Consider the following 247,605-nt stretch of genomic DNA (forward strand, 5'->3'; position numbering starts at 1 on the left):
GGGTTCAGTCCATCAGAAGAGGCTGGAACTTCCTGCTGCCACACAGGCCTTAGCCTTTCACATTGGAGCACCCTTTTTCTTTGGGTTGAAAGACCTGGATAAATCCAGACCCCTCTAGCAGGAAGAGAAGAGCCAAAAATCTAGGATTAGCTGGTTCAGTGACTCTGTTTCAGAAACTAGTTGAAGATAAAGTTAGATTGTAATCTTGAGAATAATCTTGAGAAACAGGGAGTTACCCCCTTGTGATCATCACTGGTATTTTCAGAATTTTCCAGTGATGCCCTCCCTATTCCCTTTGGATTACTGGGTTGCGGTTTCTTCCCTTAAATACCCTTCTCCCAGCTACTCAGGGTCGAACTCCTTCCCTGCATGGGTTATGAGTTTTGGCCCCAGTGCACTGGCTCCTGTCAATAGACCTTGTGTGATTGCAGCAAGGACAGTCTCTCGTGAGTTACTGGGGGGGGTCATGTTGTCCCGAGACTTGAGTGAGAGTCTCCCTGCACCGGGAGTCTTTCATGGTGACCCGTGCTACATGGTGCACCCTGACACAGACAGACAGAGACAGAGAAACAAACAGAGGTTTGCTGTGTAGCACAGGCTTGCTTTAAAGTCAGAACCCTCTTGTAATTCTGGGCTCACAGGTTGAGCCTCCCTCTCCTGCTGGGAATTGTCCTTTGTTTTCTGCCTGGTTTTGGGTGGATGAGGGTGCAAGATTTTCACCTTGCTACTTTCCTATAAAGCAGTGTTCTCAACCTCTGGGTCACAACCTTTTTGGGAGTCACGTATCAGACAGCCTGCATATCAGAACCTTACATTACGATTCATATCAGTAGCAAAATTACAGTCAGGAAACAGCAACAAGATAAATTTATGGTTGGGGGTCACCACAACATGAGGAACTGTATTAAAGAGTCACAGCATTAGGAAGGGTGAGAACCATTCTTGTAAATAATGCTGGTTTTCTCTTTCTTTTCTTTAGATAGTTATTTTCTTATTAAGTATACACATCCATGCCAGAAGAGGGCACCAGATCTCATTTCAGATGGTTGTGAGCCACCATGTGGTTGCTGGGAAATGAACTCAGGACCTCTGGAAGAGCAACCAGTGCTCTTCACCTCTGAGCCCCTAGTTTTCTTTTTCTTTCTCTTTCTGGGGTACAGTTAGGTTATTTGGAATTAGATAAATCCTCTTGGCTTATAGTTAAGCTTTGTTTTGGTATCTAGCAAAGCTTTTAACATAGAAATAATTGATCTCTGTCAATTGGGGTATTCTATGTACCCAGTGCCCAGTATATTACAGGGTCTGCCCATTCTGGCAACAGGAACATGGGACTGTTTCCAGGCTGCTTATGCTATTGCTCTAGTGTTACCTAAATTATCATACACATCTACATACATCTAGATTGAGTAATGCTGCTTTGTTCTAAGTCTTCAGGACAAATTAGTTGCAAAAGGTATATGTGGGTAATGCAATGAGCTGTTTCCGTGTTTGTTTGTTTTGTGAAGCAATGTCTATAGTGCGGGAAGGCCTTGGAGTCAAAGCCATGCCCCTGCCTCAGACCCCTCCCTCAAATGATGGGATTATAGGCAGGAGTTGCCACTCCCGCATTAAAGCCTCTAGACTTTCCTTCGGAGGGGTGAGCTAATACCCTGATTGCCTTTGGGGAGGCCACCAGCATCGATGCTGTTTAGCTCAGTAGGTAATGGGGAGCCCGTGAATGTCTTGGGCAGGAAAGGATTTGATTGACGCCGGTGCAAAGGCTGCGTGGTGGTGGTGGGCGGGGCCGTGCTGCTGTTGGAGGACAGCAGGGGAGACAACACACTCAGCGTGGTGGAAAGTGAGAACCACTGGGGTTTGCTGCAGCAGGCCACTTGTTGGCTTCCAGCCGCTCAGCCCTGAAATAATCACACAGAAACTGCACTGATTAAATCACTGCTGGCCCTTTAGCTCTAGCTTCTTATTGGCTAACTCTTACATATTAATTTAACCCATTCCTATGAATCTATGTATCTCCATGTGGCTGTGGCTTACGGGCAAAATTTTGGCATGTCTGACTCTGGCTTCTCTTCTGACTCCGCCCTTCTTTCTCCCAGTATACAGCCTAGCTTTTCCTGCCTAGTTCTGTTCTTCCCTGCCATAGGCTCAAAGCAGTTCTTTATTCATTGTTGATTGCCTCGGCGGGCTACTTAGTCTAGGGTTAGTAGCCCGCCTGGCAGTTCAGTTATTCCAGGGTCACGGAGAGGCACTACCTGGAAGATATGGGCTAGGAGACAGGAAGAAGGCCATGCAAGGTTTGTCAGAGCCTCCGTTTATTACAGATGGGGTACAGCTTTATATAGAGTAAAGAGTTGGGGGATGGGCACAGGGTTCTGGGCTCTTGCCGCGTGGTTCACGTTGGTCACATGGTCCGAGTTGGTCACGTAGGCAGGAGGTTATCTTCAGTCAGGTCACTGTAGGCCTGGAAGTTGACACACCTAGCTCCCTAGATAGTTTGGAATGTGGGGTGGTTTCCGCTAACAGATAGCTCTCATTAACAGCCAATTTGGGTGTGGGGTAGGCTCTGTCAATAGAACCATTCTTAACACAATTAGGGGTGTGGGGTTCTCTGCAGACTCCCCAGGGTGATGGTTCCTGTAATGTTTTTAGGAGGAAATTGGCTCCTGACAATTCATTAATCAATAGAAGCAACACATAGACAGAAGGACCTTCCACACCAAGATAGGTAAGGGTCAGGTGTATTAGGGCCCCATTCCTCCCCCATTGCTAAGGAGTAAACCCAGGCCAGGGACTTGCTTATTGCCCGACTGTCCTCTGTTTGTTTGGTTTTTGAATTTTATTTTATGTGTATGGGTGTTTTGTCTGCTTGCATGTCTGTGCACTATACACATGCCTGGTGCCCCTGGAGGAGAGAAGAGGGTGTCAGATCCCTTGAACTGGAATTACAGCTGTGAGCATCTGTGGGTGCTCTCCAGACAGGGTCCTCTGAAAGAGCAGCCAGGGTTCTCAACTGCTGAGCTGTCTCCCTAGCTCCCCAAATGTGTTATTTATTTCATTTTATATTTATTTATTATTCTTTTTTGGTTGTTCGAGTCAGGGTTGTGGACGACTTTTTTTTTTCTCCACCAGACCCAAATAATGACACGGAGACTTATTAATTATGTAGCTTGGCCTTATCTTAGGCTTGTCTCAACTAGCTCTCATAACTTTTTTTTTTTTTTTTTTTGCTTTTTCGAGACAGGGTTTCTCTGTGGCTTTGGAGCCTACTCTGGAACTAGCTCTGTAGACCAGGCTGGTCTCGAACTCACAGAGATCCGCCTGCCTCTGCCTCCCGAGTGCTGGGATTAAAGGCGTGCGCCACCACCGCCCGGCTAGCTCTCATAACTTAAATTAGCCCTTATAATAATCCATGTTCTATCATATGGCATTACCTCTCTCATCTTGCACCTCCTGTTCCCTCTTCGTGTCTCCTGGTGTTTCCCTCTGAGTCTCAATTCCTCCTTCTCTTCCTTTTTCTCCCCTGAAATCCCACCTATACTCCTGTCTCGATATTGACTGTTCAGCTTTTTATTACACCAGTCACAATACATTTTCACACAGCGTACAAATATCTCACAACAAGGGTTTCTCTGTTTGTCTCTGGCTGTTTGGAACTTGCTGTATAGACTAGGCTGTCCTTGAACTCACAGAGATCCCTCTGTCTCTGCCTCCCAAGTGCTGGGAATTAAGGTGTGTGCCACCACCACCACTGGGTGACCAGATGCATTCTTTATTTTATTTTTGAGTGGGAAGAGTTTATTTTGGCTCCATCTGAGGCTATACATCACAGCAGGAAGGCATGGTGACAGGAGGGTGAGGAGGTGGGTGGTCCCATTGCATCTGCACTCAGCAAGCAGAGATGAAGGCTGGCTCTCAGTCTCAACCTCCCTTGGACTGCATCTGGAGTTTCATCCAAGGAATGGTGCTGTAACACCCGATTCTGTGTTACCCCCTCGGTACAGTTTGCGCGCCACTAATCATATGTGAGTCGGGCAAGGGCCTGGAGAATTAAAGAACACACAAAGAGACCTGGGTCATTAGAAAGGAGATCAGCCGAATGTCGTTTATTTAACCTTGGGGAAATCCTTACTTACCTCTCCGCTGCACAAGGATTTCCGCCCAGGCAGGTGGGAAATTACCACACCAAAGATGGAGTCAACAATGCCCTACAGCTAATCACCAGGCAGGGCAGAGGGAGCACAGGAACAAAGAGAATGCTTTAGTTAGCTGACCAGAAACTGTCCTCAAGATGAACCCCAGGAACAAGGGTAGACCCGGGCCCCACATGGTGCTACTTACCAGGTACACTTGGATAAACTCCATCCAGAACCCCTCACAGGCACGCCTGCAGGTCTGTCTCCTGGGGGATTGGTTTTAAAGCCTGTCAATAGTCAGTACCAACTTCCACACCATCACACATATCTCCCTTGCTCTGTCCCTACTGTGTTTGGGCAGTGGACGCTGGAGACATCCTTTCTGATTTCCATCCCCTTCTGTGCAGAGGCTTCCTCCCCCTTTTGATGCCCTCCTCTCTTCCATGCATCCCTTTAGTGGGACAGAGCCCTGGAGACCTCAGTAGCTGTGCGAAGTTGTCCCTGTATTCTGTACATCCGCCCACCCCAAGCCCTCATTGTCATCTGCAGACTCGGCCCCCACAAGCCCTCCCCACCATCTGAAGACTGGGATTTCCACCCAAAGCTTCCTCACCCTCTCCTGCGCTCGTGCCTTTTCTCTGCTTCTGGCTAATACTGAAAGTCATTTGAGGTTTAGTCTCTGAGTCTCATAGTTTATACAGCATGAAACTAGATCCCAGGGCTTCAATGCACGCTGGGGCAAGACTCTACCAACTGAACTGCATCCTCGGTGCCCCGCTTGTTTTGTTTTTGAGACAGAAACACATGTAGTCTAGGCTGACCTCAACTTACTGAGGTACCTGAGGTTAGCCTTGAACCCCTAATCCTCCCACCTCTGCCTTTTCAGTGGAATTATAAACAGATGCCATCCCAGCCAGATACCTTTGTTCATTTTTTAATTGTGTTTTATTTGTACTGTTGGCTGACAAGAATTCTTTATTTTCTTTGGTGAGGGAAAATTATGGTTTAAGATAGGATCTCACCCTGTAGCCCAGGCTCACATCAAACTCACAGCAATCCCTAGATTGAAGAGGAGACAGGAATATCTAGAAGTTCAGACCAGCTTAGCTTAGACATACAAGTATACAAGTGCTACACAGACATGCATTATCTACAAAACACTCACACACACACAAATAAATAAATAAGCTTTTTTTTTTTAAAGAAAAATATGGGGCTGGAGAGATGGCTCAGAGGTTAAGAGCACTGACTGCTCTTCCAGAGGTCCTGAGTTCAATTCCCAGCAACCACATGGTGGCTCACAACCATCAGTAATGAGATCTGGTGCCCTCTTCTGGCCTGCAGGCATACACCCAGAGAGAACACTGTCTATATAATTAGTAAATATAAATATATATAAAAAAGAAAAATATAGCTGGGCATGGTGGCACACCCTTTAATCTTCACACTCAGGAGACAAGTCAGGTGAATCTCTGTGAGTTTGAGGCCAGCCTGGTTTACAAAGTGAGTTCCAGGACAGCCAAGGCCCTGTCTTGAAAACAACAATAGCAACAACAACAACAACAACAACAAAAAAGAGAGAGAACGAGGATGAGAGCGAGAGAGAGGGAGAAGAGAAAGAAAACTATGATGATTCTACTTCCAATAAAAATCTTAATGTCAGAAATTGGGTTCCAAGAAGATTGTGGTGGTGTATGCCTGAATTCTCAGTGCTTAACAAGATGAGGTGTAAGGATTGGTGTGGATCCAAGACCAACCTGGCCTAAGCAACATAACAAGTTCCAGACTACATGCCAAGACCCTTTCTCAAAAAACAAAAACAACCACACCCAAACAAGCGGACCCCCCACAAAGACAGCCTCCCTTTCCCTGAAATCAGAAAAGACAGAGAGGGAGAGAGAAGATAGGTGAGAGGTTATCAGGACCTGAGGGCAGGGATCAGGGGTGCTTGTTGCTTAATGAGCAGAGTTTCTGTGGCAGAGATGAACAGCTTAGCAAAGAGGCATCGTGGTTGCAAAACCCTGGGAATGTGGGCTGTGAGGGAGCACAGGGTGGTGGTCTGAGCATCAGCCCTGCAGTTGTGAATATAATTGTTACCACTGAATTAAATTCTTTAAAATGATCAGGCAGTGGTAGTTCAGCACTCAGGAGACAGAGACAGGCAGATTTATAGTGTGAGTTCCAGGACATCCAGCGATACACAAAGAAACCTGTCTCAAAAAACAAAACAAAACAAAAATGATTTAAGTTACTTAATATGGGATTCCCTTCTGTATGCTGTGAATACCATTGATTAATAAAGAATCTGTCTTGGGCTTATACAGGGAGTAGAGGTTGGGGGGGGAAAACTAAACTGAATTCTGGGAGGAAGAAGGAAGAGTTAGTAGAGAGAAGCCTTGTCGCTGCACCAGAAACAGAACCTGGAACTTTACCAGATAAGGCACAGGCATGTGGCGATGCACAGATTACTAGAAATGGGTTAAATAAAGATATAAGAGTTAGCCAGTAAGAAGCTCGAGCTAATGGGCCAAGCAGTGTTTTAAATAATCTCGTTTCTGTGTGATTATTTCGGGGCTGAGCTTCCAGGCAGCCCGGAAACAACAAGCAGCCATCTTACAACAGCTACACAGTAATTAAGAGCACCATGCGGTAGACAGCTCACATCCGCTCCTGGCTCCTCTGGTACCAGGCACGCACCTCCTGCGCACACACTTATGCCGTCAAACACATCACATCAAAATTGAATTCTATTTTATATTAAAAAAATGATAAAAATGGAGCCAGTGAGATGCCTCGGTAGGTAAAGGTGCCTGCTTTCAAGGCTGACCACCCAAGTTCAATCCCTGGGAGCCACACACTAGGAGAGAACGGACTCTTGCAAGTTGTCCTTGGACTCCACGCACACCTGTGCTCCCCCATTAAAGAATTGTAAAACATGTTATTTAAGTGATTAAAATAAGGCTGGGGCTGTAGTTCAGCTGGTAGTGCTCTCTTGCAACGTATAGGCACTGGGTTTCATCCTGAGCAGCAAATGAACCAGGAGCAGTAGCCGGTGCCTTTCCAGTACTGGAAGTGGAGTCAGAAGTTCACGGTTATTTTTGTTGCACGTCACACAGCAAAGTCAAGGTCAGCCTGGACTGCAAGAGTCAGAACTCTTGCCAGGCAGTGGTGGTGACACACGCCTTTAATCCTAGCACTTGGGAGATGGAAGTGGAGGCAGGAGGACCGCTGGAGAGAGGGTGGTTAAGAGAACTGTCTGCTCTTCCAGGGGACCTGGGTTCAATTCTTAGCACCCACATGGCAGCTCACAACTGTTTGTAACCCCAGTTCCAGGGGATCTAGCATCCTCACACCAAAAAAGAAAAAGGGGACTGGGGGTGGGAAAAATGTGGTTGTGGTATTTATACACATCTAAAATCCCAAGAGAGACTGAAGCAGGAGAATTGCCTCAAGTTGGAACCTTGGGCTATACAGGGAGGTCTAAATCAGCATGGATTACAGTGTGTATGGGGGCACGTGGGTGCTGGCAGAAGGTAGCAAGTAATCCAAGGTAGGGGACGGTTTTCAGGATGGGCAAGATGGACACAGAGGTGACATAGTCCTGTCATTCCAGTACTCCAGAGACTCAGGCAGGAGGCTTAAGAGTTTTAGACCAGCCTGGGCTACATAAAACAAGAAGGATAGCTTCTGTCTACCTTCGAGATGTAATTCATTCTCCCTCCCACACAGTGCTTCTGCTGACGTCTTGGCTGAGTAACTGTGTATAGCTCTGGATTAGTTTAGCCAACGTGGCAAACCATCACAGGGAAGAGAAGAGTGAGGGCAGCATATTCTGGCTTCCAGCCTTCAGGTTGAGTAAGTATGTGCAATATGTGTGTCTTTAGTGGCCTTTGAGGTCACTGGATTCCCTGGCCCTGGAGTTTCAGACAGTTGTGAGCCACCAGGTGGATGCTAGAGACTGAACCCAGGTTCTCTCCAAGAGCAACAAGTGCTCGTAACCACGGAGTCATCTCTCCAGTCCCCCCCCTTAATATATGGTTATTTTACTTTGTTCTGGGGACACCTCACCTTGGTAAACTGACAAGTGGGGATGGCCAAGGCAGACAAAGAGAAACTGAAGTTACTGGGGTCTTCAAGAAGGAGTCGCACAAGTTAATAATTTAAAGGAAACTTCTATGTCTCTAAGGAGGGGATCTCCACCTAGCCCATCATTGTCCTATGAAAGTCCTATGGCCTCCCAGTTCCACAATAGGGGAACCTCTAAGTCAGTGCTTCTCAACCTTCCTAACGCTGAGACCCCTTAGTACAGTTCCTCATGTTGTGGTGACCTCAACCATAAAATTATTTTCGTTACCACTTCAGAACTGTATGTTTGCTACTGTTATGGTTCAAAATGTAAATCTTTTTAGAGACCCTTGCCAAAGGGTCGTGACCCACATGTTGAGAAGCACTGTTCTAAGCACAAGAGTCAGGAGCTGGGACGGGGGTGGGGGGCACAGCTGAGAACAGGGTAAGGAGCAGGATCAAGGACGGACAGAAACGCTTGACAGGCCCACTGAAGAAAGAGGGGCTGCATTCAACCCAGCTGCTGAATGAGGACTTTCCAGGTGAGGGTACCTGTGACCCTGACTTCCCAGAAGATGGGCAGGGTGGGAGAGAAGCTGTCATTAAGGTGGTTTTTTTTTTTTTTTTGGAGACATCTGACCTTGAACTCAAACTTGCTATTTAGCTTAGGACAACCCTCAACTCCTGACCACCTTGGCTTCAGCTTCCGTGTGTTGGGATTACAGGTGTGCATTCTCAGCTGGGCTGCTGTGTGTCTTGCCAAAATCTTATGTAAGACTTTAAGACAATCCTGAAGCCATTTTTTTTTTTTTTGGTTTTTCAAGACAGGGTTTCTCTGTAGCTTTGGTGCCCGTCCCGGAACTAGCTCTTGTAGACCAGGCTGGCCTCAAACTCTCGAACTCTCAGAGATCCACCTGCCTCTGCCTCCCGAGTGCTGGGATTACAGGCGTGCGCCACCACCGCCAGGCTCCTGAAGCCATTTTTGACAATTCTGAATCCTCTCAGCCTCTGTGCCATAGTGCTTCCCCTCCTCCCCTGGGAACAAAGGACCTTAACAGCTACACTCGCACACTCAGTTCCTGAACAATTACCCATATACGTATGCTTTGGTTCGGTCCCCTGGGAAACGGGGTCAAAATGACCTCTTACCTCATCTGATCTGGCAACAGCTCTCCAGTCAATTATTGGTAATAGCCCTTTCGAATAAGCCAATCAGAATAGTCAAAGAACAATCTCCCTTGCTTCTGTGGCCCCTTTAAAAGTAGACTGTATCAGCTATTCGGGGTCCCTCGGCTTCCCGAATGCTGGGGGACCCTGTCATGACAGAATTAATAAAATCCTCATGCTTTTGCATCGGCTGTGGTGTGTGAGATGGTCTCTGGGGGCGACTCCTTCTCGGTGTTTGGACGCTACAGTCCAACACTTACCTCTGGTGAGGCAATCCTCTATGTCAAGTTCCTTTATTCTCTGTCTTTTGGCAATAGGTACCTTCCTCCACTTCTTGGCAAGCAAACTCCGTGTGAAATATCCTTGTCTTTCATGATACTGGGGCTTTGTTTGAATGACCTAGTTTGGGTGTGTGCTAAGTCCTGCCTTAGATCATGATGGTAGGATGAGAGGAGAAGGAAATGGTTTTTTTTTTGAGATAAATTCCTGAGAGTTTGATAGACTGGTGGTGTTGTAGATAAGACCTTGACTCTCAGAAAAATTCTTATAAACTGGGGTGACAAGACACGTGGCTTGGAAAAAACCCCCCACAAGATTTGGATATAACTTAGAGAAATAACAATTTCAATTCACAGCAACCAATCATAGTCAAATCTAGCCACAGAGTCAAGCCATGAAACAGTGGGAAGCAGGCACATATTGTGTGCTTCTCCACTCTGGGGCCAGTATGGACTCTTGTTCAAGCTCTCAGATGTGCTGGAAAGACGTTTAAGGGAGCTGGCTGTTTTCTACAGACAAATCTGAAAACCAATGTCCCAGGGAAGTGGCAGAAAGAATCTCAAAGACAAGTTTGAAACAAATCCAATGAAGTGTCAAATCCACCTTAGCTCACAGTGGCTCAGCCTCCCAGTCAAATGCAAGCAGCAAGTCATGGAGACAGCCACACCCCAGGGTTTATGCCGTGAGTAGCTGTCCTGCACCTTCCCTCCCAGAAGCCACTCACAGGGCAAAAGCAGGGAGTTGCTGTACCCATACCTCTGAAGGACTTTTCCCTGTTTGTGTATCTTTCAATGTCCCTCTCCCAGCTGCAGGAAGATTCTCTTTGAACTCACATCTCTTTGAGGCCGAAGTCTGAAGTAGAAGTATTAGCACATGTTCAGGATTTCCTGGTTCACACGAATTCCTGACAAGCTACTTGGCTTATTCCCTTTTCATTGAACCCCAAAGTCTCTTTCAAGGGTGTAACTTGCACAGCGGGTTTCCCGAAGGTTCTTGGCATGACTGGTAATGGGGTACATGCTTTTGCCAAGGGCACTCATTTGCTTCATCTGAATTTCTTCTGTGCTCTAAGGTCCTGGGCACCCTGAGAAGGGTGACATTCACAGCTTATGGTCAGATGTGGGATCTAGGCCTGGTAGCTTATTTTGTATTCTTCACCTTGTTATTAAGTTCTTAGCCAATGTCTGGCAAACAGCCAAACAGTAAACATTAGCTGTTATTATCAGTTACTAGATTTTTTGTCTGTTTTTCAAGACAGGGTCTCACTATGTAGCCTTGGCTGGCCTGGAATAAGATACTTTATGTAAGCCAGGTTGGCCTTGAATTCATAAAGATCTGCCTACTTCGGCCTCTGTGTCAGGCTCATCGCTGTGTGTATGCGTGTGCACAATACGTGTGAACATGTTTGATCTGGAGATCAAACCTAGGGCCTCATACGTGCTACGTAAGTGTTCTACCATGAAAGCCCGCTGTCCTCTGACCCCACACAAGCACTGTGGCATGTACCCTGTCCCCATTAGCAAATGGAATGGATTTTTTTGCAAAGAAATTCAAATTCATCATTTTTTGGCTTTTGACAAATATTGAGTATCCAAGCTCAAAGTCATCCTTGGTCTTAGCCAGCTTATGGTAGGTTTGAGGCTAGCCCTAACCTTACTTTCCCTCTGATGGGTTCTGAGTTTGGTCTGACAGGAAGGTCTTTGATCTCTTTTGGAATGGATTCTTGTGCAAGATGAGAGATAGGCTCTAGCTTCATCTGTTTACCTGTGGATATCCCACTTCCCCAACACCGTCTGTTAAAGATGCCATCTTTCCTCCAATGTATATTTTTGTCATCTTTGCCAAAAATCAGGTAGTTCTTGCCATGTGGATATATATCTTGGGTCTTTCTTTTTTCTTTTTTGAGACAGGGTTTCTCTATGTATCAGCCTTAGCTGTCCTGGTATTATTAGCTCAGTAGACCAAGCTGGTCTCGAACTCACAGAGATTCACCCGCCTCTGCCTCCCGATTGCTGAAATTAAAGGTGTGAGTCACCACTGCCCAGCTGGTTCTTTTCTTCTTAAGACAGGGTTTCTCTATGTAGCCCTGGCTATCCTGGAACTTGCTATGTAGACCAGGCTGGCCTCCAACTCACAGACATTTGCCTGCCTCTGCCTCCTAAGTGCTGGGATTAAAGGTGTTTACTACTGCACTTACCTGTATCTGGGTCTTCCAATCAGCGTCATTGATTCATGTATTATCTGTTTTTTTGTGCCATTACTGTATTGCTTTTGTTACCTTGACTCTGTGGTATAACTTGAAGTCAAGCAAGGGTGGCATTGACATCATTATTCTTTTTTTTTTAAAGTATTTATTTATCATGTGTACAATATTCTATCTGTGTGTATGTCTGCAGGCCAGAAGGGGGCACCAGACCTCATTACAGATGGTTGTGAGCCACCATGTGGTTGCCGGGAATTGAACTCGGGACCTTTTGGAAGAGCAGCAATGCTCTTAACCACTGAGCCACCTCTCCAGCCCCGACATCATTATTCTTTTAGCTCAAGATTATTTTGGCTGTGAAGGTCCCGTGTGTGTATTTTAAGACCAATTTTTAAAATTAGATTTAAAAAAAGATACCAATCCAAATTCCCACTCCCTCTCCTCCTCCCTCTACACAACCTCCCACCCCACCCCCTCCAATCCTAGGAGGGGGTAAGGCACTTTGCTCCCTACTATACCTAGGCTGAGCAAGGTATACATCCAAAGAGAATAGGATCCCCAAAAGCCAGTAGAGATAACTCCCCGTGCCACTGCCCATGGCCCCTCAGTCTGCCCCAGCCATACAACTGTCAACCACATTCAGAGGGACTAATTTGGTCCTATGCTTGTTCCTTCCCAGTCCAGCTGGAGTTGGTGAATTCCCATTAGCTCAGGTAAACTGTCTCAGTGGATGAACCTCTCATGGTCTTGACCTCCTTGCTCATATTGTCATTACGTCCACTCTTCAGCTAGACCTTGGGAGTTCAGTCCAGTGCTCCGATGTGAGTCTCTGCCTCTGTTTTCATCTGTTGTTAGACGAAGTTTCTATGGTGATATTTAAGATACTCATCAGTGTGACTACAGGGCAAGGCCAGTTCAGGCCCCCTCTCCTCTATTGCTTACGGTCTTAGCTAGGGTCATCCTTGTGGATTCCTGGGCATTTTTCTAGAGCCAGGTTTCTTCCTAACCCCGTAATGCCTCCCTCAATCAAGATATCTCTTTGCTTGCTCTCATATCTGTCCTTCCTTCATCTCGACTATCCCATTCCCTCAAATTCTCCTCAACCCTCCCCTTCTCCTCTCCTCTTCCCCTTCTCCTCTTCCTTCTACCCCCACCCCAAGACCCAATTTCTTTATTTTTTTAATTAAAATTTTATTTTTCTGTGTACAAGTGTACATGTAGGTCTGTGCACCGTTTGTGTGCCTGGTATCCACAGGGGCCAGAAGAGGGCTTCTAATCCTTAGATCTGGAGTTACAGAAGATTGTGGGGTGGGAATTGAACCTGGGTCCTTTGCAAGAGCAATAAATGGCACAAAGATAACAGCTTTCTCCTTCTGCCTTATTTTAAGCAGGGGTGTTGTGTCCAGACTCTTGCCCCCCAAAGAGACCACCAGGGATCTAGGACTTGGATGCAAAAGCAAAGTTTATTCCAAAGCACAGTACGAGCATAGGTAAGGAACTCATCCAGCACAGTCAGTGTTGAGGACAACAAATGATTACAAAAGGGCGCGAAATTCAGCGTGCATGGTATCATTATGCAAATGAAGTATGGATGTAAGTACTTCTCAGATGGCCTGTTCCTGTCTGTCCTTGGGGTATGTAGATGAAGAGTATTATGGACCTATTTTTAATTGGCCAGTTCTTGGCTATCCTTGAGACAATGCTCTCCCAGTTGTATCAGCGCCTGGCCCTTGTGATGCAGGAAATGTTCTAGCCTAGCCTGAACAGTGTGATTCAAGTGGAAAACAATTAAGTCACTCTGACCAATTTTTCATTTCTCCCAGGGGTTTTCTTGTTCTTTGTACCACTGCACTGCATGTGTGAACTTCTGGCTGACTGAATATTCTATACATGTCTCTTGGTCAATTTTATCTGTGATAACACTGAACTCAATGAGATTGCTTATTTTTTGGTGGGTATGATCCATATATAGGTGAGAATGAGATATTGAAGTCATCTCTTGTTACTGTGTTGTGGGTTTGGGGTTTTTGGTTTGTTGAGCTGGGATCTCATTATGCAGCCCTGGCTATCCTAGAACTTGCTATGTAGAGCAGACTAGTCTAGAACTCACAGAGATCCTCCTGCCTCTATCTTCTGAATTCTGGCATGAAAGGCGTGTACAACTCAACCAGCTGTGCTATGTTTAATCTGTTTACATGGCCTAGTACCTGTTTTATGAAACTGAGTAATCTGTGTTTGATATATAAATTACACATCACCTTCATACAGAGAGACATGCAGTCTAAACACCAGTGCACATAAAATAAACAATTATAAAATGTTAATAAAAATCTCTGCTGACAGTTTTGTGCCTGCAATCTTTTGTCAGTACCAGGACAGCTGCACCTGCTGGCTTCCTGCTTCAACCTCCTACCCTCTTCTGCTCCTGAGGTGGCAGCTGAGGTAGTCGGTGAGGTGTCTTTCTTTCTTTCTTTCTTTCTTTCTTTCTTTCTTTCTTTCTTTCTTTCTTTCTTTCTGTCTGTCTGTCTGTCTGTCTGTCTTTCTTTCTTTCCTCCCTCCCTCCCTTCCTCCCTCCCTCCCTCCCTTCCTCCCTCCCTCCCTCCCTCCCTCCCTTCCTCCCTCCCTCCCTCCCTTCATTTTTTCTCCTCTCTCTCTCTTGCTCTCTCTCTTTTTCTTCCCAAGACAGGTTTTCTCTGTGTAACAGCCCCTGCTGTCCTGGAACTCACTCTGTAGTCCAAGCTGCTCTCGAAGTCACAGAAATCTACCTGCCTCTGCCTTCCGATTGCTGGGATTAAAGGCATGTAGCACTACTGCCCAGCGAGGTGTGTTTCTTTATTTATATTTATTTCATATGCACTGGTGTTTTGCCTGCATGTACATCTGTATGAGGCTATCAGATCTGCTGGAACTGGAGTTACAGACAGTTGTGAGCTGCTGTGTGAATGGTGGGGATTGAACTGAGGTCCTCTGGAAGAGCAGCCAGTGCTCTTAACCACTGAGCCATTGCCTCAGTCTGCAAGGTGGGTTTCTTAAAGGCAACAAATAGATGGATCCTCTTATTATCTATCTATCTGTCTGTCTGTCTGTCTGTCTGTCTGTCTGTCTGTCTATCTATCATCTATCTTGTGTGTGTGTGTTTGAGAAATGTGTGAGTGTGGTGTGCGTGTGTGCACAGAAGTCAGAGGACAACTTTCAGGAATTGGTTCTCTCCTTCTACTCTAGGATCTAGAACTCAGGTCATATGGTTTTTGAGGCTTCACCTTCTAAACCCTCTTGCTGGTCCCAATCCTATTTTTTTTTATTGAGTCTGTTTGTTTTATTGAGGGACTGACCCCACTCTGTCCATACTTATTATTATATTACTATGTATTATGGGGCTGTTTAAGATGGCTCAGCAGTTAAGAGCACTGACTGCTCTTCCAGAGAGCCCGGGGTTCAATTCCCACCACCCACATGACTGTAACTTTGGTTCCAGGGGACCCAACACTCTCCTCAGGCATACATGAGGTAAAACACCAATAGGCATAAAAAATTTTAATACAAACAACAAAACTATGTATTATTTATGTAGTTTTATTGGGTTTTTAGTCTATGGTGGTTTCTTACTCTTTATTTGTTTAACTACTGTTTCTGTGTGGCTAAAACCCTTTCCTGCAGCCCCATGGGTGTGCCTATGGTTCCCTTCACTTTGGAAGACTCCTTCCTGTCATGAGTGGTCATGACTTCCGTTAGCCTGTTTGGGTTTCTCTGCATAGCCCTGGCTGTCTCGGAACTCACTCTGTAGGCCATGCTGGCCTCAAACTCAGAGATCCTCCTGCTTCTATTCCCAAGTGCTGGGATTAAAGGTATGTGCCACCATGCCGGAATTGTTTGTTTTTAATATCTAGCATATTTTTGTTTCTTTTAAAAAATAATTTTTGCTTACATTGCCCCTTTGCTTTGCATGCATACTATCCACTTTATTCTGTACAGCTCTTAATTACGGCAGGAGATTCTGGCTCAATAGGAAGAGCGCTTACTGCTTCTGTAGAGCGCCAGGGTTTGGGGTACAGTGTCTGCGCTAAGCGGTTCACAACCTCTGTAATGCCAGTACCGGGGCATCTGACAGTCTTCTGACCTCCCCAGACACCTGCTTGCACATGCTGCACATAAATTCACACAGCCACACACACATATACGTTCATTTGTTTGTTCATTCATTCATTCACTTACTCGTTTGAGATATGACCTCACAGTGTATCCCTAGCAGGTCTAGAATTTGCTATGTAGAGCAGGTTGACCTTGAACTTTTTCTTTTCTTTTCCTTGGTGTCTTGCTGATCCAGGAGCCAAGGCTGGTCTGGAATTCACCATTCTGCTCCAGCTTCTGGGTTAGAGGTATTGCAAATCTGCACTATCCTGCATTCCTCTGCCCATGGCTTTAAAAACGGGCAGAGCCATATCTCCAGACAGCCCCGGGCTGAAGGGTTTTTTTTTTTAACCTTTTTCTTTTCTTTTGTGCTGAGGATTGAAGCCAGGGTCTTGGGCATGCACTATGAAAGTACATGATCAAGGAAGCTGGAAGCTGCTCACTCGTGGCAAGGAAGCAAAGAGCGAGAAGGGAAGAAATTGACCATGGTTCATTTCCTCTGTATTAGGGAAGTGCCCTGCCATCAGGTTACGTCCCAGCTTGGATGTTTAAGCTCTTATTTGTCTTAAGTTAATATAGATTTTTGTTCTGGTGTGCTGTGATTATCTGTATTAGCCTGTTTCTCCAATTCTGGAGACTATAGCAGTTTGCCTTGTGAGTTTTTTCTTTGTTTGTTTGTTTAGACATGCTCTATCTGCCAGGCTAGCTTGGAGCATGTTATTTACTTACTTTCTTACTTGAGATAAGGCCCTCTGATTTCAGGGTAGACTGGAGGGTAGCCTGGGCTATATTCCACTGTGTCTCAAACAAGAACAGACTGACCGCCCAGCGATGGTGGCTCACGCCTTTAATCCCAGCACTCGGGAGGCAGAGGCAGGCGGATCTCTGTGTTTGAGGCCAGCCTGGTCTACAGAGCGAGTTCTTGTACAGCCAGAGATACACAGAGAAACCCTGTCTGGGGTGGGGAGGGGCAGGACATACAAACTAACAAGAAACCTGACAGTGAAACAGTGACCCGTGAACGAGGAGTGGGGCAGGGACTGGGGGCAGAGGAGGGAGGGGAAACCGCTGTGGGGATGTAAATAAATAAATAACACAGTAAGTGACATCATGGGGATGAGTTAGAAAGTGAGGTCCTAGAAAAAGGAGGAAGGGCCAGGGGTGGGGCTTTAGGAAGAATTACAGAGATAAAGAGATGAGAAGACGAAGTAGCAAAATGCCAGGCTGGGAAAACAGACAATTAAATACTGGGAAAAAGTGAGTTTGATAGACTCTTGTCAAGTGCTCAGTCAGGAGAGCTACAGCAGAAAAACCACTTAGTGAGAGAACACATGTGACAGACAGAACGCACCTCTCCATGTCACAGCCTGAGGGTCAAGCCCCAGCATCAAAATAAATAAAGAGCCATAAAGCTGAGGAATTCCAACACATTTATTAATAAATAAAAACAATAATCCCGTCACCCAGAGACAAACTCTTAATGCTTTGATTTATTTATTTATTTTTTGGTTCAATCTTCCTTGCAGTTTCTTCTGTAATTTTTTTCTCAACAAAAATGTTATGCTAGGCGGCTGGTGGTGCGCACTTTTAATCCCAGCACTTGGGAGGCAGAGTCAGGTGAATCTCTGAGTTCAAGGCCAGCCTGGTCTACAGAGAGAGTTCCAGGACAGACAGAGATACACAGAGAAAGCCTGTCTCGAAAAACTAAACCAACCAAACAATCACACAAAAAACTTCATAAACACTCTTCCATCTAAGGAACAGTTAGTTTTACATTTTAAAACTTACCATGATTCCTTGAGAATGTCCTGTATTGTTTTTTTTTTTTTTAGTTTTTTGGACAAAGGGTCTTACTATGTAGCTCCTGCTGTCCCACTATGAACTCACTATGTAGGTAGACCAGGCTGAGCTCAAACTCACAGAGATCCCATGTCTGCCTCCCGAGTGTGTGTGTGTGTGTGTGTGTGTGTGTGTGTGTGTGTGTAACAGCTCTGACTGTTGTGGAACTCTCTTTGTAGAGGAGGCTGGCCTCGAATTCACAGAGATCTACCTACCTTGGCTTCTCAAGTGCTGGGATTAAAGGTGGGCACCACCACCATTCAGCTATTTGTTTTTCTTGAAATGGGGGTGGGTCTCATGCAGTCCAGGCTGACTTCAATGTTGCAATATAGCTGAGGTTAGCCCTGAGCTCCTGGTCTGCTTGCCTTTGTTTTCCAGTTTCAGGGAGAGGGGAGTAGAGGCCTATGGCCCTCACTCAGCTATGCTTTCCTTTGTTTGTTTGTATAGACAGGGTCTCTTGTAAACCAGGCTGCTCTGAACCCCCTGTGTAGTAACTAAGGATGATCTTGAACTTGTGACCCTCCTGCTTGTGGCTTCAAGTCCTGGAATTACAGGCTTGTGCCACTGAGCCCATTTTTTGTGATGGTGGGGATTGGGCTCAGGGCCTCTTAAATGTTAGGTAGTCACTCTACAGACTAAACCCTGTTCATTTTCTGTGGTTGGCCCGTCTTGTTACATAGTCCTGGCTGGACTGGTACTCGTGCTAATGGAAATCCTTCCTCAGTCTCCTAAGGGCCGGACTACAAGTGCATACACCCCACCAGGCCTGGCAGCTGATTTTACAGCATTTGAGTAATGGAGTAGCTATGACTTTGAATACTGTTTTTCTTTTGTATCATATCATAAACCTGGTTTCATATTTCTTCATATTCTGGTAGGTGCCCAAGCTCTGCTGTATTGTCAGTAGTCAATATTACAGACGCCCATGAATGGGTTAATTCCAGCTCGCCATCTTTTTTAAAAATTGTTTTTATTGAGCTATGTATTCTTCCTATACCCCTTCCTCCCTCCCTTCCCCCTCCCCCCTCCCCCTATGCTCCCTAATTCTCTGGTAGCTCTCTGCCTTTTAAAAAATATTTATTTATTTACATATTTTATGAATATGGGTACTCTGCCTACACATACCTCTGCACAACAGAAGGGGACACCAGATAGTTGTGAGCTGCCATGAAATTGAGCCCAGGTCCTCTGGAAGAGCAGCCAGGGCTCTTAACCACTGAGCCAACTTTCTAGCCTCAAGAGAGACTGTCTTAAAAAAAAAAACAAGTCAGTACTTGGGAGGCAAAGGCAGGTGGATCACTTTGAGTTTCAGGCCAGCATGGTCTACAGAGCGAGTTCCAGGACAGGATCTAAAGCTACACGAAGAAACCCTGTCTTGAAAAACAAAACAAACAAACAAACAACAACAACAAAAATCAGTTGGTTCTCGTTACATATTTCCTAATCCTGTTTTTAGATGGATTATGAAAATTGACCTGGCTATTAGTCAGGTTTGAATAGCACTGTTCCAAGGCACTGGCCAGCGTTAGATATTTTTGCTTGGTTTAATAGGCGCTAATCAGAATGATATTATACATAGTCTTTAATTTTCACTTCCTTAATTACTAAGGAAGTTGGGTCCTTTAAAAATATATGTTTATTGTTTCTATTTACACTTAGGTGCATATTCAGTTCAAGGCCACAGACATTTTGTGTGTCTACCATGTGACAAGGTGTTCTCGAGAGCAAGTGACCTAGTGAAGATTTGGGAGGACTAGGATTGTGCAGCAAATGCACGGCTAACTACATGCCAGAGGTAGAAACAAGATTGCTAGGCAGTTTGGGCAAAGACCTCTGGGTAGAAACAAGGATGAGGTTGATCCTATCCTACAAACTAGGCTTGTTGTTGTTGTAAGAGCATCTTTCATGTAGCCTGGGCTGGCTCAGACTAGGTCTGCTGCTGCAGGGGATTTGGAACTTTCCACCTGTCAAGAGCTGGGGTTAATTACAGGCATGTGCCACCACACCTGGCTTTGACTAGTCTCTCAAAAACCGAGTGACTTTAGGGCCAAGCAGCGAATACAAACACGTCCAGGAGAGGAATGTTCTCAGAAAGGGAACCAAATGTGGAGGGAAAGGGGAGGCTGTATTATGGCTAAAATATGAAATGTAGGGCGGAGGGATGCTATGTAGTGTCCTGAGGACTTGGTTGTCATCCTTAAAGAGAACTGACTTGGGGCCCAAGAGGATGGCTCAGTCCAGATCCCCATCACCTGTGGGAAAAGCCAGTCAGGCACATGTCTGCCGTCTCAGCACTGGGAGAAGGGCACATGAGGAGACAAGCAGCCAGAGCTCACTGGCTGACCAGTCTAACCAAACCAAAGTTTCATGTTGAGTGAAAGACAATGACTGAAAAAAGTAAGACGGAGGTAAACCTGCCAACCTCTGGTCTCCATCTGCACGTGCATATACATGTGAAAATGTGACACACACCCCTGTAGACACACGCGCAAACATCCACACGAGCACCTACGTGTGTTCACCCGCTTGATCATTCTGCAGGTGTCACACACACAGACACAGACACAGACAAAGAGGAGTGAGCTGACTGACATGTGCTTTCTTGTTTCTGAGATGGCTTCTTGCTATGAAGCCCAGGCTGTTCCTCCTACCTCCGCCTCTCAAGTTACAGGCATGTCTGATGTGTGTTTCAGAAAGACCTTTCTGGATAACCAGGAACGATGGTGCATTGCCTGTGATCCCAGCACTCAGGAGTTCGAGGCAGGAGGACCGTGCTCAAGGATAACATGAGCCACACACATAGTGAGGACATGTCTAATAACCGAAGAGGAAGAGGAGGAAGAGAAGGGGGAAATGATGGAGGAGGAGGAGGAGGAGGAGGAGGAGGAGGAGGAGGAGGAGGAGGAGGAGGAGGAAGGGGCCTGTAATGGTGGCAGCTAGGGAAACAGAAAAGCAGTTACCATTATCTAGAAAGCACCTTCTCGCAACAGAGGTGGACTTAGAAGGGCTGGAGCGTGTGAAATGAACCTGTTTATGTTCATAGCCATTCATCAGGAGTCCTAGATAGGCCTGTGAATCTGTTCCATTCTTTATTTGCCCTCCTTAAAACTTTATGTCCATTTCATGATTCTCCCCTTAAAGTTTTTAAACTGTGGAAAAAGGTATATAAACATAACCTTTACCATTTTCAACCTTTTTAAGTATACAATACAGCGGTGCTAAGCCTACCCTAGAGTTCTGAAGTCAATCTTCAATCATGACTTTCCTTTTTTTTACAATGTTATGTTTATTGGCATTTGTCTGCATGTATGCCTGTGTGGGGGTGTCAAAAACCCTGGAACTGGGCTAAAGACCAGTGTGAGCTGCCATATGGGTGCTGGGGACTGAACCCAGGTCCTTTGGAAGAGCAACCAGTGCTCTTAGCCAGTGAGCCATCTCTCCAGACCCCATGACTTTCCTTTTAATGTAGTTTCATTGAGTTTTATTGAAAATAAACTGAAATTTGTGGTTACCTTTTAAGCAATAATGATTGGTGTTTGCTCAGTGTCTAATATTATTTAATATGCATTCTATAGAATATAGTCCAGGCTTATTTGAAACTCACTATGTAGCCCAGGCTGACCTCAAACCTCAAATAATCTCCTACCTTTTCTTTCCAAGTGTGGGGAATATAAGCACGAACTGCCCCTGGGGCTGGAGAGATGGCTCAGCTGGTAGAGCACGAGACTCTTAATCTCAGGATTGTGGGTTCAAGCCCCATGATGGGTGAAATTTTGTAAGTAGAGACTGCTCATTTATATTAATTACAACATTATTCGGCCAATAGCTTAAGCTTATTTCTAGATAACTCTTTTTTTTTCAAGACAGGGTTTTTCTGTAGCTTTGGTGCCTGTCCTGGAACTAGCTCTTATAGACCAGGCTGGCCTCGAACTCACAAAGATCTACTTGCCTCTGCCTCGCGAGTGCTGAGATTAAAGGCGTGTGCCACCACTGCCCGGCTCTAGCTAACTCTTAAATCTTAAATTAACCCATTTATATTAATCTGTATATTGCCACCAGTCTATAGTTTACCAGTGCTGGCATGTTACTCCTTTGGCAGTTACATGGAGTCTCTTCGACTCTGCCTACTTTCTCTCTATATCTCTGTTTGGATTTCTTGCCTGGCTTTACTCTACTAAGCCACTGGCCGAAACAGCTTCTTTAATAAACAATGGTAATAAAAACGTATTCATAGCGGGGCGGTGGTGGCGCACGCCTTTAATCCCAGCACTTGGGAGGCAGAGGCAGGTGGATCTTTGTGAGTTCGAGACCAGCCTGGTCTATAAGAGCTAGTTCCAGGACAGGCTCCAAAACCACAGAGAAACCCTGTCTCGAAAAACAAACAAACAAAAAAAAAAACAAAAAAAAACCCCCATATTCATAGCATACTGAGGGGAATCACACATCAGTTAAGAGCACTGATTGCTCTTCCAGAGGACCTGGGTTCAATTTCCAGCACCCACATGACAACTTACAACTGTCTATAACTCCAGTTCCCCAAGATCTGAAACCTTCACACCAATGCACATAAAATAAAGTTAAAATAAATTATTTTTAAAAGGCATAAACTGCCACACCAGCTGTGCAATCCTCTTTAGAGCATAGTTTCACATGATTTCCATAAACATCCTTCTGAGGAGGGTATTTTCTCCATTTTACAGACTGGAAAGCTGAGGCCAAGAGGTGTGATGTGATCCCTTTCTCCAAGGTTACCTGGAGACAGAATTTGAAGAGAGGAATCAAACGACCATGTCATTTCTAGAAGAAATGCTAGTATTTCATGTCACATGGAAGAATTAAAAAAAAATTAACCTGAGAGATTAGATAATTAGCAACTGGAAAGATCAGCCTATTTTTGAAGAATTAAAGAAGATAGCAATAAACCTTCTTCTTCTTCTTCTTCTTCTTCTTCTTCTTCTTCTTCTTCTTCTTCTTCTTCTTCTTCTTCTTTTTCTTCTTTTTTTTTAAAGAAGAGTCTTATTGTTTAGTTCTGGCTATCTTGGACCTCACTATATAGACTAGGCTAGCTTCAACCTCTGAGAGATATGCCTGCTTCTGCCTCCATAGTGCAGGGAGTAAAGACAGCTGGTCATAACGTCTTTCTGACGGGTTTATTTGACAGTGCTCTGGAAGAGACTGGTGGAGAGGTCAACAGACAGTTGCAGATGGGAGACAAGAGCTGGATGGGAATCCCTAAGCACAGCAGGCAGTGGCCTGGCACCAGCAAACACAGTGGCATGTTATAGAAATTTCTCAAGCCACAGCCTGAGCCAGTCGCCTGCTCAAACCACCCTATCACTTCTTCCTCAATGCCGAGGTTTTCAGGAAGGCCATCACAAATAGCACAGAAGATAAATAAGTCTGGAACATTTTTCCTGGAGAAACAGTATCACCCAGGTTTACAGACAGCGAATTCCATTGGTCACTGTCACACTCAGTGCCTGGTGTTGAGAGACTGATTTTGACTATTTTCCTGCAAAAGTCTGTGTGCAGTGCCCTTGGAGGTCAGACAGGGCATCAGATGCCCTGGAACTGGAGTTCAGATGGCTGTGAGAGGTCAGACAGGGCATCAGATCCCGAGGAAAACTGGAGTTCAGATTGTTGTGAGCTGCCATGTGGGTGCTGAGAACTAATACTGTTATTCTTTAAAACTTTTATTTTTTCACCAGTCAGCCATGGTGGTGCAGATTTTTAACCCCAGCACTCGGGAGGCAGGTGGATCTCTGTGAGTTCAAGGCCATTCTCCTCTACCTAGCATTTCCCAAGTCACTCAGGGCTGTGTAATGAGACACCGTCTTTTTGGTTTGTTTTATTTTTATTTGTTTTTCAATACAGGGTTTCTCCTTAGCTTTGGCGCTTCTTCTAGAACTTGCTCTGTAGACCAAGCTGGCCTCGAACTCACAGAGATCTGCCTGCCTCTGCCTCCCAAGTGCTGAGATTAAAGGTGTATGCCACCCACCACCACTCGGCTGAGACACTGTCTTGAAGTGGTATTTTTTTTTAATTAATTTATTTTTTTATGGAGTAGGAGCACTTCTGCCACAGTATGCATGTGGATCACAGGAGAAAATTTATGGGTGTTGTTTCTCTCCTTCTACAGGGTGGATCTCAGAGATCAAACCAAATTCGCCAAGCTGGGCAGCAAGTCCCTTTACCCACTGAGTCTCCCTGCCGGCCAATGCGAGTTTTTTTTTAAATAGTCATTGTTTTGCTTGTTCATTCACCCATCAAACATGTTCTCTCTGATGGCCTCTGAGAGCCAAGTTATGAGTGAAGCAATTAGGAATCTCTGGTTATAGGTTAGAGGTAGGAAAGCCGCAGGATCCGACAGAAATTTGACGGAACTGTCTTCTGCGTGGTTAGGCGGAGATGAGCTAAGGATTAACTACTAAGAGATTAACTATGGCCGGAGTTTATGAACCTGGTAAACACCAGGTTTGGGAACAGTTTTTCTGATTTCAGGATAATAAAGAAAGAAATGTACTGTATTAAAGAAGGCTGAAGTATAACCAGCTAGTGTGAGTTCAGTGGTGGTGGCTATGGTAACCAGGTGAGAGGTGACAAGACACAGAGACACCAGATGCTCACTCAAGTCATTTAGATGGGAGAGGCAGAGCTTCCCACTTCCTCCTTCTGTAAGACAGCCCTAAATTTTTTTTTTAAACTGCTTAAATGGCTTTGGGGGTTGAGGGATGGCTCGGTGGTTAAAAATGCTTTAAAGGACCTGCTTAATTCCCAGCATCCATGTTGGGTAGTTCATGATGGCCAGGAAAGATAGCTGGCCTCAAAGGGCACCTTTGCATACATAGCACAGACATATACACATAAATGCAAATACATTTTTTAAAATAAATTAAAAATTAATTTTTATGTCACGCGGGAGACCGGGGTTCGATTCCCCGACAGGGTGCCAAAAGAAAAAAAAATTAATTTTTATGTGGTGTTTTGCCTGCATGTATGTCTGTGTGAGGGTGCAGATTCCTTCAACAGTTAGACAGTTGTGAGCCACCATGTAGGTGCTGGAAATTGAACCCAGGCCCTCTAGGAGAGCAGCTTGTGTTCTTGTTTTTTTTTAATTTAAATTTATTTTATATACATTGATGTGAAGGTGTCAGATCCCCTGGAACTGGAGTTACAGACAGTTGTGAGCTGCCATGTGGGTGTTGGGAATTGAACCCAGGTCCTTTGGAGGAGCAGCCAATGCTCTTAACCATTGAGCTATTTCTCCAGACCAGTAAACAAACAAACAAGCAAATAAATATGAGTGGTGTGTGTGTGTGTATTTTTATTTGTTTGTTTTGTTTTGTTTTTATTTTTTCAGACAGGGTTTTTCTGTGTATCCCTGGCTGTGCTGGAACTCAGATATCTGCCTACTTCTGCCTCCTGAGTGCTGGGATTAAAAGTGTGCACCACCACTGCCCGACTTAAATATTTTTTTTTAATGAAAACTTCTGTTTTCCTAATTCATTTGTGTGTGTGCGTGTGTGTTTGCATGCATGTGGTATATGGGTGTAGGAGTTACTCCTTTGAGGCACAGTCTTTGAATGAATCTAGAGCTTGTGATTTCCTGGTAGGCTGGCAGCTAGCAAATCCCAGCAATCCTCTTATTTGTGTCCCCACAGCCCGGGGGTTACAGGTGGGCAGGACAGAACACTGCCTTGTTACAGGTGTCTGGATCTGAACTCAGGCCCTCAAGGTTGTATAGCAAGTGCTCTTAATCATTGAGCCATCTCTCCAGCCCCTTAAATATTTTTCTTTCTTTCTTTCTTTCTTTTTTCCTTCCTTCCTTCCTTTTTTTTCTTTTCTTTTTTTAAGACAGAATTTCTCTATGTGTAGCCCTGACTGTCCTGGAACTCTCTCTGTAGACCAGACCGGTGGTGTTGAACTTACAGAGTTCTGCCTGCCTCTGCCTGAGTGCTGGAATTAAATACCAGCCCAGGTGATATTTCTTTTCTTTGCATTTGTTTTGGAGATTCCCATCGCCTCTCAAACTGTTCTAAAGCCTTCCAGTCCCCCTTCACTTTCATAAGTCAAGGGCAAAAAGAAGGACAGCCAGTAAGAGTTTACAAGTTTCGAAGCTTTTTGTCACTGGAGCCAGACACATAGGTGTAGGAGTAGACTTCATTAGACAAGTTCAGACTGGGAGGAGAAACGGCAGGGAGCCTCTCCTGGACCTGGATATGAGGAGCCCAGAGGGTGACCCCATTTTTCTCTCCAAAGTTTTTACTGGGCGTCAGAGAGGACGGTTCAGGAAACTATAAAAAAAAACCATAACAGCTTGAGTGCCACCTCCTCAAATATTAACATCAGCAACTCGACAGTAAAATCCATTAAATTTATCTCCCTCCTCCCACAAGCACAACTCCAAAGCTAGGAGACAGAACCAGAGCCCTTCTTCAGGGCCCAGCTTGCTCTTCCTTATTCCAGCCTGGGTTTCATAAGGACATTGACGCTTCCTTCTCTGAAAGTGGGTGCCTGCAGCCGAGAAAGAGTACCTCCACTTTCTCTTCACTGCCAAGTAGGGGAAGATGAAAGCAAAATGAGGCAAAGGCTACGGTCGGCTGTGCCAGAGGAAGACTGGTCTGTCTGGGTACTCAGTGAAATCAAGGATTGGGGTAGGGGGTGTTTATGAGTCAACCTGGAGCAGCTGACAGAATTTAAAAAAAAAAGGAGGAGGAACCGGGAGGAGTGAAGGAGGACTACTGGGTTCGGGGCGTGCTTGGTTCATTGTTCATGGGGGCGGTGCCCTTGAGGACCGATCAGTCCAAGAGGAGGATGCTGGTGAGGCTCAGGGGCGGGACAGAGATGACTCTTGGCTAAGATTGGATAACTGCTGAGGGCGGGAGCTGACCTTGCACAGCCTGGGTCCCCCAGTTTAATAATTGGCGATATATACGGCCAGCCCTGGCCACAGGAGTGCGAGCGGGCTGGTTAGCAGCGCACGTGTCAGGGTCCCTTCTTCCTACACACAAGTTCTTTCCGTCCTGGTTTTCTTCGTCCGGTCCTGAAATCCATCCATTCCATCTTTGGCTCTCTCGGCTCTCATTCAGCTCCCACCCCAAGCTCTGAACCTCGTCCTGTGCAAAAGCGAAATGGCCACATCCATGAACTTCTCACGTGGTTTAAATGCGGACTTGGTGCAACCCTATGACTTCGAGATGTTGCGGGACTTAAGGCCCTATTTGGAGGCGTACTGGTGAGACCTGGTGAGGGGGAAGGACCAACTGCTTTGAGGGGAGTAGAGACAGGGAGTGAATGCCTGTAATGTTTCTCATGCTGCCGGGATACTGGCTCTAAACCCCCCCCCCCTTCCCATTCCCTCCTTCAAGGTTTGCTTTTCAAAGAGATCAGAACTGGAAGAAAGGATCCCAGAAGTGAGAAGATGGGGAGAGGGGTGTGGAGGGAGACAAAAACAAAGGGGAAAGTGCAAACTACAGCTGAGGAGTGAGATTAACCAGAATGAAACACTGTTAGGTTACCTCAGAGACAGAGGACCTGCCTGTCGGGAGTGCCTACAGTCAGCCGCTCCTACACAATTACTATGTATCTTGGCTGCTGAGAGGATTGCCACAAAGTTGGGAACTTCTTCCAAGCTTTCCCAAGGCTCTGTCTTATCCGCCAGACATGTTCTGTGGGCTATTTTTGTTGTTCAATCAACTCAGCATGAGCCAAACAGGCAGAAGATGTTCTTCCCCTCCTTACACCGCAGCCTGGATGGAGTAGTTATTGGCTGCGGGTGGACAACTGTCACTGAGAAAGTCAAAGTCACCTTGCATACGGCTCCTCCTGTCCTGTGCTAGGAACTTTATATGTGAATACTACTGGTCTCCCCTCACCCCCAACCCGGTGTTCCCACACGAACAAGCAATGTCACACTGGTGGAACTCCAGTCTAGAGAAGTCCCTGGGGAGCTCAGTGGGCTTTCCTCTAGGCAGTGTCCACCTGTGACTCTTGCCTCTCTTCCTCCTGTCTCCAGGGTTACCTCGTTCCTCATAGTTCTCATCTATCTGTTGCTCATCTTCGTGGGCCAGAACTACATGAGACCACGGAAGAGCTTCAGCTTGCAGGGGCCTCTCATCCTCTGGTCCTTCTGTCTGGCCATATTCAGGTAAGGCACTCTCCACTCAACCCCTGCTATTCCTTAGTCCTTACACCTGCCTGTTATCCCGAAAGGTTTCTAAAGTCCCTAGCTGCATTGACTTCCTCATTATCTTATTTTCCTCCTTTCTTGGGCCCAAGATGGCAGTCTCTGTCTGTCCCATACCTTATCTATTTATTTATTTAGGTTTCTCAAGACAGCATTTCATTGTATAACAACCTTGGCTATGTTGAAATTAGAGCCTTGAACTCATATCCATTTGCCTGCCTCTGCCTCTGGAGTGCTAGGGTTCAAGGTGTGCACCACTCTTACCTGGCCCATACCTTTGAAAAAATGTTTACTTTTATTTATTTATTTATTTTAGATTTTATTTATTATGTATACAATACAGTGTGATGCCTCCATGTATGACTGCATGCCGGAAGAGGGCACCAGATCTCATTGTAGATGGTTGTGAGCCACCATGTGGTTGCTGGGAATTGAACTCAGGACCTCTGGAAGAACGGTCAGCGTCCTTAACCTCTGAGCCATCTCTCCAGCCCCAGAAATGCTTACTTTTAAAGACAGCCTTTCAAGTATTATCCCAGACTGCCCTAATTGCCCCTATGGAACCCAGGCTGGCCTCATACTCTCTGCATCCTTCCTGTCCCAGTCGTCTGAGTTCTAGGGATACAGATGTGAGGATCCACTCCAGGCCTCTTGTACTCATGAAACCAATACAGCCAGCACATTTCTCTAGCCTTAAATACTGAAATTCCTCTTCAAAGACTCCAACCACTTCCCCAGCCCTCGTTCCCATGCTCATCCATCCCCATGTTGCCACTCATTTCTTCCGACTTTCACCCCATCACAAGAACCTCATTCTTGACTTTTAGTTCCACCCCTCCCCCATGTTGATTGGTCTTTTCTCAACCCTTATCTCCCTGAGAATACTTGTTAGATCTATCAGATTGGCGTCAGGATCTTGAAAGCTGGAACCACCCTCTTTGGAAGGGTAAGGAGGTAACAGGGCTTAGAGAGCGTGTCCAGATGAGGAGAGGTGGAAATGGGTTCACGCCGGGGAAAGGGCCATTATGTTCCTGTGCTCTGTCTCACTTCAGTATCCTGGGTGCAGTGAGGACGTGGAAGTTTATGGGAACACTGCTATTTACACGGGGCCTCCAGCAAACTGTGTGCTTCGCCAACTACGTCGATGACACCATAGTCAAATTCTGGTCCTGTATCTTTGTTCTCAGCAAGGTTGTTGAACTCGGTGAGTGTAGGGGCTTTTTCTCTGTTGCCCAGTGGCTTGCATTCCTCCTCAGAGCCTCCCCTTCCCCTTCACGTGGAGAGTCCCTTCTTCCCCACCCTGAGAACACACCCAGAGCAGTGGGTGGTCCCAGGCTTGAGTGGGATGCCAGCTGTGATTCCTCATCTCTCAGGAGATACGGTCTTCATCGTCCTGCGTAAGCGGCCGCTCATCTTTATCCACTGGTACCACCACAGCACTGTGCTCCTGTTCACGAGCTTTGGATTCAAGAACAAATTGCCTTCAGGTGGCTGGTTCATGACCATGAACTTCGGGGTACATTCCATCATGTACACCTACTACACTCTGAAAGCTGCCAAGGTGAAACACCCCAGCATGTTACCTATAACCATCACCAGCTTGCAGATCCTGCAGATGGTTATGGGAACCATCTTTGGCATCCTGAATTATATCTGGAGGCAGGAAAAAGGGTGCTATGCCTCAACATTACACTTCTTCTGGTCCTTTATGTTGTACGGGACCTATTTCCTCCTTTTTGCTCACTTTTTCCACCAAGCCTACCTCAGACCCAAGAGCAAAGCTAAGTCCAAGAGCCAATGAGAGCTGAAAGAAAAGATGGAACCTCGGGCTTTTCTCCGTGGCACTAAGGGTTAGGTGTGGGAGAATGATTAGGGTACCTTCCCTGTCTGGTTTCCCCCATGGGACTTGTACCCAAAAGTGGCAGGGAGCTATGACAAGCAAGAAATGTCATCCTTTGATCTTTATGCCTTTAATGTGAAGGCCGACCAAACCCTAGGAAGGGGACAGAACTGAGGTCCTTAAAAATGATAATATAAAATTTATTTATATTTAGAAATCTTTCTCTTCTTGCCCTATTTTTTTTAATTAAAGAGATCAACATTATTTTGAGGGTTTGCAGACTTGCAGAAGGAAAGTGGACGCTGGTGGGGAAGGCTGCCCAAGTGATCTACAGGTGGGAAGCCTGAGGGTCTCTGAAGGATAGAGGCACACACAAAGAATCCTAGGCCTGGTAGGCGCTTAATAAATGTCTGTTACAGACTAGAATTTTATTGCTATTCTGTTAGAGGTCCGAGCCTCTGAAAGGAACAGTGAGAAACAAGTGCCAAAATCATAGGCTTCCTAAATTGCAAAATAGATCCCTGAAAGGAAGCATCGGAGATCAAACCTACTAGCTGTCCTCCCTGAGACCACGAGGTGGCGTCGCAGCACCAGCATAGGACGATTCCTGTCAACTAACTGGTTACACCAAGCTTCGTATTCCTTTACTCCATAAATCCTCGCTTTCCCATCCCGGAGGAAAGGAGTGAGACTGAATGAAGCCTTAGAAGCCTGGAGACTCACTCCGTTCCCGTACATCCAGCTGTTCTTTAGGACAGTGGGAAGGATGAAGGGAAGGAGGGCTCAACCGCAAGTCTGAATCATTAGGCTTTTGACAGTCCGCGCACTTTTATTTCATTGATCTTTGAAAATGGGATAGGGGAAGTCTGGAGAAGGCGGGATGGGCCAAGGGTGAATTGGCCCTGGGGGAGCTGGTCCCTGTTCCTGGCCTTAGTCCCAGGGGCGCGGTCTCCGTCTAGGGGCCAAACCACCCCTCGGGGCTGTGAGGGGAAAGGCCCTCTTCGGAGTCTGCCGCTTCTCCCCTTTCAGACCCTGGGACGAGAAGCCAGTCTAGGCGATCCCTGTCCAGAGGGCTGTGAATTACTGCCCCGCCCTCGGGGATGATCCACAGACCTGCGACTCACACGGGCCGTTCCACGGCATACTGGCAGGGGCTGAGGTTGGCGGCAGGAGGCGGCCCGGGCACGGCGGGGTAGCTGAAAGAGGCGTGCTGTTTGGCTTTGAGCCGCAAGCTAGCCAGGCTCGAGTTACACGGGTCCCGATATACGTAGGGGGAGGAGGCGGCTGCCGCAGCGGCGGCTGCTGCCGAGGCGTAAGGGCAGGACACTGCCCCGGAGGACACGGCCGCTGGAGCCAACCCAGGGGGTGCCCCTCCCAGGCCCTGCAAGGCTCCGGGACCTGGTACAGTGCCCGGAGCAGCGGCGGCCGAGGGCACCATGGAGGCGGCGATGGAGCTGGGTGGTGAGAACACAGGCTGCGAGGCCAGAGGCCCCACGTTGACCGAGTTGAAGGCGAACGGGAAGGTCTTGGCGGCGAGCGGCGGGGCGAGCGCCTTGGGCGGCCAGTTTCCATACGAGTAGCCGGGGTACACCTCCTCGTAGGGCGGCACCAGGCCCCCGAGCGGGGCTGCGAAGCCACCTTTGCACAGCTCCGCCTGCTGGCTGCGCTCTCGCTTCCGCCACTTGGCGCGTCTGTTCTTGAACCACACCTGCGGGCAGCGGAGAAAGGCTGTCAGGACCCCGGGCGGCTGGAGAGGGGGCCAGCCAGAGTAGGATCGAGCCCGGGCGGGAAAGATCAGAGGTGGATGCAGCCTAGAAGGGAGGTGCACACTGTGCCAGGGGCCCCGAGAAGAGAAGCTAGCGGCCACAAGGTCTTGCTGGGGAGGGAGGCAGCTTGGGATCTAAGAGAAACAAGACGGAGAAGGTGGGACCGGGGCCGAGCAAGGAATCGCTTTCTAGGGAGTGGCAGGCAAGGCTGCTGGAAGGTGGGGATCCCCGGCGGGCACTGGACCCGACGTGGGGCCCGTACCGCAGAGCCACCAGCTACTTGGAGAGCCCCGCGAGAGCGAGATGCTTGCAGGTGTGGGCTGCGGGTCAGGCGGAGCCATACCCGCACGCGGGCCTCGGTGAGGTTGGTCCACACGGCAATCTCTTCGCGCGTGCTCATGTCGGGGTAGCGATTCCTCTGGAAGGTGGCCTCCAGCTCCTGCAGCTGCTGGCTAGTGAAGTGCGTACGCTGCCGCCGCTGCTTCTTCTTCAGCGAGCCGTCCTCGGGGGAGCCCCCCGGCAGTGAGGCCGAGGCCTTCTCAGAGTCTAGGGGGCGGAGAACAGATTGAGGTAGGTCACAGGGAGCAAGGGCCTGTGCCGATTCTCTGGCTTTGGGACCTCTAGGAATTCTCAACACACAGCCATCAAGGCTAAACTGTTTTCTCCTCCACCCCCAGAAGGGGGCGCGCTCACCACTGTGCTCCTGGCCCTTGCAGCCCTGTTCCAGGAGCGGAGGGTGTGGAGTGCCTGCATCTGACAGGGACAGGGCAGGGCTCCGAGCCTCTGCCTCGCTGAGCAGCCCGAACTCCATGGAGGGAGGGCTCTAGGGGAAAGAGAAAACACGGATCAAGTTAACAGAGGTAAAAACCAGGGACTAACGGCTACCCTGACGCGGTGGCGCATGCCTGTGATCTTAAGACTCAAGAGGCAGACCCAGGAAGATCGCCCATGAATTCGAGCCCAGTCTACCCTACATTGTGAGCGCCAGGTCAGCCAAGAACACATAGCAAGACCCTGCCTCAAACAAACAAGACAACAACAACTAAACCCTGGGGTTATCACATTTCCCCACAACATTCTCGCCTCGTTTCTCATGTGTTGACATAAAGCTGTCTTGAATAGTGTACTCTAGAATAAGCGTGGAGAGACAGCTTGGCGGTTTAAAGCACCACTTGGATTCCCAGCACCCACATGACTGGTGGCTCACAACCATCTGTAATTCACTACTAGTGGATGCAAAGCCTTCTTCCAGCCTTCCCGGGGACTGGACACCCAGGTGCACAGGCATGCATGCAGGGAAGACACCCACACACTGAAAATACATCTAAAAAAACGGAAGAGTTGAGAAAGAGAAACCAAGTGAGAAAAAGATGTACACGGAGAGGTTTTATGCACACATGAGGACCACAGATACACTAACTGGTAGACACAGGCCTAGTGCCACAGCCGCTCCTTTTTGTTTGTTTGAGGCAGGGTCTCATGAAGCTCACGGCTTTAATCTGTGATCTTCCTGCCTCTACTTTTGAATGCTAGAATTACAGGCCTGTGTTACCATGCTTTATTAAGTTTCAGTTTTATTTATTTGTTTTTTGGGGGGAGGGTTGAGACAGGGTTTCTCTGTGTAGCCCTGACTGTCCTGGAACTCTCTCTGTAGACCAGGCTGGCCTTGAACTAACTCATAGAGATCTGCTTACCTCTACCACCCTAGTGCTGGGATTAAAGGCGTGCAATACCACCACCACCTGGCTTTAAAGACTTTTTCTTTTTTTTTTTCAGTTTTATTTTTTAAAATATAATGTTTGTTTAGAGCCAGATGTGGTAATAATTCCAGTACCCAGTACCCCAGAAGGTAGAAGGTCTGGACTTTAAGACCAACCTTGGCTACATGAAACCTTGTCTCAAAAAACAAGGGGTGATTCTTCTGTAAAGTGCTTGTCACACAAACATGAGGACTTGGGTTTGATTATTTTTTTAGCACGAACATAACACTACTCTTTAACCCCATGCCTGAGGATAGAAACAGGAGGAACCAGCAGATTACTGGCCAGCTCTAAGTTCAATGAGAGACTTGACAAGATGCAGGATGATGGAAGAAGACACAGATGCTGCTCTCTGCCTCCACATATATGTGCACGCATACCTTCATACACATGAACACGTACACAAGGAATACTTGTTTAGATTTCCTGTAGAGCATCTCTAATCAAAAGCTCTGGAACTGCAGGCTGGGGAAATGGCTCGCTAATGAAGAGCAGTGGTTGCTTTTCCAAAGGTCCTGAGTTCAATTCCCAGCATCCACATGGTAATCCACAACCGTAGCTATGACTGTAGTTCCATGGGATCTGATGCCCTCTTCTGGCATGCAGGCATACACACAGATAAAATACCCATATACATAAACAAAATAAAATAATTAAAAAATAAACCTGAAACTGGAAATGTAACCGTAGCATGGAATTCATAGAATCCCAGGTTTCAGACACCGACACCAAGATTAGGGATGATCAAGCCAGCTCAACCATTTCATAGGTGGACCCAAAGAACCAAAGTAACTCAACTAAGCCACTGAGCTTATTTACACAGTTAGGACCTGAACTATATCTGTGGGCTCCTAAAAGGCTTTTTTCAAATTGTGTCCTTGGAGCCTGCTGCAGAAGCCCCATCAGAGGTTTCACCAGAACGCCACCTTGGGTCTCCTTAGGTCTGCTTCAGCACTAGGGCCACCCTACTTGTTTGGGTTATTATACTTTCTGAAAGGATTTTGTTTGAATAAAGGTTCCATGTCAAAATCAAGTTTGAAAACCACGAGGGGGGGGTTGTTGGGAGAGATGGCTCGGTGGCTTCAAGCACCTGTTCTTACTGAGGATCTGGGTTTGATTCCCAGCATCCACAAGGCAGCTCATAACCATCTGTAACTCCAGCTCCAGGGTATTCAGTACCCTTGTCTTGTCTCCACATGGGCAAAACAGTCTTGCAAAGTAAAAATAAATAAATGAATACAAATTACAAAAGAAAAGAAAACCAAAGGCACTTAGGACCCTTCTGTTCCTTTGCTTGTTTAAAACATCTTGCTTCCTACTAGTTATCCCTCCATCTCTTGCCTGTCAGTATGTATGGATTCCTTTAGACACATCCCCAGCACACACACACACACACACACACTTCCTGCTAGTATTCCTATCCCAAACCTCCTAGCCTGATCTTGTCAAGGAGCCTGCCTAGGTCCCTCAGGAGGGTTTCCCTGCAGGGTCCTCCTTCTGGTGGGCTCTCCCAAGACCTCTCATGGGAAGAAAGGGAAGGGACAGTACTGGCACTGATGATTCCAGGAGCGTCTTGGGCAGGAAATAGAAACTAGAAAAGGACAGAGCTAGGTGTGTGCATGGGGGTGTGTATGTGTCTCTCTCTCCAACACCTTCTCCCCATCTTCAGGGACACAGCACAGGCTACATGGGGAGGCATTAATGTGCTGGATTAGCCCACATCGAGATGAACTTCACTTGGCAGATCTGAATTATTAAGAGCCTTTCTCAAGGGTGTGCAGATGGACAATGGCCTGTGTTTGTACATGGTAATGCCCCCTTCAGCCAGCTCTGAGAGCACAGCTGTGCCCCACCCCAAGCCAGGTTGACAGTAAGGCAGAGGTCAAGGCAGAGGTTAAAAACAGTCCTCCCTCTTCTGCTGGCATAAGGGTTGTGATCTTGGACTTTTTGCTGGGGTTAGAGGGGCGAGCAAGACCAGAGGGAACCCAGCAAGGAAGGGAGAAGTCACCCAAGTGTGCAAGTGTGCTCAGTTTTTCTCCCTTTCCAGGTCTCAGGGCAGGAGCTTGGAATTTGAGAATTCAGACCCGACAGGCCACTCCCCACTGGAATGGAGGTGGCCTTGCAGGGACCTGTGACAGTTTGACTAGCACTTCTTCACAAATTTCTGGAAAGATGTGGGGGGCACTTAGAGCTGGAAATTGAGGTGCAGCTTCAGCCTGCCCTTCCTTTAGATTCAAGATGACCTTGAAATTCAAACCGCGCTGCTGACTTTTCCAGGAGCCACCAAAGCAACACAGAACCGGGCGAAAGGGACAGTGAGGTTTGCTTGTGGGAAAAGCTATGTCCCTCTGTTGCCATTCATCCGCACAGTCTGTTTTGGCAGCAGACTCCTAGTTTTCCAAGCTCCCCTTCCCCTGGCATTCCATACCTGGGTCTTGATTTCATCCTCTATTTCAGTAGGAGGAGGCCAGGGAGGAGGATAGCAGCCGGAGCAAAAGACAGGGCTAAGTCCAAGCTGTGTGTTCTCAGAGACAGGCAGACACATGTGCAGACCAACACGGCCCTGACTTAGACACAATGAGCACTTGGACTTGAAGCTAGAGGCACAAAAACACGCACTCTCCCACACATGCTGTCCTACATTCAGGCAGACAGACACACACCGGCACACAGTCTCCTCTCTCTCTGACAGGGACAGCTGCCTGGGTTGTTTTGGAGCTAGCCATTCCCCTCCCCCTCTCTCTTCCCCTCCCTGGCCCCTCTGAACCTCAGCTCTCTCAGTCCCCGGAGTTCAGAACTCTGTGTGGGGGAGGAGGAAGCCAAGGGGACCAGGGAATAATATTTTTCATGTAGTGGCTATTGGAGAGAGGCGGCTCGGCTGAGTAAGAAGACACGAGAAAGCTGGTGCCAGGTAATCAGGCAGGGAGGTAATCTGTTATGGGCCAAAGAAATTAGGTTTGGAGTTAAAAGATCTAGGTTCGTGTCCAGGTAACCCCAAACTTACTCTGTATCCTTGGCAAGATGTTTCATCATCTCTAAGAGGGAGATTGTAATCCCTTTTCTACCTTTGTTCATTTTTTTTATCTTTCCCCTTCAGATGGGGTATCCTATATAGCACAGGTTGTCCTCAAATTTGTGATCTTCCTAGTAGGATTACAGGTATGTGCCCGTGATCTGCCTTCATTATTATATTTTCTATCTGTCTGTCTGTCTATCATCTATCAGCCCAAGATGGCCTTGGGCTCACTTATAGCTGAGGATGACCTTGAATTTCTGTTCCTGCTGGCTGTTTCTAGCCCCTAAGTACTGGGGTTAAAGGCACGTGCCACCACCATACCTAGTTGATGTGGTGCTGGGAATCGAACCCAGGGCTTCCTTCATTTTAGGCAAGCACTCTACCAACTGACCCACGTCTCTAGCTCCAAAGTATAGCCTGGGCTGCCTCCTGCCTCATGATCCTCCTGTTTTACCCTCGTTAGCATTTGCCTACTGACAAGCACCACCACAATTGGCCAGTATTGTTATAAGGTTCAAATAACATATAGCTTATATAAAAATAAAATTCAGAATATTTTTCTAGTTCCTTCTAGGAGTTGAGCACTAAAACCTCACCCTTGCTTGGGTGGTTCACCTGCCCAGGCTCTGTGTCTGGAGGAGAAAGTCATCTTGTGAAGACTGGTGAGATACTGCACTTCAGTGAGGGCTGCGGCGCTCAGTCCTGAACTTAGAGCATAGGGAATAAAGAAGCAGCAAAAATGGGCTAAGGAGTGCAAGCAGGGAGCCACTGGCATCAGGGGCTGCTGAAGAAAGAATGAAGCTGTCTGACTCTTGACTGAGTTCATAACTACAGTGAGGGGCTGCAGACAGTGACACCGCAGACAGAAGGAGCACGCACAAAAGCCGGGCTATGAAGAGATGAGAGGGAGGGCACAGAACTCAGGCAGGCAGCCTCATGTCCGGGTGGGCCGGTCAGGCAGAGACTGGGGGCGCCAAGTTGTTATCTGAGTTGGAGACAGGCTGACTGAGGATTAAGCTCCCCCAAACTGCTACAGGTCAGGAAGCTGAGGAGTTGGGCCAGGGGCCAGTGGAGAGGGAGGGAAATGCAGCCCTGTGGAAGCTGCCTGGCTGGTTGATGCTGGCAGGGTCAAACATAGCCAAAAGATAATTGGTGATGAATCTATCTCCCAGAGGGTTTGCATGTCCTCGCCTACTCTTTTTGACACCCTTTGCTGGAGATGCAAGGACCAGGCTTCACTGGCATCATGGAGGCTAGCCCAGGCCTAGGGAAAAGAGAAGGGCAGGTATGTTTTGATTCCAAAGTACAATAAGTCTGTAACGGACCAGCAACAACAAAATATGCAGAAGACATTAAGGCAAAGACCAGATCATAGGCCACTGTGGTTCCCAAGGGACACAGGCTCATTGGAAGAAGGCAACTGTCATGGAACCAACTTGCAGTCCAAAAGCCAGAGGAGTAGATGAAGACCACTGGGAGAACCCAAGATAAGTTGAAATAGCGATACCTGAAACACGAGCAACAGCATGGAAAGAATGGGGGAAAATCCTCAGCTTGCAGGGAGTGGATGAGGAGGGGCAGAAGCAGCCCTGGGGTTGTGGCCTGTGGCTCTGCTCAGCAAATAGTAAACTGGGAACAGGGGAAAACCAAGGTCCCTAAACTAGACAGTACCATCCCATAAGCCTAGGGCTGAAGCAAATCCCTGGCATGCCTATAGCCTTCCATTCAGTTGGGGTGTCCAACACCCAGACTCTGGTCTGCTGAACTGCAGTGTGCCAAGGGGAACGGATGCCTCTTAGTTTCCTCATAGCTTCAGGACAAAACGTAGCACCTCAGGTGGAGACAGGGGTGACTTGATGGACCCAAGTCACCAAGTTTCTGAGTGTTCCTTCTTTGGTCAAGCATTATATGTGTGCTAAATAAGAGGGGTCCCCAAGAACTGTAGCCCACAGGCTTTAACTTGCTTACTTACAGTCTAGGGAGCACACAGAACATATGATAAGAGAAAGGTTGTGGGCGATCAGATGTGGGAACCTGTAAGAAGAGGTATCAAGTGTTGGGGCTCAGAGGATGTAGGTACTTGACTGATAGGGTGGTTGTGGAGAAAGAGAAGGGGCAGGGCCTTCTAAAGAACCCAGAACCAACCATTGGGAGTGGTTAAAGTTCTACACAGACCCTCGTTTGATCAAAGGCTTAATGTGGGACATGAAGGACTAGCAGCAAAAAGGGCTTAGATCGAGGGGGCCCGTGATGAGAGACAAGTGCTGGTTCAAATTTGATAAAGTCAAGGCTAGAGTGTTCCTGGCTTTTCTTCGGGAAAAAAATCCTAAATTCAGGGTGTGGTCACATATGTGATCCCAGCACTGAAAAGACTGAGGCAGGAAGATCAAGAGCTCAAACCCAGCGTGGGCTTTATAAGGAAACCATACAGAAAAATAGAGATGGGATGTGGTAGCAACTAATAGGAAATTTCTCTGAGATCTCTAGCTTGATTTTATTAATTTTCCTGTGCTCAGGATTGAGTCAGGTCCCTTGTACATGCTAAGTGAAGACCCTACCACCACTAAGCTACCTGAGGCATATCCCTGGCCTCTCTAGCTGAAATTTAAGACTTTAAATTGACTTCGCACCCTATTTCATAAAGCATATGTGTATTTACAACCCCAGTCTTAAGGTAACATCCATCACACAGGGAAGGTAGGCCACAGGCTGCCTATCACTCTCTACTCCTGTATGGCCTTCCCAGCTCTCCCAGGAAGCACTGCTGAAAGCTGTGGGATTAGTTTTGCCAGTAGCCAGTGTCATACAAAAGCAGCATCTCTGTGCCTTTATTTGCGGCGGTAACTAGAATGGATTGGCTTTACAAGGTTTACAAGGAAGGTTGCCACCATGCCTGGCAGCACTAGGGAGGCTGAGGCAGGAAGTTTCCAGTTCAAAGCCAGCCTGGAATACATAAAGGAGACTCTATACAAACAAACAAAAAAATTAAAGATTGTCTTACGGAAGGAAGACAGGGAAGAGAGGTGGATTGGACTGTCACTCTTATAGGTCATTGCACACCCTGCACACCCTGCAGGTCCTCTAAAGCTCAGGACCTAATAGATCCCTTTGGCTCGCTGTCATCTCCCTCTCCCATACTGAAGCAAATGTTAGTTTAAGTGAATGGAGAAGAAAAGATCTGACTGTTCCCACCCCTCCGTCACTAGTTCTGCTTCAGTCTTTCACCCTGCCCTCCCTTCCTGGACTTGGATCCTCAGCTCTCACTGACATTCTTGAGCAGTAGACAGGCAGAGTTCAGGTAAGGCTATTTGGTAGAGAGGTTAAGACATATGGGGAGCTCCTCATGTACCCAGAGAGGGGCAGGATGATGGCTGACACAGGAACTCCAGGGAAGATGTTCCAACTGTCCTTAAGAACCTGGCTGTGGCTGAATCAAGGACACGATGGGGCTACTCCAAAGCAGAAGACCCCACCTCCTAAAGAAAGGTTCTGTGGCCATGGGGAGTGCAGTTTGGGCAGAATAACAGCAGGAAGGTTTCTTGTGGTGTTTCTCCATTTACAAGGAGCTTTCCTTCTGTACACAACTGATATGTTTCATGTAGGTCTCACAGGCCCTGAGTGGCAGGAATGTCCATCCCTGCTTATCTCCAAGGAGGCAGGGAACTGTGTCCTAGGATGCACAGAACCAAGAGGTTTGAGCGGAGTTCTGCTTTTCCTTGTCTCGCCCTCCACACTGCAACCATGAGGGACTGAAGCCCTGATAGATTCTGTTTCTACTTCTCTGAAAATGAACCCTGGAAGTTAGCGGTCCACTGTGTCAGAGCACATTCTCCTATTTATCCTAAGCTGTAGTTCTCTAGTTCTAAGAGTCCCCACCCCCAACATCTCCAGTTTCAGGATTCAGCAGGCAAGTCCTCCACTCATTTAGGTCTTTTATTGTGTTGTAGATTTTCTTCTTGTTTCCCAGCAAGCCCTCCCTGTTCTCCATTTTGCCAACCATCCTCTCTCTCTCTCTCTCTCTCTCTCTCTCTCTCTCTCTCTCTCTCTCTCTCTAACCCAGGACTTTGGGTATGCTATGCAAACACTCTCCCACTAAGCTACACTCCTGGCTCTGGTCTCTGACTTCCCTAGGGCCATAGCATCCTCCCTGAGAGCTTCTGGGTCAAGCACTCAGCTACATGGTTTCATACGCGAGAGGAAGAAAGTTCTGTTTTGCTTTGTTTTTGTTTTCAATCATCTTTGCTATGATGCTATCTTTTTTTTTCTTTTTCAGTCTTTTTGGTGAAAGCCAAACTTTGGGTTTTCAAAGAGCCAGCTGTAATGCCTTCATTATTTCTTCCCTGATATGGAGTCCTTCATTTCCTGCATAGTTTCAGTGATTTTCCCCCCAAAAGCAATGGGAACACAAGCCCCTAAGATGTATACGGACTGTGATGGGAATAGTTGGGGTGGGAGTCTATGTTTATCAAGGAGGGCAAGGGACAAACAAAAGATGAGGAGCAAGGTCTCAGCCAGAACCTTAGGACTGAGGAGTGGAGGCAGGAGTGTGAGAAATAAGAATTATATTTTCCTTACGGGTGGAGGAGGAGAAAAGTGGACTTTTTAAGATTACTCATTGTTAAACAATTTTTTTGTACCCCGGATGAGTTGTCCTGTTCAAGTGTGTAGATTCGGAGTTCCCTTCTGCTTAGCTGGGCTCTAGTTAGAGTTGGAGGTCAGGGAGGGAGGGTGGCCGTTATACTGGTCCAAAGGAGTCAGAGCTCTCTCTCAGTCAGAAAGAAGCAAACAGGGCAATTGAGACATCTTTCTTGGGCAGATTAAGAGGATGGTGCAGGCATCATGTGGACCACAGAGTGGATTTCATCTACCTCCTTTTCCCTTTCCCCTATCTCAGAAAGGCAGGATTTGCTTTACGAAAGGGCTACGATCTCTTTGTCTGGTGGGTTCTTGTCGCTCAGGAACTGTGAGTGGGCCAACAACCAGACTAGGAGTGTGAGGGCATCTAGTCGGCGGTACTGGAATTTAGGGTTAGAAAGGGGGTGGGGGGAGGCATAACAGTCGACTCCGAGTTTGTGAGGGAACTGAGACTCTCAGGGGCTTGCTGGTGGAAGGATGTTCACTGACCCGCTGCTGATGTACCTATAGCTTATTCTTTGCTTTGTTGGTCTTGATTCTTTCCTCACATTTGGATTGTGGAAGTCTATCGATGCCCTGATCTGTTTGAGCTAGAGTGGGGTTGTTTCGCAGAGGTACCCTGTTCTAAGGCCAGGCTGCGTCGTTTCATTTCCCGGCTCCCTCTGGGTTCAACAGGCAGAAGGGGCAGAAAGAATCAGGTTTGCAAACTGGAAGTTGGAAATTCAGGGGACACCCCCACCCCCGAGAAGACCCCATTGCACAAACCGCAGCTGGGCAGGCGCTGCCGGATAGAAGGACATGCCAGCCGGCCAGGGACATTCTGTCCACCACTATTGGACACATCGTCTCTTCGGGAGAGACCCACTTTGCCACCCCAAACATTCTGTCCGCTCAAAACCCCACGTGCCGCTGACATTCTGTCTGATTCTGAGGCGGCTCTGAATCTGGACCCTTCCAGACCTCGACGCCCCACGTCCGTCACTTTTGTCGCGTTGAGCTGGCAGCGTCGGCCCTGTAGCCAGCGGCCATCTGACTCTCGCAATACGGCTCCTATTCCAACTGCCGAGCAGCTGGGAAGAAAAGCAGGAGCTACTATAAGCACCCCTACTTCCAGCCGCTGCAGTCTGTGTAAGCCTGGGCTAAGGGGCGCTGAGCGCTGCCTGTTGCCCTTACGCCGGACGACCGTAGCTTTCTGCTACCCCTATTACCTTCTGGTCACTTGCCCTCTTCCCCTAGATACCAGGGTGCTTTCTGGCAAAGGTTTCCAGACTCCCTGCTCTGTGATCCATGCAGTTCTTCGGCTTCTCTCCTGGTCCCCTTAATCATCCCGGTCCCCCATGTCCTTACCCGGAGTTTCCCTTCTCCCAAGTACCAGCCCGGGGGCTGCTGTACGCCTTTCCAGTATTGACCGGTTCCCCAAACACAAGAGTTCAGCCGCCCCAGGTTCCCTTTTAGGAGTCCCAGAGCCGGTCTTGACCCTCCGGTCCCCTGAGCTCCTGTTCCCCGCATGGCCGAGCACTCACAGTGCGTCCCGCAGCAGGCAGACTCCCGGTGGTGGTGGTGGTGGTGGTGGTGGCGGCGGCGTTGGCGGCGTTCTGGAGCGCAGGCAGGGGCCAGGGGCCAGGCACCCTGCCGGGTGGGGGCCGCCCCCCTGCTCTGGGGCGGCCGCTCTGCTGGGCGCTCCCAGGCTAGCAGAGGAGAGAGTGAGCCTCACAGAGTAGTGCCACCCCCCGCCGGCGCCCATTCACTTTATGGCAGCCCAGGGCGCCCCCAGCCCGCAGCCGCTAGCTGCGCGCCCTAGGCCCCGCCCCTTTCCAGCTGCAACGCCCAGACTCCTCCCTTTCCAGCTGTGAACCTTCAGGCCCCGCCTTAGTGGGGAGGGGTCCTGCCGGCGGGCAGCCAAGAACCCCGCCCTCTGACCAATCAAAAGCGTCCGCCAGCAACAAAGTAACGCCCCTTCCCCACGTGGCCGGGACCGCGCTCCAGCAGGGACGCTCCGGGTCGGCTAAGCCAGCAAAAGTGCGGTGGTCGGCGTTGCGGCCCGAGTCCAGCCCAGTTGGTGGCGAATTGAGGGCTTGGGCTCTACTCGGAGCGACGTGAAGCAGTGCCTGGGGAGAGGGTTGAAGGAGGGCCGGGTGAAACGGCGAACCCGGCCGCCGAGTCTCAGCGCTCACACTTTGCTGTCGCTTGTTTCGCCGATTTTCTCCACTTGTCGCTGTCTGTCTTTCCACTCTTTGTCTCTGTTCCAGTCCTCTACATCTCTCCTTCTGACCGCCGCTTTGCTCCCTACTCTGCCACTTTGGAAGGGTAATTTCTCTTTTCAAGACCATCCCACCCCCTTTTCCATCACATCTTTTCCTTCCCAGCTATCTCTAATTTTTTTCTCCCCTAACGAGGATAACTTGAAGAAAGGGGTTGGAACGAGAAAAATCAAAGTGGTATACAGCACTTTCCCTCACTCAGTGACCTTGGACAAGTAACAACTGTGCCAACTCCCACCCTGGCCAAAATAAAAGGAAGCTTCAGTGGCTCTCTGGCCTTAGGCTGGGTGCTCTTCACAGACGTGAGCGCTTGGCCTCTCACTCTGCACTATCAGTTTTCCTGGGCTGCGCTCTTCCAGCTTCAGCGATCCCCCCGCCCCACCCAATCAGTCCCGTGGAGAAGGGGTAGCCTTCGCTCTTTTTGCTTAGGTATTTGCAAGGGACAAGGCAGATGTTCAAGGAATATGATAGGCTGGGTTATTTGGTGCCCCTGAGATCCTAAGCCCTGTACACAATATACTCCTAAAATGACCCTGAGCATACACACCGATTCTTAAAACAAACCAGTTACCTTTATTGCACTCAGGAGAAAGGACAAGGTTTTTAGGGTGGAATTCTAGACCTTCGGGACCAGAACTCCCCTATCTCCCTGTTGATAGGGTCTTGCCTCTGTAGCTCTGTGATTTTCACTGGCCCTAAACTTTTAACTGTTATCCTATCTCTGCCTGTACTGAATGCAGTGTTTGCAGGTGTGCGACATGACACTGAGCTCTTAGTCGTCAGTTTCGTTTGTACTGAACACTTCTCATCTTTCCTGGCAATAACCAATCATATCGCTGATACTGACTTTTTAACTTTTTTTTTTTGAGACAGGGTTTCTTTGTAGCTTTGGAGCCTGTCCTGGAAGTAGCTCTTATAAACCAGGCTGGCCTCAAATTCAGAGATCCACCTGCCTCTGCCTCCCGAGTCCTGGGATTAAAGGCATGTGCCATCAGCAGCCACCATACTGACTTCTGAGTTCCACTTAGGTCCTGTTTTATCTGAGAAGCCGTCCCCGAACTGCCAGGTAAGTCAGATGTATTACCTCTTACTCCCATGCCCCCATGTTTGCTCTTGTTCATCTTCGATATTGAAAGGATCAGCTGATCTATTGTCTTCTATAAAATAAAATTTAGTAAAGCAAGAAGCATTTCTTCTTTATTATTCTATTTGTGAGCATATTTAAACTCAATAAGTTTTAACTGTTAAATGATATGTAATACTTATAAAAGATGGAAGGAGGGGCTGAAGAGATGGCTCAGTGGTTAAGAGCACTGACTGCTCTTCCAAAGGTCCTGAGTTCAATTCCCAGCAACCACATCGTGGCTCATAACCATCTGTAATGAGATCTGATGCCCTCTTCTGGCTTACAGGCAGGATACTGTATAAATAAATAAATAAATCTTAAAAAAAAATGGAAGGATTGTCATATCTCTGTCTACCTACCTGTCTGCCTGTCTACTGTCTATCCATCCATTTATCTTATCTTATCTATCTATCTATCTATCTATCTATCTATCTATCTATCTATCATCTATCCGTCCATCCACCCACCCACTCACCCATCTATATCTATCTGTGTCCCCATCTTTAATGCACAAGCACTTCCTTTTAAGATGTCTAACATCTGGAGATGTGTGTCGGTAGTGATGGACGAGTAGGGAGTTTTAGTTCCCTTACAGGGTTTTCCAATGGTCTTTCCAACATGAGACAGGCCCAAAAGATCAAGCCCTCATTTTCATGAAGAGAAAAATGGGTCAGAGGTACCATAGAATGAGGAGCTTTGGTGATGTTTCATCTTCACCTGACTTCCTTTAGGTCCTTAGCTGGATCAAGACCAAGACATGGATCATAGGTAAGGGGAGATACTGGGGCAGTGGGGTGGGGGTTCTTCGTGTCAGACTTCAGTTCTGAGTGGTTCTTTAAATTAGAGGGCCATGGTCCATGGAGGCCTTTGGATGCCTGTTCCAAGACCACAGTCCTATGGGCTTAGGTATGGAACGTCCCTGGACTCCAGTTGTCCATAAATGGGCAGATGTGGAGAGAGTGGCTATTCAGTGCTTTTCTGCAATTCTGGGTTCTGTCGGCAGATCAGCCGGGAATTCCAGCACCTATTCTGCAAGCAGAAAGCCTCCCTCTTGCCCATTTCTGGATACTTTTTTTTTAGTGTGCATTGGTGTTTTCCCTGCATGAGGGTGTGAGGTACTCTGGAACTGGAGTTATAGACAGTTGTGAGCTGCCATGTGAGTGCTGGGAATTGAACCCGGGTCCTCTGCAATAACAGCCAGTGCTCTTAACCACTGAGTCATCTCTCCAGCCCCTCTAGATACTTTTATTATCTTAGCATTTTCTGTCTTTTGAAAGGAGAGACTTGTTAGCATTTTTTTTAAATGATTTGTTTTGCCAGGTGTGGTTGCACATGCTTTTAACCCCGGTCCTCAGGAGGTAGTAGCAGGCAATCTCTGTGAGTTTGAAGCCAGCCTGGTCTACAGAGTGAATTCAAAGACAGCCAGGGCTACAGAGAGACCTTGTCTCAAAAACAAAAACAAAATTATTTGTGTGAGTATGTGCCCAAAGTGTTGGAGCCCTCTGGAGCTGGGGTTACAGTAGGTAGTGAGATGTGTAGATGCCAGAAACTGAACTCAGGTCTTCGGGGAGAGCAGAAAGCTCACTTCACTGCTAAGCTAACTCTCTAGCCTCTCCTGTCAGCAGCGCTAAGGCAAACGGGGAGTTTTCATTTTTCTGTCAATGATGTGGACTAATGGTGTGAGATTAGGTCCTCAAACTCGATCCTCCTGCACCATCCACCCAATTGTTTGTTAAGATTTGTTCAAGGTGCCTGGTGGTGGTGGTGCACGCTTTTAATCCCAGCACTCGGGAGGTAGAGGCAGGCAGATTGTTGTGAGTTTGAGGCCAGCCTGGTCTATAAGAGCTAGTTCCAGGACATGCTCAAAAACAAAAAACAAAAACAAACAAACAAACAAAAAAACCCCTCAGATTTGTCCAAGGCTTAATAGGAAGGGCTGAACTCAGAGTCAAATCCCTATGGCGTAAGGTAAAAGAACTATTGGGGGGGGAGGGCTGGAGAGATGGTTCCATGGTTAAGAGCACACTCTGCTCTTTCAGAAGACCAGGGTTCAGTTCCCAGCACTCACTTGGCAATTTGCAACTAGTTTTCAGGAGATCCAAACAGGCACTGCACATGTGGAAAAAAACCATACACATAAAATAAATAAAATCTTTTTTTTAAGAGAAGTATCAACGTTTTTCTTTTTCTTTCGTCCTCCTGAACTTGCTGGATAGTGGACCTTGCTGAACTTGGATCTGTTGTTCTCTGCTAGGCATGGAGTCAGCTTTCCTTAATAGAACTTTTTCCAGTTCTGGAACACGAGGAAATTAGTTCAATTAGATATCCAAGATTCCCGCTACCATTTTTCTCTATTTCTGGACGGTAGGAATGGAGTTTAAAACACAAAATCAGAGTTGGAATGAGACAGGCGCACACACCTGCGATAAGTCAAAATGGAAAACAGAGACAGGACGGCATGGAAAGATTGCATGGATTGGATTTAGGAAGGAGGATCCCCAGACTTCCCCGGAAAGGAAGGGATCCCTAAATATCAATGTCCAGGTAACTTTGACAAGAGTTCGGGGAGTAGGGTCGCCCGCTCACGCTCTCAGAACGGACCCCGCCCCCTTTCCAGCAAATCACATCCTTCCTCCCGGGTCTGCCCAGAAGCCAATGCTAAACAGCGCGCTGCAACCGAACACTACCTAACCCCACCCCTCTAACCGCCCAACACGATTTCTCATTTTTTATTGGCTTCTATAACCGTCAGTCAGAGAATCCTCGTATCCGTTGGCTGTCCCCGACCTACTCTCCGTTCCCTTGTAATCTGGGCTGGTCTCTTCGGGCACTGCACGCCTCCCGGAGCTAATTTCTTTCCTTGGATTGGGTAGCTGGAGTGCCACTTCTCAGGGTGCCACACTCTGATTGGCCGAGCGCGGCCGGACTCGCTCAGTTACCAGGCAGCGGGCTAGACTGAGGCTAGTTACCACGTCAGTGAGCTGACAGGGAAGGTAGCCGGCTCCGTCGACCGTCCCGGCCCAGTTCTCCCTGCCAGCTGTGAGCTCCCACCCTGAAGTTAGCATCTAATTCCAGAGAACAGGCTCCGTCCCGTGTCTCGGTCGCCGCCAGCGCCGGGAAAGCGGCTGGGAGACGCCTCCGGGGCCAGGCTGGACATGAGCCGCGGCTGCCGGTACTGGGACTAGGCCCCGCCATTTTGGATCCGCTGACAGGTCAGCGAAGTCTCTTCTTAGAGTTCCAGCGTCGCTTAGGCCGCCTGACGTTGCCATAAGGAAGGAGGAGGAAGGGTCCTTCGGTTGGGCGGAGCGGGCTGGGGTAGGGCTTAGGGGGAGGAAATTAACCCCAAAGATTGATGTGGGAGAGAGTTGGGAGGTGTGCAGGGGCCAAAGGTCAGGTCCTTGGCCCCGAGAGGTGTTTCCAGCTCTAAGTGACTCTGGGGATGCCAGAGTCATTTCTGGGTTGCTAGGCTTAGTCTAGCCTTCAACTCTTCTTCTTCAGGGCTTCCTGCACTCTATAAAGAATGCAGTCCTTAAAAACTGAGAGCAAAGCTAAGGATGGGTTTTTCGGGGTTTAGACAAGGAATCTTTCCAGGTCCTGTGAGCTGTCACTTTTGGGTGATTCCGTCCTGATACAGCTGAAGTGCTTCCTGAAGGTGCAGGCCGGATTAGGCAGTCAGAAGGTGTAGAGGGAGACCAGCAGCCTGGGGAACTGCCTGTAAGATAAGATTTTCCTTCTACAGGACAGCGCAGCTGTCACCGTGGGTCTGTATGTAAACACTTTTTTTTCTTTTGAGACAGGGTCTCTGTCTGTCCTGTAGCTCTCTAGACCAAGCTGGCCTTGAACTCACAAAGATCCACCTACCTCTGCCTCCCCGGTGCTGGGATTAAAGGCAGGTGCCATCACCACCAACTGTCAACACTTCTCTTCTGGTGTGTGTTTTGAGTAGGCATTTTCCCACTGTGACTTCTTTCCATTTACCCTAAGTACATGAGATTTAGTCACAAGGAAGCCACTCTTTTGTGACACATTTGGTTGGGAGCTAAGGGGGATTTGAATACGGATTAAGTTCGGTACTGGCTGTCTGTTTACTTTTAATAGGTGGAAAACATGAAGAGGACTGGAGATGTAGGCCAGCTGGTTGAGGGCTTGCATGTATGAAATCTTGAGTTCGGTCCCTAGCACTTCATAACCTTGGGCACCTGGGCACACCTGTAATTTCAGTACTTGTGAGGTAGAAACAAAGGGTCAGGCATTCAAGGTCATCCTCTGCGACTCTTGAGTTAATGGCCAGCCTGGGCTAAATGAGACACTGTCTCAAACAAACAGACAAGTTGTGAAACATGATCTACTTGTGGTAGAGTCAAGGAAGCAGAGTGGATGATGGGGCTCAACCCCAAAGACATAAACATAAAGTGTCGTTTATGGCCCAGTAATGACCTTTGACATTGCTGTGTTATAAAGCAGTGGCAGTTCATCAAAGGCAAAGAGGACTTTAGAGAGGAGAGGCTGTGGAGTGTTTTTTAAGCGCAGTAACTCAAGAATACCAGGCACTAACGTAGGCCATATGGAGGATATACGTGGAAAAATCTGCCATGGTCTTACAGTGATGGGGATGGAACCATTGGGTCTTACGTATGGTAGCCAAGCAGACTGCCACCGAGTCATAGCCACAGCTTGCTTTGTTTATTTTTGAGACATGGTCCCTCCAAGTTGTCCTGGCTGGCCTGGACCCTTGCTCTGTAGCCCTTGATCTCTCCTGAGCTGCTGGGTTTACAGGCCTGCACCACTAGGTCTGACTCTACACTTCTGAAAAGTAGTGACTTATTACTAGGTGTAGTGACAGACAGTCTCAGTACTTTCCGGGTTGAGGAAGAGCATTTTGAGTTTAAGACTAGCCTGGCCTACAAAGTGAGATTCTGTCTCAAAACAAAACAATCTTCCTAATTCCTTTCAGCAGATATTGGACCCCACAAAATATCATGCATCCCTAGGATTAGTTCAGTATGTGGTTAGGCTTTGTGTCTTGGCCTGGCCCTGGCAGTCAGTCCTTTTGCGTGATAAGTGGAAACAAGGTGGAGGACTGGGGATTGGAAGGCAGATTATCTAGGATGATACAATCCTTGAACCAAGTTTCTCTTCATTCTCTTTGCCCTCCTAAAAATGGGTGTGTTAGAGTGTGTATACATGTGTGCTAGGAAGAGAAGGAATCGTGTTTCTGATTTATACAGATTTAAAGCGAATGGAGTGGAAATGGTACAGGACACTGCTTTCTATGAGAATCAGACACTTCCAATAAAGGATGCATCTCAGTGATAAAGCATTTTCCTAGCACGTGCGAGAGAGGCCCTGGGTTTGATTTTCAGTGCCGAGGGCAGGATACAATTTTCTATGTAGGAATAATTCTACTAACATAAATTTTCTTTAAGATTGTTCTCAAACTTCAAACTTCTTTTTAATAGTAGTGTGCTGGGGCTGGAGAGATGGCTCAGCGGTTAAGAGCATTGCCTGCTCTTCCAAAGGTCCTTAGTTCAATTCCCAGCAACCACATGGTGGCTCACAACTATCTGTAATGCCCTCTTCTGGCCTGCAGGCATACACACAGGCAGAATATTGTATACATAATAAATAAATATTAAAAAAAGAACATAGTATCACTTTAAAAAATAATAGTAGTGTGCTGTAGGCAAACTATATAGTATGTTGCAGTCTTTTTTTTTTTTTAATTAGGGTTTCTCTGTGTAGCCTTGGCTGTCCTGGAACTTGTTCAGTAGGCCATGTTGGCCTCAAACTCAGAGATTTGCTGGCCTCTGCTCCCCAAATGCTAGGATTAAAGGTGTGCACAACCACTGTCTGGCATATGTTCCAATCTTTTTTTTTTTCCTAGACTGGGTTTCTCTGTGTTCCCCTGATTGTCCTGGAACTTGCTCCGTTTACCAGGCTGGCCTTGAACTCAGAGATCCTCCTGCCTCTGCCTCCCAAGTGGTGGGATTAAAGGTGTGCTCTACCATCGCCCAGCTCTTGTGTTCCAGTCTTAACAGTGATGCTCATTGACATAGTAGGAATTAAAGTTGTGGGCACATTTTTATAGCCACTGGTCAGTTCCAGTTTCAGCTTACCTGATCCTCTTTCACTCCCTGTGTTCCAGAGTCAGGATGACTGCTGCTTTAAAGTCATAGCACTCACTGGTGGAGTGTCTCTTCTGCCCCAGTGGGCAGCTGGAGAGGAAGAAGACACAGCCCTGCTCGGGAGGAGATACTGTTTATAGACAGCGTCTCTGGAAAGACCGTTGACTGGTCACGCTTCATCCCTGTTGGCTGGTTGTTGCTGATTAGAATGATTGGATGTCGGGTTCATGGTGGGGTTGAATGGAAAGGAGAAGGAGAGATCCATTTTACCTTCATGCTGGAAGAGCTATGAAATAAATGTGATGTTGTTGTTCCTCTTTTTTACGTTTCAACTGCATTTGTTTAAAGGCAAATACAGTAGAGTGGTATGCTCCTTTGGATCTCCTGTGGTAGTGGAAATGATCATGGAAGTGATGATTTATCCCAGATAGTGAATGTGCTCAGAGCAGCAATAGTATAAATAATCGTGGAAGTGTAATGACAAATCTTGTTGTTGTTGTTTTGTTTTTGTTTTTTTTGAGACAGGGTTTCTCTGTGTAGCCTTGGCTGTCCTGGAACAGACTCTGTCATCCAGGCTGGCCTTGAACTCATAGAGATCCACCTCCTTCTGCCTCTGAAATGCTGGGATTAAAGATGTGTTCTACCACTGCCTGGTTGAGGACAAATCTTATAAACAAGGGTTATACATTTGAGTGCATGTCAGGCAGGGAATGTGAATGACGGAAGCAGTCTGGAGGAAAATGGATAGGAAGCAGCAGAGCTGTACTGTGCAGGCCCTTAATTGAAGAAGGCAGCTGTCGCTTCTGCAGGTGGCTACTGTTTGAAGACCTGAGCACAGCATGACTGGCTGTCCTGTTGTTTAGTCCATGGTAATTCCTGAAAGAGAAACTAGGCAGGCTGTGTGGGACTAGCACTGCCGCTCCCAGGACCCCGTCACTCGAGCTGCTTTTCTTTGTTCCACTCTGCCACTGGTCACCCTTTATCCATATTAAGATGAGGATAGAGAGGAGCGTTGATTCATTTGCATCTCTCAGATGGGCAGTTTTGGACAGGTCAGTGGCTTTCCCTACATACAGTTCTGGAGACAGTCTCAGAATCTCCACTGAAGGAGGAGATGGCACGTAGAGCCAAGGTACACCATGCACCCGATTAGCAGGTTTGAGAGGATTTTCCAGCTGTGCCTGGTCAGATCAGAGTACCTGCTTTTTCCTGGTTGGACTTTCTCTAACTCCTATCTTTTTTTTTTTTTTTTTTTTTCTGAGACAAGGTTTCTCTGTAGCTTTGGAGTCTGTCCTGGAGCTAGCTCTTGTAGACCAGGCTGGCCTCGAATTTACAGAGATCTGCCTACCTCTGCTTCCCGAGTGCTGGGATTAAAGACGTGTACCACCACCGCCCGGCAAACTCCTACTCTTTCTGTAATTTCCTGTTCAGTAAGGTTTTTGTGTGCCTCTTTCTCCAAGCTCAGTAGTGTTTTGTTTGCATGCATGTGTGTGTATGCCATGTGTGTGCCTGGTATAGGAAGAAGTTAGAGAGAGTTGGATTCCCTGAAACTGGAGTTACAAATGATTGCGAACCACAATGTGGGTGCCAGGAACTAAACCCAGGTCCTCTGTAAGAGCAACAAGTGCTCTTAACCACTAAGTCATCTCTCTTTACCACCCCCCCCTTTTTTTTGAGAGAGAGGGGGTCTCACTGTGCAACCCAGACAAGCCTTGAGCTTGTGATCTTTCTTTCTTGGTCTCTAGCTTGTTTATTTTCTGTATGTTTTAGGTATTAGAAGACCTAATTTATCAATTGTTGGTCTTGTTTTCTGAGTGACTAGAGTATCATTGGATTTTTTTTTTTTGGTGGAAGATGAGAGACAGGGTTGTTCTAGTTTCATTCTTCTGTGTGCGGATGTATGGTTTTCTTTCTTTCTTTTTTCCAAGACAGGCTTTCTCCTTGTAGCTCTGGCTGTTCTGGAATTCACTCTGTAAACCAAGTTGGGCCTGAACTCAGAGATCTAGCTGCCACTGCCTCTCAAGTGGTGGGATTATAGGCATGTACTATGTACTGCCATGCCTAGTTTGACGGTTTTTATGACTTTCATTTCCTGGGGATCCCATCCCTATTCAATATGCAAATTTAGCTACATAAAATTTTTATTTTGGGCTGGAGAGATGGTTGAGTGGTTAAGTGCACTGGCTGCTCTTCCAGAGGACCTGAGTTCACTTCCCAGCACCCATATGGCAGTTCACAACTGTTCTAGAACTCTAGTTCTAGGGGATTTGGAACCTTTACACAGACATATATGCAGGCAAATCACCAATGCACATAAAAATCAATATAATCTAAAAAAAAATAGCCAGAAGTTGGTGGTACATGGCTTTAATTCCCAGCATTTGGGATGCAGAGGCAGGCAGAGCTCTGAATTCAGGGCCAGCCTGGTCTATAGAGTGAGTTCCAGGGCAGCCAGGGACACACAGAGAAACCTTGTCTCCAAAAACAATAGAACAGAACAAATTTTTATTTTATGTGTATTAGTGTTTTGCCTGTGTGTATGTTTGTGCACCTTGGGTGGGCCTATGGATGGCTGTGAGCCACTGTGTGGGTGCTGGGAACTGAATCTGGGTCCTCTGAAAGAACAGAAGGTACTCAAACTCTGAGGGGTCTTTTTTTTTTTTCTTGACAGAGTTTCTCTGTATAACTCTGACTGCTCTGGGTGTAGACCAGGCTGGGCTTGACCTCACAGAGACTGGCTTGCCTCTGTTTTCTGTGTGCTGGGATTAAAGGCATGTACCACCATACCCAGATTTAGATGTGTATTTTGTATTTATTTATCTGTATATGTATCTATAAAATATATTAACTGTACTTATCAACATGGACATGGATGACTCTTAGATAAAACATCAAAGTGCATATTTCAGAAGAATATATAAAATATTCATTACACATAAAGGAGAATGATATTGTATGTTATTTAAAGATACATATCATTGAAATAAGAGTAAAATGTTAATAAATGTCAGTTTTACAATAATAGGAGTCGTGGACAGAAGCAAGGAGGATAGACTTGGGAAGTACTCGAGTCTTCCCTTAAACCACTAGTCCCGACACTGGTTATTATATGACTGTATTCTTTTTTTTTTTTTTTTTTAAACTTTTATTTATTTATTTAACTTTATTATGTTTGTTGGTGTGAAGGTGTCAGATCTCATGGAACTGCATTTTCAGACAGTTGTGAGCTGCCATGTGGGTGCTGGGAATCGAACCCGGGTCCTCTGGAAGAGCAATCAGTGCTCTTAACCGCTGAGCCATCTCTCCAGCCCCCGACTGTATTCTTTTGTAGGCTAAATATCACATGTTTAAAGAATAAAAATATAGGGCTGGACAGTGGTGGTGCACACCTTATATCCCACGCTCAGGAGGCAGAGGCAGGTGGATCTCTGTGAGTTTAAGGTCAGCCTGGTCTACAGAGTGAGTTCCAGGACAGCCAGGGATGTTTCACAGAGAAACCCTGTCTCAAAAAACCAAAAGAAAAAAAAAAACCAAAAAAGTAGTGTTTTCTATGGTGTTTTTTTTTTGTTTTTGCTTTTTTAACATAAATAGTGGTAGAAAGTCATATACTATAATACTAATACTTTTTTTAAAAACACTTTACAATAGTTCTGAATTCTTTCCTTTTTTTTTTTTTAAGACAGGGTCTCACAACACAGTTAAGGCTGACTTTGAACTCACTTGTGAATACCAGTGTTACTCGCATTAGCCACCATGCCAGACTGAGGAGGTTTTTTTTTTGGTTTTTCGAGACAGGGTTTCTCTGTGGCTTTGGAGCCTGTCCTGGCACTAGCTCCTGTAGACCAGGCTGGTCTCGAACTCACAGAGATCCGCCTGTCTCTGCCTCCCAAGTGCTGGGATTAAAGGCGTGCGCCACCACCGCCCGGCTCAGACTGAGGAGTTTTTAAATAATGGGAAGTGGCAAATTTATTGCTACATATTCCTAGGAGATACTCTAAGCCAAGAAAAAAGTGTTTTTAGGAAACAATCTTATGAACCCAGGTTGGTCTCCAGTCTTCTGTGTTGTGAAGCATCCTTCACTTGCCTTTCCTGGTCCTTTTGCCACTACCTACTGTGGCACTTAGACCACAGGTCTTCACCATCGTGCCGGCCTGTGTAAGTGTGATAGGGTTGATTCTGGAGCTTTGTGCACACGCGGCGAGCACTCTACCAGCTAAACTGCATCCCTCGTCTTCTAAGAAGAAACTCAATTTTTCAGTATTTTTACCTGGGGAAAGAATTAAATATCTTTTCTAAGTGCTATTCTGGGCAGCAAAGGCAATCCTATAGTAGTTCCTCTGGGAGCAGTTACAATACTAACTTAGCTTTCAGCTTCATTTCAGAGATTCACAGAGCATCAGCTTTACAAAGCGTCTACTGGACTTGACTCCTGCAGTCAGTAAGTGGATGTGAGGTTTTAGAACTTCTCATTCCTGGAACTGCCTGGGCAGAATGCTTGCAGTATTTAAGTTGACATTTAACTGTGATTCCAAACCAAAGCCTTCTTTTTCTCCCCTCTGAGACAGAGTCTCACTATGTAGCCTTGACTGGTCTAAAATTCACTATGTAGCTTAGGCTGGCCTTGAACTCAGAGAGATCTGCATGCCTTATTTTTGTTCTTTTGTGGAACATACCTTTAATCCTTGCACTCAGGAGGCAGAGGCAGGCAGATTTCTGTGAGTTAAACGCCTGCTTGGTCTACAGAGTGAGACTCTGTCACAAAAAGAAATCTTCCTTCCTCCCTTCCTTCCTTCCTTCCTTCCTTCCTTCCTTCCTTCCTTCCTCCCTCCCTCCCTCCCTCCCTCCCTCCCTCCCTTCCTTTCTTTCTTTCTTTTTTTTTTTTGAAATAAAATCTCATGTATTCCAGACTAGCCTGGAATTCACTATGTGGATTGGGCTGGATTTGAATTTACAGAGATCTACCTTCCTCTGTTTCCAGAGTGTTGGGATTAAAGGTGTACACCATAACAGCCAGCTGCATTGTTGAGTTTGAAATTGTTATCTTGACTACTTGGAACTTCCAGAGACTTTTAGGACAGTCAGACAGTTAGGTTCATAACTTAAGATAGAGTTAACCTGGGCTGGAGAGATGGCTCAGTGGTTAAGAGCATTGCCTGCTCTTCCAAAGGTCCTGAGTTCAATTCCCAGCAACCACATGGTGGCTCACAACCATCTGTAATGAGGTCTGGTGCCCTCTTCTGGCCTGCAGACATACACACAGACAGAATACTGTATACATAATAAATAAAAAAAAAAAAAAGATAGAGTTAACCTTAGTGTCCCAGATTGAAAGTCTTGGTACTGGAAAGTCAAATGACCTTTCTCACATTGTTAGCCTAGTCATGACTATGCTTTGGGTGACTTAACTAATTAGTTGGTAGTGTTGGGTTCTGGACTAAGTTCCACATGAACCTTAGGGAAGTGTTTCTCTAAGCTACATTCCCACCCCTTTTATTATTATTATTTTGAGATGGGGTCTTGGTAAGTTGCCTAGGCAGGCCTTGCAATTTCAATCCTTCTGCCTTAGCCTTTCTAGTAGATGGGAGTACAGGTATGTGCCACCATACATGGCTAGTTATTTAAATAACCCCCCATCTTGGGGCTGGAGAGAGATGACTCAGTAGTTAAGAGAATTGTTTTTCTAGAGGACCCAGGTTCAATTCCCAGCACCAAAATGGTTACTCATAACTATTTGTAACTCTAGTACTGGGGGATCTGATGGCCTATGCTGGTACTGGGCATGTGCATGGTGCACAGATGTACATACAGGCTTAACATTTATATGCGTAAAATGAAAGAGAAAAGACAGGCGCTTGGCAAGTGCTTTTAATTCCAGCAGAGGCAGCCAAACCTCTGAGTTCAAGGCCAGCCTGTTCTACAGATTGTAGGTCAGCCAGGGCTACACTGAGAAACCCTGTCTCAAAACAAACCTAAAAACAAACAAACAAACAAAAAAACTCCCTAAAACCAACAAGTAAACAAACAAACCCTAAAGGGAAAAAATATTAACCAGTCTTTTCTCTTCAACTGTTCTGGTAGGTTTGTCAGGATGGTGGATAAGAATATTTACATTATTCAAGGAGAAATTAACATTGTTGTTGGCGCCATCAAACGAAATGCACGATGGAGCACCCATATACCATTGGTAAGTGGGGAATGGGCAGACAGTCTGGTCACTGAGTTATTGTAGGGATCTCATCTTTGGTTAAAACAGTAATCAACTAAGAGTGAGTGTGTGTTTGTGTGTGTGTGTGGGAGAGAGAGAGTGAGAGATGAAAGAAGAAAGGGAATGTAAAAGGTAAGGAATAGGCCCTCGTAAAAGGAGGAGGGAGAAAGAGAACAATAGAAGATCTGACCTCAAAGTAGAATGGAGCTGCTGGGTGTGGTCGTGTGTTTCTATAACCCTAGCACTTGGGAGGTAGAAAAAAACAGGATCATATGTTCAAGGCTAGCTTTGGTTATATACTGAATTCAAAAGTAACCTGGGCTACTTAAGACCCTGTATCAAAAAACAAACAAAAAACCCCAAAAGACAGGGAGTGTAGGGCTGGGGGCTGGAGAAATGGCTCAGCAGTTAAGAATAATTGCTAATCTTCTAGTGGACCAAGTTGGTGGGCAATTCATGACTGTATCTCCAGTTCTAAGTGATCCATATCGTCTATTAGCCTCCTTGGGTACCTGTACACATCTGCTATATACTCATGTAGGTATACACACATACACATGAATAAAAGTCTTAAAAGAGCAGGCACTAGGGAGATGGTTCAGCAGTTAAAACACTTGCTGCACGAGCAAGAGGCCTACAGTTTGGATCCCCAAAACCCATATAAAGGATTAGTTGCTATCCAGAGCTGGTGAAGAGACTGAGTGGATAAGGCCTGTAATTCAAGCCTTGGAAGGCAGAGACAGGGATACCTGGAGCAAGCTAGCTAGTGAGAGTGAGCTAGTGGAGCAAGCTAGCCATATCAGTGAGCGCTGGGGTTGATCCTCTGCTTCTGAGGATAAGGTGGGAGAATGGTAGAGGTAGATGGCCAGTATTAATCTCAGGCTTCCACGTACCTGTTACCATGTATATATACACACTTGTATACCACACACACATCTAAATAAAAAGAAGAAGAAAAAAATACCCATAAAATCAGTGGCTGATAAGATGACTTAGTGGTTACGGGTTTGCTTTAAATCCTGATAGCCTGAAGTTGGTCTCTGAAACCTACATAAGAATGGAAGGAGAAAGCTGGGCGGTGGTGGCGCACGCCTTTAATCCCAGCACTCGGGAGGCAGAGGCAGGTGGATCTCTGTGAGTTCGAGACCAGCCTGGTCTACAAGAGCTAGTTCCAGGACAGGATCGAAAAACCAAAAAAAAAAAAAAAAAAAAGAATGGAAGGAGAGAACCAATTCCATAAAGTTGTCCTCTGACTTCCACATGTGCATGATATGTATACATGCTCATACACGTGTTATATATGATAAACAAAACAAATCAAAAGGAGAGAAGAGGAAATCTACTTGAGGGGAACAGAGAACCACTAGAATGGTGGTAGGATAGGGAGGGGGGCTAGTGAATAAGAACAAAGTATAAGGATGGCGAAAGGTTTTCGTACCCAGTATTAAGTCTCTCTGCTGATGCAACAAATCAGATCAGGCCAAATGAATAGTCCAGGTTTAATGAGCAAAGCATTCCCAGGTGATCCCAGGGAAAAGAGAGAAACCATGAGGGACATCCATATAGCAAGTAGTGGAGGGGGGACTGTGTCTTAACCTGTAGGGGTTTGGAATGGGGGGGGACCAAGAATTGGGGGCCAAGATGGAGCTTCCAAACTGACATATATATGAAAATACCATAATGATACCCATCCCATTTATCTATCTATCTATCTATCTATCTATCTATCTATCTATCTATCTATCTATCTATCTATCTATCTATCTATCTATCTATTGCTTTAAACCTAGTATGTAACTAAGGCTATCTTTAAACTCCTGGTCTTTTTTTTTTTTCCCTTGGTTTTTCAAGACAGTGTTTCTCTGTAGCTTTGGAGCCTGTCCTGGAACTAGCTGTTGTAGACCAGCTTGCCTTTGAACTTACAGAAATCTGCCTGCCTCTGCCTCCCGAGTGCTGGGATTAAAGATGTGCCTAGCTTAACTCTTGGTCTTCTTACCTCCACTTCCTAAATGCTAGGAATAGGTCTGCACCACCACCACCCTCTAGTTGAAACCCATTATTTTTTAGACAAACATAAAAGAATGGCTGCTGGCAAGGTGGGTGAGTGGATAAAGCCTGATGTGTTAATCACTGTTCTATTGCTGTGAGAGACATCATGACCTAGGAAACTCTTATGAAAGAAAGCATTTAATTTAGCATGGCGCCACCCATGGTACTAGAACAGTAGCTGAGAACAACATCCTGATCTGTAGGCAGTAGACAAAGAGAAAGAGAAAATGGGCCTGGCATGGGCTTTTGAGACCTCAATGTCCACCACCAGTGACACACTTCCTCCAACAAGGCCACACCTACTCCAACAAGTCCAAACCTTCTGATCTATTCCCTGGTGACCAAGTATTCAAAAATATGAGCCTATGGGGGCATTTTCATTTACACCACCACACCTGACTACTTAGGTTCAATGCCTGGAACCCACATGGTGGAAAAAGAGAACTGACACCCATAGGTTGTCTTCTAATTACATGTGTGGCCTTTACATACACATACACACAAAATAAACATGAAAAAAATCCCCCTGATTAAAATAACATCATGTTTTCAGTAATAATAGAAATTCAGAATTGTTCTTGGTATCCAAGGATACTTCTGTTTTATTTTAATTGGCATCAGATTTATAGGTTTAACCCAAAAGATCATCATATTCTTCTCTCTATACATGTATAATATATGTATGTAAATATATATGTGTGTGTGTGTATGTATATACTGTACACATATATGAAACAGAGATACTTTATTAAGAAAGGAAGCATTTTCGATAGTAGGAGTGAGCTAGTGTCTTCTTAGTTTCATCTCTTGCTGTGGCAGGCACCATGACCAGGGCTAGAGAGATGACTTAGTAGTTAAGAGCACTGCTGCCACAGCTGGGTGCCCATAGCCACCTGTAACTCCAGTTCCAAGGATCCAGTGTCCTGTCTTTTTAAATCTTTAAAAATTATTATCTGTGGCTGGAGAGATAGCTCCGAGGCTATGAGCACTGACTACTCTTCTGGAAGACTCTGGCTAAGTTCCAAGCACTCACATGACAGTTTACAGTTGCCAATTATAATTGCCAGACTGAACTCCAGTTTCAGGTGTTCAGTCACCCTCACACAGCCATGTATATAAGCAAAATAACAATGTGCAATGGAGTCTGTAAGCTTCCACATACAGAGCAGGTCTTATCTCGCCAGTCAAATGAATAAGAAACTTCATTGTTAGTGTTAGGTCTCAGGAAGTCCATATATCCATAAATGGGTTCAAGCTGGCCTATTGAAGGATTTCTGGCTGCAGATAAAAGCCAGCGTTCTTTAGGAACTTGTGAATTTTTTTCTGTTGTTGTTGCTGTTTCCAAAAGAGACCTCCCGCCAGCTATTCTTCCTTATTATAATCCACATGATTTGTCCACCCCCTGTTCTCTCAAGTTCTGTTGCTCTCTTGCTATCTCCAGTATTCTCTCCCATTATCCAGCTGCCATAGCCCTGGCCATGTCCAGTCTGTTTCTTTTTTCTGTCTGCTCTGGACTCTTCCAGATGCCTCTGAATTTTTTTCTTTCTCTGATACACAATAAAAACCTTTCCCCTCATGAAATGATTATGTCATCAGTTTCTTTACTGTGTTCCCTCACATATAGTTTTAAAGTTGCCTGCTTGTTACTGTTGTTGTGTATGTATTATAACACACACATATGAATGTATATGTGCTTATTTGTAGAATTGCGTGAACAAAGTTTTGCACAATTATAAAAATAAGTTTAGTGTTTTCTAACTAATATTTTACCTGCTAAGCCATCTCTCTAGCCCTCAATCAGTGTTTTTGAATAAACATGGGGATATTCCAAACATACTCACCAAATAGTTTATCTTTGCCAAGTTAGAAAGTTCTGATATATTCTATATCATGTATACATGTGAAATAAAAGTAGAGACATGTGGGTTTTTATATACATAAATAAATGGTGTTCTTGGTCACTTTTTTTCACTTTTGGTCCCTGTTTGTTTGAGAAAATTTAAAATACTATGGGGCACCTAGACATACAAATAAAACATTTACTGATAATAAATCATAAACTTATTTAAAAAATAATTGTTTGGGGGTTGCTGAGATGGTTTAGAGGGTGGAGGTGCTTGCCACCAAGCCTGATGACCCAAGTTTGATCCCCAGAACATATTGGAAAGAGAGAAGCAACTCCTGCATACTGTAATGATTTTCACACTTACGTCAAGTCATCTGAGTGCCCATACATATACACACATAAATATATACTTTTTTTTTTCTTTGTTTTTCAAGACAGGGTTCTTTTGTAACTTTGGAGTCTGTCCTGGAACTTGCTCAGTAGACTAGGCTGGCCTCGAACTCAGAGATCCACCTGTCTCTGCCTCCTGAGTGCTGGGATTAAAGACATGTGCTACCACTGCCCAGCACAAATAAATGTTTTAAAAACATTCTTTGATAAACATATAGCCTTGCCATTTATTAAAGAAGAAAGCAGATTTACATACTAATGAGGAAGATAGATGTACTTATTTATTCTTATATAAAGAATTAAATCATCACTGAGTATTTGGTACTGCAGGACATAGAATATTGATCATTTTTTTGGAGTTGATAGATATTTTGATTTTTTTTTTTTTTTTTTTTGGTTTTTCGAGACAGGGTTTCTCTGTGGTTTTGGAGCCTGTCCTAGAACTAGCTCTTGTAGACCAGGCTGGTCTCGAACTCACAGAGATCCGCCTGCCTCTGCCTCCCAAGTGCTGGGATTAAAGGCGTGCGCCACCACCGCCCGGCGATATTTTGATTTTATATTTTTTTTTTTAATTGGAATTTTCTGTGGAGCCTTGGTGGTCCCAGCACTCTCTTCGTAGACCAGGCTAACCTCAAACTCACAGAGATACACCTGCCTCTGCCTACAAGCAGCTATTTTTAAAACCAAATATTCTCTAACACAATACAAAGGTGTTCTAATTTGATCCTACATTCTGAGGAATGGCAGTAAAATTTTTTTAAATTTTTTTTCCCATCACTAAATTTATATTATGTTTCTAGAGGAGCAGAAAACTTCTTTACAGCCAAAGTACTGCAACTCATAAAACATACCAGTTTGAAATCTGAGCTAATGTGGTTTGGGCATGCTCATTGTGGTACAAGGTGTGGCATGTGCAATGCAAACTGCATGTTGTGTGATTAGAACACTGACTGCTGGCAGCAAAGTAAGGAAAATGCATCAAAGGCATACTGCCTGAAACTCCCTGAATTAATTTTGATTTTGAATTAAATTTTGATCATTCTGTATTCAGGAATATTTTGCTGTTGCCAAACTTTCAAGATCCCCCCATATTTGGCTGTGATTAACAGGAGAGGCTAGGTTGAAGCCAGTGAGATGGCTCAGTGGGCAGGCACAAGCCCAATGACTAGCCAGAGTGTGATCCCTGGGGTCATATGGTGGAAGGGGAGAACCGAGTCCACATGTCGTTTCCTCACCATCACATGTGTGCTATGGCATGCACATGTACACAAAATAAATAAAATGTAGTAAAACATGTTAAGAAGAATAAAAGGAACTGGGTTATAGATTAGCATTGAAGAACTTACTTTAGGTAAGATCACAGTGTCTCTGAAATAGGAGAGTGAGGAGCCGTGGTTAAGTTTCTTTTCCTCAGAAAGAAAACATACTGAATTTTTTGGTTGGATTTAGGGAGATAGTTTTGATATTTCATTTTCTCTTTACTGTTTTGGACTAGTCATTTTTCTTCTTGACCTATGACTCTCCAGGATGAAGAGCGGGATCCTCTACTGCACAGTTTCAGTCATTTAAAGGAGGTCTTAAACAGCGTAACAGGTAAGGAAGGCGCCACATGTGGGAAACAGTGTAACAGGTAAGGCTCCACATGCAGACAGAATTACCTGGCCTAGTAAGAAATACATGTATTTGATTTACTGCAGGGATAGACAAAACTTTCTTATAAAGGATCATATAGGGCAATTAAATGGAAACAAAGGACCATATAGTAAACCCTTTAGGCTTTGTAGGCTGTATGCGGCTCTGTGGCTGCTCAGCTCTGTCCATGCAGCTCACTAGTCATAAGTAAGATGTACATTAGAAGTATATATTTTCTTTCTTAAGAATTATGCAAGTCAGATTGGGCTCGGGGATAAAGCTTGTCAATCCTAGTCATTGCTTTCAGTCTTCTTATGTTCTCAGAATCTTTTGTTCTTTTATTTTTCTAATCAAATTAACTTTATGTATTATTCACATTTAGAATTTTCAAAGCCATTTGTATATTATCTTTGTTAACTTACAGAAATGTGTGAAAGAGACATGCATAACGCCCCCTTTTTATGACAGAAAGTGAAGTGTAGAGGGTTTAACGTGATCTGCCTGAAGGTTTGGAGATGTAGTTCAGTTTGTCAAGTGGTGATCTCCCTTGAATAAGCCCTAGATTCAATCTGTAGCACCCCAAAAACTTTGTGGTAGCATGGACCTTGTCTGTAATTTCAGGTCTTGGGAGGAGAAGCCAAGAGGTTCAGAAGTTCAATATCATCCTTTAGCTATATACCAGTTTTAGGCTAGCCTGAGCTACATGAGATCCTATCTCAAATGAAAAAAAAAACAACAACAACAAAAGACAAACAAAAAACCAAAAAGCAAACAGTACACCTACAGTGATTTAGCTAATCTCCGAGGCCGAATCGAGTGCATTTGCTTTAGTGCTCTTCTCCATGCTGGCCATTGCTTTGGTGCATTTAATTAGAGAGGACTGTGTTGCGGGAGGTCCTCCCACTCCTCCAGCCAATAGCCGCTGAGATACCAGCCCATTGGGGCGTGGTCTCTCTCCCTTTAAAAAAGCAGCCACTTCCCTCTCCTCGCTCTCTTCACTTCCTGCTCCTCTGGCGACTAGACTCCTGGTCGCGTAGAGGGCCGTTGCCTGGGACAGTGATCTGTAAGTTTTTTCCCCTTTTAATAAATATCACCCTATTAATCATAATCCCACATTGGTGTGGCATTGTTTGTGACTTACGCCTTCATTTTGGCGCCCAACGTGGGGCTCGAACCCACGACCCTGAGATTAAGAGTCTCATGCTCTACCGACTGAGCTAGTCGGGCTGGGCAGGCGGCTGGGGTGTTTGGGGACGCAACCCTGCCGCCGCTCCCATATTACTACAGGACTGTGTATACAAAGTGCCTGTTATTGTATGTATGGGAGAAAAAAGTCAATACCCATGTGGTTTTTGTTGTTGTTATTTATTGTTTTTATTTTGCACTTGTGCTTTTTAAAGGTAATATAGACTAAAAGGAAATGCCTCAGAAATGTATTCCTGTGTTGATCCTGAAGGGCTCTTGTAATGTAGCCTTGGAATGCTGTTAGATAGTGGTATATCATCCCATAATTGAACAGTATTTAGACTTCAACAACTTAAACATACATTAAATGAAAAAGAAGTTCCTCATTTTATGAGAAACACAGGATAAGGTTTGGAGAAAGTTATTGTCCCAAACATGGACTGAAGTTATCTATAAAGGAACGAATTTTGCTTCACTGAAAAGGTTTTAAATTTTTAGTTTTATAAACTAAACTTGGCTTATAGCCAAGTCTGGTACTGACCCCTGTAATCCAAGCACTCAGGATGAGACAGAAGGAGTGCTGTGAACTGGAGGCAAAGCTGAGCACTTGTGACTAAGAACACCACAGAGGGACTGAGACTCTGCTTATTGTCCTCACGTTCCCATACACACTGACTCCAGGAGAGTCTGCGCTACAAAATAAGGTCCTCTTCTCAACAAACAAACAAGCAAATAAACAACCTAGACATAGTGGTACAGACCTGTAATCTCAATATAGGAGCCTGAGGCAGGAGGATTGAAAGTTTAAGACTTGTCTAGGCTATAGAATGAGTTCAAGGCCAGCCTGGGCAACTTAATGAGACCCTGTCTCAAAATTAAAAAAAAAATACAAATGGATCAGCTCAATGGTAGTGCACTTGCCTCGAATTCACAAGGCCTCAGGTTCAATCCCTAGTGGCAAACAAACAAACCAAAAAGTTAGAGAAGTTAGAGAAGCAGTATAGACAATGGCTCCGTGCTTAACATGAGCTCCAGTACTCACATCAGCTCAAGCTCACTTGTAGCTCCTGGAGTGCTGATGTTACAGGCGTCTGCTCAATACTAGCTTCAAATTTTTCCTTTTTTTCTTTCTTTGTATAAATTTCCTGTACAAGGATATGAGAACCTTGTTTCCTGTGAGGCTGACTGAGTCCATGGCAGTTATCCTCACAGAGGATCTTTGGGGATATTTGTAGTCAGTATCTACACAAACTGTGATAACTTCATTCCCTACAATCAAGAGTACAAAATTTATATATTGTTACTCTGACAAAAGTATCAGTGAGGGGGACTTGATTGTTCCCCTTAGTCATTAAGGGCTCTTAGATCCTTTCAGAGGGTCTTCTGAAGGAGTTAATGCAGAAGTATGATTTCTGTGAGGAGTTTCTTTGGGAGTGAAGAAAGTGTTTTATGGTTGTACAATGTTGAAAGTCTATTAAAAACCACTGAGCTGTATACTTTACGAGGATAAATTTTATGGCATGTGAATTGTAGCTCAAAATGTGTGTGTGTGTGTGTGTGTGTTTAATGTAATCAGGGTTTTATTGTACTGTCCAGGCTTGCCTTGAGTTTCTGGACTCAAATGATGTATCTGCCAACCTCCTGAGTAGCTGGGACTATAGGTGTGCACCACTGTACCTAGCTTTATCTGTCATTAAAAAAAATCAAATGTAAGTTACAAAACTGATAAATTCACATTTCTTAGGGCTTAGAACTCTGGAGGGAAACCTTTGGATGTAGTCATGGCCGAGCTTTGGACCCATTGCCCAGCAAAGGCAGCATAAGGCAGCCTCTTGGCCACTTTGTCCTTTTACGTCTCTCTCATTAACTCAAGGAAGCACATGGCTTTTATATTTAAATTTATTCAAGCTGTAATCTTTGACATTTGAGTTAGCTTTAGTACAGTTTTGCATTTATAGTAATATATATTATGTATTTTCTCTATCCCCAAAGAATCCCTTTTAATCTTTTCCGGATGCAAATTTCAGGCTGTCTTGTCCCATCTCCTCTCTCTTGCTCTCTTTCCCCTCCCCCCACAGAGTGTGTTTGATCAGGTGTGGCAGGAATATCCACTGTCAAGCTGCGCCCTTTATATTAGTCAATATTATCCTTCTCCCCCCTCCCTGTCTGTCTGCTCCTTTGGGCTTTCCCAGTTGATTTATAATTTTGGAATTCTCATCGGAGTCTGTAATACAGTTTGTTCATTATTTAACCAAAACCTGTTTAATGAGCAGAGAGAGGCAATGTAAATGTTAGACATGTTGCAGTGATGTACCTTTGTGCTTCTCAGAACGGGTGGGTAGTTAACTCTGTGCTGCCTGCAGGGCTGGGGTATCCTGGGCTTATGGCAAAGGGCCACTGTGGGAGTGGGCAGTGGCCCTTTTGTCCCTAAGTAGCCTTTGTATCTGTCAAATCCTGCCACAGCTTTAGATTCCAATGATACATTTCCTTTCACCCTTCTAGTAATCTTATGGGCCTCTGGCAAAATGCTAGAGTTATGTTCAACCTCACAGCTAGACCCTGTGGTGACATGTGTGCTATGGAATGGGAGCATAAGAAGGAAGGCCGAATATCTTCCTGATATTGCTCTTGGTTTTAGGTGTGAAAAGAGATGGACAATTGAGAAGAATGAGACATGGTCTGTGATCTTTGGTTAATTTTTTGCCAGATTAGAAAAGTCTTTGCAAGTCTTAGTACCCTTATCTAGTATAGTTTTATACATTTCTGAAATGAGTTGTATTCAGTTGTGATTTGTGGTGTTTGGCTTTGCTTATTTTTTAATCCAGATTTAGACTGCCCTTTTCCTTGGTCTTCAAGCTCATCCCCCATATATGTCTATGTGTTCATGTGTGTGCACACATATTTGTACAAAAGGATTCTTTGCTAGAAAAATCTTGGATTTAGAACAGAAAGAAATATTCTAAAAATATCACAACAAAAATTTCTTGAAGGATTTTTTTGGTACTGGGGATTGTATCCATGACCTTGTACATGTTAGGTAAGTACTCTACCATAAGCTACATCCCAATCCCAGCCTTGTTTTCTATTTATTTATTTATTTTGACAAAGTCTTACCATATAGCTCAGACTGGCTTCAAAATTAGAATTCTCTTACCTCCACCTCCCAAGAGATGGGATTCTAGGTGTTTGCTACCATATCCATTTGGGACCATCCCTTAATGGCATTAAAGCCTTCAGGACCAGGCTTGAGGAAGACCTTTTTTTAGTTTTGTGTGTGTGCATTCTCATACGCCTCCAACCTGTGTGAGTGAGTGTGTGTGTGTGTGTGAGAGAGAGAGAGAGAGAGACAGAGAGAGAGAGTGAAAGTGAATGTGAGAAAGAGAGAGAGACAGAGAGACAGTGTATGTTTTTGGAGTTAGTTCCAGGCCTTTTTAGGACTTTTGTGTTGTTTTATCAGCTTATCAGACTAGAGAGACCAGTATAAATACCATGGAATTCTTGTAGTTTTTCTGAACCTTTTCTTATTCATTCTCTGAGATTTGGATTCTTTATTTTCCCGAGTTATTGGGTTGCTACTTGCCAATATTTTCTGAATATCTGCTATGTGCCAAGCATTTTTCTTAGTCACTTAGACATTGAATCTATAATAATTGAGAGAGAGAGTAAAGGACCAAAGTGTATAGGGAGAACCAAATGTGTTTTGTAGCTGCTGGTGTTACAAGACCAATGGCTCTGACCACTGTGAAGCTACTGGTGTCTGTTCTATCCTGTATGATCCTTGCCAGGTATGAAAAAGACAACAGGGAATGAGAATAGTTTGCTGTTACCTTTCTCTCCTCCCCTTCCTCTCTTTTGACTTGCTATTACTGTTTAGCTCAGGGTGGTCTTCCCATTGCTGGGATCACAAGTTTGTGTTGCCACGGCCATCTTGCTGCCGTCTTTTCTTGTTTCTTTGATAACAAACAAATCAAGGAGAATGAAAAAAAAATGTTTTTCAATTCGGCTTTCTCATGTAAAGCTGTTATGCCCAAAACTTAGATGTTTCCAAAGACATCAGTGGATAGAATATTTCTTTACTGAACTAACTGGGATATCAGGAACTAACATACTTGAATCTAAGAGGGAGAAGCAGGTGCCTGGAGAAAGTGAATGTGTTAGAAGTTTATTTAAATATAGTTTATCTTGGACAAACACACCTGTAGGGTACAGTCTGTCTCAAGCTTTTTGAATTCAGAATCTGAGCTAGGAGGTTTGAGTACATCTACCCTCCAGAGGTTTCAGAGAACATTTAAACAGAGTCTGGAAGCCAACTGGAGAAGAACTATGACTTAACACCTGTCTGGCCTAGGCATCTTAGAAATAGCTGCCTAGGTAGAGAAAAACAGTTCAAAAAAGCTTATACCTCAGGTTTCATTTAGAAGAGGAGAGAGGTATAGGAGAGAGATTTTAGGAGTAAATAAAAGATTTTTTTATTTAAGAAAAAGATTGAATGCATTATATGAAAAGTTGCTAAGTATATTTCCTATATTGATTGAATGTATATACTCATTTTGTTTCTGTAGGTGTCTATAGTTTGGGGACTAGCAGAATGAGTAATACAGCATTAGCCAGCATATAGTGGTACACTAGTTATTGCCTTTGTTTCGCTTGGAACTGAAGTGAACTTTTTGTTTTGTTTTGAGGTAGAGTCTCACTATTAGCCCTGGTTGATGGAATTCACTATGTAAACCAGGCTTGCTTGGAACTTAAAGATGTCTGTTTACTTTTGTCTTCCGAGTGCTAAGATTAAAGGCATGTCTGGCTAGAACTGAACTTTTGAATTGTCCAAGGTATAACAGAAAACTACTTTGTTTTTCTTTAGAAGAAATTTAAGAACCAAGGTTGGCAGACAAATTTATATAAAAGGCTGAATATTGGAAGGGTCAAAGTCGGGTAAATGTGTGCACTTCCTATACCCCTTTTTTATTTTCTTGGTTTATAACAGAACATAAGACCATATATGTTTATGTACACACATAGATATACAAAACATGAAATGTTAGAATATGGCTTGATAGCTGGGCACAATGCTTGCACTTCCATCTGTTTGGGAGGTAGAGGCAACATTGTTGAAGCCTAGCAGTTCAAAGCATGATTGGATAACAAAATGAAACCTTGTTAAAAAAGGATATGAGACCCTGCCTCAAAAATAAGGTAGAGATAGCCAGGCAGTGGTAGCGCACACCTTTAATCCGAGCACTTGGAAGGCAGAGGCAGACAGATCTCTTTGAGTTCAAGGTCCACTTGGTCTACAGAGTGAGATCCAGGACAGTCAGGGCTACAGAATACAGTAAAACCCTGTCTTGGGGGGGGGGTGCATGCCTGTTATAACATGGGAGGCTGAAGCAGGTGGATCATGAGTTTGAGGCCAGCCTGGTTTATACAGTGAATTCCAGGAAAGGATGGATTCATAATGAGACCCTGTCTCAGAGGGAGAAGAGGAGGGGAGAGAAGAGAGCTCTGTATATAGTCTTGCTTCTTCTTGTGGGTACAGCTCTGCCTTTACTTTCCATAATACCTGGACATACACATAGCAGTCAGAATCAAGTCTGGCTGGTAGGAATGCATGTTTTCTATCATAAAGAGGCTTGTAAGTAGTAGTAGCAGTAGTAGCAGTAACAGTAACAGCAATAATAATGCATTGTTAATATCTTAGTTCTCAGAAACAGAGGCAAAGGTGCCTGAGTACTTTGTAGCATAGTTTGTAGGCACTGTAGCAGGATGCTCTCTGTTAGGTGTCAGAATCATGGGGGTTGCTTTCATTGCCTTTGTTCTCTTTAGCACATCTATTTCTTGAGACCTGATATGTCTCCCTGGGTATATGCCCAACTTGCTATGTCAGCAATCAGTTGAGTAAAAAGAGAGGGAAAGCCAGCTGCTCTTTTGTTTTTAACAAGGAGGCAGGCAGATTCCTTTTCTTCCACACCCACTCAAACTCAGGGCAAATGCCAAAAGGATTTCAGAGAAAGCCAAATGTTTGAAATCCAATCAGTATGAAGTTTTAAGGAGGAAAGATAGTGAAGAGTTTGTTTTAGCCCTCCCCATCTCTACCTGCCTCACGTTCGTAGGTCCTTAATTGACCACCCCAGTTTCTGAAATAGTATAGGGTATGTTTATGGAAAGAACAAATCCTTTATTTTATCCTGATAGCCATTAGAAGAGAGTTAGATATATAACAAAATATAAATTAGAACTCTTCAGCTCAGATCACCTTAGAAGATTTGGTAGGTAGGGAGCTATGACTACTTTATGTTCTCAGTTTTGCCTCAGGAAGTCAACACAGCTATTACCCATTTTGTTTGTTGTATAACCTTTCAGACTTAGATGGACAAGGACTCCTGGATGCCTGCTGGCTGGAACGCCAGTCTTCTGTTAACACTGCTATCACTGTAGGCTAAGTTATGAAGGGCTGCCACATGTGCACAGAACACACTGGCCTTTCCTTGTTCTACGCTTATAGAGCAATTACTTGTCAGTTTGTGGAATTCACATTATTGCCTCAAGTTTCTGGCCTAGTATGAACTATGGGTATTTGGAAGTAGCCTGATAGACTATATCCATCAGAGGGCAATAAATCGGCATTTGATTTGGTAGAAGGGCAGGACCAGATGTACTGTAGGAGGAAGTGATCTCTGTAGTCACCCATGCAGCTGCTTCCTCATCCCATATCCCAGAAAGCAGCTTAAGAACTGGAGGGTAAGAGTGGATGGGGACATCGGTTAGAGAGGTAAAGGGTCAAAAGAACTTCAGTGTTACCTACGATTGCCCTTGGGTTGGGAAAAGTCCTTAAAAATATGAGCAAATAAAATTCCCTGATATTGGTAAGGATTTTTCTATTAGTTATTTTTGTTTTTAAGTAAGACAGTTAATTGTCAGAAAAAAAAAAACCTGGAAAAAAAAACCTCATTCCACATGAAGTTTCATTTTCTTTAAGTAAACAATACATTTAAGAAAATTGTCATCTATAATGAGTCTTTTTCTATCTTGACTCTTTTTCTGTCCCAACAGAAAGCTCCCTAATAAAGACATGGAGACTTTTTTTTTTTTGTTTGTTTTGAGACAGGGTTTCTCTGTGTAGCTTTGGAGCCTGATCTGGAACTCACTCTGTAGAGTAGGCTGGCCTTGAACTCATAGAGATTCACTTACCTCTGTTCCCCGAGTGCTGGGATTAAAGGTGTGCACCACTACCACCTGGCAAGACTTCTTATTAGTTACGAAAGCTTGACCTATATATAGCTTAGAATTGTTCCTGACTAACTCTTATAATATAAATTAACTAAATATTTTTAACTAAATATATATATATATGTATATATTGCTAAATTGTAACTAAAATAAATTAACCCATTTATATTAATCTGTATTTTATCACTTGGCAGTATGTCTCTTCCATCTTGTACCTCTTGTTTTCTCTCTGTGTCTCTTGGCATCTCCCACCCCTCGATTTCCCCCTCCTTTTCCTTTCTCTTTCTGGAAATCCTACCTATGCACCCTGCCTAGCTTGACCGATCAGCTCTTTATTAAGTCAGTCACAGTGATAGATCTTCACACAGTGTACAACTATCTCATAACAGGCACCTGGGGCGGAGAAATGGCTCAGTGGTTAGGAGAACTCTAGAATTCATTTCCTAACACCCACCTGGCAGCTCACAATTGTCTGTAACTACAGTTCCAGGGAATCCATCGCATCAGGCATGCACACGGTGTATATGTGTGTGTGTGTGTGTGTGTATATATATATATATGCATGCATACAAAATATACATACACATAAAAAATAAAAATAAATAATTTTTTTTCTCTTTGAGACAGGGTTTCTCTGTGTAGCCCTGGCTTACATGGAACTTGCTCTGTAGACCAGGCTAACCTTGAACTCACAGAGATCTGCTTGCTTCTGCCTTCCAAGGCCTGTAACACCACAACTAAAACACACACACACACACACACAAAAATCTTGAAAAGGAAAAAGAAAAAGAAAACTGACATCAAATTGACTTAACAAACAGGAATTGAGATGGTGTCATGACTGAGAGCTGATATTTTCAGATTGCTTCTCAATAGGGAATTATGATGTCATATTAGTTGGATGTGTGGCATCTTATCTCTTCCCCAATTTTAATTAATTGATTATTTTTGTTATATTTTGTGTGGATGTGGATGTCAGAAGACAGCTTTCTGGAGTCAGTTTTCTTCTCACCTGTCCCTGGGTTCCCAGGACCAAACTCAGGCTGTTAGTCTTTGCAGCTAGCTCTTTGTATTTACTGATTCGTCTTACCAGCTCACCTTTTCACAAAAAGTGTGGTTGTGTGTACTTGTACAGGTGTGGGTGCCATGGTGGGTCCCCTCTGTTTTTATTTTTTTATATTTTTTCAAAATTAAAAAAATGATTTATTTTATGCATATCGGTGATATCTGCGTACCACGTGTGTCTGATGCGCACAGAGGGCAGATGAGGGCATTGGATCCCCTAGAATTGGAGTTACAGGTGGTTGTGAGCTGCCGTGAGGGTTCTGGAACCTGAACCCAGGTCGTCTGTGAGAGCAACAAGTACTTTTAACCACTGGACCATCTATCTCTCCAGCTCCTGACATTGTGTTTTTGTAGAAAGCCAGCCGTTTATCTGTGGACTATCCTCCATTCTAGGTTTCCCTGTGTCATTTAACTTGCTCTCCTTTCCTAGTATTTTCTATATACTAGAAGTTAAGGCTAAAGGCTTAATTCAGGTTAAACATTTTTGGCAAGAGTATTTCCTTTTTAACTTGTCTTCTTGAGACAGGGCCTCTCTGTAGCTTAGGCAGGTCAGGATCTCACTGAACTCCTGCCCCTTGAGTGTTAGATTGCCTGACTGGCACGAATATTCTCATCGGATGCATATATGTTTCATATTATATTGCCACAGGAGACACGCTGTGGAAGGTTATCTGTTTTGCTGTTGTGTGCGTTTGAAACGGGATTCATGTAGTTCGGGCTAGCTTTCACCTTGCTATGTAATTGAGAATGACCTTAAGTCCCTAATCCTGCCTCTCCCTCCCAAATGCTGGGCTATGGTATGTACCATTGTGTGGGCTTGTTCTGCCATTATTTGCTTCCAGTGTTCATGCTATATCTCTTTATTTTAAGATTGTTAATTTTCTCTTTGTAGTTAAGTAATCCACAAAGTGATGATATAACCATCCCTTTCTCTAACATTCACTCTGTGTCATAGAGAATTATGATTTTTAAATTCTATCATTCCTTTTGCATTTCCTAGTTGACATTATCTGTGAACAACTGCCCTCCTTACTGACGAATAAACCAATTTATCCTAGAAAAGCATGGTAAACACTTAATTCCTTGGTTTAAATAAGTATTCAGAGCGGAAAGTGCATATTAATGCCCATTATTGATGTCAAATTTGGTTTTTGCTTATTTGACTTACAAATATTTACTTAAAGTTTACAATTAATCAGTCATTACTAGTGTTTAAATTGTTTGACCAATGAAACCATTTTCACACTGGTTACTTTTTTCTTTTGATGTGACTCCTTTGAGCACGTTCTGCTTTTTGATAAAGTATCATTGATAGGGAGATAAAGTAGAAGCTGTTGATATGCCATGTGTTATTAAGGGCAATATTATTTTGTTTTATTGAAAGCATGTGATATGGACTAAGGAGATACTCATTTTCTAAAGTGCTTGCCATCCAAGTCTGTGGATCTGTACAGGGATCCCCAGAACTTACGTCAGGCACAGTGGCATGGCTCTGAAATCCCAGCTCTGGGGAGGTGGAGACAGGATTCTTGGCATGTGATGGCCAGATAGTTAAGCCAAATGGGTGAGCTTCAGGTTCAGGAGAGACCTTGTCTCAAAAAGAAGAAGAAATCAAGGAAGGTACCCAGTGTCACCTTCTGACCTCCACACATGTCCCTTCCCAATGTACATACACAAATGTGCACAAAAAAAGAAACCTGGGTTATAGTATAAGCTGTTTGTCTCTTGATAATAAAAGAAGTTTGGAAGCCTGGTAGAAAGAGTTTGATTTGATTCACCCTGTTCCAGCACTGTTTTAGATTTACAGTGTTATTTCTGGGGCAAGGAGTCCAAGAGAGTGTTGCCAGGATGCCCTTCCCACTATTTATTTACTTCCTTCTTTTCTTCCCATGGGGGATAGAACCCAGGGCCTTAGGCATGCTGGACAAGTGCTTACCACTGAACTGCACTCCGAGACGCTCTTGTTTTCTTCCTATTTTTGTGAGGTGCCAGAGCTTGAAGCACAATTTAAAAAACTCAGGGTCAGAAATTGGGGTTCAACTTGAAGATCCGAAAAGCAAAACAGCCAGTCACTGGCTCTTACCTCAACCTCAGTCTGAAATAGCGATCCTGCTTACAGGAATCTCAGAATGAGACTGTCTGTTGAGAGCTGTTTCCTCCCATTTTATATTCCTCTCTAGGGCTGGGGTTAAAGGTGTGCACCACTATCATTAAAGGCATGCACTGCCCAGTTTCTGTGGCAACTAGTGTGGCTACTGGGATTAAAGATGTGTGTCATTATGGCTACTGAAATTAAAGGTATGTTACCATAATCTGGTCAGTAAGGCTAACTGCTGGGACTGTTTTACTGTCAGATTTTCAGGCAGTCTTTTTTTTTTTTTTTTGGTTTTTTCGAGACAGGGTTTCTCTGTGGCTTTGGAGCCTGTCCTGGAACTAGCTCTGTGGACCAGGCTGGTCTCGAACTCACAGAGATCCACCTTGCCTCTGCCTCCCGAGTGCTGGGATTAAAGACATGCGCCACCACCGCCCGGCTTCAGGCAGTCTTTATTTATTAAAATACAATTAAAGTCTACTACAAGTGCCCCTTAAAGTTTGGGAACCAGGAGGGTATTAAATCTGAATTATATCTCTATGAATTTACTTTCAGTAAAATAGTTCTATATAGATGGTAGTTTCTGGATTACTCAATTTTTGTCAGGCGGGGATTAATTTGAGCCCATTTCAATCATTACAGTTCTAGAAAACATGAAAATAAATGCTCTTTCTTGAGGAAATAAGGGTTGTGGATGTAATTATGATTGAGTCATTTGATACTTTGCACTTTATAAATGGTAAAGTAGAAGTTAAACATACTGCATTTGACATGCAGTCTTTTTAGTCTTCTAGTGGGTCAAGGGAAGAATCATTTGTGTTACAAACTACAGACGTGGAACTCTCAGCAGAAGTTTGTGTATGTGTGTCTATCTGGTCAATAAATATTTCTTAGTATGGACTGTGTGTCAGAAACTGAACTGGCTAGTAGGGGCCTGCTTTTCAAGGGGACTGGCAAACTTTTTGTTCTCATAAAGCTTATGGTCTGGTGAGCTGGTGGCTTGAGAAGCTCTGGGATCTGTAGTCAACTGGACACTGTTTTGAAGTCTGTTCACCTTCCACATGGGACCTCAGGAAATTGTAAACTCTGATTTCCAGAAAGAAGTCCTAGGATGGTCAGGAGAACAGTGGTGTTTTCTGAACAGCAGTGGTCTTGGGATGCCATGGTGCTGTTCCATCCCAGCCTCCCTCCCTTCTCAGCCCTGACTGCCCAGCAGTGACCACAGGGATAAGTAATTCTATGGAAGCTTTGTTAGCTGCTTTAGGTCAGTGGGTGTTTTAGGTCTGATTAGTCCTTGGTTCAGCTCATCTGGACAGAAAATTGTAGGGAAAAATTTGTGTGTGTGTGTGTAAATGGACTTCTGTTGTCAGAATCCAAATAAGGCTCACTAATCCTCCCAGTTGAACAGAAGATTAAAATCTTAATCAGTCTTATTTCAGAGTTTTAAAAGACTCATTTTGTTCTCTAGGTTCCAGGAGACAGAAAGTGAGTAGTGCCTGCTTTGGTGAAATTATGTCTAAAGGGAATGGGAGCTCCCAGGGTTCTATATTGCAGGCTCAGGTAATAACATAAAACAGGATTGATTGTATGTGTGGACTGAAGGAAGATAAAGGAAATGTTTGTCAGCATAGTTTTTCTCCAAAAACCAACGGTAACGAGAAAGTCAGCTTGTTTCCACACCAGCAGTTGTTTCTTCCCCATTTGCCTAATTGATCTTAGGACATTTTTATCAGACCATCCGATAGTAATATGTAGTTTTTGGAATCTGGTTTGGAAATATTTTTCTTTCATTTACTGAGACAGGGTCTTGCTTTGTAGCTAGCCTGTGCTGGCCTGAAATTTACTCTATAGCTCAGGTTGGCCTCAAACTCAAAGCTGTCCTCCTGCCTCATTCTTCCCATTTTTGGATAACAGGTGTGCCACCATGTCTAGCCAGTAATTTCAAATGTGCAAAACGTTGTGTAATTAAAACTGAGGTCTCCTATATGCCCTTTTACTAGTTGATTTTATTGTTTTTTTCTCACTACAAATGTGTATATAATTATTTTTCTAAATTGCTTGAGAAATAAATCATATATACCTTAATAATATGTTTTCTAAGAACAATGATAATTTCACTTAATCTAAGTACAGTTACCAAGTTCAAGAAATTTAACATTGATTCAATAATTTACCGTTAACATTTACCCTACTTAAGGTTTCTGTTGCTGTGATACAGCATCATGTCCAAAAGCAAATTAGAGAGGAAAGGATTTATTTCATCTGTCAACTCTCAGGTTGTACTTCATCATTGAGAGAATTGGGGTAGGAACCTGGAGGCAGGAACTGAAGCAGAGGCCATGAAGAAATGCTCTTTACTAGCTTGTTCCTGGTGGCTTATTCAGGACAACATGCCTACAGTTGGCTGGGCCCTCTCATATCAGTATTAATCAAGAAAAGGCCCTACAGATTTGCCTCTAGGAAATTTTTGTTTGTTTGTTTGTTTTTTGAGATTGACTTATTTATTTATTTATTTATTTATTTATTTATTATGTATACAGTATTCTCAGTACTCTACCCGCAGGCCAAAAGAGGCACCAGATCTCATTACGGACGGTTGTAAGCCACCATGTGGTTGCTGGGGAATTGAACTCAGGACCTTTGGAAGAGCAGGCGGTGCCCTTAACCACTGAGCCATCTCTTCAGCCCCAGAACAACAGATTCTTAATTAAAAATATCAGTTTCCCAAGTAGAGTCTTAAAGATCTCTCAAACTTTCCATTGAAATTTCACAAGCCAGGCAGGCCTCCATTGTCTGCAGACCTTAAAGTCTGGAGACCCTCCCTCCTTTTTCTAAATTATAGACGGGGCTTGTACACCTGTTGTCCATCTCAGTGTTACCTTATTTTCCCCAGCATTTCATTAGACTCTGAACATTCAGTAGCTTTTCTAGCTCCAAATTCTAAACTCCTCCAAAACAAATGCTCAGTTCTATCACAGCCCCACTCCTGGTACCAATTTATGTATTAGTTACTTTTCTATTGCTATGATGAAACACGGATCAAAAGCAACTTGAGGTGAAAAGAGTTTATTTCATCTTGCAGCTGTCAGGTCATACTTCATCACTGAGGGAAGTCAGGGCAGAAACTTAAGGCAGGAACACAAAGGTAGGAACTGAAACAGAAGCCATGGAGGAATGCATCTTACTAGTCTGCTTAGCCAGTATATTTCTTATACCATCTAGGACTACCACAGATGGCACCTTTAACAGTGAACAGGATAGCCTCAAACTCGTAAGAGACCCTCTTGCCTCTGCTTCCTGATTGTTGGGGTTAAATAGCTGTGCTACAACACACAGCTATGACATTGACATTTTTTATAGCTCATACATCTATCATCCATCTATTTGTTCCTCTCTCATTTCCTCCCTTTTGATATTTCTCATTTTTTAATGTTTCCTCGTATTTAGATTCAGGTTATGAGTATTTGACATGACTCTGCATGTTACTGCTAATACATTGACTCTTTTAGGTTGTCATTTTTATAGTTACCATTTACAAGTGATACTAGTTTTAATACCTTGATTAAGTGGGTTACATGGATTCTTTATTGTAAAAGTATTACTTGCTACTTGGAACTAATAAGTCATTTACAGAGTGAATTTTAAGTAGTTTGCCTTTTCTTTTTGGGGGGGTACAAAAGATAGGGTCTCATATAATTCAGACTAGCCTCAAATTCACTGTATAGCTGAGAATGGCCTTGAATTTTTGATCCTCCTGTCTCTCTGCCTTCCAAGTGCTGGGATTGCAGGCATGGACCCCATGTCTGATTTATGTATTTCAAAGATTGAACCTAGGACTTTGTGCATGCTAAGCAATCACTTTACCAACTGAGCTATGCCCTTAGCCCCTTTCTATTTTGTCTTTTCTTTTTGGAGCTGGATACTAACTATGCTGTTCAGGCTGGTTGTGAATTCACAATCCTCCTGCTTTAGACTTCCAAATGCTGAGATTATAGTAGTACACCAGTGTGCCCAGCTGTGATGCTGTTCTTTTGGTAGAAAAAGAATTTAGTGACTGAGTGGCATGGAGAGTCATGGATCAACCCACCAAGGTTTTACAGCTCTTTGAAACACTGAGCAGAACCAAACAAAACGTTTTTACAAGTAAGACAGCATTAGAAGGAGTTACAGTAAAGATAAGAAGAATTCAAATCATAAAAGTGAGAATTCACTAGAGAAAATAAATAGAAGAGCTGATGAAAATAGGTTTCAGTGTTACACTATTGCTCAGACTGTCTGTTAAAACAAGTATTCACATTGACCACAATACACTGAAGCTGGTTCCCGGGAAAGAGCTTCTGATGGACTGTGCTGAACTGATATATGTCAGCTCAGAAGCAGTGATGCTCCTGGGTGAAGCCTGTCTTTGTACTTTCTGGCTTTTAATATGTAACTGGCCAGAGTCTTAGAAATGCAGTTCTCTGTGAACTAATGTTGAAAATGAATGATGGGCCAAGAGCTACACAATACCATGCACTGTTATGCTGTCCGTTCTTACTGATAACCCTTAAACAATGACTGAATGATTGGGGAGCTGGGACATTTTCCTGTCTTTTCTTTTGGTAGGTGTTTTGGTCTTACAAAAGCTATTTGCCAGTAAAGCACTTTACCAAACTGGTGACTTTCATTCTGTGGGAAATACAACTGCCAAATATAAAGTGCTACATTAAATTGTTTAGTCCCAAAAGCTTGGTAAGAAACTTTAAAAAAAATTTAGTGATTGCAAGTTTTGAAGCTGGACATGATGGCACATGTCTGCGTTGTCAGGGTTTCTGTTCTGCCTGGTTCCTGTTCTGCCCAGTTCCTGCAGTCATTAAGTCCTAAAAAAATCACACAGAGGTCTACATTAGTTATAAACTGATTGCCCTTTAGCTCAGGCTTCTTAATAACTCTTTTTTTATTATTTGTTTATTTTATTAACTCTTATAACTTATATTAGCCCATTATTCTGGTCTATGTTAGCCACATGGCTCAGTACCTTTTTCAGCAAGGCAGTCATATCTTGCTTCTTCTGTGGCTGGGCCAGGACTGCAGAGGAATGGGCTTCCTTTTTCCCAGAATTCTCCTGTTCTCTTTGACTCACCTATACTTCCTTCCTGGCTACTGGCCAATCAGCGTTTACTTAAAATATAATTGGCAGAATGTAGACATTTGTCCCACACCATGTCTGGAATCCTATCACTTGGGAAATGGATCAGATCAAGGCTGCCCCAGCTACATGGCAAGTTTGAGACTAGCCTGACTATATGAGACTTTGTCTTGGAAAATAAAACAAGTGTAGTTTTGAGGTTTCAAATAAGCTTTGTCTTGGGGCTGGAGAAATGGCTCAAATGGTTAAGAGCACTGTCTGCTCTTCCAGAGGACACAGGTTTGATCTCCTCACAACCACTGTAACTTCAGTCATAGGGGATCAGACACTCTATTTTGGTCTCCACAGGCACTTCACACACATGGTGCACATACATGTAGGGGAAACACCCTTACATGGAAAAGTAAATAAATGGAAAATAAAGATTTGCTCAATGAGGCTTGATGGGAAACTTGATAATTTCCTAGGACTATGTATGCTAGTATCCATCACCCAAACCATTTTTTCCTCCACTCAACCAAAACCACAAATGTTTGTTTTTGAAGTTAGAATAGCACCAGCCATATGACTTCCTTCTTTTTCTATTTGTTAACTTGTTTTTGTGGTAGTGAACTAAACATGGCAGTCTTGCCCAGATTGACAGCGTACAAGTGTGCACTACTGAGGCCCTCAGGCCTCCCTGTTTTCATAAGTAGGACTGACTATAAATCCATCCTCCTATTTCTACTTTTAATCTTTTAATTTCAGCACATTTAAAATGTATAGTTGTTCATTGAGAAACTCTACATAACCTTTTAAAAATCCATAAGGTTTGGAAGTACCCCTGTCTCTTGAACATGAAGAGAGATGATTAAAGAGATTAGAAAATCATATCCTATTCTCTTTCTGTCACCTTTCTCTCCTGTTGGCCTTCATTTTCCCTTTACCTTCTTATTTTGCTTTTAAGGATCTCATTAATATGCTTGCCTATGCCTACTTAGAAATGAGATAGTATTGCTTTGAGTATTTTGCTATCAAAATAGGCTACAGATATGACCATAACTTTTGTAAACCTTATCAAGTATTGGTCATGTTTTGTTAAATTGTCCATTTAAAAACAAAAAGAGCTACATGGTGTTGGCACATGCCTTTAATCCCAGCACTAGGAGGCAGAGGCAGGTGGATCTTTGTGAGTTCAAGGCCAGCCTGGTTTACAAGAGCTAGTTCCAGGACAGGCTCCAAAGCTACAGAGAAAATCTGTCTCAGAAAACCAAAAAACCAAAACAAACCAAACCAAACAAAACCCAAAAACCAAACAAACATAAAAACAGGTCTAGTTTGGGCTTCCCCTTTCAGTGAATGTGCTATAAAATAGGATTAAGTGGGGTGAATGAAACACTCCCATGCTTTATTCATTGGATCTGTCTACTCAGAACTGAGGCATTCTGCCTATAATAAGGTGCCTTGACAGACTGATCCTAGTGGGTTAAGGTGGAAGAAAATATGGAGTGATGTATCTTGGTTGGCTAGCACGAGCAACGTTATTTTTAACTTCCCTTCTCAGTTCCTTCATTGTTCATGCTCCCTCACTAGCTACTATGAGAGCAGTCAAAATTAGCAACTACATAAAATGAAGTTCCTCTTGTCTCCCCAGTCACTTCCAAAATAAACAGGGAGTAGTACTGCGTGTATTTTGTCTCACTTTACTCTGAAGGCTAGCAATAGAGGAAGCATGGATTAGTGTGTAGTGATTTCTAGGCTCTGCCCTCTGGACAGATTCCCCTTTGAGAGCTCCAGCTGAGTGACAGGACCATGTGGCAGGAGTGCAGCTGGAAGTCTAACATGGGCAGATTTGGGCTGGGTAAATATAGCAGGAGCAGGATGTCAGTGTGGGAGATGGATTGTTCTGGGAAAGGAAGTGTTGTCTTTCCTCTGAGAAACAATTTCCTGTACTTCTGGGACTTTTGCTTTCTTCTTCTTTCCCCCTGAGGACAGAAGAGGAGTTGGCAGGGGTTAGGTACACTTGCTAAATTCTATCTCTGGTTGTCTGTCTCTTCCTACATTTGAAGTTGAGTATAAAAATCAGATATATTTCAACAAGTTCAGCAATAGACACAATAAACAGCCATGACTTAAATTTTATCTTTTGCAGTCTTAAATCCCCTACCTGCTTAAAGTCTCTTTTAAAAGGTAACCATTCTTTCCTCAAACCAACAGGTTGAGAGGCAAAAATAATCATACAAAGAAAATCAACTCTATTGAAAGTCAGACATGAAGCACCAGCTGGCAGGAAACAGCTGGGATGTTTCTGGGAGCTGGGCTCTGCCACAGAACTTAACTCTTCAAGCTCTTTGTTATCTGAGGCACTAAGATGACTGCCTACCCACTGTATAAAACTAAATCTTCTAGAGGTTATTTTTTATAATTGAATAGAACTTCATGAATTATAAATCATTTTTGCATTTAAAAATTCCTTCGCTGGGGCATAGCTTAGTTGGTAGAATGCTTGCCTAGCATGTGTGGAACCCTGGCTTCCATTACCAGCACCACACTGGAAAACTGTTAGCAATGGCACACCCTGTAATCCTAACACTTAGGAGGTAAAGGTAGGAGGATCAGAAGTTCAAAGTCATCCTTTGCTATAATACCAAGTTTAATGCCAGTCTGGGCTCTGAGAACACAGAGAAACCCAGTCTTGAAAAACCAACCAACTAACCAAACAGCAACAACAAAATTCCTCGGGATCCAGAAAAGTTAAGTATGTGTTCATTAATTTCTTTTTTTTACTATTATGACTAGTGCTGCAAAGACCATGTGTGTACGCATGTAGTTCAGTCCCTGTTTTCAGTGCTTTGGGTGAATATTTAGGAATGGAATTGCTGGGTCATATGGTATTTCTATTTAACTTTGTGATGAACTGCCAAATGGTTCTCCTTGGCTTTAGAGCCATCATTTTACATTCTCATAAGTGCAGTAGGGTTCAGTTGCTCTGCATTCTCACCAGTACTTGCTGTTTTCTTTAGGTACAATAGACAAGTACTCTCTACCCCCAAGTTATGTTATGCTATGTTATGGCCCCAGCCCTGTTTTAAAAAATATTATCACTTCCCAAGCTTTCGAGACTCAATTGGGCTGTGATAATAAAGCTCTTCCAGCTCTGGTTCTCCTAATCTTTCCTGAAATAATTGGGCTGCTCTTTGGGGCCCAGTGTTTTAAGGGTTTTGTTTTAGGGCTAAAAAAAATTAAGAATGAGTTTTTTGGGTTGGAGGGAGTAGCTCAGTTAATGGAGTCTTTGCCTGTTATGCTTGAGGCCTTGGGCTCAATCTCTAGACTTAAAAACAACGGCAAAAGATGACGGTTCGCAGCAAGTGCAGTGAGCCCAGCTTGGAGCAAACGAGCAGATGGCCTGTAAGTCTTGACTTTCCAAAACAGAAAAGACAAAGTTGATGGACTGGTGGCACGCACTTTTGATCTCAGCACTCGGGAGACAGAGGCAGGTGGATCTCTTTGAGTTCAAGGCCTGCCTGGTTTACAGAGAGAGTTCCAGAAAAAAAAAAATGTGTCAGTTAAAGTTTGTGTCTTAAGATGGGATGCCATTTCCGGTTTATTCTGCCATTAGATTCCTAGACCACGCCATAGGCTAACTCTTGCTAACTGTACAACAGTCTCAGTTTGCTTATAGATTGCCACTCTATCTGCCTGCTTATAAAATTAGTCTCTTTCTCTCATTGGCAATACTGATAAGGATCAAATTCAGCATCTTCCACATGCTAGACAAATTCTCAACCACTGAACTACAGTCTTGGTCCCAGAGTAACCTAAAGAGGGAGTTAACTCTTTTTCCTCAAGAATGATTAGTTCTTTTTAAGGTACTGTATTTTAGTTGTTACTGCTGTGTGTTTGTGTGTGTTGCTAGGGGTCAAACCCAGGTCCTAGCACGCATAGTTAGTGCACTCTTACTGCTTGACTACTAGGTGATGTCCTCAGCCCTCAGTACTACTGATACTAAAACTCCAGCCAGATATGGTGATGCATGCCCACAACAGGCCTGATTTACATAGTAAGTTCTAGACTAGTTGGGGCTACATAGTGAGACCTTGTCTCCAAAAAGAAAGAAGGAGAAGAGGGAGAAGGGACAGAACAAAGGAGGAAGGGCACACTGGAACTGCTGGTTTCTTGCTTTTCTCTAGAAATATGTTTTTCCTTTTTTTCCTTAGCAGTGTTCTTTTCAATTTACATGTTTAGTGATAGATTTTTCTAACCTTTAGAAAAAAACTACGTTTGCTATGTAGTTCCTTACAATGTGGTATGTAGTTCCTTACAGTACTGTAAATCAGAATATATTTTAGTATTTAATGCTACTATTGGTTGCTTTTTTGTTGTTCAGTGCATTCAAGCCAGTTTCAAAGCAAGCAGATGGTAGTCACTGCAATATCCCTCTACCTCTCAGCACATATTGGTGTTGGGTTCTGAATGCATCCTAACCATTTGATCAAAGTCGGGCTTTGAGTAAGTCAGGTGTGGTGAATGACAGGCATGCCTGGATTTGGTCTTCGGAGATTTGGGGATGTGGAAAGCATAAGAACCACCACTCCCCCCTTTCTGTAATGTGCTGTGGTCTGTAATAGGTTGAGTTGTAACATTCATTAAAACCACTCCTCACATTCCCTGTTTTCAAAGCTTATCAGGATGAGTTTGATTTAGTTATTTGGAACCAAAAAGGCAGTTTGTGGAGCTAGGTCTGGAGCTACGTAGCTGTAATATATCAGAGATCAGACTTGGGTCCCAGTGGGATTATTCCTTGGGCTTTATTTGCCTGGAAGTATACACAGGAGCCAAGTGGTATGTATGGAAAGCTTTGCTGGAATGCAAATTGAACACATTTTGTTGGGACCTGTAGGGGATTTTCACTGCTTCATAATTTTTCAAAGGTTTGTTATACAGCAGACAGCCACTGCTTCTTCTTTAAATCTGTAAATCCCCCTCTTTTTCCTGTTCTAAAGGTCAGATTTTTTTTGACAACTGTGTGCAGGAACAAGATTTGCTAAATCCCTTCATTTTTATTCATACAAATATCAGAATTCAGTGAACATCAGTTATCCAGCATTTAGAGGTAAGGAAAACTCAGGGAGAATCTTGTGAATCTCAACTTAGTGTCAGGCCTGTGTCTCTGGGGATAAATTTGCTTCCTCAACTTTACCCCATAACTGATCTGTGGCTTCCTTATATTCAAAACCTATCTTTAATTAACCCCATGTCTGTAGAGCTAGAAGACAGGCAACGTAATTAGCAGGAGACTATTGTTTTGGATGGAGTCTTTTTGACTATGACAGTGAGTGCTTAGATTAGTGTTGGAAAAGATAGATAATTCCTTCCAATGAAGCCATTTCTTTATTCTTATTTAACTTTTAGTTATAACCTTAGGCACTGCCCATTTTTAGTTTGAAGATTCTTATTATATTTATTTGTGTGTGTATGTGTGTGTGTGTGTGCACTCATGCGCATGGGCTCACCCAGCAGTGATATGTGGAGGTCACAGGATGACTTTTGGGGCACTGTTCTCTCTTTCCACTATTTGGATCCGAAGGATTGAACTCCGGCTGTCAGGACTGGAGGCAAACACTTACCCACTGAGGCATCTCACCAGCCCAGATGATTCTTATTTAATAGTTCATCAAATACTCATATTATCATCCAGTATAGTTTTCTGTCAAACTTGTTTAGTTTGAAATTATGCTGTCTATTGCTGTATAGCAAATTACTTAAGAATATGGTATTTTTTTAATATTTTAAAAAGTTTCTGAGGGTCAAGAATTTGGGGGCTGCTTAGCTAGTAAGTAGGTTCTTTCAAGACACTAGCCAGGCAGACAGTCATTTGAAGGCAGAACTGAAGTGGAAGATTTGTTTCCAATCTCGCCCTGGTCATTTGCCAGAGGCCTCAGTTCTTCACAGTGTAGGCTCATAGCTCTGTAGAGCTGCTGCTAAGCACGTGCTTTATCACTAAGCTGTATTCCCAGTCCAGAAGCCATACATTCAGACATGTTTTATTGTTTGAGAATTTCATACATGCACATGTTTTGATGAAATGCACCCCCCTCCCGATTTTCTCCCTTATCTCCCACTACTTTCCTCTTCCAACTTTATGTTCTCTTTTTGTTTGTTTTTGACACAGCTTACAGAGACACTTGCCTCTGCCTCCCATGTGCTGGGATTAAAGGCCTGTGCCACCATATCTGGCTGGCCTGTATGCTCTTTTAAAAAGTATTTACATATTTTATATATTTTTTGTGTGTCTAGGTGTATGTATGTGCATAATAAGATATATTTAAAATCGCATAGGTTTATTGGAATTTAAAGACTGATGTATTTTTGTGTTTTTTTTTATCTAGTGTGTGTATGTATATGGGTGCATGTATATAGTGGGAGGCCAACCTTGGAGTCAGTTCTATCTTTCCATAATGTGGATCTAGGGTCATCCAGCTTGGCAACCCACTGAACCATTTTGCAGGCCCTAGAGTTTCTATTATATGAAAATTATATTTACCTTACAAGTCCCTCTATCTGTGCCTCTTCCATGCTCTCATGTCTCTGAAATTAGACATAGTATATATTGCAGATGTGTGTGTAAATACTGCTTTAGTATTAATTGCTTTATCTCTCTTATAATCTTAGCCTCAAACACAAATAGAAACCTCCTTGTTCTTTAAACCTAGGAAATGTGATCTGTCTACTTTCCTCCCCTTTTGGTAGGACTTTCATGGCAGCTCGTCAAAGGAACTGCCTCCTCATAGGAGCCCTGCATTTGGATTTAGGTAATCCTTAGTACTCTTCAACCCATTTGCCACTGAGCCTTTAAATATGGTGCAAATGAACTAAATTGAATAGTTATGGGGATACTGTGATTCTTTTAGACTAAGATGCAAAATGATATAGTTTTATTTGTTTTTGAGATAATTTCATGTATTCCAAGCTGCCCTCAAACTCCATATCTACCTGGGCTGTCATTGAACTTTTGTGTCTATATGTGGTGTGTGTACCCATTTTTGGTTGTGCATGTATTTACACATATGTGTTTGTGTGTAATAGAAGCCAGAGATTGACTTCAGGTGACTTCCTTATTTCTTGATTGCTGAACCTCATGTGTGTGTGTGGTATATATACACATGTATATGTGGATGTGAGCACCCACAGATCCTAGAAGAGGATGTTGGATGTCCTGCTTTATCATTTCCACCCTAAAGTAAGGTTTCTCATTGAACCTGGAGCTAGGCTGGCAGCTAGCAAGTTCTTGCAATCTTCTGTCTCCACCCTGATAGTGTTGGGGTTACAGGTGCACACATAACCTCACTTGGCTCAGGTGCCATTGCTTGTTCAGCTGACAGTTTCCCCACTGAGCCATCTCTCCATTCACATAGTTAAAAAAAATGGAGGAGGAGGGTGTTGTTTAACAACCAAAGCTTGCTTTAAATCTTATGTAGCCAAAAGAAAGACATCTTCCTTCTTTCATCTTCAAAGTGGTGAGGTTACAGTGTTTTCCCCACCTTGTTTTGTTTATGCTGCGCTGAATATTAAACACGGGCTCTGTGCAAGCTAGGCAAGCACTCTACCAACTGAGGTGGAGCCCAACCGGCATGAATTCTTTTTGGATATTATCAAGGAACCCCATAACAGAGGTTAAAGTCTTCTTTTTCTCTTTTTCTTCCTAAAACTGGATTTTTTGTTGTTGTTGTTTTTTGTTTTTTTGTTTTTTGTTTTTCGAGACAGGGTTTCCCTGTAACTTTGAAGCCTGTCCTGGAACTAGCTCTTGTAGACTAGGCTGGCCTCGAAGTCGTACGCCTCTCCGAGTGCTGGGATTAAAGGCGTGCACCACCACCACCTGGCCTTGAGACTGGATCTTACTACTTATCCCAGGCTGGCCTCTCGCACAGCATAGTTGGAAGTGCTGAATGCTGCCAGTGTCTCTTTTTAAAACCATTTTTGACTATTTATGTCCTAGGCGTGTGTGTTGCCCCAGGAATTGAACCGAGGGCTTCATTTATACCTGGTAAGAACACTGTACAAGTTGAACTTTACTCTCAGCCTGCTGTGAGGGTGTTGGTGGTTCTTACCAAGAGGTGCTCATGCATCTCCTAGTTTATTGAAGTATAGAAATAACAAGTCTTGGATGAGTCTTTGGCTCAGGGTGTTCTTGGGAACAGTGAGTGTGGAGAATAGGCAATCCAAGATATAAGGAGGGCAGATGAGGACAAGGCTGACACCAGACCTATAAATACCTTAAGGTCTCATTTAGTGCTTTGAAATAGTAATTAGGTCACTTTTATTGTCTTCTCCAACTTATTTATTGGTTGGCTATGAAGACAAGACAGAACTTTTGGAGAGAATGCTACTGTCTCTAACTCACAGAGACCTGATAGTGGACTAGCAGCTCAGTTGGCAGAGTGCTTGCCTGGCATCACAAGGTCATGGGTTCAATCTCAGAGACCAGGTGCACGCTTTTAATCCCAGCACTCAGCTGGAATACATTAGACCCCTATTTAAAAAGTGCAGATTCTGGTCAGCTTTGTCTCTTTTTTGTTTGTTTTATTTTTTGTTTATTGAGACAGTGTCTTATTGTATAGTCCAGACTATCCTATAACTCAGCTGGCCACAGCTTCCCAAGTGCTGGGATTACAGGTTTGCCCTGCTATGCATAGCTCCATTCTGCCTGTGTTATAGATTTATGTTCTGTTGTAGTGAGCTGACTAGGTTTAAAGTCTGAGTAGTAAGACTATGCTAGAGATAATATCCAGCTTTCTAAGCAAGAAGGTGGAACTTTAAGCAGTGAGAGACCTGACTTTCCCATGGCACCTTACTGATAGACTCACCACATGGGCAGGGAGCTGGTGGCCAAGCAGTTATTGTTCCCCTCACCATACATCACCAGTAGGCTGCCAAGAGTTAGACTCGAAGTCCTAGAACTTTTTCTTTAAAATTAAAATATTTATTTTTATGTGTGTGTCTTTGTGTGTGGATATGTGCATATGAGTGCAGGAGTCCTCAGAAACAACAGGGGTCATCAGATTTCCCTGGAGTTAGAATCACAGGTGGTGTGAGCCACTGCTCATGGGTACTTGGGGCTGAACTTGGGTCCTCTGCAAAAGCAGTATGTGCTCTCACCTGCTGATCCACATCTCTAGCCCCTGCTAGATTTTTTTTTTTTTTGAAAGGCAGGTTACAAATCAGAAAATTTAAGTAAAGTGGTAGATTTTTTTAAAAGGTTTGTTTGTTTGTTTGTTTGTTTTGTTACAGTATTCTGCCTGCAGGCCAGAAGAGGGCACCAGATCTTATTAGAGATGGTTGTGAGCCACCATGTAGATGCTGGGAGTTGACTCAGGACCTCTGGAGAGCAGCAATATTTTCTCTTTTGGGGGAGAGGGTAGGGGCCTTCTTGTTTTCTTCTCTAAAATAAGAAAGTTGACCAAATGTTCCCTAAAATACCTTAAAGCTGAAAGATCCTTTTTCTTTTTCTTTTCTCCCCCCCCCCCACAAGATAGGGTTTCTCTGTAGCTTTGGAGCCTGTCCTGAAATTTACTTGGTTGATCAGGCTAGTCTCGAACTCATGGAGATCCTCCTGTCTCTGCTTCCCGAGTGCTGGGATTAAAGGCATGTACCACCAACACCCAGCTAAACTGAAAGATTCTTAGGACCTTTTGTCCTCTCTCATACAACTTTTGAAATATTTTCATGAGGATTTATTCCATATGAGTGTCATTATAGTGTAATGAAATTTTTTATGTTGAAATATTACAGAATATAATTTAAAGGAGAGATTATGTACAGTCCGTGCTTCTGTGCATTTGGAGGCAGCCTAAAGCCCACAGTTTCCTTTTGTGTTTCTGTTGTGCATGTTTAGCATCCTGAATTAGAAAATCCAAAATAAAAAAATGCTATGAAATCCAAAAATGTTTGAGCAATGACATGCCCCAAATATAAAGTATACACCTGACTTCATATGATAGGTTGCAGTAAAAATACACAAAGTATTATAGAATTGAATATATTGTATAAAATTATCTGCAGCATATATATTTTATATAACATATATATTAGAACACAACCAAATTTTGTGTTTAGATTTGTGTCCCATCCCCAACATATCTTATTATGTTAATACAAATATTCTAAAATCTGAAAAATTGAAACATTTCTAGTCTCAAGTATTTTGAATAAAAGATAATATATAAGAACATTGTTTCAAAATATGGTTTTGGTTATTCTCAATAAACTAATGTAAACTAATATACTGCTATTAAAAGGAATAAAAACATAGCATATACCAAACAGGATGCATTTGTAGTTTGGCCCAGTTTTTTTTTTTAGCTGATTTTTAATCTATGTTCTGTAGTCTGTTCTAGTTAGCTTGACTTACAGAAGAAGAATAAGGCCAGAGAGATCGTGGTTTGAGCAAGATTACACAGTCCATTAGCTGAGAAAGCTAGAACTTGGGTCTGCTGATTTTTTTTTTTGTCCATTGTTGATGCTTCTGAGAAAATTACCCATCTGACTGAAATGAGAAATGGAGGTTTGGAGACTGGAGAGATAATTCATAGTTAAGTGCACTTGCTGTTCTTACAGAGGACCTGAGTACCATTCCCAGCATTCACATTGGTGGCTAATTATCATTGGTAACTCTACTTCCAGAGAATCTGACACCCCCTCTGGCCTTCATGGGTACCAAGCATGCATGTAGTGAACCTTGGTACATAGAAACAAAACAGTCATGCACATAAACAAAACAGGGGTTTGTTTTTTGAAAGAAAATACAGGTCTGGTTTTACTTGGTAGTTTTGTTTTCTTAATTAGGTATTTTATACTTTGTTGTTTATTTGTTTGGTTCTAGGGATTAAACCCAGGGTCTTGTGTATGTTACGTTCATTTTGTAGTACTGAGCTACACACCTAGCCCATCCGACCATAGCTATTTGCTTTTAGAACACTGGCTAGAATTCTGACTTTTCTCCTTTTTTGTAAGGTGATGGGATAAGACATTCAGTTTTAAAGCCTAGTAGAAATCCTAGCCTAGGGATGGTTTTATTTTTTTCAGATGACAACAAGTTGTAGAGCCTGGGTAAGTTATAAGCATAAAAGTTAGGCTAAGGAAAAATTGGTGTGTGTATGTGTGTGCACATGTAGATAAATGGAGGTGGGATGAGAGCAAACAAACGTGCATGTATATGGAGGCCAGAGAGAAGCCACAGCTGTTTTTCAGGCAGTCCATCTTGTTTTTTCAGATAGGGTCTCTTACAAGCCTGAAATTGGCCAAATAGCCTAAGCAAGTCCCTAGGGATTCACCTGTCTGTGCCTCATCAGGCTTGGGGTTACAGACATATGCTAACATCTCTAGCTTTCTTTACATGGGTTCTGGGGATCAATCAAAGTCCTCATGTTTGCAAAACAAGTGCTTTGCTGACTGACCTATCTTCTTCGGCCTTCTCTCCACCCCCTCCTTTGTGTGTGTGTGTGTGTGTTTATGTTGGTCTATATGATTGCAAGTGTCCATGGAAGAAGGAGGTCGTTTAATCCCTTGGAGCTAGTTACAAGCAGTTGTACATTACCTGATGTGGATGCTAGGCATTAAACTCAGGTACTCGGCCAGCAGGATGTCCTGCTCCCCTGCCTCTCCCAGACATGGTTTCTCTGTGTAGTCTGGCTATCCTGGAACTCACTCTGTAGACCAGGCTGTTCTTGAACTCGGAGATTCACCAGCCTCTGTGCTAGAGTTAAAGGTGTGTGCCATACATACCGAAGTCTGTGTTCTTAATTGCTGAGTTATCTCCTCAGCTCTTTTCACTTTATTTTTTGAAACAGGGTTTCTACTGAACTTGTAGTTCACTCATTGGGCTCAACTGTCTACCTACTGAACCCCAGGGTTTCAGGGTTCTGCCTGTTTCTAACCAGCACTAGGTTAGAGACATGCAGCACTATACCTATATCTTACACTGGTACTGGGATCCAAACTCAAGTTCTCATCTTGTTACTAACTGAGCGATTCCCTTGATAGAACCTTTGTAAGGTGCTCTACTATAAAGCTATGACTAGGTTCTGCTTCCTGAACAAGTTAGAAAACCATGATTTGAGCAGTTTTGTTTTATTTGCCTCAATTTAATAACCTAATATGTTGGTTTTGTGTTAATACTCCAAAGAAGTCAGTAAAGGAGGAAATACTCATTTGACTCATCATTTCAAAGGTTTCAGGCCATGATGACTTGGCTCTTGTGTTTCTGAGCCTACTGAGGTAAAGCATCATGGTGGATAGGGTGCAGAGAAAGTGTGGAGGAGCCCGAGGACAAGATGCCCCACCTTTCAAGGCACTCTCCAGTGACTTACTTCATCTAACCTGGCCCCACCTCCTAAACAGGTCAGGCAGCTATGAACTCATTAGTGGACTAATCCATTGATAAGGTTAGCACCTTCATGATCCAGTCACCTCTCATTAACACTGCCAGCTGAGGATCAAGTTTTCGTCACACATGGGTGTTTGGGGATATTCCAGAGCCAAACTGTAATGCCTACTAAACTAGACTCGGCCATCATGGAGCTAGTTCTGTGCTGACATAGGTTCATACAGAAAACATTATTTGAAGTAAGATTTATTGAAAGCGCCAGAAGAAAGTAGACTGTCTTGCAGATAAATTTGAATAGTCTTTCTACGATTCCAGTCTCTTCTTTTTTTTTTTATCTTGTTCTCTTCCTCCTAAATATTCATGTATTTTCCTATTTAGATCAAAAGGTTGTCAAAGGGAAAGAAATGACCTTTTAAAATTCCTTTATGTGGAGAGTTTGAAGTTATTTTAGAACTTTATAAGCTTTTAGAACCATAATCTGTTTCCCTAAAGAGTCCTCTAATTTTTTTTAAGGTAAGCAGTGGTGACGCCCTTGATCCCAGCACTCGGGAGGCAGAGGCAGGCGGATTTCTGAGTTTGAGGCCAGACTAGTTTATAGAGCAAGTTCTAGGTAGCCAGAGTTAAACAGTTAAACCCTGTATCAAAAAACAAAACAAACAATAAAGCACCCCCTAATTTTTTGTTTTGTTTGCCTTTTGAAACAGAGTCTTGCTTTATAACTCCAGATTTCCTTCCTGTAATTTACTCTGTAGTCTAGGTTGCCCTTAAACTCAATCATCCTACCTCAGCCTCTTGAGTTCTAGAATTACAGGCATGTACTCATAGATGGCTGTAAGAACAACAGGATTTGTGAACAAATTAAGTAACACAAATAGTTACTCAATAATTAACACAAAAGTTCATATATATATATATGTCTATATATATGTATATCTTATTTGTATATATACACTTAATTTTATGTAATAACATGTAAACATAATTTTGATGTGTTTTTTCTATAAGGTATCTAGATTATTAAGACAAATACCGTCTTAAAATTGAGTAGGGCTAAAGAGATGGATGGCTCAGCATTTATGAGCATTTGTTTCTCTTCTGGAGGATTTGAGTTTGATTCCTAGCATCCTCACTGGACAGCTCACAACTGCCTATAATTCCAATTCCAGGGTATCTGACACCTTCTTCTAGCCTCCATAGTACCTGTACATATGTGGTGTATAATGACATAGAAACAAATTTTAAAAAAAAGTATTGACTTGGGTACCTGAAATCAAAGAGTTAAAAACCAGTAGTTCTAAAAAAATATTCTAAGGGCTGGAAAGATAGCTCAGTGTTTGATGCCACCTTTGCAAAGATAGCTTTGCATTTCCTGGTCTTCCAGGGGACCACTGTTTGACTTCTAGCACCCACATAGTAGCTCAAATTCATCTGTAATTCCAATTCCAGAAGATCAGACACTTACTTTTCACCTCTATGTGCACTGTATACATGTGGTGCTCAGACAGACATGCAGGCAAAACATTCATACACATAAAATAAACATAAATAAAAGCTACAATTTTAAATATTTCTAGGCTTAGTGTGATAACGTATGCCTGTAATCCTGTGACTTGCAAGATAAGAGGCAGGGGAATTATGAGTTGAAGCCCAGTTTGGACTATATTAGGAGATGCTGTCTGAAAATAGAAAGTTAAAGCTATTATCTAAAATTAATCATGAGTTTATCTCTATATATTATTTAAAGATCTAGCTACACATGTTGGCATCACATTGTATAATAGCATCAAATCTCTTTTTAATAGAAGGTCTTTTATACTCTTGGCAGAGGTCAAGCCATCTAATAATTTAGTAAGTACTGACCTATATTTTTAGTAGGCATTTCATTTCGCAAGATTTTATCGGTCTTATGCAATAGGGATTGTAATATTATGTGTTAGGCACTTTGCATATATAATCTCATTTAATCTTTTCAGAAATATTTCAAAGACTGGCAAGATGGCTTAACTGGTAAAAATGACCAGCAACATTGTGATATAGTCAGCACGTGGCCTAGCAAATGATTTCATTGTTTGCTCCCACCTGTCCACCAGAACTTTCTTAACTTCGACCTCCAGACACAGAAGTGAGACCTCATATGATTCTTTCTTATGATGGGGTTCTCCATAAACTCCGATATTTATGTACTAACTCAAATTTAACCTAGGTCAGCTTTAATTGGTCTTTCAGAGGTCCTGAGTTCAATTCCCAACAACCACATGGTGGCTCACAACCATCTATAATGAGATCTGCCACCTTCTTCTGGCATGCAGGCAGAACACTGTATACATAATAAATAAACAAAACTTTAAAAAAATAATGTAAGTAGAATAGTGTCAGCATGTCTGCCTAGTAGGTAATATATTAAGTATTTTTGACATTATTATTAAAATATATTAAATGTAGTGACATCATTGAAAGGAAGCAGGAGTAATTCTTTCTACCATCTGCATGAATGTAGTCAGTAAACAGAAACACTAGGAAGCATGAATCAGATGGAGTGTTCTTGATGACTTGGTAAGGCCCTTGAGGTCTGGAAGGTAAAAAGGTTAGGGTTACTCTTTCTGGAATGTCTTGACAGTTGCCTTCTTTGCTGGTTGCATATTATTCCACAAAAAAATAGCTTTGGTTTCAGAAGCTTCAGTTCCTTTCACTGGCTTCAGAATAGCCTGCAATTTGAATTGATCAAATTGATTAAAGAAGGAGCTGGAAGTGTTTCTTATACTTGGAAGATGGTAACTGGTCTGTGGAACAGCTGTGGCTCTGAAAGCCATTTCTTCCTGCTAGCCACAGCCTTTGCATTAGACGGTGACAACAGTAGGACAAGTATTATTTCAAGACTTTTTTAAGGCTGAGGTCATTGTGGCATTATAGTTATACCACTATATGTGTATGTATGTATATATAGTTATAATAGAAAAGAGGCTATAAGGTAAATTTTTATTGTGTGTGTGTGTGTGTGTGTTTAGTTTTTTTTTTCGAGACAGAGTTTCTCTGTAGTTTTGGAGCCTGTCCTGGAACTAGCTCTTACAGACCTGGCTGGCCTTGAACTCACAGAGATCCGCCTGCCCCTGCCTCCCAAATGCTGGGATTAAAGGAATGCGCCACCTCTGCCCAGCCGTACACGTGTGGACTTCAGCATGTGGGCGTAGGTACCTTCGAAGATGAGATGTGTAAGTCTCATTCCTGTAGCTGGAGTTAAAGACAGTTGTTAGTCACCTAATGTGGAGCCACCCAATGTGGGTGCTGGGGACTGAACTTAGGTCCTCTGTAAAACCAGTACTTGCTCTTAACCACTGAGCCATCTCTTCAACCTCATAAAGTGAAATCTTGACCTTCCTATCAAGTAAGGCAGTTGTCTTGTTTAGGAACTCAGATTCTGAATCAAAACAAGTAGAATTTATGATGAAAGGATCCAAGCCTTATGGTGTCTGATAGTTGGCATTTACTAGTCTTTGAATTACTTTTGTTTTAACTAATGACATTAGAAGTTAGGAAACAGGAGGCCAAAAGAGTGTTTAGTTTAGAGTTTCGGGCACAAAGCCTTAGTGTAGGAATCACTTGATTTTTTTTCCTAATTTCTTTGTACTGATAACTCTAAATTCCAACAAACCTCAGTTATTTGATTTGCTTCATAGCTTGTCTGTGCTCTTGATTGTTTTGAAGAACACTGCCCTTTGCTATGAGAAGACACTGCCAAAGTGACTGTCCTTACATTTGACTGATTTTGGCTTTTTCTTTTGGATACCTTTACAGTTGAATTAATAATTTTATAGCATTATTTCTAAATAAATTGCATCTTTGAAAGTTTTTTTCATTTTATTATTTTGTGTGTGTGGATCATGTGTGTGTGTGTCTTCAAAATTCAGAGCACAGCGTTGGATCCTCTGAAACTGGAGATACAGATGGTTGTGAGCCACCTTGTGGGCGCTGGGAGTTGAACCTGGATTCTCCAGAAAAGCAACCAGTGCTCTTAACTGCTGAGCCATCACTCCAGCCCCAAACTGTATCTTGACAACTGTTTATATAGAAAGTCCAGGGAAGCCAAACATGGTGGTGCATGCCGGTAATACCCTTCTCTTGCATATGAATGTCTAGTTGCCCCTCAATCTTTATTGAAATGACAACTCTTTTCTCATTGAATAGTCTTAGTACCCTTTTAAGAATCAACTGACCATCATGACCCTAGGTGTAAAAGTGCTTTACTTGCGTGTTTATTGAGACATGGCCTCATTATGTAGCCCAGGCTGGTCTGCAGTCTTCCTGCCTCAACCTCTGAAATGTAGGGATCATAGAATGATCTACATGCCTGGCTGAAAAATCTTTTGTTTCTTTGCTTGTTTGACATAGGGTCTCAAAGCTGATCTCAAACCCACTATTTTATTTAGCCAAGGATGACTTTGAACTTTCGATCCTCCTGCCTTGACCTTCAGGGGGATTACAGAAGTACTCTCATACCTGGCTTTCTGGTTAGAAAATCTTCATGACTCTCTACTGCTGTAGCTACCTAAACAACAATTCATAGTGTTCCCATATGGGTGCTTCTGTGCCTGCATAAGAAGATGCTAAGGGTAAAAGTGTCCTTAAGTCTCCTCTTAACATATACCTTGGCAGCTCACAGCATGCAACAGCTCAGATCCCCAGCTATTAGATAGTTAATGATTTTAAAACCTATGTCACTGAACTCTGTACTCAGTATTTTGAATCTATCCGCATTATTTTGTTTTGTTTTTTTGTGATAGCATTTTTATGGTACCTGGCATGAAACCTAGGGCCCCGTGCATGTTAGAGAAGCAGTCTACTACTAAACCCTATCCCAGCCTTAGGATACCTTTTCATATACAAATTTGTAGTAGTATACCCACATGGCTAGCTCTAGCTTATGCCCCGAAATAATTACACGGAAACTGTATTCTTTTAAACACTGCTTGGCCCATTTCTATCTAGCCTCTTCTCGGCTAACTCTCGCACCTGGACTAGCCCATTTCTTATAATCTGTGTAGCCCATGAGCTGGCTTACCAGGAATGATCTTAACCTGCGTCTGCCTGGAGTGGGAGAATCATGGCGACTCCCTGACTCACAGTTTCTTTCTCCCAGCATTCTGTTCTGTTTACTCCACCCACCTAAGGGTGGGCCTATCAAATGGGCCTAGCAGTTTCTTTATTGCTTAACCAATGAAATCAACAGATTTGATATATGACACTCCCACATCACTTCCCCTTTTTCTGTTTAAACAAAAAAAAGGAAGTCTTTAACTTTAACATAGTAAAATTACATATAGCAAAACAGTTATCAAGCAAGAATTACAGTTACAATATTTATATCTACTTTATCTTTTATCATAACAATGGAAAACTATAACTATAACTAACCATTCTTCAAGTTTATCAAAGACTCCAGAAGAATATAATATTACCTAAGTAAACAAGAAATCCAAAACTCTAGAAATGACAGAGACATCTCACTGCCTAGACAGTCACCCAAAGTTCCTCTGTACCGTTGGGGCATCTATCTTCGGCCTACAGGCCCATAGTTTCCACAGACATTTCCACAAAGCAGGAAATTTCAAAGGCAGTCACTATCTGCTTGTCCTGAAGAATGTCTCGCAGACTCTTTCATGAGTCAGGAACCCCGAAAGACCATCTCACCTTTAGGCAAGTTCAGCAGTCCTCTCTCTGCGGGGTCTTTGTGTCCAATTTATGCATCAGTCCAGGCAGGAGCAGTTTCTTGCCCAAATGGCTATCAAACTCCATAATGAGCCTCTTCAATGCCCATCTTCCTCTTGAAGTAGATTGGTGCTGCCAGGAGCAGAGTGTCTCATTGTCATGAAAAGTCCTAAGTTATTAAAACATTAAATGCCATATTCTGCAGTCTTTGAAAAATATGAAGAATGTCTATCTAACTGAAATGTATCTCTATATATCTAGAAAATCTAACTAACATGACTACAAGCTTGACTATTACTGATGATTATCCATTAACCTATATTTCTTAATTATACATTACATTTTTTAATGAACTACACAATCACAATATCTTAATCAATAGCAGAAATATGCATATACATATAACAAAATTGACCTTAAATCTCTATCAATAAAGCAAAATCTATACTAATACAAATTATTCATATCTATATGATATCCCCCTTTAAATGTTAAAGAACGTTTATAAACAATATTTGGGAACATGGGCACAGTTTTTTCTCTCCAAACTGCTTCCTGCTGAATGGGGGCATCGTTAATTAGGTCTTTCATGGTATGACCTGTGTGCTAGTTTCATCTCAGTTGGCAGTTTGAGCGAAGCAATTTTCTGAAGATGTTCACAGCAACCCTTCAGGAGGGCATGGTCCATCATACCATATCAGAATAGAAGAGATGAACAGGGTCTCATCCTCTGTGAAAACAAAATAAGAAACTCCTTTTCAAAGCATCATGTCCTTAGATCCAAATTTCAAAGCCAAGGCATTTTCAAGATATCTATGTTGGATTAGTTCAGCAGCATTTATAAATAAATATCTTTTAGCAGCTGTTGCTCTTTCCTCAGCATTCAAACAATTCAAAGAGAGCATAATAGCATACAGTATCAATATTCTCTGTGTATTTTCCATCTTTGTGCGCTTTATTTTAACCTCTATTTTGTTTATTTTTACTTTTATTTTTTGCTTTTTGAGACAGGTTCTCTGTATCTTTGACCTGGAATAACTCTGTGGACCAGGCTGTCCTTGAACTCTCAGAGATCCGCCTGTATCTGCCTCCCAGGCATTGGGATTAAAGGTGTACACTACTACACCTTGAACTCACAGAGATCTGTTTGTCCCTGCCTTCTAGGCACTGGGATTAAAGGCATGTGCTACCACACCTTGAAGTCACAGAGGTCAATCTCCCTCTGCCTCCCAAGTGTTGGGATTAAAGGTGTGTACTACCACACCCAACTACTCTCTTTCATTTTTTACTTTTAAGAACTTTAACTTTTAGTTTGCATATATTTTTAACACACTGTAAAGCATTTAGAAATTTTGTCTTTGAATCTCTCTTTACTGTATATCTCTCTTTTTCTGACCACATGAGTCTTTAATTTACCAAGCAATATCAGTAGGACTAAAGCCGTAGCTTTGACGGCTGGATCCAGCCCATTCCTTAGCTTTCCAGCCTCATGGCTGAGGTACCGGTTGTAGCCATGTTTACCGCCACAACTCTATGGCGTTTTAAGGTCCCTGCTAGCAAGTAAGTTGCAGCATTATGTCCACAGACAACACACAAGTCCTCTCTCTTTAGTCGGCCCTCCTGCCTCAAAGAGTCAGAGTTTGCCCTGGCAGAACGGCCCAGAAAGCTGGCATTTTAAAACAACACAGGTTTTTTCCTGCTACTGCTGAAAACAAGCATTCAGTCGGCTTTTATCAACACCATTTAAGTGTTTCGTGACCGGACCTCTTAAGAGCTGCAGGGTTTTGCAGCTAAAGCTGAGTCAGGAAGCCTCTCTTAGATGAGAACGCTTGCTTGCCTCTAGCAAGCAGTGCAGACCCAAGAAATTGCCACAAGAAACATGCTTTACTCTATTCTTTTCCAAGCTTTCTCAGGCTTTCTGTGGACTCAGTTATCCACACGTCTGGGCGCCATTCTGTTGTAATAAGGGCGCTGCAGGCCTGCTTTTCGTCCCGCCCGGCTAGCTTTACACCAGAAATAACAACACACAAACTGTATTCATTTAAACACTGCTTGGCCCATTTCTATCTAGCCTCTTCTAGGCTAACTCTCGCACCTGAACTAGCCCATTTCTTATAATCTGTGTAGCCCACGAGGTGGCTTACCAGGGAGATTCTAGCCTATGTCCAACCTGGGTTGGAGCTTCATCACGTGCGTCTGGCCGGGCGAGGGGAGCATTGCGTCTCGGCTCCAGAGAGCAGAGCTGTCGTGTCTGAGCTCACTTCCTCTTCCTCCCAGCATTCTGTTCTGTTTACTCCTCCCACCTATGTTTTAACCTATGAGGGCCAAGCAGTTTCTTTATTGCTTAACCAATGAAATCAACAGATTGATATATGACACTCCCACATCACAAAGTAAATACTCTTGGTGTTCAGTCTTTTTCAAAAATTTCCATAACTATTCCTGAATGTTTTCTGTTCACTGTTATATAATTCTTAAATAAGTTTATAAGTTTGGATTTTTTTCTTTCTTTTATGTTACAGATGTAGAAACTGCTTTAAAAAGTTTATTTCCTATGATCACATTAGAACTAAGATTTGAATCTAGGTTTCTGACTTCTAATCACTGCCTTTCAAGAATACATAATGAGCTCTCACCTGCATATATGATTGATTTCTAAGAGAAATAAACTACGGGGCTAGAGAGATGGCTCAGGGGTTAAGAACAGTCTTCTCTTCCAGGGGACCTGAATTCAATTCCCAGCATCCATATAGTAGATTATAACTGTCTCCGACTCCAGTTCTAGGGCGATTTGGTGCCTTCCATGGACACCAGTCAAAACACCCATACACATAAAATAAAGAATAATTTTTGAAAAAGTTAAACTAAAGCTGAGCATAATGGTACATGTCCTTAGATAAAGCACAGGGAGGCGGAGGCAGGCGATTCTCTGAGTCCAAAACCAGCCTGATCTATAGAGCTGTTCCAGGACAGCCAGGGCTACACAGAGAAACTCTTGAAAATAAGTAAGTAAATAAATAAATAAATGAAATACAACTAATAGCCTCACAGTCAGTCATCATCATCATATGGAAAGTCTTGAAGACAAAAATCATAGCATCATAAAAAAATTAAAATTATAGTTCTGCATGGTAGCACACACCTGTAATCCCAGCACTAGGGAGGCCGAAGCAGGAGGAGTGCCTCAAGTTTGATGTCAGACTGCATTACATAATGAATTACATGCCAGGGCTACTATGTGAGATCCTATCTAAAAACAAGAAATAAAACAAAACAAAACAACCCCAAAATCCTGAACAAGCTAAAGTTATAGCATGTTAAGATCTTGACTACTGCTAGGTATTGTGGCACAAACCTTTAATCCCAGCACTCAAAAACAGTGTTCAAGGCCAGCCTGGTCTACAGAGTGAGTTCCAGGGCAACACAGAAACCCTGTTTTGAAACCGTCCCCCTAATAATAATAATAATTTTTTTAAAAAAAGAAGTTGATAATCATTTCCTAGGACAAAAACACCGACAGCACATATGTCTGATAATAAACAGAAATTCTACATAGCCTCCGTTTCCACCTTTCAAATAATTTATAGTTTAATGTCAGCTAAACTTAGTAACATCTCCCATTTGTTCATGGCAAGGAGATTCTTTGTGTGGTCATTATAGGCCTTTTCATAGACTCTTGAAATATGATGTGGCCATCAAAATGTCAGCACTTACCTGCTGTCCACACTTCAGAGACATGGTCCAGTTTGTAGGTCAGTGACTTAGTAAGAGAAGAAACAAGACCAGCTTTATATCTAATTCAAGAATGTACGCCTGGGGGGCTGGAGAGATGGCTTTGGGGTTAAGAATACTGGTTGCTCTTTCAGAGGACCTGGGTTCAATTCTCAGCATCCACATGTCAGATGAAAACCATCTGAAACTCTAGTTTCATGGGATCCAACACCCTTTTCTGATCTCCAAGGACACCAGGTACAAATTTGGTACACATACATGCATGTAAGCAAAATACCCACAAATAATTAAATCTAAAACAAAAATCAAACAAACAAAAACTCGGGCTGCTGAGATGGCTCAGCAAATAAAAGTGCTTGCCACTAAGTTTGATGGCCTGAGTCTGATCCCTGGAATCCACATGATGGAAGGAGAAAGCTCTGATCTCCACACTCATGCCATGATACCTAATCCATCCCCGCCCCCACCACATAAATAATTTAAAAATTAAAATTTGTGACAAATATGATATGGAATTATAATAGTTTAAGATATAGGAGTCCCGTATTTTTTGATTCTCTGAAAAGTTCATGTTTTTAAATTATATGATGCAGGGGATCTGCTCAAGCCAAGAGCCTTACTAGGCAGATCTTCTACCACCACATACTTTCAGGTCAAATATTTTTAAGGTAAAATGAAAGTTTCTAGCTAGAACTAGAGCCATACGTAGGCAGTCAAGGGTTTTGTTTTGTTTTGTTTGCTTTAGTTTTTTAAGACAGGAGTTCACCCTAGAGCTGGGATTAAAGGCGTGTGCCACCACCACCACCTGGCACCATCATTCTTCTTTTCCTACATATTTTTCTGCCATATTGGGAAGAAGATTCTCAGCTCTATTGGGACATGTACATTAGTACTTTCCTGTTGGTAAGACCGCACTTACCCAAAGTAATACATGTACTGCTGACAAAGCCTGGTCTATAGCTCATTCCTCAGATGTCTTGGACATACCTCTTGACACTCCTTAGTCAGTGGTTAACATACCTAATGACACTCCTTAGTGGTTAATAACCTTCACATTATAAATCCAACTCATTTGTTCCTCTCTTCCACAGGATTCCTTGTTCTTTACCAAATGCTACCCTTGAACAGAAGTTTTTTTCCCTTAATGTTTACCCATCCTGAACTGTTTGGCAGTCATTAGATGTGAATGGATTTGTGTCCTACAAAACACCCAAAAGATGTCTAGCATATAAAAGATGCAAGATTTAAAATGCTGTTTGTGCTAGGCAGTGGTGGTGACACCTCTAATCCCAGCACTCAGAAAAAGCAAACAGGCAGATCTCTGAATTCAAGGCCAGCCTGGTCTACAGAGTGAATTCCAGGACAGTCAGGTCTACACAGAGAAACTCTGTCTCAAAAAACCAAAAACCAACTAAACAGAAATACTACTTATAACTCAGAATTCAAGCTTTGATTCTGCTTGTATTCAGAGGACGCTGGGGACATATGAAACAGCAGAGGAACAGGAAAGCTGAGGGCTTAAATGTTAGAGCACGTGCTTAGCATATAGAGTCCCTGAATTCAATCCCTAAAACTTCAAAAAAGTTTGGAGGGGTGTGGAAATACAGTTCAGTGGTTGATTCCTGACTCCATGTGAGCTGTAGTCCAATCTTCAGCACAGCAAAGGAGAGAGGAAGGGAAGAAGGGAGGGAGAAAGGAGGGAAGGAAGAAGGCAGAGACAGACAGAGCAGGAGACTGAAGCAGGAGGACTGCAAATTCCTAGGTATCCCGGACTGTACAGAATTGAAGGGTTTAAGACTACACTGGGTTATATGTGAGAATCTGTCTTTTAGAGGAAGAAGGAAGAAAGAAAGGATGGAAAGAAGGAAGAGAGAAAGAAAGAGGAAGTTCTAGTGACAGTCACAAACTGTGTTGTGTGACAAAACTTTTCCTGTGAAAATGTAACACACACATCTACTCATCTGAGATAAGGGATTCTACAACAGATACCAGATACCACCTGTCCTCACTAGTTTTATGTCAATTTGACACAAATTAGAGTCATTTGAAAGGAGGGAACATCAATTGAAAAAATGCCTCTGTAAGATCTGGTTATAAGGAATTTTCTTAATTAGTGATTAATAGGGGAGAGCCCAGCCCATTGTGGGTGGTGCCATCTCTGGGATAATGGTCCTGTTGCTCTTAGAAAACAGAGAAGCCACGATGAGCAAGCCAGTAAGCAGCACTCCTTTATGGTCTCTGGATCAGCTCCTGCCTCCAGGTTCCTGCTGTGTTTGAGTTCCTGTCCTGACTTACTTCATTGATGGGCTATAATGTAGATGAATAGGCCAAAAAAAAAAAAAACCTTTTCTTCTCCCAATTGCTTTTGGTTGTGTAGTAACCCTAAACCAAGGTAGCAGTAGTAGCCCTAAACTAGACACCAGCTAAATCCAACTTGGTGAACCATGAGTTTTATTTATGGGTAAGGGATTACTTACAGGGGCAGAAATGACTCAAAGACAGCTGTAATGCCAAAGCCTACTGCATGGGTAACTTCACAAAACTGGGGATCTGGAGCACAGCACAAGCTGCAGGCAGCCCAACAGGTTAGAGAGTGTCCTTTCTAGGTGCCTCAGTTGGTCTAAATCTGTTCTAGGCAGCTCAGCTGATTTCTGCTGCTTCCAGTCAGCAGGTCTGGCGTGAATTTGCAGCTTGTACAATTTGGCTTCTCTTCTTCCCAGAGGGACTCTCTACTTTTATTACTTACTCTGACAGGAAGGTAGGGGGGTCTAGAGATTCTGGTCAATTTCAGGGACTTCCTAAAGTTCCTGTGAGTTGTTTACCTTCTTACTAAAGAGCTTCCCTGCAGGATGGAATGTTTCAGTCTCATAGGAAAGTGTTAAGCAATGTTTAGCAAGTAAAGTCCCCACAGAATTTGTATAAATCAATTTTTTAAAAACAGCAGATTTCCTACTAGAATGGACAAGAGGCCTGACTACTTTATTATAGAAGGTATCTGAGTAATCAATAAATGTAGTGAAGGGGATTGGGGGTTCTGGAGACATGGCTCAGCAATTAAGAGTGTGTATTACTCTTAGAGATGGCCTGAGTTCAGTTCCTGAATTCAGATCAGGCAGCTCCTCGTCTAGCTTTCTTCAGCATCTGTACTCACGTGTGCATGTCATTCTGAGGGTGAATTGTAATTGGAAAGTAATTTGTAAATTGGCTACTTCTACTAGAGCTGAATTTCTATGAACCAGCAAATTCTGTGTCTAAGGTTATGCCCAATAGTAATTCATACATGTGTTTATCAGAAAACATGTTTGAGAATTTTAGTGCTGCTCAAAGGAGCTTCAAAAAAAAGTAAACTAATCAAATGTCCATATGAAATAAAATGCAATGTATTCTTACAGTGGAATAGTTTACAGCAATAAGAGTTAGTGGGCTATAGTATATTATAATATGCATAAATTTTCCCCATGTTGGTAAATGTTTCTAGTGTGGAGTGAAAGAAAGCCAACATAAAAACAAAGTGTATGATATTATTTACATAGATTAGAGCTGAGGATGAGCTTAGCAACATTTAACTGGTACAGGTAATAGTTTGTGGGTTAGCCCTCTAACACCAAACAAATTAAAGAACTGTTTATATAAACTGTAGTCAAAACTGTCCAGTGATTTAGGAGCTATAATCGTGGATTCTTTTAGAGGCGTTGCAACTATAAGAAATCATGATTGGGTTTTTGGATCCAGTAGTTTAAATTAGAAAAGTAAAAGTGAAACTTAATTGAGTTTTATACTTAGGATATTATATACTTCAACTTAAACATGTCCTTAAATGAGCTGGAGAGATGGCTCAGTGGTTAAGTAAGAGCCTTTACTGAGATGGCCCAGAAGTTAAGATCCTTTACTGTTCTTTCGGAGGATCCAGGTTTGGTTCCAACATCCACATGGCAGCTCATAACTATTTGTGACTCATTTCCAGAGGATCCAGTGCTCTGTAGGTGCCTAACACATATGGTACACATACATACATTCAGGCCCATACACATAGATTAAATATTTTTTTTTATTATTTATTTTTACTTAAAAATTTCTACCTCCTCCCATTTCCCTCCCCTCCTCCCCTCCTCCCCTCCACCTCTCTGTCCTTCTCCAGTCCAAAGAGCAGTCAGGGTTCCCTGCCCTGTGGGAAGTCCAAGGTCCTCCCCCCTCCATCTAGTCTAGGAAGGTGAGCATCCAAACAGACTAGGCTTTCACAAAGCCAGTTACATGCAGTAGGATTAAAACCCAGTGCCATTGTCCTTGGCTTCTCAGTCAGCCCTCCTTGTCCGACACGTTCAGAGAGTTCGGTTTGATTACATGCTCCATCAGTCCTAGTCCAGCTTGCTTTGGTGAGCTCCCATTAGATCAGCCCCACCATCTCAGTGGGTGGGCACACCCCTCGCAGTCCTGACTTCCTTGCTTATGTCCTCTCTCCTTCTGCTCCTCATTTGGACCTTGGGAGCTCAGTCCAGTGCTCCAATGTGGGTCTCTGTCTCTATCTCCATCCATCGCCAGATAAAGGTTCTATGGTGATATGCAAGATATTCATCAGTATGGCTATAGGATAGGGCCATTTCAGGCTCCCTCTCCTCAGCTGCCCAAGGTTCTAGCTGGGGACATCTCCATGGACACCTGGGTACACCTCTAGAGTCAAATCTCTTGCCAACCCTAAAATGGCTCCTTTAATTAAGATATATACTTCCCTGCTCCCATATTCACCCTTCCTCCATCCCAACCGTCCCATTCCCCCAAGCTCTCCCCATCCCCCCCTTCTCACTTTTTTCTCCCCATTAAGAAAGCATTTACTGGGGGCTGCAGAGGATGGCTCAATGGTTAAGAGCACTGACTGCTCTTACAGAGGATCCGAGTTCAATTCCTAGCAACCACATTGCAGCTCACAGCTGTCTGCAATTCTAGCTCCAGGGGATCCAACACCTTCACACAGACATACATGTGGGCAAAACACCAATGCACTACAAATAAATAATTTTAAAAAATCATTTACTAATCTTCCAAAGTCTGAGTTCAGTTTCTAGCATCCATATCTGATGGCTCACAGCTGTCTGTATCACCAGTTTCAGGGTAACTGTCTGTCACACTCTTCTGAACTCCATGGGCAACTATATTATGTGTAGCATATATATGTATGCACATACACAGATGAATACATAAACATGCATACACATACACAAATTCATACATATGCGTACACATAGGTATATGTGCATATTCATACACATATACAGAGAGAAAGGGGAATATACAAACATGCATACATATACACAAATACATACACTCATACACATAGGTATATATGCATATACACATTCATATATACATATATATAAACACTAAAAAATAAATCTTGAGGGGAAATTTTTTCCTTAAAAAGAATATTTCTCCCTTGATGTTCCTCTTAGTTCTTAATTTTCCTTAATTTATGTTTTCTCTGTTCCAAACAAAACTAAACAAAAGCCAACTCTCTTTTTCTTAAAAAAGATATGGAGGGCTTAAATTTGGAGATTCTGAGCTGGGCTCACTCACCAGCTAAAGGATTCCTCAAAGTTAAAGGCCATCCAGATTTATAATAGTGAGTTCCAAACCAACTTGCGCTAAATATGAGACAGTGCCTCAGAAAATACCCCCATTCCTGGCTAAGAAATTATTTTCAATTCTAGTTTAGTTTATTTATGTTCCTACGTTATGGGAAAATCTCCTGGTTTTGGTTCTTGGTTTGTAATTGTTTAATTTAGGAGAAATATGACCAATTATATTTTACATACAGGCCTCATCTTTTCTGGTGAGCTTGAAGAATTATTCTGGATACTGTGGAACAAAAAGGACACCATGGGGATAGTTAGAGGATTTAGGGGAATTTGTAGTTGATAAAAGTAGTGAACTTAGGCGGCTGTAGAGATGGCTCAGAGGTTAAGAGTATTGCCTGCTCTTCCAAAGGTCCTGAGTTCGATTCCCAGCAACCACATGGTGGCTCACAACCATCTGTGATGAGGTCTGGTGCCCTCTTCTGGCCTGCAGTCATACACACAGACAGAATATTGTGTACATAATAAATAAATAAATATTTTTAAAAAAGTAGTGAACTTGAAAGGTAATAGTATATCTGTATTCTTTATTCAGATCAAATCTGTTCTTATGTTTGATGTCAGAATAAAAAAATGTCAGTAGCTAAAAAGAATCTTAACAAAGTAGAAAAAGTTAGTTGTGTTTCGTGCTTTCTGCTCCCAAGAGATTGCATTTTCAAGCTAGCTTCCCAAGATGAAACTGAAACTGTATCTGCCTGTTTGTTCTTCATATCAGTATGATACACTGCTTTAGTATTGCCTGTCTGCTGTGCCTGTTAGCTGAGATGCTGATTAATCTGTATTAGATTTCTGTTAGGTTGTTTCTATCACTGGCATCCCCTAAATGAGGTATGGATGCAGATTTGTGTTCTAGTGGATACAGTAGATTTACCTGGGACTGGTACACCTTGCAGTAGCATTGGCTTAGAGGATGTTGGAGATTTGTACATAACTATAGGGAGTTATGTTCAGTTTGTGGTCTATAAACCAATACTTCCCTTTACTCTAACCACAAGCCACGTTTGCAGTGAGACTGAGGAAGGAATTGGTTTTCTATTTATTAGAGGTGACATGGGCAGTGGCAAAGAGGCCATGTTGCTCTTGCTAAATATACATCCCTGACAGTTGGATAATAGGTTCCAGGAAGTTCAGTTGAAAATTAAAACAAAGCAACATTTATAGCTGATTGAACTTGAAAAGCCATTTTGGTGTTGAATGGCAAATATGTGGACTTCAGCATTCCTAGAGCCTGATGCATCCTGCTGGATGGGCCCTGTCTCGTGTACATGATGGCCTGGGGACTCAGCAGTGTTCAGGGTGCTCTCCTTTGGAGGGTGCTTTGAAGAAAGAAAGCTTGCTGCTAGGAGTCTCGTTTGCATAGATTTATGGAACACAAACTGCTCCTATCCGGGAGCATCTTTCCTCTGATGGTTAGAGAACCTTCTTATTAGAAGGACTGGAATGTCTGGCAAGAGATAGGGGATCTTGTATGTGCTATAAATACTCCTAGTCACCTAGCAAGGCTGGAGCTTCAAGCAGATTGTTGTGATGTATTCATGTGATCTTTAACATAGTAACACTTCTGATTAATGTCCCAACTTGTTCTGAGGATCCTGGCATAAACTTAAAATTAGGTCAACTCTGCTATGATGAGAAAGCTTTGAATTCACATGTGAGATGATTGATTTCCTTAGAACCAGAAGAAAAGCTGTAGGAAATTGGACATGAAGGAAGAGTTTCCAGAATATTGGAGGAGAGAGACTTGAGTCTTTTTTAACTGTCAAGAAAATTATTTTGCTTGGCAGTTGCATCTATTACAAGGGAATCTTGGAGACTGACTTGCAGTGTATGCAACGTTAAGGGTCTTACTTGGAATATACCCACACTTGATGTTATTCTCAAATTAGGAAGCTCTTGCTGCTTCCATAGCAGCATCAGCTCTGCCTATGCAGCCCCACACCTGGTATTGTCCAAGGAGTTACAGAGGAAGCCAGGTCTTCCAGTGTTTTGACTTGGTTCTGTCCTGATAGTTTCTCAATCTGTATTCACTAGTACGATGAATTTGCTTTGAATCAGTTTAAATCCTAAACTAAACTGTGTCTTGTCCTGTGGTGCTCTTAAACTTGCCTGGGTGATTGGCTGTTTTGGTAGCCTCTAAATGATGAAATTAGTGCCAGACTCTGAGGAAAGTCTGGTTGGCCCTGTGGTGTCTTAGAGATACAGTTCTTCTAGTGTGTACTCACTTTGGCAGACCAAGAAAGTAGCTCTGAATGTAAATCAAGAGTGACTCAGCTGCTCTAGTATTTTGTATACACTAATGAAGATTGAACAGTGAACAAGAAAAGATCTCATGACCTGAAAGTGCATTCTGTGTGTGGTAGAAGTTGGGTTATTTCTCCACTGTTACTGAAGGGAAGTGATGCTCCAGTGAGAAATTTTGTGTTCTGAGTACACAGACAAGTAAAGCCATGCTGCAGTCAGTTCTCTTCTCTTCCTGAAATAGGAAGGTGATTTATTAGCTGTGGGCTTTTACGTGAAGGAAAACAAAACCGGCTGCTGTGTGGGCCCATAAAATTCCTGTGCCATCTTGGTAGTGTAGATTACAAGAAGAAGAAGAAGAGCAAGCTGACTACCCCACCCCCCCCTCGCTGGGGCTCAGCTGCCCCAAATACATGTGATATTGAAGGTAATTTATGAGCTCTTCTGGACTGGGATTCACTGCTCTCCATCCTGGTAGGTGAAGATTTGCGGGCAGAATGTAGAAGCCCTCATTAATCTTCCTGGTCTTGTTGAGGATTTCTTGCCGACTGGAGCTACTATTGAAGAATGGATTGGCCTTTTCCACTGAATTGCAATGGCTCAGATTAATATTAATCCCTTTAATGCCACAGTTCATGATATAGTCATTAGGTGACTTGGAACTAATCCTATCTAGCTAACTAGTGTGATTTATTAAATACACATAGAGATGGAGTCTGAATACAGCTAGTCAGAATCAGCAGCAAATAAATACCTTGTGCATCTGTATTAATGCTGGTTGATTGGGGGCACAATTGCAGGCTGACCCAGGAAAACAGCAAAAGGAAGCTGAACTCTCAGAATCAGTAGCATTTGCCCACCCCATCCCGCCATAGCAAACTCAGTATGAACTCATGCAAGAGAGTTGGTGTCAGTAACAAGGATTCTTTTTTTTTTTAGGGACTTCCGTGCTTATTTTTTTTTCTTTTTTTTTTTTAATTTATTTATTTATTAAGGATTTCTGCCTCCTCCCCGCAACCGCTTCCCATTTAGTAACAAGGATTCTAAGTTATCTAATTCTGTACATGTGAAATCAAATAGGAAAATCCTATATTAATACTTGAAAAACTGAAAAACAGGATCACATTAAGAAAAAAAAATCCTTAAATTTTGAATGACTTCCTACTATAACTCCCCCCACCCCTGAGTGTGTGTGTGTGTATGAGTGTGTGTGTGTGGGGGGGCTGAGTTTGAATTCATTTGTATTCTTCTTAACTATAGGTATGTTCTACCATACCCAGTTATTCTTTCAATTTTTTTTTTTGAAATAAAGTCTCTGTAGCCCAGGCTGGCCTCAAACTCATCATTTTCTTGCTTTAGCCTCTTAAGTGCTAGGATTATAGGCGTGAGCCATTCCTCTTGGCTTCCTTTAAAGCTTTAATAATAACTGTTCAAGCCAGATCTAGCACTGGTAATACAGGCCTGTACATCCAGCACAGGAGGAAGAGCAAGAAGGATCTTAAGTTTGAGGTCAACCTGAGCTCCAGAGGGACTAGGAAGGTAGTGCAATAGTTAAGAGCATTTGTTGTTCTTGCAAAGGCTCCAAGTTCAATTTCCAACACCGTATGGTGTCCCACAACTATCAATAATTCCAGTTCTAGAATATCTGACACCATCTTGTGACCTTCTCAAGCGCCAGGCACACACATGGTGCATTTACAGTCAGATGTACAGGCAAAACACTTATATACATAAAATAAATCTGAAAAAGTCACTTTTTTTGTTTGAGTATTTATATTTGTTTTTGGCAAGGGTCTCACTGCAGCCCTGGCTGGTCTGGAACTCGCTATGTAGATCAGGCTAGCCTCAAACTGGAATCAAAGTTGTGTGCCACTATCATAAAAGTGACTATTTGGATGAGTTTTCTATGACTTTTAAATTTAGTAGTAGTAGCCCAGGCCCTGGTCACACTGGCTTAGTTTTTTGCCTGTCATGGCTTCAAGGCTTCATTTCTTCTAGAAAGAGGCAAGAAAGTAGAACAGCCAGGCCTTCCTTATAACTATTCTCTTCTCTGATATCCTTGCCCAAGCTAGCAGAATCATAATTTCTTTTGTAAATAATTGAGGTTTATCATTTTCCTTTCTCAAACCTCCTTTTCTTCCCCCTCTCTGCTCTTTCAGCAGCGATGGCATTAATATGGAAAACATCTACCTAGCTGGCTTCGTTTAATCAGGCAAGTCTGACATTTGTGAAACCTCTCATTAACATTTTCCCCAAAGAGCACAAAATGGCCTCTCCCATCCATATACAGCCACCTCAAAGTTTAGGCTGCTTTCCATAGCCATTGGCAGGTTCTCCTTAGACATGTTACTTCTCTAAACTCTCATGTCTGGCCAACAGCCACTGGTCACATATTTGGGAACCTTCCGCTCAGGTGCTGCCCCGTTCCTTGTAAACATTGCTTTTTACTAGTTTAATCTGGGAATAACAAGATTTAGGAAATTGGGGGTATATATTTTTTTCTTCAGTACTTCCATGGTCAACTAATTCAAGGGCACTAGTTGAATGCTACTATGTTCATAATATTCTATACCACACTGTAATTAGCAAAAGCAAAGACACCTCGTTCCTCACTGCCCTCCAGGAGCTTGTAAACATCAGTTAGCTATAAACAGGTATGCTGTAGATTCTGTATTAAAGCAGTACCATCCTGAGGAAATACCAAGAAAGAAGAGATTAGTTCCGAGAGTAAGAAGTCAAGGCTAGTTCCTTTGTTGAAACTGAGAACATGAGCTGTAAGAGAGCTAGGCTTAGACTCTAAGGAGGGTCTCAGTTTTATTACCATTAAAACAAGACCTTGGAGCTGAAGAGATGGCTCAGAGGTTAAGAGCATTGACTGCTTTTCCAGAGATCCTGAGTTCAATTCCCAGCAACCACACGGTGATTCACAACCATCTATAACGAGATCTGGTGCCCTCTTCTGTCTTGCACACAGAACACTGTGAACATAATAAATAAATGAATCTTTAAAAAAGATAAAGACCTCATGTGTTAGTATACTTTTGCATAGCTTGACCAAGATATCTAAGAGACGATCATAAAGGGAAAAGGGACTTATTTTGGTTTTAAAGATTTTTTAGCTACTTGTTTTGACTCCATTGGTTTTAGGCCAATTGTTAGGTAAAACCTCACAATAGTGAGAGAGGGGAAGAGGAGGAAAATATTCACATAATAGCAGACAGGAAGCAGAGAGGGAATAAGAATGGAAATCAAATAGATTCAAAGATTTGCCTCCCTGTCTCCTCCAATCATACCCACCTCCTAAAAAGTTTCTTGAACTTTCCGAAGAAGTACCATGCTGGGGATGGAGCATTCAACAAATGAAATCGTGAAGGATGTTTCCCATGTACATCATTGAGTGGGGCTAACTTAGAATAAGGGTGATGGCACATCATAGTAACAATAGTACGTCCTATTTTACTACAAGATAGTATTGCCCCCTTCATTCCTTTTATCTACTTTATTCAAATGCAAGTTACTTCTGTGGGGTTTTGTTATTGTGGTTTTTCTTTTTTTTTTTTTTTTTATATTTATTTATTCATTTGTTATGTATACAATATTCTATCTGTGTGTATGCCTGCAGGCCAGAAGAGGGCACCAGACCTTATTACAGATGGTTGTGAGCCACCGTGTGGTTGCTGGGAATTGAACTCAGGACCTTTGGAAGAGCAGGCAATACTCTTAACCACTGAGCCATCTCTCCAGCCCCCTATTGTGGTTTTTCTTGTAGTTTTATTTATTTATTCATGAGCTATGATCTTATAGCTCATGCTGTTGGTGAAATTGTCATGCAACCTAGACTAGACCTAAATGTCCCCCTGTCCTCTCCCAAGTGTGTGCCACCATAGCCAGTTTGTGTGCTTAGATTATATTCTTAAGATTAAATTCAGTCCCCTTTTTCTCCCCTCTGGATTTTTGTTTTTTATTTTAGTTCTCTAGCTTTTTAACTAAAGACACAGACTGCTTATACTTGGTAGTTTTCTTTGTCCTCTTTCTCTTATGTTTCATCACATTATTAGTGACTATTCAAGAAGTATTAGGAACAGAACCATCTAAGTCTGTGTGAGCCAGAGTTTTAAAACTGTGGGGCTAGGGGGTGGGGCTCAGTGTTAGGGCAAATGGTAAGTGCACACAAGCACTGAAACAGAATGCAGAACTTCAAAACCCTAATATTTTTAGCTGTACATGGAGACATGGCCTTTGGAGATGGGAGAGTCACTTGAGTGGAGGAGTTCAACACTGTCTTCTTTTCTTTTCTTTTTTTTGGTGGTTTTTTGAGACAGGGTTTCTTAGTAGCTATGGAACCAGGCCTGGAACTTGCTCTGTATGTAGTCCAGGCTGGCCTCAAACAGGTAGAGATCCATCTGCCTCTGCCTTCTGAGTGCTAGGATTAAAGGCCTGTGCCACCACCACCCGGCTTTTTTTTTTTAATGATTTATTTATTTTTGTACATTGCTGTTTTGCCTGTGTATATGTCTATGTGAGGGTATCAGATCCCCTGGAACTGGAATTGCAGACAGTTGTGACCTGTCAGATGGGTGCTGGGAATTGAATCCAGGTCCTCTGGAAGAGTAGAGGATTTAACCACTGAACCATTTCTCCAGCCCCAGGGCAACCGTTTTAAAACAAAGCAAAACCAAAGAAATCAATGTCCAAGTTAACAAGTGGCAGCACTTGGACTGCTTAATGACCAGAAGTCTTAGTTACTGAATTTCAGAGGTAGAAGGTCATTTTTAGGGGGTGGGGAAGTGACTTGGTCAGTCAAGTACTTGATGCCTAAACATGACGACCTGACTTCAGTCCCTCGGAGCCACCTAAGGCTGGGCATGGTAGTGTGCAACTGTAATCCGAAGCTGGGGAGGCACAAACAACAACCCCCTGAGGCTACCTCACCAGCTGACTTAGCCTCATTGGTGGACCCAGGTTTGAAACTTTGTCTCAAAAGACAAGGTGGGTAGCTTCTGAGGAATAACACCAGAGATTGACCTCTGACCTCCTCCACATATACACACAGGTACCTTCTTCACCCAACCTAACAAATTAAAAATCGAATAATTTTTTTTTTTTCGAGACTGGGTTTCTTTGTAGCTTTGGAGCCAGAATTAGAACTCACTCTGTAGACCAGGCTGGCCTCAAACTCAAAGAGATCTGCCTTCCTCTGCCTCCCAAGTGCTGGGATTAAAGGCATGTGCCATCAATGCCCAGCATAAAAGAATTCAAAAGCTTAATTAAATATAGGGAGAGTTGATATCTTTGTATTTGGCCCCTTATCTGTGTCTTCTCTATATAAAAACTTCTTTTGTGATTCAATAAAAATTTTAAGTTCTTCCCCATTTATGTCTATTTCTAATTAAGTTTATTCATATATACATATAATAGTTTTAAAAAATTATGTGCCTCTGTGTGTGTGTGTGTGTGTGTGTGTGTGTGTGTGAATGCAATGACCACAGAGTCTGGCAGAAGGCATCAGATCTCCTGGAGGCTGTTGTGAGTTATCTGATGCAGGTGCTGAAAATCAAACTTAGGTCCTCTGGAAGAGCAGGAAGCACTCTTAACTGATGAGCCATCTCTCCAGATATATATATATATATATATATATATATATATATATATATATATATATATATATATATATATACTTTTTTGGTGGCTAATACAAATAAAATTTTCTCCATTATAATTTTATTTATTTTGAGATGAAGTTTTGTTTGGTTGCCCTGGCCTAGAATTCTTGGGCTCAGATTCCTGCTTCAGCCTTCTGAATAGATAGAACTTCAAACACATGCTGCTGCTCCCAGCTAAATTTCTTCTCACTTAACTAATACTGTCCAGCTCCTCCTGTATTCCTATATTGTAGTTTAGTATATGTCCAGAACAAAAAGACTAGTAACTTTTCATAAAGCGCCAACTGCTTCAATTGCTATCTATTGTTGTGCAGTATATGACACTGAAACTTGGTGACTTAAAAACCACAGCATTTTATTATATCTCACAATTCTTTAGACTGTGTAGAACTCAGTTGGGCAGTTCTTCTAATGGCCCTTCTTGGGTTCTCTCATAGTCAGACGTTATTTGTCATTTGTAGTTTGGTACCATGTGGCTTCTTTTGATACAATGCCTCAGTCTTCAGGGCTTTTTCCTTGTGACTGCTTTCTACTACAGGGTCAACTTTGTACATATGTGACAGTTCACATCTCCAAAATGGGAGAACAAAGGCTTCAAAGCTTTTTTAGTGCGTAGGCATGAAATTTCTAAATTGTCATTTCCAGATCCACGGTCTGCTTCTTGTGGAGGTGTCATTATATAGATTAGGCGTTGGAAACTCCCCTGATAGCATTTGTTAATTTGTGCTTTTTCCTTTCATTCTTTCTTCTAGGTATCCATCATAGATCCTACCATAGTCTAGGCTCCTTACAGGATCTTATAGCATCTTTCATCTGGTCAAGTTCCAGTACCAAACAGCGATATTTATGGTTATGAGCAAAAGTCTGTTTGAAAAGGTTAGCAAAGGAAAAAGAAATTTTTTTTAGTGTATTCATCTTCCCATTTGCTATCCTGGGTGAAGCATAACTCCCATGGACAGAAATACAGAGTTCATTTGAGCATAAAATAGCAGGCGAGGAAACAGGTGTAGATGTGCCTTGTTGTGAGTTCTGCCTACTCTCCAGGAAGACAGCCTCCCCCTCTCCTCCCCAGCAGAAGTCCATCCCCTTCCTTCATTACAGATCTTCCTGAGATTTCCATCCTATGCTGGTCCACGTAGAAGTGAGAGAGTACATACTTTCCTTTTCTCATAGTTCCTTTTCCTAGTCAGAGCTTGCTAACCTCTAGCTTAAGTGCTCACCAAGTGAAGATGTATAGTCTTCCTCCCTTCCTGTCCCTTGCTTAGTCTGAAGGAAGGCAGCAGGTGACGGAATGCATAAAGGGTGGGGGTGGGAGGCTGAGAAGGGCGGAGTTTTTTCTCATACACTATGGATGTTGCTTAACCAAATGGTGTGAAATTGAGTCAGAGCCACAGCATGTGTTTCAATTTTCCAGGGAATTTCCTCTTCCTAACTGTAGGTTTAACCCTTTCTTTTGTTTAATGCCATGAGCTACCTAAAAGCATAAAAAGAGTTACATGTAAGAAGGAAAAAAAATTAAAATTCCACAAGGCCTCTCTTTGGACTCTAGATCTCCAGCTCATTTCCTGCCAAATGGCTATAGAAAAAGGCATAACCTTTGGAAGTCAGGTAGACATAGTTTCAAATCCAATCTCTAGCAAACATGCCTTATAGAGTTCTTTTGAGAATTAAATGAGAGAATGTGTAAATTATCTACCACAGTGTATACATTAGACATAGTACATACTTAATACATCTATTTGTTTGTTTTCATCTATAGTCTGTGTTGTGGAATTTTTTTCAGACAGTTTTATTATCTGTATTCTTGAATGTTCAGTCTCCTGCCTCAGCCTGCCAAGCGGAAAGGTTATAGTTGTGCATCCCTCTGAATTATGTAGAGATCTGTGTTTTCATCCCATGCCACATTAGCAGTTTTTCACATCTCACAGTTGCTGCATTTCTTCTGGAATTTAACTTTGTATAAAGGGCAAGTATGCGTTTGTACAGACATTGAGGAGGATCACAAGGCTTGCTCTCCGCATCTGATCTGGAGGCTTCTTGAACTTGCAAGACCTCTGAACCTCACATCGTTGAGAGATGAAGTGAAACATATAGGTCACACACTGTTTTTTCAGGTAGGGTCTAGCTATGTTGCTCAGACTGCCTCAAACTGGAGATTCTTCTGTCTCAACCTCTCAAATGCAGGGAATGTAGGTGTATTATACCTCACTTGCCTATTTGTTACATTTTACAGGGGAAGAGTTGTGGCTCAGAAGTCACCTCAGTGAAGGGCATCAGAACAGAGTGGTGGCAGCTCTGGGGTCAGAGCTCTAACTTACTCATCAATGCTATGGCTATAAATTAGGGGGTTTTTTGTTTGTTTGTTTTGGTTTTTTTTCGAGACAGGGTTTCTCTGTGGTTTTGGAGCCTGTCCTGGAACGAGCTCTTGTAGACCAGGCTGGTCTCGAACTCACAGAGATCCGCCTGCCTCTGCCTCTCAAGTGCTGGGATTAAAGGTGTGCGCCACCACCGCCCGGCATTATAAATTAGGGTTTTTTTTTCTTTTTTTAAAAGATGTTTTTATTACATTTATTTATTGTGTGTACATGTGTTGAGGTAAGAGGAAAGCTTGCTGTAGTTAATTTTCTTTCCACCATGTTGGTCCTTGGGATAGTACTTAGGACTTCAGTTGTGGTGGCAAGTGCCTTTACCCACTGAGCCTAAAATCAGATGGTGCACACAGCCTGTAATCCTGAACTCTGCAGAGCCACAAGATGAAAGATCACAGCTTGGGCCCATGCTAGGCCTCAGCTAGCCTGAGGCAGACCTTCAAGGGCTACATTAGATTCTGTCTCAAAACAATAAAACATAAGTTAGAGTCCAAGGGATTCAACCTTTTTTTGAAGCCTCCGTGGATACCTGTGTTCACAATATGTGCAATTAAAAATAAAAAAGCCAGGCAGTGATGGTGCCTTCCAAAGACTGGTGAATCTCTTGAGTTCGAGGCCATCCTGGTCTGCAGAGCAAGTTCCAGAACAGCCAGGGCTACACAGAGAAACCCTGTCTCAGAAAAACAAAACAAACAAACAAACAAATAAATAAATAAATTTTAAAGAGAAAGAAAATCATTTATTTTTCCCAAAAGTTGTCCAACGGCACAGAGGTGGCAGCCTGGCTAGCTGTTGAGCCTGTGCTAGCAGGACAGTGGATTGGGAAACATTTGTTTCTCTTCTGTCTTCATTATTATTCCAAGTAGCATGAATAATAAAAACCCAGAGATAGATACTGGGGTTCAACCTGAAGATCACAAAAGCAGAGTAGGCAAGCCACTAGAAAGCTCTTACCTCTAAAAAATTCTCAGACAGAAAGAGAACAAGTTCCTGTCTCATCCTGGTTTATATTCCTCTCTAGATCTGGGATTAAAGGCATGTACCACTATTGCCCAGCTTCTGTGGAGAACTAGTGTGGCTACTGGATTAAAGGTGTATGCCACCACGGCCTGGTCTGTAAGGCTGACCAGTGTGGCTCTTTTTCTCTCTGATCTTCAGGCAAGCTTTATTTATTTTTATTGTATTTTAATACAATGAAATGCTGGGCGGTGGTGGTGCACACCTTTAATCCCAGCACTCTGGTGGCAGAGGCAGGCAGATCTCTGTGAGTTCAAGGCCAGCCTGCTCTACAAGAGCTAATTCCAGGACAGACACCAAAAGCTACAGAGAAACCTTGTCTCGAAAATAAAAAAAAAAACTAATGAAATATCATTATATTTCCCCTTTTTGTCTAAAATAAAAAAGAAGGCCATAACTAATATAAGAAAAAAATATATGCAATATATCCAGTAACTACATACAATATATAGGCAATAAATACATCAACAATGTCTAGTCCATTTGCATTTTACAAATTCAGAGAAAATACTCTTCTATCTTGATGAGTCCAAAGTCTTGTACCTAATTTACTTTCTATCATAACTTACATTACTATCCAAATCTATCTTTTGATATCTTTCAACCTTAATATACTGTACATTTCTTTAGTGAAATTTCTTTTCTGAGTCTCGTAAACAGTGAAAACTATAATTATCTAGTCTTCAACTACCTCAGAGACCCAAGAAGGAAATAATGTTAACTGAGTAAGCAAGTAGTGTGAGCAAGTGACTTCCAAAAATTGTGAAAAATGACGGAAAAAGCTTGCTGCCTGGACAGTCACCCAAAGTTTCTCTAAAATATTGGGGGCATTCTTCAACCTACACCTAGAATATCTGACAGCCTTTTTTGGGGGGGAAAGTTTTTGAAGGACTGTCCTACCTTGTCTGGGCAATGTTTGGCAATCACTCTTTTTTGTGTCCTGCTTGTTCCATTAGGAAAGCATGCTGTCAGTAGTTGTCCAGTGGCTTACTTTTGCCACAAAGAAGGCAAACTCCATGTGGAGTTCCTTTGATGCCCATTATCTTCTCTGAAGTAAATTGGTGCTTCCAGGAACAGACATGTCTCACTGTCATACGAAAACAAAAAAGAACCTGTGTTATTAGAACATTCTACATGCCATAGTCTGTAGATCTCTGAAGTATTTGAAGATAACCTGTTTATTTAAAATGTATCTGTTTGATCTTGGAAAACATGCCTAATGTGACTACAAGTTTGATTATAATAGGTAATTAAGTACTAACCTGCATTTCCTTATTATTCTAAACAGTTGGTAGTAATAATTTTCAAGGACTAGAAATTTGCATTACATTGCTAAATGAGTTGTATAGGTACAATTCCTTGAACAAGAGCAGAAATGTATGTACTCTACAAATTAATCTCAAATTTGTATCAATATACCAAATTTATATACAGTATATAAAAACCCAATCCAATGTAAAACATTTAAAACTAGTAGTTGCTTTTTAAAAGTAGATTCAATAATCTACCATTTTATCATACCTATATCCTTCCTTTTAAAAAAAAAAAAACCAAGAACCTTAAATCTAATTTTCCTTTTTTTAGTTTTTTTTTCCTGACCATTACCAATAACAACTTGTAACCAGTCCCCCTAAACAATGACAAATATCCATAACCCATTGAATGACCAAAAACTACCCACTCCACCTCTTGGGAATGTGGGCATAGTATCCTTAAATTTACTTCCTGCTATCTGGGGATGATGGTATCTTTAGGGGAATCCTGAAAAGAAAAATTGAATTAATTGTCAAATCCTGGGAGAGGTAGCTTTATCATTTGTTGTCTAGTCTCTGCATAATGAAAAAGTGCAGGACTTGTCTCAAGTCCTGGCTAGAGTAGTTTGTGAGGCTGGATTGTCTTAGCTAGACACCTTGAAATTGTTCTGTAAAATTTGTAGTCCAAAAACTGGTCTTTAGGTGGTTTTTTCAGCTTAGTGGTGTTATCTTGGTCCTGGAGGAATTGTCGTTGTGGGCCCATTCTCTAATAGGCATGTTTCATGGTTCACTACAGAAAACTGATAGAGACTCAAACTCAAAATCATGTGCAGGAAAACAGATGAAATCTTTCTCTAGAATTATTTAGGACTCTTTATGATGATTAATATCATGACAAAAAGTTTAAATATATATATATATATATATAATGTATATATCTTATAAATCTTATACTTTAAAAAAAGTTGTTAAAGGGTCAATATAAAACCAAAGGATTATGGGATTAGTAGCAGTAAAATAGTCCTTAAATTTTTGTTTTTCTTCTGTCCCATATCAGGTGTCTCTTCTAACATGAGACAGAGATTTTGGATTTCACTTTAATAAGCTTACTTGAGTTTAGAGAAGGAGACACACTACAACTCCAAAGCCATCTTTAATCTTGAATTGGACTTAGAGTACAAAAAGACCATTTGCATTATATATCTGTAGAGAATAGCAGAAACAAACATTTGGGAATAGTTATGAAATTTTTATCCTGTTGAAAATGTTTTATATTGATAGACCAATTTATTCTTTTTCTTGAAACATTCTTTCTAGATGATTTTCCCTTTTCTTCGGATGTCTCATTTCTCCAGTGGTCTTCAGATTCCATAGCTGGATTCCTTTATTCTCCTGAAAAGACAGAAACAAAACCCTTCCCCACCCCTAATTTTGGGGAGATTCTCTTTTGGCAAGTTAAATCTGATCAAATGAAAAGCATTTGCTAGTTTTATAGGTTTAGATTAAACAACCATGGTGCTTAATGAACTATAATCTCTTCTAATTAAGAGGTGTCTCTTGTTCAAATTGAATCTTTTTTAATATTTATTTATTTATTATGTATACAATATTCTGTCTGTGTGTATGCCTGCAGGCCAAAAGAGGGCACCAGACCCCATTACATATGGTTGTGAGCCTCCATGTGGTTGCTGGGAATTGAACTCAGGACGTTGGAAGAGCAGTCAATGCTCTTAACCTCTGAGCCATCTCTCCAGTCCCTCAAATCGAATCTTTATCCATTTTAATGGTATCCATAGCTTTTCTTCTTTTGTGGAAACAAAAGCAAAACCCCTTCTCCAACATAACACATGTCCTGTTTTCCATTCTGAGGTCAGTACATCTTTAAAGTATATCAGCTGATTGAATTTCATAATTCTTTTTCTACTATCCAATGTCTCTCCATAGCTGTTGTTCCTTTCTCATTAACATTTAGAATATTCAAAGTTAATAAAGCCTTATTCAATCTATTGCTGGGGTTATTTATTATGCCTTTCTGTTTATTTAACATATCCTTTAGAGTTCGATTTGATCTTTCTGTAACTGCCTGTCCAGTAGGATTGTATGGTATACCTGTAATATACTTTATAATAAGCAAAAAACTGCTTCATTTTCTTAGAGACATATCCAGGAGCACTGTCTGTCTTTATTTTTATTTGTGCAGGTATACCCATGATGACCATAACTTATAGCAAATGTGTGATTACCAAATTAGCCTTTTCAGAACTCAAAGCAGTTGCCCATTGCAAACCTGAATAGGTATCAGTGGTGTGATGTACATATTTAAGTTTTCCAATTTCTACAAAATGGAACACATCCGTCTGCCACATTTCAGTCTTTGGGTGCCCTTTTGGGTTATTTCCTGCGGCTAGTGGTGTTTGGTTGTATAAAGAACAAGTAGGACATCTCCTTACAATTTCCTTGCCTTGTTGCCATGTGATGGAAAAAAGTCTTTTTTGTTGTTGTTTTTGTTTTGTTTGTTTGGTTGGTTTTTTGAGACAGGGTTTCTCTGTAGCTTTGGAGCCTGTCCTGGAACTAGCTCTTATAGTCCAAGCTGGCCTCAGACTCACAGAGATCCACCTGCCTCTGCCTCCCAAGTGCTGGGCTTAAAGGCATGTGCCACCACCGCCCAGCTATTTTGTTTTTGAGACAGGGTGCTTTTAGACCAGGTTGGCCTTGAACTCACAGAGATCCTCCTGACTCTGCCCCTTGAGTGCTGGAATTAAAGGCACATGCCACCACCACCTGGCTGGGAAAGTCTTTTTTTAAACCTATGCTGTTGACATGATGTTTTTATGAAATTCTGAGGCCTTCAGCACATGTCCTATCAATAACTGATCGATTTTTGCGTTACCTTGTGCTAGAGGACCTGGCAGACTCATGTGGGATCAGATGTATGTTATGTATATGGGATGTGCCTGATTATATCTTGTAACTGAATAAATAATGAAGTCAATTCTGCATCATCTGGTATAAATTCAGCAGTTTAAATATAGAAAACAACTCTTTCTGCATATTGTGAATTGGTAACTGTGTTGAAGTTTTTTTAAATCCCTTGGCATCATGATAATAGCATATAATTCTGCACTTTGGACAGAATCATAAAGGATTTGATGAAATTTTCTGATTTGTACCTGCCTTCCCTTATTTATAGTATAGAATGTTGGGGCTCCAGTTATTGGTGTGTCCCATATAATGCAAGGAAGGATCCAATTAGTTCTCAAGTTGAATTCTTGCCAGGCGGTGGTAGCACATGTCTTCAATCCTAGCACTTGGGAGGCAGAGGCAGGTGGGTCTGTGTGAGTTTGAGGCCAGCCTGGTCTACAAGAACTAGTTCCAGGATAGGCTCCAAAGCCACAGAGAAACCCTGTTTCGAAAAAAACAAACAAACAAAAAAACAAAAAAAACCCAACAACAACAAAAATAAGTTGAATTCTCTTGCTTTTGGGATATGTTGTTGTTAATCTCTCCAAAAAAAATTACTACAAGTTCTTTGCCAGGGTTCACCTTCTTCCCATTAATTAATTTCATCATTAGTGAATGGTACTACAATATCTGCTGACTCTATTTCTGATAATTGATGAAGTCTCAGTCTTCCTTATATGGTAAAAAGATTCATTATAGGGCTGGAGAGATGGCTCAGTGGTTAAGAGCATTGTGTGCTCTTCCAAAGGACCCGAGTTCGATTCCCAGCAACCACATGGTGGCTCACAACCATCTATAATGAGGTCTGGTGTCCTCTTCTGGCCTACAGACATATATGCAAACAGAATAGTGTGTCCATAATAAATAAATAAATATTTTTTAAAAAGATTCATTATAATATCTTTTCTCTGCATTAAAACTCCTATAGGGGTTGTTTAGAGGGTAATATGACCAGAATCCAGTTAAGATTTGGACTCACAAAATCCACATGTGCCTTCTGTGATTTCTCTTTAATCAAAGTCAGTTCTCTCTCAGCTTCCCTGGGCAGCAGCCTGAGAAGGGGGCTCAGAGAGATCCCACAACCTTTGGTGGGAAGAGAGAGAGAGGGAGGGAGGGATGCTGCTGTCTGAAAGGGGATGGTTCAGGAAAAGCATGTGTTGTGGGGGGAGTGCTGTCTGAAGGCAGAACCAGCCAGTTTGGAGCCCAGGTGTATCTGGAATTTGGGTGGCAGCTGGAGACTGTTTCAGAGTGGTTACAACAGGGAAATCCCAAACTTTTCTCCAAGGTTTGGGAGCCAAATGTAGCACTCTCTAGGGCTGGGGTTAAAGGCATGCACCACTACTGCCTGGTTTCTATGGAGAACTATTGTGGCTACTGGGATTAAAGGAGTGTGTCACCACTGCCTGGTCTCTATGGCTGATCAGTGGGGCTGTTTTACTTTCTGATCTTCAGGCAATTTTTATTTATTAAAATGCAAATGAAGTATCACTACACCTGACACTCCACCCTCCCCTCCCCTCCTGCCCTCCTTCTTTCTTTCCTTTTGTGGTGCCAGGGCGCGAGGGGAGGGGTCAAACCAAGACGTTAACAGGTTCTCTACCACATGCACAAACACACTACTCTTTGTTTTTTCAGGTGTAATTGCATACAATGAAACATGCAGAATTTTGATGTTAGTTAATAAGTTTTGATAGTTGTATAAACTATGTAACTACTGTTTAATAATCTTAAGAAAGGATACAGCTGGGCATGATGATGCAAGCCTGTAATTCCAGCACTTGGGAAGCTGAAGCAGCAGGATTCCAAGCTTGAGACCAGCTTAGGCTAATAGTGAATTCCTGACAGGTATTGGTGACATAAAGAGACTTTGACTCCAAAATGGAGTCAGAAAAAGAGAGAACATTTTTATCATTCTCCAGTGTCCCCTTTGATTCACACTCTATACCCCATATAAAAAATGTAAATCCTGTCACAACAGATTAATTTTGTTTTGAGATTTTGTGCAGACGGGGTGGCTTGTATTTCATTTCTTTAAGTTAGCACAGCTCTGAGCTTCAGACATGTTATTGGATCAGTATTTCTTTTCCTTTTTCTTTCCTGAACAGCATTTAATGGTGTATATACCAAAAGAAGATGCATCTGACTCTTATGGAATACACTTCCATTGTTTCCAGTTAGGGTCGTTACCACTGTAAATATGTCTAGGTCTACATGCCACCTCTTTATTTATACTTGGGAGCCTGTTTTAGTTTCTTTGGGATAAATACTTAAGAGCAAAATTACTGGGTCATAAGTTTAATTTAAAAAGAAACAGTTCTTCATGGCTGCCCTCCTCTCCCAGCTCTCTATCTTTTTCTTCCCTGAGGGAGCATGCTCTTTAATTTAAGGATTTGGCAGGAGAGAAGTCACATCATCAGGGTGCCTGTTGCCAGAGCACAGTGGCCTGAATTGGACACTTACAAAACTGAAACAGGTGTTTGAAACCCTACTCCAGTCTCTGTATTTGATGCCACTCCCCCACCCCCTCCAGTTCTGATGCTTTGCCAGCAGAACTCAAGGCGAATCAAATGTATGCTGGATTAGAGGCTTTGATGAGACAAGGACTCTAAGTGTATGTATAGTAGCCTGTTTTATTTAAAGCAGGATAAAGAACATTTTTATGTAGAAAATACTGCCCAATGAGGGGTGATTGGCTATGTATAAGTAAAAGGCCTTTTTATTTATTTATTTTTTTGGGGGTCCCCGTCGGGGAATTGAACCCCGGTCTCCCGCTTAAAAGGCCTTTTTTAAAAAAATGTGTATATATATACATTTTTTTTTTACCCTACCTTTTATTCTCCAGTCTGTGTAGAATTCAGCCAGGACTTCCTGTGGTAAAGTTAAGATTGCCAGAGCCCCCTGAGCCAGCTAAGATTTGGTATCCTATGAATCAGACATGGAGATCAATTATGTCTTAGTGAATTATTTTTGTTTTTATTTTATTTTATTTTATTTTGAGACTGTGTAGCTCTGGCTGTCCTAGAACTTGCTATGTATACAGATCAGGGTAGCCTTGAACACCCTACTCTGCCTCTTGAGTGCTGGGATTAAAGATATGCATCACCACACTTGGCCTGATTCTTTTTTTTTTTTTAATATTTTTGTCTTAGCCAAGCCTTGGGATATTAATCCTCATATTCAGGTAGTTAAAGCAGGAAACTGAAGGTAGGATCTGAATTCCCAAAGCCAAATGACTTAAATGTACCATGTTCAGTCAAGTTGAAACCAGTAGGAATGTGATCTTGCGCGCTCTCTCTTTTTCTCTCTCTCTCTCTCTCTCTCTCTCTCTCCTTCCCTCCCTTTCTCCTCTACCTTTTCTTTTTAACAGAATCTCACAGTATAGCTCTGGCTGTCCTGGAATTGACTATGTAGATCAGGCTGGCCTGAAACTCACAGGACCTACCTACCCACCTGCCTCAGCCTTTTAAGTGCTGATTTGTAATCTGCTTGCTGTTTTTTTTTTGTTGTTGTTGTTTTGTTTTTTTGTTCTTGTTTTTTCTAACAAGCACTACATTGCTGATTGTCCTAGAACTCACTATGTAGACCAGGCTGGCCTCAAACTCACAAAGTTCACCTGCCTCTACCCCCTGAGTGCTGGGATCAAAGGCTGCGCCACTATACTCATATAGTTCTGCTTTCTTAAGGGGCAGCTTCCACTGAAGGTTTCAAAAGAAAGTTCCCAATTCTAAATCTTTTCTTGCACTGATTAGAAAAGTTCAAGAGGGGAAGAAATTGACTTTTCGACTTTTCATGTGTTCCACTTTGGCTTCTCCACAAACCCTCGAGAAGAAAAAGCATTTCTGAATTGAGTTTCACATTCATAGGCATCCATTTCCTTAATCTTAGAGCTTGCTACTAGGCTACATCATGTGGATACTGACCTGGGACATTAAGCAAGGATTAAAAGGCTAAGGTTATCTTTTTTTTTTTAATATTTATTTATTATGTATACAATAGTCTGTCTGTGTGTATGCCTGCAGTCCAGAAGAGGGCACCAGACCTCTTTACAGATGGTTGTGAGCCACCATGTGGTTGCTGGGAATTGAACTCAGGACCTTTGGAAGAGCAGGCAATGCTCTTAACCACTGAGCCATCTCTCCAGCCCGGCTAAGGTTATCTTAATCTTTTTTTTTTCCATTGAACTATGATAGTAAGCTAGGTTTTTTTGTTATATGGTTATGTGAATTTTAACACTGGATTTGTATAACTACATTACAGACAGAATATTATATGGTTTAATTGCCCCAGAGAACTCCCTCTGTCTTCCCTTCACAGTCGTACTCTTAAGCCATGATCTGTTCTCCTTCACATGGTTTTATCAGGAAGTTCATATGAAGGGATCATATTTACAATGTGTAATCTTCCGAAATTGGCTTCTTCCACTTACCATGATGCCTTTGGGATTTATGTGAGCTTTTTTGTGTATCAGTAGTTCATCCCTTTTTACTGCTGAGTAGTCAGTCGTCCCTCATGTGTGTGTGGCTGAAGGACACTTGGGTTCTCCAGTTTACTACTAGAATTGCTATGAATGTATGATATGGGTTTGTATTGGAAACAAGGTCTTGCTATGTAGCCCAGCCTAGCTTGGATGGAACCTGAGAGCCTCCTGTTTTAGTAGTCTGAGTGTGAAATTACAATTTTGCTGTGCCATGCTTGGCTTGATTGTTTGTTGTTTTTAGACAGGGTCCCCTGTAACTCTGGCTGGCTTCAAACTCACTATTTAGCCAGAGATTAAGCTGAACTTCCTATTTTAAGACATTACCTTGCCTATACTTACAAATTAAAGGAGTAAGTCACAAAACAATTTCATACCAGTTTGAAATTATGATTAATAAAAGGCTTATTTATTTCAAGGGAAAAACTTACAGATCACTGTCCTAGACAACAGCCCTCTGCACAACCAGGAAAAGAATCTGGTAGCCGGAAGAGGAATCCGAGAAAGAGAGGGAGCGCACAGCTTCTGCTGCTTTTTCAAGCCAAAGAGACCACGCCCAAGTGGGCTGGTATCTTAAAGGCTATTGGCTGAAGGAGCGGAAGGAGCTCTCGCAGCAACAAATAATCTTTTTGGGAATTTCAAAATAAGTACACAGAATATGCAGATCAGTTTGGGGAGTAATGGCTTCAATGCTGTGCCTTCCTATCTACGAACATAGTATGTCAGGTCATTTATTTATATCTTTGTTATTTATTTTATCAATATATTGTGGTTTCAACATTCAGGGTTTGTGTTATTTTAGATTTATACTTAAACATTTACTTTTTCTTTTTTTAATTATTAATTTATCTATTTATTTTACATCCCAGCCAGTTTCCCCTCCTTCCTCTCCTCTCTGTCCCTCCCCCCTCCCTACCTCTGCTGCTACCCCCAATCCACTCCTTCTTCATTTCTCACCATATAACCCTGGCTGTCCTTTAGGTGCTGAGATAAAAGGTGTGTGTTATAAACCCCAGGGATGGTGGTTCACGCCTTTAATCCCAGCACTTGGGAGGGTGAAGCAGGGGGATTTTTGTGAGTTTTAGGCTAGCCTGATCTACAAAGCAAGTTTCATGACAGCCAGGGCTGTTACACAGAGAAACCCTGTCTTGAAAAACCAAGAAAAAGAAAAAAGATGTGACTTCAACTCCTGGCTCTGTGTTTACTTTGATTTGGAGTATTCGTTTTTAGCATATAGAAGAAGCAAGATCCATTTTTGTGTGTTGACCTTCTATCCTGTCACCTTGCTAAATTTTCTTATTCTGAGATTTTTAATTGTAAATTCTTTGGGGGCTCAATGTGCATATATAGCTATGTTTAAAAAAAGTTTTATTTCTTTATTTAAAAAGTTTATTTTTTTCAAAACAGGGTTTTTCTGTGTAGCCCTAACTGTACTGGAACTGACTCTGCAGACCAGGCTGGCCTCAATACACAGAGATCTACTTGCCTCTGCCTCCAGAGTGCTGGGATTAAAGGCATATGCTACCACACCCAGTTTTTAATTCATATTTTATTTGCTTTTCTTGTTGTACAGACCAGTACTTTTAGGTCTGTGACAGTGGATAGCTTGCTCTGTTCTTACTTTTAGGGTCAATGCATTCTGTGCTTTATTCTAAAGTATAACATTAACTATCCGTTTTTTGTGGGTGGTAATGGAGGTGTGAATGGATGTTATATTTTGTCCGATATTTTCATCAGTTGACATAATCATGTATTTTTCTTCTATATTAAATTTTTTAATATATTAAAATGTTTTCCAGATATCGACTCAACCTTGTGTTCTCAGGATAACCTCACTTGGTCTTGGTCTTTCTTTCTTTCTTTCTTTCTTTCTTTCTTTCTTTCTTTCTTTTTGTATCTTGTTACAAGAATTAGCTAACCTACTTCTTAAATGAAAGTTCAGGGTGATATTGAAACGTTTGCCAAAGGCAAGAGTGATGAAATTATATGGGGGATATTCTGGAAGCTCTGGTTAAACCTTTCAGGACGAATGCAAATTCAATCAACAGATAAGTGATAAAGTAGTATCTATCTTAAGATACCCACATTCCTCATCTGTCAAATGTGGTAAATCCTATGGCTGCTAAGATACCTTCATGCCAGTATTTTATCCTGTGGATTTTGGCTTCATAAGAACTTAGCCAGTAGAAAAATAGAAGGGCTAGATTTTATTTTTTAAATAACCCCACCAGGAATCTTCACTGTCACCTTGACTCCATCACTTTTCCCAAGAAAAAGGAGAATTACTGAACAGTGGTGGCGCACATCTTTAATCCCAGGAGACAGAGGCAGGTGGATCTCTGAGTTTGAGGCCAGCCTGGTCTACAGAGTGAGTTCCTGGACAGCCAGGATAGCTTCATGAGAAACCCTGTTTCAAAAAACTAAAAAGAAAAAAGAGAACTGATGTGGGATGGCCTTCTGTATATGTATCACTTTTGTTGGTTATGAATAAAGCTGTTTGACCAATAGTTTAGGCATATTTATAGCTATTTTTAAAAGTTTATTTTAAAAACTTAAAAAAAGGATTTATGTTTAGTGCTCTACCTGCATGTACACCTGCATGCTAGAAGAGAACATAGATTGCATTATAGATGGTTGTAAGATACCATGTGGGTGCGGGGAATTGAACTCAGAACTTCCTGAAGAGAAGCTCTTAACTGCTGAGCCATCTCTCTCGCTGAGTCATCTCTCCAGCCCCCACTTGATGGAAGTGGATGTTGAGTTCTAGATTCAGTTATGACTGCCATAGCCACTAGAGAGGTTCTAACAGAGGCACCTCTGCCACTTCTGGTTGTGCATAATAGCAAGGCATCTGGGGGGACTTTTCTGATTTAAAGGTTATGTCTTTGTATATGTGCAATTAATAGACAAACTAGAACTTCAAAAAATAATCCAGTGTGATATTCAGAAGAGCTTCTGAAAGACTGGTGACTTGTCTTCATTTCTTTTCTCTTTGTCAATGCATTTCACATTCAGCGTTTCATATAGCATAATAAAATTAATTATGAGATAAAATTATATTAAAAAGTATAAACTTGGTTTGTTTTAAGACAAACTGTGTAGTCCAAAATTCACAATCCTGCCTTTGCTCACTACGCATTGAGATAGATATAGACCATCATTCCCAGCTTAGGTACTTACTGTTAGCTTGTTGCTAACCTGCCGAATTATTAGTAATTTCTATCCATTTCTGTCTGTCTCATTGTATACCAGGCAACAGTTTATTGGTTTGCAGTTTACACCTGGATCAGCAATATTCTCGAAAAAAATATAATCTTCAATTCCAGAAAATATTCCAAATCCTAGAATATTATGGCAAAAATAGGCCCTAAAAGTCTTATAAATGAGATAACTGGGATGATGTAATTTGTATAATGACTAATGACCCAAAACCGGTTAGTGTTAGAACTAAGACTAGAAGTTAAGGATCCAGGTAAAATCAGAGTACCACTTCAAACTCTGGTTATTTAACTTCTCTAAGTGTCTAATTTCATCAAATGGATGAATTAAAATAAACCAGATATGCTGGTGCACACCTTTAATTCTAGCGATCAGAAGGTGGAAGTAGGTGGATCTCTCTGAATCAGAGGCCAGCCCAGTCTGTATAGTATATTCAAAGCCAGCCAAGGATACATAGTGAGACTCTTGTCTAAAGAAAACATTTCAAATTTACTCTTCTTGGGGCTGGAAAGATGCTCAATGTTTAAGAGCATTTGCTGCTTTTCCAGAGTGTTATGGGATATTTGTACACTGTGTGAAGATGTATTGCTGTGATTGGTGCCATAAAAAGCAAACAGCCAATAGCTAGTCAGGAGAATATAGGTGGAACTGTCAGGCAGAGAAAGGAACTCTGGGAAGAAAGTTGGAGTCACCAGACAGATGCAGAGGGATCAGGATGGGCAGCCAGTACAGCGATGAGGTAATAAGCCAGGAGGAAGAATGTAGATTTAAAAATATGGGTTAATTTAAATTATAAAAACTAGTTAGAGCCGGGCGGTGGTGGCGCACGCCTTTAATCCCAGCACTCGGGAGGCAGAGGCAGGCGGATCTCTGTGAGTTCGAGACCAGCCTGGTCTGCAAGAGCTAGTTCCAGGTCGGGCACCAAAGCTACAGAGAAACCCTGTCTCGAAAAACCAAAAAAAAAAAAAAAAAAAAAAAACCAGAAAAAAAAACTAGTTAGGAACAGGCCTAAGATAAGGTCAAACATTCATAATTATTAGTAAGCCTTGGTGTCATTTTTTGTGTTCTGGCAGCCCTGATGAGAGAGTACTGTTATACCAGAAGACTCAAGTTCGGTTCTTAGCACCTAGATCAGGCAGTTTAGAACCATCTGGAGCTTCAACTCCATGGGATATGATTCCTTCTTCTGTCCACTGTGAGCATATATACGAATATTCACAAATAAACAAAAATAAAAACAGGTATTTTTTAAATACACAGATTTAGGAAAGATAGAAGGTCTGCTCTTCAATTTTTTTATATTTACTTAAAAATTAAGCTATTTAGCAATATAGAGGGGACATTGCACAAGGACTCTAGGGCTAAAAAAACCTAAATAAGGGGGCTGGAGAGATGGCTCAATGGTTAAGAGCATTGCCTGCTCTTCCAAAGGTCCTGAGTTCAATTCCCAGCAACCACATGGTGGCTCACAACCATCTGTAATGGGGTCTGGTGCCCTCTTCTGGCCTGCAGACATACACACAGACAGAATATTGTATGCATAATAAATAAATAAATAATTTAAAAAACCTAAATAATATTGTACTTATTGAATACTTTATTTCATGTATTGTACCCTATATATACATGAAATTGGAAAATGGGTACAAGGTGCCAATCACAGGGCCTCGTACATAGTATTTATGATAAATGTTAGCTGTTATTATTTACTCTTAATTAACTTTAATTCTACATTTGTCTGTTGTTTTGTTATATATGGGTTTACTATGTACTTCAGGCTTGCCCTGGACTCAATATCCTCCTATCTTATCCAGAGCCCTGGGATTTCAACTTCTGGATTTTTATGTATTTGTTTTATTTATTTGTTTGTTTATTGTTTATTTATAGTTTTTTGAGACAGAGTTTCTCTGTGTAACAGCTCTGACTGTCCTGAAACTCAATTTGTAGACTAGACTGGCCTTCAGTTCACAGAGATCTGCCTACCTCTGCCTCCCAAATGCTGATTAAAGGTGTGCACCACCTCACCCAACCAGACTCCTGGGTCTTTTTTTTTTTTTAAGATTTATTTAATTATTATATATACAACATTCTGCCTGTATGTATCCCTGTAGGCCAGAAGAGGGCGCCAGATCTCATTACAGATGGTTGTGAGCCACCATGTGGTTTCTGGGAATTGAACTCAGGACTTCTGGAAGAGCAGCCAGTGCTCTTATCCTCTGAGTCATCTCGCCAGCTCCTGGGTCTTAAAAGGGATATAAGTTAAATACCAAAATACCAGATAACTGATGGCTGATATTTATGATGCACTTTGGGATTGCTCTTTTAATTCCTATCCATTGCAATATATCATTGCATATCCATTGCATGCAATATCCATTGCATATATCAGAGAAAGAAGCTGGCTTCTTTTGTTTCCTCCTAGATCATTTTAATGTGAGGGCTGTATCCAAAGCTTCTAGAACTTTTTGTGGCACCTTCTTGGTTGATTCATGATCTTTCTAGAGAAAAAAGATGATAAGAGGGTATCTTGTGCCATGCCACACATCCAATACCTGCTTACCTTTTCTCTTTGTAATCCATGAAGCTTCAAAAGGTTAAGATCATAAATTAATGAGTGTTGGAAACTGGAGTCAAACTCAGGTCCAACTGTTTCCAAAGCTGTGCCTCTTAGTCATTCAACTTTATTGCCTCCTATAAAGCACCAGCAAAAAGGGGTTTCTGGCATTCTTTCTAGATTGGCCTTCCTGAAGACTGGGTTTACTTGGATATTCTTTAGAGTCCTTCAGAAGAAAAGTATCATGATGCTGCTCATAGTAGGCATACTGAATAATTTCACAACCAAAAGACATGTGACAGCATAGAGCAGCAGCCAGAATTCCCGCCCTGGAGAACTGTCACTCTTAAGGCACAAACAGTCCAGTAAACAAAGAGTGCATATTAGGTAGAGGGTTCTCTGAAGGTGACTGACTCATGTTCTAGGATTGGAGAAAACAGTTTTAAGGACGGGAAATCTAATCCCTACTGGAGAAAGGAGTTTTTGGGTCCTCCTAAAATCAATACCGTTTCTGATTAGTCGGGGTCAGAAACTGGAGAGAGGCTCAAAGGCCCCTTTAACGCAAGACAGAAGGCAGACTTTTGGAGATGAATTGGTGGTATTGTCCTTATACCTTGCTTAAGACTGGTGGACAGAAAGGTTGATTTAATATCCTACCTGCATTAGGATATTAAAACAGAGATGTCCTAAATTGCCCGAGTCAATCTGTCCATGTCTCCCAAGTCTCCTGTTTTCTCAAACGATGGGTGACCTGGCCTGAGGGAGATGAACATGAACCCTGACACTGTTTTCTCATACCATAGCTGCTCCTCTCCTCAGTCGTCTGTGTCGGAGCCTCCATGTGGCCTCAAGCACTGCCCTTAGACAAAAGAGGACTCTCCTGCCCTACACTCTTAGTGGTGACTATCCTCCCAGGGAGGGATGCTCTCAGCTGCAGTAGCCTTTTCTCATTTGGCCAGGATTGGGCTGACACATTCCTGAGCCAAAATGCACACATAAGCTGCTTTCCCTGGTGGTGAAGCTCTTCACTCCTGAGTGACTCTTATCAGGGGCAGTTGGGCATTCTCAATTGGATTACGCTGACAAGGAAAAAGGCCGGGGGTATATTATTTCAACACCGTTTGGCTTCAGAAATGCCCGTCTCTATCCTTTTGCCCTCAGTCTACTTCTCTCTTCTTGCATTCCGTAGGGCTGTCCACTGCCCCCATCTTAGCTCTGCATCCTGCAGACACTGACCTAGGTTTCTAGAGGCAGAGTCCTTCACAGAGTGGATCACATCCAACAAACCTGTAAGTCACCTGAAGAGAAAGACAGAAGCCATCCATTTAACCCTCTTGATATTTCTGTTACCCAGAGGCATAGGACAAAAGTATTTGAGCACAACTGCTTTTTGATTTCTGTCTGTGATGGCATGCACAGTCTGTCTTAGGAACTGTTAGGTCACCACATTCTACTTTTCTGACAATGGTGTGTCTGCTCAAGATTCTGTTTCTTGTGAAAGTCAGAGTTTGAGAACAGTCCACAAGTGGAATTTCTGAAGTGCTGTAATGTAGTAGGTAGGAGCTTTAAGAGCTTATTTATTGTTCACCACATAACGTCCAAGCCTGTGCTTGGGAAGCAGAGGCAGGCAGATCTCTGAGTCCCAGGTTAACCAGGGACTTTTTTTAAAAAAAAAAAAGTTTTGGTTCGAAGCTGGGTGTGATGAAACACAACTGGGGTTCCAGGGGGCTGAAACAGCAGATTGACATGAGATCAAGGCCAGCAAGTCCACCAACCAGGATGGCATAACAAGAGCCTCTCTCTTTTTTTAATAAAATTTTATTGGTTTTTATTGAGCTCTACATTTTTCTCTGCTCCCCTCCCTGCCTCTTCCCTCCCCTTCAACTCTCTGCCAAGGTCTTCACACTCCCAATTTACTCAGGAGATCTTGTCTTTTTCTACTTCCCATGTTGATTAGATCTATATATGTCTCTCTGAGGGTTCTCATTGTTGTCTAGGTTCTCTGGGTTTGTGGCTTGTAGGCTGGTTTTCTTTGCTTTATGTTTAAAAACCACTTATGAGTAAGTACATGTGATAATTTGTAGTGAGGAGTGGCGGGCTGTGTTCCCACCTGGCTCCCACACAGCTAGCTTTATACCCAAAATAACAACACACAAATTGTTTTCTTTTAAACACTGCTTGGCCCACTAGTTCCAGTCTATTTTGGCTAACTCTCACATCTTGATTAACCCATTTCTAATAATCTGTGTAGCACCACGAGGTGGTGGCTTACCGGGAAGATTCTTAACCTGCGTCCATCTCGGAGAGGAGAGCTATGGTGTGTGTCTCACTGCCTTCTTCCTCCCAGCATTCTGTTCTGTCTTCCCTGCCTATCTAAGCTGCTGTCCTATCAAAAGCCAAGGCAGTTTCTTTATTAACCAATGAAAGCAACAGATAGATAGAAGACCCACCTATGTCAATAATTGTCTTTCTGGATCTGGGTTACCTCACTCAAAATAATGTTTTCTATCTCTATCCATTTGCCTGCAAAATTCAAGATTTTTTTCTGCTGTATAGTACTCCATTGTGTAAATATACCACATTTTCCTTATCCATTCTTCGGTCGGGGGGCATTTAGGTTGTTTCCAGGTTCTGGCTATGACAAACAAAGCTGCTATGAACATAGTTGAACATATGTCCTTGTGGCATGATTGAACATCTTTTGGATATATACCCAAAAGTGGTATTACTGGGTCTTGAGGAAGGTTGTTTCCTAATTTTCTGAGAAATCACCACACTGACATCCAAAGGGGTTGTTCCAGCTTGCATTCCCACCAGGAATGCAAAAGTGTTCCCTTTCCCCCCACAACCTCTCCAGCATAAGTTGTCATCAGTGTCTTTGATCTTGGCCATTCTTAGAGATGAAAGATGTAATCTCAGAGTTGTTTTGATTGGCATTTCCCTGATGGCTAAGGTTGTTGAGCATTTCCTTAAGTGTCTTTTAGCTATTTTAGATTCCTCTGTTGAGAGTTCTCTGTTTAGGTCTGTACTCCATTTTTTTTATTGGATTATGTGTTCTTTTGGTGTCCAATTTCTTGAGTTCTTTGTGTATTTTGGAGATCAGACCTCTGTCTGATATGGGGTTAGTGAAGATCTTTTCCCATTCTGTAGGCTGCCATTTTGTCTTGTTGACCATGTCATTTGTTTTGAAGCGTTTCAGTTTCAGTTTCATTTATTAATTGTTTCTCTCAGTGTCTGTGCTATTGGGGTTATATTTAGGAAGTGCTCTCCTGTGCCAATGTGTTCAAATGTACTTGCCACTTTCTCTTCTGTGAGATTCAGTGTGACTGGCTTCATTTTTATGTCTTTGATCCATTTGGACTTGAGTTTTGTGCATGGTGATAGATATGGATCTATTTTCATTCTTCTACATGTTGATATCCAGTTATGCCAGCACCATTTGTTAAATATGCTTTCTTTTTTCCATTTGTTATGTTCTTGTCATATAAGTCTTCCACTTGTTTGGTTAGAGTTACTCCAAGATATTTTATGCTATTTGTGGCTATTGTGAAGGGTGATGTTTCTCTGATTTCTTTCTCAGCCCATTTATCATCTGACTACAGGAGGGCTACTGATTTTTTTTGAGTTAATCTTGTATCCTGCTACATTACTGAATGTTTGAGTTGACAAGAGCCTCTCTTTAAATTAAAAAGAAAATGATTGTGTGCACCTTTACTCCCAGCACTTGGCAGAGGCAAGCAGTCTCTGTGAGTTTGAGGCCAGCTTGGTCTATACATTTGGAGTTTCAGAACAGCCGGGTCTATATATAAAGAAACCCTCTCTCAAAAAAACATGTATATGTAGTGTGATTTCTAATTGGTCTTACTAATAAAAACCCAGAGTCAGATATTAGGGGGTGAAAGCTGGAAGATCAGAGAAGCAGAACAGCCAGCCACTAGTTCTTACCTCTGCGGAATCCACAGACCAAATGGGGTATCCTGTCTGCCTCTGTCTCCTGAGTGCTGGGATTAAAGAAGTGTGCCACCACTGCCTGGACATGTATGATTAGATTTTTTAAAAATTAAATTAAAACATTAATATAAAGAATGATTTCTGGACTGGAGAGATGGCTCAGTGGTTAAGAGTATTGCTGTTTTTGCAGAGAATCCAGATTCAGTTTATAACATTCACAAGGTGGCTAACAATTGTCTGTAATTCCACTTCCAGGGGCTTCAACCCTCTTCTGGCCTCCATGGGCTTCAGGTACACACATGGTGCACAGACATACATTCAGGCAAATACTCAAACATGCAAAATAAAAAATAAATCTTTTAACAAAAAAATGTAAAAGAAAGGCAAGTAGGTGCTGGGAATATAGCTCAGTTGGTAGAATGCTTGCCTAACATGCATGAGGCCCTGGGTTCACTACCCCATACCATATGAAAGTAGATACGGTAATGCATGTACATTTGTAATCCCAACACCTAGGAGATAGAGACAGGAGTATCAGAAATTCAAGGCCATAGCATTTTCAAGGCCAGCCTGGGATACATAAAACCATGTCTTTAAAAATAAAAGGAAAATTATTTATACTGGATTCATTAGAATGGAGGGCCAGCAAGATAGTTCAGAGGATAAAGGTGCTTAGCACCAAGCCTGAAGACCTGAGTTTGATCCCTGGAACCTACGTGGTAAAAGAAGAGAAATAACTCCTACAAGTTGCCCTCAGAACTACACAGAAGCATAAAATAAATTCATAAATTAATTTTTCAAGTAAAAATTTTAAAGGATTATGTGTACATATTTGCTTGTGTGTAAATGTATATGTGCAGGTTCCCCTGGAGTTCTGTAAAGTAAAAATAAATATCTTTTAGAAAGTATTCACTTCTCAGGCTATCAACTAACCTAACTTGGGTTTTGCTTTTAAACATTTTTGTTACTTTAAGAATTTTACTTTTTTGCCAGGCTGGTGGCTCATGCCTTTAATCCATCCCAGCACTCAGGAGGCAGAGGCAGGAGGATCTCTGTGAGTTCAAGGCCAGCCTGGTTTACAGAGCAAGTTCCAGGACAGGCTCCAAAGCTACAGAGAAACCCTGTCTCGAAAAACCAAAAAAAAAAAAAGTGTTTTTCTGTGTAGTCCTAGTTGTCCTAGAGTGCTGGGATTAAAGGCGTGTACCACCTCTGCCTGGCTTGGAATTCTACCTTTTAATTGTATTGATTGGTACTGGGATTGAAGCCAGGACCTTGCAGATATTAAGCAAGGGCTTTATCACTGAGCCACATCACCAGTCTCACTTACTCTTTATTGAGACAGGATCTTACTAAATTCCTGTGTCTGATCTTGAACTCCATATGTAGCTCAAGCATGCTTTGAATTTGTCATCTTCCTGCGTCAGCCTAAGTAACTGGGATTATACCTGAGCCACCATACCCACCTCCCACTTGGTCCATGTGGATGGAAAAAAAAAAAAACCACTCCTAACATACTCTGATTAAGCCTGAAGTGATTCCTCAATTTACACACTTCGGGGTTAACATCTAAAAGTCCTAGGATTAGACATCATAAATTTATGTTTCCTTTCTGTCCGTCATTGGTGGTTTACAGACCATGGTCACAAGTCCCCAGCCTAAGTTAGAAATGACATAAAACTCATCCTTCCTAAAGATCTGCCACACAAAGTCTCAAGATAACCAGTAAAAAAAATGGGGGGGCCTTTTGTGTGTGTTCTCTGACTGAACACTTTGTCAGGCTGCGGCCATCTCTCTGTCCTCAAAGCACAGCTCTCCCTGGGGAGAGACCAGAGGGATCCTTGTCCAGAAACAACATCTCACAGCACATGGAACAGGAACAGCCGCTCTTGGTGACTCTCTGTACCCAGTACTTACTTGCTGTCTCCTACAGTTTTACTGCTTGAGATCACATTTAGCCTCCACTTTAAAAAGATAAAACAAGAGGCTAAAGAAATGGCTCAGTGATGAGGAGTACTTGTTTCTCTTGCAGTAGAGCCAGGGTGGCTCACAGACATCTGAAATTCCAGTAACGGGACCCAATATCTTCTTCAGACCTCAGAGGGCTCCAGGATCACACATGGTGCACAGACATACATGTAGGCAAAACACTTATACATTAAAATGAAAAAAATTCAAAACACAAGGCAAATACTTAAAGGTAGGGTATACAAGGGAACTACTATCCAATCTGACAGTAATGCATGAATCCTGGTTGGTACAGCAATGAAAGTCTGGCACACTGTGGGTGTCCCTACTATATGACAAGGTTAGTTTGCTGCTAGAGTTGCTACTTATCACTTTATGCAAATCTGGTGTAGGAGAGCCCTCCCTGCAACACAAGTCCTGTTCCATTGTCTGGGAAAACAGCTTCAGTTTGCCTCTGACATCAACAATAACTAAATAGGTTATTAAGCAGTTTTCAAGATAGCTGCTGTGTTGCATATATGTTGTAATTGTTGCTTCAGGAGGCTGAAACAGAAGGATCCATTGAGCCCAAGGGTTTGAGACCAGCCTGAGCAACATGATGAAACAGGTCAAATTTAGACTATTTTGTTCTCTCAATAACTAAGAAACAATATTGCCATCTCCATTTTTCACTAGTAAGGAAATGAAGGCTCTCAGAGGTTGTGGTGCCCAATGTCATAGAATAAATGGAAAACATTGAGTTTGAACCCAGGCTTTGTTAATTCCAAAGCTAGGGTGCATAAACACTTCGTTAAATTGTTTTTTATTTTTGTTTTGTTTTTTGTTTGTTTGGTTGGCTGGCTTTTCAAGACAGAGTTTCTCTGTGAACAGCCCTAGCTGTTCTGGAACTAGCTCTGTAGACCAGGCTGGTCTTGAACTCACAGAGAACCACCTGCCTCTGCTTCCCAAGTGCTGGGACTAAGTACATGCACCACTACTGCCCGATGTCTTTAAATTCTTAAAAAGTATACCAAGCTGGGCTGGAGCAGTGGCTCAGAGGTTAAAATCACTGGCTGTTCCTCCAGAGGGGGTTCAATTTCCAGCACCCACATGGCTGCTCACAACTGTCTATAACTCCAGTTCCAGGAGATCTGACATCCTCACAAAGACACATGGCTGCTCACAACTGTCTATAACTCCAGTTCCAGGAGATCTGACATCCTCACAAAGACATAAATGTAGGCAGTTGTGAAGTGCTATATGGATGCTAGGAATTGAATCCCAATCCCCTGAAAGAACAGCCAGCTCTCTTAACTGCTGAGTCATCTCTCTAGCCCCAATACCAAGTTATTTCTGTAGGTTTACTATATGCCTCGACTGTCCTAGAATTTTAGTTTCTTCTGTTCCTCTCCTCTTACCCAGTCTCTATACAGTGTTAGTTATTGATTGGAGTACTGCCCTATGAATTAAGTCTTGGGTTTATTCAGGTTCACTCCTAATCCAAGAAGGAGAACAAGGCCCCTTTAACAAGGCCAGAAGGCTAAATGAGGCCCATAGGGACTGTCCTCAAACAGTGGCTTGAGGACAGACTGAGCCATCTCCCTCCCTGGAGCATAAGTTTGATATGTGAGCTTTAAACGCTAGTACTTTTCCTGCTAGAGGGAACTGGTGAGCAATTCATCTGTAACATACAGGCAGACCAAAGCTGCTATAGCCTTTCTCTGCTTGCACTATTACCACCAAGTCCAGAAGCAAGCAAGCAGTTTCAAAGCCCAGGAGAAATTAAAAACTTGTGTTGCTGTACTTTGCAGCATGTTGGCGTACCCCAGCTTTATGCAGCCATTGTACTTGGAGCAGCTTTTTCAATCAAAATTCCTTTTATCTAGTAAAAGGTTTCATTCTTCTATAGCAGAAAAAAGAAAAGACTCTTTATAAGTTTATTATCAGCTACTACCCTGTCAGGTATCTACAGGGGACTTAAAGGGAAAAGAGAAAATAAAAAGAAAATTCCAAATTGACATTAGTAAGATCTGTAGGTAATGAGCCTGAGAGGTAAATAAAGCGGTGGAGGCAGTGGTGGCAGCGTTGGCAAAGGAGGAAGAAGAGAAGAGGAGGAGGAGGTGAAGGAGGAGGAAAGAAAAAGAAGGGGTATTATTATTAATATTATTACTATTACTATTATTATTATTAGAGTATCAGGACTGCTAACAACCTCTCCATATCCCTTAAGCAATGTAAAATCCCTCTTCAACAGCCAAAAATAGCTACTACTACATCAGCATGTCATGAAGTCTTAGCTATACTGGGAATCTTTTTTTTTTTTTTTTTTTTTTTGGTTTTTTTCGAGACAGGGTTTCTCTGTAGCTTTGGAGCCTGTCCTGGAACTAGCTCTTGTAGACCAGGCTGGTCTCGAACTCACAGAGATCCGCCTGCCTCTGCCTCCCGAGTGCTGGGATTAAAGGCGTGCGCCACCACCGCCCAGCTATACTAGGACTCTTGACTGCTTCTGCTATCCTCATGCTAATGTGCTTAAGAACTTTTATGATAAGGGACATTTCCCATTTTACCTGTGGGAAATATAAAGGCATTAAAGCTGTGACACGTGAGCTTACAGTGTCTGTGAGAAAATTAGTAAACATGGTTCATGAGAGCAGTAGTCTTTTGAATATTCACACCTTTGAAAAGTACCCAGAGAAAATTCCAGGACAACTGAACCTGAGTATACAATCCTGAAAGGTTTGGGGAACAATGCCACAAAATAAGGAGCAAAATCTATACCTACCTGGCCAGCACATGTCACATCAACAGTGTCCATTGTCTGTCTCTCTTATCTTATCCCAACTCTGTGTGTAATTCAAAAGCTGTGGTTTTTCTGGTAATATTGCGTTCTAGCCCAAGGTGCATTGTTAATATTTTAGACAGCTATGTGAGATGGATAATGACTTTTTAAGAAAATTCTTTATGTCGAATTATTTATTTAGAGAGGTGGCTCAGAGTAAAGAACACTTGTCTCTCTTGAACTTCTCACCTCCACAGGCACTAGCACACACAGTGCACGTTATACACAGGCAGCACACTCATGCAGTAAAATCCAAAAAAACTTTAGTATTTTTAGTTCCAAGCCAGTAAGACTAAATAGTGAGATCTTCTCTCAAAATAAATAAGATAAACAGACAAAAGAGAGCCAGATATGGTTTCATGTGCCTGTCATTCCAGCACGTGGGAGTTGGAAACAAGAGGATAAGTCGAGGCTATATAAACTCTTGCTTCAAGGTGGAAAAAAAAACTGAAGAAGCCTAAGATTCACTAGAGTGACTTTAAAGTATCACATCAAAACACAATTTATAAAATAAATATTAATAAATTGGGTTTCATTGGATGATGCACACCCTTAATCTCCCTTGTGAGGCAGAGGCAGGTGGGTCTCTGTGAGTTCAAGGCCAGCCTGGTCTAGAGAGTGAGTTCTAAAATAGCCAGGGCTATTCAGAGAAACCATGTCTCAAAAACAAACAAAAACAAACAAACAAAAAACACCTCAAAACCAAAGCAATAACAAAAAGACAAATTGGGTTTCATCGAACCCAAGAACAATGGCAATGGGTTTTTGATCCTACTGCACGTACTGGCTTTGTGGGAGCCTAGGCAGTTTGGATGCTCACCTTACCTGGGTGGAGGTGGGTGGTCCTTGGACTTCCCACAGGGCAGGGAACCCTGATTGCTCTTTGAGCTGACGAGGGAAGGGGACTTGATTGGGGGAGGGGGAGGGAAATGGGAGGCGGTGGCGGGAAGAGACAGAAATCTTAAATAAATAAGTAAATAAATAAATAGTATAGGTGGGCATTGTAGCACACAACTTTAATTCTAGCATTAGGAGGCAGAGGCAGGTAGATCTCTGAGTTTAAACCAGCCTAGTGTGGAACACATAGTTTCAGGACAGCCAGGGCTATGTAGAGAGACCCTGTCTCATAAAAAAACAAAAACAAAAAACAAACCCAAGACAGAAACATAACCAAAATTATGTCTGCTGTATAAACATGTAAAAGGCTGGAAAGGACCAATCCTTAGATTGTGAGAATATCTGCAATTAACTGTGTCATCACTGAAGACTTGAATGTGGATAAGAAGTCGATACAACAGTGATTCTCGACCTTTTATGCTGTGGTGACCCCAGTATAAAATTATTTGCTACTTCATAACTATAATTTTGCTACTGTTATAAATCATAATATAAATATCTGTGTTTTCAGATGATTTTAAGCAAGCCCTGTGAAAGGTCTGTTCGACCCCAAGGGGTTGCGACCTCTAAGTTGAGAAGCACTTTTCTAATGGGCAGGGTAGTAAACTGGAGACTGATGCCCTTCCGCCAGTTAATGAATAAAGAACCTACACACACATGGAGAGGATACTGTCCTACAGTAAACTGGAGACTGATGCCCTTCCGCCAGTTAATGAATAAAGAACCTACACACACATGGAGAGGATACTGTCCTACAGTAAATAGGGACAAACCCCTGCATGCAAGCAGCTTGGGTAAATATCTTATGTATACCAAATGTGAGCATTTTTTTAGATGATAGACCAAGGTAAACATAAAGTAGTAAGAGAAGATGATTTTAAGTTTTCTTGTGTGTATGGTAGCCAGGCCTCAGATGCCTACCTATTGCTGCCTACCTTCGTTTTTGAGACAGAATCTCTCATAAATCTTCTCAGCTAAGCTGACTGGCCAACAAGCCCACAGGATTCTTCTGTCTCTGCACCTAGCACTGGAGTTAGAGACTTTAACATAGGTGCTGGAGGTCTAAACTCAGGGACTCATGTTTATGCAGCGAGCACTTTGTACTCATTTAGCCATTTCCTTTCTAACTGTACATCTTTTAACATGCTCTTAAAAAGTGTTATGTATTCCACTTTTCCTAAATATAGTCTGTCTACCTTAATGCTTATTATTGCACACATACTTGTGCACACATTTCTCTTTAGTTTTTATGTAAGTTGTCCTCTCTAGGTAGACCCAGTGGGAAATGAGAAGCAGGTTTTATACAGCTGATGTGATCACTGTACAGACAGGCTTGGAAAATTCTACCCAGTCTGCCAATTAATTAAAGCATTAATCTGGGAAGCAGCCGGCCCAGAAAATGTTTGCTCAGAGAGACAAAAGGTAGGAACTGAGTAGGGAGTGCCCTATATTTGCATGAAAATAAAGGTTCATAAGAATGAACACACACACACACACAGACAGACACACACACACCTACCTTTCCTTTGTCTCTAAAAATGGGATAGCCTTGATCATATCTCTTAGCAAGTTTCTGACTTGTTAAGGAAAACTAAAAGGGAATGAACTCCGAAAGCTGAAACCACAGTAGAGTATAACAAGCAAATTCAACAACCCTCAGCAAAGTCGGGTAGGCAGGAAGTCCAGGGCGGTGTGTCTTCTTGACCTGGAATGAAATCTGCTACAGTGGAAGTATGTGCTGGCAATTAAGTAGGATAGGTGTATGGTTTGGGGAGCTTTAGAACCATGTAGATCCCAGCTCTGCTTATTGTGTGGTTTGAGGCCAGTCATTATCTTAACTAACCCTTATTTTTCTCAAAGACTGTTATGCTCCTTCATCTCAGGACAGTTAGCTCTTGGAAGGGAGGGAGGGAGGGAGGGAGGGAAAGAGAGAGAGAGAGAGAGGGAGAAAGAGAGAGAGAGAAGGAGAAGGAAGGAAGGAAGGAAGGAAAGAAAGAAAGAAAGAAAGAAAGAAAGAAAGAAAGAAAGAAAGAAAGAAAGAAAGAAAGAAGCAAGCCAGCAAAGAGTGGTTAGGACCTTCCAAGATTACAGATTGTCTCTGTAACTGGAGGCTGCTCAGCCTTTTGCTTGTTTTAGGCTTCCATTTCAGCAAGGGACTATGAACTAGTCTTTCTTTTACCCTGGGATTTCGTTAGTCTTACTCTGTACACAAGGTAAAGCTTACCTGTGTGTCACCAAAGACGATGACAAGAGCATGGACAATTGACTCATGCTTTTTGGTTATATTAAATAAGTATTGCTGATTTCTTTGTTTGTTTGTTTTTTTGAAACAGAGTAGTCTGCTACTCTGGCTGACCTGGAACTTGCTTCAAATGTGTAGTGATTTTTCTACTTCTGCCTCCTGAAAACTGGAGTTATAGATGTGAACTGCCATGCCTGATGCCCAGCTATTAATTTCTTGATTGATCAAGGGCTAGGAGTATAATTCAATGGAAGAATAGTTACATAGCATATGAAGTGTCCTGAGCTCAATCTCCAACATAACAAGCACAACACTAATGAAATAGAGCAAAATGTCTGAAAGTCTGAAACTGGAGAGGTGACTCAGCAGTTGAGAGCACTGACTGCCTCTCTTCCAGAGGACCTGAGTGTGATTCCCAGCAACCACAGCCCTCCATAGTGGGATCTGATGTCCTCTTCTGGCATGCAGGCATACATGCAGATAGAGCACTCATACACACAAAATAAATAGCTCTTAAAAAAAAACAAAATCTGGGCCTGGAGAGATGGCTCAGTGGTTAAGAGCACTGATTGCTCTTCCAGAAGGACATGGGTTCGATTCCTAGCATTCACATGGCAGCTCACAACTGTCTGTAACACCTGCACACAGACAGACATACACACAGGCAAAACACCAATGCATGTAAAGTAAAAATAAATAAAAAAAAAAACTGATAGGCTGTATATGACATAAAACTCCCCCTTTTAATAATTTTACTGTTAATTTTTAAAATGTGCTTTTTAAAAATGTTTAATCTTTTAGAGCTACATAGTAAAACTTTTACAGATAAAATGGTAATGTCAGGAATTTAATTCAAGTTATTCTAGGGGGAGGAGGACTGACCCAACCATGAAGACCTATAGCTTACTTCAATAGACGGAACTGATCTTTTCCGGAGTTAACTTTTGTTAGATAGTTTCTTGATTTGTGTCTTTTCGTTTTACTTGTAGAACTCTCAGAGATTGAGCCAAATGTATTCCTTCGTCCATTTCTGGAAGTTATTCGCTCTGAAGATACCACTGGTCCTATCACCGGCCTGGCACTCACCTCTGTCAACAAGTTCCTGTCCTACGCACTCATCGGTAAGCCTTAGACTCTGTCGGATATCTCCAACACGCTATTTCCTGCTTCTCTTCAGTTGCTCAGGCCTTAAAGTAGCCAGTGAGTCTTGCCTTCCCATTCCTGGTAGAGAATAGGACTACTTATTATCCATCATGCAAATTGTTATTTCTTTGTCTTGGGGAGTAGGGACAAGGGCCATGCCCATGGAACAGTGTTCACATGGAGGTCAGAGGAAAATTTGTGGCATAGGTTTTCTTCTTCCACCATGTGGAGCCAAAGGAACAAACTCCAATCACTAGACTTGGCAGCAAGTTTCTTTACCCACTGAGCTGTCCCTCTGACCTGGTCTATCTTATTTTCTAAATATAACTTATGTTTATTGTAAGAAAGCAAACAATACAGAGACATCTGAAAGAAGAGCTAAGTGTTTCTCCTCTGTTGTGGTGCCGGAATCTCTTCTTTAGGGAAAAGTGTCAATGACATGGCTTGACTTGTTTCTTGATGCATATATATATGAGCAAACCCTTCCCCCACATGCACACCTCCATTTTAAGGCAGATGGTGGCACACACCTTTAATACCAGCACTCGGAAAGCAGAAACAGGTGGATCTCTGAGTTCAAGGCCAGCCTAGTCTACTTCGAGAAACTCTATCTGGAAGAACTAAAAAAAGGGGGGGTGGGGGGGTGGGGGGAGGGCTTTCTATGTAGCCTGGAACTTTCAGTCCTCTTGCCTCAGCCTCTCAAGTACTGGATTTAGGCAGTATTATTATTATTTTTAAAGATTCATTTATGCAGCAAGGCAGTGATGGTACACACCTTCAATCCCAGTACTTGGGAGGCAGAGACTCTCTGTGAGTTTGAGGCCAGCCTGGTCTACAGAGCAAGCTCCAAAAAAAACCACAGAAAAATCCTGTCTCAAAAAAAAAAAGAAAAAAAGGAAAAGGAAAAAAAGATTCATTTGCTCATGCGTATGTGTGTGTACAATATGCATGCAGATACCCACAGGGTCCAGAAAGGGTATCAGATTCCCCTGAAACTGTAGTTACAGACATTGATGAGCAACCCGATCTAGATGCTGGGATCTGAACCTGGGTCCTCTGGAAGAACAGAGTACTCTTACTCTTAACTGATGAGCCATCTGTCCAGTCTAATTATCCTTTTTTAAAAAGGGGTGGAATAAAAGGATATTTTTACTATGTATTTTTTATATTTTAATTAATAGTTTTAATTTGATATACACAAGATAATTATATAGCTGATTTTTTCTTTTCATTGTAGTAAAACATATATACATATTATATAAATATATAAGCACACACATACATATACATATATAAACATACACACACACACACACATATATATATATATAATTTTCCCTTTTAATCTGTTTTCCTGTAAGACAGATCTCATGTCGCCCAAGCTGACCTCAGATTCATTTTGTAGAAAGGATAACTATGAGTTTCATGTCTTCCTGACTTCACCTTCCCATACTGGGATGATAAACCTGTGTCACCACACCCAGTTTTATGAAATGTTAGGATCAAACCAGTGGCTTTGTGCATTCTAGACAGGCACTTCATATCCCCAGTCCTCTTTAATCAGATTTAAGTATATAATAGTTTTAGTTATGCCCACAGTATTGTGCTTCTCAAACTTTTTTATTGCTCAAATTTTAACAATGAAATAATAACTTCCTATTTCTCCCTCTCATCCACCCCGGATTTAATAGTGTCTTTTATTTAATATTAACATTATTCCCTTTTTGAAACCATTATAAATAATGCTGAAATAAACATCCTTGTTTCTCTGACCTTGTTTACTTATTTTATTTTCCGAGTCAGGGTTTCTCTGTAGCTTTGGGGCCTGTCTCGGATCTTGCTCTGTAGACCAGGCTGACCTCAAACTCACAGAGACCCGTCTACTTCTACCTCCCAAGTATTGGGATTAAAGATGTGCGCCACCACCGCCTGGCTTCTCATTTTATTTCTGTGTGAAATATTTCTAAACTTGAAATTTCTGGTGTAGAGTCTGTGTATATAACATAAGTGCTACATTTTATAGATTACTTCCCCAGCAGGTTGCAGCATCTACATTCACACCAGCAGTGTTTGAGAGTTTCCCTTTCTCTTCGCTGTCTTCAGCTCTGAATATTTTCAGTTTTCTTTTCTGTGTGTGTGCCACTTTGGTGGGCAAATTCTGTATGTTGTTTTTATTTCATTAAGTTGACTCTTTGAATCTCTTTTGGATTTAACAGTTGGTATACGTTCTTTGTATGGTGGGAATAACAACCTATTATCTATCATTGTATTAGAAAGTTTTGCTCTCAGTCTAGACCCAATCTACAGTGGATCTCTGATTTCTTTTCAGTAGTGGGGAGTGGGCCAGTGGCACAATGGATAATACGTCTGACTACGGATCAGAAGATTCAATGGTGGGACTTGAACCCAGGGCCTGAAACTTGCTAGCCAAGCACCCCGCCACTGAGTTATGTCCCCCTCTGTCAGTTTATATAAGATGTGCTTTTGCCACATTTGCCTTTCTTTTTCTTTTTTTCTTTCTTTCTTTCTTTCTTTCTTTCTTTCTTTCTTTCTTTCTTTCCTTCCTTCCTTCCTCCCTTCCTTCCTTCCTTTCCTTTCTTTCTTCCTTCTGTCTTTCTTTTCTTTCTTTTTTTCCTTTCTTTCTTTTCAGTTGGTCTTGTCACTCAGAATCTTAATTCTTTTTCCTCTATGAAAAACCCATGTGAAGCTGGGCAGTGATGGTGCACACCTTTAATCCCAGCACTCAGGAGGCAAAGGCAGGCAGATTTCTGAGTTCAAGGCCAGCCTGGTCTGTAGAGTGAGTTTCAGGACAGCTAGGGCTACACAGAGAAACTGTGTCTAAGAACTCGCCTCCCCCTCTAAAGAGTAAGGAACAAAGAAAACAGGTGAGTGGCTGTGTTTGTTCCAAAGTGGAGAGACAAGGAAAGATGGGGGAGGCCTAGGTTCTAGCTAGCCAGAAACAAATGAATGACCTTCACATTCAGGAGAGAAAACTCTTTATCTTTTCTAGAAAATTTGATTTGCTTAACTAAAGCATTTAGGATCCTAAGCAGTAAGCAGGAGTCTTGGGTGTCAGCCAGGTTCTGAGTAGATAAGGTCTCAACCTCTCCATCCAGGCCAACTAAACTTAGCTTCATACTTTCCCTAAAAGAAACCAGGCCCAGTTGCTTCCAGCCTTGACCTGAGCACCACCTGCAGGTCACGTCTCTTCACAGCCTCAGCCAGCTGCCCTTCTGAGTCTTTCCCTTTGATCTTTTCTCCTTTCTCTGCTCCCTTCCTGGACTTGGCAAACAGGCTGGTCATTGGAGCCCTCAGGCCAGCTGGTCAATGGAGCTTCCTCTGGTGGGAAAGGAGAATGCTGGGAGGTGATGATTGCTATAGGGTGAGAAAAGGAGCAGGGAGGAATGTACAAAAGCAACCCTCTGGCAACTCTCTCTGAAGCTGGCTTCCAAGTGATAGAAAAGGAAGATGTCTGGAGTCTCCAAGAACACAAGGGCTACTAACTGAGCTGTCAACTCACCCTTTGTGTCAGCGACCTCCTAACAGAAACCACCACTGTCCCTGAATCCTGCAGCCCAAGACTTCTGAGATGATTTTCGGTCCTTAGTTTGGTCCCACGTATCTGCCAAGCCATGATTTGTCTAGCTTGCTGGCAGGCTCTTCCAGTGATTCTAAGGACTGTTACTATTACCTGCCTTTTTGGAAAACTTTTTAGAAAAAAAGAAAATTGCTACTTTGTTGAAGCTGAGGGAATGAGAATACAAAAAGATCAAAAGAATTTAAATCACTTTATCAGGAGATTTTACTAAAAGATAGGAAGAAACAGATTCCAGAAGCCCTGAGCAAGACTGCTGTTCACTGAACTCTGATATGCCATTCATTACTAAGAAAGACCGGGCTTTCCTGTAACCCTGGAGGCCTAAATAATGACTTTCAAGCAGAGGGTTTAGTCAGGGCCATAAGGAATGGAATTTTCAGTTGGGCAGCGACGGCACACGTCTTTAATCCCAGCACTCTGTAGGAGAGGCAATCAGATCTCTCTCTTTGAGTTCGAGGCCAGCCTGGTCTTACAAGCAAGTTTCAGGATAGCCAGCGCTGTAATGTACAGAAACCCTATTTCACAAAACAAACAAACAAAATTGCCTGTGCTGGTTGAGAGAGACACAAGAGGATGATAGGAGGAAAAGCTGGATCACCACATTGTGCTTTGAGTCCTGAAACTGGTTTCCCTTTGCATATCTCTGAAGCAGCCACTGAATACTAGGCAGAATAGTCTTGGATGTGTTGGAGACTAGTGCCGACAACAGACGAGAAAGGAAAAGCAAAGAGTACTCATGTTAAAGAAAGACTTCCTGCTCATTGTTGCCAGAAAAACGCTCAGGCTTCTTCACAATCCTCCAAGCTTTAGGCCCAGGAACTCCATTAATTTCAGGTACCAAAACAGGGGAAATCGCCAGGTGTGGCACTTATGGTTAAGCCCTGCAACTTTGGAAGCAGAGGCAGGAGATCTGTGAGTTCAAGGCTAGCTTGGCCTACATAGTTGAGTTTCAGGCAAGCAAGGGCTACATAGCGAAACCTTGACTCAGAACAAAGAAAAAGGAGGGAGGGGTAGCGAGATGTGTCTCCTGACTCCTATCACTATGTTCAGGAGGGGCTCACTCTCCGTGCTACCTCAGCTTTACCCCGGTTTGAGCCTTGTGCCTTTCCTAATTAACTCCATGAGCTCACTTTCTAAAGCTATGCAACAAATGAACTCTCCAGAAACAGCCTGGCGCTTAAGCCAGCAGTCCACATAGTTCTGCAGGACTCTGAAGGCATTGCTGGAGACAGCTCTTAGCCTGCTCCGTGTGACTCTTTAACTCAAGAGTAGAAGCAGAGTTTATCCCTTTACTACCAGCCTTTAGTTGTAGGTCAAATCCTAGCTGCCTCCCTCTCCCCAGTCTTCGGTCCTATTCGGTTTGTTTCTTTTTCTCTCCTAAAGCCTGGTTAGTTAAAGGAGGAACAAGATTTTTTTTATTAAAAAAAAAAGCTGCTTATGGTTGGCTCATACCTTATAATTTCAACTCTTTGAAAGGTAGAAGAAGGAGGATAAGGAATTCAAGACCACACTTAGCTTCCTAGTGAACTCAAGGCCAGCCTAGGCTACACAAGCAAGACCCTGTCTCAAAAACAACAACAACAACAACAAAAAGACCAACTAAATAAATAAATGAAAACAAGTTATTTGGAGTAGGTGGCAGGATCTCTCTGTTTACAGTCCTGGTTGGCTTCAAGCTCATCACTCAGCCTGTCAAGTGTGTGGCATCCCACCTGGTCTTGGTATCAAGAGTCTTACTCAGTGTTGTTGTTTTAAATAAGAATGAACTCAAAGGACCTTTGATCTGGTATAATATGGTACCCAGATTGAAGTACTGGTGGCACTAACCATCTATTTTTAACATCATTCCCTTAATTCAATTGTACCAGAACATACGACTCCAAAAAAAGAAGTTCTATTAAAAGATGAAAAGAATGCTGGGCAGTGGTGGCACACACCTTTGATCCCAGCACTCAGGAGACAGAGGCAGGCGGATCTCTGTGAGGTCAAGGCCAGCCTGGTCTACAAAGCGTGACCCAGGACAGCCAGAGCTGTCACACGGAGAAACCCTGTCTCAAAAAGATGGAAGGGGGGAAAAGATGAAAAGAGAAAAGCTACAGCCTTGGCATTCAAAACTCTGACTCTACTTGCTTTTGGTTCCTGTTTTTAGGCCTTTCCACTTCAAAATGAGTAGTTTACTACTGGTGATTACCCAAGTGTGTCCCTGTTTCCAGAAGTATTAACTTTACCTCAGCTCTTAGAAATGCAGGTTCTTAGGCCCCACTGTATACCTACAAAATCAAAGTTTCTGCGGGGTCAGTTGAGAAAGTACACACAACCTCAGGACCTGAGTTTGGGCACTGTAGTGCAAGCTCTGGAGACGTGAAGATAGGAAGATCCCTAAGGCTTGCTCACCTCAGGCTAGCTGAATCACTCACTGAACTATAGGTGCAGTGAGAGACTTTGTCTCACAAAAATAAATAAGGTGGAGAGTAACTGAGGAAGATACCTGGCATTGACCTCTGACATACACACATGTCACACACACGCTACACACACAAAAAAAGCTAGAAGTAAGCTGGAGGCTGAGTGTTTGTTTTTTTTTTTAAGACAAATACTACAGGTAATTTTGATACATGTTTTTTGACTCAGTAGAGTCGTACAGAGGGAACTGTTAAAGCCAGTTATGGGTAAAATTCTTAGGTGGCTCAAAAAAAACAAAAAACAAAAAACCTAGTTAGGGAACTGGTGAGAAAGCCAGAGTCTCTCCAGCAATTTATAGAGGTCATCTTCCTTTTTCCCTGTCTTCCTTACATGATTTAATCTGTCCCTTTTTGCTGGAACAGATCCAACTCATGAGGGCACAGCAGAGGGCATGGAGAACATGGCAGATGCTGTCACTCACGCCCGTTTTGTGGGCACAGATCCTGCCAGTGATGAAGTTGTCCTGATGAAAATCCTCCAGGTAAGTGGGAGAGAAGAGCAATTAGACTAATGGCCAAGGGCTGATGCTGCTGGCTCTACTTACCCAAGTCTGCAGGCAGCATGAAGCTGTGTTTTGACTCCACTGAGGCTTAGAGACCAACTCTGTTTCCAAACAAGGAGCTCAGGTACCCAAAGTAAAAGCTTTCCTAAGGAAAATAATTAAGAGCTTTAAATGATCTGATATCAAATACCAGAAGCTCTTACTACATGTGTGCCTCTGGTAGACTGTATCCATGTCATCCCTCTGTAGGTGTAGGCTGGAGCTGGAGGGAGTTATGAGCTTGTGTCCTGACTGTGCTAAGCACAGAAAGGGCTCCCAAGTCAAGCACTTGGGTGTCTCTTTCAGGTTGAATGAAATAAGGTCAGCACTTAATTTTTTTGTTTTTAGTTTAGTTTAGTTTTTTAAGGCAGAGTATCTCGTGTAGCCCTGGGTGTCCTAGAACTGTAGGACTAGGCTAACTTGGAACTCAGAGTTCTATGTACCTCTGCTAATCTTCCTGCCTTGATCTCCCAAATGCTAATATTACAAGCATGTTACATTGTACCCAGCTTTGAGGTCAGCATTCTTGCTAATTTACCCTGAAATCAGGCATGGTCATGCATACTTGTAATTGTAGTTCTTGGGAGACTGAAGCAGAAATTCCAGCCCAACCTGGGCTAAGTACAAAATCCTATCTCAAAAAATAAAAAAAATCAGGAGGTAAAGAGATGCTCACCTGTTTTTTTGGGCAAAGCTCTTGCCTAGCATATGTAATTTGATCTCTCCAGCACCTTTTTTTTTTTTTTAAGAGAAAGAACTGAAGAGATAGCTCAGGTAGTAAACGGTATGCCTTTTAAGCATGAAGACCCCAATACTCATGCAAAAAGCCAGGCAAGGTGGTGAGTATAGTTGTAATCCCAGGGAAGCAAAGACAGGAGGATCCTGGGTCCTTGCTGCTCAGCCCGTCTAGCCTAATTGGTGAGCTCCAGGTCAGTGAGAGACCTAGCCTTAAAAGAAGTTGAGGAGCCAGGCATGGTGGCATACATCTTTAATACCAACATTCAAAAGGCAGAGGCAGGCAGATGTCTGAGTTCGAGGCCAGCCTGGTCTACAAAGTGAGTTCTAGGACAGCTAGGGCTACACAGAGAAACCCTGTCTTGAAAAACAAAAAGAAAAAAGTTGGACCAATTTTTGAGGTTGATACTCATGTTATGATCTGGCCTCCACATGCCCATTAACATACACAAACACACATGAACATGCACACAACACAAGCGCTGGTAATAATAATAATAATAATAATAATAATAATAATAATAATAATAATAATAATAATAATAATAAATTTACCCGGTAGGTGCCTTTTCTACCTTCAGGTAAGCTTTACTCAGCCTACTTAGTTCATCACAATGTTCTCTCTTTCTTCCTTTTGTAGGTTCTCCGAACTCTGTTGCTAACCCCAGTGGGTACCCACTTAACAAATGAATCTGTATGTGAGATTATGCAATCTTGCTTCCGGATTTGCTTTGAAATGAGGCTTAGTGGTAGGTACTTGAATTCTAGTTCCTTCACTCTCCTGCTGTTATCTGGTATCTATGTGTATAGGATGCTATCTCTGAACCCCATAGGACCAGGATTTCTCCATCATCTACCTTGGGTAACCTTGGGGATTTTGTTTTGAAGCTAGAATAGAGATCTTAACCCATTGTTCCCAGGCAGGAGTGGGGATAGCTCTTAAACTGACTCAGTTACAGAACCAAATCTCCCTTAGGGTTTCTGGGATTGACACCAATTGATAATCCAAGAAAACCCATCTAGTTGTCCCCTTTTCCTGACTCAGTAGTACCACCTAGTGGTCTGATAAAGTTATAGCTACCAGGCTGAGCTGGAGCTGGTTTTAATAAGTTTGGCATAATCCTTAGTAAACACAGTTTGGAGGGGAGTCTGCTCTGAGAAGTCTCCTGATAATAGCACAGCAAGTAATGACACCTGTGTTATTTGTTTTTGCCTGTGCAGAGTTATTGAGAAAATCCGCAGAGCACACTCTCGTAGACATGGTGCAGCTGCTCTTCACAAGGTAAACCTGCTGCTGTTTGCTTCTGCCCGGCTGCCCAGGCCTCTGGAGTCTGCCTGCTTCCACACAGCCACTTTAGGGACCCGGCCAACCCCACAACCACATCAGAGGCCACTGGGATTATAGATAGCAGTAGTTCTCCAGGCCCAGGGTTACTGAGCAAGGGAGAAGGAAGAGAGCTGCTGTGGCCTCTGGGAGGCAGAGGGTTATTTAATCTCTGCTTCCCAAACTTGTGTCTGTTTCTGTGCAGGTAGCATCTGGGAAAGGGAGCCTAGAGAAGATGCCAAATTTAAGCAGCCTAGAACAGGTTGCTGAGCTTCCAGAGCTCAGCCTGATTTCTGTAAAAGAAGGCCAAGACTAGGGCAACCAAGAGTTGTGAAAGCTGATTTATTGGCCCTTGTCTTGGCTGGCCTGGGATTCCCTGAGTTTAGCACTTAAAACTCTATATCCTGGCAAACCCTTTAATCCCAGGGAAACCATGATTTTTGATTTCCCTAGGAAGGACTCCTTCATTCTAGAGCCCAAGAAGCCTTTTTGTCCTAAATCTAATTGCCTATTCTATACTTCCTATCTAAAGACTCACTAGAGAAGAATTGAAGCAATGACTTTTAAGCCTATCGATGGTATTTCTTTTTGCTTTTAGAGTTAATCCCTATTGTCTGCACATTAGCCTGGCCTCGGACTCTGCTGCCAAGTTTCTTTCCCCGTGGGTTTACTGCCTTTAAAACACCAGCCTGTTTTTACTACTTTCTCTGTGCCTAACTCTCTGTCTCTTGGCTTTCAGCAGTGATTTCCAAGGATAAAAAGAACCTCCTTACTCCCAAGGCTGCTTAGTTACCCCACTCCAGTGTCTACTTTATCTATGTCTTACATGACCCACCCAGTTTCTATGGCTCTGAAGCTCTAAGAGGGATGAGATTAGCTTTTCTCTAGTTAAGAGACAAGGATGCTGTGGACCAATTCACCTACTATGACTGGCATAGAGGAGAACATTGTCATTATCCCTAGTAATAGTCATGCCATTCTCTATCTTACAGGTTACCTCAGTTTAAAGAAGAACCCAAGAGCTATGTGGGAACCAACATGAAGAAGGTGGGGTCTGAAAGTTCATCTGCTGTTCCCTGTCCAAACCTCCTTAACTTCCAGACTCAGTGCTATGGAATACTATTGATTAGTAGCAAAGACATGGTTTTGCCTAGATTGGTCTGCTTGAAATCTACAAATAGCTGTCACTCCTATAGTCAGTACCTCTCCTTGCTGACCTACCATGTATGCAGATAAGCCAGTCCTTAAGGAAACTGGACCAGGCTTTCCAGGCTGAGCTAAAGATTCATGTTGACAAAGATGAAAGTCTGACCATCTCCTTCTGGCTCAGTCTTGTCAGCAAATGAGAGCCCTAGAGAGGCTGTGCCCCAACTCCTTCCTAATGCTGAATAAGACGGGACTTGCCTGCTCTAGTCTCTGTTGAAGAGATCAAATCAAGCTAAATTCCAGATCAAACTGCTAGGAAAAGAATGGTGATGAGGATGGCCTCTTTCTGTCTGGAACCAAAACTCTGGACTTGTCAGACCTCTGATGAGGCTCTACCTGTGGAGTGACCCTTGGCTACTAGGTGCATGCACCTGCCCTGCTCCCTTCCATTCACCCCATTCCTGCCCTGTGCCCTGAGCTGACTTCACTCTTTTTAAACTGTCGTTTGCCTGTCTTTCACAGATGTCTCCATGTCTCCTCAGCAAACTGCAGCTAAGTAGTGGGGAGCAGACCAAAGCCCTGAACCAGTTAGAGAGGGTGCTACTCTTTAAGAACCTCAAGGTCTCTCGCCCTCGCCTTCCCCCCTTTTATTTATTTATTTATTTGTTTATTTATTTAAATGTTTACTTTTTTGATATGTAACACTGGGTCCAATTTCTGTTGTTCAGAGCACAACTTACCTACTCTAGTAACACAGCTTGGCGTTTGAAGAGTTGCATGTGTTTGTAGCTTTGCAGTACTGGGGATTCTCTTGGGATTTCTGGTTGCCTGGAAGTAGAATTAAGTCTTGAGCATCACATAATGAGCCTAGAGAGCCTGGATCCTGCTATCATCTTGTGGGAGGACTTAAGACCCACCATTTCTAGGGAAATTACAGGGACCTCAGGCAAGATCTTTCTTTCTCCCCTCCCCTATCTCAGAGCTGGTGTGGAGAGCTTAAGCATCGTCGTTGAGTAGGTCAGGATACCTGACTGATTTGGTGGTGAAGGTGGCACATCCTGTGAGGGTTTTTATTTCTTGGTTACATAAAAGGGATCATTGCAAGATTTAGGTCTCTAAGTTGATAGACAGGAACTAAGGAGCATGGCAGCCTAGGGCACCGGGATTTTTTTTTTTTTTGAGACAGTGTTTCTCTGTGTAACTTTGGAGCCTGTCCTGGAACTTCCTTTGTAGACGAGGTTGGTCTTGAACTCACAGAGCTCCGCCTGCCTCTGCCTCCTGAGTGCTGGGATTAAAGGCATATGCCACCACTAGTGGTGGGAATTTTCTAATATCTGCAAAGATACCCTCTGTTGTTTAAAATTCAAGATGTAGGTGAGTTTAGTGGAGAAGTATAAAAAGGTTACCTGAGCCCTTGAAAGACGATGAAGAGAGGGATGAGGGATGTCTAGGTTATCCATCACAAGAGTGTGCATGCCAGAGGTGTGATTGTGAGCATTCCTGTCATTGAAAATAAAATAACTGTGTGTGAGTGCTCCCTAGCTTGGGGTGTGTCTGTCCTATCTGAATGCATTGTCTCATTTTGTGTTTGCGTAGTTACAAATTTCAGCTGTCTTCAGTGGCTAGCCTGCATGTTGCCATGATTATTTGCCTAGGGCCTGTACAATTTTTATAAAGCTATTGCTTTATTGGAATCGTACAGATAAGGTGGCATAAAGTTCCATGAACACCTGCTGCCTGCCATGTACCTTAGGACACGAACATAGCAACAGTGAGGCCTGCATGAAAACTGCCAGCCTTTGGACTCCTGTACTAATCAGGAAGCCAGGAACACTCACTGAATTAACTTGCTTGGGGCTAGCTTTGCATAATACAAAGTGGAAGATAGGAAATACCAATTCTTGTGTAGAAAGAATGTCCATTGGGACTGATACAGAGGAGTCTCCTAGAAAGGAGAATTATCTCATAAACCTTTAGTTGTTTGGGCTTTCTGGAGCCTAGTGATAATGACCAGTAAGGCCAGATGGCCCTTTTGTTCTTTCATTGACCCTTTGAGTTTTGTGTTCTCTGTTTGTCTCATTCTTCTCCCAGATCAGTCTTTACCATGAATGTGATCTATCTGAACTCCAAGGTTACTGGGAAGAGCATCCTTCTGGCTCCTGCATAGTCATAGCAGCTCAGTTTTAGACATATGATTGCAGGTGTTTTAGAGGTGGAAGGACACGAATATGAATCCAATGAGAAGCTGGTACTCTTCAGAACTAAGAGAAAGGTTCAGTTTGGGGCCTCTCCTTTATTAGGAGGAGATTTGGGGAAGGAAGGAAGGAAGGAAGGAAGGAAGGAAGGAAGGAAGGAAGGAAGGAAGGAAGGAAGGAAGGAAGGAAAGATCTGGTTTCTTAGTAAATGTTCAGAGACTATCAAAGCTTTATGAGGGAGCTTGAAGGAAGACTTTTATCTCCAAATCTTAGAAGAAATTGAACAGATACTTTAACATTGAATCTAGTGGTACTAGGGATGTAGTTCAGTTGCAGGAGTCTTTGCTCGCATATACAAAGCACTGTGTTCGAGCCTCAGTACCACATAAGTGGAGTGTGGTAGCACATGCCTGCAATCCTAGCATTTGGAGGTAGAAGCAGTACCCAAAGCTCAAGGTCATCCTTGGCTACATAGTAATTTTGAGACCTAGTCCAGGATACATGAGGCCCTGTCTAAAAAAGTAAATAGCGATAAAATAAAATGGGGGGGGGGGGGCTGGAGAGATGGCTCAGAGGTTAAGAGCATTGCCTGCTCTTCCAAAGGTCCTGAGTTCAATTCCCAGCAACCACATGGTGGCTCACAACCATCTGTAATGGGGTCTGGTGCCCTCTTCTGGCCTGCAGGCATACACACAGACAGAATATTGTATACATAATAAATAAATATTTTTAAAAAAATAAAAAATAAAATGTAGGAAGGACAACTGTAAGAACAAGAGGCTTTATTGCAATAGCACAAATTGGGAGCAGCAGCAGCACTCCATTCTTAACGCCACAAATAATTGGAGTATCATTCCTTTCTCTATAAGATCAACTCTTCACCATCCATTTTAATGCAAGAACTCTAGAATAAAAGTTGTCCTTATGGTCTAGGTCCCAATTTATGCCTTAGTGAGAACGCTTTGACTCTAGATAGGAAGAGTAGGTACTCATATTTGGACAAGAACTAGAACTAGGAGCTGCTCTGCAGAGTGACTGTGGAGGAAAGTCAAGTCCACAGGCTTGTAGGCAAAGCTGCCCTTCCCTGGTCAGCAAGAACAGTGTGTGACAGCTGGCTATATCAACGACTAGTCAAAAAGCAGAATGTTGCCTTCCATGTGGAGGCCACTGTGCCGCTCCAAAAGCTGCAAGTGTATGAAAAAAAAAGCTGCAAGTGTAGAGGCCCAGGTGTATAGTCTGGTGGTCTAGATTATCTAACAATGATTTGGGGGCATAAGCTATTTTCTAGAGAACAGAAGGACTAAGTGCTGAGATATTTCTAGGAATAACATCTTTGTTTAAATTACTCTGTTAGTCTGGATACTAACGATGTATGATATTTCCAGCTGAAAATGAGAGCAGGAGGCATGAGTGACTCATCCAAGTGGAAGAAGCAGAAAAGATCCCCTCGGCCTCCTCGTCACACAACCAAAGTCATACCGAGTTCAGAGCTGCCCACCCCAAATGGAGCCACCTTATCTTCTAACCTTTCTAGTGAGTGCCTAGGTTGCTTCTTCTGATGAAAACAGAAAAGATCCTGTCTTTCTCGGGGAGTGGATTTGAAATGGAAAGCCAATTGCTGAGGGGCTTTGGTCTTTCTGCAGAGAACAGAAAGGGACATTTCAAGTCAAATCAAACTATGACCATTTAACAACCCTGCATGACTTCATGTCATTCCCTTTTCAGAGAGATTTCCACTACTTCAGAGGCATTTATAGATGAGTGTTCAGTCTGAGTAACAAGGCCCTGGTACTAAAGGGGATGCTTCACTCACAGAGCCTCTGCACCTTCAAGTTCCCTTCTGTTCCTTGTCAGGTGGCATGCCTTTCATTGATGTGCCCACATCCGTCTCCTCTGCAAGTTCAGAAGCTGCCTCAACAGTGGTCAGTCCCTGTACAGACAGTGGCCTGGAATTATCTTCCCAGACCACCTCCAAGGAGGACCTTACTGACCTGGAGCAAGCTGGCTCCCCAAGGGAAGGCACAGCCACAGAGCCTGGGAGCACTGAGATAGGAGTTTCCGATCAGCTTGACCCTCAGGTATGGCTGACTAATCCTAAAGGTCCCTCTACAATTTGTTACTGTAGGAGCTGGCTTGTTCTTTTGGGTTTTGTACCCATGCTTTGTCTTAAAAGAAAATTGGGTTGAGCATGGTAATACACGTCTTTAATTCCAGCACTTGAGAGGCAGGTGGATCTCTGTGAGTTTGAGGCCAGCCTGGTCTATACATCGAGTTCTAAGGCAGCCAAAGCTGCACAGAGAAACTCTATCCTGAAAGAGAGAGAGAGATTGGGGGTGGGGGGAGAGAAGGAGGAAGATTGGGATAGAAAGTTTTCCCATTTCCCAGAATCATTTTTGCTGCTCAGAAAACACATAGCATGACTTGCTGTGAGATTTATCAGGGTATACCTATGTTGGTAGGGGTAGTATCTGACGAAAGGGAAGGAAATAGCTTTTACAGGAAAGTAACCATCTAAATCCTGAGCATATGAGAGCCTTTGCACCTGTAGAGTAGTCACCCTAGATCAGTGCTGTTTAAGATGGCCCTGGGCCGTCTTATAGAAGTTCATAAATCAATGAGCTGTGGTCCATTGAAGACAGCTTGGAAGACACATACTTCAGGAGAATAAGTTCTAAGTTGTTCTTGCCTCATCTTTGTTCCTGTATCTGTCTGTAACTGGCCACATCAGGAAGGGGCCCATGGGGAAAAGGCCCAGTCAGCATCGGTGGAATCTATCCCTGAAGTGTTGGAGGAGTGCACGTCCCCTACTGACCACTCTGCTTCTGCCTCTGTCCATGACATGGATTATGTCAATCCCCGGGGCGTTCGGTTTACCCAGTCCTCCCAGAAGGAAGGTAGGTACTCTCTGGCTAGGCATGGCAGCATATGCCTGTAACCCCAGCATTGGGTGTGCAGACATGTGGGTCCTGAGAGTTTCCAGTTCAACAAGAGACCCTGTTTAAGGCAGTGAAAGAGAGCAAGACATCTGACATCTGCCGTGGCTTCCATCTACACATGCTCAGGCTCGTACAGCTGCACACTACACATAAACGTGCATGTACCACACATATACACATGACACCCACCCCTCCCATGCACCTCCCCACATACACACACAAGTTTTTCTCATGAATAACGCAGATCCAAGTGTTGTTAAGCAGCGGGATATATCTTAGTGTTCCTGTTCTCTTCCCACCTTCTCAGGCACGGCTTTGGTTCCTTATGGTCTTCCTTGTATCCGTGAGCTCTTCCGCTTCCTTATCTCCCTCACAAATCCACATGACCGCCACAACTCTGAGGTTATGATCCACATGGGACTCCATTTACTGACAGTGGCTCTTGAGTCAGCCCCTGTAGCCCAGTGCCAGACCCTCTTGGGTCTCATCAAGGATGAGATGTGTCGCCACTTATTCCAGGTAAGACTAGATTGTTCAGGATTGGAGAGGTGACTAAGCAATTGAGAACACTGGCTGCACTTGCAGCGGTTCCAGGTTTGATTCCCAGCACCCACATGACCACTCATCGCTGTCTGTAACTCCAGTTCCAGGGAATCCAACTCTCTCACACAGCATATGTGCAGGCAAAACACCAATGCACATAAAATAAAAATAAATCATTTTTTTTAAAAAGACACTGGTGGAAAAAAAGTGACTAGAGCCCTTGTTTACTTTTTGAGATTGAGAAGCCAGACACCCTGTGATCATGATCCTAAGAAACTACCTCCCTTTCAGTTGACCAGAAATCACAATAAGAGGCTTCCAATAGCTCTCCAAGGAGTTAAGGAAGGAATGGCTAAATTGAGGCTCTGTCAGAATCCCAGGTGTGGTGGTATGTACCTATAATCCAGCATTTGGGAGGAAAGGGCAGGAAGATAAGGAATATTATTCAGCCATATAGTGAGTTGGAGACCAGCCTGAGCTACATGGAACCCTATCTCAGAAAAACAAAATCAGGCAGCATGAAAGCTCAGCAGGTAAAAGCATGTACTATCAAACCTGACATGCCGGGTCTGATTCCTGATACCTAGCAGGTGGACAGAGAACCAGTTACCATTGGTTGTACCTTTTCTTGTGTGTCCCTGCTCCACCTCTTACACACAAATAAATAAATGTAAAACAACATTTTTAAAAAGCAAACAGCAAAGAGGAGCAGCAACAAAAGAATTCCCTTACAACGCAGGCCTCTGTGGCAGCTTCACTAGTCTGCTCTCGTGTATCTTTTTTGGCTCAGTTACACTCAGCCTCAGAAATCCCATGACTTGTCACTCTCTGATCCCCAGCTACTCAGTGTAGAACGACTGAACCTGTATGCTGCTTCCCTACGGGTATGCTTCTTACTGTTTGAGAGCATGCGGGAGCACCTCAAGTTCCAATTAGAGGTAAGTTTCTTGACTCTGGAAGTAAAACAAAAGTGGGAACTGGAAACTGGATGGAATTGTCAGTGGGGCCTGCTCAATCAGTCATGCTGTAGAGATAGATTTTTTTAAATTTTTACTTATTCTTCTCTCATACAATATATCCTGATTGCAGCTTTCTCTCCTTCCATCCTTCCTAGTTTCCCCCACATCTCCCCTTTCCCTCAGATCCACCTACCCCCTGTTTTCCCCCAAAAAAGAACAATTGATATTGGGATATCAACAATAAGACCAGGCACAAACCTTCACATCAAGACTAGGTGAGGAAACCCAGTAGGAGGAAAAGGGTCCAAAGAGCAGAAGAAAGAGTCAGAGACTCTCTCACTCCCACTGTCAGGAGTCTCCCCAAAATACTAAGCCAACAACCATAACATATATGCAGAGGAACTAGCTCATACCCAGAGTCTGGAATTGCTGCTTCAGTCTCTGTGAACCCCCATGAGTTCTGCCTAGTTTATTCCATGGACCATGCTCTCCCAATGTCGTCAACCCCTCTGGCTCCCACTATTCCTTCTTTCTCTCTTCTTTGGAGAGCTCCAAGCTCCAAGGGGAGGAACCCAATAAAGACCTTCAACCTGGGCTCTCTCTCCACCTAATGCTTGGCTGTGGGTCTCTACCTCTGCTCCCATCAGCTGCTGGAGGTAGCCTCTCTGATGACAACTGAACTAGGCACTAATCTATGAATATAGCAGAACATCCTTAGGAATCATTTCATTGATATTTTCCCCCAGTCCTGTTTGGTTATACCCTAGGCTAACTGGGCTATCTAGCTTCTGGTGTCTGGTGATCTAGGCAGTGTTGTGCATGAGTTCTTTCTTGTGACATGGACCTCAAATTAGACCAGTCATTGGTTGATGGTTCCTACAAGTTCCGCTCCACCATTGCCCCAGCACATCTTGCAGGCAGGACAAATTGTAGGTCAAAGGTTCTGCGGCTGAATTGGTGTCCCAGTTCCAGCACTGGAAACCTTGCCTGGCTAGGGAAGATGGCCAGTTCAGATTCTGAATCCTCCATTTCTAGGAGTCCTTACTAGGGTCACCCTCGTGGATTCTAGGGAGTTTCCACTGCACTAGGTTTCTACATCATCCCCCAAATGCTTTCCAATTCTAGTTGGCTCTCCTATACTCTCCCAACACACACACCTGATCCCTTCTATTCTTATCCATACCCACCCCTAGTCCATCCACAAAATTTATTCTATTTCCCATTCCCAGGGAGATCCATTTGTTCCCCCCCAGAACCCCCTTTGTTATTTAGCCTCTCTGGGTCTGTGGATTGTAGCATGAGTATCATTTACTTAGCAGCTAATATCCACTAATAAATGAGTACATACCATGTTTGTTTTTCTGGGTCTAGAGTATCTCACTCAGGATGATTTCATGATATATTTTTAACTGCTAAGTAATACTCCATTATGTAAATGTATCACATTTTCTTCATCCATTCTTCAGTGGAGGGCATCTAGGTTGTCTCCAGGTTCTGACTGTTATGAATAAAGCTGCTGTGAACATAGTTGAGCAAGTGTCATTGTGGTATGATTGAGCATCCTTTATGTATATGCCCAAGAATGATATAGCTGAGTCTTGAGGTAGATTGATTCCCTGTTTTCTGAGGAACCACCATACTGATTTCCATAGTGGTTGTACAAGTTTGCGCTCCTACCAGCAATGAAGTAGTGTTCCCCTTGCTCTACATCCTCAATAGGATGGGCTGTCACTTGTATTATTGATTTTAACCATTCTGTCAGGTGTAAGATGGATCTCAAAGTCGTTCTGATTTGTATTTCCCTGGTGGCTAAGGATATTGAGCATTTCTTTAAATGTTTCTTTTTTTTTCTTTTTCTTTTTGGTTTGGTTTTTCGAGACAGGGTTTTTCTGTAGCTTTGGAGCCTGTCCTGGAACTAGCTTTTGTAGGCCAGGCTGGCCTCGAACTCACATAGATCTGCCTGTCTCTGCCTCCCGAGTGCTGGGACTAAAGGTGTGCGCCACCACCACCCAGCTAAATGTTTCTTAACCATTTGAGATTCCTCTACTGAGAATTCTCTGTTTAGATCTATACCCCATGTTTTAATTGGATTGTTCATTGACATCTACTTTCTTAAATTCTTTATATATTTTAGATATTAGCCTTCTATTGGATGTGGAGTTGGCAAAAATCTTTTCCCATTCTGTAGACTGCTGTTTTGTCCTATTAACAGTGTCCTTTGCCTTACAGAAGTTTTTAGTTTCATGAGGTTCCATTTATTTATTTTACTTTTTTATTTATCTATTTGGTTTTTTTGAGACAGGGTTTTTCTGTAGCTTTGGAGCCTATTCTAGAACTAGCTCTTGTAGACCAGGCTGGCCTTGAACTCACAGAGATCTGCCTCCTGAGTGCTGTGTTTAAAGGTGTGCACCACCACCACCTGAGGTCCCATTTAATAATCATTGATCTTAGTGAGTGCCTGCTCTATCAGTGTGTTCTGCTCAGGAAGTTGTTTCCTGTGCCAATGCATTCAAGGCTATTCTCTTTTTCTTCTAGCAGGTTCAGTGTATCTGGTTTTATATTGATGTCTTTGATCCACTTGGACTTGAATCTTGTGCAGGGTGATAGATATGAATCTATTTGCATTCTTCTCTATGCAGACATTCAGTTAGACCAGAATCATTTGTTAAAGATGCTTTCTTCTTTTCCATTCTGTTTTTCTGGCTTCTTTATCAAAAATCAAGTGTTTCTAGATGTGTGGATTTATGTCTGGGTCTTCAATTCTATTCCATTGATAAGTATGTCTGTTTTTATGCCAGTACCATGCGATTTTATTTACTATAGCTCTGTAATACAGCTTGAAATCAGGGATGATGATACCTCTAGAAGCTCTATTATTGTTCAGGATTGTCTTAGCTATTCTGGGTTTTTTGTTTTCCCAAATGAAGTTGAGTATTATCCTTTCAAGGTCTGTAAAGAATTTGTTAGAATTTTGATGGGGATTGTGTTGACACTGTAGATTGCTTTTGATAAAATGGCCTTATGTTAGTTAATCCTACTGATCATGAGCATGGGAGATTTTTCCATCTTCTGCTGTCTTTTTCTTTTTTCTTTTTTTTTTTTTTTTGATTGGGAAAGGTTTTATTTTGAGTGCTTACCTTTTGCAGTTCTTTACATAGTCTAGATATTGACCCTTGTCTCAGTAAAATTGGGAAGATTTCTCTCCCATTCTGTAGGCTGTCGGTTCAGTTTGCTGATAGCTTTCATTATGCAAAAGTTTAACATAATATAAACCCATTTTAAACTCTTGATGTTATTTCTTTTTTTTAAATTTATTTATTTATTAAGGATTTCTGCCTCCTCCCGCAACCGCCTCCCATTTCCCTCCCCCTCCCCCGATGAAGTCCCCCTCCCTCATCAGCTCAAAGAGCAATCAGGGTTCCCTGACCTGTGGGAAGTCCAAGGACCGCCCACCTCTATCCAGGTCTCCTAAGGTGAGCCTCCAAACTACCTAGGCTCCCACAAAGCCAGTACGTGCAGTAGGATCAAAAACCCATTGCCATTGTTCTTGAGTTCTCAGTAGTCCTCATTGTCCGCTATGTTCAGCAAGTTCGGTTTTATCCCATGCTTTTTCAGACCCAGGCCAGCTGGCCTTGGTGAGTTTCCGATAGAACATCCCCATTGTCTCAGTGTGTGGGTGCACCCCTCGCGGTCCTGAGTTCCTTGCTCGTGTTCCCTCTCCTTCTGCTCCTGATTTGGACCTTGAGATTTCTGTCCGGTGCTCCACTGTGGGTCTCTGTCTCTGTCTCCTTTCATCGCCTGATGAAGGTTAATATTCAGGAGGATGCCTATATGTTTGTCTTTGGTTTTTTGGTTTTTTTTTTTTTTTGGTTTTTCGAGACAGGGTTTCTCTGTGGTTTTGGAGCCTGTCCTGGAACTAACTCACAGAGATCCGCCTGCCTCTGCCTCCCAAGTGCTGGGATTAAAGGCATGCACGCCCGGCTATGTTTGTCTTTGGATTCACCTTCTTATTTAGCTTCTCTAGGATCGCGAATTAAAAGCTCAATGTCCTTTATTTATGGTTAGAAACCAAATATGAGTGAGTACATCCCATGTTCCTCTTTTTGGGTCTGGCTTACCTCACTCTGCTGTCTTTTTCAATTTCTTCAAATCTTTGAAGTTTTTGTCATACAAGTCTTTTACTTGCTTGGTTTTTTTTTTTTTTGTTTTTTTTTGTTTTTTTGAGACAGGGTTTCTCCGTAGCTTTTGGTTTCTGTCCTGCTGGAACCAGGCTGGCCTCGAACTCACAGAGATCCACCTGCCTCTGCCTCCCGAGTGCTGGGATTAAAGGTGTGTGCCACCACCACCCGGCCTACTTGCTTGGTTAAAGTTACCCCAAGATACTTTACATATTTTGTGGCTGTTATGAAAGATGTTGTTCCCCTGGTTTCTTTCTCAGCCCATTTGTCATTTGTATATAGGAGGGCTACTGATTTTTTTTGAGCTAATCTTATATCCAGCCACTTCGCTGAAGGTGTTTATCAGCTGTAAGAGTTTTCTGGTAGAATTTTTGGGGTTGCTTATGTATACTCTTAATATTATCTTCAAATAATGATACTTTGACATCTTCCTTTTCAATTTGTATCTCTTTGATCTCCTTTGGTTGTCTTATTGCTGTAGCTAGAACTTCAAGTACTGTATTAAATAAATATGGAGAGAGTGGCCGGGCGATGGTGGCACACGCCTTTAATCCCAGCACTCGAGAGGCAGAGGCAGGCGGATCTCTGTGAGTTCGAGACCAGCCTGGTCTACCAAGCTAGTTCCAGGACAGGCTCCAAAGCCACAGAGAAACCCTGTCTTGAAAAACCAAAAAAAAAAAAAAAAAGGAGAGGGTGGACAGCCTTGTCTTGTTCCTGATTTTAGTGGAATTGCTTTGAGTTTCTCTCCATTTAATTTGATGTTGGCTATAGATTTGCTGTAAATTGCCTTTATTATGTTTAGATATGTCCCTTGTATCCCTTAAGGGGTGTTGGATTTTATCAAAGACTTTTCAGCATCGAATTTATATGGTATATTACATTGACTGATTTTCATGTATTGAACCATCCCTGCATCTCTGGGATGAAACCTACTTGGTCATGGTGGATGATATTTTTTTAAACTTTTTTTTAAATTTATTTATTTATTAAGGATTTCTGCCTCCTCCCACAACCGCCTCCCATTTCCCTCCCCCTCCCCCGATCAAGTCCCCCTCCCTCGTCAGCCCAAAGAGCAATCAGGGTTCCCTGTCCTGTGGGAAGTCCACCCACCTCCATCCAGGTCTAGTAAGGTGAACATCCTAACTGCCTAGGCTCCCACAAAGCCAGCACGTGTAGTAGGATCAAAAACCCATTGCCATTGTTCTTGAGTTCTCAGTAGTCCTCATTGTCCGCTATGTTCAGCGAGTCCGGTTTTATCCCAGGCTTTTTCAGACCCAGGCCAGCTGGCCTTGGTGAGTTCCTGATAGAACATCCCCATTGTCTCAGTGTGTGGGTGCACCCCTCGCGGTCCTGAGTTCCTTGCTCGTGCTCCGTCTCCTTCTGCTCCTGATTTGGACCTTGAGATTTCTGTCCGGTGATCCACTGTGGGTCTCTGTCTCTGTCTCCTTTCATCGCCTGATGAAGGTTAATATTCAGGAGGATGCCTATGTGTTTGTCTTTGGATTCACCTTCTTATTTAGCTTCTCTAGAAACATGAATTATAAGCTCAATGTCCTTTATGACTAGAAACCAAATATGAGTGAGTACATCCCATGTTCCTCTTTTTGGGTCTGGCTTACCTCACTCAGGATAGCGTTTTCTATTTCCAGGTGGATGATATTTTTAATGTGTTCTTGGGTTCGGTTTGCAAGTATCTTATTAAGTATTTTTGCATCTATGTTCAAGAGGGAAATTGGTCTGTAATTCTCTTTGTTGAATCTTTGTGTGGTTTGGGTATCAGGGTAACTGTAACCTCATAAAATAAATTTGGCAATCTTCCTTCTGTTTCTATTTTGTGAAATGGTTTGAGGAGTATTGGTATTAGTTCTTCTTTGAAAGTCTGGTAGAATTCTATGCTAAAACTGTCTGGCCCTGTGGTTTTTTTTTTTTTTTTTTGGTGGGGAGACTTTTAATGACTGCTATTTCCTTAAAATAGATACCTTAGTGGTATCTATTGAGAAAATTGTTGATTTCTCAGTTTTGTGAAGTACAGGTTTTTAAAGTGTGACCTAATTATTCTTTGGACTTCTTCAGTGTCTGTTGTTATGTCCCCATTTTCATGACTGATTTTATTGTTTGTATATTCTCTCTCTGCCTTTTAGTTAGTTTGGATAAGGGTTTGTCTATCTTGTTGATTTTCTCAAAGGACCAGATCTTTGTTTCATTAATTTTTGTATTCTTCTCTGTTTCTAATTTATTGATTTCAGTCCCCAGTTTGATTATTTCCAGCCATCTACTCCTCTTGAGTGTACTTGCTTCTTTTTTTTTAAGAGAACTTTTGAGTATGTTGTTAAGTTGCTAGTATGAGATCTCTCCACTTTCTTTATGTAGGCACTTAGTGCTGTGAACTCTCCTGTTAGCACCGCTTTCATGGTGTCTCATAGGTTTGGGTATGTTGTGTATTCAGTTTCATTGAATTCTAGAAAGTCTTTAATTTCTTTATTTCTATCTTGACCCAGTTTTCATTCAGTAGAGAGTTTTTCAGTTTCCTAAGTTTGTAGGCTTTCTGTTGTTTCTGTTGTTGAAATCCAGCTCTAACTCATGGATGCATGGGTTGTTTCAGTTTTCTTATATCTGTTGTGACGTACTTGTGACTGAGGATGTGATCAGTTTTGGAGAAAGTTCTGTGAAGTGCTGAGAAGGAAATGTATTCTTTCGTGTTTGGGTGAAATGTTCTGTAGAAATGTTAGGTCCCCTTGATTTATTTGTTTGTTTGTTTTTCGAGACAGGGTTTCTCTGTAGCTTTGGAGCCTGTCCTGGAACTAGCTCTTGTAGACCAGACTGGCCTTGAACTCACAGAGATCCACCTGCCTCTGCCTCATGAGTACTGGAATTAAAGGCATGCACCACCACTACCCAGCATTATTTTTTCATTTCTAAGACAGGGTTTTTCTGTAACAGCCCTGGCTATCCTGGAACTCACTTATAGACCAGGCTGGCCTTGAACTCAGAGATCTGCCTGCTTCAGCCTCCTGAGTATTGAGATTAAACATGTATGCCACCATACCCAGCTCTTTGGATTAATTTTGGTTTGAAGTCTATTTGTTAGATATTAGAATGACTCTACAAACTTGCATCTTAGGTTCATTTGCTTAGAAAATTGTTTTCCAACACTTTACTCTGAGGTAATGTCTATCTTTAATGTTGAGGTGTATTTCTTGTATGTAGCAGAAGGATGGATCCTGTTTTCCTATTCATTCTGTTAGTCTTTGTCTTTTTATTGGGGAATTGAGTACATTGATATAGAGAGATACCAATGGCCAATGATTGTTAATTTCTGTTATTTTGTTGGTAGTGTCATTGGTGGTGTGTGTGTGTGCTTCCCTTTTTTTGGTTTTGTTAGTGTAAGATTATTTATTGTCTGTGTTTTCTTGTGTATAATTAACCTTCTTGGGTTGGAGTTTTCCTTCTAGTACCTTCTGTAGGGCTGAATTTATAGATGGATATTGTTTAAATCTGACTTTATCATGGGATATCATGTTTTCTCCATCTATGTTGATTGAAAATTTTGCTGGGTATGGTAGTCTGGGCTGCCATCTGTGTTCTCTTAGAGTCTGCAGACATCTGTTCAGATCCTCTGGCTTTTACAGTCTTCATTGAGAATTTGGGTATAATCCTAATAGATCTTACTGTATTTGTTACTTGTTCTTTTTCCCTTGCAGCTTTTAATATTCTTTCTTTGTTCTATATGTTTAGCGTTTTAATTATTATGTGGTGAGAGGACTTTTTTTCAGGTCCAATCTATTTGGTGTTCTGTAAGCTTTTTGTACCTTTATAGGCATGTCTTCTTTAGGTTGAGAAAATTTTCTTCTGTGATCTTGTTGAAGATATTTTCTGGGGGCAGGAGAGATAACTCAGTGGTTAAGAGCCCTGGCTGCTTTTCCAAAGTATCTGGGTTCTGTTCCCAGCACCCACATAGCAGCTCACAGACATCTGTTATGCTCTCACATAGACATACATATGAACAAAACACTAATCACATAAAATAAAAATAAGTAAATCATAAAAAAATATTTTCTGGGCCTTTGAGCTGGGGTTCCTCTCCTTCTTCTATTCTTATTATTCTTAAATTTGGTCTTTTCATAGTGGCCCAGATTTTTGGATGTTTTGTATCAGAAATTTTTTAGATTTAACATTTTCTTTGACCAATGTATCTATTTCTCCTATCAATATCTTCAACGCCTGGGATTCTTTCTCCAATCTCTTGTGTTCTGTTGCTTCTAGTTCTTGTTCACTTACCTGGATTTTTCATTTCCAGAATTCTCTCAATTGTTGTTTTCTTCATTGCTTCTATTTCCATTTTCATGTCTTGAATAGTTTTGTTTGCTTCAAGTGTTTGTTTTGTTTTTGCCTTCTTTAAGGGACTTATCCATATTCTCCATTTTTTTTTGTCTGTCTTTTCCTCAATTTCTTTATTCATTTCCTCTTTAAGGACGTTATTTCCAGCCGGGCGGTGGTGGCGCACGCCTTTAATCCCAGCACTCGGGAGGCAGAGACAGGTGGATCTCTGTGAGTTCGAGACCAGCCTGGTCTACAAGAGCTAGTTCCAGGACAGGCTCCAAAACCACAAGAGAAACCCTGTCTCGAAAAACCAAAAAAAAAAAAAAAAAAGGACGTTATTTCCATAATGTTGGTTTTAAGGTGTTTTTCTTGTGCTTCAACTGTGTTGGAATATTCAAAATGTACTATGGTAGATAGCTGGATTCTCATGGAGACAAATTGCCTTGGCTGTTGTTAACTGGGTTTGGGGTGATTATAGTTCTAGGTGCTGATTTCTCAGTTTGTCTTTGTTGCCTTTGTTTCCTCTCTGGTCTTCTGGCCAGAGTGGCCTGTGGTTGAACAGCAGGCCACCATCTGAGTTAGGGATGGACGTCTGGCAGCCAGTGTGGCCTCTGGTCAAGCAAATGGTCTCTGCCCAAGTTGAGGGCTGAGACACAGCAATGAGGATTAGAAATGGGGTAGGGTAGCACTAAGAAAGTGGGGGAGATCTGCTGGCAGACATCCTACCTGGACTTCTGGTGGCCTGTGTGGCCTCTGGTTGAGCAGGGTATCTCCACCTAAGTTGGGGGCTGGGGCACAGTAAGAACAAGGTAGAGGGGGCAGGTGATGGGGGACACCAAGAGAGTTGGAGGTCCACTCACAGGGGACCTACCTGGACTTCTGACCGCTGGCATGACCTCTGGTCAAGCAGGGTGTCTTGGCCCAAGTTTGGGGCTGCGATATAGCAGTGCAGGGGGTGGGGGGTTGTTCGGGATAGTGTGTTGGAGGCACCAAGAGAGTGAGGGGGAGCTCTGAGGGTGAGAGGCCTGTCTCTAGAGAGAGATTTTTATGAGCTTCCTGTAGAGGATATGTTGGCCCCCATACTTTGTGTCATTAACTAGCCAATGTAGTAGAATAATTAAGAGGAACCCAGAAAAAAACCCAATTAATTATAATATAGGAAAACACACCACTGTGCATGGTGGCTCATGCCAATAATCCAAGTACTTAGGAGGCTGAGACAAGATTGCTGCGAGCTGAAAAGCCAGAACAAAACTGGCTTTTAAAGAGTATGAGAATCCAAATATGAGACTGGCAGGTAATCTCACCATGAATGGGACAGCTTTTTTGTCTAACAGTTCTTCTAAGTCAAGCCAGTATTGCCGCTAAATTGCCAGAATAAGATTAGGGTAGGGCTCATATAGACAGCACACAAAAAAGGGCAAAAGACAGGGACTAGGGATAAGAGCCTTATCACCCATCATGGAGACAAGGAAGGGATATATTATTGGGGATAGAGAACCTTTTGGTGTCTCTTGAGGCATGCCTCCTGTTTAATTTTGTTCCTTTACAATTTTCTCTCCTATCTTTGCCCCACCCAAATGCTTGTCACTGGGTTGTTGACAGATGTACATCAAAAAACTCATGGAGATCATCACTGTTGAAAACCCCAAGATGCCTTATGAGATGAAGGAGATGGCGCTGGAGGCCGTTGTGCAGCTCTGGCGCATCCCCAGCTTTGTCACTGAGCTCTACATCAACTACGACTGTGACTACTACTGCTCCAACCTCTTTGAAGACCTCACCAAGCTGCTGTCCAAGGTGCTGAGCACTGTTACTGGCTTCTAGACCTACCAAGAAGTTTCCCAGATGGTAGTGATGCTGGTACAGAGAGGGGGCACTTCAGAGATGGGGAACAGGAAGGAGGAAGGAATTTTGTAAGGACAATGGAGAAGTCCTAAGTTTTTGGATTTTTGGAAAAATAATCAGGTGAAGAATATTCTAACTTCAAGTCTCATGGGATCTGTTTATTTTCCAGAATGCCTTTCCTGTGTCTGGTCAGCTTTATACAACACACCTACTGTCCCTTGATGCTCTGTTGACAGTTATTGACAGCACTGAGGCTCACTGTCAGGCCAAAGTCCTCAACACCCTCACCCAGCAAGAGAAAAAGGAGACAGCCAGAACCGACAACGAGGCAGTGGATGGCACCAAAGAAACTAACAATAGTTAGAAACATCTCTTATTGTTCTTTTTCTTTTTCCTTTCTTTTTTCCCCTCTCCTCCCTTGCCCTTCTTACTTTGTCTTGAATTTGCCAATTGTGGCTGATGCCCAGTATAAGAACATATAGCTCTTTTTGGCTTAGGACTCAAGCTCTTCTTCAATACTGCTTGGCTTCCTAGTCATAAGTCTTCACGTCTCTTCCTTTACCAGCTGAGAAAGGAGCCATTGATGGGAAAGCCACAGGCATGGCCTCAGATGCCCTAGGCCTTCATCGTCCAAGTGGAGGATGGCTGTCAGCAGAACATGGGAAACCAGGATGCAATGATGTGGAGGAAGCCGGTGACTCTGGGGGTGGGTACTCAGTGTCCATGACTCTAAACCCCTTCAACTAGAGGACTTAGAGAGAAGGAGAAGTGGGAGGTATGGGGAAACTGAGTGGCCTAACGTCATACCTGAAAGAGCCCTAGCAGTTCACCTTGTTTTAAACCCCAGAGAAAGGAAAGAAAACAGAGGCCCAGGAGGTAAAATTTCTAGCAGGTTGGAGACTGTGGAGAAGGAAATCTCTGAGTCTGCTCTGTTTTTTCTGGGGTGAGTATCAGTAACCTTGTGAAAGATCTTATAGTTTTCCTCCTCCTTCCGTTCCTAGCTGACAAAAAGTTCTCCAGGAAGCCGCCTCGATTTTCCTGTCTTCTGCCAGATCCACGGGAACTAATTGAAATTAAAAACAAAAAAAAGGTATGTACATACAAAAATACATTCCCACGTGTTCACGTGTGCACACCTTGTGTGGGGTCCTCTGTAGAATTGGGTTCTGTCCCAGAGGACAAGGATGGGGATGCTCTTAGTACGTCAGTATATGGCTTCCAAGGCTAGTCTATAGTTTTTCTGGAATTGCAGCAACTGCTCCCGCTCTTTTTCCTTTTTTTTTTTTTTTTTTTTTTTTTTTGGTTTTTCGAGACAGGGTTTCTCTGTGGTTTTGGAGCCTGTCCCGGAACTAGCTCTTGTAGACCAGGCTGGTCTCGAACTCACAGAGATCCTCCTGCCTCTGCCTCCCAAGTGCTGGGATTAAAGGCGTGCGCCACCACCGCCCGGCTCCCGCTCTTTTTCTTACACCCAAGCTGTGCTGCTGTTGCTGGCCTCTGAGCAAAGCTCCTCCAGCCAACAGCAAGATACTCCTAGTGGTGCTGACAGAGCTTTGGAGGCACTGTCATGTCAGTCAGCAAAGGTTATTATTCATCTCTAGGTCTAGCACGGTGATTGGTAGTAAAAGGGAATTGATATTTATTCTGGTGCTTTAATAAAGTACAAATAGCTGTTTGTTTATGGCTTTCTTCATTTGAAAAGATAAAAAAATTCTAATCATTTATTGCCCTGTTTTTTGGGTTTGTTTTTTTTTTTTTTTTTTGGTTTTTCAAGACTGTGTTTCTCTGTAGCTTTGGGCTTGTCCTGGAACTAGCTCTTGTAGACCAGGCTGGCCTTGAACTCACTCTGCCTCCGGAGTACTTTGCTAAAGGCAGGCATAGCCTCCGCCTAGCTTCTTTTTTGTTTTTGTTTGTTTGTTTTGTTTTATCTTTTCTTTCTTCCCCAGCAGCAGGTATCAGTTGTAAATAGCTTCTTGACTAGGGGTGGAAGTTTTGGGTTTTCTTAACATAAAACTTCTAGTTAGTCCTTTCCTCCTCTTTTAAATGTATTTGATTGCCGGTCTGTGACTAGACTTACAGGGTGAAAAGAGATCATTTAATCTGCCTTAACCTTCAAACCCAGGACCTTAGAAACAAGGCAGCCCAAGAAGGAAGGGGACTCTCTCGCCCCAGCTATACCATGATGCTGGCTGTCCATAAATGTCAGAGATGGCTATGGAACTGAAGAGAAGGCCACACTAGTTTGCCTCCTCTCCATCTTCCTGAGCTCTCATTAGAGGAGGGGAGGTGGCTCTCTGGTCATCTGGACCACTCAGAAGGAGTAGGAAGGAACTCTCCAGACAGTTCCAGTGAGATGGGAAGATGGGGAAAAGGCAAGGCCGATACAACCCAGTGTCAGAATTAATTAGAACCGTGTCTGAAGAGCTTTGTTAGGTGAACAGCTGTACACTACAGTAGAGTCTAGCCTGCCTGTCTGACTGACAGGCACAGCAACTTCTGATGCCTCTAGTCTTTGTCTTCTAGTTGCTGATTACTGGCACAGAGCAGTTTAATCAAAAACCAAAGAAGGGGATCCAGTTTCTACAGGAAAAAGGCCTCCTCACTATCCCAATGGATAACACAGAGGTGGCCCAGTGGCTCCGAGAGAACCCTCGACTAGACAAGAAAATGATTGGAGAGTTCGTGAGTGACCGCAAAAACATTGACCTGTTGGAGAGTTTTGTGAGGTGAGAAAGAAATAAACTGTGTGGGAATTGGGATATCTATCGCTCAGTGGTGGTGTGGTCCTTTAGCATGCCCGAGGTTCACAGAAAAGAAAGAGATACAGGCAAGTGCAGGGGAAAGAAGAAAGGAAGGAGGAGCTGTCTGAAGGGATAGGGCATTCTTCCCTCAAAGGAAGTCCCTGCCAGTTCCTGCTGATGCAGGCTTTAGCAACCCTCCCCTATGTTCCAATGAGAGCACTGCAAAGTGGCATAGAGCAGGGTTCTGAGAGGTGAGCTCTCTAGACAAGAGTTTTGCTAATGTGAGTGCTAAGGTTAAGAATTTTGTTAGGAGTGACCAGGCTGTACCACTCCTTTGCCAGAGCTATCAGCCTCCTCTGTTTCACTAAGAGAAGGTTATGAAAACAAACAGCTTGACACGTGCAGCTTCCACGCCTCCAGTCTCTTCACTCTGTTTTCTCTCTGTAGCACCTTCAGCTTTCAGGGTCTGCGTCTTGATGAAGCTCTCCGACTCTACCTGGAAGCCTTCCGTTTGCCCGGGGAAGCACCAGTTATTCACAGGTTGCTGGAAGCATTCACAGAGCATTGGAGGGTAGGTCTAGTGTTAGAAATTCAGTCAAGGATCCTGATCAGTTTTAGGGTTTCTTTGTTCCCTCAGCTAAAAACCTCAGCTCCTAAGAAAGTTCAGAGTCCACCAGTGGGCTTTCCATGGAGAAACTTTAGTTAAGGAGTTGGCAAGAACTTGGCCTGCCATTTTCTGGCTGATAGTTCGACTTGTAAACCAACACCGACCAGTGGGTTGGTGGAAGCAAGGATATAATTGGCCAGAAAAGGACATTTGTCTTTGATTTTTCAGAACTGTAATGGCTCCCCATTTGCCAATAGCGATGCCTGCTTTGCCCTGGCCTATGCTGTCATCATGCTTAACACTGACCAGCACAACCACAATGCTCGCAAACAGAATGCACCGATGACCTTGGAGGTAAGTTTGGACTCCAACCAAGAGAGATGATCCAGTACAGCTTTAAAAGTAACAAGAAAGATAAGGGAAATTTCCAGTTTATATGGGAGCCAGAATTCTGTCAAGGGACTCAGGGAGGGCTGACCAATTCAGATGAGGGACTGGGAAGGAGAATGGGTTCTTTCACTTAATTGTTTCCAAAGTCCTATTTATCACAGACTTAAGGAGTTCCTTGGGTGGTACACAGCATTAACACAAGGGAAAACATAATGGCCTATCTCTAGGATTTTCGAAAAAACCTAAAAGGGGTGAATGGAGGCAAGGACTTTGAGCAAGACATCCTGGAGGACATGTACCATGCCATCAAGTGAGTATCTCTGAGAGTAGTGTAGCATCTCTGCTACAGAGAAATACATTGCTTCTTTTTCCTGTTGTCAGAGTCACATCAGACTACAGTGACTCTCATGCCCTGGATTTAGCTTTGAGACTTATCTGGGCAGCCTCCTCTGTGACAGCTCATTTCTTGTTTAAAGAAGCCTGAACCCAAAAATGGACCTCCAAGATTCCTTAGGGTCCATACAAATTGACTCTGGTGTGTGTGTGTGTGTGTGTGTGTGTGTGTGTATGTGTGTGTGTGTGTGTGTGTGTGTTTACAGACATGTTTGGTAACAGGGACTGAACTAAGAATGTGTTTCTTTGCAGAGCTACTTCTCCAGTCCAAACTATTCCTCTTAAGTGAGGTATCATGAACCTATTTCCTGATCCCAAATTACCTGGTTTTCCTGGAGAACTCACAAAATGCATTCTCTGGTTTGTAGAGTCATTATGCCCAGTACTAGAGGGTAGCTTGAGTCAGAGATAGGAAACTTAGTTGTTTTGGTAATGTTTTGAAACAGAGCCTCATATAGCTCCAGATTGCCTCAAACTTGCTATGTAGCTGAGTCTGACCTTTGAACTCCTGATCTTGCATCGGTCTACCAAGTGCTAGAATTATAGATATGTGCCACCATATCTATATTGTTAGTTCTTTATAATAAATTAGAAAAGGTGGATGTTTATGCCCCTACCCAGAAAAAATGTGAACTCTGAAGGCTTAGAGATGGGATTGTGAGATTATGAATGCATTCACTCTCTCCCTCGCCCAGAGGTGGCTGCAGACAGATCACTTAGCTGCGGCAGTGATAGCCTCATAGAATGGAGACACTTGTAGAGGTGAAACCCCTTTTCTTAGTTTGGAAGCAGCATGTTCACAGGAGTGCATCTAGTTCTCTTCCCCTCTAACAGGAATGAGGAGATCGTGATGCCTGAGGAACAGACAGGCCTGGTCCGTGAGAACTATGTGTGGAACGTGCTGCTTCATCGAGGTGCTACCCCTGAGGGCATATTCCTTCGAGTCCCTCCTGGCAGCTATGACCTTGACCTCTTCACTATGACCTGGGGCCCCACTATTGCTGCTCTCTCTTACGTCTTTGATAAAAGCCTTGAGGAGACCATCATCCAAAAAGCCATCTCAGGCTTCAGGTAGCCCAACCTTGGCCTTGGTCTTCCTGTTTTTCCATCTCACTAAGTTAACATGGGCTTGCCCCCATGCCTCTTTGACTCAGAATGGGATGTCTCCTGATTTTCTAGAGGGAGGCTGGAGCCTGGGAAATCTCAATCTTAAGCAGACTGGAGTTAAAAGATTTCTTTCTGTGACCCATTGGGGAAGAACCAATAGGAAGCTGCTTAGGAACTTGAGAGGGCTGAGTGGCCTTCCAGTGATTGTTTCTGTCATGGGGGTGACATTACAGGAAGTGTGCCATGATCTCCGCCCACTATGGCCTCAGCGATGTGTTTGACAATCTCATCATCTCTCTGTGCAAGTTTACAGCTCTCAGTAGTGAGGTGAGTTGGAGCAGGAACTATGCTTAGAGCCCCAAAGGAGAATAAGCCTCAGCCATGGAGGCTGCATCTACCATATGTACCCACTTGAACAAGCTTAGGCCATTTCTGACTGGCAAGTTCTGGAATGAGAATAGTGCCATCTCATGTAATGGGATTGGGGAGAAGATACCATAGGAAGACCTTGGTCAGGTTGACCTTTCCCACTAATATTATAGGGAGCTTGAAGCATATCTAGCAGATAGACTGTCAGGGAACCATAGGCAGAGAAACCTGAAAGAGCCTCCTTTCCAGACATGAACCAACCTAAGCCTCTTGACATCGCCTTTCCAGTCTATTGAGAACCTGCCCAGTGTGTTTGGAAGCAACCCTAAAGCTCACATTGCAGCCAAGACAGTATTCCATTTGGCCCATCGTCATGGTGACATCCTTCGGGAGGGCTGGAAGAATATCATGGAGGCTATGCTGCAGCTCTTCCGAGCCCAACTTTTACCCAAGGCTATGGTGGAGGTAATCCTTCCTTCTCCCCATCCTTCTTCCCCCCTTCCCCACACCGTCTTCCTTTCTTCCTTCCTTTCTTTCTTCTCTGTTTCTTTTGCATCATGTATCTTGATCCTATTCATTTCCCCATCCCTTCGCATCTGCCCTCTGCCCCTGCACTGCCCCCAAATAAAACAAAATGTGTAGCGGCGTAAACGAATGCAGACAGATTGTAACAATATATATAGCTTTAATGTCGAATGAGACTTACAGAACCACCATTCCAGCGGAGACCAGGAAAGCAGAAGCGACGCTGGGAGCACGCTGGCCAAATTTATAGGCAGACATTAGCCCAAGGCGAACACGCCCCGTAAGGGGCGGGACTTATCCCTACAAAAATGTAAGAGAAAAAGGGGGAAATAATGGAAGCTTCAGTGTGACACAGTGAGTCACACTATATGTTTGTCCATATATGTTTACTTACAAGTGTTCATTGCAAAGAGTCATTGGTCTGGTTTGAGGACTCTGGTTTCTACTATACTATCAATGCTGGGCCCTCACTGAGACTCTTCCTAGATATCCTGTTATTGCCCTGTTTAGTGAAGCTCCTGCAGCTTTGGGTCTGCAGATCAGGCCCCTTCATATGCTCCAGCAGATCAAAGATGGAGTGGATGTTGGGTCGGCCAAAATCATAACCCTGAGTCTAGGCCTGGGCAGTTGTAGGGTTGGTCCATCAGATAAGAAATGGAGACAACTCCATGGAGGTAAATCTTGATAGAATGTTCAGCATTAACAAGGCAAAGACCTAGCCTTCTGTGCTATGTATAGAATAGCACTAAACCTGATGCTTGCCAAAGCTCACTAAAGCATCTCAAATGTAATACTACAGATCTTGGAGAGAAGCTGTAAAGAAAGGCTGGCAGAAGCCATTGTCAATCACCTCTTTTTTTTTAAGTTTTATTTATTTTTTACGTATACAGTGCCTTCATGTGTAACTGCATGTCAGAAGATGGTATCAGATCTCATTATAGGTGGTTGTGAACCACCATGTGGTTGCCAGGAATTGAACTCAGGACCTCTGGAAGAGCAGCCAATGCTCTTAACTTCTGAGCCATCTCTCGAGCCATCAGTCACCTCTTTTAGGGCACATAATAGTGTATGAACTGTCTACAGAAAGAAATCCAGAGAACTTTGCCTGGGCCAGTGAGCACAAGGAATGTAAATAATATACAGAAAAATTATTTATTTTTTTGAGACAAGCTTTTGCTAAGTTGACTAGGTTAGTCTTGAACTTGCTATGTAGCTTCTGCCTCAGTGCTGACATTACAGTCAGTGTCCCACTAAGCCCAGATCTTTTCTTTCTTTCTTTCTCCTTTTTTTTTTTTTTCTTTTCGAGATAGGGTTTTTCTGTAGCTTTGGAGCCTGTCCTGGAATTTGCTCTTGTAGACCAGGCTGGCCTTGAACTCACTCAAACTCAGGCAGAAATCTACCTGCCTCTGCCTCCCAAGTGCTGGGGTTAAAGGCGTGTACCACCACCACCCGGCAAGATGATTCCTTTTAATTATTTTTTAGATTTATGTGTATATGCATTTTGCCTGGATGTGTGTATATGCACCACATGCATACCTAATACCAATGGAGGTCAGAAGAAGGCATCAGATTCCCTGGAACTGGAGTTATCGATGATTGTAACCCACCATGTCGGTGCTAGGAACTAAACCAGGTCCTCTGCAATAACAACAAGTGCTCTTAACCTCATAGAAATAAATTACTCTTGATCTATTTTCCAGGTAGAAGATTTTGTGGATCCCAATGGCAAGATCTCTCTACAGCGGGAGGAGATGCCATCAAACCGGTAAGGACAGACCCATTAGTTGAGGCTTTAGGAGAGGGAGGCAATCAGAGCGTCATTGCTCACCAGGACATGTATCCTTCTCTTACAGAGGAGAGTCATCAGTACTTAGCTTTGTGAGCTGGCTGACACTGAGTGGTCCTGAGCAGTCTAGTGTACGGGGCCCATCTACAGAGAGCCAGGAAGCCAAAAGAGTGGCCTTGGACTGTATCAAGGTAACTGCCCATCTGTGTCTCATGAGAAATCCTAGACTCCTTCCTTCTAGAAAGAGGGACCTGTGAACTGAAGAGTATAATCATGTAAGGCTTGTAACAAGGACAATTCTTCCTGCTTTCCCTGGCTTTTGGAAATTCTCTTCCCTATAGCCTTTATTATAAATTCCCTTTCTTATATTCCCTCTAGCAATGTGACCCAGAAAAAATGATCACAGAAAGCAAGTTCCTCCAGCTGGAATCACTGCAGGAGCTTATGAAGGTACAAGATGAGGAGGTCTGAGAGGCAATGGGGTAGTGGTGTGTGCCTCAATTTCTGTCGGGACAGAGTCAGTGGCTGGCTTCTCTTCCTTTCCTACTTTCCCTGTTGTTGCCCTCTAGGCTCTAGTCTCAGTGACCCCAGATGAAGAGACATACGATGAAGAAGATGCTGCTTTTTGTCTGGAGATGCTGCTGAGGATCGTGTTGGAGAACAGGTGGGAGAGAGCAATCTTTAAGCAGACCTATCCTGAGCTTGTGCTGAAGCCTAAAGCCATCTTGCTGAGTGGCTTCTGGGAGCAAGAAACACATGAAGCTCTGGGCACAAGGGGAGAGCTTGTGCTTGACTGCGTAGGGCACAATTCCAGTGAACTGTGAAAGGCCTAGGAGACTTACTTCCTAGTGGCCTGTCCAGTTGAGACTGTCCTTTACCCTTCATGATTTTTAGGGACCGTGTGGGCTGTGTATGGCAGACTGTTCGAGATCATCTATACCACTTGTGTGTTCAGGCACAAGATTTCTGCTTTCTTGTGGAACGAGCAGTGGTAGGGCTTCTACGCCTAGCCATTCGGCTGCTCCGGAGAGAAGAGATTAGTGGCCAGGTAAGCAAGTGCATGTAAGAGGATGGGCACGTATACAAGGAATAAGGTCATAGTATCAGCTGTGGATATGGCCTAAGCATAAAGTCCATTCAGTATCCTGTATCTTTAGCACAGTGGTTCACCTCAGGGCTGGTACAGTCTAACAGGGGCATTGAGGGTGGGCCTGGAATGGTTTTAGACATAAGGTTTGCTTTAGGGTTGGGCTGGGCTGTTTTTAGCAGTCCCTCATCTCCTATATGGTTTCTTGTTCTGGAAGAGGTGTTGAAGTTCTTATCCTTACATGTAAAACCCCAAAGGTAAGATCTCATGGTTCAATTAGAGTCAACAGTCATAAGATTAAGATCTGTACTCAAAGCCATACTTCCTCGTGATAATATGAACAAATGGAATTGAAATTAAGAAATGTAATGTCCATGCTGGGCGGTGGTGGCGCACGCCTTTAATCCCAGCACTCGGGAGGCAGAGGCAGGCGGATCTCTGGGAGTTCGAGGGCAGCCTGGTCTACAAGAGCTAGTTCCAGGGCAGGCACCAAAGCTACAGAGAAACCCTGTCTCGAAAAACCAAAAAAAAAGAAAAAAGAAAATAAAAAGAAATGTAATGTCCAGATGTCCAGGCTAGGGTGATACCTTAGCCATTAAGAGCACTTGCTGCTCTTGCAAAGGACCTGGGTTCAGTTCCCAACACCCACTGATGGCTCCAACCATCCTTACTCTTATTCCAGAGGATTTTCTAACCTCTATAGGTTCCAGGCACATGTATGGTGTGTATACATACATGTAGGCAAAGCATGTAGAAGAGGAGGAGGAGAATACAGTTTCAGGCGGAATGGTAGTGTTGGAAAGAGGGTCCCTTTGTTCTATCCCAGCTGCCCTGCTAGCTTACACCCTAAATAACCACACAGAAATTGTATTGATTAAATTACTGCATGGCCCATTATCTCTAGCCTCTTATTATCTAATTCTTACATCTTGATTTAACCCATTTCTATTAAATCTGTGTATTGCCACATAACTGTGGCTTACCGGCAAGACTCTAACCAGCATCCGTCCCAGGTAGAAGATCCATGGTGTTCTTCCACTCTGCCCTTCTTCCTAGCATTCAGTTCTGTCTACTCCGCCTACCTAAGTTCTGCCCTATCAGGCCAAGGCAGTTTCTTTATTGATTAACCAATGAAAACAACACAAATACAGAAGGACCTCCTACACCATGGTAATGCGTGCCTTTAATCCCAGGGGTCAGGGACAGCCACAGTCAATCTCTGTGAATTTGAGTCCAACCAGAGTCACATAGACCTGTCTTCTAAAAAAGCAATTCCAACCTGGCATGGTGGTACAAGACTTTAATCCTAGCACTTGGGAGGCAGAGGCAGGCAGATCTCTTTTAATTTGAAGCCAACATGAGTTCTAGGGCAGCCAGGGCTTGTAGAGAGACTGCTTCAGATAGGTAGACAGACGGACGGACAGACGGATGGATGGATAGATAGAGTGCTACAGTTGTACACCGGATAATCAGGCATGGTCACCAGCCTGTGTGGTATCAGCATCCAGGAGATAGAGACAGATCACCAGGGAATCATGGCACATGTTGCTTGGTTTGTTTGTTTACAAGATAGAATCTCAACTTCTAGCTCTGACTGTCCTGGAACTCACATGTAGACCAAGCTAGCCTTGAACTCAAACTAACTCACAGAAATCCTAGCAAGATAGGATTTTTTTTTTCCTGGCTAATGGTTATGGTTTTGTTAGTACATTTCTGGCATCATTTTTCATCAGGGAGACTAGAAAATTAATATGGGCAGGGTGAGTATAAAATTAATACATGCTACATATGGTGATCCTCTGCAGTAAATCTAATTGCACACTGAGCCAGAGAGTGAATAGAAGATAAGGCACACACTGATTGATTTTTCTTCATCAAAGCCTGCAAGATTTCGTTTCATTAAATAGACAGCATATCTAAGAGTGAATTTTATGTGACACTTGGACAAAACAGGATTTTTTTTTTGGTTTTTGGAGACAGGGTTTCTCTGTGGTTTTGGACCTGTCCTGGAACTAGCTCTTGTAGACCAGGCTGGTCTCGAACTCACAGAGATCCGCCTGCCTCTGCCTCCCGAGTGCTGGGATTAAAGGCGTGCGCCACCACCGCCCGGCTCAAAACAGGATTTTAATCCTTGTACTTGGGAGGTAAAGGCAGAGGCAAATTAGGAGTTTAAGGCCATCCTCAGCTCCATCATTAGCTTCAAGGGCAAACTAGGCTATATATGACCTTGTCTCAAAAGAACAAACATAAAAGCAATACTTACAAGTACTCCAGATAAAGTGAAGTTCTTAGACACCTTATAAAACATTCAACATTTATATGCTAAAAACTAGGAAATGGTCAGGCAGCAGTGGAACAGCCTTCAATCCCAACACTCAGGAGGCAGAGGTAGGCAGATATCTGTGAGTTTGAAGCCAACCTGGTCTACTTTGCATTCCTGAGATATAACTTCCATTATTAGGCTTGGCATGGTAGCAAGTGTCTTTATCCACTTGGCCATCTCACCAGCATGGGTTTTTGTTGTTGGTCAGGTTTGTTACTTTTGAAACAGTCCCACTGTGTAGCTAGCCCTGATTGGTTGTTTTGACTTAAGGTGTACCGTGTATCTCAGGATGGCCTCACAGTCTTCCTGCCTCTGCTTCCCTAAACTGGGATTACAGCTGTGCATCCCATGTTCTGCCACTCTAGCCAATATTAAACTTTGTTGTAGTAGTGATAGGATTGGGGGCTGGAGAGATGTCTCCATCTTTTACCAACACACCCTGGTTGGACCTCCAGCACAGTAGCTAACAACCCTCTAGAGCTCCAATCCCCGGAATCTGATGCCCTCTTCTGGCCTCCATAAAGACTGCATTGGTACACATACACATACAGTCAATACATACAGGCAAATCACCCATACATGTAAATAATAAATAATTTTTAAATTATGTAGCATAAATGAATAAGTAGACAAAGCTATTGAACAAATAGATGATCCAGAAATAGACTCACACAAATATGTTCAACTGAATGGTTTGGGGCTGTTTTACTTTGGGTTTTTTTATTTGGTTGGTTTTGATTTTGAGATAAGATCTTTTTATGTGACCCACACTGGCCATATTTATTCCTGTCTCAATCTCCCAAGTGAACTTGACTTGAACCTTTATTTTGCATAAAAATTAGACAAATGATAATTTAAAAGATATAATGGAGAGGGTAGAGAGATGGCTCAGTAGTAGAGAACACTAGCTGTTCTTGCAACAACCTTAGGTTTGGTTCCCAGCAACACATAGTGACTCACAACCATTGGTGACTCCAGCTCCAGAGGATACAGCGCCCTCTTGTGACCTCCTTGGGCAGCAGGCATGTACATGGTACACATAATGTATATGCATACATATAAAATAAAAGATCTAAAAAATAAGATATATATATTGTAAAATCTTTAGACACATAGAAAAAATCTCAGGTTCTAAAACTAAGTATTTCTAATGTGGTTTACTAGTTTATTACATACTTATTTTTAAAAAAACTCAAAAGTCTGAACACAAACACTGCACCATCAGGGAGGGTCTCAAGCTCCCATCTCTCCCTTTAGACCGCTCACAATCTAAGACATGCTTCTTCTGCTTCTGTGCATAACCTGAAATTCTTTCTTCCCCTCAAGTGTTTACACTCCAGCTACAAAGTGAAGCTGGGAAAAGTACAGGAAGATAAAAAATGTTCTTGTTACTGCACAGCATCTGAAGTGACTGAAGCCTCGGTAGTAACAGGAAGTAAAGAACTTGTGTAAAAGACTGGGGTGCCTGCCCCTAGCAAGTCCAGTTACTGTTTCTTGTCATTCTTATGTCCCCTACAAAGTAGGTCTGTAAGGGCATAGGCACATGAACTAACGATTTATTTAGTTAGTTTTTAGTTTTAAATTTTTTGAAACAGGGACTCACTGGATAGCCCTGACTGGCCTGGAAATCCACTATGTAGACCACACTAGCCTCAAACTCGGAGATTTGTCTGTCTCTGCCTCTTGAGTGTTGGCATTAAAGGTCTGTGCCACCACCCACCATGCCCAGCCCAATAAGTTTTTTTACTTGATATTAAAAGCACAGTCCATAAGAGGAAGGGTTGATAAATTAGATTTTCAATCTATAAAAGCTTAATTGAAAAAATGAAAAGCTAAGTTATAAAGCAATAGAAAATGTTTACAAATCATACTTGAGAAAAGTCTAGTATCAAAAAGCAAATATAGGGGCTGGAGAAATGGCTCAGCGGTTGAGAGCACTGACTGCTCTTCCAGAGGACCCTGGTTCAATTCCCAGCACCCACATGGCAGCTTACAACTGTTTGTAACTCCAGTTCCAGGGGACCTGACACCCTCACACAGACATACATACCAATGCACATCAAATAAAAATATATAAATTATTTTTTAAAAATGCAAGCATGGGAAAAAGAGATAGTTCACAGATGATATACAAATAGCCAGTAAGCCCATGAAATAGCATTTTCCATTAGGAAAATGCAAAAATAACACACATCACTATGTACTTACCAGAATAGCTAAAATTAAAAGTGATAATACCAATTGCTGGCAAGGATACAGAGAAACTAGATTATTCATACATTTCTTGGGGGAGTAAAAAATAATATAGCTACTCTAATGGCAGTTTATTATAAAACTGAATATTCATTTAACAGAAAATACACTTTTGGGCATTTATCCCAGAAAAATTAACTTTAAAATATGTATGTAAATGTTCATTGAAGCTGTATTCATCAAAGCCAAAAGCTGGAGTCAGCCTGATGACTCGCAGGAAGAGAATGCACTATGGTATGAACATGCTGTGGAATGCTGTCCAGCAGCCTAGAGAAGCAGACCCGATGTGTAAAAGCGTGGGTAGATCTCCAGGTGGGGGAGACTAGTCTTAAGCAGTAGTTCCATCTAGATAACATTTTAGAATTCACAGAATTTTAGAAGTTGAGAGCAGATTGCTAAGGGTTATAAATGGGACCAGAGAAAAGGACAGGAAAAGTGGCTGTCAAGCAGCAGCGTGGCTCCCATGGTATAGGAACTTGTGGGTAGACAACGCTACACAGGTGATAAATTGTAGAACTCAGTACACCCCTAGTACACATATGAATTCAAGTAAAATTTGGGAAAGCCTGTGGAAACCAGTAGATTATTCCAAATTTTGTCCTGTTGCCATGTTATACTTAGTTCTGCATCACATTGCCTTTGAGATAGACTAGACAAAGTATACAAGGAAACTCTATGTGTTGTTATAACTATATGTGAACATATAATTAATAAAAATACCAATATTAAAAAATGAAGCATGACCAAGGGTGTACTTTAGCTGTAGAGTGGTTGCCTAATACATCAAGGCCCTGGGTTCAATTCCCAGTACTCCAAAAGAAAAGAAGACAATACCAGATCAGTGACAGTTGAGTCCAAGCCACACTCCCCACACTAGCCTAGATGACTAACTAATAGGGATGATCAGTCAGGAAACTTGTTCTATGTCCATCCCACTTCCTATTCCTCATCCCATCCCAGGTCCTGCTCTCCCTACGCATCTTGTTACTGATGAAGCCCAGCGTGCTGTCCAGAGTCAGCCACCAGGTTGCATACGGGCTCCATGAACTCCTCAAGACCAATGCAGCCAACATCCACTCTGGTGATGACTGGGCTACCCTTTTCACATTGCTGGAATGCATTGGCTCAGGCGTGAAGCCTCCAGATGCTCTACAGGCCACAGCCAGGCCCGATGCTCCGGATGCTGGTATGCACTTTCCCAGGAAGATGCTCACTGTCAGACAAGCAGTTAGGACCCAGAAGCTGCTGTGGGAAAACAAAACACAGGTTATTATGGTCAGCAAATTAAACACACCTGGTCTCTGCCATCTGCTTCCAGATCTTCCTGTACTTACTGACAACCCACAGGCTAGATAGTGTGAAGGCAAGCAGATAGTGCAGAAAACTATCAAGCCCCATTTCTACTGTTTGAAAACCATTTTACAGAAACCTATGTCCTGTGCTGCCACATTTCCCTAACAGCTGCTCTTAGTTGCTATCAGAAGCCCAAATTAGCTTGCTACCCTATTTGGTCAAGAAAGATGATGTCCAGGACCAAAAGTAAGCCAGGCATGAGAGATGTCAAGTCTCAGCAACTTTCTTTAGGATCTGTTTTCCTGTTCCATGTCCCATCTCTGCTCTTTTCCCTGCCTGGCTTAGGAGCGCAGTCAGACAGTGAGCTCCCATTCTACCATCAAAATGATGTCAGCCTGGACCGTGGGTATACTTCCGACTCAGAAGTCTACACTGACCATGGCAGGCCTGGCAAGATACACCGATCAGCCACAGATGCTGATATGGTCAACAGTGGTTGGTTAGTGGTGAGTCTACTACCATGCTGAGCCTGTAAGAAAGATTCTTGGTTCTCAGAGAGACATCTGAGGTGCCTTAGAACAGGGCCCCAACATGTACCATGTGTGTTTATAGGTGGGAAAGGATGACATCGAGAACTCCAAAGCAGGAGCAGGGCTTAGCAAGCCAGGCCCTTCACCCCTGGTGAATCAGTACAGCCTCACAGTGGGCCTGGACCTGGGACCACATGACACGAAGTCCCTGCTCAAGTGTGTGGAATCATTGTCCTTCATTGTTCGTGATGCTGCTCACATCACTCCTGACAACTTTGAACTCTGTGTCAAGACTCTCCGCATCTTTGTTGAGGCCAGTCTGAATGGTGGTAAGTCACCTATTGAAGGGACAGTTGGGGTGTGGATCAGGTAGAGAGGGGAGAAAGCTATGGGAATATGACCTAAGTCTGGCTCTGCTCAGGGTGCAAGTCCCAGGACAAACGTGGCAAGAGTCACAAATATGACAGCAAAGGGAACCGCTTCAAGAAAAAACCCAAGGATGGCTCAATGCTTCGGCGGCCCCGAACCTCCAACCAACATGCCACTCGGGGTGGACATAGTGATGAGGAAGAGGACGAAGGTGTGCCTGCCAGCTACCATACGGTGTCTTTACAGGTCAGTCAAGACGTAAGTATGGCACCCTTTACTTCTTCTCCTGCACCTGAGACTCAGAACTTGGGCAGAACCAGGGAAAGTCAGAACTCAGAAGGAATACCCATTGTATGCTTCCCATCCCCTCAACCACCATCCCTTATCTGAAACCACCTGTAAGTCTTTGCCTATAGTACACTTGTTCATTTGGAGACAGGGTCTCACCACGTAGTGCTAGCTTACCTGGAAATTCCCCATGTATACTAAAACTCACACAGATCTGTTTGCCTCTGCCTCCTGTGTACTGAAGGCATGTGCCATCACAGCTGGCACTAAATTAGTAGTTTTTGGGCTGGGGATTTATCTCAGTGGGTAGAGTACTTGTGTAGCATGTTCAAGACCCTTAGTTCAAATTTACATATTTAAAGACTTCACTTATTTAATACATGATACAAGGTTCAGAAGGTAGAAAAGGATAGATTGATAAGATTGCGCTTCCATTTATTCCTGTATCCAGCCAGAGATCCCCTTACTAGAGGTGGTTACATCTCTAGCATTTTGTCTATCCTTCCATAGTTATTAAGTGTCTTTCAGGCTAACTTTAATTGACTAGATAAATGGACAAACAGTTTCCTTCAGAGTAGCCGTAGAAAGATGATGAAAAGCCAGCATGGTGGCGCACGCCTTTAATCCCAGCACTCAGGAGGCAAAGGCAGGCAGATCTCTGTAAGTTCGAGGCCAGCCTGCTCTATAAAGGGATTTCCAGGACAACCAGGGCTATGCAGAGAAACCCTATCTCAAAAAGAAGGAGGAGGAGGAGGAGGAGGAGGAGGAGGAGGAGGAGGAGGGAGGGAGGGAGGAATCAGGTAGGAGAAATAGCTCAGCAGTTAAGAGTGCCTACTACTCTTGCAGAGGACAGATGGACCAGCTTTAGTGGCTGTAACTTCTTAGAACTCCAGTTCAGGGAATCTGACACTCTTTGGCTTCTACAGGCACTTATGCACACATGGTGTACCTGAAGTCACATGGGCACACACACATAAGTTAATTTGAAGGCTGGAGAGGTGTCCTGCAGTTAAGGACACTGACTGCTCTTCCAGAGGACCCAGATTCAGTTCTCAGCACCACACGGCAGCTCACATCTGTAACTACAGGTGCAGGGGACTCCGATGCCTTCTTCTGGCCTCTAAGGCACTGCATATACATGGTGCACATACATACTGCAGGCAAAATACCCATACAGTATAAAATAAAAATAATTAAATCTTTTTAAAAATAGAATAAATATGTTCAGGAGGCAGAAGCAGGCAGATCTCTGAGTTCAGGGCCAGCCTGGTCTACAGAGCAAGCTCCAAAATAGCCAGGGCTACACAGAGAAACCCTGTCTCAGGAGGGTGGGGGATAATTTTTAAAAAAAAAAGAAAACTGATTGGGCTGGAGAGATGGCTCAGTGGTTAAGAACATTGCCTGCTCTTCCAAAGGTCCTGAGTTCAATTCCCAGCAACCGCATGGTGGCTCACAACCATCAGCAATGAGATCTGGCCTCTTCTGGCCTGCAGGCATACACGCAGACAGAATGTTGTATACTTAATAAATAAATAATTTTTTTTAAAAGAAAACTGATGAAAAAATGTGTTAAATCTGGGCAGACACTGTTGGCCGTGCAAGCCTTTGATCCTGAAGTTTGCTTTTTAAGTTTATCGTTGTATGTTGGCATGTGCACCATGGCATGAGTGTGAGGCTGGAGGACAACTCTGTATGTGGACGTGTGCACCATGGCATGAGTGTGAGGCTGGAGGACAACTCTGTATGTGGGCGTGTGCACCATGGCATGAGTGTGAGGCTGGAGGACAACTCTGTATGTGGGCGTGTGCACCATGGCATGAGTGTGAGGCTGGAGGACAACTCTGTATGTGGGCGTGTGCACCATGGCATGAGTGTGAGGCTGGAGGACAACTCTGTATGTGGGCGTGTGCACCATGGCATGAGTGTGAGGCTGGAGGACAACTCTGTGAGCTGGTTCTCTCCTTCTACCTGTGCATGGCTTCCAGGATCCAACTCAGGTTGCCAGGCTGCATGGCAAACACTTTCACCTGCTAAACCATCGCACTAGCCCCAAGTTTGCTGTATTTTTCAAATGAGATTAACAAGGGCAATTGATATGAGTCAAGTGGATAAAGGTGCTTGCTGCCAAGGCTGGTGACCCGAGTCACCCCCAGAACCCTCATGGTGGGAGGAGAGAACCAATTCCTACAAATTGTCCTCCACACACATGTTGTAGCATGCACACACAAAAACAAAATGAGCATTTTTTATTATAATAAGGTTAATAAAATTTTAAAATTAATAAAATTTCCAGGTGTGAAATAGGATTGAGTGTCTTTCTTGGAGCCAGAGAGATGGCCCAGCAGTTAAGAGGATCTAGGTTTGGTTCCCCCACTCATGTGGCAGCTCACAGGAGTCTCTAACTCCAGTCCCAGGGCATCCAGTGCCCTCTTCTCTCCTCATGGGCACAGCATGCACATGATGCACAAACAAAACATGTGCAGGCAAACACCCGTAAAAATAAATACATTTTAAAAATTAAAAAAAAACCAGAAAGTGCCATTCTCCCAGTAATCTCAGTGCACATGCCTGCTAATGTCTTCTTCTATAAGTAACTCTTGACTTCCTTCCTCTAGGAACACTGCCTGGACTAGAGCAAAGGAGGTTGTGAGAGGAATGGAGTGGGGCCTACTTGTGCTGAGGGTCCCTTGAAGACTCAGTCAGGGAGAGCTGGGGAGGGAGGGAAAGGGCCCGGCACAACAGCCCTGCTCACATCCTCACTCCCTTCTCATCCCAGTTGCTGGACCTGATGCACACCCTGCACACTCGGGCAGCCTCTATCTACAGCTCCTGGGCAGAGGAGCAACGCCACCTGGAGTCAGGTGGCCAGAAGATTGAAGCCGATTCACGCACTCTCTGGGCCCACTGCTGGTGCCCTTTATTACAAGGTAAACCTGGGGAGGGATGCAAGGTGGGACAGGTGACATTGAAGCCTGCAGAGCACCAAACCCTGCTCTTACTCTCAGGTATTGCCTGCCTATGCTGTGACGCCCGGCGCCAGGTGCGGATGCAGGCGCTGACGTATCTGCAGCGAGCACTTCTGGTACATGACCTACAAAAGCTAGATGCCCTGGAATGGGAGTCCTGCTTTAACAAGGTAAGACTTCTTACTTGTCTAAGAGAAAGTCCAAACCATAAGGCAGAAAGAGTCAGGCACCCTAAAAAGCTCCTTCCATCCCCCGGCATCAGATCTTCTCTGTTGTTCTGTGCCTATCCGCCCGGGCCCAGCATCCCTGGGACAAAGTTGTTCAACTGACTGAGCTAACATTGGATGTTTACTTGCCAGGTGCTGTTTCCTCTACTGACCAAGCTGTTAGAAAATATCAGCCCTGCAGATGTTGGTGGGATGGAGGAGACCCGGATGAGGGCTTCCACACTGCTCTCAAAGGTACTGCTCAAAACCCTGCATCCACCTCCTCTCCCATTCCTGCCTTTTCCCCCAGAGAAGTCAGGTCTTCTCATAGGGTCCAGAGGTGACATGTAAGTGCTCAGAACCCCAGCCATCGAGGCTGCTCAGGAACTCAGAGGGGTCTAGATTTCAGAGGAACCTCTGATTAAGTACTTGCAAGTTGGGGCCAGCTTCCTTCAGCTTTAGAGAGAGCCACAGAAGGTTCCCCCACTACCCTTGGCTAAAAGGAGCTGGCTGGTGGGCTCTAGGTCTTCCTGCAGCACCTGTCTCCACTGCTGTCGCTGTCCACCTTTGCTGCCCTGTGGCTCACCATCCTGGACTTCATGGACAAGTACATGCATGCAGGTTCCAGTGATTTGCTGGTATGTTCTCCCTTGGCCCCATTCCCTCTTCCACATGCTGAGAAGACTTGCTATTTGCCCTTCATGGCTGCCTCCAACTTACCTCTCCTGTTCCATGGTCCCTCTGCTGCCTGCAGTCAGAAGCAATCCCTGAGTCTCTGAAGAACATGCTCCTGGTGATGGACACAGCAGAGATCTTCCACAGTGCAGATGCGAGAGGAGGCGGCCCCTCTGCCCTCTGGGAGATTACCTGGGAGCGCATTGATTGCTTTTTGCCACACTTACGTGATGAGCTCTTCAAGCAGACTGTCATCCAGGGTAGGGGTCTGCTCTGATCTCAGAAGGAATCCTCAAGGCTGAACTTTTTCTGTTCACTGGGAGGATGGGCAGATTAGTGGCTTCCCACTGGTCATGGTGATACATGCCTATAGTCCCCAGTACTTAGGAGCTGAAGGCAGGAGTCCAGAGTTAGGCCTTCTTCGGTTTCAGGTATATGTGAGCTAGCCATGGCTACCTGAGACTCTGTCACAGGGGGTGTTGGGGGTGGGGTTAGTCAGGATCCTGCAGGAAAGAAAGTACTGAGAGTTGCCATCTGGATTCTCTGCCCCAGACCCCATGCCCACGGAACCTCACAGCCAAAAGCCTCTGGCCTCCACCCACCTGACTCCTGCTGCTGGTGACCCCAGGACGCCCGGCCATCCACCTTCCCCAGAGATACCCTCAGAAGTGGGGGCCTGTGGTGAGTTCCTCAGAGATGGTTGGTTAGAGAAAGCCTAGAAAGATGCCCGGTGTAGTTTAGGATTACTGCTGGAATGGAGCTGGGAGACTGGGAAGAAGTCAGGGTGAGAAGCCTGCCTGCCGGCTCCTCCTATGGGAAACAGCAGGACCAATTACACAGTGATAAGGTTTCTATGCTGGGAGGAGAGGGCTGCGTCACTATACAAGGCCTGTCAGGCCTAATGATCCAGACCAAAACTGGCCTGACTGAGGAGCACAGGAAAGGAGGAAGAGGCTAGAGGCAAGGTAACTGCATCCTGAGTGAGTTGTGGGCTTTTTATATTGGTAGATGAATGCATTTTGTTACACGTGAATGTGGAAGCAAAATTGAAACTTAGGTTCTTTTATGTTTTAATGTATTAAGAGGAGTTTCACCTGAGAGAGAGGAGTTGGGAGGGACAGAGGTTTGAGAAGTCCACTAGAAGTCTGACTACAACCGCCTTTCCTTTCCTTACAGACTCGGAGAAGCCTGAGGGTACGCGAGCCCCCAGCAGCAGCTCTCCCACGTCACCAGTGGCCTCTAGCCCCAGCAGACTGAGTCCTTCCCCAGAGGGCCCTCCCCCACTGGCCCAGCCCCCACTAATCCTACAGCCACTGACTTCCCCACTGCAGGTGGGCGTGCCGCCCATGACACTGCCCATCATCCTGAACCCCGCCCTCATCGAGGCCACCTCCCCAGTGCCACTCCTGTCCACACCCCGTCCTGCAGACCCTATCCCCACCTCTGAAGTCAACTAAGACAGTCCTCGGAGAGCGGGACCACTACTTCCCACCAGACGTTCCAGTCTCAAGAGCCACAGAAATCTTCAAGCCCAAAGCAAGCTGCTATTGCTACTACTTGATGGGGGAAATGAGAATTCTTATTTCATTCAGTGCTGGGATCCACTTCAGGCTGCAAGACTCTTCCTCTACTGTCCATTCCTGAACTTCCAAGCTGAGAGTGGACACAGGCATAGCCCGTAGCCTCTGCTTTGAGCCTGGCAGCCCTGGGAAGGCATGGAGCCAACCCTGCTGTGCCAACCCTGCAGTGCCTGCCATTTGCCCCTCTGCCAGGTTAGGCATTAAGAGCCAAGCCCAACCACTCTGCACTTTGTTCCTCTCCATCCAGTCCCATCAGCCCTGGGCCACCTCCTCCAGTTCTTCTTCCTTTACTAAATAGTTAGTCAGTTTGGAGTTGCTTGGCACCATGGAGGGTGGGCAGGTAGGACTTGATGGGGGTCTGCCCATAGGAGCATGTACATATGGAGAATAACACCAATGGACTTTTTATGATGTAATAAATATATTAGTACCAACACATTTCCTATTCCTCTGGCTTTCTTTTGCATTTGTGTCAGGGTACTATGTTATTGGATATCCTGTCCAAGGCTTGCTTGGGCCTTGGATAAACCGGTAAAGTGAAGCTGAACTTATCATGGAGGCCTGGTCCACCTGACCTCCCCCTCCCCAACGACCAGCCAGAGGCTCCCCACTCACCACCTCATGAAGGAGCTGTGTCAAGGGCTTAGGCAGTCTTAGGCAGTTTCATAATTGCTCCAAGAGAGAACCTTAAAGCTTTCCAGGACCAGAGGGCAGGTAAGTCAGAGCAGTTGTAGCTGCCCAGAAGTCTTTCAGTAAGCCTCATGGCCTGAGATTACAAGGAGGCCGTGAGGCTGGACAGGTGGACAGCCATCCTGCCCACAGATGGAGTCGTGTTTCTGGGCACAGGCTATCAGCCTGAGTCCAAACTGTAGTACGTCCGGTTCCCAGCCCCACACCTTCCACCTACCCTAATCACCTAAACGTGACTGAAGGGCCTCTCCCTTGACCTTTGCGTCATGATAAGGCTGGCAGGACTGCCCGGGGCAGGCCCTCCAGGACCCAGGCACGCCTGGGGACACTGGGGACAGCACCGTGGCTCAGAGGCAGTGCTTGCCTGGGCTCGTGTCCAGCCCTGCGGAGCCAAAACAACAGCAGTAGCTGAGTCACTTCCTACACAGTGGTGCCTGCCCTCCCGGGCACAGGTGTGGACCTGCGGACCCGCTGGCCTTGCTCCTGTAGCCCGCTGTCTACACAGCTTTTCAGTACCCAGTCTCCCCTTTGCTGGCACTTGTACGCCACCAGAAGCTGGGGCCTCTATAAATATATTACTCCTGTGATGAGAAGTGAAAACCACCTGAGAGGAGGAAGTTTTCATAAAACATCAACTAGTTTCTCTTCTTTTCTTCTCACCCAGGTCTAGACCAGGCCTAATTTCCACATGAATCAGAAGCCTGGCTCCCTCCCCCCCGCCCCCCCCCCCCGCCCCTGGGAAAATTAGGCACTAAGTACTCTTATGGGTGATAGAGAAAAGCCAGTTTATAGTCGGCTAGACACCAGGGCCTTGCCTCAGCCCCCATCTCTCCCATCTGAGCCCACAAGCTCTGCCCCAAAAGCACCTTACATTTCCCTGTGGGAGTGGGGGGACATCTAGGGCTCTGCCTTGTTTTCCTAGATCAATATGCAGAAATGTCTATTTGCTGACAGACTAAAGAAATTCCACCCAAGTCTAGCCTGGTAAAGAAAGGAGTTTATTGGGGTGACTTACAGGAGCACAGGTGAGCAAGTGTAGCGTGCTTTTTTTTTCCTGAACACCAACCAGCTCCCTAATCATGATACAGAGACTTAATATTAGTTATGAATGCTCGGCCTTGTCTTAGACTTATTTCTTGCTAGCTCTTATAATAATTGAACCTGTTTCTCTTCATGTTTTGTCTTGGGTCTTTTTTCATTCTGTACATCCTATTCCATGTCTGGCTGGATGGCGGCTTCCTGGCTGGCCCTGGGCATCCATCCCCCTCTCTTTCTCCCTTGTTCTCCCTCCTTTTTGACCTAAATTCATCCTCCTACTCATTCTCTCTGCGCTCAACCCTCTACACACTAGCTCTGGCCACTCAGCTTTTTACTAGATCCATCAGGTGCCTTAGGCAGGCAGGTGAAACAGGAACACACTTTTACACTGTTAAAGTCCAACTCCACAACTCTCAGGCGCCTGTGCCACCTGAGAAGCCCACTACAGCGAAGGTGATGCTTCACAACAGCCTCATCGCTAGGGTCCCAACCCTAGACAACCTTCTGCCCCTTTCATAGACCATGAGTCGCTGGGACAGGACTCTGCACAGGCAGATGGGAAGTGGTAGCTGAACCCTCAGGTGAGGCTCTCTATCCCACTCCCTTCTGGGAGCAATGTTCACAGGCCTGGAGCACCTCTTCTGGGAGGGATGCTCCCAAGCCTGGTTCTCTGCCTGAGTGTTCCCCATGAAGCTACGGTGACTCCAAGACAGCATTGGTCCTTTCCAGCTTGGGGACAGAGTTGCACTAGGCCAGCCTATGAAGAAAAAGGACACCTGTATATCTCTCAATTAGTCTCACCCAGTAGAGAAGATGCTGAAGGACTTCAGGCTGACCCCCTGCTGGGAAGCAAAGAAAACCATTTGTGGGGGCTGGAGACAATCCCAGCACCCTCCAGCTCCACAGGATCTGATGCCCCCTTCTGGCCTTTGCATCACCTGCACACACCCGCAGACAGACAAGCACATAATTAAAAACAAGTCTTTTTTAAAAAGGAAAAGAAAAATCACTCGCCAGAATTGCCCTTCTATTATAGAAAAGAACAGCTGAATCATGACAATAATATCTCCTCTAAGAAGGCAAAAGTGAGTGGCCGTGAGAGGAAGCTTCAATTCTGACCAACAAGGACAGCCACCTTGGTGATGTAGAAATGATAGGATCCTTGGGGAAAGCCACAGCCTGGTCTGGAGGACAATGCTTGTCTCCCTTAGAGGTCAACGAGAGTAGATTTCAAAAATGAGACACCCATGAAGTCTCGCCTCACCAACATGGCTGCTTGACCTGAACCAACCAGTGAACACACTACCATGGAAGGAGAGAGTTGAGGAAGCCTCGACCCTAGGCAAGAAACTATGGGCAACTGGGGGAATACAAGAGCAAGAGAAACATCTTCCTCAGGAAAGAGGCTCCCAGTTGGTTACAACAGCAAGTGCTCGGTTCTGAGACCATGCATCCACAAGTAATGCTAAGACTGCATTTATGGGATGGGGTGGGGGATGGGTAGAGGGGACAGGAGGATGGGAGTGAGAAAGGGAACTGGGATTGGTATGTAAAATGAAAAAAGATCGTCTATTTGCTTTAAAATTTTAAAAAAGACTATGTATTTAGGACTAAATACTGTACATGTGTGTGTGGGAGTGTGTGTGCGTGCTCATGTGCAGCACATGTGTCTGTAACAGAGAAAAAGATCATGACCTGCCGGGTGGTGGTCACACCTTTAATCCCAGCACTCGGGAGGCAGAGGCAGGCGGATCTCTGTGAGTTCGAGGCCAGCCTGGTCTACAAGAGCTAGTTCCAGGATAGGCTCCAAAGCTACAGATAAACCCTGTCTTGAAAAAAAAATAAAACAAACAAAGAGTACATGAATTTGATTTTTTTGTTTTGTTTTGTTTTTTTGTTTTTCGAGACAGGGTTTCTCTGTGGCTTTGGAGCCTGTCCTGGAACTAGCTCTGTAGACCAGGCTGGTCTTGAACTCACGGAGATCCGCCTGCCTCTGCCTCCCAAGTGCTGGGATTAAAGGCGTGCGCCACCACCGCCTGGCAAGAGTACATGAATTTGAAAAGGAGCAAGGAACTACATGGGGTGGGGAGAGGGATTGGATGGACAAAAGGAAAGGGAGAAAGATGTAATTATAAATTCAACAAGTAAATTTTTTCTTTTTACATCAGGGTTTCTCTGAGTAGCCCTGGCTGTCCTCAAACTCACAGAGATCTGTCTGCCTCTGCTCCCTGAGTGCTGGGATTGAAGGTGTGTGCCACTACCACCCACCAAGAAAATATATATATACTATATATATATATATTTGCCATTTATCACACAAGCTAAAGAAAATATATTTTTAAATGACCAGAAGAAAGCTGGTGATGGATCCGTGACACAAGACCCTCACCCTGAAAAGTGACATTGCTAGAGCAATGGGTATGTCAATGCTGGTTTGCCTGAGCATCCTGTAGAAGTGTTTTCCACAAGTCTGAAGCCAAGGCTTGGAGCATGGATCAGACCCACTTCTGTCTCCAGTCTTCCTGGTCCTTCCTGTGAAGCTTCTACATTCTAAGAGGTGGTGGTAGTGCCGGAACTCCACATATACCAAGAATACATGTGAACATTCTCATGCAAGATGATATTAGGAAGGATAGCTGCAGAATGAGCCGCATGGTACACACCCACCTGCTAGGAACAACAGATCTGAGGTTAACAGGGCACAGGCATTCCTTTTTGTTCAGGGCTCACTGGCTGGGCAACAGTAGCCAAGGGGTAGCAGAACTAGTAGTTGAGTCTCTAGAGAAAAGGACGTTCACCACAGCAGCTGTGTAGGCGGAGTTTTTCATTAGAACCATCAATCAGCTCTGTCCCACTAGGGCTCCCAAATAACCACACAGGGACTTAATATTAGTTATAAATGCTCGGCTGATAGCTTAGGCTTATTTTAAGCTAGCTCTTAAAAAAAAAAGATTTACTTATTTATTATGCATACAGTACTCTGAACAGAAGAGGGCGCCAGATCTCATTACAGATGGTGTGAGAGCCACCACGTAGTTCCTGGGAAGTGAACTCAGGACCACAGGAAGAGCAGCCAGTGCTCTTAACCACTGAGCCACCTCTCCAGCCTTTAAGCTAGCTCTTATGAGTTAAATTAACCCATTTCTCTTCATCTATTTGCTGCCCCGAGGCTCATTTACCTCATCTACATCCTTCCCATACTGTTTGCTCTGCCTCTCATAGCATCCCCCCTGACTCCTGAGACTCCACCCTTCTTTTCCCCCAGCATTCTCTCTGCCTAGCCATTGGCCAGCCAATCAATTCTTTATTAACAATGAGAGTGACACACCTTCACAGTGCACAGAAGGGTTATTCCATAGCACAGCGGGCCGTCTGCACTTGGAAATATTCTTCCCTGTTTCTGAGGCATTGATTTTTCTTAGTTCTTATCCACCCCATTGGCCATGTGGCCTTTTCTGGTCCCTTTACTGGTTCAACTCCACAGTCTCTGAATATTTGAGCACCCAAAGCTTAGTCCTCAGGCCCAACCTGCTCTCTGGTCTCTCTGGGTGGCACCATTCCCTGGCAAAGCATCGAACACCATCCACTGCGTTGATTTCGTGCCCAGCGTCAACTCTGTCCTTGTGTGATATATGTACACTCTTCTAGAACCTATGGCATCTCCATCCCACTGCCTACCCTATTCAGAAGGAAATACATCCAGATTCCCTCCCCTGCCCCCTGCCCCCTGCCCCTTTTGGAGACAGTCCTGGAAATTGAACTCAGAGCCTTGTTCATGCTAGGAACATCTCTGGCTCTAAGCCACGGCCCCACCCCCAAAGCTCTTGCTCTACTCCACGTACACAGGCTTCCTGCTCCTCACACACGCCACACATTCATGTGGGACCTTCGCAGTGTTCAACCCTCCACACACATGGTCTGTTGTGGGAGTCAGTTGATAAGCCAAGGGTGCTGGGGTGACTTAGCTTTATGAGCATGGTCTTCTCTGGCTCATGTTCTGTCTGGGACAGTGAGGGAACTGTCCCCTGGAAGGATAGTTGTGAGCCACAGTAACTAGCACAGGTGCACCAGATTGAAGACTATCAAACCTTTATCCACTCAGAGTTAAGAATCTACCAAGAGTGGTGGCACATGAAAGACACAAGGGCAGGGGGGCTGCCACAAGTTTGAGACCAGTGTGGTCTACACAGCAAGTGCCGAGCTAGCCAGGGCTACATAGCAGCACCCTGTCTCCAGCCTCCTCCCAAAAAAGAACACTCTGATTTAAGGTTGTAGAAATTGCTTGGTGGCTAAGAGCACTTGCTGTTCTTGTAGATGACCCAGCATTGAAAGTCTACAGTTGAAAGGCAGAGGCAGGCAGATATCTATGAGTTCAAGGCCAGCCTGATCTACAAAGTGAGTTCCAGGACAGGCTCCAAAGTTACGAGAAACCCTGTCTTGAAAAACAAAAACAAAACAGAAAGAAAGAAGAAAGAAAGAAAGAAAGAAAGAAAGAAAGAAAGAAAGAAAGAAGAAAGTGGAATGACAATGACATACAGCCAGGCTGTGGTGGTGCACATCTTTAATCCCAGTACTCGGGAAGTAGAAGCTAGCGGATCTCTGTGAGTTCAAGGCCAGCCTGGCCTACTGAGTGAGTTCCAGAACAATCAAGGTTACACAGAGAAACCCTGTCTCAGGAAAAAAAAAACTGGTCTACTCTCTCTCCTTCCTAGCTGTGTTTGGTTGTTAAGCCTCTCTGAGCCTTAGCTTCATCCACAGGGCAAGTGGATACAGGTTGGCACCCTGATCTGAAATGGATAGTTCCGTCTATTCAGTGACGCCCAATCTGTAGTCTATGCAAATATCCTAAAAATTAAAAAAAAATTCTGAAATGCTTCCTGTCTTAAGGGTTTAGTATAAGGGTAGGGCAGGTAAGAATTAGTACCGCTCCTTTCCTAGTACAAGTCTATAATCATGTCCTAAAGATTAGGGCAAGTCGTAGGCGGGCCCTGCAAGAGCCTGTGCTCCAGGAATGGAGATGCTGCTTTGTACACAGCTCCTACAGGGAAAGTCGACAACCAGAGGTCCAGACACAGAGTCCATGCTTCAAATGCTTGTCCTGTGTCAGCAAGCATGTTCAAGAAGTCATCAAGTGTGAAAGTTCATTTTCAGGGTGGCTTTTTTATTTTATTTATTTGGGGGGAGGGTCTGAGGCAGGGTTTCTCCATGTAACAGCTCTGGCTGTCCTAAAACTTGTTTTGTAGACCAGGCTGGCCTCGAACTCAGAGATTGCTTGCCTCTGCCTCCTGAAGGCTGGGATTACCCTCACCACCCGGCCTTCAGGGTGACTTTTTCTTTTTTTGGTTTATTTGAGACAGGGTTTCTCTGTGGCTTTGGAGCCTGTCCTGGAACTAGCTCTGTAGACCAGGCTGGTCTCGAACTCACAGAGATCCACCTGCCTCTGCCTCCCGACTTTTAAAATAGATTTTTTTTTATTTGTGATTATGTGGGGTTTGGGGGGTAGGGGAATGTGAACATGAATTCAGTACTCTCAGAGACCGGGAGATAGCCATGGGACCCGATGTTGTTGATGTTTCCGATACTTGTGAGCTGTCCCAAGTGGGAACAGAACTGCTGAGCTGCCTCCCCAGCCTCCCGCCACCTTTTACGATGGTAGCTCGACCTCGTTCATGCAAAGCACACCACCGAGCAATATCCACAAACCAAGAGACCGTTTTTTCTGCACTGGAGGAAGTTTGAAATATTCTACTTTGGACACCTTTGTGTGCATGTTGTTGAGATAGGGTAGCTTTAAACTGGGGAATCCTCCTGTCTTGGTCTCATGAAAGCTGGGACTGGAGGTGTGCATCAAGCACATCCAGTTGGTCTCCCAATTCTAATAGTCCAGACGTCTGTGGTGGATGAACGAGGCCTGAGACTCCCAGTCAAACATACCCTTTTTTTTTTCTCCCAGCGCACCGTTCCTCCAACAGGTCATCCTGAAAGCCTGTGTGCTTGCAAACCTGCCTCTTACAACATGAGTTGTAAGTCCAGAGAGTCTCCTCCAGAGGCCACGAAACTGAGACAGTTGACCCAAAGTTTCCGTGCAGATCCAGAACGGCCACTAGATGGCGATCTGGAGCTGACCGCAAGATCAGCCTCGGTCCACTTCCTTTAACTTCTCAGCACCGAGGTCCCTGTCCCGGAGGCTGGTCCCTGTGTCGGGGCTGGCCCGTTTCCCCAGGGGTTCCCCAGTTTCAGAAACAGCCAAGAACTAGGCGCAGCAAGAGCCGAGGGGCCCCGTGGGCCAGGTCTGGGGCAAGCCTGCGAGGGTGCAGAGATCCAAGCCCCGCACTGCGCTGGCTTCGCTGTCCCGCCTCTCCGGTCCGCAGCAGAACCGGCGCTGGGTGACACCCGGCAACAAGCCCCCGGCGAGCCTTCCCCGTAAGGGGCGCGCCTGCGTCGCTCCGGATTGGCTACAAAAGTCCCGGAGTTAAACTTTCAGCCAATAAAAAAGGGGCATGAGGAGTGACGCACGGGAACGTCACGGGAATTCCCCCCCTCGGGGGGCCGAAAGGGGCTTTCCCGGCTGGAGCCCAGCGCTGTAGAGCAGCGGCTACCGGTCCAGGGCAGGGCTCGGAAAGAAGTCGGAACCAGAGCCGCCACCACGGTGAGTGGCCGGGTTCACCTGAGTGACCGAGGAATGGAGAGGGAGGGAGGGACGGAGGGAGGGAGGGAGGAGGACTTTAGGGCACAGTCTGGGGCTGGACACCACCTCTGGAGAGCGCGCACTCGAACAGGACACCCTGGCACACATCGCCACGTACGCCTGCCCTCACGCTGGCCTGCGCACGCCGGGCTGGGTGTCAGCCCCGCACACACGCGCGCGGACAGAAGTTCACTGGGCACCGACATCCAGACGTGCACCGCCTGCCCACACTGACCAGAACTCACCTGTGCGGACGGATGCGCACCTGCACGTGCCTGCTGCCACCGCCCGCACTCACCACGCACACCAGACATTAGGGCTGAAACGCCAAGTCCCGGTAACGGACACCCGCGTGTTACAAATGGTTGTGGGGCTGGGGTCTCAGGGGCCGGTGGCCCGGAGCAGGTGCAGCGGGAGAATCTGGGATGCCAAGATGTCCCGGAGTCGCTAGAGACCGTGGAGGGGGAAACTCCTTTCCCCACCCTGCGGCTCGTATCGCTTCTCTGGGCAGAACCCCGGGGGCCCCACTGGAAGAGCCCCCGCCTACGGGCCATTCGGAAAAGAGGCCTCCGACGGCAGGAATGTCCCCACAAAAGCCCCCGGGTGAATCAGCCGTGTCCTCCACGCTGGCCGAAAATCCCAAGGTTGCTCCAGGCCGCGGAGTGGGGGCGAGGCGGACTAGGCCCCGGCTAAGCCCCGGGGGCTGCAGCCGCTAGCTGCGGGGGAACCAGGAACTGCCAGGGCCTCCCGCCCCTCCCGCCGCGGGGGCGGGGCCCCGGCGTCATTTCCAGGCCCGCCCCCTCCGGCTCCTCCTCCCCCTGGTATTTTCGGGACTTTCCTAAGCAGCACTAACTTTCTGCCCCTTCCCCGGCCCGGCCCCGCTCGGGATCTCGACCTCCACCGGATTTTATCCGCCACGCCCGGCCGGCCGGCCGGAGGAGATCAGACCCTCCCCCAAATCTGGGACCCCTCTCCTGCCCACTCCTATCCTGACCTCTCCTCCCTACCCCCTCCCGTGTCTCTCTTCACTTTAGGCGGGCGTCTGAAACTCTGGGAAGCCGAACAAGGGCCCGAAGCCGCCAGCCACAGTCGGGCCTAGCCCAGAGACATGGACAGTTGCTACGGCCCAGTGAGTCACACTGCCTGGCCCTGAAGCCAACTTGTGCCCCTGTGTCTGCTTGTCTACCGAAGGCTCCCCCCCCCACACACACACTCCTCCGCTTCTGCATGTCTTCAGATTGTCTCAGTCTGTCTGTCTGTCCTGTCTGCAAACTTTGCCCAGAAAGGAGCTTCCTCATGGCTTGAGGAGGAGCCAGGAGGAGGAAGGCTCGGTTTCAGCCTCCACCTTCTCTGTCTGGAACAGGGTGTGGATGGCATCCCCGACTATGATGATTTTGAATTCAGCCCCTCCATTGTGGAGCCCAAGGATCCAGCCCCAGAGACAGGTCAGTGAGCCCTTAGCTTCAGGTGTCCCAGAACCTGGAGGAGAGTGAGTGTGTACCCTCTGCCAGGGGGTGGACTTGGGGAGCCTGGCTAAGTGAGGCCCCTCTCCTTCCAGCTGATGGCCCCTATCTGGTGATTGTGGAGCAGCCCAAGCAGGTGAGTGAGCCAGAGGTGTGCGATGGCTTGGGCTTTGGGGACAAGTGGGGTAGCCAGCGTGATTGGATGGTTGGTTGCTGCTGGTCTGTTGGGCAGGAGGTGTCCAGGAGACACACTATTGGTCACGTGGTCAGTGATGGCCAGTGGTTGCCTTGTGTGTGTATGTGGGGGGGTCTCCTGACCTCATTGTCTCTGTCATGGAACCATCAGCGAGGCTTCAGATTTCGATATGGATGTGAAGGCCCCTCCCACGGAGGCCTCCCAGGTGCCTCCAGTGAAAAGGGCCGCAAGACCTATCCTACTGTCAAGGTGAGCTCAGATGATAATGGGGGGTAGGCTAGGGGACGGTGTGTCCAGGGCCACGACTGACAGTCCTTTGTCCTTCTCAGATCTGTAACTATGAGGGACCGGCCAAGATCGAAGTGGACCTGGTAACACACAGTGACCCACCTCGTGCGCACGCCCACAGCCTGGTGGGCAAGCAGTGCTCAGAGCTGGGGGTCTGTGCTGTGTCTGTAGGACCCAAGGACATGACTGCTCAGTAGGTGGTCCCCGTTCCTGGCCCCCTGGGGATGCTCCTTGCCTGCCAGTCCTAGGTCCCAGCCCGCCTGTGTGGCTGTCATACAAAGGGGAGAGAACCCCGGAGGACAAAGCCAAGCTGAACCTGGCAGTGGGGATGCTGCCTCGGGAAAGAGCTCCAAGGACAAAGCCCTGACTCCTCCTTCTCCTCCCCAGATTTAATAATCTGGGGGTCCTGCATGTGACCAAGAAGAACATGATGGAGATCATGATCCAGAAACTTCAAAGGCAGAGGCTTCGCTCCAAGCCCCAGGGCCTTACAGGTACGGCGGCGACACAGGGCTGTCAGGGAGCTGCTTCCAGAGCAGCGGGGCAAGCCCAGGGCTCACACCCAGGCTGTCCACACAGAGGCTGAGCGGCGGGAGCTAGAGCAGGAGGCCAAGGAACTGAAAAAAGTGATGGATCTGAGTATTGTCCGGCTGCGCTTCTCTGCTTTCCTTCGCGCTAGCGATGGCTCCTTCACTTTGCCTCTGAAGCCCGTTATCTCCCAGCCCATCCATGACAGCAGTGAGTATCCTCGAAGGTGCCCAGTGGGAGCGCCCAGAGGAGCGCCTGGGATAGATACCTCCAGTCTATGAAGTTTGAGCCTGGCCCTGCCACGTGTGAGATGAGCGGTCTGAAGCAAGTCTGAGTGTTGGTGAATGAGAATATTGCGTTTTCTGAAGTGTCAAATGACCACCGAGACCCCAGATCCATCAGTGTGGCCCTAACCCATCTCCCATCCTACAGAGTCTCCAGGGGCCTCAAACCTGAAGATTTCCCGGATGGACAAAACAGCCGGTTCTGTGCGCGGTGGTGACGAAGTTTATTTGCTTTGTGATAAGGTGCAGAAAGGTGAGGCCGGAGACCTTGCTGGGAACTGAAAACGGGTGTTACAAGGCTGAGGGGTGGGGCGGCGGGGGCGGGGCAACTCCAGGATAAATGCACCGGCCTGCAGGTTCTCCCTAAGGCTCAGCTTCACTTTCCTCTATAGATGACATTGAGGTTCGGTTCTACGAGGATGACGAGAACGGATGGCAAGCCTTTGGGGACTTCTCTCCCACAGACGTTCATAAACAGGTACTGAAGGACTAGGGCCTGACCTGGAGGCCGAACTGGGCAAAGATCTCATTGACAGCTAAGCTCTCTCTCCCACCCTTCACCCCAGTATGCCATCGTGTTCCGAACACCGCCCTATCACAAGATGAAGATAGAGAGGCCTGTAACGGTGTTCCTGCAGCTAAAACGCAAACGTGGCGGGGACGTCTCCGACTCCAAACAGTTCACCTATTACCCTCTGGTGGAAGGTAGGGCCGGCCTTCAGGATTCCCAGGGGCTGCGGGGAGCAAGGTTGGCCTCCAGGCGCCCTAGAGGTGGCTGCTGTTTGGGGGACTTGAAGGCTACCCATGTATTGGATTTAACACCCCGTTTCTTGTTTCCCCTAGACAAGGAGGAAGTGCAGCGGAAGCGGAGGAAGGCCTTGCCCACCTTCTCCCAGCCCTTCGGGGGCGGATCTCACATGGGTGGGGGCTCTGGGGGCTCCGCTGGGGGTTATGGAGGAGCTGGAGGAGGTGAGCGGGTGCCAGTGGCCGGGAGAGGGGTGGAGGAGATAAGGGGAAGTTGGAAGAGAAATCTGGGAAAGTCCTGGCTGGCACCTCACAGCTTTGCCCATGCCCACAGGTGGTAGCCTCGGCTTTTTCCCCTCTTTGGCCTACAACCCCTACCAGTCCGGCGCGGCCCCAATGGGCGGCTACTTGGGTGGAGGGGGCGGAGCACAGATGGCCGGCTCTGGGCGGGGCGTGGATGCTGGGGAGGTGGCGGAAGAGCCGAAGGCGCCCCCTGAGGTCCCCCAGGGCGAATCGCAGGCCCTGGAGGCGCTGCAGCAAGGTATGTCTTAGGAATACTGGGAGGGGGGGGGGGGCGCAGGGCTGGGGACCTGGCCCGCACCCACGCGCCCTGTCGTCTCCAGCTCGCGAGTACAACGCGCGCCTGTTCGGTCTGGCGCTGCGCAGCGCCCGAGCGTTGCTGGACTACGGCGTCACCGCGGACGCGCGCGCTCTGCTGGCCGGACAGCGCCACCTGCTGACGGCCCAGGACGAGAACGGAGACACGTAAGCGGCCGGAGGGCCAGCGGCCTAGGGACATCCAGAGGGGTCTGTCTTCTAGTACCAAGTCTAGAGGTTGGGGCAGTAGAGGAAACTGCAAAGAGCCAAACCCTAGAGTCGGACAGATCTGGCCTCAAGTCCTCACTGTTTTCTAGTTGTGTTCATGAAATTTACTCTTCCCAGCCTTGAATTTTGTTAGCTGTGAAAGGGGCACAGTAGCAGGGTGACAAAGGATTAAGATGGTGACGTTCAGGGTTCACCAGGCCCCAGTGACAGAGACCACGGAGATGTGGATTTTGAGAACAGATGATGCTCTGGGTGGCTGGGTTTCCCAGACCAAAGTCTCACTCTCCCATCCCCAGGCCGCTGCACCTGGCCATTATCCACGGGCAGACTGGTGTCATTGAGCAGATAGCCCATGTCATCTACCATGCCCAGTACCTTGGGGTCATCAACCTCACTAACCACCTGCACCAGGTAAGGGGGAAGCCTCTAGTGAGGGGCGAGGGGTTGAAGGCAGGGAGCCCTACGCTGGAGTGAGCTCGGCTCACTCTGCCTTCCTCCCCAGACACCTCTGCACCTAGCAGTAATCACTGGGCAGACAAGGGTGGTGAGCTTCCTGCTGCAGGTGGGTGCAGACCCCACACTGCTGGACCGGCATGGAGACTCAGCTGTGCACCTGGCTCTCCGGGCAGGTGCTGAAGCCCCAGACCTGTTGCGGGCACTGTTACATAGTGGGACCCGCGCTGTGCCCCAAATATTGCACATGCCTGATTTCGCGGGTTAGTTTCCCATCTCCTCCAGTCTTGGGGACAAGGGTGGGGACCAAGAAGGGTGTGTGACTAGTAGACATGAGTAGGGGCCACTTTGGGGGTCACAGCTGCTGAGTGTGCTGTTCTCTAGGACTGTATCCAGTACACCTGGCAGTTCACGCCCGGAGCCCCGAGTGCCTGGACTTGCTAGTTGACAGTGGAGCCGAAGTGGAGGCAGCAGAGAGGCAAGGAGGCAGAACACCCCTGCATCTAGCCACAGAGATGGAGGAGCTGGGGTTGGTCACCCATCTGGTTACCAAGGTGGGAATGAAGACTGTGGAAGGGAGGGGAGGATTCTGGGAGGACCAGGAGTGGTGAAGAGGTTTGTGGGAAGGCTTGGCTACTTGGGCCATGCTGGTCACTCCTTGCCACCCCACAGCTCCATGCCAATGTGAACGCCCGGACATTTGCTGGAAACACACCCCTCCACCTGGCAGCTGGACTCGGATCCCCAACCCTCACTCGCCTTCTCCTAAAGGCTGGTGAGTGAGAACAGAGCGGGAAAGAGAAAGGGGACCCTCCCAGCCATTGTTCTGTCCTCAGTGTGGGGCCTTCCACTGGTCTCTTCTGATGACTGGCTCCTCCTCCAGGTGCTGACATCCATGCAGAGAATGAGGAGCCTCTGTACCCTCCGTCCTCACCCCCTACCTCTGGGAGTGACTCTGATTCTGAGGAGCCTGAGAGGGACACCCAAAGAAACTTCCGGGGTCACACACCTCTTGACCTCACTTGCAGCATCAAGGTGAGGCCATCCTGGCAATAGAAATGCCAGGGGCACTGGGTACCTCCTGGGCCTGGGGATGTGGACCAGATCATAGACTTAGGGAGAGCTGGCTTAAGGTCTGGGATGACAGGCGACACTGTCCCCCCCCCCCCCCCCCCCAGGTGAAGACTCTGCTGCTAAATGCTGCTCAGAACACCATGGAGCCGCCCCTGGCCCCACCCAGCCCTGCAGGTGAGACTGGTGGGCATTTCCAGTCTCAGGTGCCTCCTCCCAGAGGTGATCTCCCTCAGGACGTTGGCGAGGGTTCTCGCCATCCATGCCCCGTCCATGTCTGCCCTGTCTGTCAGGTTACCAGGGACAAAAGCTATGTCCAAGTACGTGTTCCTGCCCTCCTCTGGAGCTACCTCACAGATGTGCATTTGTCTCCGCAGGGCCAGGGCTGTCACTGGGAGATGCAACCCTGCAGAACCTGGAGCAGCTGCTAGACGGGCCGGAAGCCCAGGGCAGCTGGGCAGAACTGGCAGAGCGACTGGGGCTGCGAAGTCTGGTGGATACATACAGGAGGACCCCCTCGCCCAGTGGCAGCCTCCTGCGTAGTTACAAGGTGGGGTGGCCCGTACCTGCCCAGCGTCTTACCCATCTCAGAGTCTCCTCTCCCCCCCACCCCCCGGGACTTTCTACCCCACACCCTGGATATCACTCAGACCTCCTGTCTCCTCCTCCTCTTCAGCTGGCTGGCGGGGACTTGGTGGGTCTGCTGGAGGCCTTGAAGGACATGGGTCTGCACGAGGGAGTGAGACTGCTGAGCGGTCCTGAGACCCGAGACAAGCTGCCCAGCACAGGTGAAGTAGGACCAGCTTGGAGCGTGCGTCTGGGCTGAGGGTGGGAGGCCCGAGGTTTGACTCCCTCCTGTTCCCCCAGCGGAGGCAAAAGAAGACAGTGCCTACGGGAGCCAGTCGGTGGAGCAGGAGGCAGAGAAGCTGTGTCCACCCCCAGAGCCGCCAGGAGGCCTCTGCCACGGGCACCCCCAGCCCCAGGTGCACTGACTGCTGCCTGGCTAACTTCCTCCACCTGCACCCTCTGTACAGCATCCCTGCCTAGTCGAGATCTTATTTAACACCTCAAGCCCACAGCTCAGTGGGCCGAATAAAGGATTCCTATGGGAACGGGGAGGCCCTTTCCCAACTTGGCAACCCCAATGTGACGGCCATCCCTGTCCCTGAGTGAGAGGAGAGGAGCCCCAGCCAGCAATTCAGAGCAGTTTTAATGAGGGCGGAGGCTATACAAAGGGCAGGGCCCACCAAAGGAAGGAAGCAGGCCATGCCACCCCGGCCTGTGGATGCCCTTCCTCTGTCTCTGTGGAGAGAGAGGCGAGCCCTTGGGGGGGAAGAGGGGGACCAGCTCAGCCCCAACTCCTGGCCTCTGTCTGAGCCAGGCCCCAGGACGAAGGGGTTACTGCTGGTGTCAGGGTGGGGCGGTCTCAGCAGAAAGCAGAAACTTTTATCAGGCCTCCTCCACAAAAATAAAAGAAAACCCCCAATCAAAAATTAGGGGCACGGGCCCCTCCCACCCTACCCACCCTTCCTGTACGAAAAAGTGCAAACATTATCACAAAAAGGGGTCTCTGAGAGGCCCTTTGCCCAGGCTCTGAGGCCCGGCTCAGCCCTGCCCTGCCCCGGACACCGCGTCCGGCGCGGTCGGGCCCTGGACCAGGAGGCCCTCGTGGGTGGCCCGAGGCTAGCTGAGCTCGGGCAGGGCCATGTCATCATGCAGGTGCCCAGTAGGCACTGCCCCCATTGCTCCTGTTCCTGTTCAGGGCTTTGGCCTTGTACTGCCTGCCCCAGCCCGGGTTTCTGAGCCAGGACGCTGAGCCCGGGTCTGGCTGGTGGGGTTGGGCTGCAGGGAAGGACTGGAGTGAGGTGGAGGGCATCCATCCTCCGTGCTCCCAGCCTGGGTCAGCGCTGCTTCTATGGCATCCAGCTCCTCACTGGCTGCCTTCATCTTGACTCGAAGCAGCGCTGCATAGGTGCTGTAGCGGGATTTCTGAGGCAGAGGCCAGAAGCAGTGAAAGCCTGGCCTCCTCTTCTGCCCCACCCCCCACCCCCTGCCAAGAGATGCTGGCTCTAAAAGACATCTTTGAGAGGTTGATGGCCCTCCCGGGGCTCTTAGAACCTCTAATGACATTACAGGGCTGAAGGCACAGAATACATGTCACTTAACCCTAGTGGGTGTGGAATTTAGACTTGCTCCCCACAAGAGAAAATGAAGACTCAGAGATTAAGCAGTCTGCCAGTCACCTAGCTGGGCTCCGTGCCTGGATGCCATGCCCGTATCCCTAGCCTTGTCCCATATGAGGGCCTCCCATATCAGGCGGGGAGGCTCACCTCAAACTCCAGGTAGGCCTCCTTCTGCCGCTGCTCATCGGCCTCCTTGCCTCGGGCCTTCTTCCCCAGATGTGCGGCCCGGTGCTCTCGCAGTTCGCTTGCCATGGCCTTCATCTTGGCCTCATGGGTCCTCACCTGTTCCTCCTAACAGCAGGGATGTCTGGTCAGGGTCACTGGTCTACAGACCCTCCGTGCAGATTGTAACAAGGGGCTCGATTTTCATCACCGCCACACCCCTCCTGTGACCCACCACATGCAGCCTGGAATACAGCCCAGTGCCCTGACCCTTCCCACCCCACTGCCAACAGGTGGACACCTGGGACAGGCGGGTGGCGGCACTGGGCAGCAGAGGACGGCTGAATTTCTTCTGGGAACTAACAGCGGCGGGGAAGGGGGGTGCAGAGAACATGGCAGCCACCACGTTGATGCGAGTGATCCAGGACTGCATTTGTTCCAGGCTCCTAGGGAAATAGCGTAGGGACCCCAGGTTCCTGTCCAGGAATGCCAGTCCCAACCTGGGATGCGGTCTTCTTGATTAATTTATTTATTCACTGAGATAGTCTCAAGTATCCCAGGATAGATCCCAACTGACAGTTGTCAAGAGTGACCTTGAACTTCTGAGCTTTTTGCCTCCTAAGTGCTGGGATTGTAGGTGAGCGTCACTAAGTCTGGCAGGTACAGGACTGGGGACAGCACCTAGAGCCTTCTGCTACGCATTCACTCTACCAACTGAGCTATGTTCCCAGCCTGTGGAGTGTGGTCTGACAGGGAGAGAGAGGAATCCAGTGAGCAGGGCTTGGAATGGGTAAGAGGAGGACACTCACGGGGCCTGGAAGAGGAAGACCCGCCAGTCAGCTGTGCGCAGGTAGAAGACGTGTGGCCTCTTGCTGTAATCGCTGGCTCGGGTGGCTAGGGCATGGTGGATGCTGATGGCATTCTTCAGCTCTGCCTCAGAAAGAGCCTTCCCAGGCTGGTACTCCTCCTACGGGGGTGCCCATCTTGTCCTGCCCCAGTCCTGGCCTGGCCATCTCCAGCCACCTACTCCCCTCTGCCAAGCCAGCCCCGCCACCCCAGCCCCGCACCTTCTGCAGGTAGAGGATCATGCCCTTGAGGATCCCGTGGAAGCTCTTCCAGCCCCGCTTGCCACGAGGTGCTAGGGAGGGAAGGCAGGTCAGGGTGGCCTGAGGAAGGCCACCTCCCATCCACCACCACCCCAGCCCCCTGCACAGCCACATACTCTTCCTGCAGTCAGGGTCTGCATGCACCTTGCGGACCAGGGCCCCGTGCTTGTAGACAGCAGCCCCAGGCTCAGGAGTCAGGTCCAGGAAAGGGCTGGAGCTGCTGCCACTGCCCCCGCTGACCCTCTTGATGACCTTGGGGTTAGGGTCGGCCAACTCTGACAGGGATCGTCTCAGCTCCTCCTCGTCTCTGCAGGTGTGATTGTTTCAGAGTACTGGTCACTCAGCCACACACACCTTCACCCTGCGCTGCTGCCCCGGAATGCTCCTCTGAGTAGGGCTTCCCCAGGCTGCAGGTCTGTGTCCTCCCTCAGAAGTCCTCCTCGGGGAAGGACCTTCCCATGGTCTGTTTCGGCACACACCCAGTCCTCACACTTCTCGGGGACAGACACGAGTGACGCAGCTCTGCCCTAACCACACCTAACACCAGGCTGCTCACGGCTGTTGGTTTCATGCTGCCAAAAGGAAGAGATGTCCCGGGTCTGGTGGCTCATGCCTGTAATTCCACCACTGGAGAGCCTGAGGCAGGACTGTCAAAAATCCAAGCCAGCCAGAGAAACTGTGAGACTGTCTCAGAATCCAAAGGGCAAAGGGGCCTCTTAGCGTCCCCTCAACAGCTCTGTCGTAAAGCCGGTCAGAAAAGTCGAACCCTCCTGCTGCTGTGCTCAAGAATTTCGACTAGCCCCACTGCATCCTCCGTGGAACCCACACTGGTTTTCCTTCCAGGCTCTTTTCCAGACACCCCAGCCAGGCAGGGGCCTTGTTTCCCTGCTTCCGTGCCAACTTCAGCCTCAAGTCTCCTGAATACCAACTTCCCCCTTTATCTCCTACAGTGTACTGCTGACTTCAAGGCTTGCCTCCTCAAAAGCCTTCTTTGATCCCCTCCTCCCCCCACGCACACTGATCCAGAGTCCTGTTCTCAGAGGGGTTTCCTCACAACCAGAAGCTCCTATTTAAGCTGAGCTGTGACTGGACCCTGCAGATAGCAGCAAGTCGGGTTTCCACAGATGTTTAGGCAAGGGCTCTCTCTCAGCCTGGGGCCCCAAAGACTTAACTGGATCTTCTCCTTCAGACAGAACACTTCCAAGACAAAGGGGAAAACTTTATTCCTAGTTCTATGGCACTCCAAGGCAATGTTAGTGCTCCCAGAGCTGCTCTGCTTTCTCCTTGGGCTGCCAGGGCCTCCGTCCACATTTCAGCACACACTCCCACTATGTCAACCCAGCTTGTCATAACAACAGAGCCAGACACAAGACAGACCCCAAGTCTAGGCAGGCATTTCCAAAGAAGGAAACGAGGTAGCCTTTCTGCTTCTTAGGGCCTCCCATCCCCAGTTCTCTGGTGTTCCCAGGCTCTCCCTTCCTCGTGCCCCAACTCTTAACCCTAACCCTTACCAAAGGGCCCCAGTACTCACATGGCCCACTGCAATTTCTCATTCTTGATGGAGCTGTACAAGGCCTGGAGAGAAACACATCGAGGGGTGTGGATTAGTCCTGTGGGGAGGTGCATCATGGACCTCAGCGCTCAGAGCCTTCCCTCCTAACTTGGGAGGGAACTAAGAGGAGGGACATAGCGACCACAACCCGGTTCTGGAACACGGCACGGAGACCCAGGCCCATCTCCATCCTTGGAGCTGCCTAACTTGGGCAGGTTTCCACAGGGAGAACAGCCACACGTGGAGGCAACTGGCTAGTCAGCACAGGAAACCCTAGCCACAGCTGGTGCATAGTAACTGCCAGTTACTATTATTATCTATGATTAAGGGGCTCTCCTGCTCAGAGCCCGGTAAGAGAAGCACAGCCCTAAATGGAATCCGAGACCAGCCAAAGAAATCCTCCTGCCCCCAACCATGTGTTCTGGTCTGGTTCCACAGCATAAACCCATACAGGGCACATGGGGAAACTGAGGCTCCATGATAGAGTATTCACCCTGTTTGGTTCCCAACTGCAGAGCAAGCGAGCGTCCCCCCAGCTCCAACAGCACCATCAAGGCAGACACCGAGGGGCTCAGTGCTCTACCCGCAGCCATGCCAGGCTGCTGTGGTGCCAACCAAATGCTAAGTCAGGAGTCTCAGCTTCCAGTCACTCTCTACCTCCAACTGTGGGTTCTGAGCCAGTCTCTTCCCCTCTGGAGAGGTGGCCTGGGAACATCTGAGGGCCGTGCAGTGCCAGAAGAAAGAATAATGGCCTTCAGAAGTCATATACAAGACCCCTGTACTTGGGGACGGTTCAGAATACACCAGCGATTCCAACTGTGGGGGCGCTTTTGCCAGCCTGTCTGTGAGTGGGTGTGTCCCCAGCATGTGCGTGTTTTGCTGTGGGGCTGTGATGCTGCCTGAGCGTGAGTTGGGTGCTGTGGTGACGTCGGTACCTTCCTGATGCTGGGACACAGCACCCCCTCATTCTCCCAACACACCACAGGCTCCGACTCTCTCGCTGCCCACAGCCATGCCCAGCCACGGGCTATGCAGGCACTCCATGCCTGCACATCCTGTCTGCAGGTAGGTGCACCCCAAAGCCTCCACCTCACACGACAAACCAGGCTAATCAACGCACAGCTCTCAACACACCTGGGCCAAACCCAGTAGGGCTCAGACCTTGAACCCTCTCACACCTCAACTATCCAGCCAGGAGGCTGGAGTAACCACCAAGACCCAACCCACAACCTTGTTCCCATCCTTCCAGTTCTTCATCCTGCCCTCCTCAGGACTACACAGGCCCACAACCACACCTTCCTCTGAAGGTCCTGAACCCCGTCACAGAGTCCTATGTAGATCCCATCTAGAAAACCCTCCGCACCCAGAATTCTGTGGTTGGTGAAGAAGGTCCACCTTAGCCCACCCCCACACCCCATGTCCACCTCTAGCTGCCCAGGAATTCTATCCCCATTGGGTTCACCAAACACCTTCGTCCCCACCCATGCCCTCCTCGTTTCCTCGCCCTCAGCACCTCCCACAAGCCGCCCCCTCAATCGCCGCCCGGCCTGGCGTGGGCCGCGGGCCCCACGCCCTCACCGCCTTTTTCTTCTTGCGGCTCTGCAGGCGGCTGACCACCAGGTCGGTGTAGAGCACGGGCTTGAGACTGCGCGAGCGCTGCGGCCAGCCGTAGCACAGGGTCTCCGCGCCGCGGTGGGTGCGCCCGTAGCGCACCGAGCAGAGCGAGCGCGAGCGCAGCCGCCCCGCGCTGCTGTGGATGCTGTTGACGCCAATCATGCTGGCCCGGCCGCCGCGCCGCGGCCCCCGGCCATGCCCCCGCCCGTCCTCGGCCCCGGGCCGCCCGGACGGCCGCGGACGGCTCCCCGACAGCCGGCGCGAGCGCCCGGCCCGAGCCCGCCGGCTCCCACCGACGCACCGAGTGCTCGGCGGCGGCGCCGTGGGCTCCGCAGCTCCGCAGAAGGAGGGGGCGCCGGCGGGAGGGGAGGGCGCGGGCTGGGGCGGGGACGTCGCGCGACGGAGCAGCACGGCGCGAGCCCGGCGCCGTGGGGAGGGCCGGCGGCGAGCGGGGGCGCATGCGTGGGGGCTCGCCAGGGGGCCGAGCTCGCGCGCGCGACAGACGGCTGCGGGCGGCGGCCGGAGCACCCTTTAGCTTGTCAGGATTGGGAACTGAGGGGACCGGTCGGCCTGCCCTCCTACCCTCCACCCTCCATCCCCGTGGCTCTCCTGCCTCTGAGACTCGCGGGCTGGTCTTCGAAGTCATGACCTCGTCCAACCCATAAGCAGGTATCCCAATGTCCAAGCCAAGTCCATATGCCACGAGGTCAGACATACCAACTTGCCAGACGCACCGATCCCCACTTACCCCAAGTTACAGACATACACCTTAAAAGGAGCCATCTACAGCTGACAAACACCTACTGTCAAACCAGACCCAGCCAACTGGGAAATGCATACCACGTTGCATCACACACAAATACCCAAACTACACCCAAAGCACAAACACCTCAAGTCACACAGGTCCCTTGATTCAAAGACAGTTGCCAAACACACACAACTCACGTAAACACCCCCAATTCACTGACACCTCAACTTGCAGTGGACGCGTCCACTCAGATACCTGCTCAAACTCAGATGCCCGATATACCCAGCCCAGGACCTGTATAGAGTGGTCCAGAGACCCCCCTTCTTCAAGCTAGTCCAGGCCTCCCGAGGTAAAACATTCCATTCTCCATCATGGGGAGGAGGGAACTGCGAGACAGGGTCAGACGGCCCCCTCCCACTGGCACCTATCTCATTCCTGGCACCTGGGTGCAGAACCAGTTTCCAAAGCAGCCGGAAGAGCCGTATCTAGTCCCAGAGTTGTGCCCTGGATGCAAGAACCTGGGAAAACCTTTGCGACTTCACTGACCCCTCTGCCTTAGGCTCCCTCCTGGGCAGAGGCGCCAGGAGGTTCTTTGTAGCTCTTATACATTAAGGTGGAGAGCAGTGTCCCCGTGCACACCCCACCCCCGCGCACCAGCAGAGACATCTCCCTCCCACCCTCTGTGAACACTGGAAAGGAGGAACAGAAGAGAGCAAATGCGGAGTCCAGGACGGCCAGCTCACGTGTTTTCCAGAACCGGCCCCCCTTTCCCCTGCCTCAGGATTGCATGCGCCTGCGCATGTGCGGTGAGAGCCTGCCTGTGGGGGCTGGGCGAGGGGGCGGTCCCCAAGCTGAGTCACTGGAGCCCAGGTTCCTGCCGCCGGAGCTACCCAACAAGTCCCAGGTCCCAGCCCTCCCCACATTACAACCCTGCTGCTGGACAGGTACCCTGTCCTTCCCTTCCAGCAATATCTACTGGCTGAATACCCCCCCCCCCAACCTTGAGCAGCTCCCTGGGGAAGTCGCCACCATCATTGAGGCCTTCCAGGTTTCCAATGAAGTCCCCACAGGTCATGCGCTTCCCAATGTTCTAAGGGAGGAAAACAGAGAGATGTGAGGTTGGGAGGTACTTGGCCTCCCAAAGCTTTCAAGTCTCTTGTTTTCTGGCTCCCACTTGCCAAGCCCTCACTCACGTGGCCGTGGAGATCTGTGTTGAGGAGCATGAGGGCACAGGTCAGCGTGTGAGCGCCGTCTAGGGGGAGAACGAGTGTCAGCTTCAGCCACCCCCAGGGGTTCTCCCTACAGCATACCTATGCACAGCCATTGAGCCCTGCGGCCAGACCTGGCCCAGCACCGACATATGAAAGCAAGCACATCTCCACCTGCCTCTCAAAGCACACTTGACCTGGCAACATGCCTGCCAGACAGCGCCATATGTACAAAGCTGTATTTACACTGGTGCATGTGCACATGCCCACAAACATGAACATTCATTCCCTCTTGCACAGACACTTGCTCCTGTGTGTGTGGCTCTGTGACCAGCAGGGACAATCCTGCCCGCAGCCTGCTCACCCTCTGAGGACAAGGCTTCAGGGTTGCACTGGAAGTATCGCTGGGAGAAGTGGGCCAGTACACGCTCCCGCTCCTGGGTCTCACCCATTAAGGCCAACTCCTTTAGAAACACCCTAAGATGGGAGGAAGATGATGTCACCCCCGACTCAAGATCTCCTTACCAGGAAGTCCTGGTCACTGAAGAGCCATGTCAAAACAACTTCAAAGACATAAATTGGACCGCAAACACCAAGCCTGGTCAGTAGGACTATCCTCAGAGGGCTAATCACCCACCTGAGAGCTTGATCCAGAGTCATGCCCGTGAAGACAAAAAACTTGAGATACTCGCCAGCCACCAATTTGCTGAAGTCATTGCTGTGGGCAGGGCAGACAGGCAGGCGTCACAAGGAGAAGGGTGAAGGGGCCAGCTGGGCATTGCCTAGAGGCCTTGGGCATTAACCAGAGGATGCATTCCTTGACCCCAGCCTCAGTCCCAGCCCGGGGGCATTACTTCTTGCCCAGATGCCGGGCCACATCGGCCTTCCTGAAGCCGTCAAGTCGGTATAGCCTCTTGGCCAGGCGCTGTGCGGCCTCCAGGTCTGCTTTCTGTCCATTGGACAAGGTATCTGTGCTTCCCAGCGCCAGCCGCTCTGTGCTGTCCAGCTCTGAGTCTGAGTCGGACACCAGCTGGCTTAGGGGTGGTTCACTGCCAGGGTAGAGCAGCAGCTGAGGGTTGGGTCAGAGCCTTGGGGATCATCCAGAGCCCCCCTTTGCTCTAGACCCAGAAGTTAGGGGCTGGCTGGAGGGACATGGAATGGTGCTTTTCTTCTTTCTAGGGGAAATGGGCTAGCCTCCTTTCCACCTGCCTACTGTATCTGTCTCAAATCCAATTCATAGAGGTATGTGGGAATCCTGACTGATCCCCAGAGCTCCCAGGGACCTAGTTTGCTTCATCTCCACACCTGCCCCCTCGAGGCAGTCCTGTCTGCACACACACACCCCTGTCCACAGGCACCCAGGTATGAATGGGGTTCTGGGGAAGCGCAGTGAGGTCATGCAAAAATCTGGGGGCAGTAGGGATACCTCCTGCTCCTTTCATCTCCTGCCTCTCTGAGGGTTCTCCTCGGGGCTCCCTTCTACCCATAGAGAAACAGTTTCTGGGGTTACAGTTTTGGAGGTCAGAGTGCACCCCTTCATCCTCTTCATCTCCTTCCTTCCCCACCCAGCTGCTCTACTCACAAAGCCACCTGTCACCCCAGAGACAGAGGCCGGAAACTCCTGGTTGCTAGGCAACCCTGTCTCCCTGGCCACCCCCTCCTGTTGCCATGGCTTCCATGACTGAGAGGGTAGCAGCAGAGGGTAGCACAAAGGTTAGGTTGTGAAAGGACATTCCTAGAGCAGGATGAGACAGTGTTTTGGAGGAGACGGTGGAGGGAGGGAATGGGAGGGGCTTTTGGCAGTGGGTCTGGCTGGGTGGGGGTGAGAAGCTCTGTCTGGGAAGGAGAGGGCCCTCCAGGAGAAAAAGAGGATGTTCTCTGGGGATTCTTCCATCCTGAATCATGGCTTCTCCAGTCACTAGTCACTGGATCTGAGCCCAGGGAGGGAGCTGCAGGGGGCCAATGGCAGGAGGCCTCCAAACGGGAAAACAGACATCTGGTAACCACCTGCTCTCGGTCAGGAATATAAACTATTTCCTCATTCTGGGGCTCTGTCCCTTAATCAGCAATTCCTGGGGGCCCGGGATGGGGCTGACCAATGAAAGAAAATACTCACCTGCCCAGGGGTGCTGCCCCCAGCCCAAGGCTATCCTCAGAGTGGGAGGGACTAGGAAGCTCCTTCCTTAAGGCCACCTTGGCCCCAGCATCTGACTCTTCCACTTCCCTTCTCTGGGTCCAAGGACCAGCAGCAGCAGAGCTGGTACCAGGATCCGGTTCCAGAGGGGCAAGTGGGGCAGGGGCGGGTGGGTCAGGCCGGGGAGCTGGGGGTTGGGGAGGCATCTCAAAGGTGAAGAAGGGGCTCTTGGTTGGGCCAGGTGAGGCCAGGGCCTCCAAGGAGGCAAGGCTGCTATAGGAGGTGCCCTTGGCCCGGTGTGACTCCAAGATGGCTTCAAACACACAACTGAAAGAGTCAGGCCCATCTGCTGAGGGGCTGGTCCCAGGTAGAAAGGGCACTGGTGACTTGAGAGGCCCAGAGAGTGGCATGTGGTCCCCCGGTCTGCAGAGGCAGGAAGAATGTTTATCAGCTCCCCAGAACCAGGCCTTGGCAGAATTTCATTGAACTCTTGCCGATTGATGCAGGGCAATCATCCCCTTTCTGCAGACCCAAACCCCCTAAGGGGAAAAAAAAACCACTACGGGAGAGGGCCCATGAAATTCTATGTTTGTGGTGTCCCATCCCTGCTATCCCGGCACCCAGTCCCCCGCCTTCCCTCTCACTGCTAATCTCCCTTTCTTCTCCTTTCCCCTGATCCGCTTCCCTCCTGCCATCCCTTTTCTATTTCTGGCAACATCTTAGGAGAAGATGTGGCTCCGAACTGCAGCGGGGCGTGAGACAGAAAGGAAAAGCCCCCACATTTCCACACTCTCTTTCCAGGACCTAAGGATCTAACCTGTGTTCCCATGCCCCTGGTTTGGCCTGTGGCTTCTGGCCCCTGATAGTCTAGAACCCTGTTTCATCATGTGGCTGCCCTGACTCCTAGGTGTGCCCCATGCTCACACATTCCTAACACTATCCCAGGCCTCAGACCTCTGCCTGGGATCTCCTTCCCATACTACCCTTGCTGTCGTGATCCTCACAGCCCTGGTTTCCCCTCCACCGCAGGTTCTTGTTAGAGGAGGTAGAACACAGTGAGCTGCTGTCCCCCCCATCCCACTCACCGCACCCCCTCTGAGGCCTCAAACACCTCATCATCCACATCCTCGTCACCACCAGCCTCATTGTCTTCATTGCCACTGCCCAAGCTGGAAGGAGGGCCAGGGCATGGGCTGGGTCGTGAGGCAGGTGGTCGGGCAGTGCCAGCAGGGCCCTCAGAGCTGGGCTGACTCTCAATGGCGGAGTCAGCCTCCTCCCGCTCGGCCAGCACCTCGTCGATGTCAGTTTCGCGGTAGCACCTCAGGGGCACCGTGTCCAGGTCTGTCTCAGAGTACTTGGCTGCTCGCCCCACAGCCACCCCAGAGCCTTGCTTGGAGCCCACCCCATGTGATGGGAGGGCATGCTCTGGGGGCTTAGCACCTGTATGCACAGACATCCAGGTCAGGAGGTCATTTATGTTGGGGAGCTCCCCAATGCCTCACACAGGCTGGAGACTCTTCATCTAACTACTATGTATCTGCCACACTCTTCACTTGATCAAATGCCTGTGGAACTCATTTCAAATCAAGCCCTTGTCAAATAACTCTGAAGGAGACCAGACTTTCTTCCACTCCGAGGAATAACCCTTGAGATGCGGCCATCCCCTCCCTCTACCATCCAGCTCCTCCAGAGCCCAGCCCAACCTTCATGTCACAAATGAAAGACTAGAGCCTGGAGAGACTTGGGAGCCCAAGGAAACCCCGGGGAAGGTTTGAAGTTTCCCTCTTTGCCAGTCCTTAGATGCCCTGGAGGAGGCCCTACCCTCTTCCCCTGGGCTAAGTCCAAGCCTTACCTGCGCTGGGGGTGTCCAAGGAGCCATAGAAGAATTCCCATTTGGCTCGAGCGATTCTCTGAGCATGAGAGGAGACTTCCCGGGGGGAGGACCAGGTGTCCCCCTGAGCCAAAGAGGAAGTGAAAGGCACAGGACCCCAAAATGAAAGCCAGACATACAAAGACACAAGCATATGGAGCAGCAGAAAGAAAACCACATGGGACAAGGATGAAGTGCAGGGACACAGCGACAGAGGGCAAGAAAGCTGGTTTAGGACATGAAAGGATCTGGGTGACTCCAAGACAAGCTCAGTCCAACAGGGGCCAAGCTTTGTCCCTTAGCTGGGGTGCTAAGGCCCCAGGGAGCCCAAGGCAGATTGCATACCTGGTTTAGGAATCCAGTGTCTGCGGGTCCTCGGAAGCGCATGGCCAGGTGCTCAGGGGTCCCCCCCAGCCCATTGGGGAGGGAGGAGTAAAGACCATCTGCCCCAGTCTGAGGTGGGATCAATGGCCCACGTGAGGGATCCCGGCTGCCAGGAGCAGAGCCTCCTCCAGCTGGGAGTGGGTCTGATGTGGATGCCTCTAGCCGCAACTTCCGGTTGCAGCCAGGTCCAAGGGCTGTGGAGGGTCTGGGAGGAGAAGCCCCACCCAGGTCCCAGCTCCGACTCAGGCCTCCAGAAGCAGGTAGGCCATTCAGTGGCCTCACACTGGCCTTCTCCACAAAACGGAAGATGACCACAGAACTCTGTGCCCCTGGTGGGGGCTGCCCAGTGGGTGAAGAGGGTCCCCAGCGTGAGGGAGCCATACGGGGTGATGGGGGGCCTCGAAGAGGGGTACAAGGTGCTGTCACACGTCCCAGATCCCTGCCTCGAGGGCCTGGACCCGCCACTCGTCGTATTAGGGATCCTGTGCTGCCATACATGCTGGCTGGGGGACTTTGGGGCACTGGGCCTTCGGGGAGCCAGCGACGAGGGCATCGTGGTGGGGAGATGGCACAGTCGCCTTCTGAACAGAAGCGCATGGCACCCTGGGCCATGCTGGGGCCGGGGGTCAGGCTGGGGGGGCAGGGATGGCGAGGCCAGGCAGGGCGTGAGGGGACTGCATGCTCTTCAGACAGGCCTGCAGGGGAGGAACGGGGGGGCATGGATGAGTGTGTAGCAGCCACACAGGCAGGGCAGCAGAGACAGGGAGGAGGAAGATGGGTTGAGGCGTCTAAGGTCCAGGGACCTAGTCAGGCCTGGAAATATGGGATCACCCATCCTGACCCTGATGGCTCCTTCCATGGAAACCTTAGGGAAAGGGACCATCCACTCAGAGGGCCTTCAGTACCTCTCTTTCTGTCTGGGAGCCCTGAGCATCACTTTAGGAAGAAAGAGCAAGCTAAGTCAGAAGTTCACTGAATTCAGTTCTGGGGCAGTTGGGAGACTGGTGTCCCACCTTCTGGATCATATGGCCCTGGGTCCCCATAGTCCTACTTATGGGAGGGGGCTCACTTAGGAAAAAAAATTAGGCTTCTTGGAAGGAGAGGGAGGAAAAAAGGATTCCACAGGAACAAGGAAGTGTTGAGAGACACAGGGAAGAGGTGAGAAGAAAAACCGGAAAAGAGGCTCCTAACATCAGCCCATAGATGCTGAGTGGGGAAGATACATCCTTTTTCCGTATCAGTACATGCACACACACACACACGCACGCACATACACACATATGCACATACACGCATGCACATACACACATATGGGCACACACACACATACACACATGCACACACATGCACGCACATACACACATATGAATTCGTATACACACATGCAGAAGGACAGATATGATATACAGTTAAACACACTCATAGGCAACACCCTCCAGTACAACAGACACACGCAGTACTGCTCATAGACACACCCTCATACACTCACAGTCATAACAAATATGTGTATAATGGAAAAGCACATGTTTGTCTTACACACAGATCACCAGACAGGAACACACAAAGAGGTACCAAATATACAGACAGGCTCTCAGTCTTCTGATGCACACAGAGACAGGTGGATCAGAGACCTCCTCGACACAATCGTAAACACAGATGCACATTTACACACACCATCAGAAACACACATCCTCTCCTCCCCCCACCAGGAGCTAGGTCTGGATGAGGGGGTTGCACCCATCCCTCTCCCCCAACTCCAGGGTTTTGACATGTCTTGGCCAGTCCAGGAGGGGCCATAAAGGAAAACCGGGCCTCTGGTGGCAAAGCAGGGCAGGGAAAGCTGTCAGAAACAGCAACCCTGCCAGGCAGGTTCTTGAAGCTCAACAGGATCCGCAACATCCCCTGTGCAGCCCCTCCTCCAAGGCACCCCAGTACTCACCGCTGCTCCTTCGGAGCTGGAACGGAAGGGAGGCAGAGAGGCTGGGCCCCGCTCAGCTGTGAAAGCAGCACGGCTCCCGCTTGCTCCAGGCCCGCCCGCCTCTCAGTCCCTCCTCCACCCCTCCCCACGCTCCGCTCAAGCAACGCTAATCCCCCTCCCTTCTTTCCCAGGGCCCTGAGTCCCAAAGAACGCCAGCCCCCCTAGTCACTGCCTAAGACTCACACCAGAGGAAGGGAGAGTGCAGAGACCCCCTGGTTTCTTAAACCCTCATATGCCCCACCCCACTCATGTTCAGGTCTCCCTCGTCCATCATCTCCTGAACCACACGTAGGGTCCAGCTGCACACGCCTGTCCTGCACCAGACCCCACGCGTGTCCCTAGGAGGCTGCCACATGACCTGTTACATGCCACACGCGCTCCCGCCCCCACAAGCACGCGGCCACGCAAACCACACGGTACGGGAGTAGACCGGACCCGCCCCCTAAAACCAGAAGACAAACTATGGAAGGGACATCGTCAAACGAACGCAATCTTAAACACTTCGGGGTTCCCAACCGCAGACCCCGGAATCCCTGTCCTGACCACCCACCCGGAGTGCGGAGGAAGGATAAGTCAGACTCCAGGAAGAACTTCCTTGCTGCCTAGGTTAATCGTCCCGCCTTTTCAGGAGCGAGACTTTAGAAGGGATGACCCGAAGATTGGGAAGCGGAGCACAGGCAAACCTTGTGCCCTTGGCCAGGGTAGAAGAGGGTCTGGCTATTTTAGGAAAAAGCCACACGAGTTACTATGGCAACTATTCTCCTTTGGAAGGCCAGGGCCGGCAGGTTATGACCTCGAAAGGAGGAGAGGGTCGGTTCGGGTGGTCAGAGGGGGCGAGGACGTTCGAGGAGGGGGGGTGCGCGGGGCTCACCGCGGGGAGGGGTGGCGCGGGTTCCGCGAGGTGCTGAAGGGGACAGCGCCAGATTTGTCGTAATGCGCAAGCGCAGAGGCGCGAACAAAGGGGCGGGGGAGGAGGCGCGCGGCCGGAGGAGGTGCGCGCCCACATCTATCTTTGCAGAGATCTTTCCAGGCTACCCCTTCCCCAGGCAGGCTGAGGAGGAGAGGAAGCAATCCCCCCACCCAACTGCACCCTCTTCTGCTCTTTCCGGTGCTGGCTGCCTTCTCCCTTCATGCTACACTGAGTAATGAAGTAGTGTGGAAGGGATTCTGGGAAAACCAGGATGTCTGGGTCCTTTATCCTTGCTCCGTTTGATGCTGGTTAAGGAGCTTCCTCCCCAGAGCCTCGGTTTGCCCATCTTTAAAATGGACAGACCCGCGTGCCTTTGCAAAGGTGCCCAAAGCCCTGGTGAGAGAGATAACGGATGGGAAGCAGCTTTCATTTGAAGAAGCGGCCGAAATCTCTGCACAGGGGCGCGCAACCATGTAGGATGCAGCGGCGCAAGGTCTTTCACGTGCCCCACACCCTCCTTGGATGCTGGAGGAAATTATTACGCCAGGGGTTCCTCAGAGTGGGACTTGAGATTAGTATATGGGGCACAGTGAAAGGAAAGCCTATGACTGAGCTGCGAGCTTTGGGGCGTCACTCTTCCTACAATTGACCCAGACCAGTCAAGAAGCAGCAAGGCTAGTAGCTTGCGCTGAGCACGCATTCCTCCCGGACTCTGGACCGCGGGAGAGGAGTTGCTGCTGCTCCCAGGCAGTCCTTTTCCCTTAGGCAAAAAGCCGGCCTACGCTGTTCTGAACTGGAAAGGGATAGCTGCATTGAGTGTGCACTTCACAATTCACAAGGAATGGCAGGTTTGAACAAATCTGCTTGATAAGAAAGGCCTTAGCGTCGCCCATTTAATTCATTCTATGGGCAATGACTTATTGAGCACCTACTGCATACCAGTTAGTTAGAACCTGGGCAGTCTCTCCCCCCCCCCCTTTTCTTTTCTCAAAGTCGCTTAAAACGCGACCAGAGGACAGAGGGAGGCACTCGGTAACCTAGGAGTCCTGGCTCCGCCCCTTCCGCCTTTGGCCTTGTCTGCTCCTCCCATCACCACTCAGAGGAGGCTACTGGCCCGCAACGGAGACTGAAAGCACAGTCTCGGGCTTCAAGCCCTGTAGCTGCGAAGACATCTGATGGTACGTCGCTGGTTCGTCCTGCCTCAGTTTTGGGGGCCATCCGGAAAGCTTTCCGAAAGGATTCTCAGTGAGGCCGCACTCGATTAAATCGGTCTGTCTCTCCAGACCAAGGAGGCGGGCTCGCCGCAGCCGCTTCAAGGCCAAAGCTAGAAGAGCTTACTGCGCACGCGCAGTAGCCTACGATGGAGCCACCAATGGAGCAGTCCGGAGGGGAGCAAGAACCGGGAGCTGTCAGGTACCGAACACTGAAGGGGCCGAGGGAGGGAAAGGAGACCCGCGGGAGGGCAGCGGAGTCCTGGCCGGACCTGGACTCGCTCTTGCCAGCCGGGACTCTGGGGTACTACAGACTGACTCGCACGTCACAGCGGCCCGGAGACGTCAACGCCTCTTTCCTCGCAGGCTCCTGGATCTGCCCTGGGAAGACGTGCTGCTTCCGCACGTCCTGACCTGGGTCCCGCTACGCCAGCTGCTCCGGCTGCAGCGCGTCAGCCGCGCCTTCCGAGCGCTCGTGCAGCTGCACCTGGCGGGGCTGCGCCGCTTCGACGCCGCTCAGGTGAGCCGGGGACCGCAGCCCCGCCCCCGCGTGGCCCCGCCCCGCCTCCAGCCCGGCCCCTCCAGCGTGAGCTCTCTCCTGGGAGGGCAGGTGACAGGTCCCCAAGGTAGGCGGATGCCAGGCAGCGTCCCGCCCCAGGGACAGACTGAGTCTCGGTGCCTCCCGCCCGCAGGTGGGGCCCCAGATTCCTCGGGCCGCGTTAGCCCGGCTACTGCGGGATGCGGAGGGGCTGCAGGAGCTGGCGCTGGCTCCGTGTCACGAATGGCTGTCGGACGAGGACCTGGTGCCAGTACTGGCACGGAATCCGCAGCTCCGGAGCGTGGCCCTGGCCGGCTGCGGCCAGCTGAGCCGCCGAACGCTGGGGGCGCTGGCTGAGGGCTGCCCTCGTCTGCAGCGCCTTTCGCTCGCTCACTGTGACTGGGTGGACGGTCTGGCACTACGTGGCCTCGCCGACCGCTGCCCGGCTCTGGAGGAGCTAGACCTCACCGCCTGTCGCCAGCTCAAGGACGAGGCCATCGTGTATCTGGCGCAGAGACGTGGCGCTAGCCTCCGCAGCCTCTCGTTGGCTGTCAACGCCAATGTGGGGGACACCGCGGTCCAAGAGTTGGCCCGAAACTGCCCGCAACTCGAGCACCTCGACCTCACAGGCTGCCTTCGCGTCGGAAGCAACGGTGTCAGGTGCCTGGGCATGGGGCTAGTGGGTGGGAGATGGGCAGTCACTCTAGGGGTAGGCGGAAGGGTTGTACTTGTCAAAAACCTCTGGGATATTTTTTTTTTAGGCTAGAAAGCCTATAATTAAAAAAAAAAGGACTTCTGAACCAATATTGACACACTGAGAGATGTGACATAAAGTTGATTTCTGGCATTTCTGCAACCAGGGAGGGTAATCTTGAAACGCGGTACAGAACCAAGGATTGGTACTCTCTGAGAGCCAGAAGCCCCCAGTGAGCGGGGGTGGGGGGGTGGAGTCTGTAATTCCATTCCGGCCTTCTCCCTAGGGTACTGTAGAGAAGAGTGGACCCTGAGCTGGAGGGAAACCTAGAATTTGCAGGAGCCAGCTGCAGGTTTAGTGGGCACCCCCCTCCAAGCGAGAGGGCCCCCTGCACCTAGCATCACCCTGCTTCTCACTCAGGACCCTGGCCGAGTACTGCCCGGCGCTGCGCTCTCTGAGGGTGCGGCACTGCCACCACGTGGCCGAGCCCAGCCTGAGCCGCTTGTGGAATCGTGGTGTGGACATCGACGTGGAACCCCCGCTGCACCAGGCCCTGGTGCTACTCCAGGACATGGCAGGATTCGCACCCTTTGTCAACCTGCAGGTCTAACGGACTTTCCTTGGGGTGGGAGCACAGCTGGACTGTGTAGCCGGGGCCTGACACTGAGCTGTAGGGAAACTGAACTGTGGGGGCCTGGGGTTGAGAGGCCTGTGACAAACCCTGCCCCACCCTGGAATTTCAAATAAAGAGCTTTTTACCCCTTCTGGTCTGGTGCACAGGGCACAGCAGCTAGGACCAGAAGGTCAGACACACGTGTAACTAACTCTTTCTGCCCCGGTGGCAGGAATGACTGGAAAGAAGTAACACCTTCCTTGGACCACCTTTACTGTGCTCATGAAGGCAGCTCCAAGAATAGATTAACACTAGAGCAAGGAAATAGAGAAGGGGCAGTGGGGTGGACAGGAGGCTGCATCCCTCTGGGATCCGGAAGGCTCGGCAGAGTCCTGACAGGGCCTCAGTGGAAGCGGTACTTTCTGGCTGGCTTGAGGTTGATGTATGTGGCCTTCATCTCCTCAGCCTCGGGGTTCTGCGTGGTTTTGAACCGTTCCCCTTTGGTGCTCACTACTTGGTTGTCAATATATCGGATCAGCTTTTTGGGGGCCTGTCAGGGAACAGGCAGTGAGTGACTGAAATCACGGGTCAGTACCCCTCATCCCACACCCCCAACTCTTACCTCCTTGGGAGCCATGGGTCGGTGAATCTTCTGGTCCTCTGCACTGTCCACCATCATGTACCTGCCAAACACTGGCTACGTGAAGCTCCCGCCACCTGGGAAGACCCTAGGGCCCAGCCCAGCCCAGCCCAGCCCAGACTCACTTCTGAAGGATGAAGGACTTCAGTTCATCCTTCTGGGGGCCTCGGAGGCGCCTGGGCAAGTCCTGCAGATATGGGAGACCTATTCTAGGTGCAGTGGCAACAACAGGGGACACAGATGAGGATAGGGACACAGTAGAGCTGAGGTGGGACTGAGAGAGGGTACCTGACTTGGGCCGTCCCAGCCGGGAGGCCCCTCTTCCTTGCCCTCTGTCAGCATCTGCACTGCTTCTTCCAAGTCCCCCCGAGCTTTGGCCAACACCCACTGGGCCTGCTCCACAGAACAGGTAGGGAATACCTCCAAGAGGACATCTACTCCCGGAAGAAGTTCTTCCTCAGAACCAGCTGCCTGTGGGCACAGATGGTAACTGTAGGCCATACTCCTTCCTTTCCTACCTCCACGGTCCTTCATGGGTACCCCCTCTTCTTCTAGTACCTCATGTTGGGTGTCCCCAGTAGCAGCAGGAGATCTGGTCTCTTCTCTGAGCTTTTCAGGTTGCCTCAGGGTCTCTGGAAAAATGGGCACCTGACCTTGGACACAGGAGCTCTGTGGGTGCAGGTTCTCTTCAAGAGGCAGAGAGGGTATCGGATTTGCCAGGGCTTGGGGTGGGGGTGGAGTCCTCCAAATGCCAGAGCCCCACACTCACCTTTGTTCCTAGCATCACTCAGCTGCGATGACAACTGTTGCATCATGTCCCCTATCATGCCCCTAAAAGGCAAAGGAGGTGGTATGGGGATCGCTCTATCCCAACCCCAGCCAGCCGCCACCTCTTTCTCGCCCCGCCAGGCCCTACCTGGGGATGTGGGCGAAGCCAGGCACATAAGCCTCCATCATCTCTGTGAAGGCATCCATATCAAAGTTCTCCTCTGAGGGGCCTGAGGGGCCCAGGTCCTCCAGGACCCCCAGCACATAGGAGAAGATGACCTCATCCAAGCCACTGTGGGAAAGAACAAGTTCACTGTCTAGGAACCTGGATATTTTCAGCATCCCCACCTAGTCTGAGTTCGTCCTCAGTTCCATGGGTGCCCATGAGTCAGCTCGGCCCTTGGAGCCAGAGTATCTCCTCCCAATCCTTCAGCTTTGGTTTCCAACCAGTCCAGATGATAGACAGTGAGAGAGAGACCATGTAAACAAATAAAAATCAGCTCTTCCCAGGCAGGAGAAATGGCTCAGCAGTTAAGAGCACCTGCTGCTCTTGAGAGGACCCAGGTTCAGTTCACCCAAGCCACATGAATTAGCTCACAGCTGCCTATCCTTCCAGCTCCCTGGTATCTGACACCCAGTTCTGGCCTCGTGGCACCTGCACACACACACAGAGACATAAATAATCTTGAAAACAAACGGGGGGTTGGAGACATGGCTACGTGGTTAAGAATTCCTCTATTTTTTTCTTTAGTTTTTCAGGACACGATTTCCTCTGTGTAGCCCTGGCTGTCCTGGAACTCACTATGTAGCCCAGGCTGGTCTTGAACTCACAGAGATCTGCCTGCCTTTGCCTCCCCAGGGCAGGATTAGGTTTATGCCACTACTGCTCAGAGAGTGTTCGCTATCCTTGCAGAAGACCTGGGTCAGTTCCACCTCAGATTGGGCTGAATACTTTGTAAGCATCTTTTCACTGGCCAGTGTAGAGTATTGTCTGCAACCCCCCTCTGAACTTGGCCTGCTCCTTCAGGAGCAGCCCTTACCTGACGTCGGCCTCCGAGAGGTGTGTCTGCACAAAGGCAAGGAGGGCGGAACTGACGATGCTCTCCAACTCCATGCTGTCTCTTCTAAAGAACACAAGACAGAATTGCCAGGTCTCTGGGCTGCTTCCACCCACTGGGCGGGGGGCAGCAATCCCTCCTCTGCCTTCTGAGGCTGAACCAGCTGCTGGCGCTGCCCCCAGCTGCTGCAAGCAGAGTCAGTCAGTCCCTGAGCCGCCCACTTCTACCTCCTCCAGCCCCAGACAGGGTACAACACTGTCTCTAAAGGCTTCCAAAGGGAGTTGGGCCCCTCCCCCACCTCCTGTGGCAAGAAGGGTCACATGCTTCTTGGCTAAGGAATCTCTTCACTGAGGGGGCTATTTGGCCTCCAATTCCAATCACAAGGCCCCATTGTCCAGCCCCCAAAGTAAGGAGGTCTCAGGACCAAGCACAGCCCTTCCCCTATCCATGACCAGCCACCCACCCTTTGTACAAAGGGACTTTTTTTTCTGGTTCAGGAGCCCATATGGAGGGGAAGTCCTACATTGATTCTCTCCTCTTGCCCAACCCCTGCCTTTCCAGCAGCCTGAACCATAAGACCTTTGTCATCCCCCAGCCTGTGGAATACCGCACAGTCCAGCCCTTGCCCACTTCTAAGTCACCACTCCTCCTCTCCCCCCTTTCCTCCCCGCCCCACTGCCCTTGCTATTTCTCCAACCTGCTGGCTCCCTTATTCTTTGGCAGTTCCGGTTCCTAGTGTCTAGGAAAATGTCTGTATTCAGCAAGTGCTAGGTATATATTTTCTGGCTTAATTCATCTACAAGCTTTTAAAAAGAATTATTATTTTCTCTGCATGCGTGTTTGCATGCATTTATGTAAGGACACAAAAGTACATGCCTGGTACTCAGGGAGGGTGTCAGAAGAGGGCGCCAGATCTACTAGAACTGGAGTTCAAAAGATTATAAGCCACCATGTGGGTGCTGGGAACTGAACCTGTTGTCCATTCCCAAAGCAACAGTGCTCTTAACTCCAAGACAGATCTCCAGCCCCCATCTCCATACTTTTGACCCCCAAGCTCTATTTGGGAGTCAGGAATGCACAGATGGTAAGAATGGCTCAAGACTCAGAGAACCATATGTTAGCCAACCCTCTCATTTGGAAGGCTCTAGAGGAATCTCAGAATCCAACCTCCCATACTCATACCCTCCTCACACCCCCTGCACATACGCACCCCTCACTCACACCCATGCCCTCCTCACACCCCCTGCACATACGCACCCCTCACTCACACCCATGCCCTCCTCACACCCCTGCACATACGCACCCCTCACTCAGCTACTACATCTGAAGCATGGGACTACTCTTGATTTTGCCTTCTCTCACCCTTCCCTGGACCCAAGCAATCATACCAACTCCTACTGAATATACCATATTTTCCCTAATTTCTCGTGCTAAGGTTACCAGTTCCTTTTTAGGTTTTGGTCTACGAGGCTGAACCACGTAACTCCCGAGTTTGGTCTTGAGCACTGTATGTATAGTTTCGGTTACTATCTGCACCACCACCCACAATCCTGAGCTCACAGCCTCTGGCGTCCTCCCCCTCAGGTACTTCTTTCCTGACCCCTGCCTCTGTGCCCCATCTGTGGCCCTCTGGCCCTGCTGCCTTCTCTCTGCAGGGTCTCACCTGGGCCCATCCTTACCAACTGTATGTCACCAGCTCTCAGATGCTCAGTCCTCTAGGTCAGCCCGAGCTGCCAACTGACACCACCACATGGAAGCTTCCAGGTGCCTCACACTTTGCATTCCCTAAGTGATACCCTCTCAAGTACACTTATCCTCTGGGAGTATCCTCCCTAAATGAATATCCAGACACAGCTCTTCAGCTAACAGTCTAGGAATTCACCATGACAGCCCTCTATCCCTTGCTTTTCATCAGCCAATTAGTTACCAAACATCTGCTGTGCGTGTGGTGTGGGTGCATGGGTGGTCTTGCCACTGCAGTGGAGCCAGAGGCTGACATCAGGCTGTCTGCTTCCAACACTTCTCTCCCCTTTTTGTTTGTTTAAAATAGTGTCTCTAGGGGCTGGAGAGATGGCTCAGAGGTTCAGAGCACTGACTTCTCTTCCAAAGGTCCTGAGTTCAAGTCCCAGCAACCACATGGTGGCTCACAACCATCTGTAATGAGATCTGGTGCCCTCTTCTGGTCTGCAGGGATATATGCAGGACGAGCAGGAAGAACACTGTATCCATAATTAATAAATAAATTTTAAAAATAAATAGACAGATAAATAGATAAATAAATAAGTGTCTCTATAGTCCTGGCTGTCCTAGAACTCTCTATGCAGACCACAATGGTCTTGAACTCAGAGGGATGAACCTGGAGTATTCTATTTTGGCTTTTCCGGCTGGCCACGGCACTCCTGTCTTGAGCCCCAGTGCTGGAGTTACAGCTGTGCACCTCCATACCTGTTGTGACTGTCTGTTTGTCTTTAAGACAGGGTTTCTCTATTTAGTCCTGGCTGTCCGGGAATCTACTATGTATACCAATATGGCCTTGAACTCACAGTGATCCTCCTGCCTCTGTTTGGCATTTAAGGCAGGTACTATTGTGCCTGGCTATACCTGCTTTTATGTTTTGTTTGTTTGCTTTTTGTTTTTAATGTGGGTGCTAGGGATCCGAACTCAGGCCTTCAGGCTCACACAGTACACACTTTCCCTACTGAAGCATCTCCCTAGGCCCACACCTTTCTTATCCCCTTGGCTGCCACTTGGCACTATTTCTTGCCTGTAGGTGCTTCCTGACACCTCTCTCCTCCTGCTACCATCTCCCCCAGCAACCCCTTCTTCCCATCACAGCTGTATGAACTACTTAAGATGCAATTGTGGGGGCTGGAGAGATGGCTCAGTGGTTAAGTGCATACACGCTGTTCTTCCAGAGATCCTGAGTTCAATTCCCAGCACCCACATGCTGGCTCACAACCATCTGTAATGAGACCTGGCGCCCTCTTCTGGCCTGCAGGTGTACATGCGGGCAGAATAGTGTATATATAATAAATAAATAAATAAATAAATCTTTTTAAAAAATGCAATCGTGGGGGCTGAAGAGATGATTCATTGGTTCAAAGTACTCTCTGCTTTATCAGAGTACCAGCGTTTGTCAGCATCCATACTTGGAGGCACCCAATAGGACTGGACATCCTTTCGGTACCTCACACACACACCACACACAAATAAGTCTTTAAAAATGCTGATGTGGTGGCGCACACCTTTAATCCCAGCACTCAGCAAGCAGAGGCAGGAGGATCTCTGTGACTGAGAGCAGCCTAGTTCACATAGTGAGTCCCAGGCTAGCCAGTGCTATATAGTGAGACCCTGTTTCAAAAACAAACAAACAAACATCAAATTTAATAGTTACTTCCTATTACCTTCCCAGAAAGTCCAGCACTTGATTGTGTGGGACCCTCACCTGGGTCCTTAGCAATACTACAGTGTTAATTTAGGGGTTACTCTGGGGATGAGGGATATCAAGACTTCCTCATGGGTTGGACCAGTGACCTGGTCCTTTCAGTGCTAAATCAGAGTGACTGTGAGTGCACAAAAAGGAACTTTAAAAGGAGGACTGAGTAGCTGCTGTCTCTCAAGGGAGATGAACACCTTCTGCCCTTAGCCCCAGGCCCCGGTGCAGGACTGAACACCTTAGCCCAGGCATTCTAGCTCCCATCATGCAACTGTCCTATAAAGGTAGCCCCCTCCAGAGACCTACCCCATCCTCACACCCTGACTGTTGATAGTGGCCTGGAAACCTCTGGGGGGAGGGGTGAAGACACTTGCTGCTGTATGAAAGCCCCATTTCTAAGGAAGCTTTGTGGGGGATGAATGTGAGGTTTCTAACCAAGGTGTTAGAAACCTGCAAAGTTGTTACTGGGAAATCCTTCACTGTCTTCAAAGGAAAAGCCTTCCTCCTCTAAGGTTCTGGGGCTGGCTCTTCTGCTAAGAGACCATCCTATCTCCTCCAGTTTTTGGACTGACCAAACATGGTTCAGATTTCAAAGCCTGTCACGTCTCTCTTCCCACCCTTTCCTCTCCTCCCAGCTTTCCCTGACATGTCCTTCCTGTTTGAGAACACCTCCTAATATTTTCTCCCCATAGTTCCGGAGCTGGGGGAGATGTGAACAGCTAAATTGGCTTCCTAAGTCAACCTGAGCAGCACCCCAGGATTTCCGTAAGATTTTTGAAGTTCCAGATAGAGCCCGCAGAACCTAGTACTTTCTGATCAGAGCTCACTAGTTAGTGGTTCCTATGAAATGTGACAATCATTGTCCGTGAGTCCTGCTACAACTCATCTGATGGGGGCTGGAGAGACCGAGCAACAGTCAGAGCACTGGGTGTGCCTGCAGAAGACCTAAGTTTGATTCCTAGCACACACATAGCTCACAACTGTTCACAACTCCAGTCCCTCTCTTTTGACTGTCAAGGGTACCGGGTGTGCATGTGGTACATGGACATACATGCAAGCAAAATGGTGATATATGTGAAATGAAATAAATCGAAAAACATTAAACAAAAACACTTGCACTGATCGTTAGAAAGTGTCTACTGGCTGCGTATAGAGCAGTGCATTAACTTCCTTAATCCCAGTAACAGCCTTGAAATGTGGATACTATTATGCCCAGTACCTGGGAGGAAATGAAGACACCAAAAATGTGAGAAACTTTCCCAAGGTCATGGGATAGGTTAATGACAGTTTCACACACAGGCAGCCTGGCTTCCGCAGCCTCGCTATTACACTAGCTCTCGTGAGGCCAATGGTGTGGCCCGGACCTGTACTCTGAGCCTCTCTTGCCTGGCCAGCAGTCTCACCCACAACAGAATCTTTGCTCACTCCCTTCTCCCTGAGCCTCTACAAACACCGCTCTGCTGGACTCACTTTCTCCGCACAGGCAAATAACTCAGCTGCCCATCCTCCTTGCCCTGGGATAGCCTGAGTCTCCCAAAGGACCAGATATAGGTCTGCATCTGTTAGACACTCTATTAGAGGGTGCAGGGCTAGAGAGATCCTCTGGGCAACTTAGCTTAGGATAAGCAGTGTCCACTACTCCCCTGGAGTGGACAGGAACTAAATGGGGGTTGAGAGCAGGCCATGTGAACGCAGAATTCCTGGGAAGCAACGTGGGAAGGAGTCCTGGAGGTTTAAGGGAGCAGTAAGGGGTCTAGCCCAAAAGTCTTCACTATTTCTCCCTGCCCTATTATAAAGTCATAATGCAGCCCAACGAAAGCCCCAGCAAAAACTATTTCACCCTGATCCCCACGCCAGGTCTTAGAGGTACCAAGGACATTGTGGGGAGCAAAGGATCCCGCCATCTAACGTCAGGCAGGTGCACAAACCCTGGGACGTGAACACAGGAAGTGGGATCTCATTGATGGCCGACCCTTGAAGCAAGAGCTTTTTATAACCGTTAGCAGGGCACTCAGAAGTGTCCAGAACAGGGGGCCTGAGAACCCAGGGATGCAATAGCCGCCTTGGGAGGGGTGAGTCACATGACGAGATAGGCCTGAACAAGCTAGATGGTCCTCCATACAGGCCACGGGAGACAATTAGAGAAAGGGGTCCGGCCGACCCCCCCTCCCAGGGGGTACCATAGGGAACGCGAGGAGGGGTACCCTGTGTCAATGCTCTCCGCGACTCTCCTAGCCCTAGGCCCGGGGCTGGAGGGGAAATCACCTGCTCCGTCAGGCGCCGCCGGCGACTAGTCCCGCGCGGTGCAGTTCTTATCCCCTAGTCCCACCAACGAGATCAAAGGCGGGGCCCAGAGACGCCGTGGTGGCCATTTTGGAGGAGGGCGATTTGCCCATACCGGGGCAGGGCTTCTTTCCCCATTCTCCAATGTCTTAGCGTTTCGGACCGGTTCACCGGCGGCCATGTTTGTTTTGGGAAGAGAGGCATCACTGTGTTGTTCTCTTTTGTCCGCTAGAGGTCCCGAACCTTTCAGCCTTTATTCCTGAAGGAACCCAGGATTTTCCTGCCCGCCTAATTTCCTCGCCCCTAGGATCCTCACCTGGAAAGCCTATAGATTTTCCTTTCCTCTTCCTTGTCTCTCTTGCCCTTCTTCAATCTCCACAGCTTCCCGACTGGATGTGGTGTCTCCTATTGCAAAATCTAATGATCTCCCCCAAATTCCAGCACCTCCCCCTTCGTGTTCAGCCTGGCTTCAAGTCCTGTCACTCAGTCAGCTCTTAGGACCTGAATTCCAGGACCTCATGTATCCCTCCCCTTTGTCCCTTTATGTCTTCCCAAGAGGTGGCTTCCAGGGTCTTAACGTAATGAACATTAAATGCTGGAATGGGGATAGACCTGAGCCTAGATCCATGATGGCTGGCAGACCTCCTCCACACCCTGTGCCCTCTTGCCTACACTGGCAGGGCTAATAACCTAGAAGAGACAGGACAGCTACACACCAGGACCTAGTAAGTAAGGCCTCAGCTTCCGCTTTTTGTTCTGCTGCCTCAGCTTCCCTAATGCTTTGTGAGGAAGCCCACAAGCATGCCTTCTTTTGAACTCAAAAATGGGTGCCTAGAATCCCTTTCGATTGTTGAAGGGCCCATCCCAATCAGCAAGGGGGAGCCTTGGTTCAGTGCCAGTAGGGTGCCAGGGTCCCAGGAACTGCTAGCCTCTAGAAACTCGGTCCCAGAGAGAAAGTGCTGACCCATTCCCTAGAGACTGAAGTAGAGCCAAGATCTGGAGAAAAGAGATTTCTGCCTGCCTTCCTTCCCCTGCGTCCCTCACCATGGCTCCCTCCTCCCTGGCGGGGTGGGTGGCTGCTGAGAAGGGGAAGGAAAGAGGAGATGGAGAACAGGCTTGGCTTCTCCGCCGCCAGCCTGGCTCTGCCAGGGTTAATAAGAGGTGGGGTGACAGCCACTTTATGGTCTCCCTCTTTAGCCCCAGGCCCCTGCCAGCCCTCCCTTTTGGGTACCCTTTCCTCCTCCCCTTTGCCCATTGCACAATACTGATGACTGTTCATGCCTTACCAGCCTCATTCTCGGAATTTACAGGTTTCCTCAGCAGGGCTGCCTGCTGAGTTCTGACCCAAGACCCTTGCGGCAGCCACGCCGAGGTTGGGTCTTCCTCCTCCGCAACTCCCCGATTCTTGCCTGACTGGCTCTTAGATGTAGCTAGATATCAGAAAGATCATCCTGGATTCTCAGGGAAGAACGATGCCAAAAGTTGCTAGGGGGAGCCTCTCTATTCCTAACTCTGATTCTGGGGAGACTTAACTCTGTGCAGACCAGGTCAGGTTCTGGGGCCCCAGGAAAGAAGGTTGGGCAGAGGGAGGGGATTACCACAGGCAAAATGTCAAGTGGCATTTCCATGAATCTCTAGAGCAGCGGTTCTCAACCTTCCTAATGCTGCGACCCTTTAATACAGTTCCTCATATTGTGGTGACCCCCAACCATAACGTTATTTTCATTGCTACTTCATAACTGTAATTTTGCTACTGTTATGAATTGTAATTTAATATCTGTGTTTCCCGATGGTTTTGTGACTCCCATGGAAAGGGGTCATTCTACCCACAAAAGGGTCGAGACCCTCAGGTTAAGGACATCTGCTAGAGATGCCACAGCTAACCCGACCTTGCCCATAGTTCCTGGTTCTATGTCCCCTAAGTTCTTCCTTTTCCCTTCCCCAAAATGGGAGCCAACTCCCCTGAGTGCTGCTTAAACCCCTGGCACAGGGGTGGGGAGGCCAAGTGCCTCCTCTCTGCTATTCCCTTAGGTAATATACGTAGGCTGCAGGGTCTCCTCGATTGACAGAAAAGACCAGGAGCCTATGTTATATGCAATGCTTGTAATTCCCCAGCCCCCTGCCTCAAAACCAGGAATCAGGTTTGAGTTCATCATCAGGGTAAGAGGTTCCTGGCATCCAGAACAGCAAAAGAACCAGAGGACTGGTCTCCGGGCATAGGAGGAGCACCCAGGCACTGAAAATAGGGAAGGGGACACTGAGAAGAATGGGTTGGGGCGCATTGTCCCTGCCTCTGGCTTGAGGTCAGAAAGGACTCTCTGGGCAGCAGACAGCGTGCCTGGCCCTCCCACACCTTCCTCCTTTCTCAGAAGAGCCTGCAAGGGTGGGTGGGGCTCTGGGGCAGGGGGAGGGCCTATTTAAGGAGCTCCACACAGTTGGTTTTAGCAGATCCAGCCCCTGGGATGCCAGAGAAGAGGATCTGTGGGTAAGTGCTGCTCCTTTCCCAGGATTCAGCAGGGCTGTGGGGAGGGTGACTCCCGTGTCTGCTGGTTTGGCTTTCCCTCTCCAGGGACCTGTGAGGAGAGCACCCAGCTGTCATTTACAGCTCCAGAAACTGGAAGTGCATTCCAGGGAAGACTTCCTCCTCCCCTCAGCTATCCCAAACACTCAAGACGTCATTCAAGGGGGTCATTTTCTGGAGCTAACATTCCTGAGCCGCTGTCTTGGCAGTCCCCCTTAGCTGAGGAAGCTCCTCCAACTACAAATAGTCAGGTGCAAGTTTTGGCTCCCCCCCCCCCCCGCTACCGACTTTCACCCCTCTTGCCCCTATACTGGCAGGCGATAAAAGGATTCAGCAATGTCCAGTCCCTGGCATACCCTGAGCCCCTCCCCTCATGCTTGGCTCCAGCTCTTGTCCATTTCTCTACTGTGGGATCCCATTTCTAGCTCCAAGCTCAGCACCCCACAACTGAGTGGGTAGGAAGTGTTCTGAGATCCCAGGCTACACCCCGAATCTCAATTTGTCCATGTTGGGATTGGGGAACATTTACAGAAGGGGACCAATGAGATGGCTCAAGGTACCACAATATCTGGTACCCCTGAAACTCACAGGGTGGAACAGAAAATCCATCTGACCTCACATGCCCTGTGTGTAGACACACACACACACACACAACACACGCACACACACACACTAAATAAATGTAAAAATAATTCACAGAAGAGCGCTCTGGAGGGCAGCGTCCAGACTGAGAGAACACCAGCCACCTGGCTCTGAGAACTGAATTCCATAGGCTGTGAGCTCTAGCAAATGCCCTAGGGACTCAGTTCTGGTGCCCGGCTGTGCTATCCCGTCAATGCCAGAGTTACAGGAAACCGGATGGTTCTCATCCACAGCTGCCCAGCAGGTGCTCCTGAAGGCTCCTTGGCCAAACCCTTTATAACATCAACTTGGAGTATTCTTCTGCTCAAAGGCTTCATGACTTCCTAACAGTCTACCCCACCTCCCTCCCCCCTCTGAGACAAGGCCTTCTATAGCCCAGGATACCTCTCTAGCCAAGGATCACCTTGAACTACGACTCTTGCGGCCTCCACCTCCCAAGTGTTTACAGACATGCTCCTCTATCCGGCCTGTGTCTGTTCGCTGTCAGTCCTCCAGAATGGTTTCCACGTAGCTTCCAGGGCTGATCTTCCACTGCTGTCTCCATGATGGCCTGCTGCTTCCTCCTGCGGCTGCCAAGCTTGCTCTTGCTGTCTCCTGCTAGGCTCTTCTTGGCTGCCTCTTCCCCATCACTCTCTAGCGGAGTTCTATTTGTCTTTTGAAGCCTCTTCCAACTTCCCAACAGTACAGGTTCCTCACGTTCCTATTCAGTGGGTAGATCCACAAGCCCCTTGCCCTGGTATCATCTAACCCAGGGTTCTGCACGTGACAGTTCCCTCAAGAAACATTCCTTGCATTTTGTGTATGTGTCTTGTGTATGACGAGGAAGTTTGACCTAGAGATTAAAGTCAGTAAGATCACATTCTCATTTTATAACCGATATAGGACTGTGTCAGGCTGCTTCCTCGTGTGTAAATGGAAATAATAATTATATCCACATCGAAGTTTTGTGAGCATCAACTTTAGTGAATTGATAAACGCCTGCACGGGGCTTTAGCATAGCACCTGGCAGAGAGCAAGCCCTCAGAAGTGTGGAAGACCATGGTTCTTATTCTAGTCCTTTAAAAGATACTTTATTATTTATCTGTTGTGTGTGTGTATATGTGTGTGGAGTATGCATGGTACAGCATGCATGTGGAGGTCAGAAGACAGGGGCGTTGGTTCTCTTCTACCATGTGAGTCTCAGGTACTGAAATCAGTAGTTAAGCTAGGCCTCAATACCTGTACGGGCTGAACTGTCTTGCTAGTGCCTTGTTCATTAGGTTTTTCTAAGTAGAATGGGAATTATTCAGTGGGAAGGGCAGTTGTCAAATGGTGTGGGACTTGAAATTTATCCGTCAGGCCTTGCTGTGTGATGGGCTCCACACCGATCCTTGGGCTAAGCGGTGTTAGGGCCAGGAGAGAGCAGCTGTGAGGATCAGGGCTTGGGTGCTCAGGTCCTCCTGGGAGCTGCGAATTCTGTATTTCCACCTACTATGTGACCTTTGATGAGCACCCTCTTGTAATTCTGGAGTCCTGACAGGATGAACATTGAGGCAGGGAGTCTTGAAGAGCAAATGAACTGTAAGATCTCAGGCAGTCTGGGTTTTATGAGTCCTGCGCTTTGCTTTAAAAGTTAAGTTCAAAAAGGAGCTCAAATAAGGAAGTGTTCTGCTCCCTGCAGGGCTGGGAGTGGAGTGTGCTGCTGTGAGCTCTGTGAGAAGCAATGTCCTTCTCTGAAACCTGCAGTAGGGGTCTTCCCCCTTCAGTATGTGAAGCCCGGAGCAATGCAGGGAAACCACAGGGCACCATGTTTACAGGGCAGAGCATCAGCGACTGGTGGGGCGGGTGAAAGACCCAAGAAGAGAGAAAAGGAGCAGACAGAATGCAGAGAACATGTTATGTTGGTGTGGGGCTCACCATTTATTTGAAAACTTCATTTGTTTCAAAGTGTGGTTTGAACTTGGCTATGGAGACACATGCCTTTAATCCCAGTACTCGGAAGCTAGAACTCTCTCTGAGTTCTAGACCAGATGAGTCCTACATAGGAATTCTAGGCCAGTCAGGGATACACAGTAAGATGCTGTCCTTTTAAAAAAGTGGGGGAAAGAGCACCCAGGGGACCCAATGCCCTCTTCTGGTATTGGAGGGCACTAGACATACATAAGGTATACAACACACACATAAAATAAAATAAAAGTAGATAAAATCAGAGGCTGGGGATACAGTTTATCAGGTAGGATTGTTTGCTATCAGAGTTTCTAGCTCTAGAATCTACATGGTGGAAGGAGAGAACTGCTTACCAAAAATTGTTCTGACTTCCGTAAGTGTGTATGCCATGTGAGTATATGAATGTAAAAGTAAAAAATGTTCTATTGTGGAATATTTGTTTAACAAGGCAAAGATGTGTTATATTAGTTTAACTATGTAAAGATGGGTTGCTGTTTTACCTTGCCTGCCTAAGGTACCTGATTGGTCCAGTAAAAAGCTGACCGGCCAGTAGTGGGTAGTGGAGGGATAAGTGGGGCTGGCAGGCAGAAAGAATAAGTAGGAGGAGGACTCTGGGCTCCAGAGAGGAGAGAGAGAGAACAAGGGAGAAAGAGAGAGAAACACCCAGGGCTGTCAGTCACCAGCCAGCCAGGAAGGAAGTGGTGAAAGTAGACATACAGTATGAAAGGTAACAAGCTCCGAGGCAAAACATAAGATGAAAAACGCTAAATTCAGTTATAAGAGCTAGCGGGAGAAGCATAAGATAAGGCCGAGCATTCATAATTAATATTAAGTCTCCGTGTCATGATTTGGGAGCTGGTTGATGGCCCAAAAGAAAGCCTGCTACAATATCCAGACATGATAAAAAAATAACTTAGTGCCTGAGAGGCAGAAGCAGGCAGATCTCTTGTGGATTCAAGGCCATTTTGGTCTATAAAGCAAATTCTAGGTCAGCTAGGCTATACAATAAGACGCTGTCTCAAAAATAAATAAAAAATATGAAAAAATCAGTGACAGTTATATAGAATTTATTTTTGAAACCTCTTTTAACATTATAGTAATATAGCAGGCAGTGGTGTTGCACACCTTTAATCCCAGCACTCTGGGGGCAGAGTCAGTTTATTCATTGTGTGTGTGTGTGTACCAACAGGGCCTGAGTTACAACTTCAACACCCACGTAAAAAGCCAGGCATACTGGTCATGCCTATCCCCCCAGCACTGGGGTGTGGAAAGAGGAAGATGGTTGGCTCCTACTAGTTCTAGCATGGTGGTAAGCCCCAGGTTCCAGTGAGAAACCCTGTTTCAAAAAACAAGGGGGGTGGGGACCCACCTGGCAGCCAACAACTGTTTAACTCCAAGATCTGACAGCCTCACACAGACATATATGCAGGCAAAACACCATTGCACATAAATCAAAATAAGTTAATTAAAAAAAAAAGTGGGCTGCCGGGCAATGGTGGCGCACGCCTTTAATTCCAGCACTCGGGAGGCAGAAGCAGGCGGATGTCTGTAAGTCCGAGACCAGCCTGGTCTACAGAGTTAGTTCCAGGACAGGCTCCAAAGCCACAGAGAACCCTGTCTCAAAAAAACAAAACAAAACAAAACAAAGTGGGCTGAGGAGTGGGGCCTCCTCGGACACCTACAACCTACACTGATATGCATACACAATCCACAAACACACAGACAGACACACACCTGATAAGGTTTTGCAGTCTTACTGTGTAGCCCTGGCTCTAGTTTGGAATTTACAGAGATCAAGATCTGTAAACCTCTGCTTCTGAGTGCCAGGATTAAAGGTTTCTCCATTCAAGCCCATCAACACCACTACTAAAATACTGCATTAAAAGCATGCGCCGCCGCCACCCAGCCCCCAGCTCCATTTCTGAGGGAAAAAAACTAGTAAAGTGTGGTCCCATTATATATGGGGACCCCCAAGTAGGCTGAGGCATGAAAACTGCTGCCAGTTTGAGGTCAGCCAGGGTTAAATAATAGCAAGACCTTCTTTATTACGAAACTAAAGAATGTTAACAAGAATTGGGATAAACCCAGCATGGTGATACAAGCCTTTAATCCCAGCATTTGGAGGCAGAGGCAGGCGGATCTCTGTGAGTTCGAGGCCAGCCTGGTCTACAAAGCAAGTTCCAGGACATCTGAAGGCGGTTATACGAAGAAACCCTATCTCAAAAATAAAATAAAATCAAAACAATAAATAATAAAAAGGGTAAAAGAATGAATGAGATTCCTCTGAACATCTAGGTAAGCTAATTTTATATGTTTTACAGATGTGATAGTTGAGGGGCTCAGAGAGGACACATGGCTAGGAAAACGTCAGAACCAGCTCTAAACCTAGCTCACAAGTTACATTTCCCAGTTACTCCCACACTTCAAAATCACCCTAGGTCTGGAGAGTGAGTCCAGACAGATGAGTCTAGAAGATCATTGAGTGTGCACTGCGGAGATGCTGCTGAAGCCCCGGACACGCGGAGAGGCTGGCAAAATGCCAACTTCTGAACAGTTAAAAGGAGTCGGACTGTGAGGCAGACGGATGTCTGTGAGTTCGAGGCCAGCCTGGTCTACAGAGCGAGTTCCAGGGCAGCCAAGACTACACTTGAAACCCTGTCTTGAAAAACAAACCAACAAAAACTACCTCGCAGTGAACACTAGACTTCTACCACTTATTTACTTCCCTTCCCAAGCTGGAAGAGGAGGGCAAGCGGGGCCCACACAGCCGGCTAAGGGCGGAGAGGAGAAGCATCTAGGTGCTGCTTTCACCCCAAGACCTTCTCTCCTTTTCCGCACAGTCGAGCGGGTTTCACTCAAGAGAAACCATACTCGGGGCCGGCAGGCGCGCAGGCGCGCTCAGCGCAGACCTTGCTTCTTCTTGGGGCGGCCACGCTGCACCGCCTCGGGAGCGGCCCGGCTGTCCCCGCCGTCCCCGTCGTCGTCACCGCCTGCCGGCCGGCGCACTACACGCCTCGCCACCTGGTACTCGGGCTCGCCCACGCGCGGCACGGCCTGCAGCAGGAACTGGCTGCCGCGCCGCGTGACGCGTACGTCGGTGCGTGGGTAGGTGCCGTACACGCGCCGCAGCTCGCGGCGCACCGCGTCTGGCAGCGGCAGGGGCGGTCCCCGCGTGCGCTCCACGCGTCCCCAGCGCAGCTGCAGCTGCAGGCTGCCGCCCTCAGGCCACTGTCCCCAGCCCTCGGCGTCGGGCGCAGGCTGGGATGGTGCTGACGCGCCGGCCGCGGGGAACGACGGGCCAAGGGTCGCGGCACCCGGCCGCGGGAAGAACCACCAGGGCGGCGTGGAGGCCAGGGTCGCACCGTAGAAGCAGTGGAATTCACGCGGGACCGCGCTCAGCCCGGCCGGCCGGCTGCAGAAATTGTGGGTCTGGATGGGCGGCAGCAGCAGGGGAGCGGGCAGGTAGGTGTAGGTGAGGGACTGCAGCCGAGGCCAGATGCCCTCCCCAGGCGGCAGGCAGACGTAGGAGTACATGACCTGAACCTCAGGAAGCAAGCATTTTTACTGGGTCCAGACCTGTGGATGGTGGATAGATACACAATTCTTTTTTGTTTGTTTCTTTGTTTTTCGAGACAGGGTTTCTCAGTGTAGCTTTGAAGCCTGCCCTGGAACTTGCTCTTTAGACCCAGGCTGGCCTCGAACTCACACAGATCCTGCTGCCTCTACCAACCGAGTGCTGGAATTAAAGGTGTGCCATCCGGCTGGGTACATAATTCTTAACCACCACAAGTTGCTGGACCGGGGCTCTGGTTCATGGCCTGGGTCTTGCGTGTCTGACTGATGGCCTTCAGCAACCTTTCCTGAGTCAGGCATTCAGCCCCCCACCTTCTCATCCGGGAATGTAGATCTGTTAATAGAGTGCCTAACATGCCCAAAGCCCAGGGTGCTATCCCACCAGATCCAGCCCGTAGTCCCAGGACTCTTGGAGTAGAGGCAGGAAGACCAGGAATTCAGGGTCATCCTGTTAGAGAGCAGCCTGGGCTACGAGAGACCCTGTCCCCAAACAAGCAACCCCTCAGGTACCCAGGCTTTTCAAGCCCTCAGCCCCTGGTATGATTTCCCTTTAACTCTTCCCATTCACTTGCCTCCTTCAGCCTAGCGGGATTTTTCTCCAGCCTTTGGCAGAGCCAGAACAGTCCAGGACGGAGCTTCTCTCCACCACTTTACAGTTGTGTTCTTCACTTACATGCCTGCTTTAGCCTCACCTCCCTGTTACTAGGCAAAGAGAAACACCTTGAGCTGGCTGGGAGCCAGCCAGTGTGTAGACTGAGCAGGAACTAGGGCCCAGTGACCCCAAGCAAAAGGCAGTAGCCTGAGCTTACACATGCACTCCTCAGAACATTAGATGCTTCCACCCCTTTTTAATAAAGTCCCAGCACCTGCGAGATGGTCCACAGCCCCCTGCAACTCCAGGTTTAGGAATCTGGCCTCCGAGGATTCCTATGTGCACGCATCACACAAATTTGTGCAAGCAAACTCATAACATGAATAAAATAATAATCTTAAGAGAGTACTCTAGACTACATATGAATCCAATGTAATTATGAGAACTTCAAACATGGAAGAGGTGAGCCAGAGTCATACTGATGCCTGCCAGAAAAGACTTTTCCCACCAGAATGAGAGAGATGAGAGATTCAAGCACAGAAGCCTGCAGAAGGGAAGAATCAAGCCAACACCTTCCTTTTAGCCAGTAGGACTCATTTCAGACTTTCCGTCTCCACAGCTGGTAAATTTGTCTCATCCATTTTCAGTTTGTCACACCCAAGAGGACTCCTACTTCTAGAACTTGCTGTTTATATAACTTTGTCCCTCTGTAACCAGCACCTGAGGACTAGCCAAGGTTACCCATGGGCTGATCTCATGTCAGCTTAGACATGAGTGACAGGCCCCACGGACTGGTCAGCTTTACCTGTGTGTACTTCCTCAGGAAAGTCTCGTCTTACCTGGTTGGTGGACGGATACACGTCAGACCAAGTTCAAGCCGAGACTGAGAAGGTGCAGACCCTGAATTTTAGTACGGGTGCCTTTGTGCTTGCTGCTCTGAGGTTTTAGGCTCAATGAGGGAAATAGGGGTCAAGTTGTGAGTCAGGGTTTATTCACCCTGGTTCTAGAAATATCCCTCATGTTTCGGGGATGCTACACTTTCCTCTTTTAGAAATATTTATTCATTGGGGCTGGAGAGATGGTTCAGAGGTCAAGAGCACTGACTGCTCTTCCAGACAGTGCTCTTCTAGAGGTCCCGAGTTCAATTTCCAGCAACTACATGATGGCTCAACTATCTATAATGAGATCTGGTGCTCTCTTCTGGCCTGAAAGCATACACGCAGGCAGAACACTGTATACATAATAAGTACAACTTTAAACTATGTTTATTCAGGGCTGGAGAGATGGCTCTGAGGTTAAGAACATTGGCTGCTCTTCCAGAGACCCAAATTCAATTCCCAGAACCCACATATGGCTCACAACCATCTGCAGTGAGATCTGGTGCCCTCTTCTGGCCTGTAGGCATACATGTGGGCAGAACACTGTACACATAATAAATAAATCTTTAAAAAATGTTTATTTATTTAATTTTATGCATATATGTGTGTTTTCCAGAGTCTGTGACTACACCATGTGTGTGCAGAAGTTCATGGAGGTCAGACGAAGGGTTCACTCCCCTGGGACTGGAGTTACCTATGGATGGTTGTGAACTGTCATGTAGATGCTGGGATTGAACTTGGGTCCTCTGGAAGAATAGGCAATGCTCTTAACTTCTGAGCCATCTCTCCGGCTCCTTTTCTTTTTGAAACAGCGTCTAGCTGTGCAGTTCTGGTTGACCTGAAGTGATGTGGAATTCCCCTCTCTATGCTGTAAATACCATTGGTAATAAAGAAACTGTCTTGGGCCTGTTATTCAGAATCCTTTTCTAATTCTTCTTTTAATTTTTTTTAATTAATTTATTTTTTTTAAGATTTATTTATTATGTATACAACATTCTGCCTTGATGTATGCCCGCACGCCAGAGGAGGGCGCCAGATCTCAGTACAGATGGTTGTGAGCCACCATGTGGTTGCTGGGAATTGAACTCAGGACCTCTGGAAGAGCAGCCAGTGCTCTTAACCTCTGAGCCATCTCTCCAGCCCCTTTAATTTATTTTTTAAAACAGTTTTTTTTCTCAGCCGGGCAGTGGTGGCGCACACCTTTAATCCCAGCACTTGGGAGGCAGAGGCAGGAGGATCTCTGTGAGTTTGGGGCCAGCCTAGTCTATAAAAGCTAGTTCCGGGGCTGGAGAGATGGCTCATAGGTTAAAAGCATTGACTGCTCTTCCAGAGGTCATGAGTTGAGCTCCCAGCAACCACATGGTGCCTCACAACCATCTGTAATGAGATCTGGTGCCCTCTTCTGGCGTTCAGGCAAACATGTAGACAGAACACTACATATAATAAATAAAATAAATTAAAAAAAAAAAAAGCTAGTTCCAGGACAGGCTCCAAAGCTACAGAGAAACCAGGTCTCAGAAAAAAACAAACAAAAAACAAACATTTTTTTTTCTCATTTTACATGCCAATCCCAGTTCCTTCTCCCTCCCCTCTCCTCCTCCCTCTTCCCCCACCTTCCACCCACCTCACGCCCCCATCCACTCCCCAGAGAGGGTAAGGCTTCCCGTGGGGAGTCAACAAAGTCAGGCACATCACTTTGAGACAGGACCAAGCCCCCCTCCAATCTACCTAGGCTGAGTATAGTATCCCTCCAAAGAGAATGGGCTCCAGAAAGACAGTTCAAGCAGCAGAGACAAGTCCTGGTTCCACTGCCAGGCCCCACAGTCTACCCCAGCCACACAACTGTCACCCATTCAGAGGACCTAGTTTGGTCCTATACAGGTTCCCCGCTGTCAGTACGGAGTCAGTGAGCTCCCACTAGCTCAAGCCAGCTGTTTCTGTGGGTATCCCCATCACGGTCTTGACCCCTTTGCTCGTGTTATCATTCCTTCCTCTCTTCACTGGACTCTGGGAGGTCGGCCCAGAGCTAGCTGTGGTTCTCATTACTACCTCTACGAAGAGGTCGGGCTGCGTGCTTGTGGCTGGAAGGTCCAGTGCCTGTGTCTGATATCCCCTGGCTGCTGTGATCCGAATCCTCATACCCACAGCTCGAGCAGTACTTCGTTCTCACAGGGCTCACAATCCAGCCTTAGATAGTCCCTCATCAGGAATGTCTGCCTCAGCTGGTGGTGCTAAACGTTTGCTCATCCTCTCTGGACTGGGAACAGGGTAGGGGAGGAGAACATCCCCAAGAGAAACTTGATTTGAGCTGAAAT

The 247,605-nt window shown here is 45.5% G+C and overlaps 8 protein-coding genes across 26 annotated transcripts; 4 read left to right on the forward strand and 4 right to left on the reverse strand.

Moving 5' to 3' along the window:
* The first annotated feature begins 26,821 nt into the window (after nucleotides 1-26,821).
* Elovl3 (ELOVL fatty acid elongase 3) lies at nucleotides 26,822-30,023 on the forward strand. Its single transcript, XM_075975111.1, has 4 exons — nucleotides 26,822-27,046; nucleotides 27,827-27,958; nucleotides 29,050-29,201; nucleotides 29,371-30,023. Exons 1-4 carry the CDS (start codon nucleotides 26,943-26,945, stop codon nucleotides 29,796-29,798), a joined length of 816 nt encoding a protein of 271 aa, XP_075831226.1. The 5' UTR covers nucleotides 26,822-26,942; the 3' UTR covers nucleotides 29,799-30,023.
* Nucleotides 30,024-30,362: 339 nt separating this feature from the next.
* On the reverse strand, nucleotides 30,363-42,800 carry Pitx3 (paired like homeodomain 3). 2 transcript variants are annotated; one of them, XM_075975113.1, is made up of 4 exons: nucleotides 42,538-42,800; nucleotides 32,297-32,426; nucleotides 31,947-32,149; nucleotides 30,363-31,545 (listed from the first exon to the last, which is right to left on the reverse strand). In XM_075975113.1, the coding sequence occupies exons 2-4, from the start codon at nucleotides 32,412-32,414 to the stop codon at nucleotides 30,958-30,960; spliced, it is 909 nt and encodes a 302-aa protein (XP_075831228.1). In that variant the 5' UTR covers nucleotides 32,415-32,426; nucleotides 42,538-42,800; the 3' UTR covers nucleotides 30,363-30,957. The 2 variants fall into 2 exon arrangements, with proteins under 2 accessions (XP_075831228.1, XP_075831227.1); XM_075975112.1 differs by lacking the exon at nucleotides 42,538-42,800 and adding an exon at nucleotides 35,792-35,996.
* Nucleotides 42,801-47,334: 4,534 nt separating this feature from the next.
* Nucleotides 47,335-194,238, forward strand: Gbf1 (golgi brefeldin A resistant guanine nucleotide exchange factor 1). 5 transcript variants are annotated; one of them, XM_075974257.1, is made up of 41 exons: nucleotides 47,335-47,613; nucleotides 56,605-56,710; nucleotides 62,543-62,609; nucleotides 145,376-145,507; nucleotides 151,953-152,071; nucleotides 153,507-153,615; nucleotides 154,088-154,148; nucleotides 155,183-155,237; nucleotides 155,859-155,957; nucleotides 158,917-159,064; nucleotides 159,386-159,609; nucleotides 160,260-160,425; nucleotides 160,775-160,986; nucleotides 161,850-161,948; nucleotides 172,073-172,267; nucleotides 172,485-172,674; nucleotides 172,881-173,021; nucleotides 173,317-173,405; nucleotides 174,836-175,038; nucleotides 175,501-175,624; nucleotides 175,889-176,014; nucleotides 176,278-176,360; nucleotides 177,278-177,514; nucleotides 177,784-177,877; nucleotides 178,208-178,384; nucleotides 180,145-180,209; nucleotides 180,298-180,421; nucleotides 180,609-180,680; nucleotides 180,800-180,894; nucleotides 181,125-181,278; nucleotides 186,854-187,079; nucleotides 187,532-187,692; nucleotides 187,799-188,045; nucleotides 188,138-188,343; nucleotides 191,150-191,300; nucleotides 191,379-191,509; nucleotides 191,699-191,800; nucleotides 192,070-192,183; nucleotides 192,300-192,480; nucleotides 192,773-192,901; nucleotides 193,397-194,238. In XM_075974257.1, the coding sequence occupies exons 2-41, from the start codon at nucleotides 56,615-56,617 to the stop codon at nucleotides 193,675-193,677; spliced, it is 5,685 nt and encodes a 1,894-aa protein (XP_075830372.1). In that variant the 5' UTR covers nucleotides 47,335-47,613; nucleotides 56,605-56,614; the 3' UTR covers nucleotides 193,678-194,238. The 5 variants fall into 5 exon arrangements, with proteins under 5 accessions (XP_075830372.1, XP_075830368.1, XP_075830369.1 ...); XM_075974253.1 differs by lacking the exon at nucleotides 155,859-155,957 and having other exon boundaries at nucleotides 47,365-47,613; nucleotides 188,123-188,343; XM_075974254.1 differs by lacking the exon at nucleotides 155,859-155,957 and having other exon boundaries at nucleotides 47,365-47,613; nucleotides 188,123-188,331.
* Nucleotides 194,239-202,076: 7,838 nt separating this feature from the next.
* Nfkb2 (nuclear factor kappa B subunit 2) lies at nucleotides 202,077-209,207 on the forward strand. 2 transcript variants are annotated; one of them, XM_075974270.1, is made up of 23 exons: nucleotides 202,077-202,177; nucleotides 203,251-203,345; nucleotides 203,580-203,661; nucleotides 203,775-203,815; nucleotides 204,026-204,124; nucleotides 204,205-204,356; nucleotides 204,551-204,657; nucleotides 204,743-204,901; nucleotides 205,124-205,228; nucleotides 205,368-205,453; nucleotides 205,542-205,680; nucleotides 205,819-205,944; nucleotides 206,054-206,260; nucleotides 206,343-206,484; nucleotides 206,841-206,955; nucleotides 207,047-207,260; nucleotides 207,382-207,551; nucleotides 207,670-207,772; nucleotides 207,881-208,032; nucleotides 208,176-208,245; nucleotides 208,446-208,618; nucleotides 208,745-208,856; nucleotides 208,936-209,207. In XM_075974270.1, the coding sequence occupies exons 2-23, from the start codon at nucleotides 203,325-203,327 to the stop codon at nucleotides 209,058-209,060; spliced, it is 2,700 nt and encodes an 899-aa protein (XP_075830385.1). In that variant the 5' UTR covers nucleotides 202,077-202,177; nucleotides 203,251-203,324; the 3' UTR covers nucleotides 209,061-209,207. The 2 variants fall into 2 exon arrangements, with proteins under 2 accessions (XP_075830385.1, XP_075830387.1); XM_075974272.1 differs by lacking the exon at nucleotides 202,077-202,177 and adding an exon at nucleotides 202,471-202,553.
* A 52-nt stretch (nucleotides 209,208-209,259) lies between these two features.
* Psd (pleckstrin and Sec7 domain containing) lies at nucleotides 209,260-223,964 on the reverse strand. 10 transcript variants are annotated; one of them, XM_075974262.1, is made up of 19 exons: nucleotides 223,879-223,938; nucleotides 223,558-223,724; nucleotides 222,969-223,024; nucleotides 220,991-221,724; nucleotides 220,628-220,730; nucleotides 219,861-220,215; nucleotides 218,758-219,198; nucleotides 217,496-217,690; nucleotides 217,279-217,359; nucleotides 217,006-217,118; nucleotides 216,627-216,685; nucleotides 216,434-216,523; nucleotides 213,051-213,094; nucleotides 211,636-211,826; nucleotides 211,481-211,551; nucleotides 211,223-211,380; nucleotides 210,715-210,859; nucleotides 210,399-210,542; nucleotides 209,260-210,057 (listed from the first exon to the last, which is right to left on the reverse strand). In XM_075974262.1, the coding sequence occupies exons 4-19, from the start codon at nucleotides 221,639-221,641 to the stop codon at nucleotides 209,827-209,829; spliced, it is 3,072 nt and encodes a 1,023-aa protein (XP_075830377.1). In that variant the 5' UTR covers nucleotides 221,642-221,724; nucleotides 222,969-223,024; nucleotides 223,558-223,724; nucleotides 223,879-223,938; the 3' UTR covers nucleotides 209,260-209,826. The 10 variants fall into 10 exon arrangements, with proteins under 10 accessions (XP_075830377.1, XP_075830379.1, XP_075830374.1 ...); XM_075974264.1 differs by lacking the exon at nucleotides 223,558-223,724 and having other exon boundaries at nucleotides 223,879-223,964; XM_075974259.1 differs by lacking the exons at nucleotides 223,558-223,724; nucleotides 223,879-223,938 and adding an exon at nucleotides 223,191-223,355.
* A 1,179-nt stretch (nucleotides 223,965-225,143) lies between these two features.
* Fbxl15 (F-box and leucine rich repeat protein 15) lies at nucleotides 225,144-227,125 on the forward strand. The gene is made up of 4 exons (XM_075974273.1): nucleotides 225,144-225,330; nucleotides 225,495-225,648; nucleotides 225,821-226,326; nucleotides 226,781-227,125. Exons 1-4 carry the CDS (start codon nucleotides 225,278-225,280, stop codon nucleotides 226,968-226,970), a joined length of 903 nt encoding a protein of 300 aa, XP_075830388.1. The 5' UTR covers nucleotides 225,144-225,277; the 3' UTR covers nucleotides 226,971-227,125.
* Nucleotides 227,126-227,224: 99 nt separating this feature from the next.
* Cuedc2 (CUE domain containing 2) lies at nucleotides 227,225-235,261 on the reverse strand. 4 transcript variants are annotated; one of them, XM_075974277.1, is made up of 9 exons: nucleotides 235,141-235,261; nucleotides 229,422-229,505; nucleotides 228,530-228,673; nucleotides 228,383-228,444; nucleotides 228,172-228,245; nucleotides 227,902-228,084; nucleotides 227,739-227,800; nucleotides 227,596-227,656; nucleotides 227,225-227,523 (listed from the first exon to the last, which is right to left on the reverse strand). In XM_075974277.1, exons 2-9 carry the CDS (start codon nucleotides 229,493-229,495, stop codon nucleotides 227,377-227,379), a joined length of 807 nt encoding a protein of 268 aa, XP_075830392.1. In that variant the 5' UTR covers nucleotides 229,496-229,505; nucleotides 235,141-235,261; the 3' UTR covers nucleotides 227,225-227,376. The 4 variants fall into 4 exon arrangements, with proteins under 4 accessions (XP_075830392.1, XP_075830389.1, XP_075830391.1 ...); XM_075974274.1 differs by having other exon boundaries at nucleotides 228,172-228,299; XM_075974276.1 differs by having other exon boundaries at nucleotides 228,172-228,299; nucleotides 229,422-229,502; nucleotides 235,141-235,191.
* Nucleotides 235,262-243,145: 7,884 nt separating this feature from the next.
* Nucleotides 243,146-243,781, reverse strand: C5H10orf95 (chromosome 5 C10orf95 homolog). Its single transcript, XM_075975114.1, has one exon. It carries the CDS (start codon nucleotides 243,779-243,781, stop codon nucleotides 243,146-243,148), a length of 636 nt encoding a protein of 211 aa, XP_075831229.1.
* Nucleotides 243,782-247,605: the final 3,824 nt, after the last annotated feature.

The sequence above is a fragment of the Microtus pennsylvanicus genome, chromosome 5 (genome assembly GCF_037038515.1).
Source record: "Microtus pennsylvanicus isolate mMicPen1 chromosome 5, mMicPen1.hap1, whole genome shotgun sequence".
NCBI lineage: Eukaryota > Metazoa > Chordata > Mammalia > Rodentia > Cricetidae > Microtus > Microtus pennsylvanicus.

Bases quoted from the DNA above. Each gene is read 5' to 3' on its own strand.
- Elovl3 (XM_075975111.1), top strand. From the start codon at position 26,943: ATGGCCACATCCATGAACTTCTCACGTGGTTTAAATGCGGACTTGGTG. The intron at 27,959-29,049 runs GTAAGGCACTCT...GTCTCACTTCAG, and splicing joins TTCTGTCTGGCCATATTCAG to TATCCTGGGTGCAGTGAGGA. The intron at 29,202-29,370 runs GTGAGTGTAGGG...CTCATCTCTCAG, and splicing joins CAGCAAGGTTGTTGAACTCG to GAGATACGGTCTTCATCGTC.
- Pitx3 (XM_075975112.1), bottom strand. From the start codon at position 35,908: ATGTGTCTGCCTGTCTCTGAGAACACACAGCTTGGACTTAGCCCTGTC. The intron at 32,150-32,296 runs GTGAGCGCGCCC...TCCGCCCCCTAG, and splicing joins CAAGGGCCAGGAGCACAGTG to ACTCTGAGAAGGCCTCGGCC. The intron at 31,546-31,946 runs GTATGGCTCCGC...CGCTGCCCGCAG, and splicing joins TCACCGAGGCCCGCGTGCGG to GTGTGGTTCAAGAACAGACG.
- Gbf1 (XM_075974257.1), top strand. From the start codon at position 56,615: ATGGTGGATAAGAATATTTACATTATTCAAGGAGAAATTAACATTGTT. The intron at 181,279-186,853 runs GTAAGCAAGTGC...ATCCCATCCCAG, and splicing joins GAGAAGAGATTAGTGGCCAG to GTCCTGCTCTCCCTACGCAT. The intron at 192,184-192,299 runs GTATGTTCTCCC...TGCTGCCTGCAG, and splicing joins CAGGTTCCAGTGATTTGCTG to TCAGAAGCAATCCCTGAGTC.
- Nfkb2 (XM_075974270.1), top strand. From the start codon at position 203,325: ATGGACAGTTGCTACGGCCCA. The intron at 203,346-203,579 runs GTGAGTCACACT...TGTCTGGAACAG, and splicing joins TGGACAGTTGCTACGGCCCA to GGTGTGGATGGCATCCCCGA. The intron at 208,619-208,744 runs GTGGGGTGGCCC...CCTCCTCTTCAG, and splicing joins GCCTCCTGCGTAGTTACAAG to CTGGCTGGCGGGGACTTGGT.
- Psd (XM_075974264.1), bottom strand. From the start codon at position 221,641: ATGGCCCAGGGTGCCATGCGCTTCTGTTCAGAAGGCGACTGTGCCATC. The intron at 211,381-211,480 runs GTGCGGGGCTGG...GCACCCCCGTAG, and splicing joins TGATCCTCTACCTGCAGAAG to GAGGAGTACCAGCCTGGGAA. The intron at 210,860-211,222 runs GTGAGTGTCCTC...CTATTTCCCTAG, and splicing joins GTCTTCCTCTTCCAGGCCCC to GAGCCTGGAACAAATGCAGT.
- Fbxl15 (XM_075974273.1), top strand. From the start codon at position 225,278: ATGGAGCCACCAATGGAGCAGTCCGGAGGGGAGCAAGAACCGGGAGCT. The intron at 225,331-225,494 runs GTACCGAACACT...CTTTCCTCGCAG, and splicing joins CAAGAACCGGGAGCTGTCAG to GCTCCTGGATCTGCCCTGGG. The intron at 226,327-226,780 runs GTGCCTGGGCAT...CTTCTCACTCAG, and splicing joins GTCGGAAGCAACGGTGTCAG to GACCCTGGCCGAGTACTGCC.
- Cuedc2 (XM_075974274.1), bottom strand. From the start codon at position 229,495: ATGGAGTTGGAGAGCATCGTCAGTTCCGCCCTCCTTGCCTTTGTGCAG. The intron at 228,300-228,382 runs GTGAGTGTGGGG...TGCCTCTTGAAG, and splicing joins GAGTGATGCTAGGAACAAAG to AGAACCTGCACCCACAGAGC. The intron at 228,085-228,171 runs GTACTAGAAGAA...CTGTGCCCACAG, and splicing joins CTGGGGACACCCAACATGAG to GCAGCTGGTTCTGAGGAAGA.
- C5H10orf95 (XM_075975114.1), bottom strand. From the start codon at position 243,781: ATGTACTCCTACGTCTGCCTGCCGCCTGGGGAGGGCATCTGGCCTCGG.